The 261408-nt window shown below is 45.0% G+C and overlaps 8 protein-coding genes across 18 annotated transcripts; 3 read left to right on the top strand and 5 right to left on the bottom strand.

Annotated features, from left to right (window-relative positions):
* Nucleotides 1-17848: 17848 nt before the first annotated feature.
* Nucleotides 17849-26299, bottom strand: TAFA3 (TAFA chemokine like family member 3). Its single transcript, XM_058660066.1, has 6 exons — nucleotides 26065-26299; nucleotides 24873-25006; nucleotides 21823-21938; nucleotides 21072-21221; nucleotides 20053-20177; nucleotides 17849-18933 (listed from the first exon to the last, which is right to left on the bottom strand). Exons 3-6 carry the CDS (start codon nucleotides 21935-21937, stop codon nucleotides 18922-18924), a joined length of 402 nt encoding a protein of 133 aa, XP_058516049.1. The 5' UTR covers nucleotide 21938; nucleotides 24873-25006; nucleotides 26065-26299; the 3' UTR covers nucleotides 17849-18921.
* A 3571-nt stretch (nucleotides 26300-29870) lies between these two features.
* On the top strand, nucleotides 29871-34947 carry PPM1J (protein phosphatase, Mg2+/Mn2+ dependent 1J). Its single transcript, XM_004581913.4, has 10 exons — nucleotides 29871-30417; nucleotides 31726-31840; nucleotides 32195-32482; nucleotides 32663-32775; nucleotides 33018-33102; nucleotides 33627-33745; nucleotides 33935-33998; nucleotides 34117-34224; nucleotides 34372-34523; nucleotides 34647-34947. Exons 1-10 carry the CDS (start codon nucleotides 30128-30130, stop codon nucleotides 34792-34794), a joined length of 1482 nt encoding a protein of 493 aa, XP_004581970.2. The 5' UTR covers nucleotides 29871-30127; the 3' UTR covers nucleotides 34795-34947.
* A 5595-nt stretch (nucleotides 34948-40542) lies between these two features.
* On the bottom strand, nucleotides 40543-41787 carry LOC131478025 (proline-rich protein 2-like). Its single transcript, XM_058655217.1, has 3 exons — nucleotides 41718-41787; nucleotides 40709-41289; nucleotides 40543-40638 (listed from the first exon to the last, which is right to left on the bottom strand). Exons 1-3 carry the CDS (start codon nucleotides 41785-41787, stop codon nucleotides 40543-40545), a joined length of 747 nt encoding a protein of 248 aa, XP_058511200.1.
* RHOC (ras homolog family member C) lies at nucleotides 40761-46496 on the top strand. The gene is made up of 5 exons (XM_004581914.3): nucleotides 40761-40914; nucleotides 44403-44566; nucleotides 45023-45143; nucleotides 45309-45439; nucleotides 46233-46496. The coding sequence occupies exons 2-5, from the start codon at nucleotides 44411-44413 to the stop codon at nucleotides 46404-46406; spliced, it is 582 nt and encodes a 193-aa protein (XP_004581971.1). The 5' UTR covers nucleotides 40761-40914; nucleotides 44403-44410; the 3' UTR covers nucleotides 46407-46496.
* Nucleotides 46497-47235: 739 nt separating this feature from the next.
* Nucleotides 47236-67282, bottom strand: MOV10 (Mov10 RISC complex RNA helicase). Of its 6 annotated transcripts, none has more exons than XM_036494575.2 (21): nucleotides 67212-67282; nucleotides 66891-67092; nucleotides 57906-58109; nucleotides 57464-57699; nucleotides 57010-57268; nucleotides 55671-55805; nucleotides 54568-54736; nucleotides 53088-53242; nucleotides 52694-52870; nucleotides 52458-52605; nucleotides 51958-52116; nucleotides 51576-51679; nucleotides 51373-51470; nucleotides 51052-51268; nucleotides 49675-49792; nucleotides 49283-49474; nucleotides 49065-49139; nucleotides 48227-48352; nucleotides 48049-48137; nucleotides 47684-47805; nucleotides 47236-47595 (listed from the first exon to the last, which is right to left on the bottom strand). In XM_036494575.2, exons 2-21 carry the CDS (start codon nucleotides 67025-67027, stop codon nucleotides 47504-47506), a joined length of 3012 nt encoding a protein of 1003 aa, XP_036350468.2. In that variant the 5' UTR covers nucleotides 67028-67092; nucleotides 67212-67282; the 3' UTR covers nucleotides 47236-47503. The 6 variants fall into 6 exon arrangements, with proteins under 6 accessions (XP_036350468.2, XP_058516041.1, XP_036350467.2 ...); XM_058660058.1 differs by lacking the exon at nucleotides 67212-67282 and adding an exon at nucleotides 59714-59854 and having other exon boundaries at nucleotides 57906-58638; nucleotides 66891-67030; XM_036494574.2 differs by lacking the exon at nucleotides 67212-67282 and having other exon boundaries at nucleotides 66891-67203.
* Nucleotides 67283-71837: 4555 nt separating this feature from the next.
* Nucleotides 71838-116225, bottom strand: CAPZA1 (capping actin protein of muscle Z-line subunit alpha 1). The gene is made up of 10 exons (XM_004581917.2): nucleotides 116149-116225; nucleotides 92060-92123; nucleotides 89126-89177; nucleotides 85098-85161; nucleotides 84263-84469; nucleotides 80704-80783; nucleotides 79721-79799; nucleotides 75781-75852; nucleotides 73816-73878; nucleotides 71838-73455 (listed from the first exon to the last, which is right to left on the bottom strand). The coding sequence occupies exons 1-10, from the start codon at nucleotides 116185-116187 to the stop codon at nucleotides 73315-73317; spliced, it is 861 nt and encodes a 286-aa protein (XP_004581974.1). The 5' UTR covers nucleotides 116188-116225; the 3' UTR covers nucleotides 71838-73314.
* Nucleotides 116226-116248: 23 nt separating this feature from the next.
* ST7L (suppression of tumorigenicity 7 like) lies at nucleotides 116249-228682 on the top strand. Of its 5 annotated transcripts, XR_009244894.1 has the most exons (17): nucleotides 116421-116610; nucleotides 116893-117123; nucleotides 119639-119721; nucleotides 123869-124031; nucleotides 128659-128713; nucleotides 134749-134864; nucleotides 143084-143162; nucleotides 150942-151096; nucleotides 152804-152901; nucleotides 153172-153286; nucleotides 159997-160069; nucleotides 161227-161329; nucleotides 188190-188340; nucleotides 192440-192532; nucleotides 203690-203829; nucleotides 213883-213998; nucleotides 228594-228682. XR_009244894.1 is itself a non-coding variant. In XM_058660062.1 (16 exons), the coding sequence occupies exons 1-16, from the start codon at nucleotides 116460-116462 to the stop codon at nucleotides 213901-213903; spliced, it is 1827 nt and encodes a 608-aa protein (XP_058516045.1). In that variant the 5' UTR covers nucleotides 116421-116459; the 3' UTR covers nucleotides 213904-214000. The 5 variants fall into 5 exon arrangements, 4 of the variants coding, with proteins under 4 accessions (XP_004581976.2, XP_058516046.1, XP_058516045.1 ...); XM_058660062.1 differs by lacking the exon at nucleotides 228594-228682 and having other exon boundaries at nucleotides 213883-214000; XM_004581919.3 differs by lacking the exons at nucleotides 116421-116610; nucleotides 213883-213998; nucleotides 228594-228682 and adding an exon at nucleotides 116249-116386 and having other exon boundaries at nucleotides 203690-203989.
* WNT2B (Wnt family member 2B) lies at nucleotides 226061-245933 on the bottom strand. 2 transcript variants are annotated; one of them, XM_004581921.2, is made up of 5 exons: nucleotides 239614-239869; nucleotides 233465-233685; nucleotides 232192-232469; nucleotides 230670-230934; nucleotides 226061-226474 (listed from the first exon to the last, which is right to left on the bottom strand). In XM_004581921.2, exons 1-5 carry the CDS (start codon nucleotides 239787-239789, stop codon nucleotides 226245-226247), a joined length of 1170 nt encoding a protein of 389 aa, XP_004581978.1. In that variant the 5' UTR covers nucleotides 239790-239869; the 3' UTR covers nucleotides 226061-226244. The 2 variants fall into 2 exon arrangements, with proteins under 2 accessions (XP_004581978.1, XP_058516048.1); XM_058660065.1 differs by lacking the exon at nucleotides 239614-239869 and adding an exon at nucleotides 245566-245933 and having other exon boundaries at nucleotides 226062-226474.
* Between the last annotated feature and the right edge of the window lie 15475 nt (nucleotides 245934-261408).

Below are 261408 nucleotides of genomic sequence, written 5' to 3'. Positions count from 1 at the left end.
ATTGGGGCATAGCACCTTATGCTCCCTAGACCACTGTAGTTACATCTAAACATAGTATGTCTCCATAGACCATAAATCCTTCAACACATACTAGCAGGCACCAGGAGAAGGACAAAAGGCAGAGGCAGTAAGTGGGAAAATGACACCATCTGATAAGTCCTCAGTACCCACTCAGCAGAGACCATTCTTTTTTTTTTTTTTTTTAATATATTTATTATTTAACTTCAGTAATTACATTGTATTATGTGACACAATTACATAGATACTTGGGTTCTCCCCACCCCTCCCCAAACCCTCCCACCATGGTGGATTCCTCCACCTTGTTGCATAACCACAGCTCAAGTTCAGTTGAGATTCCCCCATTGCAAGCGTATACCAAACATAGAGTCCAGCATCTTATTGTCCAGTCAAGTCCAACGGCTTCTTAGGTATACCCTCTCTGGTCTGAAGACAGAGCCAGCAGAGCATCATCCCAGTCAATTGAAAGCTCCAACATACCATCAGCAAAAATTTACATCATTATGGAATTAATTGACATAGTAATGAGTAACCAACATGTTAAAGGTAAATGCGAGTTCCCAGTCACCTTCTGTGACCACCTCACCTATACTTCAATCTTAGTTTATACACAACATATAACATTCAAAACATAACATGTTATACATAACATCATATCATCTTAAATTAAGGCAAACATGTGGTATTTAACCTTTTGGGATTGGCTCATTTCCCTTAGCATTATGGTTTCCAGTTTGGCCCATTTGGCCACAAAGAACTGCATTTTGTTTTTTTTAATAGCTGAGTAGTATTCCATGGAGTAGATGAACCATAGCTTTCTTATCCAATCCTCTGTTGATGGGCATTTTGGTTGCTTCCATGTTTTTGCAATTACTGATTGTGCTGCTATGAGCATAGGAGTGCATGTTGGTTTCTCATAAAACAAGTGTTCTGGATATATTCCTAGGAGTGCTATTGCTGGATCATACGGTATGTTGAATTTGAGTTGTTTGAATATTCTCCATACTGATTTCCATAGAGGCTGTACCAGCCTGCAGCCCCACCAGCAGTGGAGTAGGGTTCCCTTTTCCCCGCAACCTCGCCAACAAGTGTCGTTGGTGCTTTTATTCATGTGGGCCAGTCTTACTGGTGTTAGGTGGTACCTCATTGATGTTTTAATTTGGATTTCCCTTATTGCCAGGGAACTTGAGCATTTTTTCATATGTTTATTTGCCATTTGGGTTTGTTCCTTTGTGAAGTGTTTGCCCATTTCCCGTGCCCATTTCTTGAGTGGCTTGTTTGTTTTGACATTTTGGTTGTTTTGTAGCTCTTTGTATATTCTGGAGATCAGCCCTCTATCACCTATGTCGTGTGCGAAGATCTTCTCCCATTCTGTGGGTTGCCTTTTTACTTTGTTGATTGTTTCTCTAGCTGTACAGAAGCTTCTTAGTTTGATGAGGTCCCAATTGTTTATTTTGGTCTCGATTTCTACTGCATTTGGAGTCTTTTTTAGGAAGTGAGGGCCTACCCCTAAGTGTTCCAGTGTGTTTCCAACATTTTCTTCCAAAAGTTTGAAGGTTTCTGGATGTAGGTTTAGATCTGTTATCCATTTAGATCTGATCTTAGTGTATGGTGAGAGATGTGGATCTATTTTTTTGTTTCTGCAGGCTATCAACCAGTTGTCCCAACAGCATTTATTGAACAGACCTTCCCATTTGCCTGGATTGTCGTTTGTCTTTTTGTCAAAGATTATTTGGCTGTATCTGTGTGGGTTTCCTTCTGGTGTTTCTATTCTGCTCCATTGATCTTCCTCTCTATCTTTGTGCCAGTACCACGCTGTTTTGATAACCACTGCCCTATAGTATGTCCAGAGGTCCGGAACTGTGATTCCCCCTGCTAACTTTCTGTTCTTCAGGATGGTTCTAGCTATCCGTGGTTTTTTGTGCTTCCAGATGAACCTTTGGATCATTGTTTCCAGTTCCATGAAGAATGTTTTGGGCAATTTGATTGGGATTGCGTTGAATGTATATATTGCTTTTGGCAGTATAGACATTTTAATGATATTGATTTTACCTATCCAGGAGCATGGGATGTTACTCCATCTTTTGAGGTCTTGTTCAATTTCTTTTTTAAGTAGTTTGTAGTTTTCTTCAAATAAGTCTCCTACATTTTTGGTTAGATTTATTCCCAGATATTTCATACTTTTAGCAGAGACCATTCTTACTTCATGTTCCAGGCTGGTGCCCTGAGAAGTCACAAAAGCTAGCCCAGAGCAAAACTGCTCCATCGACCCATGGGATCGTGAGAAACCAATGTTTGCTCTGAGCCACTCGGTATGGGGGCTTTGCTACACACAATGTTCAATCCCCAGTGTAATAAACATCGTTCACCCTGTCTCCCTAGTAACCATTTTCCTTTCCTGCTTACAACACCCAATTCTTCTTCACCACTGTTAGTCCCTGTGGTAGTGGGCAAGCTCAGTTCACACCCTCCAGAGGGGGACATGGGACCCAGCTCTGGCCAATCAACGCTATACCTGTGGCAGACACCACTGATAGATTCTTCCAACTCCCTTTCCCAATTCCACTTTAGGGAGCCACTCTGAAGGAACGTAATGCTTTCTTCCACCTCCCAGAAACAGTAGGAGGGACTTTGTGCTCCAGTACAGGCAATAGGTTGTAAATAGAAGTCAGTCAAGCAACTCTGGGGCAGCCTGCCAAATCTTTTTTCTCTCATAAAGCAACCCTTGATGCTGTGACTTCCCTTCTGTTCTTACTGCCTTGGACCTGGCTGTGATTTGGGGAGCTGCAGTCATTATTTTATGACCATGAGGCATTTTGATAATGTTGATAGCCAATACATCAAGAGGAGCACTAGCCTACCTCCAGGTTTGCCACTGCCCAGGAAAAATAAGTCTGTTTTGAAAACAAAGCCTCCGGCGGCAAGACCAAGTTGTCTGTTTCTTGTGGTTAGAAGTGTCACTGGCAGAGCGTCTCAGTAGCTACAATAATTATCAAAGCTGTAAAGAAGGAAAAAGAAGTCGCTATAGGCTACAAATGATGTTTTTAAGATTATTTATTTTTATTGGAATGGCAGATACGCAGAAAGGAGGAGAGACAGAGAGGAAGATCTTCCGTCAAATGATTCACTCCCCAAGCCACAACAGTCACAGCTGAACTGATCTTAAGCCTGGAGCTTCTTCCAGGTCTCCCATATGGATGCAGGGTCCCAAGGCTTTGGACCGTCCTCGACTGCTTTCCCAGGCCACAAGCAGGGAGCTGGATGGGAAGTGGGGCTGCCGGGACACAAACCAGCGCCCATATGGGATGCCAGTGTGTGCAAGGCAAGGACCTTAGCCACTAGACTACCACACCAAGCCCACTACAAATGGTTTTATATTATTCTTTGTAGCCTTCAGTATTTTTAAAAATGAGTTTTAGTAAGCATACATATACTTGATAATTGCGGAAAAAGTGAACACTGAAACAATTTCTTCTTCAATTTTTAATTTTATTTTTAATATTGTTTCCAAAAATGAGAGGGATGCATCTGCATACGGGCCTCTGATTAGGGTGGGAAGGATTTAGGTATGGAGGAAGGTGGGAGGGACAAATATTTCAATTTTTTTTCTCCTATATTCACAAAGGGAGAACAGTAAGGGGCCACTCCTTGCTGTCAAGCTATATCAGCACCTGGGGATGAGGGACAGTCATTTAATGATGCCTTTGAAACCCTGATGTGGGGAAGAATGTTCCAAGGGTGTTGTTTGTATGTGCTGCAGACTGGCCCAGCTTGACTCACACCTCAACCCACCTCACACATATGCCAATGGGTGCTGTAGCCCAGCTTAGCCCGCCTCCATCCCTAGCTCTCATGCTCAGCAGTTACCCTACCAGGCCTGCTTCCAGTCCCAGATGTCCCATGTGCCACTCACTGGTGCATCCCAGCCCGACATGGCCTATCCCTAATCCTGGCACTCATTGGCGGTACTACAGCCTAGCTCCACTGGCCTATACTCATTCAGGTTCTTGCTGGGGGGTGCTACAGCCTAGTCCAACATGGCCCACCCCTAGGCCTGGCTCTCATGTGACCCAGTGGGTACCACAGCCTAGCCTGGCCTATCCCACACCTATTCTGACCCTCAGGTGCTGGAGGCTAGCCCAGTCTGGTCCGCCCCCAGATCCAACCCATACCCATACTGATGAGTGCTACAGCCCTGCCAAGCCTAGTCTGCCCACATCTCCAGCTCTCGCACTCACCAGTGGGAGCTGCAACCTAGCAGAGGAGTTCCCAGAGCTCCCCTAACCAGGCTTCGTCCCAGCCCCAAATCTTGCATGGACTTCCAGATGCTGCAATCCAGTGTCACTTTTCTTTGGCAGCTGTTGCAGTCAAACCCAGCTGAGTATGGCCCACATGCTGTCCTGGCTCTCATGCATGCCATCTCATGCTGCTGACTGGTCCAGCCCCACTTGCCCCCAAAACGGGCCCACACAAACACTGAGCAGTGCTGCAGCCTGGCCTGACTTGACCTGCCCCCAGCCCCAGCTCTTGTGCTCCCCAGAGGAAGCTGAAACCTAGTAGGGTTGTTCCCCAAGTTCCCCTAGCAAGCCTGCTACCAGCCCTGATCTCACCCATGACGGCAGTAGCAGCAGCCCTACTCGGCATGGTCTGCCCTCAGTCCTGAGGTGCCAGTGGGTGCTGCAGCCTGGCCCTATCTGGCTTCTTCCCAACCCCTGTCCCCCCAAGTGTCAGGTGGTTCCCTGTCAAGTAAGTTCTGAGGTCCAGCCAGGCTCAGCGCATCACAACCCTCAGTTCTCCACACAAATGAATGGGTGCTACAGTCAAATGGCAGCGAGCCCAAAATTCCCCATAGAGAATCAGCCCTGAGATTCAGTTCTCTCACTTTCCGGTGCTACAGCCCTGCCTGAGATGGCCAAATCCCTGCTCTGACATGCATGGTCAGGTTCTGCAGCCCATCCCAGCCAACCATACTCCCCAGTCAGAGGCAGGGGAGGCTATTTAGCCCATCCCAGGTCCACCCATGTGGACGAGGGCCTTGGCCTGACCCAGACATGCCATCCTGTTTTCTGCCTCTGAACTACCTCATCTCAGCTCCCTCTCCTACCTAAGCTTTTAGTGTGGCCCAGTCCAGGGATTGATGGAGCGGCCTAGATGGAGCCCAGAGCTGCTACAGCTGCTACCAGGGGAGGGGTCAGGTGTCCCCATAATCCCAGACAAGCCCTAAGGAATGCCCTCTGTAGTTTCCTCTCATGCTTGTCTGGCGCCTCTGTACCAGGGCTGGAGAAGGTGGATGTGGTAACCCCAGTGACCATGGCCCCGGGTTCTGAGCTGCACCTGCACAGTGCCACACTGCACACACCTGCCACAGCAGGCATGCAGCCTTCCTTACACATGCACAGGTCTGTGCCTTTTTCAGCCCACAGCTGAATGTTATGTTCATTCATCTCAAATCGCATGGGAAGAGTCAATATCCTTTTCCTGGCTACTCTTTCCACGGTGCTTGGCCGACGTCCGGTGTGCCCAGGTGCTAAGCCCTAACCCCATTAGTTAGTAGTGTCTGGAAGAACCCTGATCTGGAGCATCTCCAGGGAGGAAGCTGTATTGTTTTGTCAGGCAGTTTGCTCTGCACAGAGGAAACATGGTACGTGATCAATATTTCACTCTCTTTCTCCTGCCTCTTATTCACAACAACTGAGTTTTGATTGAAATATAAGCCATAACCTATTACTTCATTGATTACAGGAGACTATCAATCAAAGGCAAAGAGAAAGCCTGTGTGCTCACCCCTCCCATACAGTCCCTCCTGTGTGTCTGACCCCTGCAGAAGGACAAGGAAGTTTTGTAGCTCAGGGCCCTCGTTGTTAGCTTTTGTCCACAAATCCAAGACTCCGGACACAGCAAGTGAGCTACACAAGAGGTTTTTATTCCAGTGAGGGAGGTACATGGGGCAAGGAGAAGGTGAGAGCCGAGCTGAGACAGACTGGCAGATAGAGAGCAGGGCAGAGAGAGACAGAGAACAGGGCAGAGAGAGAACAAAGGGAAAAGGCATCGTTTATGGCCTCGGGGTGGGAGAGAGGGAGTGGCGTGGCCAGGGATGGGCAGAGGTAGCTGTAGGTGGACACCAGGAATATATGCCTCAAGGGACTGGTGGAATGCACAATTCAAACCTGAAGGTCACTAACCTTGATTAGGCAAGTGGTTTTTAAGGGGATTGAGAGCTAGGAGGTTTACAATAGTGCTGGGTAACTAGGTATTCAAGGGAACTGAGTCCTAGGGCATTTAAGGCAGCACTGGGTAGGAAGACGTTCAGGTGGCACTGACCTTGGGGGTCAGTCCTCAGAGTCCCTCCTTACATTCATGGTCTGAAGAGGGGACAAAGGGCTTTTCGAAGCACACACCCAAGAACTCAGGGGTCACATGGTAACATATGCACTGGCTCTTAGGCTGGTGTGGGTAGAGAGCACCATCAACTCAGGACATGGGCGTGCTGGGGAGGCCAGGGTGGGAGAAATGATTGTGCCTGCTTGGGGGGAGCCAGTGGGCCAGGGAAGGCAAAAAGGCAGCCATGCCACACATGTACCTCCCCTAATGAAACATTGGAAACTGATGTCTTCTCAAAGGATACTCATCACTCAGATCCTCCAGCTGAGAATTAATATCAGAGTATGGTTGTATTCCTTGTTTGGGCAACAGGTGGAAATTCGCTGAATGGCAATCCATGTGTGGTGTTTGTTCTTTGACACCCAGCTCAGATCCCCTGCCCTACATTTTCCCATCATCAGAGATAAAAGCAGCCAATGTTGCTTCCTGCTAAGTGCTCCAACAACTCATATATTTCTGTGAACACACACTATTATTAGCCCTCCTATGTCTGAAGCAAACTGAGACACAATGCAGCTAGCTCTACACCTTGCCTAAAGATACCTGGTGAAGAACTGATAGGACAACCTGATTTTCTCAGATGAGCTTCAAGTCTATCTGTTGGCACAGAAGTCACAGAAAAGCCCTCTCTGTAATCCCAGAACATTGGCAGTTCCAGGAGCCTTGTCTTGGCTAGGGAAGACAGGAGGCAGGTGTCAGGGTTGAGGCACCATAAAGACAGGTGCAAGAGCACAGAGGGCATCAAATGGACCCAGCATCACTGAGAGCTGCTGGCGCTATTATGGGACATCAATCTGGAGAAGCCACAGGCACTATTCCCTCTGGACATTCACTTCTCAGACATCCTGGTCCAAAGCTGCCCAAAACAGGGTGAGTTACGGCTCCAGGCAATGTGGCTCTCAGGTTGCTGGTTCTGTCTGTCTCTAGGTCTCTTTGCCACTGCTCTCCACTCCTTTCGGGTTGCTGCTTCTACCTGCGGATAGTCCTATCTGCGTAGGACACCTGTCTCAGCCTCCAGTCTCCATCCTGAAACCCTGTGACTGCTCTGAGGGAGGCAAAACCTTCAAGGAGGAGATGAGTCTTTGGAGAAGTCAGCTGAGAGACTTGGGAGGAGCACAACCTGGATAGTTCTGGAAGCTGCGGACCAGAGAGGGCCACACAGTGGGCTGCCTTAGTTTCTTGGGTCATAAAGACTCAAAAGTCTGTGGTTTTCAGAGACGCAGGTCTGCAGCCACACCTGAGGCTTTGGAACTGAGCCCGGGGGTCTAGGGCCAGCCACTTAATAGCTCCGTGGTATGTGAGCACCTTCAGTGGCTTTCTCTGAAGATCACATTTGTAACAGCCCTTTCTATACAGAAGAGTGTGGGTCAACCTCACGTCTGGCAGATCACAGCTTGTGCTCACCCCCTCCCTGCGCTCTCCCTTCCTCATTGCACCTGTCCTATCAGCTGAGAGACAGCTGGGCTGTGACCCTTAATTAACTGCAGGACAAAGCACTCCCTCCACTTTGCTTCCCTCCCTCCCGCTGTTACAGTCTGCAGGAAACAGTGTCTAGAAAGGTCCTGACAAGAGCCAAGTGTATTGCAAATGTTAAACTCATTTTGAGACCTAGACACTTGACCCTTGCCTGCCAGCAATGGGTTGGAAGCCTCCCGGAGGGGGTCAGGACTTCTGGTCTGCTCAGCCCCAGGCTTCTGGTGCTGTTTGTATTGCCTGGCCTGCCTGAGTCAATCACTGCAATTTCATTTTTAAATGGAGCAGCTAGACTGCTTCCTCCACAAAGGATTAACTGCCATGGCAATTGCCCATAAGCTAGAAATAACTGGAAAATAGACAAAATATTTGAAATAGCTATTTTCAGACATGGACTAATAATAGGATCTTTTGACCCTGTTTGACTGCTAATGCATTTCTTCTTGTTACTGTTTATTTGAGAGGACAGAGAGCCAGAGAGAAACCTTCCATCTGCTGGTTCACTCACCAAATTGCTGTAACTGCTGGGTCTTGGCCATGCCAAAGCCAGGAGCCTTGAGTTTCACCCAGGCTCCCCATGTGTGTGGCAGGGACCCAAGCAGCTGAACCATCTTCTGTTGATTTCCCAGCAAATTAGCAGGGAACTGGAATGGACGTGGAGCTGCTAGAACACAAACCAACACTCCTATGGCATGCTGGCACCACAGGCTATAGCTTATCCGGCTTGCCACACCCTCTGTTTAAATTACATTTTTCTGACTTTTTGGAAGACCCCTTATATACATTATATACATTGATTTCAAAATTATTTTGTACCAAAATGAACTGTTGAATTCCATTTTCAACAAAGTTTCTGAAGTACCCTTGAACTCTTGGTGCGAGTGTGAATCACTTCACAAAACAGTTGGGCATTTTCTTATAAAATTAAAAATACATTTTCCGATGTGAATCAGCAATTCCATTTCTAGGTATGGATCCAACAGAAATGAAATCATATCTACCTAGCCTGGTACAAATATTCATAACAACTTAATTCAAAAATAACCCAAACTGGGAAAAAGGCCAAACATCTATGAACAAGAGAAAGGATAAACAACTTAGGGTAAAATCAGACAATGCATCACTCCAAAACAGACGGGAGTAAATGGTGGAATATTACGGAAGATGATTCACAGCTGTCCTCAGTCATGGTATTTCACTCCTTGGAAACTCTAGAAAACGCAAATATGTCACTTACAGAGACAGCAATCCACAGATGGCCTGGAGCCCTGGTGGGGGGCGTCCGGTTAGACAGAGTAAGCAGCAAGGGCTAAGAATTTTCATTTTTTAGTTGACAGAGAGCAATTGTACATATCTGTGGGGTGCATCACCACACTGCCATGTGTCTATACAACGTGAATAATTTCCACCTCCTTCAACTTTTATCACTCCTTTGTGCTAGGAACCCTGCGGTTTCTGGCTTGTAGTTCTTTCTAAAACAATACATCGTGTGTGTGTGTGTGTGTGTGTGTGTGTGTAACAAGGTCATCTTAAAGATATTGGAAACGTTCTGTAATCTAATCATGGCAGTGGTATACAGATGTGTTCAAACATCTAACTATATACCTAAAAGTGGGTATTTTATTGTGCATAAATTATATCCCAAATAAAATCGATGGTTAAAAAATCAGGAAGGACATCTTGTTACAGATCCTCCAACTTAAACAGGCAGTATCTGCACCTGCTCCCACATCGGGAAGGCGCCTGTCGGCGCCAGGGCCCAGTGCAGCGGCGCCGGAACGGGAGATGCGAGCTCTCCAAGTCTTCTCTGCAGGGCCCGCCTGGCGCTCCAGCCTTCCCACAGCTCGGAATCCTCCCCAGACGTCCGGCCCCGCCCTGCTCCTCCGTTCCCAACCGAGGCGCGCAGTTCCTGGCCTGTGCCTGTCACGCCGTGACCCCAAGATCAGCACGTCCACAGCCTCTGGACGGCGGGGCGAGACAAGAGGTGGGAACAGCCGCACCTGTATGCAAGAAACAGCGGAGAGAACCCCGGGGGAGTTGCTATACCGTCAGAGATGCGGAGAAGCGAGAGGGGAGAGAGGCGGGCGGTGCAGGCAGAAGCTGGCCCTGAACATCTGTTGCCTGCACCGGTCAGCCACGGCGAAACTCCTGCCCAAAAAATTTAAGCAACCCTCAATCTCCCCTGACCCGACATGCTTGCGTCCTCACACACGTGAGCCCGTTCATACACGCACCTGCAACCCACCTCCACCCAGGTCCTCTCTCACCTCCCTTCCTTTCCCACATCTTTTAATTAACGTCTACAATCGCAACCAATTGTTTCTATGCAAACTTAATCAAAAGATTTTTCTGGAAAGATTACTGTTGTTCAATCGGCTTACCAGCAGCTTAATCTTTAACAGTCAGCAGTTAAAAGCAAACAGCATTAGCTCCGCTCCTGGACCAATTGGGGTTTACAAGGCCAGCCTGTGAGCCCCAGGAGCGACCGCAGGCAGGTGGGGGCCGGGCGGCCAGCGAGCTCTGCAGCCCCCTTGTTCGGCTCCTTTCGGGAGACTTTCCTTGCCTTGCCTGTTTAGGGGCTGCGTGAGAGTGGGATTGGGGAGCAGCTCTGGCTGCACCTGCTGTTTTGGTCCCCCAGGTCTGGCAGCTCTTTCATTGTGGGTGTCCCAGCTGTCCTTACTTACTCTGGGAATCTGAGGGAACCTGTTTTACCACTTCACAAGTAACTGCTTAGTGTCGGCTTCTGGGTGAATAAACCAAAGAAGGACCCTGTGGCCAGAGTTGGGGGGCTGGTATCCGGTAGAATGCCCCCCAGCCCATCATGTCACAGTATATGAGTTGGAATTGGGCTGTGACTCCTGAGTCCAGCTTCCTGCTACCATCCTGCTAATACCTGCAGGCAGCAGGTATTGGTTCAAGTCCTTGTATCCTGTCACCACAGAGAACTGGACTGATTTTTTTTTAAATTGGAAAGTCAAATATACAAAGAGGAGGAGAGACAGAGAGGAAAATCTTCTGTCCACTGTTTCCTTCCCCAAGTGGCCACAATAGCCAGAGCTGAGCCAAACCAAAGCCAGGAGCCAGGAACCCCCTCCAGGTCTCCCACACAGGTGCAGGGTCCCAAGGCTTTGGGCCATCCTCAACCGCTTTCCCAGGCCACAAGCAGGGGGCTGGGTGGGAAGCAGGACCACCAGGATATGAATCTATGCCCATATGGGATCCCAAAGCATGCAAGGCAAGGACTTAAACCACCAGGCTATCACACAGGGCCCTGGACTGAATTCTTGGCTCGCAGCTTTGGGCTGGCCCACACCTGGCCATGGTGGGCACTTGGGGAGTGAACCAGCGGATGACACATGGGAAGTGGGGGCTTTCATGTCCTTCAGCCAGCACTTGGGCTGTCACCTGTCTGGTGATTGTGGGGAGGAAAAGGCCAGCCCTGAGCAGGGAATGGAGATCCGGATGGGACACCGCCCTCAGCTTCCTTCCTCCCCACTCCTTCCCCCAGGTGACCTCTGCATTTGGCTCAGTAACTTGTGATTTGCTTAGATTGCATCCAGGCTTCTATCTGACTTTCCCTGACCTGACTGCTCTAAATCTCACTTGGCAATCTGTCCCAGCTCTGCCCCCAAGCTCTAGGAAGTTTTCCATCCCATTTAAGATAAAGCTCAAGTGGGCCTGGCTTGATAGCGTAATGGTTAAGGTCCTCACCTTGCAACCATGTGGGAGACCCAGAAAGAAGTTCCTGGCTCCTGGATTCGGATTGGTGCAGCACCGGCCATTGCAGTCACTTGGGGAATAAAACATCGGACAGAAGATCTTCCTCTCTGTCTCTCCTCTTCTCTGTACATCTGACTTTGTAATTAAAAAAAAAAAAAAAAAAAAAAAAAAAAAGAGAGCCCGGCGCCATGGCCTAGCAGCTAAAGTCCTCACCTTGAATGCCCCGGGATCCCATATGGGCGTCGGTTCTAATCCCAGCAGCTCCACTCCCCATCCAGCTCCCTGCTTGTGGCCTGGGAAAGCAGTCGAGGACGGCCCAAAGCCTTGGGACCCTGCACCGCGTGGGAGACCTGGAAGATGCTTTGGTCTCCTAGTTTCGGGTCAGCACAGCTTTCGCCATTGCAGCCACTTGGGGAGTGAACCAGTGGATGAAAGATCTTCCTCTCTGTCTCTCCTCCAATATGTATATCTGACTTTCCAATAACAATAAAATAAATCTTTAAAAAAAGAAGAAGACATAATTTGCAAAGCCTGCATTCCATTTGAATGCCAGTTTGTATCCTGGTTGCTCCACTTCCAATATAGCTCTCTGTGAATGGACTGAGAAAAGCAAGTTTTGGGAGCCCTACTAGCTACATGGGAGGCCCAGATGAAGCTCCTGGCTTAGGTATGGCCTGACCCTGGCTGTTTGTGATCATCAGGAGAGTGAATCAGCATATGGAAGATTCCAGATTCCTGTTACAATCCTGTGAACACCTGTTACGATCCTACTATCTGTAACTTTCAAATAAATAATTAAATCTTTTAAACAGATACAACTCACCCAGCTTCTTTCTGAGTGCTGCTGGGGCCAACTTTCAGCTCCACCTGTCATCCTCTCTCTTTACCTTTTATACTCCAACTAATTATTTGAACTAGTCTTGAACCTTCTTTACAAATGCTGTTCTCTCAGCTTGCGTCCTCTCTCTCTCTCTCTCTCTCACACACACACACACACACACACACACACACACACACACACTTTCCCTTCTCAGCCAGCCCTACCTCAGCACCCATGGCACACCTGTGTCATGGCCCTTGTTACCCAGTCTACCCCTGCCCTCCTACCTTCCCTGAGCATTAACTGTTAGGACTCTGCGCATTCAGTTCCCAAGGATCTGACCAGAACAATCTGTGAGTTTCAGAGCTGAGCTGCCCCAGCTCAAACCCTGGCTCTTCCGCCCGCTGCCTGTGTGCATCCCTAGTGGATAGCCTCTGAGCCTCAGATGCCTTCCTTGTACCATGAGAGTGATGCTATCTACCTTGTGAACTACCGTGCGGATTAAATGAGACACTACATACACAGAAATGTCTGCCCGTCCACTCTTACCTTCAACAAGCTTTGTCCTGGTCCTGGACTCACAGCCTGTGAGGCAGCTATTAAACAACGAGAACTTTTTCTGTCTGAATATCTGCACTTGTCAACTGGTGTTAATAACACATACCTCACAGGTTCTTGGGGAATTAAGATATTCAAGGTACGTGTTAAGTTATAATCATTTGGTTGGTTCAACCAGGAAATATTTTTATTCTTTATTGCATGTAGACTATTTGAGATGCAAGAAAAGAGAAAGAGAGAGAGAAAATCCATCCACTTCTCAAATGGCTCCACTATCCAGGGTTTCACCAGCCTTCAAATCCTTGGGCCATCACTTGCAGCCTCCCGGAGTGCACTTCAGCAGGAAGCCAGGAATGAATCCAGGCACTCCATGGGGCAGGTGGGATTCCTGACCCAGCATCTTACCCTCTAGGCAAATGCCCTGCCCTCTTAGTTTTAATGGAAGTCACAGGTAGTGCGAACTTATTTTTCTGGTCTTTTGGGGGTAACAAAGAGGCCTGATCAGTGACATGAAGGGAAAGAAGGAAGAAAGCAATTTATTAATATTTGCAGTAAGAAGTTCATATTGGTGTGATATTGTTAACTTTATTCTCTACCATTCAGGCCTTGCTTGTGGGGCATAAAGATGGATACTTCAGATGCAGTGGACACCAACCCCACGCATGCATGTACAGTTATACATATGTGTGCGCAAGGTTACTTTTCTTCAGTTTGAAATTGGAAGTTACATGAACATAGAAAATATGAACTGAGCTGCCCTGGGGTGTGACTACACCTTGGGAAACATGCATCTCCTCCAAGTCTTTCCTTTGGCTTCTGTCTCGGGCTTTATGCCTCCATTTCTTTTTTTTTTTTTTTAATTCATTAATTACATTGTATTATGTGACACAGTTTTATAGGTACTGGGATTCTCCCCACCCCTCCCCAAACCCTCCCACCATGGTGAATTCCTCCACCTTGTTGCATAACCACAGTTCAAGTTCAGTTGAGATTTCCTCATTGCAAGCATATACCAAACATAGAGTCCAGCATCTTATTGTCCAGTCAAGTTCAATGGCTTCTCTGGTCTGAAGACAGAGCCAGCAGAGTATCATCCCGATCAATTAAAAGCTCCAACATATCATCAGTAAAAATTTACATCATTATGGAATTAATTGACATAGTAATGAGTAGCCAATATGTTAAAAATAAATGCGAGTTCTTAACCACCTTCTGTGACCACCTCATTGACATTTCAATTTTAGTTTATACACAACATATAACATACATAACATAACATGTTATACATAACATCATATAATCTTAAATTAAGTATGCCTCCATTTCTTTGGTTACTGGATAGCACAGGTGACACCGGGAGGGATCCAAGGGGACACAGCATTGCCTAAGGAAGAGAAACCCCCCCACTAGATTGCTAGGACATGTTGAGAAAAGTTCAGGACAAACACTGTGGCAGGGGGTAGGAAAAGGTTTCTTAATAAAAAAAAAAAAAATGTGATAGGCCTGGCATGGTAGCTAGTGGCGAGAGTCCTTGCCTTGCATGCATCAGGATCCCATATGGGTGCCAGTTTGTATCCCGGCTGCTCTACTTCCCTTCCAGGTCCCTGCTTGTGGCCTGGGAAAGCAGCAGAGGACAGCCCAAAGCTTTGGGACCCTGCACCTGTGTGGGAAACCTGGAGGAAGTTCCTGGCTCCTGACTTTGGATCAGTTTGGCTATGGCCGTTGTGGCCACATGGGGAGTAAACTGGCATACCGAAGATCTGTCTCTCCTCTCTGTAAATCTGACTTTCCAATAAAAATAAAGGGTTTTTTAAAAAAAAGTTTAAACTCTTTTTAAAAAGTTCAGATGAATAATTCAGGCTTTATGGGCTATATAGTTTCCTTATAATGACTCAGCTCTGCTATTATAGCACAACAGTTACTATAGATAATAGTAAATAAACACAGCTATGTTCCAATAAAAATTTATTTAAAAAAAAAAGAAGGCAGAGGACCAGGATTTGTGCTTTAGTGTTGACTTGCAGATCCCCTGCAGGGATGTTTGAAGAACTCTGAAGCCATGTAGGTGACCACACAGATCTTCCAAAGGTAGGTGGGGCTCTGTCCCATCCCCCCAAAAGGACACAGCCATGTTGCATGTGGCAGCAGCAGTTCTATTTTTTTGTGTGCTTTGGTATTTTTTAAATATATTTTTATTTTGAATTTTGAATTATGTGGTACAATTTCTTTTTTTTTTAGAGATTTATTTATTTTATTACAAAGTCAGATATACAGAGAGGAGACACAGAGATGAAGATCTTCCGTCCGATGATTCACTCCCCAAGTGAGCCACAACGGGCCGGTTCGCGCAGATCCGATGCCAGGAACCAGGAACCTCTTCCGGGTCTCCCACGTGGTGCAGGGTACCAAAGCTTTGGGCCGTCCTCGACTGCTTTCCCAGGCCACAAGCAGGGAGCTGAATGGGAAGTGGAGCTGCTGGGATTAGAACCGGCGCCCATATGGGATCCCGGGGCTTTCCAGGCAAGGACTTTAGCTGCTAGGCCACGCCGCCGGGCACTGTGGTACAATTTCATATAGGCTGGGATTCCCTCCCAAACTCCCACCCCCGACAGATTTTCCCCATTTTACAATGGTATAGTCCTTCATAAGGGAATCATAATTCTATCAGTCTCTTATTTAGTGCCTTGGTATTTTGAATGCAGTCACTCCTTGGTGTCCTTCCTTTTCCTCTTCCAGTGACCACAGCTGGCTAAGTGCTTCCTGCTCTTCATTCTGGCTGCCTCTCCCAGCACTGGGTGCTTTTATGAATGATGCCCTTTCCCATTTGCCCTTGCTAAAGTCCTGGCTGCTATTCAAGCTCTCCATTGGCACCAGAGCAAGATGTGCTATACGGAGTGGTTACTGGACTGGATATGCCACCAATTTGCTGTGTGACTTTGGGTAAGTCACCTCACCTCGCTTGGACTCACTAGCCTCATTGACCAAATCAGAGAGCTGGCTAGCTAGTCTCTATAATCCTTTCTAGCTATAAACTTGTGGCTTTAAGAAACTGCAGCCTGGACTCTGGGCAGCTCTCTGAAGCAATTGATTAGGGTGTCACTCACAGACCCTAATGAAGCTGCCACGAGGCCAACAGAAATTAGCAAATTAGCCACATGATCTCCTGCAGTTGGCAAGTTGCCCAAGGCCCTTGCAGTTCAGGGGGTGCCAGCTAGTTTCAGGGAATCTGAGTTCCCACTCCACTAAGGGGAGAAGAGGGTAACAAATGACTCCAGGTATACAGTGCCCCAAGAAAATTCATTTCTATTTCCAAAGATTGTCACTGTAAAGCTACAGAATGCACACAAGGACTGCCTTGGTGGGAAACTCTAGAAGCTGCTGTTGGGAGCTGGGATGCCTTCCTTTCTCCATCAGACCCTCCTAGGTGGGACTCTTCTAGCCATCTCAAGGACCCAGACATAGTTCACAGGAAACGAAAGCTATGAGGTGTTAAAAATAAATAAATAAATAAATAAATAAATCCTCCAATTCCAGAATATGCCAAAACACAGAGGGAGTAGGGAGGTCAGGGAAGGTTAGCACCTTGATTTTGGTGGAGGCCTGGGAGGCGCAGCATGGTGGCATTGGGGAGGACATGCAGCACATCAGCTTGAGCTGGCCTGCCTGCACGCAAGCCAGCAGCCTGTGGAGGCAACAGATGGGCAGGGGGTAGAGGCAACTGGGAAGTCCATAGCTGGCCCCCAGGAGAGCAGGTTCTTACTGCCGGACTCCACCCAAGCTATCTCATTTGTAGCCTAAATAATTCACTTGCTGACCTCTCAAGGAGCATTAGGAGAAAGACAAAACCCAACCCAGGCCTCAAGCTCAGGTTCCCACTGCACAGAGAGCAGGCCAGGATACTGGAGTGCCACACGGTGCCAAGCTGCAGAGCTGGCTTGCTTCCGAGCGGTCACGGGGCCTGAAAGGGCGCTGGGTCTGTCATTGCACAACCCTTGAGCCAAGACTCGTTTCCCTGTTAAAACGAACATGAACAGCAAAGACAATGAGGAATCTGCCACACAGACTGCACGTGGCCTCCAGAGCCCAAAATATTTATTCTCCACTCCCCTCTTTCCAGATCAAGTTCACCAAACCCTTATTGCATCCACCAGCCTTGAAGGAGACGGTGACATATTCAGACCAACTCTTTGACTGCCCTGCCTTGGGAACCCATAGTATGCAGATTCTAAGGAGCAGGCATCATGGTTCCCCCAAAGCAAAACCAAAGCAAGAAAAAAAGATTGAATTTGGGGTGAGCAGAGAGGTGGGGAGGGAAAGAGCATTGGGGACCATCACTCAATTGCCTGCTCCAAATGCCAAAACAGCCTCTTCCAGGTTGATACCCCCCACTCCTATGGCCTGGGTAACTCCAACCCCAGCAGTCAGGGAACATGTTACTCTTAACTGGTATGGCACCCAAGTGGCTCCCCATCTCCTATCCAGCAGGTGCCCTGGAAGAGAGAGGACTCTGAGCCGCCCTCCACCTACCACGCCCCTGCAGCCATGGCCTCTAAAGTGTTACACCCGAAGATTCCAGAATAAATAGGACAGAGCCTGGCGGTGGGGATGACAGCTTGGATGGCCCTGGCTGTAACTGAGCTGAGTGACCCTGAGGCTACCATAGGGATAAGGGCAGATTGGAGACCAAGCGTGGGGTGGGAGTCTTCTGGATGATTGCAAATAGGATGACAGGGACCTTGCTAAAAGCTCCTGCTCTCATTGTCCTTGAAAAAGTGTTGCTGTTCAATGTGTTGTAGGGTCTGTTGCTTGAGATAAAATTAACAAGGGAAGGACATTGTGGTGTAGCAGTTAAATCTCCACCAGTACATAGATGTACCAGTTCTAGTCTTGACTGCTCCCCTCCCCATCCAGTTCCCTGCTAATGAGCTTAGGAAAGCACTGGAGGATGAACCGGGTGCTTGGGTCCCTGCATCCATCTGTGAGATCCAGGGGAGGCTCTAGGTTCTTGGCTTCGAACCAATCCAAATTTGGCCATTGTGGCCATTTGAGGAGTGAATCAGTAGATGGGAGATTCTCTTTTTCTTTCTTTCTCTCTCTCTCTCTCTCTCTAAATCTGTCTTTCAAACAAATAAATAAATAAAATAGATCTTTATTTTCTTGAAATCCCAGCACCTGGGCCAGTGGAGAGTGGGTATTCCTGGGGACTTAGGAACTCAGGCTGTGAGACCTTAGTTAGGTAACCCCACCTCCCTGGGACTAGGTTTCTCCATTTGCTAAACAAGCAAAGCAAGCCCAAATCTCAGGGGTTTGGATGGTGGAGACTGTGAGATCTATCCATTCCATACCCCATGGATGGCCCAAGCCACGTCCTGGCCCTACCAAAGCCTTGTGGAAAAGCTGTTTCATTCAATCTTTGCTTCCTCCAGTCCATCCAAATGAGAAGCTTCTGTTCTGGCAGCAGTAAGGCAGCAGTGTGTTCAATCAGCATGTTAGTAGCTTGCTGGGGATGCAGGATTGATGTGAAGGAAGAAATGGGTGGGTGAAGAATGGGACCTCCTGCCTTTATGTCCTGTGGCCAGGGATTAACTGAAGAACTATGGGAGTTTCAACCCCAAGTTTCCACCATGCCCCCACAGCATGTAGCTCCAGCAGCTACATGGCACCATACACTTTAAACCAAATGAGCTAAACCAGAGGGCAGGAGTTTATGCCTTGACCTTATTCTGTGTCCCTGGAGCACTCAGCACCAGGTGCATGGTTGGAGCGCCACCCATATCTGCTGGCAAGCTTCACTGAAATGTTCCTGGGACGACCAACCCTCTGCTCATGGCACAGGAGAATGCCCTGATAGAGTTCATGCCCACGTCTGCTGGCCTGGCTCATCTCTGGATACCATTCTTCAGGTTATGGCTCCATCAAGCCTGTCCCACCCAGGCTGGAACCCCCAAAGGCTATCGTGTGACCTGGAGAGGAAGGGATAGGGAAGGTTAGAGAAACCCATGCCTGCCCCAGTTCAGTATGTTAGAGATTCCCTAGCATGCGGAGGCCACTGCCACCAGTTTCATGGTCCATGGCAGCCCAGATGGGGAAAGGGCAGCCCAGTAAGCCATGCAAACCAGCTGGGCCAAGTTCCATCACTGCTTGCATCACAGGAGCTACCCAAGCTGTAAGCACAGCTACAGGTCTTACAGGTAATACCAGACCTATGACATGATGGTCAACATGTCACTCCCCCCTATCTTTTACAAATCTGCCTGCTACTTTGCCGTGGGAGAGCAGGAGGTAAAGCCATGGCGTTGCCACCATTTCTCCCTTGACTGCATCCATGAGATGACAGCAGTGCAGCTGGTCAACCACAACACACATGGAAGTGTCAATGGTCTTGATGAAACATTAATAACCGCATGTCCTGTGGGGTAAGCAGTTAAGTAGGAAGAGAGTAATCTTCTTGGAGACTGTCACAACAAACAGAGCACAGACTAGAGGAAGGGAAGTGTGAACGTGGGGGCTGATCATCAGGGCAGTGAGGTAGGTGTGAGAGGATGGGCTGGCAGAGGTGGGCAGAATGGCTGCTGGACCCAGAATTCAGGTGGACCCAGGGAGTCCTCCTTCCCCAAGTTATCTGCATCACCTCTTCTGCTTTCTGTTTTGATAGACCTGACACTTTCTGAAAGCAAACCACAAGTGGGGACCGTCTGGGCCACAGGTCATATAAGCTCCTTGGAATCATCTGGTCTGGCCTTGCCAAGGCAACTGCAGGAGGGACTCAAAGTTCAACATGTGTGTAGCAGGCTAACTTTTAAGATGCTAATTGTATATGGCTGCAGAATGTTGCTATAAATATCCACATGGCCCTGGATAGGAAAAAGTCTACAGAACATCGAAAATTTGATGACAAGCACAAGCTGGCTTTCAAATCCAGAGCCCATACTCATGGTCCTTACAGCCAGGACAGATCCAGGTCTATTGATCCTACCCAGGGACACTGACCTCCTGGACCCTCAGGGCTCCTGTGACCCCTGTCTATACCAAACTAAAGGGCAGGGAAGAGGAACAGTGGGGAAAGTGTGCATCCCGGGTACCTTGGTGGTTTTCACTTTGTGTCCACTGCTACAGCTCCACCCCGACAGGTCAGGGAGCACCTTGCACTCCTCTCCTGGCAGGCAGGGCTCCATGTGACACCACCACCTCTGCAGGACGATGGACGCTGTGGGAGCAGGAGGCAGGAGCACAGCTCTAACTCTGGGAGCATGGGTGGATGGTCCCGAAGGCGGTCTGCAAGCCGGGTGCATCTTTCCATGCATGCCTGAGTCCTGCATCTCCTGGTCTTTCTTCCTCCAGCAAGCCCAGAGAGGCAGTCCTAGGCTCAGGCTGAGGCTTGGGAACATGGCCCCCAGCAACTTTAATCCCATGAATCCCAGCCACAGTGAAGGGTGAAGGCAGCAGAGACTGTTTCTAAGGAAACCAGATCATTAGCATAGAGCACAACCTCCAACACGCCCACTTGGTGTGGTTAGCAAGTGTGTGAGCTGTTTGCAGAGGGCCACAGGCTAGCTGTACACAAGCGGGCATGTGAGCAAGGTGGGCATGCTTCCAGGTGGGTGTGTGAACACGCATGGGCAGGGAGGTGAGAAGTGGGTGTGTGTGAAAGAATCATGTTCTGAAACTGGCCGGACAGGGCAGAGAACCAGAGAAAGGCATCTGAAAGAGGCCAGGAAAGGAGCACTGGGTCTGCCCAGCCCTCTTTGGGCTAATATAGCAGAGAGGGACAGATAGCCCCAGCAGAGGCACCTGTGTGGAGGAGGTGTGGGAGGCAGGTCAGGTGGAAAGGTAGGCACCTGTGGACTGGCCAGTTGCTGGAGGGAGGAGAGGTGGGGGCGGGGGATGTCACAGGGAGAGCGATTAACATGAGCTCTCCTTATCTGTGACAGGCACTGGTCACTGCTGCCCTCCTCTGCCCCCCATCCCATCACTTGAGACTTTGACCAGCAAAGCCCTGAGAAGGATATGAAATCGGACTCCAGCAGCTGGCAAGGCTGGACCAGATCTCCTTATCTCTGCTCAGGGCCTCCTGTTTCCTGGGTCCCAAGCCCTCACTCACCATCCACACAGGAGGGTTTAGCCCGTGTTGTGCCAGCCACCTGGCCAGACAAGCAAGAGCACTTGACAGTCTGTGAGCGCTCCTCGATGCGGTTCTGGTTGCAGCAGCGGCGGGCAGCAATCACCTCGCAGGTTCCCTGCTCCACGGGGACTGTAGGGACCAGGCCATGAGGATCAGGGGGCCCTACCTCCCAACCCCCAGCCCTGCTGCCCTCCCCCCCACCCTGGTCATTCCAGAGCCCTTCTTCTCCTATCCAGGGGAAAGGGCGGACTCAGAGACTTCCAATGGCAGGGGAGGTCATGTTCGCCCCCACTTTGGCAACAGTTGGGCCTTGGCCAAAGAAAGCTGGAGTGCCCCAGCAGCCCCAGGATCCCGCTTTCTCAGGGTGCGGTGAGGGCCCCTGGGCTTACAATGCGTAGGGGAGGATCATCCGCTTACACAGGCTTTAGCCATCACACAAGGAAAACCACAGAATTAGGCCAGGAGGCTAGACTTAAGCCCTCATCCAAGCATTTCTCTCCCCACAGGGCACCTTCCTGCCCAGGAGGGAAAGTAAGCTGTGAGTCCCTCTCTGCTCTCCCAGGCCTTAACCAGGCCAGGACAGCACAGAGAGGCAGAGACTCCTGGCAGAGGAACCCAGGGGCAGTCACAAGTCTGCAATCAGTGTCTCGAAGATGCGCCTGCTATGAAACGGGGTGGGCTAGGTGTCTGGCTCTCCAGGTTTCCCGAGGTCCTTCGACCTCCCCCAAACCTGTGGTAGTTGTAGGTTGCAAGGAAGCCAGGGCCAGGCAGGTCCACAGCCAGGCCAGGCACAGTGCCAGCAGCCAGCTGCCAGGGCTCCATTTCCACACTGTTCTCTTGCTCATCCTGCAGACAGAAGCACACACCGCCTGTTCAGTTGCAGGTAGAAGCACTCCCTGGCCCAGCCTTGGGCACCTCCTCTGTGCTATGAACTCCAGGTAGGATGCACACCTCCTCAGACACAGAGTCATTGGAAGGAGAGGGAGAGCCTTGGGGAAGAGGAGATTTTTTTTACATGGAGCCTTGAAGGATGCAATAGATGCAGTGCCCTGGAGGACTGTGAAGAATAAAGCAGGTGCTTCCTGCTTTGGGAGCACCGAGCCCTCTTGAATCCTTCACAACTTCGGACAAAACAGGACGGTTATTGTCTGGCTTGTAGCTGAGACCAAGACACATCACAGCCAGCTATCAGTAAACGCCAGCTAAGTACATTCTAGGGGATCGGAACACTTATGGGCCTGTCAGGACAGCTGGGAAGGCGCACTAGGAAAACATCAAGTGCTGAGGTGTGCAGCAATCTTCAAAGACAGTTTGCTGTCACAAAGAGGAACTAGATGGCATGATGGGGTGGATAAAACTCGCATCTGTGTTGTTCCCATATGTATGAACTAGCTCTAGAGGAGGTACACAGACCCTAATGATATTATTTGCCACTAGGAAGGGAAACTGGTTGGCTGGGAGATGGAGGTAGAAGGAAAATTTATTTTTCTTCTAATTGTTTTACCTTTAAAAAATGATTAAGGGAGGGGAGAGCCCACTTCCAACTAAATTGTATCAAAAAAAAAAAAAAAGATTAACCCTGTTAAGTAACTGTTTTCTAGTACCTGGAACATATTATGCAGAAATGCATTAGACCAGTAGTATAACAAAAATGACTGGGTGGTTTATAAGTTTTCATGGATAACGATACGGCTTTCTTTATGTAAACCTGATGGCTAATGTATATCTGAGCAGTTTGTGAAGAAGTGAGTTCATTTTTTCTCCTCTAACTCCTTTTCTATATTTTGTACATTTGTGAGCCTTTTTTCCTACAATGAGCATAATCACATTTGGAATAATAAAAAAGCTATAAAATGGAAAAAATGATTAAGGGGAGCAGTGTTACGGTGCAGCACATTAAACCACCACTTGCGAGGCCAGTATCCTATACGGGAGTGCTGCTCCGAGGCCTGGCTACTCTGCAACCCTGCGGAGGTCTCTGGGAGGGCAACCGATGACAGCCCGAGTACCTGGACCCTTGTCACCCATGCAGGGAAAAGCAGAATGGAGTACATGGCCCCTTCTCTAGGTGGCCCAGACCTAGCTCTGAGGGTGTTTGAGGGAGTGAACCAGTAGATGAAAGATCTCACTCTTTCTGGCTCTTTCTCGCTCTCTGCCTTTCAAATAAATAATAAAATCTTCTTTAAAAATTAATTTGGTTCCTTTTTATTTGCTTGAGAGGCAGAGTGAGAGAGTTCCTGCCTTTCAGGCTCTCCCAAATGCCCACAGCCCCTAGCATGGAGCCAAGAGCCAGGACTTCATTCAGATCTCCACATAAGCAGCGGGGACTCACCTGTTGGAGCCTTCAACTGCTGCCTGCCAGGGTCTGCACTGGCAGGAATCTGAAGTCAGCATTCAGAGCCAAGCGTTGAATCTAAGTATTCAGAGAAGAGATATGGGCATCTTAACCCTTAGACTGAAGAGTCTAAATGGTTAAACTTAACCTTTTTCTCAACAAAATTGTGTTTATTGGGCCTGGCATGACAGCACAGTGGCTATCCTCACCTTTGCATGCCTGGGATCCCATATGGGTCCCAGTTCTAATCTCAGCTGTTCCACTTCCCATCCAGCTCCCTGCTTGTGGTTTGGGAAAGCAGTCAAGGACAGCCCAAAGCGTTGGAACCCTGCACCCACATGGGAGACCCGGGTGAAACTCCTGACCCTTGGCTTTGGATTGGCTCAGCTCTGGTCATCGCGGCCACTTGGGGAGTGAACCAATGGATGAAAGATCTTTCCCTCTGTCTCTCCTTCTTTCTGCATATCTGCCTTTCCAATAAAATGTTTTAAAAATTATTTTAAAAATTATTTATTCATCCATTTATTCATCTGAAAGGTAGAGGAGCAGATTCAGAGAGAGAGCTCCAACTACTGGTTTGTATCCAAATTGCCTGTAAGAAATGGGGCTGGGTCAGGCTGAAACCAGGAGCCAGGAGCTCCCTGTGGGTCTCCCACAGGCCTGGTAGGGATTTGATTACTTGAGCTGTTATCACTGCCTCCCAGGTCTGCACTGGTAGGAAGTTAGAGTCAGAAGCTGGAGCCCGGAACTAAACTCAGGCACTGTGATGTGGGAAGTGGGCACCTTAACTGCTAGGTTAAATGACCACTCCACCCCTGCTTTAAGTCCTCTGCTGCTTTTTCAGGTGAATATCAGGAACTGGATCAGGAACGGAGCAGCTGGGTCTTGAACTGGTGCTCAGATAGGATGTTAGTGTCCTAGTTAATCTACTGAGCCACAACGCTGCCTCCTCACGCCCGTTCCCCTGCCAAGTTTTATTATCTTCTGAGGTCTAACTCATGGGAATATAATAGTGATTCAACCTAAACAAAATCTAAATTTAAAAAGAAAAAAAAATGAAGCGTAGGCTAATCAAGGTCAATTGATTTGCCCAGGGATGGATGACAGCATGGCAGTAGAAGGGTCTAGAGGCCAGATGCCTGCCCGATGCTCACAGCAGTGTCGGCCTCTGCTCTCCCTCCTTTCCTTTTCACTCCCAGTCGCTGATGGTGGCCTGGTGGGCAGTCACAGCAGGGCATGGGAGGAGCCCTAGGGGGCAGCAGGGACACAAGCTCAGACATAGGCAGAGCCACCGCTTCTTCTGCTCTGTGAGCCCCACAGGTGCCAGCCCAGTTCCAGGACCAGCAAGGGCCAAACCCACGGTCAAGCCCCAGCTCCTGCCTAGGCTGCGGAGCTTCGGCCATGCCCACAGCCCACGTCTCATCTTCAAGTGTTGTTTGACTCACCTCTTCTGGGATCGCTCTGCTTCTGTCTGTTCATCTACTGGCGTATGACTCGCTGCACCAGGACAAATAGGCAAGATTTTTGAGAGATTGCAAGAGACACAGAGAGCCCCAGCCTCTGCAGAGGGGTGGAGAACCTAGAACAGAGAGAGTGAGTGGGCTGGCCACAGAAGCACAGCCCAGTTCCAAGGCTGTCCCACCTACCTGCCAGGGCAAGGAGCAGAGTCCCCAACACACACACACACACACACACACACACACACACACACACACACACTCCCATAGAGCCTGGAGGACGAGGAGCCAGGGAACAGCGGCAGGTGCTGTAGCTATCCCAGAGTGGAGCAGAGATGATGGCGAGTCTGGGAATCAGTCCTGCCACATCTCCAGCCTCGGGAGGGAGCTCAACCTGTGAAGGGTCCTAAACAGGTTCCCCTGAAGAAGCCCCCACCTCCTGTCCCCTGCTCCCGTACCCTGACTCAACCCCATCATCCTCACCCCCAAGCCCACAGCGAGTGAATGGACCGCGCCCTGACTTGCCGCCAATATTATGGCTCCCCAAAGCTTCTCTGTTCCTCTCTCTCCCTCCCATCCCTAAGGGAAGTGAGCCTGAAATACAGAGGCTGGTGGGGGCCAGGAAGGACAGAGAACCATGTGTGTCAGCTCCCCCGGAGCGAGGGCCAAGGGCTCCACCAGCACAGGTGGAGGAAGTGGCCCTGGTTCTGCGAGGGAGCGTCCCAGAGCCCAGCCTCCTCACCCATCTGGCCTGCTTTTCTAAGTTAGCATCTCCTCTCCCTACTCCTCACCCCACTCCCCCTCTCCCAGAACTCCAACTTTGTCTTGTTCCAAGTGATCCTAATTCTTCCAACATCCTTCAATCCAGTCTACCCAAATCTTCTATGAACCCCGAGGTCCTCAGGGTTGGGCAGAACACTGGGTCCTAGGTCTCTGGCACTCTTGCCCTTTTCTTTGAGGCAGCCAAAGAATTTGATTTTCTGAGATTTGTTTCCGGTGCCCATGCGCCTGCCTCAGTTTCCCATCCAGCCGGTGGTGAGGCTGTGTTGTGAACCCACATACACAAACCCCTTCCACCTTTCTCTGCCCTCTGCCGCCCATCCCCAGCGCACCTGCCTCATCCTCCAAATCTTGAGATCCATGCCCCTCAACACACACGCAAACACAAGGGGGAACCTACTTGCACTGCACCCACGTCCTCTTGGCCCCTGCGCCTGGGACCTGGAGTCCGACCGGCAGACTCCAGCTGGGAGCCGCCGGCCCCGGGGGAGCCCCGACCCCTCCTGAGCGAGCGGCTGGTCCCAGACGGCGGGTCTCAGACGTCAGCTCCGGGCCGTCCCCGCCAGCTCCTTAGAGCTCAGCCGGGTCCTCTGCGAAGCCCCCGCTGGCCGGCCGGCGAGCGCGCAGCTGCCGCCGCTGCCAGCGCCACCTCGCCCGGGGCCGCCCCCGCTCCGCCCGGGAGCTCCGCAGGGCGACGGGCACGGCCGGGAGGCAGCGGCCCCTGGCGGCCAAGGGCACGAGAGGGGGCTCGAGGACCTCCAGCGCCGGTGGGTTCCTGCTCCATGGGCAGCTCAGGAGGTCCTTCAAAGGCCTCCAAAGCCCTCCACGTCTCGAGGTCCGGTTCGCGTGACCCAGGAGAGGCAGGAGGTGCCGCGATTGCGGAGGGGATAGGAAGAAGATGAGAAATGATTGGTCAGGCCTTCGGGGTTTTTCAGTTTTAATAGGAGCCTATAACTGCACAGCCGGGTGCAGTAGCCACTAGTTCATGATGTTAAATGGCATCACTAGCACTCGAAACTCAGTTCCTCTACAGCACGCGCTCGGCTTCAGGTGCTCGATGGCCACGTGAGGCCGTACAGGACAGAGCAGCTACTGGGCAGGTCTTTATCAGTGGGCATAATTCTTTGAACAACACTTCCAGGTGAGCCTTTCAGGAGGATATAAGAATCCCAATCCCAGGTGTGGGGCTGTAACTGGAGTGTGGGACTTGGGCGTGGCAGCCACGGAAATGCGGGCCTAGGGTCTGAAGCTGTCTACTGTTTGAGCTGTGTTTTAGAGGAGTTCCAGAAAAAGGTAACTCGCAATGCTGCACTCAGCAGGGGACAGACCTGCTCACTCACTCAAGCAACAGTGCAGGGAACCGGACCGAACCAGTTTAGAACACAACAGTGTGTGAGGAGGATGGGTGTGGTTGCAGTAGGAGAGTCCTCCATCCCAGTTTGGCACGCACCTGCCCTCCACCCACAGCTTGGCTGTACAAAACCTAGCACTTAGGATGCCAGGCCATAGGACTGCAGTCAGCTGGTGATGGAGCCCTATGTGTAACCTCAACTGTGTAATGACCCCTGGGTGTGAATCTCACTTTGGAAGTCAAATCTGAGAGCCAGTTAATCAGAAAAAGTGCAGAAACTTCAAGAAGTTCATAAAAATGACTATTAGGAATACCTATAACTAGATTTTATTTTATTTTATTTTATTTTATTTTATTTTATTTTATTTTTTCATTTAGGGAAACTTTTTGAGAAGGGCAGAGTGCAGAGAGAGAGAGCAAGGGGAACTTAGATCTGCTGGCTGATTTTCCAAATACTTGCGACAGTCTCATCTGGGCCTGTCCAAAGCCAGGAGCCAGGTACTTCAGCTGGGTCACCCTGTGGATGGCAGGAGCCCACGTACTTGGGTCGCCATTCACTGACTCCCAGAAAGCTGGATTGGAAGCCTTGGCAATAGCCAGAACTCAAGCTGGCACTCAAATATGCAATGCAGCCATCCCAGTCAACAGATTAACCCACTGTGCCACAATTCCTGCCCCCAAATAAATGTCTTTAAAAAATTATTCATTCTAGTTTAAACTCAGAGATAGATGACTAACAGAGAAAAATAGACTGGCAGAGAAGAATCTGTCTGCTGATTTACTCTCCAAATGCATGCAATAGTCCAAGCGGGATCAGGCAGAAACCAGGAGCCCTCAGGCCAGGTTTCCCAGATGAGCAATAGGGACCAACTACTCGAGCCTCCCAGGATCTGCATTAACAGGCAGCTGGGATTAGAGTGGAGCCGGTACTCAAACTCCTGTTCTCTGATGTGGGATGTGGATAATTCAAGCAGCATCTCTATCTTTGGATACCTGCTCACTGAATTTTCAGTGCGTCCCTATGATTCCCTAAATTGGAAACACCTCTTACAGAAATGCAATTACAGAATTCTTTACTGGGTTGTATTTTGCATGTGAAAGTATTAGACAAATTTGGGGCAGAGGTAACCTTTGGGTTTAAGCGAACATTTGGGGTTGGAGTAACATGAAAGCAGAGAGCCAAGGAGGGGTAGAAGCCTGCCTCCATCGGGGGCAAGGGGACTGTCTTGAGCTGTCCCAGCAGGCTCCTCCCCAGCAGTCTCAGCAGAGAAACACATCTTCCATCCACCCCACCCGCCCTTCCCTCTCACTTTCTGCTGCTCTGGGGGAGGAGTGGAGGTAATGACCTTCTCACCAGGTCCAGGACAGTCTTAGGATGCAGAAGGTGTGATGGTGCCACAGGAAGTGGTCAGGGGAGAACCTTCTGTTTTGGGCATGGCTGGGGGGAGGCAGGCTTGGCCTTCTTGCTGATGGGCACTGAGAGAGCCACTGGGTCCCTGCAAGGAGGGTGTTGCCAAGAGCAGGGATTAAGGGGCTGGGTGAGACTGGAGGTGGTCTGTCAACTGCCCCCAAAACATAATCATAGACACAACCGGGAATTTTATTTTATTTTATTTTATCTTATCTTATCTTATTTTATTCTGTGCTTCTTTTGTCGCTGCCACCATGGGATTCCTCTGAGGGTTGCGCTGGCTCGCCAGGGAGACACGGCCATCAGCCAGCGTGCTCTCTTATCCCAGGTGCTCGCTGTGCCTCAGGCTGTGTTGTTTGGCTTTCCTAAACTCTTTCTCCCTGGCTCTGTCGCTTGCTCAAACCTCAGGCATAATTATAGCCAACCAATCTGAACTGCCATTGTGGGTTTTGCTTTTGGAAGCTGCCAGAAAGCCAACCCCGTTGTTTCGACACTAGCCCGGGATATGGCCAGGAAGCCCCTTGGTGGAAAGAGCCAATGGTCCCTGGTGGCTCACCCCAACGTGCATTAGGGCCCAGGGACCTTGCGCCCCCCACTTGAGCTCTGGTGTGTGTTGGGGGAGGAAGGAGGTGGGAAGGTAGGAAGGACCCGCAGGTAGCCAGCTGGGCAAGGTGTCCCAGAGAGCTGCCTTCGCCCAGCCAAGCGTGTAGCCTGGTCTCTGTCTCCTCCTGGCGGCAGCCTCAGAACTTGTTCAGCGTCCCTGAGGGGCTGCTTGGGAGGGGAAGACCCCGACTTCCATCACCCAATCGCCCGATTTCTGAGACTTCCCGCACGACGCAGTGAAGTCAGGTGGAGCCAGGTTGGGTGTGGGGAGGTGGACATGGATGTGACGCCCTCCCTGGAGGTGACCTCCTGAGGGTAAGTCACTCACACGACCGGAGCAGCGGATCCTGCGTCTCGGAGGGCAGTGGTGACAGCTCCAGGAGCGGCGGCCGTGCGGTGTGCGTGACCCAGTGTGCGGGCGTGCTTGGCAGAAGCCTCCATGAGTTGTCGCTGCGGTGGCATCACTATTTGTACTAACTAGTCCTGCCCTGGTCAGGGTAGTGGGGTGGGAGTGGCAACCACTCCGCCAGACCTAGAGCTGGTCTGGAAGGGACAGTGCGCCATCAGAACCCCCATCCCACCCCCAGCCTCCCCTGGCTCTCCTTGCAGCAGCCGCAGACGGAGGTGCGGTCACCAGGTTTTTCATACTCAGGGGCCTGAAGCGGTTCTTTAGCTCTCAAGTCATCAGCTCCACTGCCACTGTGAACTAAGCCAGGAGACCGACCCTCCCCGAACCGCCTCCCCCGCCCCGCCCCGCCCCGCCGCCCCGTCACAATGGGGAAGTTCCACCTGCGGTCTAACCCGCAGCAAAGCCTACACAAGGTTTCCCCTGCTCACCCACTTCCCATAGCAACAAAGTCCACTTCCCCTAAGAAGCTAACTTGGAGCGAGCAAGAATGCGGCGACTGGGAAGCGGCCTGGAGCCGGAGGGGCGGTCCCAGGGGCGGTGCAGGGCCCGGGGAGGTGGCGCCGGGCCCCGGCCAGGCCCGCCCGGGTCCAGCGGCCGGGCAGGCGGGCGGACGGCGTCGAGCTCCACCCCGCGCTCGGGGGCGGGGCGGGCGCGCGGCGGGGCCGGCGCTGGGCGGGGCAGGCGGCAGCATGCTAAACCGGGTGCGCTCGGCCGTGGCGCACCTGGTGAGCCCCAAGTCACCGGACCCGCCTGGTGAGACCACGGCGCCGCCCACCGCCTTTGCAGAAACACCCAGGAGTCCTTCGGTGAAGAGCGGGACGCCTGCCAGGACCGGAGAGACTCGAGCGAGCTTCTCCAGACCGACCTTTCTACAGCTGAGCCCCGGGGGGCTGCGCCGTGCAGATGACCACGCGGGCCGGGCTGTGCAAAGCCCTCCGGACACGGGCCGCCGCCTGCCCTGGAGCACGGGCTACGCCGAGTGAGCGTCCCCAGGGGCACCCAAACCCAGATGGGACTCCCAGCCCCTTTCCTGGCCAGGCACCCTTGGCCCTGGGGTGCGTTCCCCGGGCCGCGCCGCGCCCCGGGACCAGGTGCCCTCCCTCGTCCCAGGACCGTTCCTGTCCTCTTGAGCCTCGCACCGCACCCCCCTCCAGTCCTCTCTCCAGCCGGGTGCAGCCGAACTGCCTTCTCCAGGACCTTGCTAATTCCCCGACCACCCTTACCCTCTCGGCCCTAGACCCCGGACAACTTTCCCAGTCTGAGAGGGCACGGGGCCGCTGAGGATGAGTTGGCCAGTTCTCAGCCGCGGCTCGGCCCTTTAGGACCTGGGAGGAGGGCGGAAGCACCAAGCGGCTCCTGACAGTTGGAGACTACCGGCTGGGAAGACTCGCTCGCCGGCTTGCCAGCCTCGGCGCCCCAGTTCTCTGTCCTCTCACCGAACCCTTCCCCCTCCACACCCAGAAATAGCTCGCGACACCGGGAGGCCGCCGGCTGCCTTGGGGCTGGGGCGGGGCGCGGCGGAGCGGCTGGAGGGGTCCTAGTTGGACGCCCCCCCGGCCTCCGACAGGTGCTAGTCAGTACGGAAAGCGACCCCCTGTGGCTGCAGTGCCCAGCTTACTCCCGGATTGCGGGTTTTTAATGCATCTGCCAGGGCGGGGGAGCCTTGAGGCTGACTTGGGGAGCACTGAGGTCGTTGAGGGAGGTGGCTGGGCTGCTGGCGCGCACCATCCATCTCCCATAGACTCCTGAGGAGGGAGTTTGTGTGGGATTCTGTGTCTCCTGCCTAGGCCAGGTGGGCTTCCACCCCTGCTCAGCTTTTATTCCCCTCTTCGGGTCACCCGCTCCAGCATTTCTTAGTTGCCAGAACTACAGAAACTTTCGCGGGCGGTTTAACATGAAAATGGGTGTGTCCAGGATGAGGCGCAGGGAGAGTTCACTGGGCTGGGGGTGCGATATAGGTATTTGGCCGTCAGCGAAGGATAACTTGTGTTTCCGCCTGCTCTCCCCAAACACCTAGGAGCTGCACCGTTGGGGGTGCTTCCTTTGCAGGGGGGCGGGGGAGGGTACTGAGGCAGGCAGTGCTGCTGCCCGGCTGGGGGCGGGGAAACCTTCCATCCAGACAGTACTCCCTGCCCTCCTTCCTCTGGCCTGCATCCCAGGTGGCCGTGACCTTTTTCCGGCTTGGCCAGCAGGCAGAAGATGTGTGCGTCTACAGAGGGGGGAGGGGGTTATTCCAGGACCTGGCCTGGCATCCTCCCTGATGTGCGCACTCTCTCTGGCCTGGCAGGGTCATCAACGCTGGCAAGAGCCGGCATAATGAGGACCAGGCTTGCTGTGAAGTGGTGTATGTGGAGGGTCGGAGGAGTGTGGCTGGGGTCCCCAGAGAGCCTAGGAGAGGCCAGGTGAGCCCCCCGCCCTGTCTCCTATCCTTCCGGGGAACTATGGGAACACCTCTCCCGGGGTGTTCCATCCGAGACCTGCCTCCCAACCCTCCTGGTCTGTCCCTTTGGCCTGAGCCTCTGTCAGTATGAATGTTGACTTTTCCACTATGTGCTTGTGTCTGTGGATGCCTGGGTTGGTCTGCAGTGCTGATTTGGGCAGCTTTGTTTATTCTCTGAGCTCAGCTTTCTGCAGCACTTCCTGTTTTTTGGAGAATGAGTCTGGTTTGCCTCTCCGTCAAGCTGTGAGCTCCAAGATGTGGGTTCAGATGCCCGGTCTTCTTGTTCTTCACTCTCTCCCACCTTCTGCTCCACCAGGGACTGTGCTTCTACTACTGGGGCCTCTTTGATGGACATGCGGGGGGCGGAGCTGCTGAAATGGCCTCGCGGCTCCTGCACCGGCACATCCGGGAGCAGCTGAAGGACCTCGTAGATATACTTCAGGACCCCTCACCACCTCCACTCTGCCTCTCACCCACTCCGGGGACACCAGGTGCCCCCAATCCCTCTCAGGTAGTTGGGCCTCAGTCCTGCTGCTCTCCGCAGAAGGAAGTGACCCATGAGAGCCTGGTCGTGGGGGCCATCGAGAATGCCTTCCAGCTCATGGTGAGTGCTCAGCCCTATGGGCTGCTGGGCCTGTGTGTGTGACCCTGAGGGAGCCTGAGGTCCTTCCTGTCCTCCACTGCGCTCTGATGGGGCCTGGTGACTTCTGTAGATGGAAGGGGGTGGTGGCTGGGTACCCAGACCCTCCTCTTCCGCTTCCCTTAGACCTTTCCCTATGTGCAGGACGAGCAGATGGCCCGGGAGTGGCATGGCCAGCAAGTGGAAGGAGGCTGCTGCGCGTTGGTCGTGGTCTACCTGTTAGGCAAGGTGTATGTGGCCAATGCAGGTGACAGCAGGTATGGGAGAGGGCAGCGTGCTCTGGGGTGGGAGAATAGAAAAAAGTGAGGTGGGAGGGGTCCAACCCAGATTGGAAGGAGTCGGGGTGGGTCTGGGAGCAGAAGGAAAAGCCTAGGGAAGGAAAGACTGGAAGTCTGGGTGAGGCAGCCTCCCGGTTATTAGAGGGAGAGCCTGCTCTTTCTGGAAGTCTCCCCCAAGGGTCCAAAGGCAGCCAGACCACAGCTCTCTCTTCTCTGGGCAGGGCCATCATTGTCCGGAATGGTGAAGTCATTCCCATGTCCCGGGAGTTCACCCCAGAGACCGAGCGCCAGCGACTTCAGCTGCTGGTGAGCAGGACCTACACCTCCTGGTGCCTTTGTTGGGCTGGTGCCACTCTGCACCTGGGGTCCCCGCTCTCTTGCACAGACACACAAAGCTGTTCCCTGGGAGGGCCAGGCTCTAGGCCCTGGAGAGCTAAAGCCAGCTGGTGCCTGATGCTGCAGGAAGGAACTTAGGCTGGTCCCATACTCCCTCCTCCCATGGGCCAGCCGAGGAAGGAAGTGGAGTCAGAGGTGGGGGAGCGAGCAGCCAAGGCCCTTGGAGAGCAGGAGGGCTTCTTGTGTAAAGGTGAGTCCTGGCTGGTATAGGTTGCTTGCTAATCGTGCGACCTTGAACAATCTCCTCAGCCTCTCTACACATCAGCGCTTCCGCCCAGGTTGCTGTGGGGACTAAATGAGTTCCTGCAGCAGTAGAAGGTGCTGGCACATGGCACACTCTATTTCAGTGCCTGCTATAATTAACCGGGTCTCTAGACCAGGTGTGCCTGATGTTCCCTGACCCGCTGCACTGTTTGACCATTTCCCATCTTCAGGGCTTCCTGAAACCAGAGCTGCTGGGTGGGGAATTCACCCACCTTGAGTTTCCTCGCAGAGTTCTGCCCAAGGAGCTGGGCCAGAAGATGCTGTACCGGGACCAGAACATGACTGGCTGGTAACGCATCCCTCCCTGTTCCCATAGCAACACAACCAGTCCAAGCCACAGCGGGTAGGGAGGGATGGGGGCAAGGCAGAGACTGGAAGCTGGGGTGGGACAGGGGTGTGGTCCTTGCTTGCTCCCAGGGGAAGCAGGCCTGCATCCCTGGGTGATGCCTTCTCTTCCCTCCCCTCCCTCTCTCTTCAGGGCCTACAAAAAGATTGAGCTGGAGGATCTCAGGTTTCCTCTAGTCTGTGGGGAGGGCAAAAAGGTGAAGTCTGAGGTAGAGGTGGGCGAGGGCAGGAGGCAGAGATCTGCCCTGAGGGAAGGGCTGGGAGAGGTCCAGAGATGGCTGACAGTACAGCAGCTCCCCGCCTCATTCCCTTCAGGCCCGGGTGATGGCCACCATTGGGGTGACCCGAGGCTTGGGAGACCATAACCTGAGGGTCTGCAGTTCCACCCTGCCCATTAAGCCCTTCCTCTCCTGCTTCCCGGAGGTGAGCCGTGGCCGCATGGTTAAGGCCTACCCTCTCTTTGGCAGCTCAAGCGGACTTTGACTCGGGGTCCCCTTTGTCCTTCAGGCTCCTTGTCCACCAAGCTGCCCCCACCCCAGCGTAGCCCCCTCTACCGTCTTTGCCCACCAGGTACAAGTGTATGACCTGACACAGTATGAACACTGCCCGGATGATGTGCTCATCCTGGGAACAGATGGCCTGTGGGATGTCACCAACGACAGTGAGGTTGCCGCCACTGTTGACAAGGTGTTGTCTGCCTATGAGCCTAATGACCCCAGCAGGTGAGGGATTACACAGTGTGGTGGCGAGGGGAGGCCATGCTTGGGTACCCACCCACCTGGGAGCCTGTGTGTTTCCTTTGCCTCTGCGTATGGGACATGAACACACACATGCGCTCCTGGCAGGTACACAGCTCTGGCCCAAGCTCTGGTCCTGGGGGCCCGGGGCACCCCCCGGGACCGTGGCTGGCGACTGCCCAACAACAAGCTGGGTTCTGGGGATGACATCTCCGTCTTCGTCATCCCCCTGGGAGGGCCCGGCAGTTACTCCTGAAGGGCTCAGCCTCAGCTTCCCCTACCACCATATAGCGGCCCCTCCCTTCTCACCCCTCTCCGGACCCCGAATTCTGCTGAGCTCGCTGTGACCCAAGGGTGGTCTGCTCCATCCAGAATGACCACTATTGGGCAATAAACCAGTCGACTCACAGCATGTGTCTTTGTTTGCTTTGGCTGGATATGGCAACCCAAGGAAAAACCCAGAAGAGTCCTACTGTTTTGTTTCCCTCTGCCCTCTGCTCTCGTAGGTCACGCCCTCACCTGAGTGTCCTCATTCACTTCATTGGCTCCATTCTGCCAAAGGCTGTTGTCCCCAGCTCAGGCTATCCCTGAGCTGGAAGCCACACATAATCCCAGTTGTCCCCTGCATGTCTCAACATACAGAGATGGAATTCATCATTTCTGCCTTCAGACACAGAGGTTCCTTTTCCTGTTTTAGCTTCTCAGCTCGTACTGAAGTTACAAAGCAGGACTGGTTCTCCTTGGTTTTCATTTCTCCCTCTTTGTGTTACAAGATACAGCCATGCACTGTGCAGTCAACAGAACTGTGTATATGATGGCATAGACCAGACAGCCTGGGCACATAATGGGGCATACCATCTAGGCTTGCAAAAGTGATTGCAATTACAGCATTCTGAAATGATCCATTCTGCAGAATGTGCCCCTGTTGTTGAGTGACTCATGGCTGTATTGTTGATTATGTGTTTTTTTTTAAAACATTCCTATTTGTCCACTTATCTCTATTCCCACTTGTCAGCACTTTAGGTCTTTTTTATCTGTCTCCTTAGTGGCTTCTTAACTGCCTTCAGGGCAGAATTGATGTTTGGCTCCTGTGTGTGTCATAGAAGGACTTCATGGTCTGACCACTGTCCCTTCTCCAGCTTCATCTTCCACAAATGCCACATGAGCTTTCTGTGGGTCTCTTGTAGCTCTAATTTGTTTCTTAAATTTCTTTTTTTTAAAGATTTATTTATTTTTATTGGAAAGTCAGATATACAGAGAGAAGGAGAGACAGAAAGGAAGATCTTCCATCTGATGGTTTACTCTCCAAGCGCCAATGGCTGGAGCTGAGCCAATCCCAAGCCAGGAGCCAGGAGCTTCTTCCAGGTCTCCCATGTGGGTGCAGGGTGCCAAGGGTTTGGACTGTCCTCGACTACTTTCCCAGGCCACAAGCAGGGAGCTAGATGGGAAGTAGAACAGCTGATATTAGAACTGGCACCCATATGGGATCCTGGTGCGTACAAGGTGAAGACTTTAGCTGCTATGCTATTGTGCCAGGCCCAAGTTTCTTAAATTTCTTTTTTTTTTTTTTTTTTTTTAAAGATTTATTTTTATGACAAAGTCAGATATACAGATAGGAGGAGAGACAGAGAGGAAGATCTTCCGTCCGATGATTCACTCCCCAAGTGAGCCACAATGGCCGGTACGCCAATCCGAAGCCAGGAACCAGGAACCTCTTCCAGGTCTCCCACGCGGGTGCAGGGTCCCAATGCATTGGGCCATCCTCGACTACTTTCCCAGGCCACAAGCAGGGAGCTGGATGGGAAGCAGGGCTGCCGGGATTAGAACCGGCGCCCATATGGGATCCCGGGGTGTTCAAGGCGAGGACTTTAGCCGCTAGCCCACGCCGCCAGGCCCAAGTTTCTTAAATTTCTAAAAAATACCTGTTTGAGGGGCCCATCCAGTGGTTCAACAGGCTAATATGCCACCTATCAGCACCGGCATCCCAAGTGGGTCCTGGTTTGTGTCCTGGCTGCTCCACTGCCCATCTAGCTTGTGGATTAGGAAGGCAGAGGAGAATGGCTCAAGTCCCTGGGCCCTGCCTCCATCTGGGGGACCCAGAAGAGACTTCTGGCTTCATACCAGCTCAGCTCCAGTCATTGCGGCATGTCGGGAGTTGGCCTGCAGATGCAGGATCTTTCTGTAAATTTGACTTTCAAATAAAAACAAATGAATGTTAAGAAAAAAAAAAAAACTTCGTTTGAAGAGGAGAATGACAGATTTCCTCACAATGGCCACAACAACTGGGATTGGGCCAGGGGTCCAGAGTTCTAGCCAGATCTCCAGATGGCTGGCAAGGGGCTCAGGTACTTAGGTCATTCTCCATTGCTTTCCCAGGCACCTCAGCAGGCAGCTAGATCAGAAGCTGAGCAGCTGGAACTCAGTTTGGTGCTCAGATAGGGGATGTGGCATCGCAGACAGTGGTTTAGCTTACTATGCCACAATTCTGGCCCCTGTTACTCGAAGTTTAGATGCCTCCTAATCTTGAACACATATCCTGTCCTTGGGGATCAAGTGTCCTACAGTCTGTGTGTACCTTCATCACAGGCATTACCTCCTGGATTATAACTGTGTTAAGAGTCGGGACCAAATAGCATTTAAGAGCAGGGGCTCCAAAGTCCACCTGTTTGGGCTCTGTTTGGTGTAGGGGCCAGCACTAGTTCTGCCATCTTTGTGAGCTTCCATTTGCTACCCAGTGAAGTAGAGAAAATACTGCTGCCCCAGGATCCCGTGGGACTCCAGTCACCTGGTCTGGGTCCTGCGGCCCACCAGCAAGGTGGGTGCCAGGTCTGTGGAGCTCCAGTCGTGGGAGATCCAACAGGGGTCAGGTCGCCTGCCCTGGGTCTGTTGGCCTACCTGCATGGTGGGTGCTAGGTTTGTGAGTCCTGGGGGCGTGGGATCTGGTGGGGCTTGGGTCACCTGACCCTGGTCCTTGGGCCTGCCTGCAAGTTAAAAAGGTGGAGCAGTGGAAACGGATTCTGATGAGAATGGAGAATATGGCAGTCCATTTGGTACCATAGCAGAGGAAGAACAGAGCAAATTGGACAACTACCCCAGCAAACGATGACAGCAAGAATCTGGGTGAATGGAGACTTGAGGTCCACTATGTCGGCCAATGGACACTAGGAGAACTGCCTCACCCTTGGATCGGTGAAATCCACGGCCATTTAGAACTATCCAAACCACTTGTTCAGAACTCTCAGAACCATAGCAGAATGCTGGGTTGATACTGGGGTGAGGGTTCCCTATCCGTGAGTACCGGGACGTTTGGGAGGCTGGATGTGACTTCTCCCTTTATCTTTCTCCTTCACTCAATATCAAGAAGAAACAGAAAATTTGGAAGAAATGAAAAACAATGTAATTCCTTCAAAAAAAAAATGCTGCTGCCCCCTCATTAGGTTGCTGTAAGGACCAAGGTAGATCCAGGTCTTTGTGATAAGAATTCTATAAATGTGAGCTAGCTGGAAATTGTATTTCTCACTTAGGCTGTAAGGGGCAGAAATTTATGTGATGTAACTCTCTTCACTCATAATGAATGATTATTGAACAGAGACGTGACCAGGCTTAGGACCTGTCCCCACATTTCTCACATGTGACTTGCACTTCAGATATTTTTAAAAAGTTTTATTTATATTGGAAAGTCAGATATAGAGAGGAGGAGAGACAGGAAGATCTTCCATCTTTTGATTCACTCTCCTAGCAGCCGTAACAGCCAAAGCTGAGCCGATCCAGAGCTGGCAGGAGCCTTTTCCAGGTCTCCCACATGGGTGCAGAGTCCCAAGGCTTTGGGCCGTCCTTGACTGCTTTCCCAGGCCACAAGCAGGGAGCTGGATGGGAAGCAGGGCTGCCAGGATTAGAACCGGTGCCCATACGGGATCCCAGTGTGTTCAAGGAAGGACTTTAGCTGCTATGCTAGGTTACTGCACTGGGCACCAGATTTTTTTTTAAAAAAATGATCTATTTATTTAAAAGGTATAGTCACAAAGAGCGCTTCCATCTGCTGGTTCTCTCTTCAGATGGTCAGCACAGCCAGATTAGGGCCAGGGGGAAGCCAGGAAATCAGGAACTTCTTCCAAGTCTCCTACCAGGTTGGGGTGAAGGGAAGTGGGGACTTACAGAGAGGCCTAAGCATTTGGGCCATCCTCAGATGCTCTCCCATGAGGATTAGCAGGGAACTGGATCAGCCTAGACTCCAAACCATGCTCACATGGGATGCCAGAGCTACAGGCCACAGCTTCATCTTCTGCACCACGATACTCTACATCTTGAAGAAAGTCAGTACTACTAGGCCCGGCACTGTGGCCTAATGGCTAAAGCAGTCGCCTTGACTGTGTCAGGACCCTATATGGGCACTAGTTTGTATCCTGACAGCCCTGCTTCCTATCCAGCTTCTGCTTGTGGTCTGGAAAAGCAGTCGAGGATGGCCCAAAGCTTTGGGACCCTACACCCACATGAGGGACCCAAAAGAAGTTTCTGGCTCCTGGCTTCAGATTGGCTCAGCTCCAGCTGTTGTGGTCACTTGGGGAGTGAACCATTGGATGGAAGATCATCCTCTCTGTTTCTCCTCCTCTCTGTATATCTGACTTTGCGTTAAAAATAAAATAAATCTTTAATAACTAAATAACTAAAATTTTTTTTAAAAGTCTACCACTGGGTCTGGCACAATAGCCTAGTGGCTGAAGTCCTCACCTTGAGCATGCCAGGATCTCATATGGGCACTGGTTCATGTCCTGGTCGCTCCACTTCCCATCCAACTTGCTGTTTGTGGCCTGGGAAAACAGTTAAGGATCCTGGAACCATGTTGGAGACCCGGAAGAGGTTCCAGCTCTGGCTGCTGTGGCCATTTGGGGAGTGAACCAATGGACAAAGGATCTTACTCAGTCTCTACTCCTCTCTGTATATCTGAATTTCCAATAAAAATCTTTTTTTAAAAAAAGTAGGTACCACTTTTAATGTTCATTCATTCAGGAAATATTTGTTGAAGCCCCATTAAGTGCCACAAACAGCCGCACGTGGGAATGTGAGAAAGGGCAGGAGAAAAGTCCAGCATGGGAGCCTGGCAGGCCCCATGAATTCTTGTGGTTACTTACAACGCATGCACATTTCTGCACACCACTTTTTCTGAGATGCAGTTTGCACACACACACCCCAGAGAGCAGTAATGAGTGTTAAAAGGTGAGCCAGTCGTGTCCCCATCACAAGCTAACAGAAAGGTTGAAGGATTTCTTTCTTTGTGCACCGGCCTGCCCACTCGGCGGCGACCTTACCAGGAAGGAGACACACATACTGATAAACACTGCAAGCCGCATTCAGAGAGGGCTAGGGTCCCTAATCATTTGGAAAAAATACCACAGGAGGGCCCCGCGGCGTGGCCTAGCGGCTAAAAAGTCCTCGCCTTGAAAGCCCCGGGATCCCATATGGGCGCCGGTTCTGATCCCGGTAGCTCCACTTCCCATCCAGCTCCCTGCTTGTGGCCTGGGAAAGCAGTCGAGGACAGCCCAATGCATTGGGACCCTGCACCCGCGTGGGAGACCTGGAAGAGGTTCCTGGTTCCCGGCATCAGATCGGCGCGCACCGGCCCGTTGCGGCTCACTTGGGGAGTGAAACATCGGACGGAAGATCTTCCTCTCTGTCTCTCCTCCTCTGTGTATATCTGGCTGTAATAATAAAAAAAAAATACCACAGGAGTAGGAACTGAATTTTGCACCTGAGACTCCCGAAGCATTCGCGGGTGTGACTGTTGTGGAGTAAGTAGGAATTGAACCTATGGAAACCCATGCATGGAAGTGGAACGGAGGTCTGGCTGAGGGATGGCAAAGGATTCTCGGCCCAGGGTGGGCGCCCTGGGGCCGCCCTTGGCCAGCCACGCCTCCCTGAGCCCAGGTCTCAGGTGCTGCAGGAGCCAGCGCCCGGCTGGCCACCGGAGGGCAGCAGCGGCCCTGCCTGACCCCACCCCGAGCGCCTCTCAACTTTCCCGACGCCGGTCCGCCCCAGGGGCTGGCCGCGGGGGGCTCCAGCGGAGTCCTTGCGGGTCCCGCTGCTTCGCTCGCCGCCCACCTCTCTGCAAGCGGAGCCTCTCCCGGCGGCTTCGCCCCACTGCCCCCCGACTGCCCCGGAGTGACACCCCGGACCTCGAGCGGCGGGCGCAGCGAGGCGCGGCGGTCGGGCACTGGGGCCGGAGGCGGGCCGCGCGCTGGGGCCGCCCCCGGACCGACCCTCTCCTGCCGGCCCGCCCCTCTCCTCCCCTCGGCGGCGCTCAAGGAGGGCGGGGCGGGGGCCTTCGGGTCAGTCTCGGCCTCCGGCACCGGCCGCGCAGCTGGAGGCGGCGGAGCGGAAGGTACCCTGGGCCGGGGCCGGGGCGGCGGGGCGTCTGGGGAACTCGCCCCGGGAGAGCACTTTCTCTCGCTTCTCCGCGCCCGGAGCTTGGGGCGCGGTCGGCCAGGGGCTTTGGCCCGAGCGTGGGCCTGGTTGCCTCCCTTCGGACGCAGCGGCGTCCGGGGTGGAGCGGGGGTGGAGGGGGTCGGGCTGGGTCGGCCCTGCCCGGGCTTGCGGCGAAGGGCGCCGAGTATTGCCCGGCAGGCGCTCTCGCCTCTTGGGGCGTCGGAACCCCCAGCCTTCCCCTTGCCCAGCTCGTCTTGTGTGAACGCCGGGCCTGGGTCGAAGGGGGCGGCTTGGAGCCCCGTGGGGGCGCCCTGGCCCCGGGCGGCTGGGCCTGGGTCGGACGCCGGTGGGAAGGGGGCGATGGCGGGAATAGGGCCAGGGCGTGAGCCAGTGGGGGGCTGCCACTGCGCGCCGGGGTCGGGACGCCGCCCTGGACGGCTCCTGGAGTTGGCCGGTGGCTGGAGGCAGGGCTAGGTCGGAAGGGCTCGGGGCCGTGTGAGAGAATCTCCCCTGCCTCCCTCTCCGGAACTCTGGTTGGAAAGTTGGGGGCAGGGTGTCTCCCGAAGATTTAGTCCTTCCTAGACCTCACGGAAGGGGGGCGGACGGGGTGCCGCTGGGGGGTCCCCGCGATGTTGAGGGGATGCTGACTGAGACCAGAGGATGGTTGTTCCCAGCATCATATCCTGAGAGCGTGGGAGGAACCTCGCTGCCTCCCCTCCCCCCGCTAGGTTCCATTCCTTGCTCAGAAAGAGTGCTCACCTCTCTTGGGGTTAGTGGGGCAGTTCCTCTGGGGCTGCCTCCCGCAGGGAGCTTGCTGTCCACTGGCCATGCCCTCTTGGCGTTGGGCCTAGTGGCCCGGCCTAGCTTGGGCCTGCAGGCTCTTCTGCCCCAGCCAAGTTTGGGCTGCAAGGCTTCTCATTGAGCAGCAGGCAGGGTTTCCACTCCTTGCGGGTTGTTCCAGCCCCCGGGTTCTGGCTTCAGCTTCCCCGACTCCACAATCTAACAGCAGCAAAGTGCCTGGAATTCACAGTGCAGTGTGCCAGGCTCCTTCGTCACTGGTCCTGCAGGGTGCCAGGGGCTGGGGGATTCGTGTAAATGTTCTGTGATTCATGATCCATTCCTTCCCATGATAGCTCTGTTAGTGTGTGTGTGGTGAGAGGAGGTGGGTGGGGGGCATCGCTAGGATCCCACCTTGGGCTGCAGTCCTGGCTTCCCTGGGGCAGGCCAGGGCAGGGGTGGGGACTGTCTGTGGCCAGTGGAGGAGTTTAGCCCAGCTTGACAGGATGTGGGAGTGAGGGAAAAAGCCTGGTTTGGGGTTAGAGATCAGGTTACTGGCCCCCTCTTAACTGCTCCCTGCCCAGCTGGCTGGTGCTTGGGCCCTCATTTGTTCTCTTCTGTTGGGGCTCCTCCCAGCCTGGGGCCCCAGCCCTCACCCCCCTTCCCAACAGCCGGCCTTTTTCCTTGTGGCTCCTGTTCCTGGAAGCCCGCCTTCTCTTCCTCCCAGGCCCACTAGGGCCTGGGAACTTGAGCTGGCTCTCTCCCCAGGAAGAGGAAGTGAGGGGAGCTGGGAAGGTGTGATGAGCTGTACAGATGCTCATTGGTGTGTGTTGGGGCGAGGGACACACACAAACCAGGAGACACTGGCCTGCTGGCCTTGAGTCACAGGGGAGGGGTGGGCAGGGCCTTGCAGTGTGGGACTGCCCGCAGAGGCAGGCAGGGGCTGTCCGGAGAGTGGGTGGTGGTGATTCCCTGGTGGGTTTGATTCTCCGTCACTTACTCTGCTGTGGTGAATGTGTGGCTGCCGACAGTGTGGTCATTGTCCCCTGCCAGGGCTGAGTGACCCAGTGTTGCTGCCAGGCCTGGGAGCAAAGGGGGGTGGGGGAAGGCAGACTGCCCAGACGCGAGCTCTGGGCTGCCGGTGACTGAGACGCCTTTGTTAGCTCGGGGCTTGGGGGGACCGGGTGTGGTGGGCCAGGGCCTCTGCTGCTGCGGGTGTTGGCTGCTGCCACTGTCCCCCCTCCCCATCTCCCCTATCTGGGGTTTCTTGCTCCTCTGGATTGTTGCCAGTTGGGGTCCCACAGTGCTGCTCTGAGCGGCTGTTCCTGTGTGCGGGATGCTGCAGAGCTGACTTGGTTGGAGGGAGCCTTGGTTTCCCAACTTGTCGCATTTTGAAGCCACCATCTGCTCCCTAGGTGTCTAAGTTTGCCAAGGAGGCCACCTGTTGTGAAAATGCCCAGCCCGGGCCTGGCACCCAAGGGGATCTGTCAGTCTGTCCCTTGTCCAGGTAGATACCATCTGGCAGCGCTTCTGCTGGTATGGAGGCTTGGAAAAGGACTCTTTGATCTGTTTATTGTTGGCAGGAATGGTGGCCTGGTCAAGGGGCTATCTGTTCTAGATTGGAACTCTGTGATTAAGCAAACTTAAAAGACATGGAAATCCTGGTAGCTCATGAAGTCCAACTTGAAAAACTGCAATGTAAGGAAGATGGAAGAAGTTCTTAAAAAAATATTTATTTTTATTAGAAAGTCAGATGTACAGACAGGAGGAGAGACATAGAGGAAGATCTTGCGTTCGCTGATTCACTCCCCAAGTGACCGCAACGGCTGGAGCTGAGCCGGTCTGAAGCTGGGAGCCAAGAACTTCCTGCAGGTCTCCCACACGGTGCAGGGTCTGAAGGCTTTGGGCCATCTTTGACTACTTTCCCAGGCCACAAACAGGGTGCTGGATGGGAAGTGGAGCTGCCGGGATTAGAACCCGTGCCCATATGGGATCCTGGCATATACAAGGGCAAGGACTTACCCACTGGGCTACTGCACCGGGTGCTAGAAGCAGCTCTTACGGGCAGGTCCTTGAATACCTGCTTCCTAGGAGCATTTTTTTTTTCTTTTTAAAGATTTATTTGAAAGGCAGAATTACAGACAGAGAGGGTCTTCTATCCACTGGTTTACTCCCTAAATGGCTGTAATGGCCAGAACTGAGCAGATCCAAAGCTGGGAGCTTCCCTGACTTTCCCATATAGGTATAGAGGTCCAAGGACTGAGCCAGCCTCTGCTGCTTTTCCAGGCCATAAGCAGGGAGCTGCATTGGAAGTGGAGCATTTGGAATTAGCGCTGAAGCCAATTTGGGATGCCGGTGCCCAGGTGGGGGATTAGCCTGTTGAGCCACTGTGCCATCCCTCCCAGGGTGGGGTTATTGCCCCCACCTCCCACTGCTGTGTTCTGACCTTTCGGGGAGACCTGGTCCCAATCCAGGAGGGCCTTCGGGCTCTGCTGCCCACACAATTGGTTCTTGACAAGAACATGCCTGGGCAAGCCCCTCTCTCTTCCTGCTCCCTTGCTGGATGCCCTGGTTTCCAAGGAGGTTTGGGAGTGGAGGTGCCTATAGAGGGGCTCCTAGACTTCCTGGCTTTTTTTCAAACCCCTACTGCCTCTTATTGCCTCTCAGCCCCGGCCATGGCGGCGATCCGGAAGAAACTGGTGATCGTGGGGGATGGGGCCTGTGGGAAGACCTGCCTCCTCATCGTCTTCAGCAAGGACCAGTTTCCAGAGGTCTACGTCCCCACTGTCTTTGAGAACTACATCGCTGACATCGAGGTGGACGGCAAGCAGGTGATGGCAAAAAGTCCTGTCCCCAGTCCCTCGGGGACCTGTTGTGTCTTTCCTCACTAGATCCAGTGAAAGCTGTCATGGACAATCTGGAGACCCCTGAATCCCCCACAGAATCTGGGCCAGGTCCTTTTGTTTCTGTTTTTTAAGCTCCCTGGTCACCCCAAGTGGTGTTGATGGGTAAGACATACACACCCTCCTCCCGACCCCCTCCCCAAAAAAAGGGTTACTGTAGAACTAATATAATACCACTGAGATTGGCCACTCCTGAACTACACAAAGGGCGTACGTGTCTTAGATCTTTAAAAAAAACTTGCTTTGTTTATGCTACAGCACACCTGGCATCTAGCCAGGGGCTCAGTGGGAAGGCAGATGTTAAATGATTCTGAAGGAACAGAGAGGCTGTCTGGGGGCAGAGTTGGGGCTCTCTGGCTCGCTGCTCACTGGCTTGCGTGGCAGGTGGAGCTGGCTCTATGGGACACAGCTGGGCAGGAAGACTATGATCGCCTGCGGCCTCTCTCCTACCCCGACACGGACGTCATCCTCATGTGCTTCTCCATCGACAGCCCTGACAGCCTAGGTGAGGGTAGTGGAGGGAGGGGGCTGACACCCCTGGAAATTAGTGGTCCCTGTGGCCCTTTTGAGGGCCTGGGGAGTGTGTATACGGGGGGCGGGGATATGAGATATGAAAAGGATTGTGATGCTGATGGCCTGTGGGGGCACCTATTGGGACATGTCTGTGCAGAAAACATTCCTGAGAAGTGGACCCCGGAGGTGAAGCACTTCTGCCCCAATGTGCCCATTATCCTCGTGGGGAATAAGAAGGACCTGAGGCAAGATGAGCACACCAGGCGAGAGCTGGCCAAGATGAAGCAGGTGGGTGGGCTCTCGACTCCTGGTGGGGAGGGAACGCTCTGCTGAGAAAGAGGAGCCTTCTCTTAGCTCATTGCCCTGTTAAGGCAGGACGGTGCTGCATGCCGCCGAGCCTCAGGTGCACCTGATACCATGTGTGAAGGGACATGTCCATTTGACATTTTGTCCGTTCTGTCTTTGGAATTGGGTTTATGAAGATGCGTGTAAGACGAGATGCTTTCGCTTCTGGGCTTAAGCCCCACTGGTCTCCAATTGATGCTGTCTTGAGAAATAGCTTCTGATGTTCCCCTTAAGGGTGCTGTGGTATCATCAGAGAACACCTGGGCAGGTATAGGCTGGCAAGGATGAAGTGGCTGGGACAAAGGCCCAGGGGGCAGGCAGCTCATTTATTCAGTCACCCGTTACATGACTTTCTAACCAGAGGACTACTGCTTAGGGAGTGTGAACTCCGTTTAAACTGGGTGCTGAAGTCTGGTTGTCTGGTTTACATGTTTGACGTTTGAAGTCACTGGCTGCTCAAGAGGATAGATTGGAGGAAAGTGAACAGAGGCAGAGAACTTGGTTACGAGGTGGCTGGTTCATACTCTCAGCAGCACATGCCCACTGGGGGCTAGGCTGGGATGGCAGAATATAGAGCACTGGAGAATTCTGAATGTAAACCTGAGTCTTGGGTTTTTGGCTGGGTGCTTTGTAGGGTAAGTGCTGGAGGGGACATTGCTCCAGTTCCCACACCCAAGGGGTGAGGGCATTCAGCCATGCGCTTCCTCTGAGCATCACTTTCTTCCTGTCTTCCCAGGAGCCTGTTCGGTCCGAGGAAGGCCGGGACATGGCGAATCGCATCAGCGCCTTTGGCTACCTCGAGTGCTCAGCCAAGACCAAGGAGGGGGTGCGGGAGGTCTTTGAGATGGCCACTCGTGCTGGCCTGCAGGTCCGCAAGAACAAGCGCCGGAAGGGCTGTCCCATTCTCTGAGATCCCCTCCACCTTCCCCCCAGGCCTCCCCCTGCTTGCCTTTCCTCCCCTCACCCCTCACTCTCCTAGAACTCCCATCGCTGAAGGCTTCCGTCTGCCCAGGACTGCATTTAAAGTGGCCCCACCGCCAGGTGGCCGTGAGAGGCCTTTCCTCCCAGCCTGCTGGGAGCACAGGCCCGCCTGTGCCCGTCCTTCTCTGGACGGAGTGCCTCCTGCTCCCGCTGCTGTGCCACCTTGTCCAAGGAACTGCTGCCTTTGGCCTTCAGAGGACGGTCACACACCAGCACTTTAGACACTTCTGGCTCCTAGGAATGTGTCTGGGGGAGAGAACTGGGATTTCTGCTTGGGTCAGGGGCCTCATCTCGTACTTGGGGAGGGGCATGAATAAAAGGCGACAGGCTTCAATGTGTGTATAGCTACTTCCTGTCTCTCTCCCTCTCTTGGTCCCTGTTTGGCTCCATGTCCCATCTTTTTTTTTTCTTGTTTCAAGTGTCTTGCCCCAGCCATCCCGCAAAGGCAGGACTTAGGAGTGCAGGGTGGAGTCTCTGAGCAAAGGATGAGATCATACCTGGCTCTGGGCCTGGAAGGCGGGTGAGGGGAGTGGTCCAGCCCGGGCTAAAGTTAGAAACCTGTGGGTGGCTTCCCGACCCACTGGGTTTCCTCTGGAGGTGTGGGGGCAGGGAGGGGTGTGGCACTAAGCAGGGTGTAACAGTCTCACTGGGTCTTAGAAGGTCAGCCTAGGTGCTTGGGAATCTAGGCCCTCCCCTCCAACCCCACACACACACCCAGACCCCCACCACCAGGCAGAGCTGAGGAAGACACTGGAGGCTTTTGCATAGAACAAAATCTTGTTATCAGAGTTTTTCTCCCTCCCCTGCTTTCCCCCCCTCCCCAACGGTTAGCAGCTTGATGTGTCATTCTCCCAGCAGGGGAGGGGGTGAGAGGGCTTGGCTTGTAAACTGCCACCCCCACTCCCCTGGCCTGCCTGTCCCTCGGAGGGGCAGCTTGGCTGGGTTCTGGTTCAGGCAGGGTTCTCAATTTGGGGCCGGGCAGGAGGTTAAGGCTTGGCTGGTGTGAGAAGGCAGGCTGCTGTGTTCTCAGAGCTCATTCCTCCACTCTGGCTCGACTTGCAGGGACAGGCCCCCTTCGCTCTCCCGCTCCTGGGGGAGACAGTCGTGAACATGAGGCCCTAGAATGAGAGGCGGTGTGCTTTGCCTTCCTTACCTCCTCCGCCTGCAACCGTCCCCTAACCTGGCCCACCCCGGGCCAAGCCATACCTGAGGTAGAGGGGCTGAGCTTGCTCAGACCTTGGAGTAAGTTCTGTCCTTGCTGCAGGTCCAGTTTGGCAGGAAAGGGGCACCCAGTGTACCCCCCGTTTTCTTTACAGAACTCCAGGAATCTGTGGGGTACAGGGATGTTTGCACCCAGGAGCCTCTGAAGGCTCAGCCTCGCTCCTGCCACACGGGCCTATGATCGCTTAGCCTGCAGTGGCAGTTAACTCATAAGTAGGACTGGGGGTGTCGTGAAGACAAACATGTCTGAGGACTAACTGAGCCCTAAGCAGGTGCTTAGTGATGTTCACCTGCCCCGGGCTGGGGGCTGTGGCTGCCCAGAAGGGGTAAGTGGGGAGGAGAATGCTCACGCTTTCCAGTCGGGGTCATGGCCCAGGAGCAGGGGGTTGCCCACTATGATGAGCAAGGCCTTGGCCCGGGTCACAGCTACGTTGAATCTCTGGAAGGAAAAACAGGGAGGGTGGGGGGTCATGGGAGGGAAGAGCCCCCCTGGAGGAAAGAAAGCCTACCGCCCAGCAGCCCCTTAACCTTGGGGTTCTTGAGAAAACCCAGATTAAAGTCCAGATCCAGCTGCACGAAGCTCTGGCTGCTGCGCACGGTGGAGATGAGGATGACACTGCGTTCCTGACCTTGGAATTCTTCCACGGAGCCCACCTGGAGGAGAGAGGCAGGGCCTGAGACCGGGAGTGGCCAAGGGGGAGCTTGAGTTGTGAGCCAAGTGTAGATGAATGAAGACAGAGGCCTATGGAAGCAGGAATTTCAGGTGGACCCCAGGGAAGGGGTAGGAGTGGGCTGGAACAGCAAACGGCACTGCAAAGACCAGGGAACTGGGAGTAGCCAGCATCCCTGGAGGTATTCAGGAAGAACACTCAGCCCTGGGCCTCCTGCTCAGAATTCCCCAGGGAGAGGCCTCCAGCCAGTTGCAACAGTCATATTTCACTGTGACATTGCTCAAGGAGCTATAAAAGAATACCAAGGCCCTGACTCTGCCCTCAGATAGCTGTGCGTGTTGGTTGGGTGGGGCCTTGGCCTTGGCAGTGTGCAAAGCTCCCCAGGTGATTGTTACTTGCAGCTGGCAATGCAGACCTGTCACTTGAGAGGAAGAGTCAGACTACTGAGGGTGTGGGAGAGGGCGGGCTGCAGTGTGGACTTCCTCTTCAGGACAGGGGCCTCACCCCTTCCTTGGGTGCCGCTGATCCCATGAGTTGGGATCTCCAAGAGCAAGAGGTATAGTGAACCCCAGTTCCATCTCAAGGCAGTGGGTGAGTGGGGGCCGGATGACAGCAGCAGGGGCAAAGAGTGCAAGGTGCAGAGTACACAGGTGCCAGCTCGGAGGGGGTGGATGTGGAACAGCGCAAGTTGTTACCTTTAAGTCCTTGATGTCATCCAGTCCCCGAAGCTCCCTGTCCAGTTTAGTGATGCAGTACCGGATCTTCTCCACCTGTAAGGAAGGGACAGGTGCAGCTGCTTCTCTCCTGCCATGATCCCTGTGCCTAGGAGCCAGTCAGGAGGCAGCAGAGGCTGGAGTGTCTGGTATTAGTGCCTGCTGGCTTGGCTGTGCAGAAGACACCACTGGAGCCTCACCTGCTTCCGGTACGGGGAGATGACGCCCACACTGCGGGGGCTCAGGCGGGCTTTACCCTTCTTGGAAGAGGGGGCCAGCAGCAGCTTCAGATAGGAAGTCACTGTGGCGGCCTCTTCAGGGTTGAAGAAGGATGGGCTGTTGCCCTCACGCTCATCCTTGCCCATGACGCCATGAAAGATGATAGGAAAGCCCTGGATGTGGTCAGGGGGACACCTCAGCCAGGCTGCCTTCTCCTCTTCTGTGCACCCCTAATCTCTGCCAGGCAAGAAGGGGGTCTCGGGGCCAAGGTGACACAAAGAGAAGCCCTGAGCATGTACTCAGACCCTCCTTTTGCCTTGCTGAGGGTACTACAGGAGTGGGAGCCCAAGCCCCCTGCCCTGGGCACCCGCACCTGCCGAGGGAGACCCTCCCAGCGGCAAAAGCGCTCTCGGTCCACCACGTCTGCGCAGGCCTGCAGCTCCCCATCATAATACAGCCGGTTAGGGATGTCCAGGATGGTGGGGTGGGACCTGAGAGGCAGGAGGGGAAAAGAAGGGTATGATCAGATCAAGGGCGAGACTGCTTCTGTCCCACCCTCAGGGATCCTACTCTAAGTGCTCCCTCCCCACACTACCGGACACATCCAGATATGATGCCTGCTGCCAGCCACTGCACACCACAGAAAGTGAGCCACATGTGGTGCCAGACAGCATCTCATCCAGGAGTGTCAAGGACAAAATAAAAAAAAAATCCTCAGTCTAAGAGGCAACAATATCTAACATTTACTGAATTTTTAGTGACAGCCTAGAATTGACCTAGGCATTACAAATATATATTTAATTTGCTTTACTTGAAAGAGGAAGGGCCAGCAGGTTAACCTGTCACTTAATGCTCACATCCCACATGGGCACCAGTGCCAGTCTCAGCTGCTCCACTTTCAATCCAGCTCGCCACTAGTGTGCCTGGGAAAGCAGCAGAGGTTGCCTCAAACCACATGCTGTTCCAGGCTCCTGGGTTCAACTTGGCAGGTATTTGAGGAGTGAACAAGCAGATCAAAGAACTCACTCTCTGTTAGCTCTGCCTTTCAACTACATAAAACCCTGAACAAACAAAAACACACACACACACAAAAGGAAACAGAAAGGAGAGAGGAAGAGATACCTTCCATCCACTGGTTCACTCTCCAAATACCCATTAGGCCAGGACAGAGTTAGGAGCCAGAAACTCCATTTGGGTCTCCTGTTCACATGTCTGATAGGAACCCAAGCACTTGAGTTATCATCTGGGTGTGTATTAGCAGGAAGCTGGCATGCAGAGTGGAGCTGGGCATTGAACCCAGGCACTCTTGATAAGGAATCCAGACATCCTAAGCGGTGACTCAACCACTGTACCCAAGACCCACCTCTCCGCATTTTGGATGTCGGGATCCATCCACTAGAATAAGAGTATAGCTCTCTAAGCTGCATTAGAGTAGGCTGATGAAAAACTGGACTCTCACTCTCCTGGTATTTCTTATTTCTGCCCAGATTACCTGGTAACTTCATTTGGGACCTGCAACAAACACTGGTCAACCCCTAATATACAGAGAAGCCAACTGGCCAGGGGTGAGATCACTTGCTAAGTCAGAGACCACTGGGAGCAGTGGTGGGGCAAGCCCTCGCATCTCTCAAGGTAAAGTCCTGCTACATCACACCTTGGATTGAAAGGGCTGTGGGTTCCAGCCTCTGGCAGGGAGGGAAACTGCAAGAAGGGTGGGAAGAGAGAAGGTGAGAATGCAAGGGGGCCATACCTGTAGTTGCGCAGCAGTTTGGTTATGAACTGGGGGTCATAGCCCTCAGGGCCCTTCTTGTACAGGGTGTTGTAGGTGAGTAGGCGTTCTAGCAGGGAGTACCCCAGCCCATGCTTCTGGGCCAGTGGGGACCGCAGCACGGGCCCCAGCTGACGGGGGTCTCCTGCCAGCACCAGCTGCCCTCCTGGATTGCCTGTTTCCTTGACTTCCATCAGCCCTGGCAGGCAAGAGTGGTGTGGGAGGAAAGGGAAAGCAGTGAGGGCCTCTCCAACCCCAGGCTGGGATGGGGGCCCTCCTTGCAAGCCCACCCTGAACCCTTACCTGCTATGGCCACCAGACTTTCAGGCTCCATGCAGTGGCCAGCTTCATCGATGAAGATGTGTGTGAAGTGACCGATGGGAAACTGGGCCGAGACCAGCCTGGGAGGTGTCAGGTGGGTCACATGGAGCATGTGACAGCCAGACCTCAATGCTCAGTCAGGCTGGCCTCTCATCCCCAGCCCTACATTTACACACACTCCCCACCTGCTGGCCGTGATGAGCGTAGTAATTAAAACCCGGTATTCCTGTAGCTTCTTCTTGGCAGGAAACACATACTCTCCCTTCTTGGCATCCCAGTTACAGCAGGGCTGTGGGTTGTGGGCCAAGAAGAATCAGCAGGGCTCTACCTAACCTCTTCACCCTGCTGGCTCTGGGCCCCTAGTTTTAACACTCTCTCACTTTATGGATGAGGAGACATGAGAGGCTCACAGAGGAGTCCTGATCCACCTAAGCTCATATAACAAACTTGGAATCCAAGGTTTTCCATTCTAATGTCTGCCCTGAGAGCTGCCTGCCCCACCGCCCGATTCAGTACCCCCTCCCCGCGGCCATCCCTCAGTCCTTCAATCCCCACTTCCTTAGACACCTTGATGTCCTCGGGCACCATGCAGATGTCTCTGCTTGGGGCCAGGAGGCGGTAGACGGAGCTGGGCAGGTGGGCCCGGAGCCGCTGACACAGGAGGTCAGCTCCTGAGTTGGACGGAGCACAGGCCAGGATGTGGGCTTCCGGCAGGTGCTTCACCACCTAAGGTGCAGAAAAGTGGTGTGGGAGGCGGCATCAAAAGACCTCAGTGGTGACTCAGACTTGGGCCATGATGACACAAAAGGCCTGTTCTGATCTCCTTGCCCTTGCTGATCCCGACAGCACCTTAAATGCTGGACAGCTATTGCTGTCCATATAAAAGCCCATTATAACCAAAACGTGAGTGGTGACTGTGCCCAACACAGACAACAGTGCTCAATAGCCAAGCTGACCCAACTTTTGATCTGCCATACCGATGGTTGTTCAGAAAACAGGTGCATTTGGAGAGACAAGGAAAGCAGTATCTGAGGAAGGCTGCTATCACTATGCAAGTCCAGCCTCACCTGCTTTATGGCCTCCACTAAGGTCACAGTCTTGCCAGTGCCTGGCGGTCCAAAGATGATGTAGGGGGCTGGCCGGGCAATACCCCTCACAATGTGCTTCATGGCCTGTAGCTGCTCGGGGTTGGACTCCAGACTCCGGTCATACAGCCTGGCAGAGGTACGGGAACAAGACTGAATTGGAAGTCTTCAGGTTTCATTCCCTCCCGCCTCCCGGCTCCTGTGACCCCCAGTCTCACTTGAGCTTCACATCTGGGGGCAACAGTGGGACGCCCCGGGAGGCCACAGGGAAGAGCATGGGCCACAGCAGCCAGCGCCCTGTCAGCTCCAGGGCCCTGTGCTGGACCCGTAGGGGCTGGCGGTTGAAAGTGAAGTTCACCTTGAAGGTCAGCCCATCCACAAAGCGGCTCAGCAGGCTTTGGGCAAGGGGAGAGAAGGGGAAGAGCTGCATTGTATATGAGTGCTGGGGTAGAGGGGAGGGAAAACAGTCTAAGATGGGACTCTGTGTGTCTCAAGGAAAGCCAGCTGCCCAGCACCATGGACCCCAGCCATCCCTGCACCCTGGAAGAAAACCTTCCCACCCTGTGTCTTCTCACAAGGACACCTGGAGGCTGCTCTGTCCCTATCGCCCACCTCACAGGAAAGCTCAGCTTGACCCGGTCCATCTCCACCTTGTGTACAAAGCCCTTGTAGGTGATGGGGTCCTGCTGCTGGGTCTCGGAGGACAAGAGAGCGAACAGGTGGTCACCCCGTAGCACTGAAGGACGGCTCTCGGCCACGCCGGGAACCTACAGGTGTGAACACAGCAAGCTTCTGATCCGGGGCTCTCCAGCTGCCTGGTGGATGCTGGCAAGGGCTCCAGCCTTCTGAGCCAACGCAAGGAGCTAGCCATGCCATCCCAGCACCCTATTTTCTTTGTCCACAGGATAGGGCAAAAGCCAGGGGAAGGGGAAAGAGACAAATCTTCCCTAATGCAGAATTGCAATGCCTGATTCCAGGACCTGGCGGCTGGTTTCCCAGACCGCCCAACTGCCCACCTCACTCTTGACCAATATTTTTTCCTCCTCAACCTTGAAAATCTTGTTCAAAACTCCCGGCCTGTAGCAAGCCTTTCCTGATACTGCTTGCCCTCTCCCTTTCCACCAGTATCTGTGGGCAGAAACCCTTTCTCATGGGAGACTTGGGGCTGATGTGACACGCTCAAAATCTGAGAGCCAGGAAGGGCTCTAAGATCTAGGAAAGGCTCTAAGAAGTATCCAGTTCTGGGGCTGGTGCCATGGCGTAAATGTGCACTACCATATGGGCACCAGTTCCAGTCCTGGTTGATTGACTTTTGATCTGCATTCCAGCTAATCTGCCTGGGAAAGCAGTAGAGGACAGTCCAAGAGCTTGGGGACCCCCTTCCACCCATGTGGGAGACCTCAGAGAGGCTCCTGGCTTCTTGGGGAGTGGGCCAGTGAGTGGAAAAACCTCTGCCTCTCAAGTAAATAAATAAATCCTAAAAGAAAAAGGAAAAAAAGAAAGAAAAAGGAAAAAACAAGTATCTAGTCCAACTCTTTCAGAAAAGTGAACTTAAGGCTCAGTAAAAGTAAGGGTGTGTGGGGCTGGTGTGGTGGTGTGGCAAGCTGGGCCTGTGCCAGGAGCACCAGCATTCCAATAAGCGCACCAGTTCATGCCCTGGCTGCTCCCCTTCCCATCCAACTTCCTGCTTATGGCCTGGGAAAGCAGCAGAAGATGGTCAAAGTGCATGGGGGCCTGCCACTCACACTGGAGACCTAGAGGAAGCTCCTGGGCTTGGAGCAGCCCTGGTGCAGTCATTAGGGCCATTTAAGGAAGGAACCCATGGATGGAGGTATCTCTCCATGTCTGCCCATCCAATTAAAAACAACAACAAAAACTCATAAACAAAACAAAACCAAAAAACCACAACCCGGAGGCGTCCCTGTAGGTCACACAGCTGGAGGCAGCAGAGTTGGGTTAATATCTGTGTCTTCCCCACCACCCTGCTTTGCCCCTTGGTGCATGGGCCCTGCTCCTGCTCTGGCCTTGCTCTCAGCAACACTGGGCCGGCCACCTGGAGTCCACCCTCCCCACACTGGCACCGATCCCCAACCTCCAGCGTGAGCAGCCTGGGATTCTTATCCACAGGATCCCAGGTCATGGGCACCGAGTCCAGGTCGTAGTGGCGGATGTCATGCTCCATCTGCAGCTCCTCCAGGTGCAGCAGCAGCCGCAGCTTCACCTCATAGTTCCTCCACTTCAAGGCTGACTCCAGCTGTGCCCTAGTGGTGGGGGCAGGAATAGGATGGGTTAGGGCAGCCCCTTGCCCAGAAGCAACCACTCTCCCCTCTGTAGCTGTGGAAGGATGGAAGCACTAGGGAGTAGGGGAGACCAGAAAGGCAGGGAGACGCAAGGGGGCTGGCAGCCTGGAGGCTGGAAGTCACGACTCCTGTTGTCCTGGATGCCCCCGCCTGGCTCAGCATCTGCATTGTGGCTTGCGGGCCAGAATATTCTTCACCCGAGATCCTCTCCGGTGTGACTCACACCCTCATCTCCTCCAAGAGGCCAGGACCAGCTACAATCTGCAACACAGCACTAGCCCATTCCCTCATCCTGCTTTAGTTCTGGTTTAGTATCACTTTAAGGCTTCATAGCACTCAAGACATGACACAGTAGGAGAAAAACTTTTTTTAATATAAGAGATTGTTGGGAGAATGTCCTAGCAAATAGTGTGAGGCTGCTGGCTGAAACATAGCCATGCCATGAGCACCGCTTTGAGTTCCAACTGCTCTGCTTTTAATCCAATTCCCTGCTAACGTGCCTGGGAAAGCAACGGAGCATGGCCCATGTGCTTGCACTCATAGAGACCTGGATGGAATCCAGGCTCCTGGCTTCAGCCTAGTCCAACCTTGGCTGTTGTGGCCATTAGGGGAGGAAAGCAGCAGAAGGAAGATCTTCTGACTCTCTCGATCTCTTAGTAATTCTACTTTTCAAACCAACAAATAAAGCTTTTTTTAGAAAAAAAAAAAAAAGCTTAAGAAATTGTGAGATAAACACCGTCTGCCACAGACTGGGCAAGGCCTCTTCAGACTGGTTCACCTGGAACAATGCCTGGCAAATGGTGTGTGCTTAGTGAGGCATTCCCGCGAGGACAGAGGCTTCAGGGCACAGGGGTAGAGGGCGGTGGGCTGTGCAGAGCACAGGGGCCAGACTTACTTGATTTCAGCGACCTCCTTTGGGGCAGTGAAGACGCTGGTTCCCTGAAGAAGGATGGGGAGCAGCTGCCTGAGGCGAGGTGGTGGGTAGTATGTCCCCAGGGCCAAACTCATCTCCAGCTCGTAGCCCTTAGCCCTGCAGGAGTTGGGGGAGAAAAGCCAACACGGTTGGCAGTTGGTGCAGTGGGTTAAAGCCCAGAGTGTTGGAGCCACCACTTTAGATGCCCTCACATCCCATACTGGGTGTGCTTGGGTTTGAATCCCAGCTCTGGACTCCATTCCAGCTTCCTGCTAATGCATACCCTGGAACCAGTAGGTGATGGCTCAAGTACTTGGATCCCTGCCATCTACAAGGGCCACCCTGATGAAGTCCTAGGCTCCTGGTTTTATCTGTAGCTTACTTCAGGTCATTGTAGGCATTTGGGGGAATGCACCAGTGCATTGGAGATCTCTTTCTTTCAAATCCCTTTTGAAAAAAGCTGCCAGAAATGACTGTGAATGTGTCTCTAGGGGCAGGGTGATACCCCTTATACTGGAATACTCCCCCTCTTTGCCCCCCACCAAGGGTCAAAGGCACAGCTCAGTGACACCGGGTGTGCTTACTGTTGGGCTGCACCACTCTCATTAGGGGGAAACTCATACAAGTAACACATGCTCATTAAAGACAACTGGACGGCAGGTAGAAAGAAATAAATGAGAGGCTTACTCTCCAGGGATAACCAATACTAATTTTTTGGTGTAAAACCTTCCAGACTTGTGTCTTTGTAAATCTATACATGTCTATATCTATATATCTATATCATCAACAAAAAGAGCATTAAGCTGCTGCTCTCAGTGCCAGCATCCTGTAGCGGAGTGCTGGTTTGGAGTCTGGGCTGCTCTGCTTCTGATCCAATTTCCTGCTCATGTTCCTGAGAAGGCAGCTGAAGACGGCCCAGGTACTTGGGTCCCTGCCACTCATAAGACCAGGATGGGATTCCTGGCTCCTAGCTTCAGCCTGGTCCAGCCTTGGCTATTGTGGGTATCTGGGGAGTGAACCAGTGGATAGCAGATCTTTCTGTCTCTCCTTCTCTATGTAAATCTGCCTTTCCAGTAAAAATAAATAAATCTTAAAAAAAAATGAGGAGAGTGATGTGTACGGTGAGCTCCCTAACAACTGGTAACCCAGGGAAAATTTTTCATTGTCCTCAGCTCTGCTGCTCGCCTGCAAAGTGTCCCCTACCACAGAAAAGCGCCCTCGGGCCCAGACGTATAGACAAGCTGCGGCAGGGAGAGTGGGCGGTGGTCAGGGCACCTGCAGCCTGGCATGGCCTGGAGTGGGGTGGGGATGAGTCAGTTACCGGTCAGGTCTCTCTCCTTCCTCTATCCGGTTGGTCAGCACAGGATTCCCAGTAATCCGAGTCCGCTGGAAGGGAGCCGAGGGCTTGAGTTGTGCAGCCAGGGGGCTGTGGGCCACAGCAGCCAAGAAGCGGGCTATGTAGAAAGTGCCAGCTCCTTCCGAACCCGACTCGCCGGGCCCCAGCAGCTCCCAGAGCACCGTGGCTGGGAAGTAGCCCACAAAGTTGGTCTTACAGTGGATGTGGAGTTCATAGCATTCACCTGGATGAGAATGGTGGTGTGAAGAGGACTGGAGGTACCTGCCCCCAGACAGCCCTGGCCCGAGGCAGGAGGAGCCCAATGGACAGGAACAATGACTGTGATGCCAGCAGGGACAGGAGAGCGTGCTTCCCAGAGCACTGGCCCTGCCTCTCCCTGCTCACCAGGAGCTCTTCCCTTAGCAAACCTACTACTCACCAGGGCCCAGGGGGCAGGGCAGCTCCTGGTCTCCCATGTAGAAGACAAACTGGGGTGTCCGGCAGAGCGGGAAAAGGTGAGTGAGGGTGACAGGTTTGCTGCCTCCATTCCGAAGCCTAAGAGTCAGCACCTCCTTGCGGTTCAAATCCAGGCGGATGAGGAGCTGCCCATCTCGGGCTTCATGGGGTCCCTGGACTTCCACGTCTACCCCATGCTTCCCGTGAAGATACTCAGCCCTGGGGAGAATGGGAGTTGAATTGTGGGGGGTGTGCTGCTGAGGCAGGAGGGTCTGGAGCAGGGATGCCCTGGAAGCAGCAGAGGACCTGAGCCAAGCTGAGGCTACCTCATTGCTTCTTGCACCAGCCAGCCCCTTCCCCATGTCCTGCCCAGCCCCTACCCCTGCCCCAATACACACAAACTCACACCCCACTTCCCCACACACCTGTCATAGAAGATCTTGGCTAGCAGTGACTTGTGGTATTTGCTGATATCTGACCCCGGCTTCATTCTCCTCTTTTCTGGGACCCGCACATCGACCCAGCGGTCGAGTTTGAAGAACCTGACCCGAGTCTTGGTGACGTAGGCCAGATTTGCAATCTTCATTCCATACAGCATGGAGGAGAAGCCAGGGGCGGGGGTCCCAAAGCTGCCAGAAGCAGAGGAGACTAGGAAGTGAGGGAAGTCAGGGCCAGGGGATGCTGGGTGGCAGTGGAGCAGGGAGGGAAGGGAGGGTCGCTGCGCTGGACACGCTGGGCCCAAAGACAAAGTTAGGGGGCGAGGGAGAAATCAGAGGGCGATGGGCCTTTGAAAGGCAAAATTAGAACGGGTGGGAAGAGCAGGGTGTAGACTGCACACATCTGAGAAAGCCCACCCCCTCAGGCCACTGATGGGGAAGACTGAGGAAAGAGAAAGCAAGAAAAGTTTTTTTTTTTTTTTTTTTTTTTGCTCAAATTATTTGGCACAGAAAAAAAATGCAAACAACTCAGAGGAAAGAACTGAGGTGCAGGGGAAGCGGAAGGAGAGTAGAGGTGGCTGGAGTTGCAGAAGGGAGGGCGGGAGAGCAGAGCTGTCCAGAGTGTGGGCAAGGTGGCTATTCAGACAGCATCCACCCGAGGTCAAAGAGTGCAGGAAGGGAAGGACTCCTTTTCCAGAGACCAAATAGCCTGGCCTTGTGCCTAGAGAAGGTGAAGACAGGGAAAATGTGTCAGAAGGACAATGACCTCAAGGTCCAGTGCCTGGAATTCAGTTTAGTCAATCAATCAATGCTTACAGAGGCCTGTTATGTGCCAGCCACAATGCTAGATGCTGGGCGTTCACAGATACTGAGGTGCAGGCTCTGCCTGGAGGAGCACACGTAGGTTCCAACAGGGTGCGGGACAGCAGCAGGGGCACTGTCTAAAGTACGACTGCATGTTGCCCAGGCATACGGGAGGTGCCCAGGCATACGGGAGGTGCCCAAGCCAGAGGACAGACGTGAGACTGCTGCTGGGGCTGCCCACTTGGCCACTCTGACTGCGTCAGCTCAGGGACTACACTTGTCCGAGTCTTTAATTTCCCCTCCAGGAGATAGGGACAGCAAGACTTGCTTTGCAGGGTGGCTGTGAGGCTGATCCCAGGACACTGGCCCTGCAGTGACTTTTGGCCCAGGGCTTGGCACATAGGAGACCTCGGTAAGGTTGAGTGATGGTTAGTTTCACATACAGTGGGGTTTTACTAGTGTCAAAGTGCAGGAGAGGGAGCAGCAGGAGGCAGCAGAGGAGGGAAGGGACCAGGTCATGCGGTTCTGCATGCCAGGCCAAGAAGCCTGTTCCTGAACCTGGATGTCAGCCGCTGTCTTTCCCTTGCTGGTAACCCAGAAGCCCAAGGACACTGTAGAGGGGGGCCCACTGACAGCCCTGCCCCCTTGAGGCTCTGTAGGGAATGGAAGCCAATCTTGACCTAGCATACCTCTTTATCTTTCAAGGTTAAAGCAGCAGGATCCCTCAGGAGGAACCAGATCCTGCAGTTCTGAACTTTTATCTCTGGTGTACCCTGCCTGCAACTCTGCCCCTCTCCCTCACCCCAGGCAATGAGTAATGGCACTATTCAGAAAACTGTGAATTGACTATGATCTGTTTTTGAAAAGATAATAAATCATCCAAAAGCAGAAGAGAAAATGCTGAGTAAAGATTAGCTACTGTGGTTAGTATTTATATTAGTAGCAATAGCTGTACTAAAAATAGTAGCGGGAAGAGGAGGAGAACAACTTACTTGGAGCCCACGTCAGAGGCTACCCTGTGGTTACAGAACCTCTGTGGTTGATGGGTTTTAAGCAGGGGAGTGGCAAGATCATGTGTGCATTTCAGATCACTCTGGCATCAGGATTGGAGGATGGATTTGCTGGAGGCAAGACTGTAGGCAGGGAGACCAGTTAGAAGAAGGCCATTGATCATAATTGTCCAGTTAACTAAAGGCCTGAACCAGGCAGTGGTAGGGATAGAAGAGGAGGGGACTGGGGCTGGCAACCATGAGCAGGATTTGGTGATTGACAGGAAGAGGGAATGGAGGATGGAAGAGGAAGGAGTCTAGGACTGTCCTGGAGTGGGTGCGGGGAGAGCCGTGCCTTTTGGATGTGGACACGCTGTGGCTGGAGAATCTTGTGGCGATGAGGCAGAAGCTGAGAACTCAGGTCAGAGCCAAGGCCAATACCATGGAGTGCTCAGGCAGCAGATACAACCAAGAAAGTGAGTTGGGATCCCCTAAGAGAGCATGAGTAGTAACCTGAGAAGAGTCGAGGCTAGAAAAGCCCAGGGAGGAAAGGAAAGTGAAGCAAAGAAACCCTGCAGAGAAGGAGAAAAATCAAGATTCAAAATCAGGCACCCACATCCAACGCTGTGGAGGGCTGCAATAACGGAAGTGAAGAGGAGGAGGTCACTGGGAACTTGCACCAGGTCACCTGTCAGTGGCAAAGGGCACAAACTCAGTGCCTACAGCAGCCAGATTCTGATGGGTCTCCAGAGGTCAACGGGAAGTGCTTATTATGAAAACACTGCATGGATTTACAAATTCTTTTGCACCAAAATAACCTTTAAATTCCATTTCCGATTAATTTCCTGACATCCCCCTGTTATTTTTTTTTCTTTCTAGATTCATTTAACTGAAAGACAGGGATATAAAGAGAGGTGGAGGAGACACATCTTCCCTCTGTTGGTCATGATGGCTGGAGCTGAGCCAGTCTGAAGACAGGAGTCGGGAGCTTCTCTGATGCAGAGACCCAAGCACTTGGGCCATCCTCTGCTGCTTCCCCAGGCACCTTGGGCAGGGAGCTGGATTGGAAGTGGAGCAGCGAGGAACACAAACTGGTGCGTATGGGATGCTAGAGCTGCAGGTGGTATCTCACAGCAACCCCTCCTCTCCCCACCATACCTTGATTTCACAGCCATCTCTAATACTGTTAAGAATGACCTATATGTTTCATTGCAATGCTTTTGCAGAAACACTGTGTAGGGGCCTTGGACAGGCTCCCTCTTCAGTGCAGGGAAGTAAGGGAAGGGCTTTGTGGGGACTGAGAAACAAAACAAAACAAACAAAAAAACCCCAAAATGAAAAACAACCAAAAAACCCCAAAACCAGGGAGGGCATACCCTGCTTTCAGTAACTACTTGAGGCCAGGTTTGGCCTAATGGTTAAGAGTATGGGATGCCCCATACTGATTCCAGCTTCCTGTTAATGCACACCCCAGGAGGCAGCAGGCTAGGGCTCAAGCACTTGGGTTCCCTGTCATCTCCCTGGAAGATGTGGACTGAGCTCTAGGCTCCTGGTTTGGGCCTGGCTCAAGCCCTAGCTACTGCTGCACATTTGGGGAGTGGACCCAGTGGATGGGAGATCTCTGTCTGACTCACTGCCTTTTAAAGAAAGTAAATTAACAAGGCTGTAAGTGCTGGCTCCTTTCAAAGCACATGTTACCAACAGGGACTATAGGTCCCAGATGGCCAGGTCATTTGCCTTTTAAGAGAAGACAAAAGCTAAAACATAAGGTAGTCAAAAAGTTACCTCCTAAGAATGTCTCAAATTATTTTCCATGTCTGTTCCTGCTATTGCTCAAACTTACCAAACCTAGCCCTGGTCTAAAATTCTTTTACAGCAAAAAAACCCAAAAAAACCAAAAAAACCACAAAGTTTTAAAATCAGACTTCCTATATTCTTGTGGAGAAAAAGCATACTTTGTAATATACATCTTGTCACCTCGATTTCCAGGGAACATTTTCTAATTTAGACTGGATACCCTATAAGCATATTCAACAGATCAACCAGAAAAGTGCTTGTGGACAACAGGCAAAGGGTTAATTTTAACACAAATTTTCTTAGAAAAGACTAACAACTCAAGGGAAAAATTGAACATTCAATTTAAGGAAAAAATCCAGAAGCCCAAGAAGATGAAAATCAGCTCTAACTATAGACAAATGCAAATTAAAGTAGAAATGAGATATCACTTTATTCCCATTAGACTGTCAAAATGAAAAATAATCCTAACATGCATCGCTGCTGTGGCTATGCTGAAAAGCAAACTCTCACACACTGCTGGCAACAATCTGGTGGCACCCACTGACATGTGAAATTCAGGGATTCTTGAAGACACAAGGATCCCATTCCTGGGAACATATTCCCTGGAAAACAATATACCCACGTGTAATGACAGACATGCAAGGATGTGCACTGTGGTCATTCGCAGGGGTCAAGAATCTGAAACCAAACACCCACCCATCAACAAAGAGATGGCTAAATCAGCTGGTGGAACTCACACTACGGAGTACTATGCAATCATGGGAAAGGAATGCACCAAATCCATTCAATTGCGGCTCGTATGTGCATGGCAGGACCTCAACTAACCAAGCCCTCAGCCGCTGCTTCCCAGAAGCTTCAGAAAGGAGCCGGACACAGAAGCAGATCAGCTGGGCCTCTAACATGCATGCCAACAGAGGATGCGAGTGTCCCAAGCGATGGCTTAATCTGCCGTGCCACAACACCGACCTCTGAGGCTTAATTATTATCAGTTTTTTTAAAAAAATATTTATTTCTTTTTATTGGGAAAGTCAGATATACAGAGAAGAGCGAGGAGAAGAGACAGAAGATCTTCCACCCACTGATTCATTCCTCAAGGGGCCACAACAGCTGGAACAAAGCTGAGCTGATCCAAGGCCACGAGCCAGGAGCTTCTTCTGGGTCTCCCATACAGGTGCAGTCTGTGTTTGCCTTATCTTTGGCTGCTATTGTTTACTGGGTGAATAACAACTTCATCTTTTTAGACCCAATTCAGAAAAGGCCAAAAGCTAGAATGTTACTTTAGGACATGATGAAAGTGGTGCATATGGGAGGATCCGAGTTGTGGTATAGCTGGTGAAGCTACCTCCTACAATGACCATATCCTAAATCGGTACCACTTCATGACCTAGCTGCTCCACTTCCAATCCAGCTCCCTAACGGCCTGCGCTAAGCAGTGGAAGATGATCCACATGCTTGGACTCTTGTCACCCACATGAGACACAGCTGAAGATCCTGACTGCTGGTTTTGGTCTTGTCCAGCCCTGGCCATTGCAGCCATCTGAAGAGTGAATTCGCGATGGAAAATTTCCGTCTTTCCCCTCCTCTCTGTAACTCTTTAAAATAAGTAAACGACTCCTAAGACAACAACAGTAACATGATAGCATCAGTTTTGGAAGCAACCTTCAAAGGACTTCTAAGGACTAGGACTGTGGTCCAGCCAGTTAGGCCACCACCTATGACACTGGCATCCCATAGGGGTGTCCGTTCAGGGCCCGGCTGTCACATTTCTGATCCAACTCTCTGCTAATGTGCCTTCAAAATAAATAAATGAATTTTGTGTTTCACAAACTGGGTTGCTGAGCTCATTAATGGATCAAGAGCAAGATTTGTATAAAATTGAAATCAAATAGAAGAAAAAAATCAGAGAGAAGGGGGTAAGATTATTGTTTCAAAGGTACAAAGTGTTTTGTGAAATCTGCATATCAGGGACGAAATCAAATGTATTTTTTTAAAATGTGAATGAAAGTCCTGCCACTAAGCCACCACTCTCCTTATCAGAAGGCAGTACGATGTCTCAAAAGCCTGATTACAGCAGTTTCTGACTTTTGAACAAATTTTCTATTCACTTATTTTCATTTCATTCGAAAAGCAGAGAGAAAGAGTCAGAGAAAGGTCTTCTATTTGCTGGTTCACTTCTGTAAATGTCCATTAGCAGCCAGGGCTGGGAGCTCAGAACTCACCCTGAGTCTTCCATGTGGGTAGCAGGAACTTTTGTAACCTGTTACCTCACGTGAGCCTTTGCTGAAATGGGCAGTTTGGACTCCAACCAGGCCCTTGGGCGTGGAAGGCAAGCACCTCATGCAGCTCTCAGCCTCTGCCAATGGCTGCCTCAGTCTCAGACTCAAAACGACAAATGAAATGCTTTTTTTATTTTGAAAAGCAGAAGAGAGGAAGACAGAGGCAAAAAGATCTTCCATTTATTAGCTCACTCACTCCTCAAAGTGTGCAGCAGTCAAGGCCGGCAGGTTCGAAGCCAGAAAGTCCATCAACTCAACCTTGGGTAGGGATTCAAGGGTACAAGCCGTCTTCCGCGGCTTTCCTATTATACTACTGCGGCTGCCATGGGAGGCGCCTTAATCTGCTCAGCCACAACATCAACCCAATTCGTACTCTGTACAATTGGGGAAGTAGAACGTTTAGATAACTGTTCAGAGTCAAACGAAACCTCTAAAGGGCAGAGCACCCCCACGAGCACTCGCAGAGCTGTGCTTTCACTGGTTTGCATATACATGTGCCACTCCGCCAGAGTCCACTCTGCAGAGGCAGGCATCCAGGCAGGGACGCACAGCAGGCCTTGTTGAATATGTGCGTGAGCTGGGTTAAGGCACAGGGTGCAGGGCAGAGTGCTTGACAGCATCATAAAATAATCTAGTTGGAAGGCACTTCTTTCCTGTGTTGGAATCTCCTCATTTGCCCAGCTATTTTCAGCTCATTCTCTAGTACGTCAACTCGTTGAATCAGATTCTGCACATACTCCTCAGGCCTCGACTGCATACAGGGCAGATGCACACTGGAGTCAAGGCTGAGGATGTGGTGGGGATGGATGCGAGGACAGACACAGCGCTGGTGTGTCTGTAACCAGGCTCTTCCCAAGGTATGAAGGGTGAGCTATGACAGCCCAGAGCAAGAAGCAATACATTCCTACCAGGAGGATGAGGGTTGATTTCACAGCACTGCAGGTTTCCTTTAAGCTACCTAGGGAGCCCAGCCTGTTGGCTCATTTGGCTGATTTTCTCCTTTGCTAGTGCCAGGATTCCATGTGGGCACCAGTTCATGTCTCGAGCTACTCCACTTCCCATCCAGCTTCCTGCTTGTGGCCTGGGGAGATAGCAAGACCCAAAGCCTTGCACCTGTGCACCTGTGCGGGAGACCAGGGAGAGGTTCCTGGCTTTGGATCAGCTCAGCAAGTTCACTGCAGCTATTTGGGAATGAACCAGCAGATGGATGATCTTTTTGTCTCTCCTCTCTGTAAATCTGCCTTTCCCATAAAAATAATCTTTAAAAAGGTTGCCTAGGAAACTGCTCCTAATCCAGTCTCCCCTACCCTGTGGGGATGGCATGACAACAGAACCTATTTCTGCCCCTTGGGGTGGCCCTCGTGATGGTCCTTAATACCAGGAAAATTACCTGGTTCTCTCCAGCTCAGATTCTTTGTGTCTCAAGGTAGGAACTTACGCTGAGACTTTTCCTCCTCTCCCACGTACTGAAAACATTCTCTCTCCTTCAAAGCCAAGGTCAACATTGCTTTCTCCATCATATCCCTAACAATTACAGGCAACTGCTTTTTTATTTGTGTAAAAAAAAGAAAGGGCACATAGAGTAAAAGCTACTTTTGAGAATCCCTAAATTCACAGGTAACAATGCACTTGATTTTCAGGACAAATTCCCAAATGGCCGGTTGCCTCCAGTAGTGAACTATGCCATGTGCCCTTGGTTTAGAAGTGATGAAGCTTGACTAAACTTCAGTTGGGCACCTCTGAGCTCTTTAAGAGCTCACTTTGGCTCTTTCAACCCTCAGGCCTGCTAGGCTCAATTTTGCCAAGAGGCTGTCTCCTCTCCCTCCCCTTGCTGGTTAGAAAGCCTCTAGGGCCACAGTCCCATTCCAACACTACACAGTGAAGTCCTCCTTCGTATTGGAGCGGCAGCAGAGCTCGGCTGAGCTTTGTGAACATTGATCAGTGGGTCTGTGTACATGGAGTATTGACAGGTTGTACTCCAAGGTCGGGCTCTTTCTTCCTTTCCCACCAGCATTTTTCTCCTCCCTTATCAGGCTTCTTTTATCTCCCCAAGTACTAGAGGGAGCTGCAGACCGGCTGCCCGGGCTGTGTGCAGTTTTCCTGAAGGCACAAACAAGGGTTCTCACCATCTTTGGCCTTTCTTTCATATGTTGCTCAAGCAACAGTTAATGTCTCTGTCAAAATGTGACATCCACTTCTGAAAATAAGATTCCACCTCCTCCTGCCACCTCCACCAACTCTGAAACTTCATTAGCCAGCTCAGTGGCCTTCTGGTCTGCAGACACCCCAATTCTGCAGGAGTCCCTTGATTCAGCTCCAACTCCCTACCGCCCCATATTTGTTTGTCTTTGCATTTATCCTCTGGCCCCAGGACCTGTTGATGGAGGCGTTTTTTGAAGCACCACACTGGTTTGCCGCAAGTCGCTTTGATTTGGTAAAGAGAACAGGAGACCTAACATAACAGCCTTCGGCTCCAAGGTGAGCGGGGCCTCCAGGAAGCAGCCCCCGGCCCTGGGTCTCCATGGAGAAGCCACAGGTGCTAATGGAGGTTTGCTACATACGCAGTTTGTGCTCTTGGCTTCTTACGAGCGCTCTCAGAGATTCTCGCGCCTACGCTGGGCCTCTTCGGCTCTCTGAGATAGCGGCTCCGCAACAAGGGGGCCGGGGTCCCCAACAAGCCTGTGCCAGAGCTGGCAGCACCCCGGCAGGCAGCTCCTTCCCCGCTCTCCTGCCCCCCACCCCGTCCTCCTCTGGAGGTTCCCCTCCCCCAACGCAAGCGTGCGCCCCCCCCTCGCTCCAGGCCCCCCCCTCCGCGAGCGGTGCGTGCGTGTGGGCACAGATCCGGCTTCCAGGCTGTGGGTCACGGCAGCTCGGGAGGCTCTCGGCAGAGACCCGGCGCGGACGGATCAGGGGGAGACTCTGGGAGGCGCGGGCGGGGCGTGGGCAAGGCACGGGAGGGGAGGTCCGCGCCACCCCTGGACCAGCCTGCGCTGCAGCGGGAGCTGCGTCTCTCCGAGCCCTGGAGCGGGAAGGGTGGTCCCGAAGCCGGGGTCGCGGCGGCGCTGTGGGCCCACGCTCCTGGGCACTGGAGGTGGGCCAGCTCGTACCTGATCTTGAAGTCGCGGTTGTAAACGGTTCGCAGCCGCTCGCGATCCGTCTCCAGGTCCAGTCCCCGAACGACTAGGAAACTCTCGAAGGATTGGCCCGTCTCCCGGAGCTGCCGGCAGCTGAACTTACTGGGCATCGCGGAGGCTGTTGCGGCCCAGGCAGGAAGGTCCGTGGAAATGAAACTGAAAGTCGCCGCTGCGGCTGGAAGTTGGCGGCCAGGGGGTGAGGGTGCAGCGTGGGGGGAAGCGCCCCTCACTCTGAACCCAGATTTGCAGGTTCCCCTCTCCGTAACCGGCTTCCCTCCAGCGCTCTTACCCTACCTGAGCCTTCCTCCGCGCACTAAGTCCAGTCCCCTCCCCCTCCTCGCATTAACTCTTTCCTAAGGCGTCTGACCCCTCCCTCAGGGCCCTCCCCTTACCCCAGCTCCCTCCCCTGGCCTCCAGCCAGACTCAAAACGTGGCTACCGCCTGGGGCCCCCTGAACCGCTCAGGGAGGACCTCTGCGCGCCAGAACTGGGGCGACTCCCACGCCCACCTTCTGGAGGAGCCTAGGGACTTACTGAAAAGCAGGAGAGCAAAGGGCGGGACTAGGACCTGGGTTAAGCTGTAGCTGGACTGGGGCGGCTTCGTCCAACACCTCCCCCCAGACTGCGGGGACAGAAACCTTGCACGAAGGCGCGCGGCAAACCCCCTCCCCCACGTTCTTTTCTCGGGCTTCCCGGAGGAAGGCTGGAGTCAAACTTAAGTTTGGGCTGGGGGTGTGAAGAACGGAGCGTCCCTGAGATAGAGGTGTGTGCATGTGGGAGGGAGGGACAAGGGGCCCCGCCAGAACACAGAGTTGTTACTTTTCTCCGTCACACTCGCTTCAAGAGTGTGGGAAGGTTAACTTCACCCTCTAGCCACACATTTGGGTACTTAATTGCATTCCAATTATGCAGCGCTCTTTTATGATTAATCTGTTGCCCAGTCATCAAAACACCAGCTTCTCGAAAGCCAGGGGCTGTGGGGCTGGGAAGTGAATGGTTAACAGCCACAGCATCAGTACCAGGAAGAGAGCAGACCAAGGCACGCTCTCTGAGAGCAACCAAAGGGGGTGGGGCCACCACAAAAACAAACACAACCTAGCCTTTTGCATCTGTTTGTTCTGCCAGACGAAGAAATAGAAAACACACTACAGTTGGACAAAGACAGGTTGTATTTTCCCCCACCCCCCAAAACGTTTAGGTCTATTGGCATATTAACAGTTCCAAATAAATCCGAGCTACAGTTCTTTACACTTGCATGTGGGCGGCCACACATTCTCCCAACACAGTGGAAGGATGGGCCAGCACATAGGGGTCTTCAAGGTACCAGCTGAAGTCAGAAACGGCCGGAAATGCAGTGTTAGTGAGACCCAAAGCTACAGAAAATTCATTTGCTGGGGTAGGTTGGAAAATGAAAACTGCAACCAAATATTTTACCTTTTGTTCCTCTGCCAATGACCTAAATGAGGTTCCAGGGAGGAAGACTTTTGTCAAAACTTGTAACTTACCGGTTCAAAAAATTAACACCCACTAAATAAAACACTTGGATCAACGAATCCAAACCCTGTTACTCTGGAATATACATCCTCCTCTTTCCCCGTAGAGCCTGTTGTCCCCATGGACACAAATGCACAGCTTTGTGGTGGCAAAAATTTGAAAAGGTGAGGCTCCACGATTCTGGTTACAACATAGGCAGGTTTTCCAAACCAGTTTGATCTAGAAAACAAGGGCCTGTAAAGCTTGCTTTCTGATATGCTCTGACGGACGTCTGTCTAGCACAGCCTTCCCTTCTTGATTGCATCTGTATGTAAGACTGATTCCACCTATGAGACGTGGAGGAGGTTCCTGACTATGGATTCAGCCTAGACCCACCACATCTGCAGAATGAACCAAAGGACTGAAGATCTCTCTTCCTCACTTTTAAATAAAGCTTTTTTTTTTTTTAAGATTTAGTTATTATTATTAATTTTTTTTTTGGAAAGTCGGATGTACAAAGAGGAGAGATAAAGATAATCCATCCACTGGCTCACTCCCCAAAGCAGCCGCCACAACCAGAGCTGATTCAATCCAAAACCAGGAGCTTCCTCCAGGTCTCTCACGTGGGTGCAGGGTCCCAAGGCTTTGGGCCGTCCTCTACTGCTTTCCCAGGTCACAAGCAGGGAGCTGGATGGGAAGTGGAACAGGCTGGATACAAATTGGCAACTAGGCTAATGTGCTGGGCCCATTACTCTCAATTTGTTTTCTGTAATTCAGAATGAGTGTTCTGTAGTTTTTTTCTGCTCTCTAAGATAACAGCCTTTAAACACTAAAATGGGTCATTCTACCACACCAAGGAGAGGCTGCAGCAGGTACAATTACCAGGTTTCGTGTTTACAAACCCACTTACTATAATTTACTTATAATCCCCAAATCAGAATTTGCAATGTTTTTGTTGCCTTTCATGGACGTACTATGTGGTGAAAAATCTGAGGTGCCCAACTGTCGCTGTCCTGCAGTGATGGACTTGGTGCAGAGCCGATGATAATAACACGCTTGGACTACTGACTGATGATCAATAGCCCAAATTTATTAGGGGCAACAGACTTTATATGCTGAGGGTCACACAGGATTAGGGTAGAGATACTTAGTTCATCAACAGAACCATCAACTGTTTCTATGCCTTAGTTTGGAATTCCTTTTGCCTTGTATATTACTTCCCGCTCAACTGTTCTTATACAAATGATATCTCATCAGGTATACAAAAGGTAGCCATACAGTTGTTCTCATGCAAAGGATATCCAATCAGTCACATACAAGACATCCATTCAGTTGTTTATCATACAAATATTGTCCCATCAGCTGTAATCCTGTGCTCGCTGACTAGGTCACAATGTCCTCCTACACCCAATATGCAGGCTCCAACCTGAGGTGGGGCACCACAACGCCCTTTCTTCCAGCCCTCAGATCGCAAAAATTCACTTTTTTTGTGGCACATCTAGTGCCATGGTTTTTTGGTGCCTTTTGCTGGTGATTTGTTTAAAATGGTCCCGGAATGTAGTGAGCGGTGTTCTGGTGTTCCACACATGAGAATGCTTTCCAGAGAAAATTCTTGTTAAGCTTCATTCGGGCATGAGTTACAGCACTCACCAACTCACACAGTACCTAACTATCCTGAATGAGAATCAACCGTATATCCTTACACTGCCACTGCATAGAACACCTTTTGACATCTTGGATTTGAACATGAAATTGGTTTTTGCCCATAAAGGGCCTCTATGTACCCTGAATATTCATATTCTGTGTTCAAATGAGATTTTTGCTTATCCTACTATAGGACTGTGCAGTTTTCTTCTGCATTTACCAAGCTTTCCAGGTCTATACAGTAGGTGGCTCAACAACTAGAAGGTGATCACAAGCATCTGGTTTGCTCGATAGTTCCATATAAGTTCTATATTCAATAACATGAAGGTATCCCCAAACTAATAGATAATATAATTAAGGGCCTAGTGTGATGGCTCAATGACTAAATCCTCACCATGCATATGCTGGGATCCCATATGGGCACCAGTTTGTGTCCCCACTGCTCCAATTCCCATCCAGCTCCCTGCTTGTGGCCTGGGAAAGTAGTGGAGGATGGCCCAAAACCTTGGGACCCCTGCACGTAAGTGAGAAACCTGGAAGAAACTCCTGGCTTTGGATCAGCTCGGCTCTGGCCGTTGTGGCCACTTGGGGAGTGGATGGATCTTTCTCCCTGTATCTTCTCTGCTCTGTAAAATCTGGCTTTCCAACAAAAATAAATCAATTATATATATATATATTTAATTTCTATTTAAAGAATTTGGAAATCCAAACAGTTTTTTTCATAATACACCTTTCCCACAGATTTTCTGAAGATCCTTTGTATACATATCAGTATTTTGAGTTTGGAGGTAAAATGTCAAGGTTTGCCAGGAAGCTCATGAACCTACTTGCATCCATCATCAAAGTTCTAAATGATAAAATAGAACCGGCTTTGGGCGTAGGCCACCACGGAGGTTTGGATATAACAATTCTCAGCAGTGTCATTCCAAACTCAACAGGGGAGTGAGGCCCTGCAGGCAGCTCCTTTGCATCTGGCTGGGCAACCTTTGCCCTAGGCTACAGAGGCTGATTTCAGTGCAGTGTGATGAAATAGACACAATACAAGTGTAAGATTAAGCTAAGTAAGATTAAGAAGTTCTGGTGTCTGCAAAACTTGGCAAGGAAGGCCAACTTCCTCCCACTTATAAACATAACCAAACCGTTTATTAGATAGCCATGAATACAGTTTCGTTTTTTTCTTAAAGTCTCTCAAGGCTAAGTACATCAATCAAGGAATTATTAGCAAGTTAAAGGTTAGAATGTTTGGATTACATTACAAAGACAGTATGAGCTACAGCAAAATGTCAAATGGTAGGTAGGCATCTGAACTGGCCTTGGATGGAGGGAGAAGCTTGGAACTATCCCAGAATCAAAGCTTTTCTTACAGTCTGCTCTAGGCTTGGAGGACAGGGAAGTAGCATTTAGAATTAAGTTACTGTGAACTACTGCCAGAGGCTCAATATGCACACATCTTTTCATTTCAACTTCCTGTTGAGTGACTACGACCATAGTTGAGCCTTGCTTTCTGAATAAAAGGCAAGGAAGAAAATGAGAATTGTCCTTTTTATATCAATGGAAATCTCAACGTAAAAACCTTGAATCATTGGTACCCTTTGAATGAAGAGAAGTATAATCCAAAGAAACACTGCTCACATTGAAAAAGTTATTTGTAGCAAATATTTGGATCTTTTCTGAGTCTCCAATAGGTGACAACAGGAGCCAATTTCAGAAACCCTGAACATTATCAAGAAACAGGATCAAATGCAGTTGAATATCTTACCTTGAGAACAAAGACTGAAGAGATGGATCAAAAAGGAGACTCAGACAATTTTAGAACAAATCAGGTATATTTCTGTTGGACTATCTGATACAGAAGATAGTGTGGTATGGATGGATATAGTATGAACAACAAAAAATACAAATATCTTTTATTGAAATAAACAAAAATGCTTACACAGCTCAATGAGTCACTTGGAAACAAACTCTTGCTTGAGTGTATTTCTGAGCAAAAACAATGCTAAAGCACAAACACCCTTCTTTTTTTTTTTTAACATGTATTTGGAGACAGGTAGGAAGACACTACGTGGTTTTTTTAAAAAACTGACCTTCCCTTAAGGCCTGGTCATAGAAGTGTAAACAATGTAAATGAATCCACCATTTTCAGTTGTCATCTCATATCCATGTTACCTGTGTATTCTGAGATCACACACAAACCTGCCAATATACCTGGGAAGGGGTGCTACATCACAGTTGCATCTGAGTTCTTGGCAGGCAGGACTGAGGGAAAGTAGCTTGCAACAAGTCTTAAATCCTACTTAGAAGAAATCACTAGTATTCCCTTAAATTATAGGTTACAATAGAAAGATACTGCCTAGAAGTTAGCCTTCTCACTTTGGTTCATTTTTCATATTTGTGATTTACATAGTCGATCCATTTGCTTATAGTACAATCCTGCCACAAAGTATTAAAGCACAAGATAACTATTATTCCTTCAACATCTGCATTTTTCAAGTTTTATACTCTATTATATCCACAGTAGGTCAGCAGTTTTTGAATTAAAAAAAACATAAATGGGTAAAACTGTTCTAAAAATGCAGATGTCTATGACTACAATAGTACTAGATGGAGAGAAGACAACCATGGAAGGCTTAAAAAAGGAAAGCATGTCCATGCTCAGGGAATGTGGTTCAAGTCTTTGGATTTAAAAACAAGTTCTCCAGAGAAGCTGGCTATCATGGAATTTCCAGAAAACCTCCTTGGCCCCTCCAAAAGGACCTGAAAAGCCCCAATTCAAACTTGTGAAAACAACTATTATGAGATGCTATAAATGATCAAAGCAGTCAGAAGGGAGAAGGATGAATGTGTCTTCCATTTAACTATAGTTTGTAATATAGCCTCTTTAGCTGTTCATGGGTCAGTAAAACCCACTGAAGTACCAGAAGTGCTTTGAAGAACAGAGATAAAAAAGTACTGGGCACATTACCAGTCTACATCAGTGTCAGGGCTTTATGGCTAAGAAAATTCTAAACAGTAAAATGACTTCAGGATAGATTTTTCTCTCCAACATTAAATGAAAGGAAAAAAAAAAAGATGTACAAGTAGATATAGTTGATAACAGAAAATTACAAGGCAGAGAACACAAAAGAAATGAAGACAATGCTATAGGTTCAACAGTACTTCAAAACCTGTTAACTTTGAAAGCCCTACCAAAATATCACTCTTGTTTATAAATCACTTATTTATCATATGACCACACGTTGAATCCTTTTCATTCCACATACTGAAGAATCTACAGTCAGCTTTTAAGCATTCTGCATTTCTTTGCCAATCTTGTAGCTGAGTATCTTGTTCCAGTCGATTTTGGTGCGGGTAACTGGAAGTTGCCGGCGCAAGGCCTTGAATGTGGTGTCTGACATGGTTTGGTAATTTTCACTAATTGCAGTCTGTAACAGATAATTGAAGATGAGTTGTTTGAACAGAAATGTGCTGGTTAAAAGAAAGTAACTAGTCAAAGGGCATGCTTGGGTTTCCTAGAAAGGACGGAGAGCGCATCCTGCTTGCTTACAGTGAGTGCCTCTCCATCCCTGCAGCAGGCCACAGAGCTCAAGCTAGTTCAAAACCTCAAAGATCCCTTCCAATTTTGAAACCCTGATTATTAGCACAATGTCAAACTGTAACTTCTGCAAAGACGCCACACTTGGCATGTGTATTTGCATGACAGGACATAGCTAAGTCTAACAAAATATGTTAACAGCATAATTATAAGGTGCTAAATCTGGAAAATCAGTTTGAGATCTTCTTACCTGATATTCGTTTTCTGCATTCTCTATGATTTTGACAAACTCCTTGGCAGTTTGTGCTTCATTCTAATAAAGGGAAGAAGGGAAAACAAGAATTTTCAAAAATATAAAAACAGTAAAGAAAAATATCTTGAAAAGTCAAGTTCATCTTAATAAATATTTGCATAATGCAACATATAATCTGCATAAAACCATGCAGATGTTGAAGGAATAATAGTTATCTTGTTCAATCAAGTGTTCCCATACCCACTACTTTCTTTGCTCACAACAAACCTGTGAAGTATACACGTGATCATCATCTCCATTTCCCCTATGAAAAACTAGAGCCCTCTTAAGTAACTGCACCAAAATCACAGAACTCTAGAATAATAAAAAGGGGATCTGAATCTAGGGCTCTGACAGAACATAGCTGCTCTTCCACTCTGTCCATATTGTGCTTTAAAAAGTATTCCTCATATAAAATGTTATGAATAATGTCCTCAGACATATCAATTATATTGAGTTTATATTCCTTTGTTAGTAATAATGTTAAACCAACTAAGTATATTTTAATATTACATGATTTACGTACAGAGTGAAATAAATACTCTCTGTTCCATTTACTGTTAAACACATCAGAATTAAAGGTAAGATTTAATGCTTAAGGGTCCCATTCCCAAGACTGACAGCAAAGAGATCAAAACAACTTTCTATTTTCATAGCAGCATTAAGGAAAGGTTATTTGCTTTTCTCACTCACTCTCATACTTGTATAACAGTTTTCTAGAAGATAGATGATATGGGATCACTTAATCACTTTGTGGGCTAATGGAAAATATAAAATACACACACGAAAATCCAGCTGTAGTTGATTAAATTAGGCACATGCAATTTGTGGAGATGTAAATAAATGTCATCCTTTTCACTAAATTTTTGATGGGGGTGGCAAAAGAGTTATTTTGCATGGAGCTGGTGTTACGGTACAGGGAGTTATGTGCTGAAATGTGGATGCTAGCATTCTATATCCATGAATGTTGGTTTAATCCTCAGCTGCTCTGCTTCCAATCCAGCTTCCAGCTAATGCTCCTGGGAAGGCAGCAGAAGTGGGCCCAAGTGCTTGAGCCCTGATACCCATGTGACAGACCAGGATGGAGTTTCTGTCTTCTGGCTTCAGCCTGTCTCAGCCAGTGGAGAGAGAAAAAAAAGCAAGATCTTTCACTCACTGGTTCATTCCCCAAACGGTTGAAATGGCCAGGGGTAGGCCAGGTGGAAGTTTGTCGGCAGTATTCATCAAGTGTCTCCCACGTGGGATCAGGGGTCCAAGGATTTGGGCCATTTCCCACTGTTTTCCCAGGGACATTAGCAGGGAGCTGGATTGGAAGTGGAGCAGCCAGGACTCCACTGCTGCCCATATGGAATGCATACATTGTATGTGGTGGGTTAATGTGCTGTACCACAACGCTAGCCCATCAGTTTTAATTTTTAAAACTTTAACTCTAGTAAGGTAGCAGGTAAATACTGATAGATATAATACGTAAATATCAGCTCTCTGGGATTACTCAATTACTCTTAAAAGTATATAACAGCAATGAGAGTATAAAAGAAAAGAATACTAGAACAAACTATTGTCCCTTGCTCCAAGGTACAGTTAATTTTAATTTTATTAAAAACAAAAACTGTTATTTCTCTAGTGATCTGACTACAGCCCTATAGAATCCAATAAGGTAAACTTATTGCAAATGTACTTGAGAACATTTTATAACCGAGAAAAAAAGAAAGAAAGAAAGAAAAGAGTTTCTCTCAAATCATAGTCACTATTTTGGTCAAAGACTAAGTAATATAGCTGGCTGGTGCGACCAAAATTAAACAATGGAAAGCAAGCTGAATTTCTACTGGTAGCACTGAGGCTCAAAACAACAGAAACACACAAACTACCTAAATAAATAAAAAACACGACACAAATGAGACAGATAAAACATTCCATACTCACCGACACAGTTATTGAATCTTGTACATCTTTATGACTGACTAACTGAACATTGCCATCTTCATAATAGTGAACCTGTGTGGGACAAATGTCTCAGCAAATTTATATGGAATTAGTTTGTTTAGAAACCTGCTGCTAAAAGTGCAAATCTGTATCACCAATGGTAATTCATAGTTAGTAATTAAAAATCATAGAAAATTTAAGAATTCTCTTTCCTTAGTAGGTGAAATTTATTTTTAATTAATTAAGCAAACACAATGTACTTATGATATTCCTGGCACTGTGCTAGCCTTTATGAATGAAAAAACAAGAGCCTGTTTTTTTTATAAAGACCCTGTCCTTAACAGTACTAAAATAATTGAAAATTAGTTTTTCCTGGTGAAAACCAAGGTGTTCTAATAGAAGGTAATACTTGACACATCTCTCCATATACTGTATCATTACAATTGTTATGTAAATCTGATCAGGTGCAAGAAAGCTAACCTAAAAATTAAGGATACAAATGAAAAACAAACTATTTTATTGTTTAATTGCACTACAAAAATAAAAAGTTGTGAAGATGTAAACTGAAGTGCCATAAGGAGTAATACCCAAGAGACAGAGTAAAACTTCAATGACTTGTGAGGTACAGGAAGTTTCAACATTGTAAGTTATCATCTTATCATGGCTACAAACTGACTGCATAGGGGAAGTATCATTCTGTTAAGTACACTTAAACAAGCTCTTCATTATTTATTAAAGATTTATTTATTTGTTTAAAAGCCAGAGTGGGGCTGGCACAATTTATCTATAAACACCGGCATCTCATATAGGTGCTGGTTCATGTCCTGGCTGCTCCACTTCCATGCAGACACTTGTTTATGGCTTGGGGGAGCAGTGCAGGATAGGCCAAAGCCTTGGGTCCCTGCACCTGCATGGAGAGGAGGCTCCTGGCTCCTGGTTTTGGCTCAGTTCAGTTCTGGCCATTATGGACATTTGGGGAGTGAACCAGTGGATAGAAGATCTTTCTCTGTCTCTCCCTTTCCAACAAATATAAACAAATCAAGATTGAGAGATATTTCATCTACTGGTTCATGGTCCCAACAGTCAGCCCTGGATAAGGTCAATGTTAGAATCCTGAAACTTCATCCAGGTCTCCAAGGTGGGGAGCAGCCTTTCCTGAGCAATTACCAGGGAGCTAGATTGGAAGCGGAGCAGCCAGAAAATTGAGGTGGCCATATGGGATGCTGTTAACATTACCTTTTATGTCACAATGCTGACCCCTTAAACAAGTTTTTAAAAATAGGAGTTGGCGGGCCCGGCGGCGTGGCCTAGTGGCTAAAGTCCTCGCCTTGAACGCCCCGGGATCCCATATGAGCGCCGGTTCTTATCCCAGCAGCTCTACTTCCCATCCAGCTCCCTGCTTGTGGCCTGGGAGAGCAGTCGAGGACGGCCCAATGCATTGGGACCCTGCATCTGCGTGTGGGAGACCTGGAAGAGGTTCCTGGTTCCTGGCATCGGATCGGCACGGGTCGGCCCGTTGCGGCTCACTTGGGGAGTGAATCATCAGATGGAAGATCTTCATCTCTGTCTCTCCTCTTCTCTGTATATCTGACTTTGTAATAAAAAAAATAATAAAAAAAATAAAAAAATAAAAATAGGAGTTGGCACCTAATGTGAACAAGGTAGAGCGGGGTATCCAGCAACAGGATTAAAAAAAAGTGTAACAAAATTGCGTACAGTGGTTTCATTTAGGGAAGAACAAAAATCTCGCTGTATATGAATATATGGGAGGGGAGTGTGGTAGGAAACTTATTAACTTGGAGATGGAAAACTAAGAGAAAAACACTTTATAAAAACAGATTTCAGGCAGGTACTTAGCATAAGATGATTTTTGGGAACTCCACTTCTGGAAATCCTCACCCCACAATTTCCCAAAAGATGGAGGAGGGGAGTAGCAAAGGCAGATTCGCATCTCCATAAAAACGCCAGTCTGAATACAAACAGCGCTCGCAGCCCTTTCCTGGGATGCCCACTTGGCCAATCAGGTGTACCCCACCCACTATTTCTCCTCACTAATCTATGAACCTCACTGACCACCTCTGTGATGGACTTACACCATTAACAATGACAACTTAACAGCTATTAAAGTAAAATTTAACCATTAGGTACTGATCATCAAACTTATCATTACAACTTAATTGTTTATTTAAAAATGACTTATTTTTTTAAAAAAAGACTTATATTTTATTTGAAAGACAGATTTACAGAGAGAAAGATCTGCTTGCTGGTTCAGTCCCTAAGTAGCCACAACGATGAGAGCTGAGCTGTTTTGAAGCTAGAGGCAGAACCTCTTCCAGATTTCCCACACAGGTAAAGGGTCCTAAGACTTTGGGCTATCCTCCACTGCTTTTCCAGGCTATAAGCAGGAGCTGAATGGGAGCAGCCAGGACAGAACTGGGGCCCATATGGGATCCAGGCATATGCAAGGTGAGGAGTTAGCCACTGAGTCATCATGACAGGCCCAGCATGACTGTTTAATCTTAGTCACTCAGAATTCAGAAAGCTAAACCACTTCTAGGATATTAGAAGACTTGATTTCACACAGGAATTAAATCTTCCTCTCTCTGTCTCCTGCCCTTGTATATCTGATTTTGCAATAAAAATAAAATAAATCTTTAAAAAACAATCTATTTTGCTTGAATATTTATATTTTAAGAGAACCAGCGATTCTAATTCCTATGTTTTAATTTAGTTTCACTTATTTTCAAACCTTCCCCCCGAAAAAAGTCAAAAACAAACACCCAAATCAAAAAACTATCCATGTAGCTTTTTAAAGAACCAACAGTTTAATGATACACTTGCGTGTATATGTATACACACATAGCTGAGCCTTTAAAAATGCAGCAGTCAGGAGCAACAACTGAAAGTCTGTGTACACGAGACTGACCGAGGTGCAGTGGGTTAAGTCAGTGTCTGTGACACCTGATGCTGGCATCCCGTATCAGAGCACTGGTTTGAGTCCCAGCTACTCGGCCTCTGATCTAGCTTTCTGCTAATGTGCCTGAGAAGACAGTGGATAATGACCCAAGTACTTAAGTACCAGTCACCTGTGTGGGAGACCCAGGAGTTCCGGGCTTTTGGCTTTGGTTGGCCCAGCTCTGGCTGTTTACCCATTTTAGGAAGTGAATCTATAGATGGAAAAATCTTTCTCTGTGTCTCCCTCTGTCACTCTGCCTTTCAAATAAATAAAACCTTAAAAAAAAAACCTACAAGTAACTTTTGCTACTTACAAACATACTTACTAGCCTGCTGTTGACCAGAAGTCTTATGGAAAACATAGTTGAGTAAAGCATATTTTGTATGTTATATGTATTTCCAATGGTGAAAAACATCCAAGTCATGAGAGATGACTTGTTTACTAAGCTATGTCATTTAACGAAGAGGCAAACTGCTCATGAGGAAAGTGATTAGTTTTACACAGCATTTTCAAGCAGATGTTTACCACACTTGAGCTCACCACAGCAGTAAAGGAGGTGGTCACAAAATTATCACAGGATGTACACTAAGCACTACAATAATTTATGTAGTTATGATTTTTTTTTAAAGATTTATTTTATTTTTATTACAAAGTCAGATGTACCGAGAGGAGGAGAGATAGAGAGGAAGTGGAGCTGCCGGGATTAGAACCAGCGGCCATATGGGATCAAGGCGAGGACCTTAGCCACAAGGCCACGCTGCCGAGCCCCTGTAGTTATGATTTTTAACACTGCAAATTTCATTCTATTTACAATGTTCTCAACTGTGAATTGTGCCATGTAAAGTTGATGTTTGTGTGTGTATTTTAAGTTGCAACTTCACTGATCTCCCTTTTGCCCTCTATACAGTCATTATTTTAACACCAGAATAAATGTCAACTTGTATGAAGATTTAGCCACAGTTTATGAACATATTGGAATTTCACCTGAATCTTGAGCACTCCAACCACTTGGGCTGTAGGTGGTGTGATAGTGAATTTCCACTCTGATCTCCAACGACCATTCCTATTAAAACACACAGAATTAGCATGACACATAAGAAAGAACTGCCCTGTCACTGAAATAGAAAAGCTGACATAAAGGAAAAAAAAAAAAAAACCAGGAATAATTATTTCTAGTTTAATAATATCCAGGGTTGTATATCTACTCAGATAAAAGTTAGGATCCAAGTACCTTAATCATAGTTCTGGAGTTTTTAGACTCTTTATATTCTTTTCAGTAGAAAACCATGGCTATTGTATTCATAGGAGTGTTTTTCAAACACAAACAAGTAGGCCAAATTATGCAAGTAATTCAAGAATTATTAACAACACTCCCAATTAAAAAATCCAATTTTTAGGGCCAATGAGATGGTTCAAGAGCCTAATCTTCTGCCTTTAAGCATCGAGATACCATGTGGGCACCGGTTCATGTCCTGGCTGCTCCACTTCCCGTCCAGCTCCCTGCCTGTGGCCTGGGAAAGCAGTCGTGGACAGGCCAAAGCCTTGGGACCCTGCATTCACTTGAGACCATCCAGAGGAAGCTCCTGACTTCTGGCTTTGAATCGGCTCGGTTCTGGCCATTGTGGCATTTGGGGAGTGAACCCACAGATGGAAGATCTTTTTCTTTTTCTCTGCAAATCTGGCTTTCTTACAAAAATAACTTAATCTTTAGAAAAAACAAAATCATCCAACTTTCAAGTAGGCATTTTATTAATCACTTGTTCTTAGTCAATACTAGTATGTTTTAAAAGACAGAAATACAAACCATTAGGATTGGAAGGAGTATCAATAATGTTTAGATTCCTTATTTTACAGGCAAGGAACTGAAGACTCTAAGTCAGTTTATCACAACTCAGCTTAAAAATCAAGTAACCAACAGCTTCTTTCTAATATAAATCAGATAGAAACAGAGAATAATTGTTTCTTACCAGAAGTTTTTAGGTTGAAATTGGTGGCTTTCAATACAGGCAATAATAGTCTGCTGCCCATCTATGGTTTTAGCATATACCTATTACCGGAAAAAAAAAGTTAGACCTCAAAACCTTATTTAACTTATATCCCAATCACCGTATAAAAGCAGTGTGCTAAATTCTCAGGTAGACAAAGAATCAGTCTGATTATTAAACAATTTTCTTGGAGTTCCAGGAATGACACGGGTGCAAAAATCAAACAAAACAAAAACCCAAACAACAAAACTAGAATGAAATACTGTTCTTAATGTGCAAAGGGAGAGGTGATCCAGGCTGGGTCTCATAAGACAGAGGAGATTCTCCTAGGTAGGAACTGAGGTAAAAAGTGAATAAACAGCTCAGGCAAGAACCTGAGGGCTGCTTTAGTGAATGGTAAGGTTGTGTGTAAAGTGGACTAGCGGGAAACAAACGAAGATGGTAGATTTAGGTCATACATTAGTGCACAGATGAGGAAAAAGTTAAGACTCAAGGTGGATGCTGTTGTACAGTGGGTTAAGCCGTCACTTAGGATGCCTGGATCCCAAATCAGGGTGCTGTCTCAAGTCTTGGTTCTTCTACTTCTAATCTAACTTCCTGCTATTGTGGCTGAAAAGACAGTGAATTACGGCTCAGGTACTTGAGTCCCTGTTGCTGTTTTGGGAGACTTTAATGGAGTTCTTGGCTCCTAGCTTCACTCTGGCCCAGTGTTGGCTGTTATTGGCATTTGGGTGTGAGCCAGGAGTCAGAAAATCTTTCTGCCATCCTGCTTTTCAAATAAATAAATCTTCAAAAACAAATGTGAGGCTTTATTTTACACGTAATAAAGGAGACAGAAAAACAACATGACCAGGATTATGAATTTGAGAGAATAATTCATATTGGTGTATAAAATACAATGCAAGTGTATTTTGGCGCATAGTAGTTGGCGCAGTGGCGCACCAGCAGCACATAAAGGCCCTGGTTCAAGTACCACCTGTTCTACTTTTGATCCAGCTCCCTGCTTGTGGCCTGGAAAAGCAGTGGAGGGTGGCCCAAAGCATTGGGACCCTTACCTGTGTGGGAAACCTGGAAGAGGCTCCTGGCTTCAAACCAGATTAGTTCCAGCTCCAGCGGTTGTGGTCACTTAAGAGAGTGAACCAGTGGATGGAAGATCTTTCTCTCTGTCTCTCCTTTCTGTAAATCTGCCTTCTAAATAAAAATCTTACAGATTCGGTGTAATAGTCTAGTGGCTAAAGTCCTCGCCTTGCATATGCCAGGATGTCCTATGGGTGCTGGTTCATATCCTGGCTGCACCACTTCCCATCCAGCTCCCTGCTTGTGGCTTGGGAAAGCAGTAGAGGATGCCCCAAAGCCTTTGGGAGCTTGCACCTAAGTGTAAGCCTGGAGGGAGCTCCTGGCTCCTAGCTTAGGATCAGCTCAGTTATGGCTACCATGGCCACTTAGGTGGTAGCTCTTTAGTAGGTGGTAGCTCTTTCTCTGCCTGTCCTCTCTGTATTTCTGCCTTTCCAGTAAAATAAATAAATTTTACAAAATCTTAAAAAGCAAACAAACAAAACAGACTGCTTCTCTGAGACAAACTTTGTGCTGCTTTCCCTCCATTAAATTGACTATTCACTTTCAAGAAAGTGAAATAGTTTTGGGGAATGCTTACATTTACAGAGGAGAAAAAATGAAATGAGTAGAGACAGTAAGATAATTAGAGGATGGTGAAAACAGCAGCCTAAGCAAAAGATGCTCTCTGGAAATAACTGATTGACTTTAGTGTGAAATATCAAAAGCTAAGAACCAAGGAAAAGACACTAGGTCAGATGATAGAAAAGTCATTACCACCTACAGAGAACACTTTCTGTAGAATGAAAACTAAAGTTAAAAAACAAAAAAAGATTAGACAGAAGGCCAGGTAGAGAGAGAATGTTGGTGTGCTGGTCAAAAAGAGAGAGATGACAAAAAGAATGAAAAACAAGAAAGGGCAGGATGGAAAGGGTGGTGAAGAAAAAAATACATAATTTTTAGGAATTACAACTGAAGCAGAGATTTTTCATCCTTAATGACAGAATAGGATTATGGCTAGATAAAGAGAACTATGTACATTAGAGAGAAAAACAAAGTCACATGAGGACATCCTGAGTATGAGTTTAAAAATATGATGCTTCTGGTTTAGATTCACATACAATGGAAGACAAGATTTCTGAGTGTGAATAGAAATAGAGATTTCATGTTAGTCATGACCCTAATAAAGTGTAGCAACTGGATGCCCAAGTGTGGACAATGGGAGATAAGGTACACCGTAAGGTAAGAACTCTCCAGATAAAGAACAGGCAGTGAAAAATTTAAGTGGGTAACAATTGATAAGTTCAAAGTATTATTTTGGATGGAACTGTCAATTTTAAAAGACAGTGTCATTGACATGACACTCTTTGCAGTATCAGGTTTCCAAAAGGAAATATGTATTTATTTACTATGACTGGCTTTCACTATCATCAAAATACAAGCCAAGAACAAGAAAACCCCATTCAATAATAATGACATTTAACATTTACACAGAGCTTACTTTGTGCTAGGCAGTGTTACAAGCACTTTATATTCATCATTAATTCATAAACTCACAACAACCCACTGAGAGGGATAAACTATTCATTTTACAGATGAAGAAACTGAGACACAGAGATGCTAATTAATTTATCAAACATACATAACAAGTGGCAGGTATAGAATTCAAACTAGTTGGTAAGGTTTCAAAGTAAATGTTCTAACCAATATTCTTACTCCCATTTATCATCATAAACAAGCTATTTCACCTAATACCAATGTACTACATAGTTACAAATTGCTAAAAGATTTTTAAGTGCTCTCACTACAAAAAAGGTACATATGTGAAGCAATATTGTTAATGAGCTTAATTTAGCTATTTCACAATGTATATATTCAAACAATAGGTTGTATACATCATAACCATAATTATGTCAAAAATTCAATAAGACAAATAAAAAATACATTTAAAACAATTTTCTTAATACTATCTTATAATTTTATAAATCAGGAATCACAGTAGAGCCATGTTTATCATCATATCACTTACATGATTAAAAAAAGGTTTAGTAAAACCAGCTCTGATTATATAACAAAAACATAAACTATATAGAAGCAGTTTGGTGCAAAAGTGCCCCTATATCAAAAAGTCACATATGTGGGCAATAACTTATCCAACATTCTTTATTTTTCCCAATGTCTAAAGCTAAGCACCCTAAACATTTTTTGGGGAGGTGGAGGCGCTTTGATAGGTGTATGTCAATTTCTCAAAGGTAAAGTAAAACAGAACATACTCGTAGTTAAAATTTTTAGTACTTAAAGAGCTTATAAAAGGAACTTTGCCTTAAAAATTTTCTCACTTAAGTTATACTCCTTTCAAAAATGGCATGGGACTACAATAGAAAGGAAACTATAAGAAAAAAGAAGTAATAATGATTGTCAAGCTAAAGCCCTCAAGGTAAAGATAAGAAATACAGCACTGAGATAATGAAATGGGCAGATACTTAACAGTACAGAAGCCGTTGGAGTAATGCTCCTTCACATAGGCTCTTAAAGCACCATCACAGGACTCTCTCCAAGACTTCAAACCTCCATCTGCTTCTTCCGGCTGCGGATCGCTTGCTTCTTTCCGTAAATGATCAAATTTAAACGAAATTTTGTTTCTTGGATCTAAAAATCTGCTATTACCCAGGTCACCATGCTCTGTAATTAAGACCTTCCAAAGAAGAATTACAAATAAGAATAACTCTGAAAAAAAGGATAGTTCTTTATCACATTAAGTCAATTAAAGTATTGCAGAAGATACTTAATTTTTCATTTAATTTCTCTTTCAGATCTACTTTTAAATCAAGCCCCATTCTTATTCTTTTATGCATTATTTTTTCAAATATTTTAAGAAATTATTCAAGTCATTTATAGTGAGCTGTTAAAACAGGAAGCACAAATTACATAGTTGGTAAAGATATGTAGATAAAATGAAACATTTTATAAAACATATGCATAAAATCACCTCCTACCACTAGTAAATTCCTAAACAAGCAGCCCAAACTTCAGTAGAGATACCTCTGTTTCCTTATCAGGTAGAATGTCTCCTTGCATTCTTACCAGGGAGAATTAGAGATAGCTAGGAAGACTAAACTATTTTCACTGTTCTTGTTCAGGGAAGTCCTCCTTTCTTAGTCGGAAGTAACCACTAAAGTTATCAGAGAGAGATAGAGAGGAATAATTTCCTAACATACAGCATATTTTTCAAATAAAGACCCAAACTTATTTAGCACCCGAGTCAGACAACTCTTTGTTTCTGAAATCTCTATGGCGGGGATAACCCAACAGAGAATGATTACCTGATCTTCATATCCTTCTATCTTCACAGGCGTGAACTGATCCATGTTATACTGGGCAAACGCACTGTTTTTCAAAGGTTTAAAAAGATGGGGAGGGAAGTGGAGGGGGAGAAAAGAATTATATGTAAATAAACACAAAAGGTAGTTCATAAACTAGTCAATGGGGATGTGAAAACACTGTCTGGTGCTTTGTCCCCTAGATGACTAGTGTTGAATTAATGCTTCTGAAAGAACCCCTTTCCAAAAGTCTCAGAAGCACCTGATGCTCTTCAATGACCTTTGTCACACTTCCACTTGAACAATTCTAAATTTATAGGAATCTGGATTATTGTGAGCTGTCAAAAGTTACAATGATCTAGGCAGAAGTTTTCTGTAACTCAATCTTTAATTGCTACACTATTGTTGAAATATTTTTCTTATCCTTAATTCCCTGAGGTAGGACAGATAAGAAAAAACATAACTGTCAGAACTGGAAAGAAAGTGGAATGAGTGAGAGAGAGCTGAGCAGTAGCCAACTTTAGGAACAGGGTGTAAGGCAGGAGGAGATATCATTTAAAAGGGGATATGTGTAAACAATCAAAATGTATGGCTAGGGCCAAGTTTCTAATCTGTAGCCCCACTTCCCAAATAGCTCCCTGTTGGTGGCCTGGGAAAGCAGTAGAGGATGGCCCAAAGCCTTGGACTCTGCACTAGCATGGGAGACCAGAGGAAGCCCCTGTTTCCTGATCGACTCATCTCCAGCCGTTGTGGCCACTTGGGGATTGAATCATCAGATGGAGTATCTTCCTCTCTTGTTTCTTCTCTCTGTATATCTGACTTTCCAATGAAAATAAATAAATCTTTAAACAAATACATGCCTGAGGGGAGGGTATAGGGAGGGGTTGAGGGAATCCCAGAGCCTATGAAACTGTTAAAAAATCAAATGTAATAAAATAAAAAATTAAAAAACACACACAGAAAACAAACAAACAAACAAAACAAAACATGCCTGGGCCCAGCATGATAGAGTAGAAGTTAAACTCCTCGCCTTGAACACGCCGGGATGCCATATAGGTGCAGGTTCTAATCTCGGCAGCCCCACTTTCCATCCAGCTCCCTGCCTGTGGCTTGGGAAAGCAGTTAAGGATGGCCCAAAGCCTTTGGGACCCTGCACCCAGAAAAAGCTCCTGGCTCCTGGCTTCGGACTGGCTTAGCTCCAGCTGTTGCGGTTGCTTGGGGAGTGAACCATCAGATCTTCCTCTCTATGTATCTGCCTTCCAAATAAAAATAAATAAATATTAAAAAAATACATGCCTAATATTAACTATTTTGGTACAGAGCGTGATTTTTTTGAGACTCTTCATTTTCAGTGGCTCAACAGCACATTTTACAAACCAAGCTGAAGTACAAGAAGGCAACTAAGCTGCAGTGTAAGAGAGCTAACATACTTACATCCCCAAAGTATCAGTCTTCTTTTTTGGGGGAAAAACATTTATTTGAAAGGCAGGGTTACAGAGAAAGGAGGGGATAGACCTTAACACCTACCTGTTCATTTCTCAAATGACCATAAAGGTCAAGGCTGGACCCCACTGAAGAAAGAAGCCACGAGCTTCGTCCATATGGGATTCCAGCACTGCAGGTGACTTAATCTGCAGTGCCACAGTGTCCCCTGAAAGTATCCGTCTTCTAACACAATTCTCAATTTTAACCTATTAAATGTTTGCTAGATCACTAGCTTTTAAATATTAATACTTTCCTTTTCTAGGTTTTTCAAGAGAAATCAAAGTAATTATTTAAACATCTTTAAGGTTAATTTTAAGTCTTAGAATTTTTTTCAAAGTTACTGTATTTCTAAATATGTTTATTTATCAAAAACCTTGGCTGGCCCTAGATTATTCCTCTCACTCTTCATATCCAATCCATTAGTAAATATGGAAGGCTCCCCTTAACGCCATATTTACATTATGACACCTTCCCAACATCCTGGTTGATACTACTATAGTCCAAACCACTATCATCAGTCTCTGAACTATTTCTAATAGTTTCGGAAGTCTTATCTGTCTTCAGTCTTTGACTCCTTATGCAGTAGCCAAGAATAACTCTAAAATACCTTCCTTTCTCTATCAAATAAAAATTCACTCTAACTGACTTAGAATATCCCTCTCATATACAAATTGCTAGGAATTATCTTTGAATGGTTCCGAGATAAAGAACAGGTAGAAATTCAGCAAAGAGAGTAACCCCTGTGTGCATCAGGCTTTTAACACTTTGCATAGAAGACAATGATGATGAACATCGTCATCTTCATCATCATCATCACTAAAACAAGACTAGTAAACGTTTCTTATAAGATACTGCCCTAGAGACTTTCACTACAGAAACAAAACAATACTTCATTCCTATGAAAAAATTAAATTATTTGAGTCCAGGAAAATTCTTCTTAAGCAGAATATTTATAAACACAGTTTCAATGTCAGTGTAATTAAAGAAACTGAAATATCTAAATCACATATCAGTTTCTAGTAAACCTCTAACTGGATATGGGACAACAGGCTTGCAATCACCCTTAGGTGGCATTTCATCCCCACCTCCCTTTCATAGTGCCTTGTCAAATGAAGTACACAGAATGTTAATCACAGATTGTTCCAAAGGATAAACTAGGGCCAATGTGGCCAGCAACAGCAGGTTGTGTGGTACAGTGGGATATCCCATACAGAAGTGCCTAAATTTGAATCCTGCCATGGCTTCTGATTCAGCTTCCTATTTATGTGCATCCTGGGAGCAACAGACAATGGTTTAAATACTTATATCCCTGCCACCCATGTGGATGGGTTGGATGGGAGTTCATGACTCTTGGATTCAGCCTGGTCCAGCCCCAGCTGTTCGTGCGCATTCGGGGAGTGAATCGATACATGAAAGCTCTCTTTCTCTCTCCGCATTTCAAATTAAAAAGGTGGGCAAACTGAAGGCCTTGTCCTGTGAAACAGTGAGCTTATTACTACAAGCATTCTGATAGGATAATCATCTGCTGAGAGATGTAGAAGAGATTCTTTCAATGAAATAGCAATTTGAACTAACAAAGTTATGATTGTCATTCCCAAGAGCAGATTCTATGCATCTAGCAGAAACCAGCATCACAGCTTATCTTTACAGTGTGCCTGGCTTTCCTGAATCGATGGACAATTAAGGTACCATTCATGAAAATAATTATGGTGATTTTGTACACATTCTATGTTTCCAGAATTTATCAGTACCAAATGGCTTCCAGAAAAGGAGCGTGGATGGAGGGTACAAGATGACTGTTTCCTGCATAGCAGCTACTAAGTTTTTATAGTTATACATCACATCAAATGACTTTTATGATAACTATTTGATGCAATATATCACAACGCCCTTATTCTCAACAGCCATTTTCTAGTTCTGGTTTCCTATTCACAAAGGAACTCTTAGCCAGTTGATTAGAGGGTAACTGCACGCTGAAGAGAATAGTGAGTGATAAAACCAGGTAACAAGGGAGCTTGAGAGCTAGAAAGTAGTTAGACCTGATGCAGAAGATAAAATAACAAACCAAAACCACCTCTGTGCTTTTGAAGGCATGAAAATGAAATTTAGAAAGATTAATTAGCCTGACAGTCAATGACTAGATAGAGTAATTACACTTTTATCTTCTGGCTAATTCCTACTACTAAGGCCACTTTATCAATATCTGTTTCTATCTGGAAATTTGAGAATCATTATTATTGCCTACTAGTAGTCCAATCTTCCCATAACTGCAGTTTAGAAAACAGCTAAAATTAAGTTTTACTACAATGGAGAAAACCTGGAACCAAAAACCAAAGGTTCACATAAAAGGTTTTCCATAAGTAAACAACATTTTGGTAGAACATGTTTTCACTTGAAAAACAAAACAAAACAAAACAAAACAACAAAAACACACCACCTAAACAGCTAAAATCAACTGCTTAATTCTGAAGCATGGTAAATGGACAGTTTTTAGGGTTTACTGATGATTAGAATAACATTTGAGGTGGATTTAGAAAGATACTCACTGCGCTGCCCCTTCCCTGAGGAGATTGTCATTATTAAGTAGTAGCCGGACATCTGAGGAGAAAAACACATTAAAATGTTGAATAAAAAACAAACAGGAAAAATTATAGCAAATTTCAAAAACAGTCTTTGGATATAATACATGGATAGAAATTCTAAAAATGCAAATAAGCCGATGCAAATATTCACAGATATAATTATTTATGCTCTAATTCAGTAATAAATTCTGAAGGGGTTTCATTACAAATGAAAAACAGGATTTACAGAAGGCTATAGGTACATAAAGTATTAATTTTCTATTTAAATGAATCCTTTACAATGAGCCAAGAGTAAGAACTGCAGGTTTTTCTGTAATATCAGATCAGGAAAACTTAGGCCGTCAATGGCAGTAAATTTCTGAACACATTCTTCGGAGAATCTAATGTGGGGGGCCAAAATCATCTTAAAAAGCTATGTGCTGAACAATCTATCATTTTTCTTTTGGAAGAGGACTGTCTTTGTTACCAAGAAACTACCAAGCATTCCTTCCAACAGGGAAGGTTAATTACACGCCAAAGGGCACTGACTCTCAGAGCTTCTGAGAAAAGGGCCAAAATGTGCCAATAAAAACAGTACTCAGGCCATGAGCAGCTTGCTAATTCCTAAGCTAATACTTTGTAAGCATCAACTGTTTTCATAATTTTATGTTTTTCATTTCAAGTTGACTGAAACAAAACAAGGGAATTCTACAAAGGATATTCATTTTGTTAAGTCAAGAATTTAATTGGCACAACAGGGTAAGGCAAGGCTGCAGTACTTGAATGTTCCACTTCCAAACCAGCTTTTAGTTAATGTGTCTAGGCAAGTAGGCAGGGAAAGATGGCCCAAGTACTTGGGTCTCTACGACTCACATGGAGACCCAGATGGAATCCCCAGCTCCTGGCTTCAGCCTGACAAGCCCTACCACTGTATCTGTTTGAAGGAACAAACCAATGTTTGAAAGTCCAATCTCTTTCTCTGTAACTGTGACTTTCAAATAAAATAAGTCCTTCATTTAAAAAAAAAAAATTCAGTTTTTAATTTAGCAAAAATTCAAGTTTAAGGAAAATTTTCTAAAAGCCTACTTGTTGAAATTTACATTTAGTCAACATGCAAGAAAGCTGAAGAAAATTAAAGTTGAATTTGTTTCCCTAGCAGTTAGTATTCAAAATTCGCAAGTGATTTAATAAAGAATACCTTAATTTACTTCTACTGTAGTCTATATTTCTTAGCGTGGATATTTCTATGTTTTTCCCAGTTACTCTGGTTTTGCATTAATTTTATAAGTAGACGTTGCTGATTGTTTTTACCAAGTGCTGGGCTCTGGGCCTGATGTAGATGACTTCCTCTCAAGCAGCTAACCTCCTAATGTATAATTAGAATTTCAAAATAAAACTTTTGTCTAGGCTTCAATGCTCATTGACATGTTTGGGAACTGAATGGGATGTGGGACAGACTGGACCAGTCTGCCGTACATACTGGCAAGCCCGGGAACCAAGGCAGAGGGTAAGCTGGTGGGGGTTATTGCAGGTCGCTCTGACTAGCTGCAGCTCCCCCTGGTGTGCATGAGGGCCTAGTGTGTGGTGGGCAGGATCGGGTTGGGCTCCAATATCCACTAGTTTGTGTAGCAGACAGGGCTGAAGGCAGAACTGACCCAGCAATTGCAACCACCAGCATATGCATAAGCTGAATGGGGCGGGCAATGGTCTGTGCTGAACCCTATACTGGCAAGTACACACAAGAATCTGGTCTGGGATCACCTCAAAGTTTCTTTTAGGATTACCCCAATCTAACTGCCGGACTCAGAACCCCAACCATGAACAGCATTGCAGGTTCCACGGTCTGACTGTGGAGGGAATGTGTCAAAGCTGAGCCTCCTCAGTGGCTCAGATGGAGCAATGGACAGCATATCCAGGTGCACATGGAGGATATGGTAGCCCATGGGAGCCTGCATAGGACATCTGATAACAGAACAGAGGACAGAACAAATTGATCAACACCCTAGCCAAGTGTTGTCAGTGAAAATCTGAGCAAGTGGAGACGCTGAGGCGGACTATGTCAGCCAATGGATTCTGAAGAGATTTCATCGTGCTTGGAATGGTGAGATTGGCAGCAATTCAGAACAGCTGAACTACTGAAACCACTTCAGCAGTGGCCTCAGAGAATGCCCCACATTGCGGACCCTAGAATGGTTGGGGGGTGGTGCGTGTGGTCTCCTTCCCCCAGTTACAGGAAGGAAAAAAGAGAATGTGGAAACAGTGGTCTTACCCACCTTACTGTAGCCCTTGACTCGCTGAACTCTAATCAACTCTGTCAAGATCATCCAAATTAAAAAAAAAAAAAAAGTTTTGCTAAAAGGAACCCAGACACACAGAAATAAATAAAAAAGAACTGTGATGACTGACTTCATTATGAAGTCATTTTCTAAGTGTGTTAAGACCAAAAACAGTATGGAAAGTTGTAAATGCACAGATTACCTGATTCTACCAAAGACCTAATTAATGGCAAGCTTGAAGGGATGGCAAAGCTGATTATATAAATTTAACTTCTTGAATGTCTTCAATTCTGCCCCACTGGCCCTAGAAAGTATACTATACTAGAAAGCTTTCCAATTGTAAGCTTTGAAGAAATTTGAATCTATTATTTTAAATGCCTAACAGCTTAACATTGTTTCTGCATAAACTGCTATCAGAATTTTTCTCAGGTAAGACAGATATCCTAATTTATAGGTTAAGAGATTGCTTTGGATTCAGAGCTGGATTTGAATCCTTGTTTTGATTTATCTGGGTGGCCTTGTTGAACCTTGATTTTCTTAGCTGTAGCTATAACATGTCATAAGGATTTAGAGATAGGAGGCATTCAATACATTACAGTAATTAAGGAGAGTTTAAAATAACTAAATGCTAATCTTTACTCACCATTGAATACTTCATTAAATTCCCCGGGGGGTGCATGAGTGATGAATTTAGCAGCTATGCGTACCTAAACAGAAATAAAATTTACAGTAAGAGAATAATGAAGACTAACATGTAGAGGGAGAAGGAAATACAGACTATAAAATTTTCATCATATCCCTTAAAATACTTTTTAAAGCTTTTACTGTTTAGGAATCTTCAGATTTTCTTTTTTTTCTTTTTTATAAAATATCATGGCTGGCTGGAACTAATATGGGTATCCTCTGATTTCAATCTTTTTGATTTTTTTTCTAAGTTGAATGATGGGGTGGGCATTGTAGTGTCGAAGGTGAAGCTGTCCTCTGGGATACCAGTGTTTCATGTGGGTGGGAGTTTGTACTGTGACTGTTCCACTTCCAATTCAGATGCCTGCTGATTTGCCTGCAAAAAACAGGGGAGGATGGCCTAAATTCTTGGGCCCCTACAACCCAGTGGGAGACATGAAAAAGCTCCTGGCTCCTGTTTGCTCCTGGGCCCAGACCCAGATATTGCAGATATTGCAGCCACCTGGGGAGTGTAACTCTTTCAATTAAAAAAATGCTGAAGGATGGGCTCGGCAGTGTGGCCTGGTGGCTAAGGTCCTCGCCTTGATCCCATATGGCTGCTGGTTCTAATCCCAGCAGCTCTACTTCCTCTCTATCTCTCCTCCTCTCAGTATATCTGACTTTGTAATAAAAATAAAATAAATCTTAAAAAAAAAAAAAATACTGAAGGAAAAAAAAAAAAAGCTGAATGACCAGTGGTTGATCAAAATGCACTACATCCAAAAAGTTATGGCCCTCCTTCACAAACATTGAAGAAAACTAAATAAAATATTAGCAAATTAGGCAATACACCAAAGAGTTGTTTTTTTTTTTAATTGGAAAGGCAGACATACAGAGGAGACACAGAAATCTTCTGTCTGCCAGTCCACCCCCAGGCAGCAGCAACAACCATAGATGAGCTGATTTGAAGCCAGGAACTTCTTCCAGGCCTCCTATGCAGGTGCAGGGTCCCAAAGTTTTGGGCCATCCTCTACTGCTTTCCCAGGGCACAAGCAGGGAGCTGGATGGGAAGTGGGGTAGCCAGCACACGCAAGGCAAGGACTTAGCCACTACGCTATTGCACTGGGCCCACCAAATAGCTTTTATTCCAACATAAAATAGCTCAACATCAATGCATTAATGTAATTTCCACTTGCAAATTAAAGGAGCAAAACCATGTGATCATCTCCACCCATTTAAAAAAAACTGCAAAATTCAACACCCATTCCATTGTCACAACAAACGCAAACTACTAGTTTTTTATTGGACTGGATAAAGGGTCAATATCTTAATAATGGTATAAAGAATGTCACTATTTTTTTTTGGCATGGGTTAAATTTTTTAATTATTTTTTTTAATTGAAAACCAAGATCTTCCATTCACTAGTTCAGTCCCAAATACCCTCACAGCCAAGGATGGGTCAGGTCAAAGGAAGAAGCCAAGAACTCAATCTCGGTGCATCCTCCAACCCCCATGCTGGTAGGGACTCAGATACTTGAGTCAGCAGCACATTGCAAGAAGATGGAATGGAGAGTGGAGCTGCCAGACACCCAGATCTGGAGAGGCAGGTGTCTCAAGGACATCTTTGCAGTTGTACCAAACTCTTGCCCCATCAGAGTCATTACTTTTCAACGTAAAATAAAAATGACTTCTATCACTTCTACCATTTCATCCTGTATAAGAGTTCTTAAATAATGCCATAGAAAATATTTCTTGTCATTTTTCTTTTCTGGATCTCCTATCATAAATAAATGTAAATGTTAGGATCCAATATCTAGTTTTCTTCTACTACTTATTTTTTGGTTATTTCATACTTGGAAATGTTCTTCAAATGTGCTCATTTTGGATTTAGACAGCTACTCAACAGCTCTGTTTTCTTTCTTTTTTTTTTTTTTAAGATTTATTCAGTTTATTACAGCCAGATATACACAGAGGAGGAGAGACAGAGAGGAAGATCTTTCGTCCGATGATTCACTCCCCAAGTGAGCCGCAACGGGCCGATGTGCGCCGATCCGAAGCCGGGAACCTGGAACCTCTTCCGGGTCTCCCACGTGGGTGCAGGGTCCCAAAGCATTGGGCCGTCCTCGACTGCTTTCCCAGGCCACAAGCAGGGAGCTGGATGGGAAGTGGAGCTGCCGGGATTAGAACCGGCGCTCATATGGGATCCCCGGGCTTTCAAGGTGAGGACTTTTTAGCCGCTAGGCCACGCCGCCGGGCCCAACAGCTCTGTTTTCAATTTCCAGTGTTCCTTTAATGTATTCTATGTGTGTGCAATCATCTCTAAGTACAACAGCTGTATCTACAGTCTCACCTATCAGCTGCTGCCTAGAATTTCAGACCCTCTGCTGAACTTGGTTCTTCTTTGTCATGGTTCTAGTTTTTCATACACGCTGGGTGCTAATCTTAGAATTTCACTTGTCAGTCCTGTTATCTGTAGCTTGAATCTTGGTGACTTGCAGAGAAGGGCAGTAGACCTACTGCTGCAGACTATGGTTTTTTGTGTAGCTTATCTTCTGAAAAGGAACGTAAGCCCCAGGTCTACTCCACCCTGCGGATCCAGCAGCTGCTCAGGTGCCTGGGGAAGCAGTGGATGACAGCTCAAGGACCTGGGCCCCTGTCATTTATGTGCAGATCTGGATGGAGCACCTGGCTCCTGGGCAGAGCTTAACTCATCCCTGGCTGTTGCAGTAATGTGGAGAGTGAACGTTTTTCTCTGCCTCTCCTTCTCTGTAACTCTGCCTTTCAAACAAGTAAATAATTAAAAGATAAAATAAAGTTAGTCAATCTACTTTGTATAATAGGCCTTTTCTTTTTAGTCTGTATGTGGCATATCTGAACGTTCTATGGTATATTCTACTTCCCGTCAATGGACATCTCCTAAAGTCCATATTTAGTTATGAAATTCCTTCCAGTGAAGCAAAATGTTTGTAAGCCAAATATAAATATACACACATACTAGCACACTACATTTTCCACAAAAGAACTGAAGCCATTGCCACATTTTATAAGTCACTTAACGACAAAATGTCTGAATTGTAGAGTATTCCTGAAATTTTTAAATTGCAAGATCTCATGGAGTTGGTACAAATGAAAGAACACATCAGTGCGGATAACAGATGTGCTCATGCTACATTATGAAAAAGCAGCACTTCATCCGTTTGGCAGTCGAGGACAAGAGGGATCAGTAAGTAAAGACTGCACACTGAGTAAGACATGGTCACTGCCCTCAGGAAGCTGACCTCTGGACAGTAACACAGCAAGCAGGTATTAAACATGAAGTGAACACACAGGGAAGTGCAACCAACTCTGCACACGCCAAGAAGGAAGGGGTTTCTTCTAGGGCAGTGACATTTTGGGTTGAATTGGAGGCTCAGTAGGTAAGACCAGGGAGGGCATTCCACAGAGAGGAAGCAAGCTAAGACAGTATATCATAACAAACTGATGAAAATTATTATAAAACAATGCTGTTTTTCATACTGTCTTTTGTTTTGAAACAGTTTTTCTTTAAGAAATTATACTAGTATAATTCATTAAAAAATTCTAAAGATTTATCCATGTGGTTATTTGAAAGAGGAGATTGGGGCCCAGCACAGTAGTCTAGTGGTTAAGGTCCTTGCCTAAAACGGGCTAGGATCCCATATGAGTGGCGGTTCTAATTCCAGATGCTCCACTTCCCTTCCAGCTCCCTGCTTGTGGCTTGGGAAAGCAGCTGAAGACGGCCCAAAGCCTTGGGACCCTGCACTCACATGGCAGACCTGGAAGAGACTCTAGGTTCCTGGCTTCAGATTGTCTCAGCTCCGGCCATTGCGGCCACCTGGAAAGTGAATCAGCGGATGGAAGATCTTCCTCTCTGTATATCTGACTTTCCAATAAAAATAAATTAATCTTGAAAAAAAAAAAAAAAGAAAGAAAACGCAGACTGAGAGGGATAGACAGGGACAGAGAATATCTTCATCTGTTGTTTCAATTTCTAAACATCTACAACTGCTAGTCCTGGGTCAGGCAGAAGCCAGGTGCCAGAATACCATTCAGGTCTCCCATTTGAATGAGGTGGGCCTGGGCAATTGGCCCATCATTGGCTGCTCTCCCAGGTATGTTAGCAGGGAGCTGGACTGGAAGCTTAGCAGCTGGGACTCAAACTTATATTCCAATATGGGATGCTGACACTGTAAATGGCAGCTTAAGCCATTGTGCCATACATAATGCTGCACCCACAGGGCTATCATGGAATAGTTAAGGTTTTCAGAACATCTTGGTTTTGGAGGGGCCTGGGTCTCCTGGCCTAGGTCACTGAGCGCACCTGTTGGGACGTGCCAGGTCTGTGAACTTGGGCAGGGTGGGGTGAGGGTTCTGCTGAGGTCTGGGTCGCATGGCCCAGCATTTCGGAACTATCACATCCAACTGGGTAGAACCCTTGGAGCATGTGCCACACTGAGACCCTGGGGTGATATCGGTGGCCTTTCCCCATCCTTGGGCACTGGGTTGGTTGGGAGGCTGGGTATGGCCTATATTCTTATCTTTCCCCTCTTCTCAGAAATGGGAAGAATAAATAGAAAGCTTGGAAACAATGACCACACCCACTTCTCCCTGGCCCTGGATCCTTCCCACTCTGATTGACTATGTAAACATAATCTAAAACAAAGCAAAACAAAAATTGTAAAAAAATCTTGGTTTTAATATCTAAGACAATAGATACAAGCTATAAGTAAAAACTGCAATTTTCAAGCAGGTTGAGGGGGTTCTGAGAGCAAATAAGCTTGAGAAGTATTTTGATGACATGGATGAACGTTTGAGATACGCTACTGAGTAAAAAAGGTGCATAGAATGAGGTATTCTTAGTCTTACAAGATCATATAGCATCACATATATGTACAGTCACCAAATTTTAACTGGAACTACTGCTAGTGTCTCCCCCTCTATAAATCTGATCTGCTTTTTCAATAAAAATAAATAAATCCTTAACAAACAAGCAAAAAAACTAACACCTGTCCTTTAGGAATGCAATTTAATGAATACTATTTTATTATTTACAAAACATAAGATGATGATTAAGATAGCTTTTAAAAGGGGGAGTGTACAAGGGGGAGTGGGAATGGGATCAAGACTTCAACTAGACCGTGCAGTATTAATATGCACTTGGCTTTGTTCTGTTTTTCTTTCTTCTTCTTCTTCTTTTTTTTTTTTTTTGGAAAACTAGGAATTGTGTCAAGTTTTGCTTATCTAGCTTCAAAAGTGGGTGGAAATTAAAATAAAATTTAATAGAGTTAAATGGGGGAGATAAATGGCTAAGCAGTTAGTGTACAAATACTTTTGCTGCAATACAATAAGAGCTGTCACTTTCTGTAACAGTGATTTTCAACCATTATCAAAGTTGGCATGAGGAAACAAAGAAGAGACAGGCATTTCCCATAGAAAGGAAGACTGTCAGCACAGCTCTACTTACACATCACTAATGTGGACTAATATGGAGGTTTTGTTCGCAAAACTGAAGTTACTTTAATAAAGAGGCGTTAAAAATTCTATTTATTTCCAATAAAAATAAACCTTAAAAAATTTTCCATCTCTTAAAATCTTTTTAAAAAGATTCATTTATTTATTTTTATTGGAAAGTCAGATATACCGAGAGGAGGAGATACAGAGAGGAAGATCTTCCCTCTGATGACTTACTCCCCCAAGTGACAACGGCCAGTGCTGTGCCAATCCGAAGCCAGGAGCCTAGAACTTCCTCCAGGTCTCCCATGTGGGTGCAGGGTCCCAAGGCTTTGGGCCATTCTCTATTGCCCTCCCAGGCCACAAGCAGGGAGCTGGATGGGAAGCGGAGCTGCCAGGATTAGAACTGGTGCCCATATGGGATGCCGGTGCTCCCTTAAAATATCTTTCAATCACCTCTCTTCTCAAGTGAAACATCTCCTGAGGGAACTGGGGGAAGGCGTTAGAGCATTAGAGATCAAGGAGTTAAGCAGTCACTTGAGATAATTATATCTTAGCTCCACTTCAAGTGCAGGTTCCTGCTAACATGCACCATGGGAGGCAGCAGGTGATTGCTGAAGTATTGAGTCCAGGCAGGAAGACATTGAGCTGCTGGCTCCCGGTTTTGGCTTGGCCCTCTCCTGGCCATTGTGTACATTTTGGGAGTGAACCTCATTAGAAAGCACGCACATGTAGTTTAAATGCTTGTTTTCTCTCTCTGCCTCTCAACTCTCAAGAAAAAACAAAACAAACAGAAGAAAAATCCTACCAGCGATGAGTATTTGGCATTGGGACTCTGCCTGGGATACCCGAATCCTGTATAAAAGTCCCAGTCCCTGTTCCACCCTGATTTCACCTTGTTAATGCTTACCCTGTGAAGTAGCAGGTGACAATTTAGCTACATTGGTACCTGCCACCCACTCCCGGACCGAGTTCTGGGCTTTAGACTGGTCATCCTGGATAATGTAAGCATTGGTAGAATCAACCAGTGGATTGAAGATTTGTTTGTCTGCTGCTCTCTGCCTTTCAAATAAAGTGTAAATAGATAAGTCAAAAACTATTAAATCAAGATGCTAGAACTGCTTGAGTTCAAGTTTCAGCTATATTTTGATTCTAGCCTCCTGCCAATGCATATCCCGGGAGGCAGCAGTGATGGCTGAAGTAGCTGGATTTGTCACCCAGGGGAAACCTGGACTGACTGTCCTGTACACTTTGACTATTCCGGGAGTGCATCAGCTGTAAGAGCTCTGCTAATCCACCTCGAGAACAAAAATAAACATTTAAAAACCTAACTAAATTGAGCAAACCCTTCAAATCACTGAGAAAATAATTCCCTTTTCCAGATATTCTTTATGTCCCAGTCACCTTATTCTCCATCATTACCTTCATCATTTTCATCAGTAACTAAATACAACAGCAACTTTTTTCTTATCAATAAGTTTCTCTAAAGTATAAACACATCTCTCCAACTTTTCTTTTTTATTGCTTTGCAAGTAGGCTATACACATTTACAAAGGACAAGAGTAAGTTGTGCCTCTTTAAATACTTATTTTACTTATTTCTTATATACCATTGTAGAGTTATGAACGCACAAGCAGTTGCATTTCTTCCTGAAAGAGATATACTTTTTGTTACGGTAAGAAACTTAGAATCAGTGCAATTTCCTAAGGGAGTGTTTCCCATTTGAAGATTATTTAAGATGTTTATTCTTGACAAGAGTAAAGAATTTTATTTTTAAACCTTTTTCCAATTTTATTTTCCTCCATCTGGTTCTAAGGCCTTAACTATCAACAACAAATTGGGGCAGTAAGTTTGGTAGCTGTAAATTGTAAGTTGTTGACACACATATATTAATATCAAAATAGGTCCAGAATTCCAGTTTCAGTGCCATTACCAAACAAACAAAATTCCTGCCAGTTGAGAATTCTTAGAGGCTGAACAGAACTTAATTTAGGGCTACAATTCTAGAAAAATATATATCTTAGTGATCTCTAGGTCAAAAATGAAACATTGGTTTCACTGAATAATTGCTAACTTTTTTTAAAATTCCAAATAAGGTAAATATTTTTCCAGTTTAAACCTGGCAACACTATGAGACAAAACTTTCAGACAAATTTTCAGATGATAAGCTTAGTATAAGTTATCATTATCAGCAGGCCTAAGGTTAAAAAACACAAAGGTGTATCTTTTTAAAAAAGATTTAAACATCTATTTTATTTTAGAGGTAGAACAACAGAGGGCAAAAGGCAGGGGCAGACAGGACACAGTCCCTGCAGGTAAGCGCGAGAAGCATGATTGGAAACAGCCCAGAATAGGCCATGGAAAGTTTCCCACTGGCATGCATTCGGCATGGGTCAGGAGCAGACCAGGCTGAATCAGTTCATATCATCCTCTGGCAAATCCGATCACCAGAACAGAGTGTGGAATGGGCCGGGTTTGGTTGCGACAAAACCAGTACACATTATGGAACGCCAGGGCGTGGTTGCCTGTACTGGATATGAATGCAGCACCCATCCAGCACACGTGAGATCCAGGAAGGGAGGGGCAGAGCTGGCGGGGGGGGGGGATTAAGGGGCTGGTCCCCTCGCTGGACAACCACTCCCACTGGAGAGTGTTGGCTGGGATAGAGACAGACACGACTAAGCAAGGCTACAACACCTGTGCGCTGCATGTGGACTAGATCAGGGCCACAGCATCAGCTGGCAGAAGCTGGCACTGGGGACTAATTCTGTCGAGTCAAATCTCAGGACCACCTAAAGAGTGCATAAACCGGGACAGAGAGACCTGGGAGGGAAGGGGTGGGTTCCCCCTTCTTGGGTCACTATTCCCGTGGGAGGGCATGAAAACTAGGACGGGGGCTGGGATGGCTAGATAGAGAGGTACTCAACAATATCTGTGAGGGCTGGATGGTTGAGTTGGCTAGATAAAACTAAGCTTCAATACCCATTGACAAGCACCAGAGCCAAATGGGATGGGGGACAGATTGGTCTTCTGCTACACATACTGGCAAACCAGGGTAGGGGGCGGTCTGGTGGGGGTTATTGTGGGTCGCCCCAACTAGGCTGCAGCTCCCACTGGTTGATGTAAGGGCCGAACCAGACTGGACTGCAACACCCATTGGTTCCAGTGCAACTCGGGACTGAAAACAGAACCAACACAGCAATTGCAACCACCAGCTGATTAGGGTGATGGACTGTGCCGGGCCCTGTGCTTGCTAGAACATACAAGCAACTAATCTGGGAATACCTCAAAGTATCTTTGGAGATCTCCCCACTTGAACTGCTGGACTCAGAATTCTAACCAAGAAAAGACAGAAGACAGAATAGGACAATCATTCATCTCAGCTACATGTTGGCAGCGAAATATGGGACAAATGGAGACTTCATGATGGACCATATCAATCAGTGGACCACCTCATCGAGCGAAACTGGCAGTGACTCATAACTGGAGAACTATTAACTCCACTTGAGCACATATCTCAGAGCATGCCCCACATCCGGGACTTGGGGTGGGCGGGAAACTGGGTGGGGCTTCTCCCTCAATGTCCCCTTTTGCCTCAGATACATGATGGAAACAATATGGACATAATAGCATTGCCCACCTCCCTATCCCCCTGAACCTTTTTTTTTTTTCTCTCTCTTTCTTGTTTTTCCTTCAACTATAGTTAACTATGTAAAGATTGTCAACAACAATACAATAAAATGGATTATTAAAAAAAAAAAAAAAAAAAAGGCAGGGGCAGAGGCAGAACAAGAGAAAAAGGACAGGTCTTCCACCTGCTGGTTTATACCCTTAATGACTACAACTGGGCCAAGGCTGAAGCCAGGACTCCAGAGAGGTCCACCTAGGTGGAAGGGGCTCAGGTATTTGGGCTATCTATCCTTGGTTGTCTTCCCAGGCACCTTAACAGGAAACTGGATAGGAAGTGGAGCAGTTAAGGCTCCAGATCACTCTGAAATGGGATGAAGAAGTCCAAAGTTGAGACTTAACTTGCTATGTCACAAGGCTGACTCCAAGATTTATCTCTTTTTTTTTTGAAAGATCTATTTATTGTTATTGGAAAGTCAGATATACAGAGAGGAGGAGAGACAGAGAGAAAGATCTTCTGTCCGATGATTCACTCCCCAAGTGACTACAACGGCCGATGCTGCGCCAGTCCGAAGCCGGGAACCAGGAACCTCTTCCAGGTCTCCCATGTGGGAGCAGGGTCCCAAAGCTTTGGGCCATCCTCGACTGTTTTCCCAGGCCACATAGGACCGGCGCCCATATGGGATCCTGGCGCGCATTTAAGGCGAGAACTTAAGGTGCTCGGCGACCTTGCCAGGTCCCTTAAAAAAGGTCTTGAATAATGTTCCTAACCATTTTAACAAGTGTCAGGATAATTTTTTCTGTAGCAGGAATTTTTGCAGTTTATACCACTTAGTGTATAAAATCACATACTTAAGAATCAATTTTATAAGCAAGAACTAAACAAATACCAGGTTCTATTTTCTAATTACTTCTCCCAGTCTTTCCCTTTTAATCAGTAATCTCCATATGCATGAAGTTAGAGGGAAATCATCCTTTTGACTCATCTAATATAAGACACAAACAATGGTGGTAAAGATTTCCAAAATGTTTAGTTACAAGTTCAAGTTAAATGGCAAGCCATGTTAAATAAAACAAAGTATTGGCTTAGTCTAAATGAAACTATAAAAACTCTAAATGCTAAATAGCTCTAATTTGTCTGGTCTTCTCTCACTCACATACACACACAGACACATCCCAAAGAGAAGGAAAGGACCCTTTACGGTTTAATTAGCAGGTATGCCTAAATGTGGAGATTAAGAACCAAGAATTAGCAAAGTCTGAGATAAACTGTTCTAATGAGTCAGAAAAAAAAGATAAAAATGATTGTAAAGATCCCATAAACAACTTGCTACCCAGGAGTTTAAATGTATTAAAATATCGACTGCCAGAAATAGGCAAAACAAAGTTAAGAAATAAGCAAAAGGTTCCCACCAGACAACCTAAGATTTAGACATCAGGGAATAAGAAATCCACATGTCAAGTTCAAAAGGGTAAAGCTGGCCACGGGAGAGAGCATGCTGAATGGAAATGGCACCAGTGGAAAACAAGGATTTTGCCTTTATTTATTTTTATAAAAAATTTATTTTTATCTGAAATGCAGTTAACAGAAAGACAGACATGAGATTTTACATCTCCTGTTTCACTGCCCAAATGTCCAAAACAGCTGGATCTGGGTTGATCTGAAGCCAGGAGTTTCTTCTGGATCTCCACGTGGGTGTAGGACCAAGGACCCAGGCCATCGTTCGCCACTGCTTTCTCAGACACAGTAGCAGGGAGCTGGATTACAAGTGGAGCAGCCAGGACTTGAACCAGTGGCCTTATGGGACGCCAGCACTGATGGAGGACTAACCTACTCGGCCACAGCACTGTCCACAGACTCTGCCTTTAATATATGGTGCATCTTTGGCATGTTATGGCATTCTAACTTACAAAAAAAAAAAAAGAGGTCTTTTCTTCAATTTAGATTTTCCTTCAAAATCAAGAGTCAGACCTGATTTCACAACCAGCTTTATTATTTAATTTGCTTAGCTTCTTCATTTGTTATCTTAATACCTGTTCATATCTAGAACTGCTTTAAAGAATTCAATGAAGGGCCTGGCGTGGTACCACAGTGGCTAAAGTTCTTGCCTTGCACACACTGGGATCCCATACAGGCAGTTGTTCGTGTCCAGCAGCCCTGCTTCCATCTCCCTGCTCATGAACTGGGAAAGTGGTCGAGGACGGCCCAAAGCCTTGGGACCCTGCACCTGCATTGGAAACCCGGAAGAGGCTCCTGGCTGCTGGCTTTGGATCAGCTCAACTCCGGCTGTTGCAGCCACTTGGGAAGTAAATCAGCAGATGGAAGATCTTTCTGCCTCTTTCTGTAAATCTGACTTTCCAATAAAAATAAATAAACAAATATTTAAAAAATCAAGTGAAGTAATATGAGATGGACCAAGGCACAGAATATGCTTAATTTTTCACTAAGCAAACACTAGGTGGTACCAAATTTCTTTCTTTCTCCTTTCTCTTTCTTTCCCTCAATTCCCCTCCCCTTCCCTTTCCTTTGCTTCCTTTTTTCTTCTTGGGTAACATTTATTTTCACTTGAAAGGCAGATTTACAGAGAGGAGAGTCAAAGAGAAAGATCTTCCATCTTCTGGTTTACATCTCAAATAGCCACAATGGTTGGAATGAGCCAATGTGAAACCAGGAACCTCCTAAGTGTCTCCCAGGCAGGTTCAGGGTCTGAAAGCTTTGGGCCATCCTCCTCTGCTTTCTCAGGACACAAGCAGGGAGCTCGATGGAAAGTGGAGCAGCGGAACAGGAACCAGCACCCTTATAGGATATCAGTGCTTGCAGGCTGAAATTAGTCAATTGAGTCATCATGCTGGCCCCACCAAATTTCAAGCGATGTGCTTTCCAAAAAAGTTCAGACATTGAAAGAAGCACTTGGCACGTGATTAAGATACTACTTTGGACATCTCCATCCTATACTAGAGTGCTTGGTTCACGCCTTGGCTGTCCCACTTCTTATCCAGCTCCATGCTAATGCCCTAGGAAAACAACCGAAGATGGATCAAGAACTTGGGCCTATCACCCATGTGGGAGAGACCCAGATGAAAACTCCAGGTTTCTCACAGCACCCACAGGTGTGAACAAGAGCTGGGTGGGATGTGGGACAAACCAGGCTAGGCGGCAGCACATGCCAGCACACACAAAAACCGAGGTTTGGGGCGGGGGTTACTGAGGGTCACCCTAATTAGGCCGTGGCACCTGCTGGTGTGTGTAAAGACCAGGGCTGTGCTGGGCTATGCAGGGCTAGGCTGCAAGCACTCATCAGTTCATGTGAGACATGGGGCCAGGAGCAGAACTGACCAGGCAGCTGCCCAAGCAGCTGGTGTAGGTGAAAGACTGAACTTGAACCTGCACTGGTTGGAGCACACAACAGTCAGATCTGAGGTCACCCCAGGCAAGGCTTCTTGTGGGACTCCCCAACTAGATCACTGGATTCAGATCCTGGCCACAATCAGCTCATTTGGGCCAAGACAGAATGTAAAATGCCTTATCACTGGATGGAAAGCAGAACAGATTGGACAACTCTCCTGTCCAAGCTTTACAACATGTTTCTGGGTCCATGAATGCACTGGGGTGGACTTGGTCAGCCAAAAGATTTCGGAAAGATTTTCTCAACTCTGGTGCAATGAAGCCAATGAAGTCTTGGTCTCAGAACTATCGTAAATCACACAAGTAACACCTTCGGAACACTCTTCCCCACATTGGGGTCTATAAGGCATTATCAAATGACTGTCCCCATCCCTGGGTGCTGATGTGGTGTGGCTGGACAGCAAGGAGTGGCCACTTCCTGTTCCCTCCCTGCAGACACAGGAGAAAAAAGTAAAATGAAACATTTGTCCCACCATCCTCCATACTTCAACCCCACTTTAATCAGAGGCTCACATAGGTGTGCATCCTCTCTCAACTACGTAAATAATATTAAAGATCAAACAGAAAATTAAAAAAAAAAAAGAAGAAGAAGAAGAAAGAAATTCCAGGCTTCTGACTTTGGCTTAGCCCAGCCTTGGTTTTGTGGCCATCTGGAGAGTGAACTAGCACACACTCCTTCTTTCTCCCCCTACTCCCTCTAGCTCTATTACTCTGCCTTTCAAATAAATAAGTAAATAAATCTTAAACACACAAATCATTGATTTGATCGCAGGCACTGAGGTGAATCATTAAAAACTAAAGGGAAAATATTGTGAAACAGTCAACAAATTGCCTTTTGGCTTAAACCAGTGAATTTGAACCTTGGTTATAGATTAGAATTATCTGGGAGATTCAAATAGATTGATGGGTGAGTTCTATATGCAGAGATTCTGACTGACAGGTAGGGGAACCTGGGTATCAGAATATTTAAACTTCCTCAGGTTATTCTAATATGCTGGAAAGTTTAGCTGACTCATCTTGAGCTAATATAAAATGCAAATTATCATGTGGACACAAATAACCTTAGAGAAATATAGAATAAGCATAGTTTTCCAATTTTTGTATACTTTGCCATTGTTTGCAAAACTATTTATACAAATAACAGTTCTTAGGATGTGTCACACATTTCAAAATCACTACAATTCAAAGCAGCAAAATTGTCAAATCAGTAGTATTGGTAAAATATGGCACAGAACTTGAGAGGAAAGAAATGGACAGAGGCTGGATTATTAACAATTACAAGGAAGAGGCAACAGAATCTAAGCTTGAGCTCTGCAAAGTGTGTTAGATCCTTTAGGGAAGGCCTTACAAGTGAGGCAACAGTACGAAAAAAAAAGTGGGAGGAAAAGCTTTTTGTAAGCAGATCAGTTTCTAGGAATAGAGGATTTATTTGGAGGGTTTTTTTTAAAACAGTAAGATGAGTCAGATGGCAGCAGTTAAGCTAACTTTTATCAAGCTCCCTTCCTCCCACGGTGGGTAACAGAGACATGCTGACGCTTCCTGCGTAAAAGCTCTATTACAAAATAGAATTTTTCAGTAACACAGAAACACTAGCATCCTTAAATTGGCTTCACAAAATCAGGAAGTCAGACTGCCCTCTGAGAGTTAACTTTAAAATCAAGACAGATATTATCCAAGCGTGATTCATTCCACAGATACCTGGTTCAGTAACACACTGTCTTCATGGTGCATACAGATTCTGGTGGGCAGACAGATAACAAAATATGTCGTGTGCTAGTAAGTGATAGATGTTAAGGACTAAAGGGGAAGGCAAAGAACAGGATGGTAAACGTTTGGGTTTGAAGCTGGATACCAGAGAAGGCTTCAATGTGCAGGTAACTGCTGATTAAACAGCTAGAGAAAATAAGGGATACCGAAGGAACAGGGCTCCAGTGAAAAAGGCAAAGACCCCGAGGAGAGAATGTGTGGCTGAACCGGAGGGCAGAGGGATAAAAACATGGGAGATAAAGGCGAACAAATAAGGAGCAAAGAGGTAAATCGCAGAGCAGGAGGGGACTTGACAGAGTGAAGAAGTCTTATGCTGAGAAAGATGGGAAACCGGCAGAGGGTTCTGAGCACAGTACTGACACATTGGGACCGACATTTCAACCACTCTACTCTGGGTGGTTCCTTAAAGACAGTTTGCTGAACAGTAGGAGCAGCAACACCAAAAAGGCTCTCAAAAATCCAGGTGAGGCTTATGGGGACTTCTTCCAGAGTGGCTGGAAAAGAGGTGGGGTGAGAAAGGAAAAAGTCTAGAGTTGAATCAAAGATAATAAACTATTGGATTTGGCCTATGCAACCAAAGAAAGGAAGAGCCATTAACTAAGGCTGAGTAGGAAAATGGCTTCTACAGAGGGACTTCTTTCCAGTCCTGTAAACCACCCCCGCCCCCCCCCCCAAGCAATGTGACACAGTAACCTGTCAGTGAAAAAGATCCAATGCTGTTACACTGGGTGTTCACCTATTATGAAAGAAAATTTCACTAAAATTCTAGACCACATAGTTAACTTTCCTGGCTCTATTTCCAAGCTCAAACTGTTAAAAAGATTATATAATTTCCTATGTTTCTGACCTGTGAAAAAAACTTTTCTGTATTTATTAAACCCCACCACATACATCAATTAATTTCATCAGCCTAGTCACTGAGTTTACCGCTGAGAGAGTTTTGAGTTCAGTATCCTGATCAATCAAGCTTTTAAACTTAACTGGCACAGGACCAAGATTTGAACTTCAGAGATTTCATAAAGATAACGGTTCAGGAATTACTGGGAAGCTTATAAAAATAGATTTCTGACCAGTAGTACCAAATCAAGAAATCTGCTTCTGACAGAAACATACCTGAGCTTAGCTCTGGGCAAAAACAGCCCACGGCACTCTCACACGGCAGTTCTAAGCAGGCAGCCGACCCCTTCATCCTTGTCATGGTAATCTTCAAAGTAGATGTGTATTTACAACGCACTTTAAAAATGTACTAAATTCTTAGTGGCACATTTAAAGAAGTGCAAAGGGCATTCTGTCAGTTCAGCAAAATGCAGTAATAACCAGGAAGCATGAATGTCTCAGTGTCTATGTAAGCACCCATGCTACCATAATACCATTAACATGATTGCTGTTTAGGGCTGTGTCAATCACTAGAATTGCTCACCATCTTAACAACTATCTCCTCTCTGAAACGAACCAAAAGGTAGGAGGAGGCAGTGCTGGATTTCAGGTTTAGGACACATCCCACCCCATCAGGAGTGCCCCTTGGGGAGGTCCAGCTCAGCTTGGCATTGAGTCCCCACCTGCTGCCTTTGACCGACCCAACTATTGCATTCTGGGCCTTTACAGAGTAAGTCAACAGATGGCAGCTCTGTCTCTGCCTCTCAAAGAAAAATATGTATTTTATTTTTATTGAAAAGTCAGATATACAGAGAGCAGGAGACAGAGAAGATCTTCCATCCAATGATTCACTCCCCAAGTGGCCGCAAAGGTCAGGGCTGCGCCAATCTGAAGCCAGGAGCCCGGAACCTCCTCCAGGTCTCCCACGCGGATGCAAGGTCCCAAGGCCTTGGACCGTCCTTGACTGCTTTCCCAGGCCACAAAGAGGGAGCTGGACTGGAAGCGGGGCTGCCGGACTTGAACCGGCGCCCATATGGGATCCCGGTGCGTTCAAGGTGAGGACTTTAGCTGCTAGGCTACTGCGCAGGGCCCGAAAAATATATATATTTTTTAAGATTTATTTATTTTCATTACAAAGTCAGATATACAGAGAGGAGGAGAGACAGAGAGGAAGATCTTCCATCCGATGCTTCACTCTCCAAGTGACCACAACGGCCAGTGCTGTGCCAATCCGAAGTCAGGAACCAGGAACCTCTTCTGGACCTCCCACGCGGGTGCAGGGTCCCAAAGCTTTTGCCGTCCTCCACTGCTTTCCTAGGCCACACGCAGGGAGTTGGATGGGAAGTGGAGCTGCCGGGATTAGAACCGGTGCCCATATGGGATCCTGGCGCATTCAAGGCGAGGACTTTACTTGCTAGGCCACAATGCCAGGCCCCGAAAAATATTTTTTAAATGAGTAGGAATACACATTCTTGAAGCAGACTATTTCTGGTCACTTGGGTAACTTTTTTTTAAACCTCAGATGTGCCTCAATTTACTCAACTATAAAATGGAAATAATTTTCTATTCTAGAGGCATGTTTGCAGATAAACCTATGTTACAACATAATATTACTAGCACATAGGCACTTGTAGGTTATCTAGATACAAAATACAGAAATCACAAGGCAGTTTTCTCACGGCCCAATAAACCTTCACTGGTGCGGTTTAGCACTATGCCTTCAGTGCTACAGCTTCATGCTATACCATGACTTATTTGACATCCTATGACCCACTCAACTGAGTATTTCACCTTAGAAAACTATCCTAAAATATCTATATGCAGTTATAGCATGCTGTTCAAGATTAACATGGTTGTGAACAATCTGTAGTAAAATAGCCAGAATGTAGAGAGAAAGGAGAGTTTGAAGACAGAACAATTAACATAGCTAATAATTCAAGCCGGGGCTGGCACCGTGGTGTAATAGGCTAAACCTGCATCTGTTGTGCCGGCAACCCATGTGAGCATCCCATATGAGTGTCCTGTCCCAGCTGCTCCACTTCTGCTCCAGCTCCCTGCTAATGACCTGGGGAAGCAGCGGAAGACAGCCCAAATTCTTGGGCCCCTGCACCCATGTGGGAGGCCCGGAAGAAGTTCCAGATCAGCACAGCTCCTTTGGAGTGAAACTGCAGATGGAAGATCTCTGTCTCTTTGCCTTTCGAAAAATAAATTTTAAAAATAAATAAGTCTTTAAAAAATTTAAACATAAGCAAAGATTATGAAAGAAGACAATGTGAGAAGCAATATAGAGAGCAATACAGACAGGTTCGAGATACTGCCAAGTATAAAGTAAATTTATTTCTTCCTGAATAAAAGACAAAAAACACAGAAATATTTAAAATTACTGGTTGCTTCTCAGAGGAACTACATGGCTAGAGAAGAGGGGTTGGACTAAACTTTATTCATGCCCTGTTCTAAGCTTTCTGATTTTAGGGCTGTGATTACAATTCCCATTATCTAAATTAAAAAAAAAAATGAATGAATGGAAATGGAGGAACATAATCCAACGATAGGAAGGAACAAGTCATAGGACTTAAGGGGGAAAAGGATAATGCCAATGATCTGAGCCTGCACCATTGAAAGAATGGCGAGATGAACAGAAATGCAAAGGTTGGCAAGAGCTTCTGATGGAGATGGGAAAAGTAATAGTAAATGAACACCAAAATTACTGCCTAACCCCAAAATACCTACATAGTCATTTGTCTTTATATCATGACTAATTTCTTCCATCCATAGTTTATTTCCACATGCTGACTCAAGAGATGAAAACTACAGAGATGTGAAAAAAAATCAGCAAAAAGGTGAGAAAATTAATTAGCAAAGACACAAGAAAAGTTTGTGCACTGAAGAGAGAAAATAAATGATGACTTGTCCTATATGGTATGTTTTTCTAGGTTTAAAGGAGATAATTTACAGCAGATGCACAAATACCTTAATCAGGGGCTTTGCAAGAGTTGAACCATGTACATAGCAAATTTGGTAATCATAAAGTTTTGCAACTTCATGAGGTCAGGTAGGAGTCTGTTCCCAGGAGGGCCAAAACATTTCCAGCAGAGGCACAGCAGAGTATCAGTGAAGGCAGTGCATGCTCAGATACAATGAATGCACAGAGACGCATTCAGGGTATAGCACATGCCTGAACACTAGAACACTAGAACACTAGAACACTAGAACACTGAACACTAGAACACTAGAACACTGAACACTAGAAATACAGTGCTTATCAGAAATGCAGCACTGACACAGAGGAGAAAAGCAAATATTTTATTTTATAATAAAGGCATGTGTGCTAGGGAAATCAGAGAATTAATGAAGCTGTGATCTCCATACCAACAGGCTGTGCCTACACTGTGTATGTGCACTGGTGCAAAGGTGTAAAAGATGACAAGATATGGTTTCAGTTATTAATTCACAGTTGTTATCACGGAAAATAGAAGCAGACAATTTAGGAGCTTCCTGGGATATTTTAATGTTTCCATTTTGTTTTACTTATTTGAAAATGAGAGTTACAGAGGTGGTAAGAAGATAGAGTGAGAGATCTTTCCTAACTGGCTCACTCCCCACATGCTCCAATGTAAAAGCTGGGCCAGGCCAAAGCCAGGAGCTTCATCCGGTCTCTTAAGAGGGGTAGCAGGTGTCTAGGCACCTTGGGCATCTTTCACTGCTTTCCCAGGCCTTATAAGGAGATTGGATGAGAACTGGAGCATCTGGGACAGAAATTAGTAGTCCATATGGGATGTTGGCATCAGAGGCAGTGACTTGGCCCACTACACCACAATTTTGGTCCAGTGTTTCAGTGGTTTTTTTCCTCAAACCAAGGTTTCAGGTTTTTTTTAAAAGATTTATTTATTTATTTTTAAAGATTTATTTATTTTTATTGCGAAGTCAGATACACACAGAGAAGGAAAGACAGAGAGGGAGATTTTCAGTTTGATGATTCACTCCCCAAGGGACCCCCCCAACAGCTGGACTTGTGTTGATCCAGAGCCAGGAACCTCTTCTGGGTCTCCCATGTGGGTGCAGGGTACCAAAGCTCTGGGCTGTCCTCAACTGCTTTACCAGTTCACAGGCAGGGAGCTGGATGGGAAGCAGGGCTGCCAGGATTAGAACCGGCACCCATGTGGTATCCCGGGCTGTGCAAGGAGAGGATTTTAGTTGCTAGGCTATTGTGCTGGGCCCCAATGTTTCAGTGTTTTTTTCTCAAACCAAAGTTTCAGTTTTAAAACACATGTTTCCATTACTTTGATAAATTCATTAAACTTTGTTGAGTTGGTTTGATCCAATCCCCCTTCTTCCGTTTTTTGAAGGAAACTGAAGTCCATTCACAAATGATTTTTCCAAAATCACCCATGGCTACAAGTGCATCAGGGAGATCCCAAACCTCCAGCATTAAAGATCACTCTTTTTCAGGACAATTAATTTATAATTAATTAAATGGATACATGCATACTGAGTTTTCATTTATTATTACATGAGAAAAAAATCCAGTGTAATTAAAAAACAATTGCTTCAGAAGAAGACAATCCTAGGCTATGGATTTTCTTTTTTCCGTTTTTTTTTCTTTAAGACTTATTTACTTTTCTTGAAAAGGAAAAGGAAAGACAGAAAAATCTTCTGTCTGCTACTTCACTCCCTAAATGGCTGCAATGGCAGGAACCGAGCCAATCCAAAGCCAGGAGCTTCTGGGTCTCCCAGGCAGGTGCAGGGTCCTAAGGCTCTGGGCCATCCTCCTCTGCTTTCCCAGGCCACAAGCAGGGAGCTGGAAGGGAAGTGGAATAGCTTGAATATGAACTGATCCCCATATGGGATCCCGGTGCATGCAAGGCGAGGACTTTAGCCACTATACTACAGCAGCAAGCCCAAGCCTATATTCTTCTTACAAACATTCCCTTAATTTCATCCACTTGAAAGGTGGGGAGATAGAACAAGAGAGTGACTGATCTTTCAACTACAGGTTTACTGCCCAAATGCCCACAGCACAGGGTCTAAGTAAAAGCCCAGAACTCAATCTAGCATCTCCACGTGGGTCCAAGCATTTAGAATCATCATCTGCATGAACAGAAGCTGGATGGGAAGTGGAGGTGCTGGGACTCCGGCTGGCACTCAGGTATGGGATGGGGGGGCTGGTCCCAACTTGCAGCTTAGCTCCCTGTGCCAGTGTCCACTCCAATAATTTTACATTCTTAACAAAAGATTGATCTGAATTTGCTTATCAGACAGATTACATGAACATTATTCAGCAAAGAAAATGAAAGGAAGAGATGGCAAAGAATGACAGTATTAATGTTAACCAACAATCTGTAGCCAAGGTAAACAAACTTTGGGATTTACTTCCTCTATAAGAATTTCATATTTATGTAGTTTTCATGAACTCTATATAAAACCCTCATATTTCTGCCTCTGAGTTATTTATAACATTTTCTGTATCTTCATTAAGTAATTTTGATAAACTTGTAAAAAAAAAAACCCAGCTCTGAAAACACTATCATTGGCTAGACTGAAAGTATACAGAGAACCATTTGTCACTTACAGCATTTTTGAAGCTCCATACTAAACTTATACTAGTTAGGCTGATAGGAAAAACAGCTAGTTACCTTTTTCTTTAGCACTAATATTTGCTTCCATTTATAAAATGCTGAACCATGAAATAAACAGACAATGTTAAGAACCCCAACAACCAGCTCACATGTCAGTACTGTCAGTTATGGCATCCTGATCTTGATAGGAATTTACAACGAAGTAACTGGAGAGTCTAAGTAACTAGATTAGAGCGGGTTCCTAGAAACTGCAAACTCAAGGATATGACCGAAAGCATTCATTTCCGATGTTATTACACTTTCAACTTCCTGTTTTATTTAGACAGCTCTTCATGACCATTTCAGGTAACAACGCAGAAGCTAAAAAAAAAAAAAAAACCAACTTCCTCTTCATAACGTGATAAAAACTTCAGCAGTTAGTCTTGAGAAGGAATGAATGATTTTACTAGTTTTTACTCAAATACTTGCAAGGGAATCAGAAACTATTATCATTCAATTCACCCCAAAGTTTACTGCTTTCTGAAGAAAGCAACAAAGATAAAGAGCAATGTTAAAATGTCTGACACAATGACATCAATACCCCAGAAAAAAATGTGGTTGCAGCTTAAACTTAAAAGGAGAAAAAAAAGCAAATTTTAAATTTCCTTCAAGGAAAAATCAGATATAAAGTAAGGGTCAAAATGCGTTTCTAGCAGTCGTGAGTCTTTTTTTTTTTTTTTAAGATTTATTCATTTTTATTGGAAAGGCGGATATACAGAGAGGAGGAGAGACAGAGAGGAAGATCTTCCATCCGATGATTCACTCCCCAAGTGAGCTGCAACGGCCGGTGCGCGCCAATCCGAAGCCTGGAACCTGGAACCCCTTCCAGGTCTCCCACGCGGGTGCAGGGTCCCAAAGCTTTGGGCCATCCTCAACTGCTTTCCCAGGCCACAAGCAGGGAGCTGGATGGGAAGTGGAGCTGCCGGGATTAGAACCGGTGCCCATATGGGATTCCCGGCGCGTTCAAGGCGAGGACCTTAGCTGCTAGGCCACGCCGCCGGGCCCAGCCGTGAAAGTCTTAAAGACAAAAACCCTGTGAAGGGTTAGGGTTCATGAATGTGTAGACAGCCAAAATATCAATTCATTTTGGAAAAAATACCTTCTCAAGTCTTGCATTCATTCACTTAAAAGAAATCAGAAAACTAGGGAAGGCGTGAACAGGGTCGATATGAAGCTGAGGAGGACCTGAAATAACCTTAGGATCAAGGCCCTCTGATTTTATACACAGATTCACAATAGATAAGAATCGACAGATTTCTAACCTCCACTATGAAACCTAACAAAATTTCAACTTCAAATCAAGTGGATTTATTTAATGAGGTTTTCATCCCATCAGCTCTACTTAGCCATTCACCCTAATAAAGACAATGTGGTTGGTGAGAACTCTTTACCCAACATGAAATTCAACACTTTGGGGAAGATTCACTTCACTAATTATCATTTGCTCGTTATAATTAAAACTTAACAATATGTCTGCAGATAAGAGGAAATAGTCACAAATCTGCTGGTACAAAATCAAGACCATCAGTGTTATAAAGATCCTGACAGTGTCCAAAAACATCTAATCTGTACTTCAAAATAAACAGATATTTTCCCAAGTTTAATTTGTAAGGCATTCAATCCTACTGAGAAAAACAACAACAACAAAAAATCTGACAGCACTAGCAAATGCCTATCACATTGGCACAGTAACCTTTAAAACTTTATTAACTAAGGTTTTTAATAAAAATTTGCTGTAACAATATTTTTGCTTGAACTAAGCGGACCATCAATTAATAACAATTTTGTCCCAGGATTTTCAGTGTAATTTTATCTGAATCACAACTATTTGCCTTAAAATAACATTTTGGTTGTTTTCTTCCTAGTGTAAGTTTTTAGAGGAGGATTTTCTCTCCTACATGCTACACACACACACACACACACACACACACACACACACGAATCAACATCCAAGCGAGGCAACCAAACACTAAAGTGCTCTTCAGTGGCTGGTGTTGAGTACATTCTCAAGCATTTGAAAATGGCATTCCATAAACAGGTAGGACATGTCAAAATTACTCTGTCCCAGAGGCATCCTTAGTTACACAGTCCTGTCTTCCACCCCAATCTTTTAGAAGCCAGCAAGCAAGCACTCAAATTTACAGAACACTCAAGGGTACACACTTCTGTTAACAGCCACTATATGAGACACAATTGTTAATTCTTATTCTGTGTCGTGAAGCCATTCTAGTGTTCACAAGCTCTAAAATGATGTAGTGACAGCCTGACACATTGTTAAGAAAAGTGCACAGTTGTCATTAAAAAAGAAAAAGTAGAGCATGAACTTATTTAAGACATTTTAAAAGGAATCTGCAAATTGTAGGCTGACACATCCATATGCAATCTGAAGCACCACAGTGGAGCATCAAATCTGTCAGGGTGGCTTGTCCAGACTTAAGTGTGTTAACATGTTCATACTGTATAAAAAACCCTTATTGAATTAAAAAAAAAAAAACCTACCGGCTACTCGTGATTTGTTCATGAAAAAGCTAAAACGATTTTTCCCCAAAATAATCGTCAGAGTGTTCAGATGCAAAGGATGGATGGAGCCAACGCGAAGGTGACAGATACCCTACAATCCAACACGGGGATGGTCTGCGGGGAGCAGTGGAGTTCAAATTTTGAAGCCACTGTCCCGAGGCTTACAAGCTCGTTAGAGTAAGTTCACCAGTAGTACGTGAGAGAAGCCGCGGACTTGCAGTGAGGTGGGCACCCCTTGGGGAGCTGGACAACCTTTGGGGACCTCTCCTCGTTAAGAACTCGGGACAGCAGAAATCACTTCCTGACGAAGGAGGAGCAAAAGGGAAGTTAAGAGGCCACTCTGACCAGGAAGTGACTCGCCCTAAACTAGCCCCAATCATATTTAAAAATGGGGGGGGATGGGACGAGCCCAACTGCTAAAGAAGGTCAAAAAATCGCTTTTCCCTGCTTCGCGACATCACCACCGGCCCCACTCCTAAGGACCACAAAGAGCCCACGGTCACGAGAGACCAAAGCGAGAAAGTCTCGTCCCTGGTGGGAAGGCCAAGGGGCTGTGCCTCAGACCCTGGAGGAAAAGAAGAGTTGAGTAATGGGGAACTGGGGCCACCGTGAGGCAGAGGAAGGCGCCTTAAGAGAGAAGCGTCCCGGCTGCGGAGAGCGGATGCCATCAGGGGCCAAGAACTTTCTTTTTTTTTTTCCTGGGGACACTGCCAAGCTCCCCACCGCAGCCGAGTCGGACCCCTGTTCCCTGTCGGGGGGAGGAGGTGAGGGAGAGGCGGGACCCCTTACCTTCTCCTCATCCGACACCCGATCCTCGAAGTCGGCCATCTTGGGCTGCTCTGGCCCAGCCCGGCGGCGGGCGCGAGGCAGGCCGGGAAGAAAGCCGAGTGATGGAATCACCGCAGGGGCCGTCGCAAGGACCCGCCCGGAAACCCCGACCGGCCCGGCGCCATGTCAGTTAGGCAAGGGCGTGAGGGCTCCTGCGGCCAGCGCCCCAGGAAGTCGCCTCTGCCTTCAGGGATTTGAAGTCTAGTATCTTTTTTTTTCTCCACCCTCCACCCCCCCACTGAATTATATTCACTTCCCCGACCAGCTATTGGATGCTGGCAGAGTGTTTGGATTGTTCCTGCGCCTGGGCTCCATCCGACCAAACAGCGATTGCTACTCGACTATTAAGTTTTCCTGGTATTCCTAATCTCCATCGCAGCCGAGTCCAAAACGTTAAGAGCTGCTCGGTCCTTGAAACGGTCGGTTTGTTTTCCAATACGGGACTCGGGGGTGAGAGCAAAAACAAAACAAAACAAAAAACCCACTCCAGGGTCACAGCTTAGTCTAGTTCCCCCAATATACGTGCTGCCATTCGCCTCTTCCCACAGAAGGAGCAGGGAATCCCCACTTTGGACGCGCTCCGCCACCTTCCAGATCTCGGCGCCCCGTCCCCCCAGGATTCTCAGCCTTCACGGAGGTCAACTTGAGGTCCGCCACTATCCCAGGATTCCCGACTCCCGGTTTCCTGCCCTTCTCCCCTCCCAGCTCCCGGCGCCCGCGGCAGCGGCAAGATGGCGGACGGGCACGGCTTGTGTGAAGCCGGCGATGCGACCTCGACTCCGGCACCTCCTCCCGACCTGAACCCGAGGCTGGGCTGGAAGGAGCGGCTACGGGCCGGGCTGGCGGGAACGGGGGCCTCGTTGTGGTTCGTGGCGGGGTTGGGGCTGCTTTACGCTCTGAGGGTCCCGCTGAGGCTGTGTGAGACCTTGGCAGCGGGTGAGACACTTGGGTCTCCCAGGGAAGGTTGGGGGCGCCAAGGGCCCCGGGGGCAGACTCGACAGCCGAGGAGGGATTTGGAGAAGCCGGCCTTTGCGCGACCCCGTAGCATCTTTTTTTCCTCTAGAGCCGCAGCCCGGCAGCTGATTGTCAAAGCCAAGCTGCCGCTAGCCGCTCCTCCCTAGAACTAAGATCCGCCCTCTTCTCTGTTCTCACTCACCTGAGGAGAATTCACCTGACCAGCCGTAAGCTTCCGGGTAGTAGGACCGAAGAGCGCTTTTGCAGAGTTGCATATACAGTTGATAAACCCCATCCCTGTTGGCAAGGGTCCCCTTAAGTCATTGCTTTGGATCTCCCGCTGCCCATCTGAGAGAACCCGCTGCAGAGAAGCACATCTCATGGCAAATGACCACACTGCACCATTCGCTGTGTTAAAAGCTGTTAAAGTGTTCGTGATAGTGATGGTTTTATCTTGAATAATGAACAGAACTAGGTAGGGTTGAGAGCGAGACAAGGGAGAGAGAAGTAACAGTGGGGTTGTTAATTAGCTGTTTATATTATGCGCGGAGTGCTTGCTATGTAGTCTATCCTGAATATAAAAATGTGCGTCACAGGTAGCTATCTCCCCCCCCCGCCCCCGCCCCCGTGGTTTCCGCAGGTACTGTTCTTGCAGCTCAGCAGGAGGAAGCTAGATAAGGACTACCGGTCTGTTACAGGATTTCACTAAAGCTCTGAGCAGCAACCTCAGAACAGGATGAAATGATTCTGCGATGACTTAGTATCATGGTTTTATTTTTCTGTAGCAAAAGACGACAAATACCCCTTTTTGTATTCCAGGAGATGACATGAAAGACTGTGAGATAATATTCTGAAATATTTTTTTAAAATATTATTTATTTGAAAGGCTGAGTTGGAGGGAGAGATAAGAGATCTTCCATCTGCTGATTCAGTCCAAAGCCTGGAGCCAGAAACCAGGAGTTTGTTTCAAGCAGGGTGCCAGAGGCTTGGGCTGTCCTCTGCTGCTTTCCCAGGTGCATTAGCAGGGATCTGACTCTGCCAATATGGAATGCTGGCGCTGCAGGTAGTGGCTTTACTCACTATGCCACAATGCTGGCTACAACATCACTAATTTTTTTTAGAAGTTAGGTACAGATGTTCCCTGGCATCTCCACCCCCCCAAAAAAGGTACAAATATGAAGCCAGAAATTACTAACACTATACTGAAGAGCTAATTTAGCATGTGTAACAGGTGAATAAAGTGCTTGATGATGTTTGTATGCCCAGTAAAATGTTTTTAAATTTACTGGGTCCCCCCCCCCCACACCGTGTGTTAACCAGATATCCATTTACATGAGAGTAGCTGACCATGATAGAGTTTTCTTTCTTTCTGAAGCCCACAGTATTTGTGAGACAATTATTTGAAGCTTTCATTTTGTTACTCTGTCCCTCTGGAGCTGATTTACCAAATCCCTCCAATTTCAAACACTGGTTTGTATTTCTCCAAAATAAGGACTTGTTGTAAACCTTTGTAAAAAGAGTTCTGTTTAAACTTCTTATGGATTTGCAAAAGTTCTTGTCCAAGTTGTGATTTTTATCAAGTCCTTGAGTTTTGCATTCAAAAGCAAGCTAAATTACCTCATTTTGATATGCTGCTTATAAACTTCTACCTTTTCATGTGTGAATGAATTTTTAGTATACCATTAATGTTAAAGTAGCCTTTTGAAATTTACATTTATATATATATATATATATATATATATATATATATATATATATACTTGAAAGAGTGACAGAGCAGGGAGAGGCAGAGAGAACTTCCATCCCTTGGTTCACTCCCCCGGATGGCCACAAGGGCTGAAGCCGGAAACCCGGATCTCCATCTAGGTCTCGCATGTGAATGACAGAGCCCTCAGATACTTGGGCCATGATCCACTGCCTCCCCAGGCTCATTAGCAGGAAACTGGATTGGAATCAGAGCAACCAGGACTTGAAACTGTGCTTAGGATCTGGGTGATGACATTGCAAGCTGCAGCTGGCTTGCTGTACCACAGGGCAGGCCCTAAAAGTTAAAACTTTCTTAACAAAGAAATTCATATTTCTTACTAGATATTAATATAAATTGCCCCCTAGATCAATATACTTTGATTTGACAATTTTTTGGCTTTACAAAGGTATGAACATGAAACGCTTTCAGTTGAAACCACACTTGATGAGTTGTGGAGGTAAATGGTTTTCCACTGAGCTAGCAACATGTACTGTTGTGATGCTGTAATGTTAGTCACAGATCAGGACAGTATGTGACTGGTACGCTACAGCGATCATTGCTAAGCTGTGTTAGTAGGATCGATATGTTAAATGCATTTTTGACTTAAAAAGTTTATTAGGAAGTAACCCCATCGTACATCAAGAAGCATCTGTATAACTTATTTCCTTTCTTTAAAAATTTCTTGCATACTTGTAAGTTAAATACTTTCAATTTTTAATTTTTAATTTTTGATTTGTTTTCTTTTGACAGTGACAGTGTTTTTAAATTCATTGACACCCAAATTCTATGTGGCACTTACAGGGATCTCTTCTTTGATATCAGGACTAATATTTGTAAGTACTTGCCATTTCCTTCATTTGTGTTTTGGTATGTTTAAAAATACTCTTTTCTTTGGTTACAATAAATTGTAAGTATTGGTGTAACAGCACGTATGTCCAAATGTATTCAGTATTTGAAAAGGTATCTATTCAAATAAGCTGGGTGAAAGTTGTACAGATTGCCAGTATCTATGTGTCTGTTAAAGCCTTCTGGTATTCTGCAATCAGGAGGCGTTGGGTATGAGTTAACAACTAAATGTCAGAGGGCATAGGTTGGTAACAAAGTGACTAATGAGGGCAATATAAGAAATAAATTCCTTGTCACTTGCCATTGTAGAGTTGCGACCAGTGTTACAAGATCTCCCCCTTTGTATATTCCAAGAAATCCAGGATATGCAGATTTTGTATAGAATTTGCCAGTATTTTACTGTGTGCAATATTGGGCAGACTAAAATTTTCGGTGTCTAGAATTCAGTCTGGTTTTTCCAAGCCCTAATTTCCTCATATGTAAACAGGGAGTAATAATAATGTCCACTTTTATAGGATTGTGAGAACTAAATGAGATAATGCATGTAAAGGCTTATGTTATGGTAATTATCTCAGGGTGAGCACTTAATGAATTTTGTCTATTATTCTGGTAAGTCCCGGAATAAATAAATCTGTTTAAATTGTTGTTTGACCAAGAAAGCATTTGAAATTTAAACATGTTTTCATAGCTTTGTGATCTTCATTAACATCCTTAGAATCTAAATGCTTCACAGTGTACTCTTTGAAAAAAATGCCCTGTAGATAAAAATCCTTGAAAGTATGATGCGGTACATAGCCAACAAAATTTTTGTTCTTTTTTCTCATCTCTAGGTGGTGCTATACAGCTATAGAAGAAATAATATTTGTATTAGATTTTTTTAAAAATAGGAACTACTACTAACATTGAGCATTTTGTTAAAGTAAAATGCCATAAAAAAAGGGATTTTTTTTTTACTCTGGGTTTAGAAAGAAAAACTCTTGAAGCATTTAAGACAAAAATTACATGCTAATATAAAGCTCACAATTTGTTGGTTTATAAAACACACCAATAGCTAAGAATATTTTAGCATGCTTACTCTGTAGAATACCAAAGTGTAAATAAAGAAAATAAACTACATTTAAACAGCTGATCTCATAAAAAAAAAAAAACAAAACATTAGTTTTGGAGCCAGAAGATGTGATTTTGAGTTTGACTCTTTACTAACTAATAACTTTAAATAAGTCGTGTAAATGATCTAAGTTGTAATTTTCCTTTTAGAGAGGGATAACTTGAATATAAGTATCTATCTATATGCATACACACAGACACAAATTATTTCAGAAAATTCATGGAAGATGAGTATCATGGAAAAAACTATACATGGAAATTTTTTTGCCATAAAGCAAACTTTTAATTCCATTTTCTATAACATTTTTATTACCCTGTGTGCGTGTATAATATTTAGGATCATTTAGAATTTTTTTGTTACTCTTTAAAACAGGATATTAAAGTTATAAAAATTGGGAAATTCAGGTGGCAGGTGTTGTGGCACATTGGTGAAACTGCCACCTGTGATGCCGGTATTTTAGGAAGGCGCCAGTTTGTGTCCCCGCTGCTCTTCTTCAGGTCCAGTTTCCTGCTAAAGACCTGGGAAGAAGAACAGAAGATGGTCCACATGTGTGTGCCTGCTATCCATGTGGAAGATACACATGAAACTGCTGGCTTCAGCTTGGCCCAGCACTGGCCATAGTGGCCATCTAGGGAGTAAATCAGCAGATGGCATCCCTGTTGTTTGCTCTCTCACTGCCTCAGCACAACATCAGCACCTAGCCAATTCTTCGTTTTAAGATTGATTTTTCATTTATTTGAAAGGCAGAGTTACAGAGGACGAGAAAGAGAGAGAGAAATTTTCCATATGCTGGTTCATACCCCAAGTAAATGCAATGGCCATAAATAATAAGAGGAAGACATTAAAGTAGTTTTATAGTCAAAAGATAGAAAACTAGTTACTTAAAGTTGTTCAAGTAAAGAATTTGAAACTGAAAGCTCATTCAGTAAGTATTTGTGGAGAGCCTGTTATACATCCAGCATTGTTCTGGGTATTAGGGATACTGTGGTAAGCAGACAGAAATGGTTTGCTTTCCCAGGTGCATTAGCAGGGAGCTTGGCTGAAAGTGGAGAAGCCTGGAATCCAATCTGTGCTCATATAGGATGCTAGCATTGCAGCCTGTGCAACAGTGTTCATCCCATCATACTTCTTGTTTTTGTTTTTTTTTTTAAAGATTTATTTATTTTTATTACAAAGTCAAATATACAGAGAGGAGGAGAGACAGGAACATCTTCCATCTGATGATTTCACTCCCCAAGTGGTCGCAATGGCCTGAGCTGAACCAATAGATGAGGGTATGGAGGCTACAAGATGTTAGACTTGAAATGACTTACCTCCAGCACACAGCTAGTAAATGGCTGATCTGGTAGTCAGATGTAGCCATTCTGATCTTAGTGTAGCATTAAGTCAATATGCCAGTTATTTTAAAATTCCTTTAATCATGCTGCAGTTAGAATAACATGACACGGGCCTGGCGCAATGGCTTAATGGGTGAATCCTACCTTGCAAACACTGGGATTACACATGGGCATGGTTCAGGTGTTGGCTGCTCCCACTTCTCATCCAGATCCCTGCTTGTGGCCTGGTAAAGCAGTAGAGGATGACCAAAAAATTTGGTACCGTGTCCCGTATGGGAGACTTGGAAGAAGCTCCTGGAACCTGGCTTTGGATGGGATCAACTCAGCCCCTGCCTTTGCGGCCATTTGGGAAGTGAAACAGTGGGTGGAAGATCTTTCTGTCTCTCCTTCTTTCCAGAAATCAGATCTTTCTTCTCAATAAAATCAATAATAATAAAAAAAGACTAACATGGCACTGTAACGTAATAGTTAAAATGTTTCCTATTGCTCTTAAAAGTTGATTATAAATGCATAGTTTTGCCTGAGGTTATTGAAACTTCATGATTGAAAACAAATATAGTTCACTTTTATGTGTCATATGTTGTTCAGGAACTTTGTGTGTGTGTGTGTTTAACATTTTATTTATTTGAAAGACAGAGTTACAGAGAAAGAAAAAGAGGAGAGACGGAGATCTTCCATCCACTGGTTCATTCCCAAATGGTTGCAATAGCCAGATCTGAACTGGTCTGAAGCCAGGATCCACAGCCACCTGCAGATCTCCCATGGGTACAGGGACCTGAGTACTTGGGCCATCCTCTGCTGCTTTCCCAGGCACTTTAGCAGGGAGCTTGATCAGAAGGAGAGCAGCTGGGACTCAAACTGGTGTCCGTATGGAGCTGCCATGCCAGCTCCAGAATCTTTTTTTAAAATAAAGTTATTTTATTTAAAAAAAATTTAGATGATGTTCATTAACATAGTCAATCAGGGTGGGAAGGATCAAGGGTTAGGGAAAGGTGGGTGTGATCATTGTTTCTTAATTTTCTGTTTCTTTTTCTTGTTTCTGGGGGAGAATAAGGGGAAAAGCCATACCCCGCCCAAACACCCTAGTATCCATGGATGGGGAATGGCCACCAGTGTCAGCCCAGGGTTCCAATGTGGCATATACTCCAAGGCTTCTGCCCAGGTGGTTTTAATAGTTTTGAAATGCTGTTGATCTTGCTGACCCAAGGTTGAGGAAACCCTTTTGATGTCCATTGGTTGACATAGTTGACCTTAGTCTCCATCCACCCAGATATTTGCTATCATTGCTTGGCTGGGGTAGTTGTCCAATTTGTTTTGCCCTCTTGGCATGGTACAGATGTCCTCTGCAGGCCTCAGTGGGCTGCCATATCCTCCATGTGGATCTGGGCCAGCTGTCTACTACTTCATCTTTTCCACTGAGGAGGATCAGTTCTTGTAGGTTGGCCCAAGGACCTGACCTAGGTGACCGGGCCCTGCTGGAATTCCCACCTCTGAGGCTCATGGACCCAGCATCCACCATGTAGGCAGACCCCTATGTGCTAGATCCCTGCCCCTGGCAGCTCCAGACTCTTATTTTTTGGCAAATGCATTTAAAAATAATAAGCATACGGTTTGAGAGTGTTTTAGTTTAAATTTGTATATTTTATGCTCAATTCCATTTTAAGTATAAGTTTTTTCTCTTTGTCACAGATATTTGAATGGTGGTACTTCAATAAGCATGGCACATCTTTTATCGAGCAAGTGTCTGTAAACCATTTGAGACCACTGATGGGAGGAGCAGAAAGCAACTCCTCAGAGCCAGTTTCTCTTTCCAGCAACAGACAAAGTGTAACCAGCAGACAGAATTTGTCAGGTGACTACCTTTCTAATGTTTTCGGAGCTGTATAATTAATTGAGTTTGACTTTGTGAGGCAGAAAACTCCAAGCCACTGAGTACTGTGGTCCGAATATTTGTGTGCATCCCCAAATCCCTGTGTTGAAACCTAATCCCCCATTGTGACAGCGTTAGGAAGAGAGGGCTTTGGAAGATGAGAGGGCATGAAAGTGGAATCTCTATGAATGGGATTAGTGTATTCTCTCTCTTTAAAATTTACTTCCTTTTCCATTTTTTTTAATTTAAAGATTTATTTTTTTTTATTGCAGAGTCAGATGTACAGAGAGGAGGAGAGACAGAGAGGAACATCTTCTGTCCGATGATTCACTCCCCAAGTGACTGCAAAAACTGGTGCTGTGCCAATCTGAAGCCAGGAGCCAGGAACCCCTCCTCCAGGTCTCCCACGCGAGTGCAGGGTCCAAACCTTGGGCCATCCTTGACTGCTTTCCCAGGCCACAAGCAGGGAGCTAAGTGGGAAGTGGAGCTGCTGGGATTAGAACCGGCACCCATATGGGATCCCGGCGCGTTCAAGACTTTAGCTGCTAGGCTGCTGTGTTGGGCCCCTATTTTCTTTTTTTTTTAAAGCATTTTTTTTAAGATTTATTTTTTATTGGAAGGTCAGGTATACATAGAGGAGAAGAAACAGAGAGGAAGATCTTCCGTCCAATGATTCACTTCCCAAGCAGCCGCAGCGGTCCAGAAACACTGGTATTTTGTTATAACTGTCCAAATAGGCTTTTATGTAAATATTAGTATCTATAGCTGATTTGGAGAGTGGTGGTCATCAGAGACCTAGATCCTTTCTAGTTTATTAGTCTGTGATGTCAAAATACAGGTTTTACTTGTAACCCAAGACAGTTACTATGGATTCATGCTTCATACTTATATTCCAATTAACAGAAAGGACAAAAGACTAGAAAAACATTTCTTTTCCTTACCCCACTTCACTGTAGGCCAAAACACTACCCTGAAATGTCACATACTGTTTTAGTTTACTTCCCACTGGTCAGGCCTTTGTCAAATGGCCATCATAACCATAAGTGAGACTAAAATTATAATCATTCTCTCCATTCATTAACATAGTCAATCAGGGTGGGAAGGATCAAGGGTTAGGGAAAAGTGGGTGTGATCATTGTTTCTCATATAATCAGGGGGTCTTATTACTGATAAAGGAGTAATCAAACAGCTTGAGTGCTAAGAGAGCAAAGTAGAAAATACACTTTTTATTTTCAGTCTACAAGTTCTTCAGAGAGAACAGTAAAATCTCTGTTCTTCATATATGAATATTCCGTCATCATTCTTTAATTACAGATATTTCCTTCATATGTACCAAATTATAGGAAGTTACTATTATTATTATTATTTATTTTTATTGGAAAGTCAGACATACAGAGAAGAGGAGAGACAGAGAGGAAGATCTTCCATCTAATGATTCACTCCGCAAGTGGGCACAATGACGGGAGCTGAGCTGATCTGAAGCCAGGAGCCTGGAACCTCCCCTGGGTCTCCCACGCAGATGCAGGGTCCTAAGACCTTGGGCCATCCTCGACTACTTTCCCAGACCACAAGCAGAGAGTTGGATGGGAAACAGGGCTGCTGGGATTAGAACCGGTGCCCATAATGACTTTATGCACTAGGCTACTGTGCTAGGCCCAGGAAGTTAGTATTATTAATGACATATAATTAAGGAAGTAACATTTTTAATGCCAAATAAAAACTGTTTTTAGATTACTATTTTCATTTAGTAAAAGGCAATGATGATACATTAATAATACAAAGGAGTTCATGCCGTAAAATTCCCACAATGTCTCATTTGTTCTGTAATCCCAACCACCTAGATTACTACTTGAGTGCAGTTGCTGGTGTTCTTTAGATGTGCCCAGGTAAAGTCCTTGAGGAAGTACCATTTAAGCAGAGTCCTGAACCATGACCAGAAATAGTGGGGATAGGGTTGGCAACCATTCAGTAGCACAGGAAGGAATAATACTTCTTTTTCCCTATCTCACTTCTCCCTGTTGGTGAAAAAAATCCTTTAACTCCCTGAGAACAGGACATATTAAGATGAATATGACATAAATTTGTCCTCAAGCTCAGAGTTTAGTATGTAAGTAATAACAATGTGGTGCATGTTGTGCTACGGCAGATTAAGCTCCCACGTGGGATGCCGCATCCCATATGGGAGTACTTAGGATGGAATTCTGACCCTGCTCCCAATCCATATTCTTTCCTGTTGATGCACGTTCGGGAGGCAGCCAATGATGGCTTAAGGATTGGGTCCCAGCCACCCATTCAGAAGACTCCATGTGGGAGGTCGTGGCTTCTAGTTCTGGCCTGCTTGACCTAGACTGTTCTGGGTATTTGGGGGAGTGAACCAGTGGATAAAAGTTTTTTCTCATGTTTATTCATTGTCTCTCTATGTATATATATGTGTATATGTATAAATATGTAACATTTCTGTTTCAAATTATCAAATTTAAAAATAGCAATAATACATTATATGACTTTATTCCTTATTTTAAGATTGAATATACCATTTATAATTTGTGAAGATAACCTTAATATTCTGACTTGGTAGAGGATGTGGATAAACAAATTGTCAGCAGGAGTGTGGTTAGGTAAGCGTATGTACAGGATATCCTGGTGCAGAATAGAGGGGGTGGTCATTTACTCTTGGAGGGAGGATCACAAGAACCGAAGACTTCACGAGGAGTGGTTTGTTAGGCTTCAATGGCAAGTCTCTATCTCTTTATTTAACTTTTCTGCTGAGTGGCTGCATTTCATTTGTTAGTATCTGCCCTGAACACAGTCATATATGATAGGAAAACCCATTTAAATGTAGACCCCCAAGCTCTTTAAATTCCAGACCCATATTCCTAATCACACTTGATGATACTAACTGCCCTGGACTTACTATCCAAAGTGAAACTAATTATTTTCTTCTACTAGTTCTTGTTCTGTGATTCTAAAATTTGTTAGTGGTACCCAGTTTCCATACTGGAAACTTTTGTTACAGTCTGGTCTATTTCCTCTTCCTTCTCCAGGTAATTGATCCTAAATTATACTGGTTCTCTCTGAAAAATTATCTTGACTCCATCTTCTGTTCCTTTTTTCTTTCCAACATTAATGCCTCACATCTAGGCCCTTGACATCTCTATCCTATTTAAAAATTTTTATTTGTATTGCTTTATTTTTAATATTGTTTGCATAGTTGAGAGGGATGTACACCTTTACTTACCTGGGAGTGTGGTGGTCTGGTCTGTGGAAGACCCCAGAAGTCATTCCTCCCTGTCAACCATGCCCTCAGCTGTTCCCACTCCGGTACATCCCCAGAGACCTCTCCCTGGGCAGTCTGCCTGGGGGATGGGGTGGCATGTCCCTTTCCTGTGTTTTCCATCTTCCCCACATATCTTTAAAAATAAATAAAATATAATAGACAACTATGCTGGCACACAGATATATTTAACACAAATTTGGCATTAACCAGACCCAGAATACCTGACAGCTATTGGCTGCTTTTCTCCCAACAGTATAAGACATCTCTTTTCTCAACTATCACTGTAGTATCCTAACCAATTTCCTTTCTTCTGTTGTTTCTTCTAGTTTTTCCCCCCTTATTATACAATTTGGTGTCACTGCTTCATTTCTTAAAGTAGTAGCAGTTTTATCCAAAATGCAGCCTTGCAGGATTAGGACAAGACAAGAGAGGTGCCTAGGGAGCAAACTTTAAGGACAACTCTCAGTGTCCTGAAACTGGGTTCAAGTCAACACAGCCAAAAAGGCAAATAATGCTTTAAAATTTGTTATGAAAAGAGTTGTTACTTTGCAATTCTAGGAATCCTCCTTTGAGAACTGTTCTAGATAAAGATCTGTTATGTTATTCTTCTGCTTGTATACTTTTGATGTGTTGTGTTTCACCAAGGTTAAGATAGAAACTCCTTAGTGTCATACATAAACCCCTTCATTAATTTCCCCTAGTCTATTTTCTAGCCTTATTTATAGCTCTGCCTCCCACCCCTTATTCTCTACTGACCACGCTGTGTGGTTTTGTGATACTTCCTTTGTAGTTCTCTTCAACTGGCAGTCTTTTGTTCCTCTTTTACAGTGATGCAGGGTCAGTTCAGATGTCACGTCTTTTCTAAAGGCTCCCCTGACTTCCCCACAGGAAAATTTATCACTTTTCTTTTTCTCTTGGAATGAAGCAACTTTCTGCTACAGTGCTTATTGCACAGTTTAGGCAGTTGTTTACATGGCCAGCTTTCATGCTATATTTAATTCAATTAAGCAAGTCGGTTGCAGATGCTATGGTGGGATCCAGGAACATAAAAATGAACTACGTTTTAAGAGATCACATTTTAGAGGGGAAATTGAAAACCAGATAATTGCATCACAGGTCCTATAATTAAATTCTGCACTAAATGCTAAAGGGACAGAATTAATTCTATACTTCTTCAAAGTGAGGTGATCCATGCTTTACCCAGTATTGCACCATCCATGGTTAGTACTGTATCGAATATACAGAAGATTGACAATAAACATTGGATAAACGAGGATCTGACTTTATTAAGCTGTCTCATCTCTGCTTTTTTTTTTCTCCATTGTTTTTCAGAATGTAAAGTTTGGAAAAATCCTCTAAACCTTTTCAGAGGAGCAGAATATAGGAGGTATTATATTTTGCTTTCAGTATAAATGTGGTAATGTTCTTGGAGTAAAAGTATTATGGAGTTAAGCATTTTTCTTCCTATTTAAATATTTATTTATTTATTTATTTATGTTTTTATTTTAATTGGAAAGATTTACAGAGAGAAGGAGAAACAGAGAGAAAAATTGTCTGTGCACTGATTCACTCTCCAAGTGGTTGCAACAGCCAGAGCTGAGCCGATCCGAAACGAGGAGCCAGAAGCTTCTTCTGGATCTCCCACAGGGGTTCAGAGTCCAAAGGCTTTGGGCCATCCTCAACTGCTTTCCTAGGCCACAAGCAGGGAGCTGGATGGGAAGTGGAGAAGCCTGGACACAAACTGGCACTCATGTGGGATCCCAGCAAGTGCAAGCAAGGCGAAGACTTTAGCTACTAGAACTTTAGGTACTAGGTTACTGTGCTTGGCCTTTGATACTATGGTTAAGATGCTGTTTGTTGGAGACAGTGTTTAGTATAGCAAGTTAAATTACTTCCTGCAACATTGCTGATATACTTGAGCACTGCTACGCTGCTTCCAGCCCAGCTCCTTGATAACATGTCTAGGAAAGCAGAAAATTTGCTGAGTACTTGATCTCCTGCCACTCACCTGGGATACCAAGATGGAATGTTAGATTCCTGGCTTCAGCCCTGCTAATCCCAGCCATTTGGAGAATAAAAGAGCAAATGGAAAATTTCTCTTCTGTCACTCTGCCATTCAAGCAACTAAATCTTTAAGAGAAAATAGATGCCACTTGGTATGTCTCCAATACATGTTGAAGTGCCTGAATTGAAACCTGGAATAACTTCTGATTCCAGCTTCACACTTACGCACACTGACTGAAGCAGAAAGTAATGGGTCAAGTAGTTGTGTCCTAACCACACATGTGAGAGACCTGGATTGAGTTCCAGGCTCCTGGCTCCTGCCTGACCCAGCTCTGGCTGTTGTGGGCATTCACAAAGTGAACTAGTGAGTAGAAGATCTTTCTGTCTTTGTATGTCTGAATTTGACTGTTTTTGAATTCAAAAAAACAAAAGGCATATAGGTTATTAGTAATGTGAGGGACAATATGCTGGGACCTGCTCCAAGTTTTAGAAAATGTTAGAGAGACATTTTTTTTAAATGTATGACAGCCTTGTTGTTGATGATTCTGACATATATCTCAAGACTTAATTGAATATATTTTGTGTTTGCTTTTATAAGAATGAAAAACATTGTTTGAAATCATGTTTATGATATATAACAAATATTTATTAGCTCCCTGACTTATGTTAAAAAACTCTCTTCAAAGAATTTGTGTGGTTCAGAAAAAATGACAGATATCAGCATATTCCTATGTATGTTGTATCCAATTTCAGAATTTATTTGATGAATCAGTAGAAAATATCTGAATGTGAATGTGAATTTTTTTGGTGACAGTACAGAATATAGTACTTCTTTGTTGATTTTATGTTGCAATCTTCTGTCTGCACAACTGTGTGCATTTCTCTTCCAGATTTTATTCTAAATGAAAAAAAATATTTTGAAGCTTACAGCCAGATATTTCACTTTTTGTGGAACACAGTGTTTCACCTGGAGGTAGATTGAGCATGTAATTTAATTTATTGAACAAGAAGCATGTGTCTGCTGTGTTTGCATATGGGCACTATGCAAAATGTGAAAATACCAATATGATGCAGCAATAACCTCTGTGCTTGAGGAGTTGGCAATATAAGATATTGTGGTACCCTGGGAAGAAAAATTAGGCTCTTGTAAGAGGTGTTATTAGTTTATATTAAGAGATTCTGTAAGAAAGAAAAAAAGGCGGGGGGCAGAGATGCAGTGCCTGACTCCGGGCTTCAATTGGACCAAGCTTTGGCTGTTGCAGCTACATGGAGAGTGGACTAGCAGATGGAAGGTCTTTCTGTCTCTCCCTCTCTGTGTAAATCTACCTTTCCAATAAAAATAAACCTTAAAAAAACAGGTTCTTAAACATTACTTTATAAAGATCTTAAAAATTTCTTAGCATCGGGAGTACTTATACTGCTTTTGAGTACTTGGTTTGTCTCCATGTGAGAGTCTAAACTGAGTTTATAACTGTATTGGTGTTTGAATTCTTGAAGCCCAAACCAGTGTTGTGGAACAGGAGATTAAACTCCCAAATGGCATGCCAGTATTATTTATCAGAGTGCTGTATTAAGAATCGCAGCTGCTCCTCTTCCAACGTAGCTTCCAGCTCCTGTATCTGGGAATGCATGGATGATGAACCAAGGGCTTGAGCTCCTGCTAGTCGTTTGGAGACCTGGATGAATTCTTGGCTCCTAGCTTCTGCCTGGCACAGACCTAGGCATTGGAATTGTTGAGGGAGTAAACCTGTGGATGTCTGTCTTTCTCTCTCCACCTTTCTTCCCTCTCTCTGTCACTCTGCCTTTAAAACAAAACAGAGCAAAAAAAAAAAGAAAGAAACAAAGAAACAAACAAACAAACAAACAAACAAACACGGGCCTGGTGTGGTGGCCTAGCAGCAGAGTCCTCGCCTTGAGGGTGCTGGTTCTAATCCTGGCAGCCCCACTTCCCAGCTGGCTCCCTTCTTGTGGCCTGGGAAGGCAGTCGAGGATGGCCCAGTGCCTTGGGACCCTGCACCTGCGTGGGAAACCTGGAGGAAGTTCCTGGCTCCTGGCTTTGGATCAACGCAGCACCGGCCATTGCGTTCACTTGGGGAGTGAATCGGTGTACGGAAGAACTTCCTCTCTGTCTTTCCTCTTGTCTGTATATCTGACTTTGCAAGAAAAAATAAAATAAATAAAAGAAAAATACATCTTTTTAAAGAAGGCTTAAAGCCTTTACTGTAGCCATCATGTAGCAGATATATAGAACTCTTTTCTATATGTTTCATATGTTGGGTTCATTCTAGGCTTCATTTTGTGTCCTAATTCTTGTTTTTCCTTTACTGACATTTTAAAATTTTATTTATTTCCAGTTTAGGCTATGGATATTATACTTTAAGAACTTTAAATTATTTGGAAAATATGGATTATTTTTATTTATAGACTACACAGAAAATTTAAAAAAAGATTTCTTATTTTTTAATTGGAAAGGCAGAGAGGAGAGACTAAAGTTCTTCCATCTGCTGGTTCACTCCCCAAGTGGCCGCAACAACCAGAGCTGAGCTGATCCAGAGCCAGGAGCCAGGAGCCTTTTCTGAGTTTACCATACAGGTACAGGGTCCCAAGCTTTGGGCAATCTTCTACTGGCTTCCCAGACCTCAGAAATGGATCTGGATGGGAAGTGGAGCAGCTGCGACATGAACTGGTGCCCATATGGGATCCTGGCAAACAAGGTTAGGATTTAACGACTAGGCAGCCATACCAGGTCCACAGCAAATCTTGATAAGTAAACAAGGATTTGCTTTTTGCTTTCTTCATGATAATTTCTTTTAAAAATGATTTATTTATTTGGAAATCGGGATAATGGAGACATAGGGAGAAACACAGAGATTTTCCATATGCTGGTTTACTCTCTGCGTAGCTACAGTGGCCAGCAGTGGGCCAGACCAAAGCCAGGAGTGAGGAGCTTCATCCAGGTCATAGATACAAGGGTCCAAACCCTTAGGACATCTTGCACTCCTTTTCCAGGCCTTTAGCAGGAGGCTGAATCAGGAATAGAGTAGCCAGGAAAGTAACTGTTGCCGTTATGAGCTGCTCAGCATCCCAGGTGGCAGCTTTACCGGCTGTGCCATGAAACTGGCCCTAATGATAATTGCTTAAAATTAGTTGAAATCTTTATTGAGGCAATTTATACGAAGCTAAAATCTTTGGTTACATATAATACATAATATATTTTTTTAATACTTGATTTTTTTTTCTGATTGTAAATCATGGATATTCAGTTTTATAAGAATTTAGAATTTAGAATTGCATTAAAAAGAAAATAAAGGCACAGGCACAATGGCTCCCCTGCCTGATCCTCCAGCTGCAAGTGCCAGCATTCTATATGGACACTGGTTCATGTCCTGGCTACTCCACTTCCTATCCAGCTTCCTGCTTGTGGCTGGCAGGTAGTGGAGCATATCCCAAAGCCTTGGGCTCATGCAGCAATGTGAAGGGCTGGAAGGAAACTCCTGGCTCCTGACTTCAGATCAGCTCAACTGCAGCCATTGCAGCAATTTGGGATGAAATCAATGGATGGAAAATCTTTCTCTATGTAAATCTGACTTTCCAATAAAAATAAATAAATCTTAAACAAAAGAAGAAAGTAAAAATCATCTTTGCTCACTGCAAGTGATAACTGCTAATAATATTTCAGAGTATTTCTAATCTGTTCTCTCTCTCTGTATATATAAACAAAACTCAAAACACCATGATGTACATATTGCTTTTTATATCCTACCTTTTTCTGATATAATGTGGTTTTATCATCACAATCTTCACACGTACGAATTCTTCAGAAACATTATTTGTAATGGCTGTACTGCATTCTACCTAGACCACCAATAAATTTCACTGTTAGTAAAAGTGGCTGCAATAGCCAGAGCTGAGCCAATTGAAAACCAGGAGCTAGGGGCTTCTTACAGGTGTCCCACATGGATTGGATGCAGGGTCCCCAGACTGCCATCTTCTTCTGCTTTCCCAGGACATAAGCAGGGAGCTGGAAGGGAAATGGAACAGCCGGGACATGAGCTGGTGCCCATATGGGATGCTGGTGCATGCAAGGCGAGGATATAGCCACTGAGCCATTGCACCGGGCCCTGTACTTTTACTTTTTAAAGATAATTGTGATATTATTAATAATATAGCTATGTAACAGGTATTTATTTAATTCAAATAGATTTATCCCTTCAAATCCATTTTTTTCTTCTTTCTTTTTTAATAGAACTAGTGTCAACTACCTGTCTTCCTCTTAGGATTTATTTTTCTTTTTATTTTAAAAGGCAGAATTACAGGGTTGGGATATAGATCTTCCATCCATTGGTTCACTCCCAAAAGGGCCACAGCAGCTGGAGTTGGGCCAGGTCAAAGCCATTGAGTGCAGAATCATCTTCTGTTGCTTTCCCAAGTGCATTATCAGGGAGCTAGATTGAAAGTAGAGCAGCTTTTACTTGAACCACTGCCCATATAGAATGGTGGGATTATAGGCCATAGCTTAACTTGTTATATTACAGCAGCAGCCCCTCAAATCCATTTTCAAAGTAGCATTCATTGGTGGTATTTTTTAAAAAAGATTTATTATTTTATTGGAATGGCAGATTTACAAAGAGAAGGATAGTCACAGCGGTCTTCTATCTTCTGGATCACTCCCCAAGTGGCTGCAAGAGCTGAGCCAGTCAGAAGCTAGGAGCCAGGAGCTTCTTCTAGGTCTCCTGCATGGGTGCAGGGTCCCCCGGGTTTGGGCCATCCTCTGCTGCTTTTCCAGGCCATTAGGAGGGAGCTGATTGGGACATGGAGCAGCCAAGACATCAGCTGGCACCCATATGGGATCCTAGTGCATTCAAGCCAAGGATTTAGCCACTGAGTCATCATGCCAGGCCTTATTGCTTGCTTTTTGATGTTTTGGTATCGAGTAGTTTAGTTTGTCTCTTTCTCCATTTGTTTGTTTGTTTGTTTATAAAGCAGGCAACAGAGAGGAGAGACGAAGGCCTCTTCCATCTGCTGATTCATTGCTCAAATGACTACAAAAGCCTGGTCTAGGCCAGGCCAAAGCCAGCGGTCGGGAGCTCCGTCCTGGTCTCCTGCCTTGGTAGCTAGGCTCCCTAGTACTGGGGCTGTCCTCTGGTGGCTTGCTGGGCACAAGAGTAGGGAGCAGGACCAGAAGCAGAGTGACCCACACTGGCGTTCTGATATGGTTACCAGCATTATGTAGTGGTGGCCAACTGATTGTTTCATAGTATTAGTTTCTAAGTTACTAATTTTGTTATACTGTCTATAATAAACTTAAAAAATACCAAACAGAATTTTTGGCAGTGCATTTTAGGAATCTAAATAGTGTGTTGTAGTAGACTGATGGGCTCACGTCCAATTTGAGTTTTTTCTTGTGTTCTGGTAAAGATACACGTGGGTGACTGGGAAAGAGCCACTTACGTACTATGACATGAACTTGTCGGCTCAGGACCATCAGACCCTTTTCACCTGTGACACAGACAGCCTGCGTCCTTCAGACACAGGTAGGTGTCATATCTGTTCGTGGAGATAAATGTGATCATGAAAGCTCTGTGAATTATTTATTATCAAGAGTTGTTTGGTTTGGAATTATTAACATTATTGATAAGAAATTTAGGTTAAATTTAAATGAGTATGGTTATAAACTACTTTATATACTTTCTCATTACCCTTACTCATAAAAGATTTAAACATTTTACGATTCTTGTTTGAAAAACCTTTCAAATAAAAAACCTACCTTTACAATAGTGTTTTCTGTTTTGAATTGGCAAATAAATACCTGCAGTTATATGTAAAAAGAGTAGGATGATGAATATAAAGAAGAATCAGGGATATTTTGTACTAGTTAATAAGCTAGATATGCAATATGAGTGGTAGATCATAGAAAAATCTTGTTTTGCTCTGTCTTCTCTTGAGACTCTGAAGTAATTGCTTACATAAAAATCTTGATGACAACTTGCCTTTTTTTACATGCTCTCACCCTCTTTTTCTATCTGATGACTTACTTTCTGTCCTTTGGTACCCAAATTAAAAGTCATATTTTCCAGGAAACTTGTTCTGGGATCTCCTATCAAAATTAGACACTTTCTTCTCTGTACTTTTACAGTAGTTAGTGCAGGCCTCTGTGAAGTAATTGTAGTTACTTATTCATCCACAAATGTTTGTCAACATTATGCATTACTTTCATGCTTGTCTTCTCTATCAGGGTATGAAACTTGGAATAACAAGGATTGTATTCTATCTTTGAATCTTTCTTGACATATTATTAATATTTGTATTTATTCTTTGATCTAGGTCTGAACCAATGGATAGTACAGGTGTTGCATGTCTTAAGCAATTTCACTAATAATAGCTAATGCATCGTTGGCATTTTCTTTTTTTAAATATTTATTTATTTTTCTTGGAAATGCAGATCCTCAGAGAGGAGAGACAGAGAAAGATCCTACAAATGTGGGCCTACTTCCCAAATGGCCACATAGGCCAGAGCTGAGCCAATCCAAAGCCAGGGGACAGGTGCTACTTCTGAGTCTGTTGTGCGCGTGTAGGGTCCCAAGGCTTTGTGCCATCCTCCTCCACTGCCCTTCCAGGACCTCCACTGCCCTTCCAGGCCATCAACAGGTAGCTGGATGGGAAGTGGAGCAGCCGGGACATGAACTGGCATGCATATGTGATCCCAGCACTTGTAAGGCGAGTATTTAGCCACTAGACCGTCATGCCAGGCCCCATATTTAGCTTTTTAAACTTGGCATATGTCCTAAATATAACATGACTGAATGGGTCTTCATTGGCAATCCTTTCAATCAAATAAAGACTTCGTTTCCTTTTTCTTTTTAAAAGGTTTATTTTATTATTGAAAGACAGAGTTCCAGTATATGTGTTTGTGGGGGTTGGGCAAGGCATTGCCCAGAAGGGGAGGGAGAGAACATCTGTGGTTCACTCCCCAAATGGCCAAAACAGAAAGGGCTGCGTTAGGTCAAACCAGGAGCCTGGAATTCTATCCAGGTCCACTTGGGTGCAGAGGCTCAAGCACTTGGACCAACTGTAACTGTTTGCCCAGGTGTATTACCAGGGAGTTGAATGAGAATAGATCAGCCAGCACTTGAGCTGACACTCATATGGGATGCCAGCATGGCAGGAAGATCTTTCTTTCTGTCTCACCTTCTCTCTGCAAATCTGATCATCTTCCCAATAAGAATAAATAAATCTTAAAAAATGATATGATAAAAGTAGAACAGTTGGGCAAAATGATTACATCTTTTAAAAGATTTTAATGTGGGGAGTGTGGTGGCGTTGCAAGCTAATCTTCCACCTGCTAGTAGTACTGGCATACTACATAGGCATTTTTTTGAGTCCCAGCTGCTCTATTTCTGGTCCAGCTCCCTGCTAATGTGTCTGGAAAAGCAACAGAGGATGACCTAACTCCTTGGGCCCATGCACCCATGTAGGAGACTAGCAAAAAGCTCCTGGCTCCCAGTTTTGGATCAGCTCAGCTCTGGCCATTGTGGCCAATTGGGGAGTGAACCAGCAGATGGAAGACCTTCTTCTCTGTTTCCTCTTCCAGCTCTGTCTCTTAAAATCTGCTTTTTAAGCAAAAATAAATAAATCTAATGAAGATATTTTTAATATATAACCCCAAACTTCTCTTGATAAGTTTGTTTTAATTTGTATTCTTTCAATCTAAGAGACTTTTTCTATGGTGTAAGACTAAGATGCTGGCATAGGGCTGGGTTCCATAGCTTCTCCTCTGCCTTCAGCTGCACTCATGTGGACCTGGTAGGCAGCAATGATGGCTCATGTCAATGACTTGAACTGCATTCCTGACTGCAGAGTATTGCAGGCGTTTGGGGAATGAATTAGTAGATGTACTTTCTGTCTTTATCTGCCTCTTTAATAATTTTGCAGAGGGGGCTCGGCAGCGTGGCCTAGTGGCTAAGGTCCTCGCCTTGATCCCATATGGCCGCTGGTTCTAATCCCAGCAGCTCCACTTCCTCTCTATCTCTCCTCCTCTCAGTATATCTGACTTTGTAATAAAAATAAAATAAAATCTAAAAAAAAAAAAAAAAATTTATAAAAAAAAAAAAAAACAAAAAAAAATAATTTTGCAGAGAGAGAAAGAATAAAAACCAGAAATGCACATTATAAGATGCCATGGTGAAGTTGGATGCTCCTGAATGCAAACTGAATTGTCCCTTTGGCACCTGGAGATTTTTACACTCTGACATATGCCTTTCTTTTGTGAAATGAAAGGGTGCATATAAGAGAGAGAAGAGTTATGGGGATTATGGTTGGTTAGGGGAGGAAACAGTGACTAATAAATCAAGCAGAGGAGCATTTGTCAGATAGTTATAGGAATGTTGTAAAAGTTGAAGCTTTAGGGGCTAATACCATGGTGTGATAGACTAAGCCTCTGTCTGCAGTGCCAGTATCCCTAAGCAGTTCAGGTTAATGTCCTGCTGCTTCACCTCCAATCCAGCTCCCTGCTTATGGCCTGGGAAAGCAACAGAGGATGGCTCAAGCTGTGTCCTGAAGAAGCTGCTGGGCTCTTGGCTTCACATCCGTAAGTTCTGACCACTTGAGTAGTGAAGCAGCAGATTTGTCCAGCTCTTCCTTTCAAATAAAAAAAAAGTTAAAACAAGGGCCTGGCGTGGTAGGCCTAGTGACCAAAGTCCTTGCCTTTTATGCACCAGGTTCCCATATGGGCACTGGTTCTAATCAGGGCAGCCCTGCTTCCTATCCAGCTCTTTGCTTGTGGCCTGGGAAAGCAGTAGAGGATGGCCCAAGGCCTTGATACCCTGCACTCGCCTGGGAGATCCAGAAGAGGCTCCAGAATCCTGGCTTCAGATCAGCATAGCTCTGGCCATTGCAGCCACTTGGAGAGTGAATAAGCAGATGGAAGATCTTCCTCTCTGTCTCTCATGATCTCTCTATATTTGACTTTCCAATAAAAATAAAATAAATCTTTTAAAAACAATCTTGGGCCTGGTGCAATAGCTTAGTGGCTAAAGTCCTTGCCTTGCACGCACTGGGATCCCATATGAGTGCCAGTTCTAATCCTGGCAGACCCGCTTCCCATCCAGCTCCCTGTTTGTGACCTGGGAAAGCAGTAGAGGATGGGCCGAATCCTTGGGCTCCTGCACCCATGTAGGAGACCCAGAGGAGGCTCCTGGCTTCCGATTGGCGCAGCTCCAGAAGTTGAAGCTTTAGAAGCTGACGTACCATTTTAGTCTTGGGGAATTCCATGTACCTCTAGAAGTTTCCATAATCCTTGTTAATGCCTAAACTCAAGGATAGAGTTTATTTTGAAATTCAGAGAGGGACTTTTGGTTCTATATTGATCTTGTTAGTGATTCACATGAGGGTAATGACTTACATCAATAGCTCTACATTCAGAAGAAACAAATGGAGGCAGGTATTCAGCTTAGTGCTGAGGACGCTGGATAAGAGGCACCAGTCTCACCTTGTGATGCCTGCGTTCAGTACCTGGCTCTGGGCCCCTGCTTTCTGTTCATGCAAACCCTAGGAGATAGCAGTGATGGCTCAAGAAAATGGGTCCCTGTTGCCTGTATGGGAGCCGGATTGAGTTTCCTGGCGTCTGGCTAAATTCCTGGCCCAGCTCTATCATTTGTAGACATCTAGGGAATGAACCAGTGAATGAACCTTGCCTTTTCTTTCTCTACCTCTCAATTTTTTTCTTTTTTACAAAAGACAGATGTGTAGATATGTATGATATGACAAATTTCCTTTAACATTTTGTCATCAGTAATGACTGAATTAGTTGTTTTGTTCTGACATTATTAATTTGATCATCCTGGACGGATACCAAATATTCCCTCAAAGACCAGTCACCAGTGTTTTGTTTTATTTGTTTTGGTTTTCAGGATTTAAAAATTGGGCAATTTTACATTAAAATCTAGATTTACAGTTTTGAAAGTTGGAAAATAATGGAAAACTGAACCTGCATTTCCACTTGGCAATAATCAGCAGAAGTTGAGTTGTGGCTTTCCATTTTAGGTGGTGCATGTGCTTCCTGCCTGCCCTTTGGGGTCATTTATTTTTGTGACCCCTGATCTTTTTTTTTTTTTTTTTTTTTTTTTAAGACTTAATCCATTTTATTGTATTGTTGTTGACAATCTTTACATAGTTAACTATAGTTGAAGGAAAATCAAGAAAGAGAAGAAAAAAAAAAAAGGTTCAGGGGGATAGGGAGGTGGGCAATGCTATTATGTCCATATTGTTTCCATCATGTATCTGAGGTAAAAGGGGATATTGAGGGAGAAGCCCCACCCGGTTTCCCGCCCACCCCAAGTCCCGGATGTGGGGCATGCTCTGAGATATGTGCTCAAGTGGAGTTAATAGTTCTCCAGTTATGAGTCACTGCCAGTTTCGCTCGATGAGGTGGTCCACTGATTGATATGGTCCATCATGAAGTCTCCATTTGTCCCATATTTCGCTGCCAACATGTAGCTGAGATGAATGATTGTCCTATTCTGTCTTCTGTCTTTTCTTGGTTAGAATTCTGAGTCCAGCAGATGACTATTGGTCTCTTGTGCTTGCTAGCATGTTACTTAATTTGAGAAATAGATAGATTTGAGTTAATTACCAACTGCTTGTATTGATTATTTTTAATCCCACGAGTAGCTCTTTTTAGAGAGCAGTTGACTGCTAAGCAAGCATTTTTCTTTATAACTATGTGTGTTTTAGAATAAAATGCAGATTTTTTTTTCCTCTGTTCTCCCCTTTCCCTTAGGCTTAGGGCTGTCTTGGTTGTGAATAATAATATTTGAAGGTTGAATAGAACATTCAAAAGCATAAAATAAAAAAAATACTTATGGGTTAGATGATCTCATTACAACTTTTTGAAGTACAAGAAAAAATGATGTGTATTTCCAAATGCTTCTGATTAGCAAGGATTGGGACAGGTGTTGGGCACAGAGGTTAAGATGCTGCTTAGGACACCTGCACCTCACAGGAGTACTCCAGTTCAAGTCCTGGCTTGACTTCTGATCCAGTCTCATGATGGGGCACACAATAGGAGGTCACAGATAATGGCTCAACTTCTGGGATCCTTGCCATGCATGCTGCAGGCTCAGAATGAGTTGCAGGCTTGTGACCTCAGCCTGGTCCAACTCCTGATTTTTTGAGTGTTTGGGGGATGAACGAGCAAGTGAGAGCACTTATCCCCTCTCTTCTCCCTGCCTTTCAAATAAAAATAATCATAATGAGAGGAAGGAAGAGTAGAAAGAGGGAGAAAGGAAGAAAGATAGAAGAGAGATGTAGGTTGTTTTGTATCCCTTACAGGAAATTCTTGAGACCAGAAATTATGATGATTTAAACAAATGTTTTTGCAGTATTTGCATATACATGTATATAGTACAGTATCTTGAGGATGGGACTCAGGTCTAAAAACAAAATCATTTGTATAATATATAAATGTGTGTATATATATGTGTGTGTGTGTATGTATATATACACACACCTTATTCAGATAGCCTAAATATAATTTTAAATAGCATTTTCGGGATGCCTATGTTTTGACTGTGACTTATCACGTGAGATCAGATGTGGAATCTTCCACTGTGGCATCATGTTGGTGCTCAAGAGTGATTCAGATTTAGAAGCAATTTGAGTTTCTGAGTTTGAGTTTTAGGGAAACTTACAACATGGTTGTAAGAACATAGAGAAAGACTCTTAGATTGAAAGAATACAAATTAAAACAAACTTATCAAGAGAAGTTTGGGGTTATATATTAAAAATATCTTCATTAGATTTATTTATTTTTGCTTAAAAAGCAGATTTTAAGAGATAGAGCTGGAAGAGGAAACAGAGAAGAAGGTCTTCCATCTGCTGGTTCACTCCCCAATTGGCCACAATGGCCAGAGCTGAGCTGATCCAAAACTGGGAGCCAGGAGCTTTTTGCTAGTCTCCTACATGGGTGCATGGGCCCAAGGAGTTAGGTCATCCTCTGCTGCTTTTCCAGACACATTAGCAGGGAGCTGGACCAGAAATAGAGCAGCTGGGACTGAAAAAAATGCCTATGTAGTATTCCAGTACTACTAGCAGGTGGAAGATTAGCTTGCAATGCCACCACACTCCCCACATTAAAATCTTTTAAAAGATGTAATCATTTTGCCCAAATATTTTACTTTTAGGAATAAAATCTTTGTTTAGATATGTATAGATGCTGAAAAATTATTAATATGCTTTCAGCCAAAAAAAGAAACCTGGTGTAACTTAATTGTCTGTGAAAAGGGAATTGGATAAGTTATGATCTATATTCTTTATAAACTGGAATGCTAAATGATCATGTAAAATGTTGGTAAAAATTTCATGCTAAAATTTGACTTGTACATAAGTATCATATAATTCATAGGAGAGGACCACTCCATCAAAAATTGCAAGTTCACTGTATTTTTGTGTGATAGCTTCGGGTTTCAGCAGGTTGATGCTCTTTACCTAGGCAGTATCAACTGAGTGCTGAGTTGCATCAGCTTGTCAAGCTCAGGAAGCACTAGCTGTCAGCTAGCTAGTGACATGTTTGATATGAGAAATTTATTTTTGTTTCACAAGTGGAATATATTGTCTCCTTTTCTTAGCCAAGACTAATATTTTGTTTCCAAAGGAAAACTCAAACATTTTCCACATTATTCTTTCTGGACAGTTACGGGGTTTGTTCCAAGAGCAACACTCATATTCTTTAGTGTTCTTATCAATCTTGAAGCTGGCCGGATAGCTTCATGAATCAACCTTATTTGTTTGTTTGCTCAAGTTTTAGAAACTTTGCTTAGTATGAAATCTTCGTTTTATCACAGTAAATGCTAGCGAAACTATTATTGTTATTAAAGAGAAGCCCTAACTCAGGCTTTTGTTGAATCTTGGATGAGGCTGACATTTTCCAGAGATGTACCATATTTTAAGTTGATTCTCTTTTTTCTTCCTTTTTATACAAAACATGAATCCAAACATTTTTTTTTTCTAGAATGAATCCTTGATTAAACAAGACTTTGTTTTTTAAAATTTTTATTAATTTTTAGCAGTTCCAAAGAATCTTTTCAAAATAATAAAAGGATAACTGTAGTGTTTCATATTGGTCACAATCTGATGCTATTCATACTCAATTTTATTTATTATTATTTTTTTAAGATTTGCTTATCTACTCGAAAGGCAGAGTGGCAGAGAATGGCATAGACCTAGAGATAGACTTTCCATCTGCTGGTTCACTTCGCACATCGCTCAATAACTGGCTGAGTCAGGCAAAGCTGGGAGCCAGGAGCTTCATCCTGGTCTCCTGTGCGGGTGACAGGGGTCGAAGTACTTGAGCCATCATCTGTTGCTTCTCAGACATGTAACAGGAATATGGATTGGAAGTGGAGTAGAATTGGTGTGCCAATATGGAATGCTGGTATCCTAAAGTTCTGTGCTTTAATACCTACCCCTTAAACTCAGTTTTGATGTGATATTAGATATATAAATGTTAATGTCCGGTAACAATGTGACTAACCTTTATTGAAATGTTTGGAAAATGTATTTTTATATGCACAATTCCAAATCTGATGTAAATTTTTCAAGAGTTTAATGTGAACTAATAACTCAATTTCTTATTTTACTTGTGTAAACCTGTTACTTAAAGCTTTGTTTATTCTCTTGGCTCATTCTTCATGTGTTTGGCCTAAGATTGCCCATGTGTGACCATATCCTCTACTTTCTGAAATGTTTTTTCCCACAGTTATGCAGAAGGCATGGAGGGAAAGAAATCCCCCAGCTCGGATCAAAGCAGCCTATCAAGCTTTAGAACTAAACAATGAGTAAGTTTGAAGTATATGAAAAATAAGTTTGTTTTGAAGCAAATGCAAGCAGATAACTTTCTCTTTCCTTGTATCTGTTCCTAAGACAATTGTAGTCATTATCAGTCCTTCTCCTTGTTTTCGTACTAGCGGTAATATTCTAAAAACATTTGAGCAAGTGCTTTTGAGTAGAGATTCTATTAGAAATACTTTTTACGGGCCCAGCGCAGTGGCCTAGCAGCTAAAGTCCTCGCCTTGAACGTGCCGGGATCCCATATGGGCGCCGGTTCTAATCCCTGCAGCTCCACTTCCCATCCAGCTCCCTGCTTGTGGCCTGGGAAAGCAATCAAGGACGGCCCAATGCATTGGGACCCTGCACCCATGTGGGAGACCCGGAAGAGGTTCCTGGCTCCCAGCTTCGGATTGGCACGTACCAGTCGTTGCGGCTCACTTGGGGAGTGAATCATCGGACAGAAGATTTTCCTCTCTGTCTCTCCTCCTCTCTGTATCTCTGACTCTGTAATAAAATAAATAAATCTTTAAAAAAAAAAAAGAAATACTTTTTAAAGTAGGGAATTCCAGTGGAAAATGTTGATAATACTTAATAGTGAAAAGAGCACTAAAATACATTTATTTTAATAATTGTTTTTATTCAAATTATTCATTTGAAGCATTTGCTTATCCCTAAGAACTTTATTGGGTAATTGTATTAAAGGCATGAAAAGGGAATTCAAAATAAAACAACCCTGGCATTTTAAGGGCTGTTTAAAATGTTAGCTTTTATTCTTTTATTCCAGTTTTATCTTTTGAAAAGGCATTATCTAAAAGTAACAGATCAATAAATATTAATCTTATACATACTAAGTAGATGGCAAGAGTTAAAATACGATATCAGTTTAGATTAATCAAGGAATGCCTCCTAGATAGTGAATTTAGAGTTCACTAATAAATATCCCCTCCTCACCCCAATATAGTATCCTAAGTAAGAATGCCATTCCAGAGCTGGTGTGCTGGCTCAGTTAGCTAATCCTTCACCTCCAAGTGACCACATCCCAAATGGTCTGCTGTTCATATCCTTGCTGCCCCACTTCCCATTCAGCTCCCTGCTTGTGGCCTCGGAAATCAGTAGAGAATGACCCAAAGCCTTGGAACCTTGCATCCACATGGGAGACCTGGAAGAAGCTATTGGCTCCTGGCTTTGGGTCAGCTCAGCTCTGGCTGTTGCAGTCTTTTGGGGAGTGAGTCAGCAGACGGAAGATCTTTTTGTCTCTCCTTCTCTCTATCTGCCTTTCTAATAAAAATAAGTCTTATTTAAAAATGTCAGTGTAGGGAACTCTAAAGTCAGTGAATAAACTGGAAAAAACTGTTGGAATTAGCCTTACTGAAATTTTGAAACTAGCTAAAAGTAATCTAATGGATGAACTTTTGCAAGAGTCATGTTGTGTTTTAATTTATCATGGTCCCATCCTCAAGTCCTAGCTCAGCAGAACTGTGAAGCCTTCGTTGTGTATTGTATAGCTTTTTAGTACCAGAGGAAGCAAAATAGATTATTCCAAAGAATGATGTTTGTTTATTTTGACCCATTTGGTGGCTCTCTGAAGAATCAGCTAAAGGATTTGCTCTTGGTTTTTGCTAAATAAAACCCATTTCAAGATTGAAATTACTACTGTGGAGGATATTTATTTGAACATTAAAGGCAAATGCATTAGTTCCTACTTGAGCAAGGGTTAACAGCTAGGGCAAAGAATAGACAAGACAAAAAAGTTATGAAGGAAAGCTGGGGAATGAGACACTTTGAAAAGCTCTTCCATATTCCTGGAAATATCAGAGACACCAACATGGCATTAACTAGACGCATGCTTGGAAAAGCTCCGAGAAGGAGCTGAGTGCTCCTGGATGGCAAGCCTTCAGGTCCTACACAGCAGGAAGGAAAGGCTGAGACAGAGTTGTAATCTGCTTGGCTGAAAATTGAAAGTGTGCCACAGCACATGTGCAGAATCCATGTAATAAAACTTCTGATTTTTGTGGAGGAGAGGCCAAGCTGAAGCTGAGCGCTTAGAATTCTAGGCACGTCTCCGGAGTGCTTGGCAAGGACCCAAGTACTTGAGCCATCTCTGTTGCCACCCTGCAGCGACACTAAAATGACGAGGAACTTCTAGGGCCTGGTAAAAACAGGAACCGCCACTGCACTGGCACACACTCTCCGAACGAACACACACTCTCCGAACGAACACACACACACCGAACGAACACACACACTCTCCGAACGAACACACACACTCTCCGAACGAACACACACACTCTCTGAACGAACACACACACTCTCCGAACGAACACACACAGAAATGAACGAACACACACTCTCCGAACGAACACACACAGAAATGAACGAACACACACTCTCCGAACGAACACACACACACCGAACAAACACACACACAAATGAACGAACACACACACACCGAACGAACACACACACCGAACGAACACACACTCTCCGAACGAACACACACACACTGAACAAACACACACACACCCCAAACGAACACATACACAAATGAACACACACACTCTCCAAACGAACACACACACTCTCCGAACGAACACACGCACACCGAACAAACACACACACAAATGAAGGAACACACACACAAATGAACGAACACACACACAAATGAACGAACGAGAAAAGGGAAGGCGAACTAAAAGGGGCGAGACGAACTGAAAAGAAGAACCAAAGGAGAGGGCGAACCAAAAGGTTTATTGCTGAAAACAGGCTGCTCATATACAGTTCTCCACCAATCACTTCTGCCCGTGGGTCCGTGGGGCGCTATCTGATAGGCCAGCAATCACAGGGAGGGGGCATTAGCCTATCCTTGTGACTTCCTGCCTGCCTACTGGCCGGAAAAATCCCACCTCCTGGCACTCGGCCAGCCGCCATCTTGCGGCCCCTCATCCGTGTGGGGTTGGCTGCTCCCTACACATCTCCTGCCGTGTCCCATAATGTGCATTAAAAGGAAGCTAGAATTTGGAGCAGGATGGGACCTGAATCCATTCACTCTGAAATGTGCTGTGGACATCCTTGGTGGCATCTTAGTTGCTGCGGCAAACACCTGTCCCTGTAGTTTCTAAATACACAAGCCTTGTGTTTCTTTGTTAAATTTCCTTCCCTCCCTTCCTTCCTTTCCTCCTTTCCTTTCCTTTCCTTTCCTTCCTTCTTCTCTCTCTCTTTTTTCCTTCCTTCCTAAAAAAGGAGATTTATTTCTTTTTATTGGAAAGCCACATTTACAGAGAGAGAGACAGAAAGATCGTCTGTCCACTGGTTCACTCCCCATGTGACCACAATGGCCACAGCTAAGCCAATCTGAAGCAAGGAGCCTGGAGCCTCTTCCGGGTCTCCCACACAGGTGCAGGTTCCCAAGGCTTTGTGCCAACCTCTAGTGCTTTCCCAGGCCATGGAAAGCAGGGAGCTGGAAGAACTTGGAATATCCTGAACATGAACCGATGCACGTGTGGGTTATTGGTGCTTGCAAGAAGAGGATTTAGCCACTAAGCCATTATGCCACGCCTGGCGGAATTTATTTCTAAATGTGTTATAGGTTTTGGTGTTACTGTGACAGCACCTTTAAAAAAATAGATTATTCAGGAGACAGCACTTCCACTGCTGGTTCATTCCCTAAATGACTATAATGGCTGGGTCCGGGAACTCAATCTAGGTTTCTGATGTGGATCCCAGGGACCTAAGCACTTCAGCCATTGCTGCCTCCTGGGTTCTGGGCTGGCCAAAAACTAGAATCAGGAGCAGCAGACATGGGTATAAACCCAAATACTTAAATATGAAATGATTGGATAGCCACACACAAAATAACAAAAACAAAATGTAAAAATTGGGCCCTTCATACCATGTGTATCAATTCAAAATTAATGAAGGATATAAACATAGGAGCTGAAATACAAAACTCTTAGAGGAAACATGGGGAAAATCTTTATGATTTCAGGGTTTTTTTAAAAAGTTTTATTTATTTTTTATTAGAAAGGCAGATATACAAAGAGGAGGACAGAGAGGAAGATCTTCCATCCGGTGATTCACTCCCCAAGCAGCAGCAACGGCCAGAGCTGCTTCGGTCTGAAACCAGGAGCCAGGAGCTTCTTCTAGGTCTCCCACATGGGTGCAGGGTCCCAAGGCCTTGGGCCATCCTCAGCTGCTTTTGCAGGGCACAAGCAGGGAGCTGGATGGGAAGCGGAGCAGCCAGGATATGAACTGGTGCTCATATGGATCCCTGCATGTGCAAGGCGGGGACTTTAGCCACTAGGCTGCCACGCCAGGCCCTGATCTTGGATTTTGAAGTAATTTCTTAGATGTGACACTACAACTAAAAGCAACACAGAAATGAAATAAATTAGCCCATGAAAATTAAAATCTTTTGTGCATCGAAGAAAACTAGTGAGGCTGTCACTGAGACGTAGTAGATAAAGTCGCCACCTGTAGCTCCAGCGCCATGTTGGGTCCAGCTGCTCTACTTCCAGTCTAGCTCCCTGCTAATATGCATAAGAAAGCTGCAGAGGATGACTCAAGTGCTTGGGCCCCAGTACCCACGTGGCAGACTTGGAGGAGGTTCCTTGCTCCTGGCTTCAGCCTACTCTAGCCCTACTGTAGTTGGCTTTTGGGGAGTGAACTGGTAGATAGAGGATATCTTCCTCTTTCTCTCTCTTTTTTTTTTCTCTCTCTAATTCTGCCTTTTAGATACACTGTCAAGCAATAGATAATAGATTTGTGTTGTTAGGGTTAGCTGAGGGAGATGGTGAGTGATTGCTTAATTCAGAATGATGAAAGTGTTCTGAAATTACATAGTGGTGATGATCAAACAACTTTGTGAAGATATTAGAATTCCTTGAATCGGGGCCTGGCACCGTGGCCTAGCAGCTAAAGTCCTTACCTTGAACACGCTGGGATCCCATATGGGCACTGGTTCTAATACCGGCAGCCCCACTTCCCATCCAGCTCCCTACTTGTGGGCTGGGAAAGCAGTAGAGGATGGCCCAGTGGTTTGGGATCCTGCACCCATGTGGGAGACCTAGAGGAAGTTCCTGGCTCCTGGCTCCAAATCAGCACAGCACTGGCCGTTGCGCTCACTTGGGGAGTGAATCATTGGACGCAAGATCTTCCTCTCTCTCTTCCTCTCTGTATATATCTGACTTTCCAATAAAAATAAATAAATCTTTTTTTAAAAAAAAGAATTCATTGAATTAATACACTTTAAAATGCTTTAAACTGGGCCCGGAGCAATAGCCCAGTGGCTAAAGTCCTTGCCTAGCACATGCAGGGATCCTATATGGGCACCGGTTCATATACTGGCTGCTCCACTTCCCATCCAGCTCCCTGCCTGTGATCTGGGAAAGCAGTTGAGGATGGCCCAAAGCCTTGGGACCCTGCAGCCACATGGGAGACCTAGAAAATGCTCCTGGCTCCTGGTTTCAGACCGAAGCAGCTCTGGCCATTGCGGCCACTTGGGGAGTGAACCAGTGTATTTATGATCTTTTTTTCTGTCTCTCCTTCAGTCTATAAATCTGGCTTTCCAAGAAAAATAAATTTTTAAGAATAAAACAAAACAAAACACCAGGTTCCTAATTGCTATTCTAAAAAACAATTAAAATGGTTTCAAGTAACCACAATAAAAATGCTTTTGTTTTTACAAAATTAAGGTGAGAATCAAATTATCAACATGATTTAAAAGTATATAATATAAATACAGGGTTAAAGAGGTTCTTTTGCCTAAAGATTTCATATATCTTTTCAAAAGTATTCTTACAGATATATTAGTATAAAAATTAGCATTATGACTATCTAATGGATTACACTTTTGAAAATATAGGTTTTTGGGCTTTACATGATAGCTTAGTGGCTAAAGTGCTACCCTTGCATGGGCAGGGATCCCTCATGGGTGCCAGTTTGTATCCTGGCTTCTCCACATCCCATCCAGCTCCCTACCTGTGGCCTGGGAAAGCAGCTGAGGACGCATGAAAGCGTTCGGACCCTGCACCCACTTGGGAGACCTGGATGAAGCTCCTAGTTCCTGGCTTTGTATTGACTCAGCTCTGGCCATTGTGGCCATTTGGGAAGTGAACCAGCGGATGAGAGATGTTTCTCTCTGTATCTCCTCCTCTCTGTATATCTGCCTTTCCAAACTAAGTAAATATATTATATATATATATATATATATATATATATACACACACACACACACACACACACACACACACACATATATGTGTGTGTGTGTATCTATCTATCTATAGAGAGAGCTTTCTTATGTTGAGGTAAAATTCACACAACAAAATATACAATTTAAATATACAGTTTAAAGCTGTATTTGGATTAGCTGGGCTGTCATCCACTACTTTCCTCATCTATAGGCATGGAGCTGGAAGGGATGTGGAAAAACTGGGATAGCAACCGGCACCATATGGGATCCCCGTGAGTGCAAGGCGAGCACTTAAGCTGTGCTGGGTCCAAGAACTGAGTGTTTTAGGTAGCAGTTTGGAGTGGGTGTTCCAGCTTCCTACAAATGCATACGCTGGGAGGCAGCCAGTGATAGCTTAAGTATCTGAGTCCTTGCCATCTACATAGGAGACCCAGATTGACTTCCAAAGAGAGTGACCCAGCAGATGAAGTATTTCTCTGTTTGTGTCATTGCCTTTCAAGTAAAATGAAAATTCTTAAAAATTAAAAAAAGTGAAGTTGCATTGTATTTAAAGCTTCAGAAAAATCCAGTGCATTATAATAGGGAAATATTTGTTGTTTAGTGAAATTATGAATTTAGGATATCATGAATGGTATGAATTTCATTTTTCATGTCTGAAAGACCCTCTTGTCACCAGTTGATGATAGCTGTCTTGCCATCACTGTTGGTCTTGTGCTTTTACCAATCGTGTCTCTCCCCTTGCCTGGATCAGTATGCTTCAGTACAAGAATATAAAGAAGAATATATATATGTATACACACACATCTAGAATAACATGTAAATGATAATATATATACCTTTACATTTTTGTAGCCACATTTAAAAAGTCAAAAACGAGGAAATTAATTTGAATAATGTTTTATTTAACTATGTTCAAAATATTAACACATTCTGTGCATCATTATTTTTAAAATATTATTGCAGTATTTTCTGCTTTTCTGTCTTCAAACTCCTGTGTGCACTTACTTCACCCTGACATCATGTCTCAATTGAGGGTAGCCACGTTTCAAGTATGTGTGGCTCATGATTAGAACAGTAGACAGTGCAAGCTTAGATCATCCAAATTAAGACATTGTCTTCAGAGAGATGTTCTTGGTATTTCTGGGAATGGAAAGGAAGCTTGTTCCTTTTGTTGGCCCAAAATAGAAATTAGTTTATCTTGTTAGCCTGTTGTTGACTTAAAAGATACAAAGAAAAATCTCTGTGTTAATGGAGTGAAGAACACTTGGATTAAGTAGAAGCATGAGGAGGAAGAGTAGGATTGTAAGAGGAAGGATTGGAATTCAGATCAAGGGAAGTTTGCTGCATCCTGTTGTGGCTAAGTCCAAAAGGATACAGAGCAGCATCAGAAGGAATAGTCAGATTTTGGCAAAAGGTCTGGTCCTGGAAGGTATTTCTGAGTCAGAAGTTACAGTGCTCTATTGGTCAAAAGGCTGTCTTTCCAGTTTGCATTCTATCCCACATGAAATGAATGTTAAAAGAAACATGTTGCTCAAAATAAAACAATTCTTTGCTTTAGTAGTTTACTTAGAATTGTTTTTGCTTGCTTTCTTCATAGCTGTGCCACTGCTTACGTCCTATTGGCTGAGGAAGAAGCAACAACCATTATAGATGCAGAAAGGTTATTTAAGCAGGCACTCAAAGCAGGAGAAACAATGTACAGGCGATCGCAGCAGTGCCAGCACCAAAGTCCCCAGCATGAAGCTCAACTGAGTAAGCAAATTTAAACTGATTTTTGCTGTCTCCTATAGCTTCTATAATTCAGTCTAACGTTTGAAACATGAAACAGCAATAGGGGGCTGGCATTATGGCACAAGGATTAAAGCTGCTTCGTATTCTTACACCTGTATGGGTGCTACTTCATGTCCTAGCTGCCCCACTTCCCTTCCAGCTCCCTACTAATGCCCTGGGAAGGGCAGCAGATTATGGTTTAAGTGTTTGGACCTCTGCTGCTGCTGTGTGAAACCCAGAAGAAGCTCCTGGCTCTTGGGTTTGGCCTGGCCCAGTGTTGCTCATTATGGCCAACTGGGGAGTAGACCAGTGAGTGGAAAATCTCTCTCTCTCTCTTTCTAAATAAGTAAATAAAATTAGAAAGAAAGAAACAATAGTTAAAATTTGTAGTTGTTAGCTAATTTTCATAAGTGATCATTAATCGTAATGCCTACAAGCCAGCAAGACAATGTATATTAGCCAAGGAATGCTTGTGTAAAGAAAACAGATCAGCCCTGCCCCGGTTATTGAGAGGAAATATGCTGTCCTGAGACTTAGCAGTAATCTTTCATTTAAAAATTGGACTGGTTATGTTTTTGCATAACTCAAAAAATGTTCAGGACACTGAAGAGCCTTCTAGTGATAATAAGCAGCTATTACCTTTATCTTTACACTTGAAAACAACAGAAGTGTGTTATTTCATGCTTTCTGAGCTTAGTACAAAATTTAGCCTTATATGTGCATTGATATTTTTGGTTGCTTTTTCTCTATGTTCTGTTTGGGATAAAATTGGCTACAACCCAATGTGAGGTCTTTTAATTTAGTTTTTGGGCATATTTTCCTAGTTATGATTGAGAAACTTTTACAAAGGATGTTAGACTCAACAATACTGCTGCTTGCTATTTTTGTGGACAGAGGATTTTAGTTCATGATTTTGGCATATAATGAGCAATAAATTGAAATATGTTTATATTATCCGTTAGCAGTTAAATTCTAAGACTTTTGTTTGTGAAAATTAAAATTTACATGTTGTCTCTCTAAGTTAAATATTGCTGTTTATGTTTCATTAATTCATGTTGTTATACAACTGTGGGAATATGAGCTTTTTCAACCTGGAAGTATGCTTGTAAAGGCATTTGTCCTCGTGTAATCTTAAATATAGTTAGGCTGCAGAATTTTATAGCTTCTTCCAGAAGTCTTTTTTAATTCTTTGCTCATAGTTAAGAAAGGTTTACATTAACTATGGAAATCTTTTGATTAACATTTTTGTTTTTTAGATAAAAGTATAGGAAATATAATTGTTTATATAGAAATTAAATAATAATTTAGTATTATATTTTTCTGTTAATGTTTGTGCTTCTTTTATGTTAATGTTAAAATATACTTTTTAATCTTAAATACATTTCTCTCTGTATTACTATATTTAGATTACTTGGTGTTAGAGGCAAAAACAATTCAGTATATATATATGTTTCGCCTTCTATTTAATTCAGTATATATTTTAAGCTTTACACAGAAAACTTAAAACATACACACAAGATACAGAGAACCTCTACTCAGTATTCATCTCTCAAATTCAACAATCATTAATATTCTTCCTTCTGACACAATTTAGTTTTAGTTGGATCTTACAATGTAAGCAACTAAAATTAGTGGTTAGTATGCTGAAAAATAGCAGGCCATAATACATCTTTTTGTATTTCTAAATAGGGAGAGATACCAATGTGCTGGTGTATATTAAAAGAAGATTGGCAATGTGTGCGAGAAAGTTAGGAAGAATAAGAGAAGCAGTAAAAATAATGAGAGATGTAAGTAAAATTAAGGACTGAATTAATTGTATTTATTCCTCTGAAAAACTAAAAATGTAATTCAAGTTGCCAGTTATTTTTAGTGACAAATCACTTTTTTTAAAATTTGGTAGACTTATAACAAAATAATTCCTTAACATATTTACATTTCTTAAGAGTTTGGTCTCCATAGTTTTATATAGAAACATATAAATTTCTGCTTTAGTAAAACTGGTTCAGCTGTATTGAGTTTTGTTACAATTTTAATCATTTTTTCCCTTTAATATACAGTTGATGAAAGAATTTCCTCTTCTTACCATGTTGAACATCCATGAAAATCTCTTAGAATCACTTTTAGAATTACAGGCCTATGCAGATGTTCAGGCAGTCCTAGCAAAGTATGATGGTAAGTCGTATTGTCGGAATTGATAGCATAATTCAAGTATTGTTTTAGTTATATAATCCTACATATGCTCCTATTATACTATATATTTATTTTTTTCTGTGAAGTCTTGTCAACTGATATTTAGTATACATAGGTGTAAGTTGCCATGAAACATCTAGTTTATCAAAACTTTCAAAATCAAGTGCCTGCTTCTGTTGATACTTAATTTGTGTATTTATTGAGTGGCTAGTATGAGTGAGGCTCTTGGAGTATAGCAGCCAACAGAGGACAGGGGTAGAGACCTCACAGAATTTGTAGCTTAGTGGAAAGTATAAGCAGCAGTTACGCTGAAGACAGTCTGTTGAGATGAGTAGAAACCAATGGGTTCTGTGCCTGTAGGAGGATGCCTGGTTTATTCTGGAGTGTCAAGGAAGGCTAACAGAATTTTCCTAGTGGTATTTATAAGAGTAATTCGAAACAGCATTTTTACAATACTTTTAGTACAAAGCTTTACTATCTTATCTGATCGTATAATAAAGTAGGATAGTTATTTTTCTCTTCTTGTTACTAAATTAGGAAAGTGGAATTTATGAAAATGAAGTACTGGGAAAAGTTGATCAATAAATGGCAAGCCTAAACTTAAATCATTTCTTTGTTGATTAGTCTTCCCACAATTAGCAATACAATATATATTGGCTATTTTGATTATATGCTGTAACAGTGCCAGTTTGCCACAAATAGAAATGAGAGAATTTTAAAAGATACAGAAACTTTCTCCTTATTCTGAATGAGGCATCAGCTTTTAGCCCCCAAGCTGGAGAGTTCCTGATAAACACAATATTTCTAGAAGGTCTTCATTATAACAGAACACCTATAAGTAATTTACTCATGTTTTTCCTGTTATAGTTTCCTACACACAAACCTAAGAATCCCCAATTTCTGGAGAGTTAGAAATGTTTTATATTTGGAAAAGGAAGTTTTTTCTTTCAGCCATCTGGAATTCTTAGAAAGTGCTGTGAAATAGTGGAAGCTCATGGAGATATTTGCGAGAAGTTCTTTCCGAATGTACCTTACTAGACTGCCGTCCTACTTGTGATGCTTAGGATGAGCAAGATTATAAAAGTTCGGAATATGACCTGTTTTGTTAAAAATAAAGTTAATAAAGCATATCTTAAGTGGATATGCTTCTGGATTTTTATTTGTTTTCATTAAGTTTCAGTTTTTACCATTCATAGATCTTGAAAAGTTGAAAGCAACTTCCTTAGTTCTCCATTTTGTTTCTATAACTCTAGAATCAACAGCATCTAGAGTTCTTCAGTCTTGCTGTTTTTATTCACTATTTTGGGCATTTTTTAAGATTGGATTTATACGGTTATTTAGAAAATAAAGAAAACACAGGTATCACTTCACCTTTGTTAGAATGGCTACCGACAGGGTCCAGCATTGTGGCACAGTGGATCAAGCTGCTGCTTTTGATGCTGGTATCCCATGGTGTAGTGCCGATTCTGACTTCCATCTGCTGCTGCTCTGATTCCATTCAGCTCCCTACTAATGCACATGGGAAAGCAGTGGAAGATAGCCCATGTGTGTGGGCTCCTGGTACTCATTTGGGAGACCTGCAGAGTTTAGGGCTTCTACTTGGTCTGGACCAGCCCCGGACATTGGAGCCATTTGGAGAATAAACAAGCAGATGGAAGATCTCTCTCTCTCTCCCCCAAATCCCACCTCTTCCTTCCTTCTTTCCTCTGTGTGTCCCTCCCTCTCTTTCTGTAACTCTGCCATTCAAATAAATAAACAAATCTTTAAACAGTGGCTGTTACCAAGAAGAAGAAAGTAGCAAGTGCTGCTCAAGATTTGGAGAAAGGGAAACTCCTATATGGAATGTAAATAAGCACAACTATTATGGAAAGCAGTATGGTGATTTCTTTTTTAAAAAATTTTTTATAATTTCTTTTTCATGATGTTTACATAGTTGAGAAGGATGCACACCGATGTGACCCACCGATCAGGTTGGGGTGATGCATCAAGGAAGAATGGGGGAAGTGGATGAGACAATTGCTTTCATTTTTTTTTCCTTTTTCTAGAGGAAAAGGAGAAGGGGAGAGGGCTGCCTCTGGTAGCCTAACCGCATTAGTACCTGGGAATGTGGGACAGCCACTTGATGTCATCCCAGGGTCCATGATGTGGAGCATGTTCTGAGGGTACTGCTTAGGTGGTTTTGATAGTTCTGAGATGGTGGTGATATTGTTGCTCCAAAAATAAGGAAATCCTTCCAAGGTCCATTGGCTGACATAGTTCACCTTATAGTCTCCATTCACCCTGATACTTGCTGTCAACACCTGGCTGGGATAGTTGTTCAGTTTGTTCTGCTCTCCATCCTCCGCCATGGTACTAGACATCCTCTGCAGAGCACAGTGATCTGTCATGCTCCCCATATGCACCTATGTATGCCATCTGCTGCAAAGGGTTCAACAACTGAGGAGACCTAGTTCTGACATATGCACTCCATGCTTAGATCACAGATCTGTGGTTTTTTTTCCCCTGGTTACACTTTTTCAGTCCAGCAGTCCAGTTTGGGAGGTCCCCAAAGAAACCTCAACTAAGGCGACTCCAGACATGACTTCTGTGTGTCAACAGATGTGTGGTCCAGCTAAGTCTGTCATCCACAGTTGCAGTCACCTGGTCCCCGGTTCCATCTCATATACAAACCAACAGTTGCTGTGGCCCAGCCCAACCCTACCCAGTACACATTAGGCCCTCACACACAACTTATGCACTGCGGGAACTCAGCTTAGTTGTAGCAACCCCAATAACCTCCACCAGGCTTGCCCCAAGCCTTAGTTCCTACACATGCTTATCAGCACACTGTTCCAGTCTATCCCACATCCCATTGAGCTCTCGTACACCTCAGTAGGTGTTGGAGTCCAACTCAGCCCAAGCAACCTCACTCTCTTTCTAGTGGGTGCTGTTGCAACCAGGCCCACCCCCAGCCCTGATTTCTCATGCTCATCAGTGAAAGCTGTAGCCCATCAGAGAGATGCCCACAGTTTTCCTACTAGGCCCATTTTCCCAGCCCTGGATCTTGTACTTTCCAGGTGGTTCTGCAGTCTAGCCTGACAGTACTTGCTACCAGTCTCAGCACTTGCCAGATGATGCTGCAACAGAGCCCAACCAGCTATTCTTACTGTGGCTCCTGCATGCACCAGTGGTTATTATCGCTTAGTCCGACCTGGCTCTCCCCCAGGCCAGCTCACATGCAAGCCATTTGGTTTTGTAGCCCTGTCCAGCCTATTCCACCCCAAGTCACAGCTCTCACTGTCACCAACGGGAGTAGTGACTCAGCAGGGGAGTCCCTGCAATCTTTCTACTGGGCTCACCCCCTGCCCCAGGGTCTCAGGTGTGCTGGTGAGTGCTGCGACCCAGTCTGGCATGCCCTGCCTCACCTCGGCATTCACCAATGGGTTCTGCAACCTGGTTCAGCCTGGCCTGCCCCCTGTTCCAGTTAATGTTGGTGGGTGCTGTACCTTATCACAGCCCGGCCAGCCCTTGATCCCAGCCTTAATGTGAATTAGCTGGTGTTATAGCCCAACCTGGCCTGTCCTGCACCCATTCCTGGTTCTCACATCTGCCAGTGGGTACTATGAACTGTCCCAAACTGGCCTGCCCCCAGACCTGACCCATATGTATGCTAGCAGATACTGTAGTGTGGCTTAATCTGTACTGCTCCCAAACTCCACTCTTGTACTCACTAATAGGACTGTGTCCTGACAGAGGAGTTTCCCAAGCTCCTCTGTCAGACCATCTCCCATCCATTGCATATATCACACAAGCCCAGCTTGACATTGCCCAACTGTGTCCCAACATTAACCGCAGGTACAGCATCCTGCCCTACAAGCCCACCCCCATTCGGCTCTTACCTGTGGGTGCTACAGCCCAGCTCTGCGTGGTTCATCCCAAGAACCAGGTTTCACATGCTTCAGCAGGTGCCGAGACTTAGCACAGCCTATTTTCCACACACTTTGGCTCTTTTGAGTACCAGCAGGTGCTGGAGCCTAGCCCAGTCTGGTACACCCCAGGTACAGTCCACATCCATGCCAAGGGATTCTACAGTCATGTGCAGCCCAATTTGACACCCCCCCGCCCCCATTCTGATTCTCACACTTACCGGTGAGAACTACAACCCAGCATGGGCATCCTTTTAGTTCCCCTACCAGGCCTGCTTCCAACCACAGATCTTTCACATGCTGATGGTTGCTCTGATCCAGATCAGTATAGCCCATTGCTCGTCTTGATCTTTGCCATTGAATGCTGCAACCTGGCTTGATCCAGCCAGTCCCCAGTCCCAGCTCTCACTGATGGATGCTACAGTTTATCCCTGCCCATCCTGCCCCCATCCCTGGCTTTCATGCAAACTGGTAGGTGTGAGGACCTAGCTTGAGCATGGCCTGCACCCCAACCTGGCTCTTGAGCTTGCCAGACCCTACCCAGTCCACCACCCTGAGGCTGCCCACACACCTGCCGATAAGTAAAGCATCCTTGTCCAGCCTGACCAACATCCAGCTCTGAAAGTTCCCCAAATTCTCACACCAGTCTACTCCCAGACCCAGATCTCAAGTGTGCCAGCAGATGCTAGACCCTGACAATCCACTCCCCCAGTCTCAGCCCTTGTGTGTGCTGGTGGTTGTTACTAACCTCCAACCTCAACCCAATTTTTGGGTATACCTGCAGGTGCTACAGCCAGGACCAGCTTGTCCTGTTCCCAATCCCAGTTCCCATGAGTATCAGTTCTGTTGTCATGCCTAGCTTGGCCCATCACCATCCGCAGCTCTTGAACAAACCACCAGAAATTGAAATCCTACAGGGATGAACCCACATGTTCCCCATAAAATGTGCCCCTAGACCGGATTCTCTCTTGTGCTGGTTAGTGTCATGGCCCAGCTTAACATGACCCATCCCCTATTCGGACGTTCACTGGCAGGTACTGTGGTTAAGTTCTGACAGATCGGCCTTTCAACCCTAGCTTTTGTGTGCACTGGTGGGAGGTGGTCAATACCAACAAGCTCAGCTCAGGTCTCTTACATGTGCAGGTGTATTGGTTTGTCCCAGACAGTTCCTCTAGTTTCCCTCCTCCAAATCACCTTGTCTCAACCCCCTCATTTACCTGCAAATACAGTAGCCTAGTTGGTGGAAATCCCCCAGAAACCATTCCTCACCTGTACTGTTCTCCCTCAGTGATCCTCCCTCCCACACATCTCTATTCCCCCTTTCCTTGAGCAGTTCATAGTCCCCCACTGCCCGCAAGTGCACAAGTCTTCAAACCCAGTCATTCACCAGTGAGTTGTATTGGTATGGTTTTCTTTAAAAACTAGAAATAGAAATCTCATATGCTCCAGAAATCTCATTTCTAGAGATATATTGAAATGACATGAAAACATTATTGCATCACTGTTCATCGTAGCTAAGATATATCTACAATCAGATGAATGAATAAGGAAAATGTGATACACACACACATACACACACACTAAATATTTTTCAGCCATAATAAAAAGAATGAAACCTTGTTGTTTGTAGTAAAAAAAATGGAAAATATGTTAAGTGAAACAAGTCAGATACAGACAAACCCATATGGAAGCTAAAAACCGTCTGAATTCAGAATGGTGATTATTATAAGCTGGGAGGGGTGGTCCTGGGATTGGGGAGTAGCAGGTACTGAATCAGAGTTTGACCAAAGGATAATGAAGTTCCAAGTGCCATACAGCATAGGGAGGAGACTATAACGTAGTCACAATAACTTAGTAGATATTGTATGAGCAAACAGAAGCTTCAATCCTACAATCATATAGTAATGTCAATCAAAGGGAAATGTTGATTATACTATTTTGCTCAACATACATTGTGTTTATGCACTATTCAATAAACATATAGCACATTGTAACCCACAAACATGTACAAGGAATGTTAAAAATATGTGGAAATATAAAAAGTTAAAAAAATCATCTTTGTATGAACTTCGATTCAAGTACTATTAAGTTTTGTTTTTTTTTCTAATGATTTCTTTTTTCTCTAAGCTGGTGTTTTTATATAGTTCTAGATGTTCTGTGCCTTTGCCACTGAATATTGTAGGTGGAGTATTATAAACATTTGTTGAGCATTTTCCACCATTGTACAGAGGGCTTTCATAGACTTGATTAAATCCCTGCCGGAAAAGTGGCATTCTTAAGGTAAATTTTGGTGTAGTGGTCACTAGGAATGCCTACATTCCGCATTGAAGTGCCTAAGTTCAAGTCCCAGCTCTGCATCCCACTCCAGTTTTCTGCTAATGTGCACATTGAGAGGCACACGTGATATCTCAAATACTTGTATTCTAATCTCCCATGTAGGATAGCAGATTGAGTCTCAGCATTTGGGAGAGTAGATAGGCAATGAAAGATCTTTGTGTCTCTTTGTCTCTTCCTCTCTCTTTCAAATAGGTAAAAAGATGCAGTTTTTAAAAGTTTCATTCTCTGTTTTGAAAAGAAAAACTTGTGATCAAAGCAGTTGCTACCAGCTCAAGGATGTATAGCTAGTAAATAGAAGAATCAGGACTCAAACTTGTATCTTCCAACTACATGTCCAGATGCTTCTATTGTTACATTACATTTGTTGAATTTTTGCTGTGAATTGTTCTTATTAAACACTATCTTGATCGTTCTAAAAATTCTTACCTAAGTTGAAAATTATTGTTGCAGATATAAGCCTTCCTAAGTCAGCAGCAATCTGTTATACAGCAGCTTTGTTGAAGACAAGGACTGTTTCAGAGAAGTAAGTAGCTGTGATCGCTGTAATAATTTAGAAGGTTGTGTTTTCCTCTACTGATTTAATTAGTGCTCTTACCTTTCCTTGATCGTCAGCAGCTTTGGGGCTCCTTATTACAGGTGAGGCTTTTTAGAACTAAGTAAACTAGAACTTGAATTCAGACTTTGCCATACATCAGCTGTAGGACCTCAGGCATTTTGAGTCTCTTCCTCATCTGTACTATAAAAGTGTTGACAAAGTAAGGTGACTGTGAGGATTAGGTTTGCAAACTGCCTAGAGCACTGTCTAGAAAATACACACAGTATGCTGGCTCTGCCCTCAAACCTGAGAGGGCCTCCCTAAGAGGCCGTTGAACTTGACTGGACAAGTGGGATGCTGGACTCTGTATGGTGTGAGCTTTTAATTAGGGAATCTCAACGGAACTTGAGCTGTGGTTATGCATCAAGGTGAAGGAACTCACCATGGGGGAGGGGTTTGGGGTGAAGGGGGGAGAATCCCAGTACCTATGAAATTGTGTCATGTAATACAATGTAATTAATGAATAAATGAATAGAAAAAAAAAGAAAATACACACAGTAAATAGTAGTCGTGATGATAATGGTAAGGTATATGGTAGGGAAGTAAGTTTCATGTTGTCTGTTCTTATAGTGGAGTTATGTCCCTTTCCTTGTATTTTTGACTGTCCTTAACTCTCCTTGTTCTGCACATGAAGATATGCAGACGCTAGCTAGCTAGCTGCTGACCATTTTCTTCTGCCTTAGGTAACTATGCCTTGATATGAATTTGAATGAAATATGCAGAGCAGATAAAATATAATTGTTTCATGAAATTCATTGAATATCCCCATATAACATATCTTACTTTATTTTCACAAAGTGTGCCTTCATTGGACTTTTGCTAAAGATTTCTTTACTCTAGTTTGAAGATTTCTATTCTTTATTCTGTTTTATTCTGTTTTCATTTGTATGTTGAACTAGAAGAGTTTAATTAGTAGTTATCTGGCCTTGTCTTGCCAGAAACCTCTTTGTTTCAGTGAGGAATGTTATGATCTAAATCCATTCCTTTAGCTTTTTTTTTCTTTTTCTTTCTCTTCTTTCTTTCTCCTTTATTTGTTATTATTATTTCTTGTATACTTATTTTTTCATCTTCTGGTTTTCTTACAGATTCTCACCAGAAACAGCCTCTAGAAGAGGGTTAAGCACAGCAGAGATTAATGCTGTGGAAGCAATTCATAGAGCTGTGGAATTTAATCCTCATGTGCCAAAAGTGAGAAATTGTTTGATGAAAATGTTACTTCTATTTAAGCTTATCAAACTGATGACAATGTGTAGACCAAAGTTTGTCAGAATTATTTTATATTTTGATGCTTCTTACTCAATTTAGAAGGGATGTTAAAAGGTTTTTAGAAAGGTGAGTAAGAGTGATAGTAACTGTAGACTTTGTGATTGCTATCAAAAGTTTAACTTTGTCACTTAACTGTTCTTTTGTGGTAGAGAAGAAAAAAAAATCAGATACCTTGACTTAATATCATTCATACTTTAGATCATAAAGTCAAATTTCCTTAAGCTGTAAAAGCTTTCTCTAGACAAATGTTTGGGTTTTGGACTAGAGTTGGATAGACAGAAAAACTGAAGAAAATAGATGAAAATAATCAGTGATAGGAAGCAGATGTGAAAGTTCCCAGAAAAACTGCTTTAGGTGATGTTTATTCTGTCTCAGATGCAGTTTGTACCTGCTTCATTTGTTTTATTGCACATCTTGCAGTTATATAAACTAATGGTTAATCTGTGTGTGTTATTACCCAGGTTTGAGTTTTGCATTTACAGTATTCCCATGTTAGGAAATGGCAGAACACTTGAGAATAGATGCCCTACTACAAAATGTAGAGATAGCTATTGATTCTAGTGTAGTGTGTTAGTGGAATTTTGAAGCTAGTAGACAGTAAGAGATTAATCTCTGAAAGATAGTCTCCACCAAGAGGAAGTTGTAAGCCTATTAGAGCAAGTAAGATAAGGTTAAGAAGATTACTAAAATTCGAGGGTGAGCATCATTTTAATTTATATTATTCTCTCATTCAGGGATGCTGGTCTCATAAATTTAAATTTCCTTTTTATTATGAATTATGATGAAGTTGTAGAAAAGTAAAAAGCTCTAGAAAAATTAAACCTTATAGAATAGTAAAACACAACTGTGCATCTTAATGACTTATTGTAAAATAAATACTTGAGAAATACCACTAGGGTCAAGAAAGAGAATAATATCAACCTAATTCCCTTTCCCAGTTGTAACTTCTTGCCTCCTACCTAAAATGAATCATTATTCTGAGATTAATTATATTCATTTCTTCCTTTCCTTTATATTTATTTCATTTAGTGCTATAGCTATTGATTTTCTGATACATCTTATTTTTTGGAGTGGAGAGGGTTGTAATTTGTAGCACAAATGCATTGCCAGAAAGTATACTCTGATTTTACCCCTTTGAAACATTTTCCATCTCTTGGATTTCAATTTCTTTTCATATTTCTTATGTTATTTCTGGTTTTTAATTCTCTACCAAAAATTTTTTTAAAGATTTATTTATTATTATTATTGGAAAGCCAGATATACAGAGAGAAGGAGAGACAAAGAGGAAGATCTTCCATCCGATGATTCACTCCCCAAGTGAGCCGCAAGGGCTGGTGCTGTGCCAATCCGAAGCCTGGAACCTGGAACCTCTTCCAGGTCTCCCACGCGGGTGCAGGGTCCCAAAGCTTTGGGCCGTCCTCAACTGCTTTCCCAGGCCACAAGCAGGGAGCTGGATGGGAAGTGGAGCTGCCGGGATTAGAACCGGTGCCCATATGAGATCCCGGCGCGTTCAAGGCGAGGACCTTAGCTGCTAGGCCACGCTGCTGGGCCCTCTACCAAAATTTTAAATAGAGGTTTTTAAACTCTAAAAATAGTTAAAGGTGGTTACTATAAAGTTCTTTTTTGAAAATTCTAACATCTAGGACTTCTGTATGCTTATTTCTATTTAATATTCATTTTTTTCTTGCATAATGCTTATGGTTCCATTTCTGCCTGGTTTTCTTTGACTATAGTGCCAACTATTTTGTTTGAAAAGTTGTAAAAATATAAGACAGCCTTAAGGCCTGGTAGGTAAAACGTTGATCAGGATGCCCTTGTCTGGTGTTGGAATGCCTTGTCCAAGTTCCAGCTCCACTTTCAATTTTACTTCCTGCTAATGTACACCATAGGAGAAAGCAGGTGATAACTCATTGGTTGGGTTCCTGCCACCTATGTAATATTCCTGGATGAAGCCTGACCCAATCCTGGTTATTGTGGAAATTTGGGTAGTAAATCAATAGCTGGTTAAAAAATAAGGGGTGGTGTTTGGTGTACCTGTTATAACACGGTTTAAGACACCTGGGCCCTGCATGTATGTATCTGAATTCAATTTCCACCCATTACACCTTATTTCAGCTTCCTGCTAATGCAGCTCCTGGTGGAGCAGAGATGATAACTAAGGAAGTGGGTTTTTGCTAGCTATGTGAGAAACCTGTGTTGATTTCCTGGCTTTTGACTTCAGTCTGTTTTAGTCTAGGCACTGCAGGCATTTGGAGAGTAAGCCAGCAGATGGAAGCTACCTGTTTCGGTCACTCTCACTCTTCCCTTCTCTTTCAAATAGTTTTTTTTTTTTCTTTAAAACGTTGTATTTGAAAATTTACTCGTTTATTAATTTACTAATATATATTATAAAGATGAGAAGGTTGCAGACTCAGATAGCCTCTAATTAGCATGGAGAGGGTTGGGTACAGGGGGAAGGGAGGAAAAAGTACACTGCTCCATGCTGTCACACTACATTAGTGCTTGGGGACACAGACTGTCCTTGGATGTTGCTTTTGAGGCCCCAGTGTGCGGAACAATGTTCTGCGGGTATTAGTTGAGTGGTCTTGGTTATTCCTGACAAGTTATCAGCTTTATTACACCAGAGGTGAAAAATTCTTTCTAGGGCCATTTGGCTGTCCCTTTCTACTCAGTGTGCCCACAGACCTAGGTGCCAAAACTAGAGCTTGGCCTGGACTATTTTTCAAACTATCCTCCCCATCTTTTGATGAGGTACTTGAAGTCTTTTGATGGCTTAGATGAGCTGACTGCATGTTTTCCATTCTTGTACAAAGTCAGCAATTGAGGTGGCCCAGTGCTGCAGCAGGTCTGTGTGATTTAACCCTGAGGTCAGGTATTGAGCACAATCTAGTTAGGGAGCACCCTAAGACACCTCACTTCAGACCTTGCTTTCTGGTGCCACCAGCTGATGCAGGGTTGGGCTCAGTCTGCCCCCTGTGCCAGCCAACACATGTACCTTGAGTACTGCTGCTTGATCAGCTCTACCCCCAGCCCTGGCTCTCACGTGAACCAGCCAATGCTGTTACCTAGCCCAGCCCAACCCACTCCCAAGCCCAGATCTTGTATACAGTGACAGGATGACCCCAAAGAACTTCCAGACCTGCCTGTAAACACAGCTCTCCCTAGCACATGTGGTCTCTGTGACCTAGCCTGGTCCAGTCCAGTCCACCGCCAGCCACTGCTCTTGTGTGCATAGATGGGTTCTTTGTTTTGACCCAGGGAGGCCATCCACTTCCCCCTTCTGATTGCCACTGCTCAGCTCGATTGATTATCTGTGTGTACAGTGGTTCAGTCCATGGAGGACCCAAAAATAATTCTATACATATCACAAAAACCCTCAGTGACCCTCATTCCAACCTGTCCTCAATCGCTTGGCCACTGGCAGTGCATGGCCTCACAATATGCATATGGCAGTGGAAAGGCCTGGATGGTATGAGCCTGAGGTGGTGCTCCAGGATCACCATCCCCCAAATAGAATACAGTACTGGCAACTGTACTGGCACACTGGTTTAGTTAACACAGAGTTGGCATTAACCAGGCCCAGATGCCAGCTGGTTATAAGCTGATTTTCTTCTAAAACTATAACATTTGCCTAGGTACAAGGCAACCCAAGCAGCTTCCTATAGCTGGAAAATTATAGATAAAAATGTAAAAGAAAAAGTTATAAAACTTCTGGTAGACATGGTAGGAGAAATTTTTTGTGACCTTGGGCTAGGTAAAGATTTATTCAAAGATTTGATCCATGAAAGAAAAAAATTGGTAAATTGGAGTTTTTGGATATTAAAAATCTTTGCTTTTTTAAAAAAATTATTTGAAAAGCAGAGTTACAAAGAAAGAGGTCTTCCGCCCACTGTTTCACTGCCTAAAAGACCAAAATGGCTGGAGTTGAGCCAATCTGAAGCCAGGAACCAAGAACTTCTTTCATATCTCCTACATGGGTACAATGGCCCAAGGACTTGAACCGTCTCTTACTTTCCTTGGCCAGAAGCAGGAAGTTGGATTGGAAGTTGAACAGCCAGGACACAAAATGGCACCCATATGGAATGTTCGTGTCACAAGTGGAAGCTTAGCCTACTACTGTATAGGCCACAAAACCTTTGCTTTTGTAAGATATCATTAAGGGGACCAACATTGTGATTTTGAAGGGTAAACTCCACTTAAACATTGTTATCTCATATTTGAGTGCTGGTTCAAGTCCTAATTCCCCAACTTACTATTCACCTTCCTGTTGATGCACCCAGGGAGGCAGCAGATATAGCTCAAGTACTTGGACCCCTCAAATTCACATGATTCCTGGCTTTGGCCTGACCTAGCCCTGGCTGTTGCAGCCATTTGGGGAATTAACAGCAAGTGAAAGATTTTCTCTCTACCTTTATCTCTTGCACTACCTTTCAAACAAATAGGAGTGGGCCCCGCCTGATGGCTCAGTGCCTAAATCCTAGCTTTCCAAGCACTGGCATCCCATATAGGGGACGCTTCATGTCCTGGCTGCTCTGCTTCCCATCCAGCTTCCTGCTTGTGGGAGTAGAGAATGGCCCAAAGCCTTGGAACCCTACACCCACGTGGGAGACCTAGCAGAAGCTCCTGGCTCCTGGCTCCTGGCTTTTGATCTGAGAGCTATGGCCTTAGCAGCCATTTGGGGAGTAAACCAGCAGATGGAAGATCTTTCTGTCTGTCTCTCCTCTCTATAAATCTGCCTTTCCAATAAAAACAAATAAATCTTTAAAAAATATATACAAAGTTTTAAAAGACATTAAGAAAATAGAAAGACATGCCAAAGACTGGGAGAAGGTATTTGCAAATTATATATCAGTTAAAGGATTTGTAGCCAGGATAAGACTATATAATTTACATACATATGTTTATAGAATATATATATATATATATATATATATATATATATATGTAGATATACATAAACTTAGAATACAAAAACTCAAAGCATGAGCAAAAGATATATATGTGTACACTTAATATATATCTTCACTAAAGAATATATATGAATATAGTTAATAAAACTAGGCATTGGGGAAATATAAAACAACAGTGTGATACTCCCTACTTGCTAGAAAATGTGAAGAAATTGCATACATTACAGCTATTCTTACAACATATGACTCGTCACTTCACTTTCTAGGAATCCACTCAAGAACAATAAAAACCCAGAGATTCTCTATGCAAATGCTCATGTTCACAGCGACTAAAATTTGAGGTGATTCAGGCAGGTAAATGAATAAATAAATTGTGGTATTTCCATTTGATGGAGCAATACTTCTCAAAAAATAAAAGAAATAGTACATGCAACAGCATAAATAAACTTCAAATACTTTATGTAAAGTGAAAGAAGTCAATGATAAAGTCAGCGTACTGTATAATTTCATTCTTACCAAATTTCTAGAAGAGGTAAACTGTATAACACAGAGAGCAGATCACTTGTCCCGTGGGCTGCAGGTGAAGTAAGAATTGGCTGTAAGCAAGCATGAGCAAACTTGTTTGGTGACAGCTTTATAACATTTACTAATTATTTATTATTATACATGATTAGTTATACATGTATTAAAACTTAGCTACATGCTTATGTGGTGAATTTTGTGATGCATAAAATATAATTTATAGAATATTATTTAAATATAGAATTTTCATATTTTTGCCTCAACTAAATATCAAATCAATTGATAATTTAGCTCTATCAAAGTATCCATGGGGCAGCATTGTGACACAGCAAGTTAAACTGCCACCTCCAACAGTATTCCCTGTTACAGCTCCAGTTCCTTTCCCAGCTGCTGCAGGAGCTGGGAGATCCATTTGTTCTCTGTTCCTCTCCGTCCCCCTCCCTCCCTCTCTCCTCTCTTGTTTCCTTCCTCCTCCGTCATTTTGTCTGTCAAATAAATACATTAGTTAATATTTTTTAGAAACACCCAGCTAAGTAGAATGACGCTCTAAACATAATCTTCATGGATAAACACTTTACACGATGCAGAACAATTACTAATATTTTTGGAGAAATTTTAAGCTTTTACAACCTGAATAATATCCCAATTATATGATGTTAATGTCATATAGCCTGGGAGTGCTCTGGAATTTATAAATCATGCTGTATGTACAAACTTTTTACTCTCCCTTTTTCTTTTTTTCTTTTTTTTTTTAAGTTAATTTTATTTTTATTACAAAGTCAGATATACAGAGGAGGAGAGAGAGAGAGGAAGTGGAGCTGCTGGGATCAGAACCAGCGCCCATATGGGATCCTGGCAAGTTCAAGGTGAGGACCTCAGCCACTAGGCCACGCCACCAGGCCCTCCCTTTTTCTTCTATTAGGGTCTCTGTTCTCAGCTGGAGGCAAGCAAATATGAAGGATTTTAGGGGCTTTCTTCTCCACACTTTGTGGATGAATTATTAAACCTAATGAATTTATTATGCAAATTTGTCAAATGGTTATATGAATCTTACTAGTGAAGTAACAAAGGCTAAGACTGCTTTAGTGGAAAACATTTTTGGCAACTTTTTATATAAATATGGTAGAAATGGCTGTAGGTCTAGGACTATGCAATTTGTGAAAGCTGGAAACCGTTAGAAATACAACAGAGAAAAATCACATAAATCTCTCCTCAGGTTGTGAATTTGCTTTTAGGCATCCCATCAATAATGATTGCTTGTACAGTTTTTTTTTATTCTATGCTGTGAATTTCAGTATATGGTAACTATGTTAGTACTACTTTTTAAATTTTATTTTTATTGCAAAGTCAGATATAGAGAGGAGGAGAGAGAGAGAGAGGAAGATCTTCTGTCAGATGGTTCACTCCCCAAGCGGCCACAACGGCCAGAGGCGAGCCAATCCGAAGCCAGGAGCCTAGAACTTCCTCCAGGTCTCCCACATTGGAGCAGAGTCCCAAGGCCCTGGACCATCCCCGACCACTTTCCCAGGCCACAAGTAGGGAGCTGGATGCGAAGTGGAACTGCCGGTATTAGAACCAGCGACCATATGGGATCCTGGCACATGTGAGGCGAGGACCTTAACCACTATGCTATTGTGCCGGGCCCAGCATTTTATAAAATTTAAAGAGTGCGTTTCATGGCTTTTATCTTGTTCTTCATTACCTTGCCATGATTGGAGTTCTACATATCTTTTTATATTTTTAATTAAAAATAAGAAAAGATTATGCACCTTGCAGCTACTACAGCAATTGTCAGTTTTCTGCTTTTCAGTAGAAAATTTTTCATATATTCTAAACATTCCACAGCATTCTATTTCATTCACTCTAGTATTATTGTTTATTGTCCAATCACCAAGTACTTCCATAAAAATTTTGTGAAATAATTAATTTAGTGTTAAATTTTTTTAAGATTTCTTTTTATTGGAAAAGCAGGTTAAATAAAGAAGGAAAGACAGATCCTTCGTCTTCTGGTTCACTCCTTAAGTGGCCAAAATGTCCAGAGCCGAGCCAAATACCACAGCACCAGGCCTTCAAATCCGTTTTCAAAGTAACATTCATTGAATAGTGTTTTTTGAAAAATGATATGCTTATTTTTTATTGGAAAAGCAGGTTTAGAGAGAGAAGGAGAGACAAAGGTCTGCTGTCTGCTGGTTCACTCCCCAAGTGACTCCAACAGCCAGAGCTGAGCCAATCAGAAGCCAGGAGCAAAGAGCTTCTTCCAGTTTCAGAGACCATCTCTGCATTGAAAATGCAGGTGCAGGGTTCCAAGCCCTTGAGCCATGCTTTGCTGCTTTCCCAGGCTACAAGCAGGGAGCTGGATGGGAAGTAGATAGCTCCAATATGGGATCCCAGCACATGAAAAGCTAGGATTTATGTAATGGGCCATCATGCAGGGCCCTCTGTTGATTTTTAGTTGTATTTGTTTGAGAGACACTTCACCATGTGCTTATTCAGTCCCCAAATGCCCACAGTATCCAAGGCTGGGCAGGCTGAAGCCTGGAGCTAGCAGCTGAATCCAGTCCTCCTGTGGGTGAGGCGGGGCCATCCTTGTAGCTCCTGATGCCTCCTTAGATGCACATTAGCAGGAAGCTGGATGAGGGAATGAAATTGGGGTTTGAACACAGGTACTTGAGTGTAGGATGCAGGTGTCCCAAATGGCATCTTTTTTTGTTCTTAATTTTTATTTTAAGCTTTGAATTTTATGGTACAATTCTGTAGATTCCCCTCAACTCAATTGTCACCCCCCCACAAGTGATTTTTCCCTGTATTGTTACAACAGTACATTCCTTCATGAGGAGTTAAAATTCCATCAGTCTGCTGTTGAAGTGTGCCCCGACATTTCTGGTATAGACATGTCAGACAGGCCATCATCCCATTGTCTAGATATGTCCAAAACTTTCATTGGGAGTCCATCCTTTATTTGGAAGTAGGGATGCATGTTGCATTTAGATACGGTAGTCCCCATTACTCCATCACAATACATCCCAATTTGCTTGATGGTTTCCTTATATTAGAAAGAACATATAGTATTTGTTTCTTGGGGATGACTTATTTCACTGAGCATAATGGTCTCTAGTTGGGATCATCTGGTTGCAAATGGTATAATATTCCCTGGAGTAGATGTACCACAGTTTCTAATGACTCCTCTTTGGATGGGCATCTGGGTTGTTTCCATGTCTTTGTGATTATAGATTGTGCTGCTATAAATATAGTATTACAGATCCCCTTTAGGTGTAGTCCTAGGAGCAGGTCATATGGCAGGTTTATTTGTAGTTCTCTAAGCACTGTCCATACTGATTTCCGTAGTGGTTGTACTAGCCTGCACTCCCACCAGCAGTGAAGGAGGGTATCTTTCTCCCCACATCCATGTCAGCAGGTGTTGTTAGTTGAGTTCTGAATGTAGGCCAATCTGACTGGAGTTAAGTGGTACCTCAACGTGGTTTTCATTTGTACCTCTCTGGTGGCTAGAGAGCCTGAGCATCTTTTCATATGTCTGTTAGCCATCTGAATGTGTTCTTTTGAAAAATGTCCATTTCTGGGCCCAGCGGCGTGGCCTAGCGGCTAAAGTCCTCGCCTTTAATGCACCAGGATCCCATATGGGTGCCGGTTCTAATCCCGGCAGCTCCACTTCCCATCCAGCTCCCTGCTAGTGGCCTGGGAAAGCAATCGAGGACGGCCCAACAACCTGGGACCCTGCACCCGTGTGGGAGACCCGGAAGAGGTTCCAGGTTCCCGGCTTCGGATCGGCGCAGCACCGGCCCGTTGCGGCTCACTTGGGGAGTGAATCATCGGATGGAAGATCTTCCTCTCTGTCTCTCCTCCTCTCTGTATATCCGGCTTTCCAATAATAATAAAGTCTAAAAAAAAAAGAAAAGAAAAATGTCCATTTCCTTTGCCCATTTTTTTCACAGGGTTTTTTTTGTTTTGTTTTTTGTTTTTGTTGTTGTTGTTGTTCCACTGTCTGGGTTTCTGAAGCTCTTTGTCAATCCTGGATATTAGTCCCCTATCACTTGTGTAGTATGCAAAAATTTTCTCCCATTCTGTTGGTTGCTTCTTCACTTTGTTTATCATTTCCTTTGCTGTACAGAAGCTTTTTAGTTTGATGTAGTCCCATTTGTTTATTTTGTCTTTGACTGCCTATGCTTTTGGTGTCTTTTTAAAGAAATCTTCCCTGTTCCTCTTTCTTGAAGAATATTTCCTATGTTTTCCTTCAATAGTTTGATGATTTCTGGGTGTAGATTTAGGTCCTTGATTCATTTAGAGCTGATTTTTGTATAATGTGACAGGTGTGGATCTTGCTTCTTACCTCTGCAGGCAGCTATCCAGTAGCCCCAACAGCTTTTGTTGAATAGACCAGGCTTTTTCCCTGGATTATTTTCAGTTTCCTGTCAAAGATTAATTGTCTATACATGTGTGGGCTCCCTTCTGATGTTTCTGTTCTGTACCATTGATCTTCTCTGTTTCTGTACCAATCCAGACTGTTTTAATGACCACTGCTCTGTAGTATGTCTTGAGATCTGGTATTGTGATTCCTCCAGCTTGATTTTTATTCTAAAGGGTAGCCTTGGTTGTTCGTGGTCTCTTAAATTTCCAGATGAACTTTTGCATCTTCTGTTTCTGAGAAGAGTGTAGTTGGGATTTTGATTGGGATTGTATTGAATCTGTGTATTACTTTTGGTAATATGAACATTTTGATGATGTTGATCCTGCCAATGGCTACACCCACACGTTTTTCCTTACTATTCACTTGGAATATCTTTTTTCCATCCTTTCATTTTCAATTTATTCTGATGTTTGCTGATGAGATGTATCTCCTGTACGCAGCAGATAGATGAGTTTTTTTTTTCATCTAGTCCTCTAATCTGTGGCGTTTGATTGATGAGTTTAAGCCATTTACATTCAATGTTAATATGGATAAGTGGCAATGGCTTGTTCTTTGATTGAATCTTCTATTTGCCCTTCAGTGTGATGTTCTCCGCATTTGCCTTTGGTTTTGGTAACTACTCTTCCTTTTCTCCTTCACCAGAATGCCTTTGAATATTATGTGTAGGACAGATTTAGAGGAGGCAATTTCTTAGAGTTTTTTTTTTTATTGTGGAACAATTTTATTTCATTTTCAAAGACAAAGGAGAGCCTTACAGGACACATGATTCTGGGATAAAAATTTTTCCTTTTTAGAGTCTGGAATATGTGATTCCATTCTCTTCTGGCCAGTAGCATTTCCTCTGAAACTCAGCTGTGAGTTTCACTGGGGTTCCTCTATAGGTCACTTGATTTTTCTCACATGCATATTTAAGGATTTTTTTTCCCTATGTTCAGCTGAGGAGAACTTGATTAGCCTGTATTGTGGTGAAGTTCACTTTTGATTAACTCTGTTGGGAGTTCTGTGATCCTCCTGTATGTTGTTTTCCAATTTTGTTTCTAAATTAGGGAAGTTTTCATTTATTATTTCATTGAATACACCTTTAATCCCAGTTGCTCTTTCTGCACCTTCTGGAACTCCCATAATTCTTATGCTGGGCCTTTTAATCATATCTTTTAATTCTTGGATACTTTTTTTAGCTTGGCCTAGCTCTGCTTCCAGTTTTTTGTTTGTTTCCCCCTGATGACAGGAAGTTATCTTCCAAATCTGATATTCTTTCTTCTTCATTTATTCTATTTTTGAGACTCTCCACCATACTTTTAGTTTGCTCCACTGCATTCTTAATTTCTGAAATGTCAGCTTTCATTTGATTCATTTCCTGTGTGACATATTCCTTAAATTCTTTGTTCTTGTATTATGTGCTTCTCCTTGTTGGTCAGAAGCTTTATAATGAGTTTTCTGAATTCTGCGTCTCCCGTTTTCTCCATGTCTTCCTCACTTAACTCTGAGGATGGTAGAGACTTTTGCTCCTTTTTTTTTTTTTTAAAGATTTTCTTGTTATTGGAAAGCCGGATATACAGAGAGGAGGAGAGACGGAGAGACAGAGAGGAAGATCTTCCATCCTATGTTTCACTCCCCAGGTGAGCCGCAACGGGCCGGTACGCGCCGAGCTGATGCCGGGAACCAGGAAACTCCTCCGGGTCTCCCACGCGGGTACAGGGTCCCAAAGCTTTGGGCCGTCCTCAACTGCTTTCCCAGGCCACAAGCAGGGAGCTGGATGGGAAGTGGAGCTGCCGGGATTAGAACCGGCGCCCATATGGGGTCCCGGGGCTTTCAAGGTGAGGACTTTAGCCACTAGGCCATGCCGCCAGGCCCGACTTTTGCTCCTTTACCAGAGTCTTCGGTAGCATTCATTGTGCCTCTGTCTCTTTTGACATTGCAATCCTGTGTGGCAGATTCTTTTCCTTAGTGCAGATTTCTAAGATGTATTACCTGCAGGTCTACAAGTCAATTTTTATGTTTAATCAGTGTCCTGGATTAGGAAGACGCCAATTGTCCTAGATAACTGGTTTGCCGGAGACACTGATCTTGTCTAGACACACAAGATGGTGCCTGGCGGGGCACTGCCTGAGCCGGGGCTGTTGGCCTTGCGATCTAGGGACCACACAGATCCCGCAGGAAACGAATCCACATGGGATCAACTGGGTGTGACTAACTGGAAACGCGCCCACTCCGGCTTTGATTCCTGTGCTGATAGCTCTGACCTTGCCCCCAGTGTGCCCCATGGAGTCCACCACTCCCTTTGCGTTCATTGCTGAGCCAAACTGTTTGGCAGGATTGACCAATCCCAGCCTACCTTCACCTCCTGAGCTCCCTGTGTGAACCCAGGCTCCCACCTGGCTGCCGCAAGAGCTGATCTGTGGCCGCCTCTGGATTCCTGGTTGTTGCTGGAGTCCAGATCCCTGCTCACTGGCAGCTGGTAGGTTTTCTGTTTCGCTGTGTTCAGCGGCTTTCCAGGTGCTCCCCTGTTGATTGCCGGAATCCTATCTTTTCCTGAAATCTGCTCTCTGTGCTTTACCCTGTCTAATGATTCTCAATCATCTCGAACATGTCTGTACCCTATGCCAATATCTTTTTTTTTAAGATTTATTTATTTTTTTATTGGAAAGGCAGATATACAGAGAGGAGGAGAAACAGAGGAACATCTTCCATCCGATGGTTAGCTCCCCAAGTGGCCACAACAGCCAGAGCTGAGCCAATCCGAAGCCAGGAGCCAGGAGCTTCTTCCGGGTCTCCCACGCAGGAGCAAGGTCCCAAAGCTTTAGGCCTTGAACTCTTTCCTATATGGGATGCCAGTGTTGTTAGCAGTGGCTCTACCAGTTACATAACAATGCTGATCCCATTCATTTTTATTATATTCCCAAGGTTGTAAGATCATTACCACTATTTACTAATGAGACATTTTATTTCACCAGCAAGAAACCTACATGTATTAACCATTACTTCATTCCTGCTTCCCCTAGTTCCTCGCAACAACTAGTCAGTTTTCTTTCTGTATAGATTCCCTATTCTGGACTTTCCATATAAACAGAATAATGCAGTGTATGAGGTTTTCTGTCTGATTTATTTGACTTAGCATACTGTAGCATATTCCTGTACTCCATTCCTCTTTATGCTGAATACTATTCCCTATATTTATGTATCCATTGATGGAGATTTGGATTGATTCTATTTTTCATCTAGAATAGATAAAGCTATTATGAACATTCATAAGTAACTTTTTGCGTGGGTTTATGTTTTCATGTCTCTTTATTATTTTTAATTTTTTTTTATTTTGGTAATCTTTACATAGTTGATCAGGGTACAAAGGGTCAAGGGCTACAGAAAAGTGGGTAAGACCATTGTTTCCACATTAATATGATTTCTTTTTTTTTTTTTTTAAGATTTATTTATTTTTATTGGAAAGGCAGATATACAGAGAGGAGGAGAGACAGAGAGGAAGATCTTCCATCTGATGATTCACTCCCCAAGTGAGCCGCAACGGGCCGGTACGCGCCAATCCGAAGCCGGGAACCAGGAACCTCTTCCGGGTCTCCCACGCGGGTGCAGGGTCCCAAGGCTTTGGGCCGTCCTCAACTGCTTTCCCAGGCCACAAGCAGGGAGCTGGATGGGAAGTGGAGCTGCCCGGATTAGAACCGGCGCCCATATGGGATCCCGGGGCTTTCAAGGCAAGGACTTTAATTGCTAGGCCATGCCGCCGGGCCTGATTTGTTTTCTGTATTCGGGGTAAGAAAAGAGATAAAGGGAAAAGTCCCATCCAGCCTCCCACCCATCCCAGGATCCCCGACGGGGTACATGTTCCGAAGGTCCTGCTCATGCAGTTTTGATAGTTTAACAGTTCTGTATTGCTGCCAGTCTCGCCATTCCAAGCGTGATGAAATCTCTTCAGAATCCACTGGCTGACATAGCCTCTTCATGGTTGGGATTCTGAGATCAGCAGTTGTTCAGTTGGAGGGATCCACAGAGAAACTTCATCTGAGGTGATCCCAGACCTGATTCTTGTGTGTGCTTACCAGTACAGGATCTGGCATAGTCCATTGCCCACAATCAGCTTATGCATATTCTGGTGGTTGCAATAGATGGATCAGTTCTGTTTCCAACCCTGTGTTCCACACAAAACAGTGGGTGTTGGCAGTCTAGCCTGATCCTGCCCACTTCATACTCGGCCCTCACGCGAATCAGTGGGAGCTGCAGCCTAGTCGGGGCAACTCCCCATAACTCCCACCAGGCCTGCCTCTACCCTGGTTTCCATGCTTACCAGTATGTACCGTAGACTTGTTCAATCTGTCCCACTTCCCATTCAGCTGTTATATATGTTACTGGACATTGAAGCCTAGTTCAGCCTAACCAGCCCTACTATCCAGCCCACACACATACTGGCAGGTACCACTCTCTGTCTAGCCACTCCTGCCCCAGGTCTGGTATTCATGCTCTCCAATGGGAGTGATAACCCAAGAGGGAGGTGCCCACTATTTCCCTCCTGGTCCCACTCGCACTCCTGGATTATGCACTCTCCAGGTGGTTCTGTGGTTTAACTTGACAGATTAGCCCCCAGTGCCAGCCTCTGCCAGCTGATGCTGTGGCAAAGCCCAAATAACCCTCACCCACTCTAATTTATGCTTGCACCAATAGGAACAATCAGCCCAGCCTGGCTTTTCTCTGATCTAGCTCAAATGAGGCCCACAGGTGTTGTAGTCCTTCCTGGTCTGGTCTGTCCCCATCCCAGCTCATGCTCCTCAGTGGGAGTGGCTGTCCAGCAGGGGAGCCCTCCACATTCCCCCTACCCTCCCTCGCTGATTCTCACTTGTGCTGGTTGGGTGCTGCGGCCACATCTGTATGGCCCACCTCACCTTGACATTTGCTGGTGGGTGTTGTAGCCTGGCTGGCCCAGCCCACCCCCAATTCCAGCTGACGCTGGTGAGGGTTATAGCCTAGCCCAGCCCAGCAGGCATCTAATCCCAACCGTAATGTGCACTGGCATGTGTTGCGACCCCCATACTGGCCCTACCCTCACTCTGTTCTGGTCCTCGTTTCGCCAGCGGGTGATGTGAACTGGTTCAGCCTGGTCTGTCCCCAACTGATGCCAAATGTATGCCAGTAGGTACCTTTCCCAAGCCTGGTCTAGGCTGTTCCCTATCGTGATTCTTGCACTCACCTGCAGGGACTGTGTCCTGACAGAGGAGTTTCCCAAGCTCCTCCATCAGAACCTGTCCCATTGCCAGATCTCATGCATCCTGGTGGGTCCATGTGCCAGCCCTACTTAGTCTACCTCCTGTCCTGGCAGGAACAGTGGCCTTTCCTAATTGGCCTTCAACAGATTCTGGTTCTTACTATTGGATGTTTCAGCCCAGCTACAGCTCGTCCATACCTAGACACAGCTCACACATGGCTCAATGGGGGCAGAGACCTAGCCTAGTCTGTCCTACATCTACCCTGGTCCTCCAGAGCACCAGATGGTGCTGGCGTCTAGCACAGCCTGGTGTGTCCAGTCCACACTTGTGCCAAGGGAGACTGAAGCCATATCCAGACCAGAACGCAGCCCCCACTCCAGCCCCTGCAGTTACCAGTGGAAACTCCAACCCAGTTAGGGTGTCTTCTTTGCTCCCCAATCGGGCCTGTTCCTAAGCATAAATCACATGCATGCCAGTGTTTGCTCTGACCCAGCTTGGCATAGCCCCTCTCTAGTCTTGGCCTTTGCCTTCAATGCTGTGGCCTAGTATCCCTGGCTCATGCAGACCAGTCAGTGTAAGAGCCTAGGCTGGCTGACCTGTGCTGCATCCTGCTTTCTGTTCTTGCTTGTGAGTTAAGGTTTGCTCAGCCCTGCCTGGTCTGCCCCCTTCCAGTTGCAGTTCGGCGCACCCCACATCCTGTTTTAGGATGTACATTCGGATGCTGCTGCCTTGACTTGCCCAGACTGTTGTCAGTTCCTTTACCAGTAAGTGATGGCAGGTTCCCTGTTCACATCTAGCTCAACCCATCACCACCCCAACTCGCAAGCCAACCAGTGGGACTTTTATTTCTACAGGGTTGGGCCCACACTTACTCCACAGAGAATCTACCCCTGAATCTGGTTCTCTCTCATGTTGGCTAGCATCCTGACCCTGCCAAGTGTGACCCATCCCCTGTTTTGCCACTCAGTCAGGTACTGGTACCTAACCCTGCCAGACAAGCCCCCAGCCATAGCTTTTGTGTAGACTGGTATGTGGCAGTCAGTGATGCTCTACGTTAACAACCCATCTCAGGATTCCCACGTGGGTTGGTGAATCAGCCTGGTCCAAAAAAAACTTATGGACTCTCCCCTCCAAACTCTCAGATTTCAGTCCCCATGTTTGCAAGCAAGTTCTGTGACCCCATGGCTAGGAATCACACAGAATTCATCTCTCACCTACACTCACACTAGCCTTATCCCTAGATATCCCTAGGCAGCAAATACATACCCTAAAAACCCTAGAACTCACCGCTGGGGAGCCAGCAGGCAGAACCTGGCACCCTATGGGCACACTGGCCACCCAAAGCCTACTCTCACTGTGTGGCAATGGTGCCCATGGGCCGAGTCCCGGGCGTTGAGTCCAACCTGGCTCGGTACTCTTCGAAAGCAGGTCACCACCACTGTGGAGGGCTGCTGTCACCTGAGCTGCCAAGGTCGAATTCCAACCCCTGTTTTCATGTCTCTTAAAGGTAAATACCTAGGAATGGAATTGATAGATCATATTGCTAATTCTGCATTTGAAATTTTTAGAGAATGTCAAACTGTTTTCTACAGTGACTCCACTGTTTTACATTCCTACCAACAATATGTAAGATTTCCATGACTCCAGGTCTCCCTGAACAAATTTTGGTAAGAATATAGGAATCTGGACCCAATGCAGTGGCGTAGTGGCTAAAGTCCTCGCCTTTAACGCACCAGGATCCCATATGAGCGCCGGTTCTAATCCCGGCTGCTCCACTTCCCTTCCAGCTCCCTGCTTGTGCCTTGGGAAAGCATTTGAGGACCGCCCAAAGCCTTGAGACCCTGCACCCGGGTGGGAGACCCAGGTGAAGCTCTAGACCCCTGGATTCAGAGCAGCACAGCTCCCCAGCCGTTGGGGTCACTGGGGGAGTGAATCATCGGATGGAAGATCTTCCTCTCTGTCTCTCCTCCTCTCTGTATATCTGACTTTGCAATTAAAAAAAAAAACCTTTAAAAATATTTATAAAAATATACATATATAGGAATCTACTCCTTTAAAATTTTTTGTTTGTTTGTTTGTTTGAAAAGCAGAAAAACAGAGAGGAAAAGACAGAGAGAAAGAGAACGTGAGAGCAAGTGAAAGTACGTAGGCTTCCACTCACTGATTCACCTCTAAAAGCATGCAACAGCGGGGGTTGGACTGGGCAGTAGCCAGAAGGCTGAAACTCCACCTGGTGTTTCACAGCCATCATAGGGATCCAGGTACTTGAGCCATCATCTGTTGTTGCCCAGCCATTTTAACAAGAAACTGGATTGGAAGCAGAGGTGGGACTCGGTCCTAGGCATTTCAGTAAGAGATAGGGACATTCCAAGTGACAGTGTAATCCACTGTACCACAACACAGGCCCCAGAAATTAGAACTTTCAATCATTACTGAGACTACAAAATTAGCTCTTCAGGAAATCAAATGTTGATTTCTTGCAAAGGTTCACATATGTCCACACCCATAATCCAACATTTCTATATTATAACTCAAACACTCAAGAGAAATTAAAGTATGTCCACAAAAATACTTGGATTTAGAAGGGTGTTTTTTTTTTTTATTCAAACAAGTCCCGAACTGGAAACAAGACAAATGTCCACAACAGATAAGTGCATAAACGAATTGCTATGTACTTAGTCAATAGGTTACTATTCAACTGTGAGAAAGACATGACAGAGCAAACATAAAAAAGTATATCCTAAATGGTTCCATCCATATGTGAAGTTCAGGAAAAGATAAAAAGTGATCTGTGGTTGCCACCAAGTGATGAGAGTGGGGAATTAACTGAAAAGAACCTTATGGGTGAGGAGTATGTACTGTGTTTCTGTTTGGGTGTTAGTTGTTTATGTTTCTCAAAACTCCTTGAACTGCAAGTATAAAATCTATGCATTTTATATTATACCTCAGTAAAGAAAACAGAATATGACAGCTTGGAAAAAACTGTAAGTACCCTGCCTTCAGATTAAATGAGACAGCATGTGTTGAGTGCAAGCCAGGTGATAGTATTGATTGCTATTGATAGTGTTCATTGCTTTATTTTATTTTTGTTTTTTTCTTCCTGTTTGAGCCATCCTATAAGTACTTTTTGCTTATGAATATTATTTTAGTGACTATAATGCGTAAGATTTAGATTCTGCTTTGTTGAGATGAGGTGAAGGTGAAGATATTGATGTAATTAAGAGTTAACCAGTTTAAGGACTACTTATGTAGATGAAGCCCTTAGGGCAAGAGTTAAAATACAACTTTAAAAATAACACAATAATGGGCCCAGCATGTTAGCCTAGTGCCTAAATTCCTCACTTTGCACGCACTGGGATCCCGTATGGGTGCCTGCTCTAATCCAAGTGGCCCTATTTCCCATCCAGCTCACTGGGAAAGCAATTAAGGATGGCCCAAAGCCTTGAAACCTTGCCAGCCACATGGGAGACCCAGAAGAAACTCCTGGCTCCTGGCTTCAGATCAGCTCAGTTCCGGCCATTGTGGCTGCTTGGGGAGTGAACCAACGGACAGAAGATCTTCCTCCCTGTCTCTCCTTCTCTCTGTATATCTGACTTTCCAATAAAAATAAATAATAAATCTTTTTTTTAAAAAATAGCACAATGATAAAGACATGTTTAATACAGGTTTTAAGCATATATTTAGGAATATGTTATTGATAGCATGTTAAAATTATTTTTTTCAGGAGAAATTTTTTAATATTTATTTTTCATTGGAAAGTCAAATACACAGAGAAGAAGAGAGACAGAAATGAAGATCTTCAATCTGCTGATTCACTCCCCAAGTGGCTGTAACAGTCAGAGCTGAACCGATCCAAAGCCAGGGGCTTCTTCTGGGTCTCCCACAAAGTTGCAGGGACCCAAGTTTTTGGGTTGTCCTCAACTGCTTTCCCAGGCCACAAACAAGGAGCTGGATGGGAAACAGGGCCACTGGGTCATAAACCAGCACCCTTATGGGATCCTGGCATGTGCAAGGCTAGGACTTCAGCTACTTGGCTACCACACTGAGCCCAGGATGTCAATTTTTATCTAGGATGGATTATAGATACTATTTAGCAGCAGTGTGTATTTCATTGGTCAAAATACCTGTGTTTTGTTCAATATGTAAATGCTAAAAAGGAAATAGGCATTCAGTTGGGATTGAGTGGTATAGCAGGAGTATGTGGAGAAGAGGGAGAAGTGGGGTTGAAGTTTATGATCTAAACTAGACCAAAGAAGACCTCACTTTTCTGTGACATTGCCCTCCATCTAAGTAGAAGAGTTGAAGTATGCAATGTTTATCTCTTAAAGTATAGCTCTGTAGGATAATGTGGAATGTGTTTTCCAATTGCTAATCCATGCACTGTCTAGGGCTATTTTTTAATCTCCCTCAGTATAAGGCCCTTTTCCTTTACTCCTGAGGCCTTTGGGAAGCTGTTATGTTTTCTTTCAGTTTATTTACGTAGCAGTTCTGCTCGCTTTCTGTCCAGGATTGTCTTTCGTCTCCCTAATACATATTTGTGTGAACTCCTTGCATTCAGCTTGCCTGTCCAATCTCATAGAATTTGCCCTGAGAACACTAATTGCAGAGATAAATTGGTTCTTTGTGTGCATGACTGATCAAGAGCAAAGTACCTTAATTTCAGATGCCTTCAGAGAGATTTTTCTTTAGCCTCTGCTTTTAAGAGGAAGATTATAAAGCATTATCATTACTTCAGGTCAGAATTATATTGCTTTTGGTCAAAAGCTGTTGTAAGTTTTACAAAGTAATCAAAAGAAGTAATCTAAAGATAAATTATAAAGATCAAAGCACTTCAAAATTGAAGTGAATTTGAGTATAAGCATAGGTAAGGTTTTGGAGTCATGAAAGAAGCCATGAGACACACATCATCCTTTTTAGCTATAGCTTTTAAGTAGCTTTCATTTTTTATTTTTAGTGAAAGCCCTGAAATGCAGGTTTTACGTGAGAGTAGTATTTTGTCCATAGTTGAATGCTATTTTTGTCCTTCGCAATTTCTATTGTATTGCAGATATAACAGTCGGAATCTTCAGAGTTAAAGTGGGCCTACGATGTCTTCAGGTACATTTATTTGCTAATAATTTCCAAATTTTGTGTTTTTAGCTTTGGCTTTCTTCTCTGTTTATAGGTTTGCATTCACATGGTTGTGGAAATCTTCAACTACAATAAGTACCTTGGAAGTTAAAATTTCTTTTCAAATGTTTTCTCTACACTGCCTCTCCTTTCTATGTTTGAAATTCGATCTATAGCTTTATTTTCTTCATTAACCTTTAAAATGTCTTTCAGTTTGAACTATCTACAACATCCCACTGTTATTGACCAATATGTGCCATCACTATCTATACTTAAAAATGTTAGGTTATTATAATAATAGACATAACAGGTGATTTTAAAAATTCAGATATTTCATAAATTTTCATAGTGACTCCTCTGTTCTCTCCTTCCCAGTTCTACTTCCCTGAAATAATTTTGTTTCTACTGGGTGTATGTTTTACCAGACTTTTCAATGCAATTCTTAGCATACAAATATAAATCTAGAAATCATCTCAAATACATTATCACCTTAAGTGGAATTTTGAAACAGTCCTCCCTAAACTTGTGCCATATAGCCCTTTCTACTTTGACTGTTGCTAGAATTATCTACCTAAGCAGCTAATGTTATGCTGCTTAAAGAGCTCTGCTGGGGGAGGAGGGATTACAGGGAATGGACTTGGGAATGGGTACGGAAAATCCCACAGTCTATGGGGCTGTATCATAAAACAGTAATAAAAAATAAAACAAATTAAAGAAAATCTCTCCTGGTTCCCTATTGCCATTAGAATAAGGGCCAGTACCTTAGAGTTACTCATAGTGAGGTCCTTCATCTGCCAGGCCCAGCATCTGTCTCCTGCCTGCCTGCTTGGCACTGTACCTTGTTCCTCATTCCTCCTGTCTCCATTTCCTGGATTGATTTTGTTTTGTTATATCTTACTACCACTATACTACGTTCAGGTTCTTCACCTGGCAAGTTCCCACTCATTTTCTAAGTCCTTGCTCGCCGGTGATCTCCTTTATACAGAATTCTTACCCAGTTTTCCCAGAAAGTGATAATGCTTCTTTTCCTCCCCGTTCTTTAATATCTCATTCACATATTTTTCTTTCCCTTCCCTTCCCTTTTTTTTTTTTTTGTCTTTTGTATGTCCCTTCTTTGTTTCTCTGTGAACAGGAGTGGGGCTCTTATTCATCGTTTTATGTCCAATATTTGACATAGAAAAGAACAGCCACTCAATTAATGTTTATAGACGTGTGTATTTTCAAACTACCTTGCTTTCAAAACCTAATAAAGTTAACAAAAGCCAAGTTTTATATCCACCATTTCCTGATTTTAAGCCATATTAGGTAGCTATTTTTACCACTTTTACTTAATTATACTATTTTTCCCCTACTTTTAAGACCAGTAATAAAATTTCAGAATGACCTTATTTCTTAAACTTTGAAATGACTCCATTTAATGGACTATTATACAACAATGTAAAATGTTAGGTTTATAGAGACAGGAAAACATGTACCATGATGTAAAAAGCGAGTTGCATATGCTTTGATTTTATTGTGCATAAAAAGGAAATCCAGACAGCCATAAATTGTATTACTTTCTCCATAAATGCAGTATGTAATGTTTTTACAGCCGAGCTCTGTTGGATTTATTTTTTTTGCACACTGAGCATGTAAATGTCTAAGAAGTATAAAAATCCTAAGCAAAATCAAATAAACCACCTTTCAGGCTTTAACATTTCCAATTCTAAAAATAAAGTTTAGGTAGTAAGGTTTTAGTTTTCCAAAAGAGTTAGAAAACATATGTACGGCTTGATTGCTGAATTCTCATCTTGCACGCACTGGGTTCCCAAAGGAGCTCTGATTTGTGTCCCAGCTGCTCCACTTCCCATTCAGCTTCCTGCTTGTGTCCTGGGAAAGCAGTCGAGGACAGCCAAAGCCTTGGGACCCTGCACCTGCTTGGGAGACCCAGAGAGGCTTGTGGCTTCTGGCTTCAGATCAACTTAGCTCTGGCCATTTTGGCCATTTGGGGAATGAACAAGTGGAGGGAAGGTCTTTCTGTCTCTCCTTCTCTCTGTAAATCTGATTTGCCTTCCAATAGAAAAATTAATAAATCTTACCAAAAAAGAAAATATATGTAAGTAAAAACCTGAAATATGATTTCAAATATATTTTAATTGTGTATATCAAATTGACCCAGTTAACTAAGTTGTGAAATGTGCTAGGCACTGTGGTAGAATATGATAAATGTGGTTGTTCTTGTGCAGTAACTTACGGCCTATAAAGAACAGTTCTATAACTTTTTACAATATATTTGGGAGACAGTAAATAGAAACATACAAAATGGAAAAAGAAATACCATTTAACTGGTATGTTGTCTAAATGCTTGCAGTGATGAGGCTGGTCCAGGGCAAAGGTTGGAGCCAGGAACGCAGCCCAAGTCTTCCAAGTGATGGCAGGAACTGTATTACTTGAGCCATAACCTTCTGCTTCCTAGAGTATACTTTAACAGGTAGCTGGACATGAGAGTAAGAGCCAGGACCTGAACCCACGCATTGGAGTCAGGCCAAAGCTTATACCATAGGGACCAAATTTTATTTTGGTATCTAATTAAAAACTAAAAAATTGCTTTGCCTTCAAGTCATATTAGGAAATTGCTGGTAGGTAGAACATAATAATAAAAGGTAAACATAAGGAAGTTTTTAAAAATAGATTTTAATGTAAAATTCTGAAATATAACTTCTTAATAAGTATTCCACAAGTTTGTTTAATATCTGAATTATCACTTAGATTATTAAACAGTGAAAATATAGGCATATAGCTGTTTGAAAAAATATTTTCTCGGGGCTGGCATTATGGTATAGCAGGTTAAGCTGCCACCTGTGACACTGGCACCCCATATGGGTGCCCATTTGTATCCTGGCTACCCCACTTCTGATCCTGCTTCCTGCTAGTGTGCCTGGGAAAGCAGTGGAAGATGAACCACTTAGGAGACCCAGTGAGATTCGTGGCTTCTGGCTTTGGCCAGATCCAACCCTAGTCATTGCACTTTTAGGGAGTGAACCAGAAGATTGAGGGGCTCTCTTTCCTTCCCTTCCTCTCTCCTTTTCTCCAACTCTGTCTTTCAACTCTGTCTTTCAAATAAATAGATCCTTTTCTTTTTTTTAATTTTTATTAATATTTTGCATTATGTGACAGTTTCATAGGCTCTGGGAATCCCCCCACCCCTCCCCCTCCCCTCCCCCTGGTGGATTCCTCCACCTTGGTGCAGCAGATCCTTTTCTTTAACAAGCATTTTCTTGACATATCAATTGATATCTTTCATGATATAAATTTTATGGAATAATTTTTAATTGGATACCTTTGCTTGCCTTTGCTAAGTAGTTACCAGCTATATACTAATTATCATGTTGGGATTTAGTTTAAAGTTTATGGATTCTAAAACTCATTAGAAATTATTGGGATATTTGTTGAATTTTAGTAGAATGCCAATTTAAGCATTTAAATAGTTTTCTTCTGAAAATAAAAAATACTTTCCATGATGATAATTCCACTATAGTTGTCACATATTCTTTACTTTCTGTGAAGAAGCTCTTACCGCATTCACAAAGTGCATAAGGAGTCTTGTCAGAGGTCACCTATTTGAGTCCATTTTCCCACAGCCGCATGGTGTGAGTGATCTTTTACTGTGTTTTTTAAAAAAATGGGCAAGGATTAGGGAGGATTAGAAAGAATATTACACTCCTGAATATAGACGCAAGGCACTAAGGAGAGAAAACCCAACCAGGCAGCAAATGGGCTTTGCTTGACCAGGACACAACCTCTGTTGCATTCCTTTAAGAAACTGAATGGGAAATGTTAAGTCCCCAAACTGGATTAGTAAATAATCTTATAGTTTGTGACATCTGCTAAAATAAATCGATAAGCAGACTGAATTCTTACACTTTGGACAGAGCCAGAAGCATCCAGAGCAAAGAGTAATTAAAGATGGGAGTTAGGTGCAGTCATTGTTGAAATGGCATATTTCATAAAGAAGAAAATTATTTTAGGTGCATTTGTATCATGAGTGAGTGTATACATATTAATAATCTGAGGCTTGCATTTTGGAGCTACTACAAATTCTTATTTTTAAAATTCTTCCTAGGCTCCTATCATCTATAGTAGTTTTACAAAGTATTTCACAAATTTAACACCAGCTTGTGTTATCTCAGCAGTTTGTATGAGAACCTGGGGAACTAGAATTTTAAATGTGAGAGCCTATCTTTTGAGATACCTCTGGAATGTTTCTCTTTTTCATGTTTCATAACAGAAGTTACTGTGGTTTGGACCTTATGATACCTAGTGTGGTATCAGCTTGTGTAAAATCAGAGATTGTTTCGGACTTGTTGTAGAAGTGTATTCTGGCTTTGGTCTTTGAAGGACGTCTTTAGCTGACTAAATACTTTTTAGAAAATTTTATTTTCACTTGACCACTTTAATAGTAAAGAAGATGTACACATGGTTAATTTTTGTATCTTTCTTCATATAACTAGGACACTTGATTAGTGAAATAGCTTGTATTCATTTTGTTGTTAGGCAAGTATTTTCTTTAGGAGTTTAAGATAGAATCTAGTTTTGTATGTGAAGAGTTTGTGGGTCATAATTTCTCTAATAGGCACATTTGCAAATCTCTTAAACACATTTAAGATGGTCCTATGCTTTCAGCATGTTCTTTTTTTCCCATATTTTCCCCCTCCTAATTCTCATCTACATTTTACCCATCCTTAAATATCAATTTTAATTTCCTTACATGGATTATTTCTAGACTGTAAATCATAATAGCTTCTAACCATAGATTTGTTTTATGATTCAGCATTTATGCTCTAAGATATTTATCTATGTAAAATGAAAAGATATTTTCAAACTCAAACTGATATACTAATGTTTTTAGCAACATTATTCAGAGCTAAAAAGTGAAAACAACCAGATGTCTGTCAAATGATTAATGAATGAACAATATATGATTTAACCATACAATGGAATGTTACTTTGTTATAAAAAGAAATAAGGTAACAGTACATGCTACAACCTGGATGAACTTTCAGAACATGGTAAGCAAAAGAAACCAGGCACAAGTATCAGCTGTCATAGGATTCCATTTATAGGAAATACCCAGAATATGTAAATCTATACAGATGTTGCTTAGGAGGAATGCGATAACTAAACAGTGTTTCCTTTTGAGGTGATAATGTTGTAAAATCAGCTGTAATGTTGTTGGCACAGGTGTTACTCTATTAAAAATCATTGTGTTGGAGCTGGCACCCAAGTGTAATAGGCTAATCCTTTGCCTGTTAGTGTGGCATCCCATATGGGCATCCAGTTCATGTCCTGGCTGTTCCATTTCTGATTTAGCTCCCTATTTTTCTTGGGGGGGCAGCTGAGGATGGCTCAAGTCTTTGGGCCCCTGCACCCATGTGGAAGAGCCAGAGGAAACTCCGGGCTTCAGATCCACATAGCTCTGACCATTACAGCCATTTTGGTGTAAACCAGCTGTTGGAAGATCTTCTGTAAATATGCCTTTCAAATAATAAATAAATCATTCCGAAATATCATTGTGTTTGTTGTATATGCTTTAAATAAGTGAATTACAATTATGCATATCAATAAAGTTTTTCAAATGAAATAAAAATTGATGCCTGCTATCCATTTTCCTATATATGGTATTTTTACTTCTAATAAAGCATTCCTATAATATGATTATAATTATTTATATAAATATACAATTGTTTGTTTAAGAAATGTGTCTTTCCTGTAACATGAAGCTTCAGCGAATGGATGACATGTTTTTTGGTGTTCCCTAAAAAGGCATACTACTTTGCACTTGTAAATATTAAGTTAATTGAACTTTTCCACGTTTAAAGTTTTTTAGCTGCAAAATGTAAGACAAAAAGAATTATATGTTACCACAAAATATATTTTTACCTTCTAAAATATATGTAAAGGGAACAGATTTCATGTAGTCCACATACAGGTTTTAAGAACATGATATTTTCCACCCTACCCTCGCTCACTCCCACCTTCCCTCCTTTTTTAGTTTTTCCTTCAATTTTTACAATTACCTGCTTGCAATTTACTTTGTAATCACTAGCTTAACACTTTACTAGAATTCCCCCAGTAGTAGTAGAAAAACCACTGTTCCTCAGGAGTATAGACAAAGACTATAAATAATACTCAAATCTTAAGACGTCGATTTCTCTTATGGACATTAATTTTTTTTCTTCTGTATTATCACAAATAGGGGAAAACATGATATTTGTCTTTCAGAGACTGGCCTACTTACTAAGAATAATGGTTTTACACTTAATATTTTTTGGAGGAATAAATATTTATTCTCACATTATTTCCTGAGCTTGAGCTTTCTGTTCTGTATTTAGCACAGTCATATAAGTTGTTATATCACCTTCATTTTAATTATAGGACTAGTCTTAGTTTGGGGATTTGCATATATAAGCATTTTCTATAAATGTAATCAATAATACCTTCTTGTCATTTCAATGAGTTTAAATATTTTTAATCAATTTGAGTTTATAATCTGAATATACTTTTTTGGTGGGTTCTTGACTTTGAGTCATTTTCATTTTTCTTTTTTCTGTTGTGTGTTATTTTTCCAGTATTTGCTAGAGATGAAAAGTTTGATTTTGCCCCCAGAGCACATTTTGAAACGGGGTGATAGTGAAGCAATTGCCTATGCTTTCTTTCATCTTCAGCACTGGAAGCGAATAGAAGGTGCTCTTAACCTCTTACAGTGCACATGGGAAGGCAGTAAGTATTTCTTTCCAAATTTAACACCAATCTCTTGACTTGTCATTGCATTCACATGCAGTTACTCTAATGAAATTGGGTTCTGAAAGGAATTTGTAGGTTTCAGATTAAATAGTAACATTGTAGTTTATTGAGAGAAGAAATTATTGTACTTTATTGAGAGAATTTATTTATACTGATACCATATTTAAGAAAACTAAAATGAGAAATTGTTAAGATATTCTGCCGTATGTTCATTTAAGTTAAATATTTGTAAGGAAGGAGAATGAAAGTTTATACTGTTTGGCATATGAGCTTTTTAGGTTGAGCTATTGTTCTAATACTTTAAAATTTAGTCTGGTTCGTTGTTTTGATTTCAGGTGTCAGCAGTATTAAACTGTTTTCCTCACATAGTATACACTTTGTTCTTTTTTAAAATTGGGATAAAATAAGATAAAATTTAACATTTTAATCATTTGTCAGTGTATACTTCGCTGCATTTGGAATGTTCACATTGTGGTACAATCATCGCCACTACCTCTCTCCAGAACATTCATTGCCCCAAACTGAAGTTCTGTACTTGTTAAATAGTAACTCCTCATTTTCATCTTCCTCTTATCTCAACCACCGATCTACTTTCTTTTTCTGAGAGTTTGACTTCTCTAAGGAGTATCATAACAGTCTTTGTATCTAGTTTTTTTCTTCACTTCACATAATGGCTTCAGGGTTCATCCATTTTATAGCTTGTGTCAGAATTTCATTTTTTTTCAAGATTTATTTTTATTTTTATTGCAAAGTCAGATATACAAAGAGGAGGAGAGACAGAGAGGAAGATCTTCTGTCCGATGATTCACTCCTCAAGTGACCGCAGTGGCCGGTATTGTGCTGATCCAAAGCCAGGAGCCAGGAACTTCTTCCAGGTCTCCCACATGGGCTCAGGATCTCTAGGCTTTGGGTCATCCTTGACTGCTTTCCCAGGCCACAAGCAGGGAGCTGGGTGGGAAGTGGAGCTGCCAGGATTAGAACCGACGCCCATATGGAATCCCAGTGCGTTCAGGGCAAGGACTTTACCTGCTAGGCTAACGCACTGGGATCCCAGAATTTCATTCTTTAAAAATGAATAATATTTCATTGTGTGTGCCACATTTTGTTTATCTACTTATATCTATTCATGACTGCTTCTACATTTTAGCTATTGTGAATAATACTTCTGTGAGTGTGGGTTTATAAATATCTACTTAAATTCCTGCTTTCAGTTCACTGCGGCATACATCTATAATTGCTCAGTCTTTTTTTTTTTAATCTGTATTTACTTATGTAAAAAGAGAGAAAGAGACACAGAGAGATGAGAGAGTTTCATCTTCTGGTTTGCCTTTTTTTTTTTTTTTATTAATTGCATTGCATTATGTGACACAGTTTTATAGGTACTGGGATTTCCCCCACCCCTCCCCAAACTCTCCCACCATGGTGGATTCCTCCACCTTGTTGCATAACCACAGTTCAAGATCAGTTGAGATTCTCTCATTGCAAGCATATACCAAGCATCGAGTCCAGCATCTTATTGTCCAGACAAATTCAACGGCTTATTGGGGAGACCATCTCTGGTCTGAAGGCAGAGCCGGCAGAGCATCATCCCTATCGTGTAATTGCTCAGTCTTAAAATTCTGTGTAGTTTTTTTGAGGAACCTGGACTGTTTTTCATAAAAACTGTACCATTTTACATTCCTTCTATAAATGCACAAAATTTCAAGTTTCTCTTTAACCTTTACAACACTTGTTATTTTCTGTAATTTTAAAGAATAGGCATCCTAATGGATGTGAGGTAGAATCTTGTTGCGACTTTTATTTGCATTTTCCTAAAGGCTAGTGATATTGAATGACTGGCTATTTATATATCTCCTTTGGAGAATAAACTGGACTTTTTAAAAACTACCCACCAGATTTCTTATTCACATCTTAAAGCAAATAGGAAAGTGAGGAAGCTTAATCAAATGTTCTATCAGTTAGTTGTGTGCAGTACTTCTTTTGGGATTATCAATTTCCAAAAGTATCAATAAAAATTCTAAAGTAAATCCCCTGCTCACTCAATAAAATTGGTTCACCCCCTCTGTTCCAAAGGTTTGGCATGAGGTACCATGAGACATTCATGAGAATGCTATTGAATATTTTACGTTTTCATTGGGAATACAATAAAATATCAGCAGCCCAACTATTGTCTACAAATAGTTCAGAGGTGCAGTATTAGGTCACTCCACACTCCTTCCAAAATTACATCCTTACTAAGCTCAGTTTTTGCTTGTTGCTGTGATTACAACAGCATCACACACAATCACTGAGGAACAGGAAATAAGGATGCTAGTTAAAACCTGGTCCCAAGCTTTAAGAAGTTGTACAGTGTCCAATAGGCTCACAATACAGCTCCTCAGTAAGAGGAGCTTGAAAATGAAATATTGAATCAAGTATGAAATTTTTTCTTTCAATTTCCAAGTGTTTTATTTCAAATTTCTGCTAAGTTGCTACAACATAAGCTTTTTAATTTGTTTTGACTCACTGCTTAATAAATGCACTTATTAGATATGCCTTTCAGTCTGTGGCACCATGAAAAATTACTGAGCCCTAGGCCTGTCACAGTGACCTAGCAGGTAAAGTCCTTGCCTTGAACACACTGGGATTCCATATGGACGCCGGTTCTAATCCTGGCAGCTCCACTTCCCATCCAGCTCCCTATTTGTGGCCTGGGAAAGCAGTTGAGGATGGCCCAAAGCCTAGAGATCCTGAGCCCATGTGGAAGACCTGGAAGAAGTTCCTGGCTCCTGGCTTTGGATCAGCACAATACCGGCCATTGCAGTCACTTGGGGAGTGAATCATCGGACAGAAGATCTTCCTCACTTTCTGTCCCCTTCTCTGTGTATCTGACTTTGCAATAAAAATAAGTAAATCTTTTTTAAAAAAAATTACTGAGCCCCAAAGGCCCATGTACCCTTGGAACCAAGAAAATCAGTGCATTGACCATTTGCTGATAGTCATAAATTGTGCTTGACACTAATAATATACAAAAAGAAATAAAACTGATACTGTGTACTTGAGGAACCAAACACCTTTGCATATTAAGACTTTTTTTTTTTTTGCTTTTTTTCTATAAACTCCTAAAAACTAAGTACTCTGTGTCATTCATCTGGTATGTGTCTATATTGCCTGATAGTCTCCTTGACACTTGGGAGGTTCTGTATAAATATATGACTTATGCTATAGTTCATGAAGCTCACTGAATAACTTCCAAGTGTTATTACTGATAGCGCTCTGTGAGTTTGATAAGCAGCTACTGTTTACTATGACAAAACAGAGTCTGTATTTTTAAAAAAGTTTAATGGAGTCAACCACTAAAAGAAAAACAATTTTAGCACAGTTTTGATGAGAACTTAAGTTCTTGGACTCCTGTACCTCTGTAGGAGACCTGAAAGGAGCTTGTGGCTCCTGGCTTCTGCCTAGCACAGCCCCAGCCATTATCCGCCTTTGGGGATTGGACCAACAGATGGAACTTGGCTCTCTATCTCTCTGTCTCCATCTCTCTCCAGCCTCTCTCTCTAACTCTGCCTTTCAACAAATAAATCTTTAAAACAAACAACGAAACAAAGTTGGTGGTCCAGATATGAGCAAAAGGCAGTGCTTTGGTGACCCTGATCTAGATTAAGCTGTGCTTATAGAAACATTGTAGAACCTCACGTGTGTAGTTGGGAACTCCTGAGAGGTCTTTTAGTCTGCCAGTGGTTATGGGTAAATTATACATGTTATAATATTATGAAGATTCCTGTAAGAAGTAGAATTTTGTAAAGTTTTTTGTATTTGTAATGAGGAGATTGAGGCAAAAAAGGAGCTAGTCATGTCCATCCAACATTCCCTTAAGTTTTACTCCAGCCAGACTGGCCTATTCATTATTCTCTAAATAAATATTAATCTGCCCCTTAATCTCTTGCTTGTTTTGTTTTATCTGCCTAGAATGCTTCTTTATAAAGTAATATATTATGATAATTTCATTAAAATGTTTAGAGTAGCTTTAATGTGATATATAGGATGATGAGGCAGAATTTCATGTCACAGCTGTATTGTTTCTTTTGCACAGCTTTCAGAATGATTCCGTACCCACTAGAGAAAGGACATCTATTTTATCCTTATCCCAGCTGTGCAGAGACTGCTGATAGAGAGCTATTGCCTAGTAAGTAAATGTTTCTGTTTTCCTACACTTAAAATTAATTAGATTGTTTTCCATAGTATTCTCCATTTAAAGTACTATTGGTTGAAATTTCAAGCATTGTTTAAGTATTATTTTAACCATTTCTAGGATGTTTTGCAGAATTCATTTCATTTTCAAATACTTATTGAGCAAAATTGTCTAAGTTAAAAGCAGTGAGCACAAAGATGCAAGGCATTAAAAAAAACAGTTATTTTACAAGCATTTGGAAAATAGTGATATTGGCACCAGCACTGTGGTATAAATGGATTAAGTTGCTGTTTGCAGCAGCGGCTTCCCATATTAGAATGTCAGTTCAAGTCCTGGCTGCTCTGCTTCTTCTTCTTCTTCTTCTTCTTTTTTTTTTTTAGCTATGTATTTTTATTTATTTGAAAAGTAGTGTTACAGACAAAGAGGTAGAAACAGAGATTGTCCATCTGCTTGTTTACTCCCTGGATGGCAGCTGCAGCCAGAACTGGACCAGGCACAGTGCAGGAGACAGAAATTCCTTTCAGGTCTCCTTAGTGAGTAGCAGTCGTTGTTCTTCCTAGGCCATTAGTGGGATGCTAGCATGGAAGTGAAGTAGTCAGAACATGAACTGGCACCCATAATGAGATGCTGGTATCACAGGCAGTGACTTTACCTGTTATATAACAAAGCTGGCCAGTGACTTCTCCAGTTTCAGTCCAGCTGCCAGGGAAGGCAGCACTGGATGGCCCAAGTGCTTTGGTCCCTGCTACCCGTATGTGCAAACAGGATGGCATGTATGACTCCTGGCTTTGTCCTGAATCAACTCTAGCTGTTGTGGCTTTTTAAGTGAATAAAGAAGTAAATAGAAGATCTCTCTTTCTCTCATTTTGGCTCTCCCCATCTCTGTCTTTCTGCTCTTCAAAGACAGAAAGGAATCTTCAATCTCTCTCTCTAATATATATTTTAGTCCTTCACAGATTGTTTCAGAAGGAAGAGCAGGGAGCACTCTTGAAATCTTGGACTCATTTGGTGACCCCAATAGGAACTTGACACTAAAACCAAACACAGTTTAACAAAACTATAAAATAGGCCTTTTAGACACGAGCATCTTCAACGGAATTTTACTAAAGTAAATCTAATGCATAAAAAGAGTTTGTATAAAAAGAGTTTGTATAAAAAGAGTTTGTATAAAAGTAGAATTTACCTACAAGATTGTTTTTTCACCTATAATCTACTAGTAAGAATTATTGAAACAGAAAAAAATCATTTAACAAAATCCAAAACCTACTCATGACAAAAACTGCTGATAGAAGGGAAGTTTTTCAGCCTGGTAGAGTATCTATGAAAAACCCTCATTTAACATCATACTTTGGGCCAGCATTTATGGTGTAATACGTAAAGCCACCACTTGCAACACAGGCATGATAGATGTACAGGTGCTCCATTTCACTGCTAATGGCCTTGGTAAAGCAGCAGCAGATGATTCAAATGCTTGGGGCGGTGCTAATCATTTGGAAGACCTGGAAGAAGTTCTTGGCTCCAGGCTTCAACCTGTTCAAGCCCTGGCTGTCGTAGCCATCTGGGGAGTGAAAGAGTGGGTAGAAGATCTCTCTCTTCTTCTATCTAACTCTGACTTTCAAATAAATCAATAAATCATTAAAAAAAACCCTTAATGGTAAAAGACTGACTGCTTTACTTTAGGATCTGGAATAAAGTAATGATGTCTTTTATTTTCATTTTGTAATTGTTGTTATTTTATGATACAGTTCCTTAGGCCCTGGGATTTTCCCACCCCTACCCCACTGATTTCTCCCATGCCAATACAATAGTATGGTTCCTCATAAGTAGTCATAAATCCATCATTGCTGGCATGGACATTGGCAAAAGAGTCCAGCATCCCATTGTCAAGACATATCCAACAGTTTCACTGGGAGTCCTTACTCGACTGAAGTAGAGATGCACACTGCACCGTATCCTCACAACTGAACATGACAGTCTCTACCACACAGTCACAATACAAATCCCCACTTGAAAAGCCACAAAACAAATCAACAACAGGAAGAAAAGCAGAAATTTACAACACCATGAAATTCAATAACATGCTACTGAATGACTAATGTGTCGCTGAAGAAATGAACAAGAAAATCAAGAACCTTCTTGAAAATGATGCCACTATATGATCTGTGAGTGAAGAATTTAATGAGAAAAAAGTGTTTTGAAGAAACTAAAAACAAAAACATCAAAATCTGTGAGATACAGTTTCCACTTTGTTGGTGAGATATGTTTCCTGGAGGCACCAAATAGATGGGTTTTCTGTTTTTAATCTTATCTACTAATCTGTGATGTTTGATTGATCAGTTTAAGCCATTTACAATCAGGGTTAATATAAATAAGTGATAATTTGGTCCTATCATTTACAATGGGTTGTTCATTGTTTAATTGAGTCTTCTGATGTTATTTTACTGAGATGTTCTTCAACTTTGCCTTTGGTTTCGGTGGGTGTTATTCCTCTTCTCTGTCAAGAGAACATCTCTAAGTATCATTTGTAGGGCAGGTTTGGAAGAGATGTTCTTTTAACTTTTCTTTACTATGGAAGAATTTTATTTCATTTTCAAAGACAAAGGAAAGCTTTGCTGGGTACATTATTCTGGGCCAACAATTTTTTTGCTTTTGAAATCTGGAATATGTCGCTCTATTTTCTTCTGGCCAGCTATGAATTTAGTTGCCATTTCTCTCTATGTCAGTTGATTTTTTTTTCACATGCACATTTAAGGATCTTTTCGTTATGTTCGATTGAAGAGAGCTTGATAATCATATGTCATGGTGAAGATCGCTTTTGGTCAATTGAGTTTGGAGTTCTGTGCCCCTCCTGGATGTGTTTCCCAAATAAATTTTTAAACCCAGCTTCTTTTTTTGCACCTTCTGAAACTTCCATAACTTTTTTTTTTTTTTTAAGATTTTATTATTATTGGAAAGCCGGATATATAGAGAGGAGGACAGACAGAGAGGAAGATCTTCCATCCGATGATTCACTCCCCAAGTGAGCCGCAACGGGCCGGTACGCGCCGATCCGATGCCGGGACCAGGAACCTCTTCCAGGTCTCCCACGCGGGTGCAGGGTCCCAAGGCTTTGGGCCATCCTCAACTGCTTTCCCAGGCCACAGGCAGGGAGCTGGATGGGAAGTGGAGCTGCCGGGATTAGAACCGGCGCCCATATGGGATCCCGGGGCTTTCAAGGCGAGGACTTTAGCCGCTAGGCCATGCCGCCGAGCCCAGAAACTCCCATAACTTATACTTGGCATTTTAAGTGTTCTGCTTCCAGCTTTTTGACTGTCTCCTCATTGTGACAAGAAATATCTCCCAATTCTGAGGTTCTGTCTTCTGCCTCCTTCATTCTGTTATGCAGACTTTCCATTGAATTTCTATTTAATTTCTAATTTTGCTTTATTGAGTACTTCATTTCCAGTAATTTGGCTTGGTTTTGTTTCAGTTTTGCTGTTTCCTATGTGACATACTCCTTAACTTCCTTGAATTCCTGTATGTGCTTCTCATTGTTGATTAGAAGCTTTATAATGAATTTTCTGAATTCTATATCCCCCATTTCCTCGATGTCTTCTTCAGTTAACTCTGAGGTTGGCAAAGGCTTTTACTCCTTTGCAGGGTGTCTTCAGTAATATTCATTGCGCCTCTGTCTCTTCTTTTGCTCTTTGTTATTGTGCTTCTGGTTAGCAGATTCTTCACCTTGGAGCAGGTTTCTAAGCTGTATCATCCACAGATCTGCAGCTTGATTTTACTTATTGTGGTTGGTACACGGTTCTTTGTTCACAGTCACTTGTGTTACTCCCTCCGGCGAGTTTCAGGTCTGGGCTGTTAACATTAGACTTTCAAGGTCTCTGTAGCCCCAGCTCCTGGATCACCACTTTCCACCTCCTGTGATCCCATGCTGTGGCTGTACCATTGTCTGTACAATCTTTCTCCCATTTCCAATTCAAGCAGTTCCCAGGATTAGGGCAACACCAGGTGTCATAAGTAGCTAGCTTGTTGGTGGTGCTGATCTTGCCAAATCTGCTGAAGTCTAAGGATCACACAGACCATTTTGAGTTGTACGATGCCAGTCAGTATTATTTTCGATGTGGGACCAGTACAGTGTATTCAGCACAGTGAGTTCACTCCCAACTCAACACCTGCGGAGCTCACTGTTATACCTACAGTCTCAAAATCTTTGCTACGCTGTGCAAAATGGTGCATGATGTGCCATTCGTGGAGTTCTTAATATGCATGCCAGTAGGTCTGGGGGCTACCCGGATCTATCTTGGGTGGAGCCTGTAGGATGTCACGTTGTTGCAGTTCACTGAGCCAGAAATGAGTTCACTCCCAGCTCAGTGCCATTCAGTCCTGTCCTATAGCCTTTTCCTCCATACACAGTATGGCACCTGATGCAGCTCTACTCGGGGTCTGGGCTGTGAAATCAACCCTGTTCCCAAACTTTTTTGGGATCTGCTGCTCTGTCTCTGCTCTAGTTTTACCTCCTGAGTTCCCAGTGAACTGTACTTCCCACCTTGTTGCTGGTAGAGTTCCAGCTGCCAGTGAAGCTCAGATCACCACTCACTGAATGTCACTAGGGTATCTGGTTACTGCAACACCACACCGTTGTCTCTACTACTTTCCTGTGTCCATCAGTCTCCAGGTGCCCCTCTGCCATAGATCTGTCCTCTCCTGTTTCCTGGAATGTACCCTGAAGTTCAGCTTGGTTAATGTTTCTCTGTTTAAACATGTCCTTACCATATTCCACTATCTTGATTATACTCAGGAAAGAAAAAGAAAAAACATCAATGCTAGAAAAGAAGATGATTCATATAAAAGTGGAATCAGCAAGGTGGCAGAATATTTAAAAGTTATTAGTCTTGTCTGTATACTATAATGAACAATCTGAAAATGATATTTAAAAAACAGTTCCAATTGAAGCAGCATCACAGAGAACAAGGTATTAAGGAATGAATTCAACAGAAGAAGTGCAATACTTGTATACTGAGAACTACAAAACATTGCTGAGTTAAATTAACAAAAGTCTAAATTAATGGAAAAATTTTGTGTTGGTGGATTGGAACACCCATGATTGTTTAGATTTTAATTCTTCCCAAAGTAATCTAGAGATTTAGCATTATCCCCCATCAAAATCCCGGGAGGTATTTTGTAATTTTAAGTTGGTCCTAAAATTTACATGGTTTGATGAAGGATCCAAAATAGCAAAATGATGTGTGTGTGTGAATATATATATAGTTAACAGAACTACATTTTCCAGTTTGAAAAAGAGCAATCCAAGAGTTAGCAAGAGAACAAGGAGTGGTTAAGATTGCTGAGAATTTTTCTGTATAATTCCTCTTCAGGATGCCAAACCTCTCAAAAGAATAGTCTGTACCTTATCTAAGCTACTTTATAATCTGCTGCTTTCCTCTGTGAACTGGTGAATCTCTGTTTATTTTTTTTTTTAGATTTATTTATTTTTATTAGGAAAGGCAGATATACAGAGAGGAGGAGAGACAGAGAGGAAGATCTTCTGTCTGTTGGTTCACTCCCCAAGCAGCCGCAATGGCCTGAGCTGAGTCAGTCTGAAGCCAGGAGCCAGGAGCTCTTCCAGGTCTCCCACATGGGTGCAGGGTCCCAAGGCTTTAGGCTGTCCTCAGCTGCTTTCCCAGGCCACAGGCAGGGAGCTAGATGGGAAGCAGGGCCGCCGGGATTAGAACTGGCACCCATATGGGATCCCAGCACATGCAAGGTGAGGACTTTAACCACTACTCTGTCACGCCAGGCCCTATCTTTTATTTTTATAATGTACTTGATAAATAAGCATGCTGAAAGTTACAAACAGCGATAGGTCTCACTACTGGCTTTGGTACCCATCTTTGTGTTATGAGTCATTCCCTGCTAATGCAGACTCTGGGATGCAGCAGTGATGGCTTGAATAACTGAATTCCTGCCAGCTGCTGGGGAGACTTGACAGTTTCTTCTGGGCTGCCCAAGTCCTGGTTGTTGTGGATATTTGGGAATTAGGAGCTCCCTCTCTTCTGTCCCTCAGTGATAGTAATAGTAATATTGATAATAATAAAAGAACAGAGCACTTGGAAAAACAGAAAGAGATCATTTTTCTTAGCAGATGGAGGAAAATAAAAGACTCTCAGTTAAGGTGCCTGCAGTCCATATTGCAGTGGCTGGTTTTGATACCTACATCTCTACATCCTGACTCTAGCCTCCTGTTAGTGCAGACCCTGGGAGGCTGTGGGTAATGGATCAGGTAACTGACTCCCTACCACTCATGTGGGGAAGACCAAAATTGGGGTCCTGGCTAGATGCCAGCCCCTGTATAATTTTTTTAACATTTGTTTATTTATTTGAAAGGCAGAGTTAGAGAGAGGGAGAGACAGATATCATCCATCTGCTGGTTCACTCCCCAAATGGCTGCGCAAACCAGAGCAGAGGAGGCTGAAGCCAGGTCTCATCTCACATGGTGGCAGGTGCCCAGTCACCTGGGCCAGTTTTTACTGCTTTCCCAGGGCATTAGCAAGGAGCTGGATTGGAAATGCAGCAGCCAGGACATGAACTGGTACCCATTTGGGAGGCTAGTGGTGGCTTAAACTGCTGCACCACATTCCTTCCCTGGCCCTGACTGTGTACTTAATTTCCCCTTTAAACAGTCAGCTGTTTGAATGCCTAGGGGTTTGTTTTTGGTTTTGTTTTTGTTTTTTCTCTTGTGTGTTTATAATGCTTGCTATAAAAACTACCATTTAATATTGTTTGAATTATTAAGGAACATTAATTTATTCTTATAAGCAAGCCTAGGGCATATTAAGTGCTTAATAAAAATGTTAAGTCTGTGGTCTACATTTAACCTGACAATTAAGATACTGGTTTGGGTGTTTGAGAAATGAACCAGCTACTGGAAGTATACTCTCCTCTCTCCTGGTCCTGTCCCACATGTCTGTTTCTGCCTCTTAATTTAAAAAGTGGATAAATGTTAATACCTTTCTTCCTTACCTTATTCTGGACTCCTAGGCTGTTCACAGATTAACAGAAAGGCTTAAAAACAATGTGTTAATTACCATATCCATAGAATAGATTATATGGAAGTTTGAGGAGGAAGGACCAGTCTTTGCAGAGGATTAATCAGGATTCTCCATTTTCTGACTTTCGTGACTTGAATGCTAAATCTTTCATACAGCAGTAGGAGTGGATTTGGGAATAAGGGTAGAGGAAGTAAATAAATATTTGCTTTCATTATGTTGCTCATGTAACATTTCATTGTTATGTCTATATATGTATTTATATACTTAAGTATTATATGAACTATTTAACACATGTATGCAAAGATCTAATTTACATCTTAGAACTATGTATATAAGATATATTTGTTATATATATCTGTGATGTGTATATTATAAAATTCATTTATAATGTATAAATAGTAAATGTTGTCAACATACTTTTGGAATAAATAAAGACACTTCAGCATAAACAGGCATTTGTTGGAACAACACTGGGATATCAAGAATCCCAAAGCAACAATTGTTATTTGACCTCATAAGGGACTAGCAGCAGAACTGGAGGGCTGTTAGGATTTCCACAAGTCAGTTATCTGTGTGCCTGCGCTTGGCTGCCTTTTGCAGTCGACTCCCCTCAGTCCCTTTTTTATATGACTTCTTTTTTGTGTGTGCCTTCTTTTTCTCCTTTATTGAATAAATAATATCTCAACCCTGCTTATAAAGCTTCTGGAGAAAGACTCAGATTTATTCAGATCTTCATTTCTGGTCCAGTCGGTTGTGACCCAAGGATATAAGCAGGTTATGCTAAACATAAAGAAAGAAGCAAGCAAAGAAAGAAAGAAAGAAACAAACAAACAAACCCACCAGGATTCTGATAGCTCTTTGTCTCTACATCTCACAAACAGAATAGGGAGTCATCATTTTAACTAGCAAAAGAAGTCCTAGATATGAACAAGATCATAAAGGAAACTGTACTATACAGAGTGACTTAAGTATATAGAAACAGTGAGGCCTCAAAAAGTCTAAGGATTGGGTGGCAGGAAATAGTTCAGTTAACAAATGGTCAGCGGGTACAAGAATCAGAACTAGATGTCTTGGAAACTTGAAGATAACGTTTCAAAGGGAGGAGGAGTATCTGAGATAGTAGGTAAGTACTGAGAAGAATCCATGAACTTTGGAAATTAGGATGTCATTAATGAGAGAAGTTCATGGTGATGCCAGTACTTGTTTATTTTAATAAAAACAGGGATGTTTAAGGCAAAATGCGAGAGTGTATTATGTTAGGATAATACATTTAGCTTAAAAGATTGCTTGTTGGGGCCCAGCCAATAGCCTAGCGGCTAAAATCCTTACCTTGAATGCTCCGGGATCCCATATGGGTGCCGGTTCTAAAACCTGCAGCCCCACTTGCCATCCAGCTCCCTGCCTGTGGCCTGGGAAAGCAGTTGAGGATGACCCAAAGCTTTGGGACCCTGCACCCGCGTGGGAGACCTGAAAGAAGCTCCTGGCTCCTGGCTTCAGATTGGCGCAGCTCCGGCCACTGCGGCCGCCTGGGGCGTGAACCATCAGACAGAAGATCTTCCTCTCGGTCTCTCTTCCTTTCTGTATATCCGCCTTTCCAATAAAAATCAATAAATCTTTTAAAAAAATACTGCTTGTCTTTATAAATCATTACAAATTTGAGAAATCTGTAAAGGTTAATGGAAAATACATATTGTGGGGGACATTCTTCATGACTTCATAGATTTTTTTTGCACCAAAATAAACGTCTCTTAATTATATTTTTCCATGAGCTTTTTGGAGTAACCACAAAAGAAGTTAACTTTATATGTTAATATGAATGCATTCAGGGTTATTTTCATATTGTCAGACCCATAAACTATAAAACCAGACTGCTTGCATTTTTGCAACCCCTTGTTAATTCTGACTCCATAAAGAGTGCAAACTGTAGAAGCAGCAGTGGAGGGATCTGCTGGAGGGTTTTCTTTGATTATATTGTATGTTCTGAAAGTATTTTTTTTTTGTCTCTGACTCTGGTAGAATGAACACATTTTAATAATGTGGACTTCTAATACCCATGGGTACTTATTTTTTTTTTTAGTTCTCCTTCAAAATTGATATGACTTACAATGTTCTGGAATTTGCTTATGGATCACATAAGTTCATACTTGAACTATTCCCCTCTTTCACATAGCTATTTAGTTGTCTTTTATGCCTCCTGATAAATTTTTCTCTATAAGCCAGTGATGAAATTTGAACTTTCGTTCCAAGGGAGTGTTTCTGTACTAATCAGTCATCCATTATATTGATATATTAGCCAAACATTGACTGACAAATGAATCCACATGAAGCAATCCAAAAAGAAATAATTAGCTCTCTCCATAGTTTAAAAACCTCATATTTTAGGAAGTTTTCTTAGTTAAAACTTTGTAGTCTTGTACTTTATAAAGTGGGAATAGGACTGTTATCTAACTAGGCTCATTAAAAGATCAAACAAGCTACCATAAATTAAACACTTTATAAGCTGCAAATGTTAATAATTTTGTTAATACTATTAATTTTGCTGTCTTGTTCCCTGTCTTCTCAAATACCGGGGTTTGTTTCTCTTGGTTTGCTGAAGAAATTGGCCTCTCCCGACTGAGGGATAGGGCAAAGGGGACTTTGGTTCTTTGGGTGCTGAAAGCACAATGTTGTCTACAGTTTCTAATGTTTCTAGCTTTTAACAAAAATTCAGTTCTGTTATGCTTTTTTTTTTTTTCGGAAAAAAAAACATAGCTCAAGGATCTGGAAATTTGTTAGATTTTTAGTAAGTTTGGTTTTTGTTTTATATCCTCTGAGTACAGTATAAGACATAAAAATATCATAGCTATTGAAGGAAGCTTAGGTATAATCTGCTTTGTGAACCATTGTGTTTAAAAAAGTGAAATTTATGGCTGACCTTGATTCAACACTGAATTAGTCATCCCTTACTAATGCAGGATATTACATCAGGAATTTCTGGGTTAGTGTCTAGCCCTGAGTGATCAGCTTCCTAGACTAATGAAGTCCCAGAGTAGCTCTCAGTATAACAGATATTTTTTGGGTGTCTACTATGTGTCATCTCAAAATTGTTATTTAAGGATTTTTAAATTTCAAATCAATGTAAGTACTTGAAATGTAAGTACTTGATAATGAAATAGTCAATCTTAGTCTTGACGATAGCACCTGAGTAAATATGTAAATCTGGCCAAATAATGAGACTTCAGGGCCAGCGCCATGACTCAATTGGCTAATCTGCCAGCTGTAAGCACTGGCATCCCAGCTGCTCCACTTCCCATCCAGTTCCCTGCTTGTGGTCTGGAAAGACAGTATAAGATGGCCCAAAGCCTTGGGACCCTATACCCAAATGGAGACCTGGAATAAGCTCCTGTCTCCTGGCTTCAGATCAGCCTAACTATGGCCATTACAGCCATTTGGGGAGTGAACCAGCAGATGGAAGATCTTTTTGTCTGTCTCTCCTTCTCTCTGTAAATCTGTCTTTCTATTAAAAATGAATAAATCTAAAAAAAAAAAAAAAAGGCAAGAGAGAGGCAGGAGACTTCACTTATGGCCAGAATCCTGTGGCTTTGATTTTGTTAAATCAAAAACTGTAACATTTGTTAAATGTTATAGTGCTCAATGAAGTGCCACATATAGAACATATTAATCAGTGTATAAATTGTTAACTCTTGACTCTGGGAAATGTCCAAAGGCATGTATGCTTCTTTGTTGCTATACTGTTTCTAAGCTCTCAACAACTCATATTTACTAAGTGATGACATCACCAACTCCATAGCAACTTCTAGAGGGTTTGGTAACATTCAAGGTCATGCAGCTAGTAAGATAGAAATCTTTTTTTCAGAACCACCTCAGCATAACATGATAAACAATATTTTGCATGATACTGTCCTGTTCCTAGACCCCAGCACAGGCTGGGTGTTAATTTTGAAATAAATAATGGATAATTTTCCTCTGCCTTGCATGGCTAGAGACTACTTGTTCTTTTATAAAATTATTTTCCTGGTTTAATTTTTTAAAATAGATTTCAGTTGGAAATACTAGCAGTGGCTTATGCTGTATTCTGAAATAAAAGTGATTTCTATCTTTCTCCCTGTAGATTTTCATCATGTTTCTGTTTACCCAAAGAAAGAGCTTCCTTTTTTCATCCATTTCACAGCAGGACTGTGCTCTTCTACAGCGATGATAGCCCTTCTCACACACCAGTTTCCTGAAATCATGGGTATTTTTGCCAAAGTTGTAAGTATGATCTCAAGGACTTGTGTGGAGTATCTGTAAAACCCACAAGAAAACTATCTCTGATGTTTGGCCTAACCTGGTTGAGCAGTGGAAAACATTTGTTATGTTAAATTACAAGAATTGATTTGTAAAATTGCTGTCATAAATATGTCAAGCATAAGTTTTTTGTGATTTGAGCTATACATTTGTTGATTAAAAGTTTAAAGAAAACAATACCATGCATTATGAAGTTGGGCCGTATAAACTTGTTACTCATTACTACTAAGAATAATTTTTTATTAGTACATTTTCTTTAATATTACCTATTTTGTAAACAAGCTTTTGGATTTTTTTCTCCTAGTTTATTGAACTGATTAGTTCTATGGAGCTGCTGAACTTTAAACTCAAGAGTGCAACTGAAATGTACAATAGATAGTTAGGATGGGACAGGAGGAACATCTGGCCTGGGTATACAGTTGGCCTCCATACTCAGTGGTTCTTCCTATTATTTTCTTTACATGATTTTAGTGACCTTTTCCCAATTTTCCATGTACAGTCATGTTCAGAGCTTTCCTTTCATTTTTACCTATTACTTTAGACTACTTCCCCATTTCTTGACTCAGGAACTATCTGAAGACTCAAAAAGAGTATTCTGTGACTGTGTGTTTCTCTGTATAAATTAATTAATGTCACTGGCTCAATATAAAGTTACCCAGGATAATTCTCTTCAAGTCTCCAAGCTTTTTCAATCTTTGATGTACATATTTGCATTTTTACCGGGAGGTAAGAATTAAAACCCAAAAACGAAAGTGCTTCATTATCTTCTGAACTGTAAAATCAGCAAGAACATAGAAAATTAGTCCTTTCTTAGTGATGTATTCTCTGTATTTTTTTCCATATGCCTTCATTCTAACTCCCTATTTCTTCACCATTTCCCTTATTGCTTTAAAAATAGTTTGGTCTGTACCTTACAGATCAGCTGGCCTTCTTCTGGCACCAGTGGCAGCCAGCACTGGTTTCCTTTTCCCCAAGGTTGGCTGTATCATGTGTTAAGTTGCCACTGGCTGTAGGCCTAGGAGTCTGAGTCTGCACTTGATTCTGGGTCAAGCTGCAAGAAGAATGACTTTTCACTGTTGTTCAGGGAGGATAGACATTTGGTTTGGAAACTGACTATTCTATTTCCTTTAAGTGTAAAAGGGAAGCTTAGTGATTGATTATGCCATAACCCTGTTTGCAGTGGTGCTGATTTCGGGAGAGAATGCATCTCAAAGTAGTGACTTTACTATGTAATCTGGCATGGAAAAACAAAATGCGCTAGAAAGGGAAGCCAATCCATTTAAATAGCTGGAAAAGAAATGTACTGTTAATTTGAGTAGTGAACCAATGGAAGTAATTTGAGTAATTTGAGCAATGGAAGAGGTGGTTATTGGGTTTCTCTCAGGTCGTTGAAGTGACAAGGAGGTGAAATAGAGTGAGAATAGCCACAATCTGTAGTAAATATTGAGCAGTTGTTCGAAGTTTATTTCCATGAGGTACTGGTTGAAAATAATGTGGGATTTATGCATTGTTTGCACTGTCAGTAATAGAATATGGTATCTGCCTGTATCTGTGAGATCAGTAGTAACACCAGAAGAACCTTCAGGATAACACACCAGAATGTATTCTTTAGCTCTCCTCTAGCAGAGTCTGAGAATGAATTACTACCTATTTTATTTTATTTTATTTTATTATTATTATTTTTTAAAGATTTATTATTATTGGAAAGCCGGATATACAGAGAGGAGGAGAGACAGAGAGGAAGATCTTCCATCCGATGTTTCACTCCCCAAGTGAGCCGCAACGGCCGGTGCGTGCCGATCCGATGCCGGGAACCAGGAACCTCTTCCGGGTCTCCCACGCGGGTGATTACTACCTATTTTAAAACAAGTTTTTTTATTTTAGAACAAAAATTACAGGTAAATTATGATTCTAACTAAAGAGTAAATGGGCATTATATTCATTGTCTTTTGATATTTATGTAACTGATGATTATCATGTTAAAAATGTGCCTGATGATGTACTTCTTAAAAATAGTTTTTTTATGTTAATTAAAATTCATATCTTTTTTTTTTAAAAGATTTACTTATTTGTTCAAAAGTAGAGTAGCAAAAGGATAGAGTAAGAAATGGAGATCTTCTAACTGTGGATTCACTCCCCAAATGCCTGCAAAAGCTGGTGTTGGCCAGGTCAAAACCAAGGGCCTGTAATTGGCCATAATTTTAGTGCCTTCTAGTTGCATTAGCAGGAAGCTGGATCAGAAGAGCAGAGTAGCTGGGTCTCAAACCAGTCTATGATATGGTGTATGACTTCACCTGCTGCATTTCAATGCCTAACTTTACAATGAACCCTTTTTGTTATTATCATTATGTTAGATGATGTTTACATAGTCAATCAGGGTGGGAAGGATCTAGAGTTAGGGAGAAGTGGGTGTGACTCATTGTTTGCAAGCTTTCTATTTCTTCTTCCATTTCTGGGAGAACAGGAGAGATAAGGGGATAAGCCATATCCAGCCTCCCAACCATCCCAGTACCCAAGGATGGGCAAAGGCCACCCGATATCATCCCAGGGTCACAATTGCGCATGTTCTGAAGGTTCTACCTAGGCCCAATGCAATAGTTTTGAAATGCTGTTGATTTCACCTATCTATGGATAAGGAATCCCTTCCAATGTCCATTGGCTGACACAGTCGGCCTTATAATCTCTAATCGTCCAGATATTTGCTGTCATCATTTGGCTGGGGTAGTTGTCCATATGTTCTGTTCTTCATTCTCTGCTGTGGAACCAGATGTCCTCTACAGGCCCCAATGTGCTGCCATGGCCTCTGTGTGCACCATGCTCTGCTGTCCAGCACTCTAGCCTTTACACTGAGGAGGACCAGTTCTCCTAGGTGGGCTCTTGGACCCCTCAGAACCCCTACCCCTGACTCACACACCTGGCCCCCACCATTCAGGTGGGCTTGTGGCCTGGACCAGGAGGCCCAGGCCCTCCGGATCCCTGGGCTTCATGGAACTGAAACCCACCATGCTGGTAGACCCTAAGATCTGGGCCAGGAGACAGGGCCAAGCCAGACCCCCCAATCCTTGGGGTTCACAGATCCAGCACCCACTGCACAGGCAGGCCCAAGACCCCGGGCCATGCTACTTGGAACACACCGGACCCCTCCCCCTACACACTCCCAGGGCTCAAGGACCCAGCCCCCACCACATAGGCTGGAGCAGTGACCTAGGCCAGGAATCACAGGCCCCTCCAGAGCCCAAGCCACAAAGAGGTTTTATAAACACAATTTATCCCTATGTGATTTACATGTTCATTTTAAATTTCTAATCACCTGGTGGGTATTTGGACTAGCAGTTGGGGGCTGCTGGTTGGGATTCCCTCAGTCTGTATCAGTGTATCTAGTTTCAGATCTCAACTGTGACTCTTAATTCCAGCTTCCTGCTGGTACAGTCCCTCAGAGGCAGCAGGTGATGGCGGCCACCATGTGGGAGAGTTGGACTGAGTTCCTGGCTCCTCGCTTCAGCCTGGCTCAGCCCTGACTATGGCAGGCACTTGAGGAGAAAACTAGCAGAGGGGAGCTCTGTGTTTGTGTCTATCTCTGCCTCTCAAATAAAAATCCTCAAAGCTCCTAGTAACTGTTTCCTCAAAGTGCCTGCAAACCAGTATTTGCTGGCAGGCATTCCAAAGGCAGGTTCCTTATAAGAGATAATAGAAGTTAATTACATTAGACGGATTCTCCAGCTGATAAATACAACATTTAAATGCATTGACAGACAAAGGAGAGTGAATATTAAGACACCACCATCACCCAATAACTTGTTTAAAAAAATCCCTCTTTTTTTAAATGATGATGGTGCTTGCAGTGCCAGCAATCCATATGGGCACTAGTTCCTGTCCCAGCTGCTCCACTTCTGATGCATCTCCCTGCTAATACAGGGAAGAACAGTGAAAGATGACCCAACTTCTTGGGCCCCTGCTACCCACCTGCGAGAGCTGTAAGAAGCTGCTGGCTTGAGCCTGGACTAGCTCTGGACGTTGTAGCCCTCTGAGGAATGAACCAGTGGATGTAAGATTTTTCCTTCTGTCCCTCTCTCTAAACTTCTGACTTCAAGTAAATAATTTTTTTTAAACAGAAACAACAAATCAGACTCTCAGGCACTAATCCAGACTCGTGAATCAGAACCTGTATTTTTTTAAAGATTTATTTATTTTTATTGGAAAGGCAGATCAGATTTATGGAGAGGAGAGAGAGAAGATCTTCCATCTGTTGGTTCACTCCTTAAGTGGCCACATGGCTGATGCTGTGTTGATCCGAAGCCAGGAACCAGGAGCTTTTTCTGGGTCTCCCTCATGGGTGCAGATTCCCAAGGCCTTGAACTGTCCTAGAATGCCTCCCATGCCACAAGCAGGGAGCTGGATGGGAAGTGGAGTAGCCAGGATACAAACCGGCACCCATATGGTATCCTGACGCATGCAAGGCAAGAACCCCAGCCACTAGGCTACCATACCAGGCCCCAGAATCCACATTTTCACAAGGTTCTCAGATGGTCCTATATGCACATTTAAAGCTGCAATAGGCCTATTGTACTCATCCTTAGAACACCTAGGCAATTCTACCCCATCACTGTGGAAAAGGGGCAGCATTGCAGGATGGATATAAGCTTAGGCCCTGGAGCCAGGCTGCTTTGCTCTGAATTACAGCCCTGACAAATATGGGCTGGGTAATCTCAGTAAGTTACTTCCCTTTTTTCTACCTTCAGTTGTAAAATGAGAATAGTAATACCACATAAGTGTTGGTAAGGATTAAATGCTTTTAAAATATATCCAGTGTTTAGAACCATGTCTACTCAAAATAAAATCTAGGTGAGCATTAGCTTCAGTTGTTGCCACTATATTGTCATCATTGTCACTAAAGTGAAGCTATTTTTGGTAAGCTCTACCCCATTCACATTTTGAGGAGATATATCCTAATAATGAACTCAAAATGTATTTTCCCAGAGAAACTATAATAAATGATTTGGGTGCCATTTAAGTAATATCATAATGTGTCCTTCAATACACTACATGCATGTGTACCAAAGAAAGTAGAGAAATGCTTTATGTTCCAGGCACTGGGAGGCTGCTTATGGAAGGGAACTTTTGGGTAACTTGCAAACTGTCAATATTAAAATTTGCAATTAAGTCAGATGTCTGATGACCAAGTGAAGTAGAAATGGGTGAAGAATCTTTGAAATAATTTTTTTCTTCTATTTAGTAAAGCAGTTAAGAAAATTTCCTGGATTTCTTCATTGTTACTATTTTCTCTTTCTTGTTTATCTTTTTATATTAGCTCACATGCTAAAGAATATTTAATTTGATTTTCTTGATATGTAGTTACAGAAATAGCCCTCTTATGAGGCAAGACATTAGGAATTAATGATTTTCTAAAAATTCTCATTGTGTGGTGAATAAAAGGAAGGGAATAAACTGGAATGGTGAGTGGATTTAGTGTGGGGGGTTGTTTTTTTGCATAGAATAAAGCTGTAGGGAATAAGACTATTTTCAGCAAGTTAAGATTTGTTTGTTTGTTTGTTTGTTTGTTTTTGCCTTGATTTTTCTCCTGGTTGAGATGAAAACCTAGTTTGACATTAGACTTAGAGCAATGAAAAAGAGGCATAAATCTCTGGAGGTGTGGAATGTGCTGATATCACAGCTGATAGTCTCCAAGGCCAGAATTCCTGAAAAAGGAAAAATTGCTTTTAAGTTGTAGGTCATTTTCTCACCTGCTTTGAAGCTTGCTGGGTTTAATATAGAGTTCAAAGTAAGGGTAGCCAGCAAACCAACTGAACTGGAATCTGATTCTGCTTATCTGAGAGGAGCTTCTTTATTTGAGAGCAGTGCTGCCTGCTCTGTGGAAAACCAACCTTCATGTATACTGGCCCCTTTATTTTTGCTGTGCAAGAAAAGCTTTCTTCATAGTAAGGCTTGGGAGCCTGTTACCACAACAGTGGTAGACTTTAAGATGATCTTTGGAAATTTTACTAGTCTTACTGATGAATTCAGTCTTGTGGCATATGGCTTTTAATTTGATACTGTATTTGAATGTAAGTCACTAGTTGGGTTTTAACTAGAGCAGTATTTGTAATGTTGGTGGAAAAAAGATGTTACAGGTAAAGAGAGAAGTAAAAAAGATTCCCAAATAAATTGCCTGTTTTACTAAGGCAAAACTTTGTTGAAATTGGTTTCACTGAACACATATTGTAACTGGGGTGGGTGGGAATGGGCCCTGTTTCCAAATATTTCTACTAATCTTTATGTGGGAAAATGTGGTTGGGCATGCCAGTGATGAATTTCTGAGCAACCTATAATTGGCTGACTCTACTGTAACTGGGGCCTTACAATCTGCTTGATTAATTCTTTAAGGACTGCATTAGCCAAGTTGCATGATTTCCAAAGATATAGAAGGTCAGATGTTATACTAACAAAGGCCCTCTCTACAGAATGTCTCACTGGGGTTTCTTCAGGCCCTTCCTAAAAATAATTAAAATTTTTCTACACAAATTACATTTTTTTCAAATACTAAGCAGACATAAATGCCAAGCAAAGCTTTCAGAAGGGTTTGTCCACTATTCTAATTATTTTTCCCCAATGCAGAGATCATCTTCAGAACTAAGAGAGTTGATAATTATATGTTGATATTTTCCAGTAGAAAAAATATGTAGTTATTTTTTAAAGGCTCGTAGTTTTTCATTGTCATATGGGTAATTTAGAGTCTTAAAGTCTGTTATAGGTGAAATATATTTTTTATTCTCCACTTGACTTTGTTAATGCCAAAAACAAATGACATTTGCATCCTTCTTTATAAAATATTTAAGATCACCCTCAGAAACTAAGCTGCCAGTTAAAATAAGTTTCTTCACTTTGTTTGAAAGTGGATTCTTTCTCAAAGCTGTGAGACTTCTTTAGCTCATAAGACTAGGCATGTCATTTAAAAAATATGTTTAATTGTAACTGAGATTTTATTATTATAAAAGTGTTCTATGACCATGCTATTTCCAAAGTAAAACATTTGAGGTATTTCCCAGAGCCTAAACAGTAATAAAATGAGCCTCCCTTGCAACAGGTCAAAGTTTTAAAAAGTTTGTTATTTTTTTATTGTATTGCTGTTGCCTCCAAAGCCTTTATTGGGGCAGTCTAGGATATCTGATTTTGATTTTCATTGTGAACCAAGATGTTTAATAGTAAGATGCATTTTCAACATGCTGTAAGAGAGTTCCCCATGCTTCAGTCTCATTATTTTCCTTTTAAGATTTAGTCAGAAAATGTGTGCAATACCTAATGTACTTCTTTATCCACATTTTCTGAGTACTGAGCTCTTCAAAAGGGGAATAAAAGCAAGCAAAACAAACAAAAAAGAACAACAGTGTGCTTTTAAAGCTTGTCTATGCTTTCCTGAGAATTTAATTTGGTTTTGAAGTTTGTGGAAAGTACCTTTTTTGCCATTTAAGATGTGCCTGTCCCCAGGGCCTTGGAAGCTGAACCAGTGAGCCTCAGGGATGGAGGATCCAGCCTGGCCAGATCACTGAGCCTGCCTGTGTGGAGGGGGCAGATCTGTGAGTCCCAGGGGTGCAAGGTCCGGCGAGCCAGTCCTGGGTCTCATGGCCAGGCCATGAGCCCGCCTACTAGATGACTGTTGGATTGATGAGCCCCAGGAGTGGGGAGTGTGGCCTGAACCTGGGTCTCCTGGTCCAGATCCTAGGGCCCACTTGTGTGGTGGGTGTTGGATACGTGAGCACCCCGAAGTGGAGGGTTCAGTAGGACTTGAATCCTTGGACCCGCCTGTGCAGTGGATGCTGGATCCATGAGCCCCAAGGATCGGGGGAGTGGTCCAGAGGGGCCTGGGTCTGCTTGTCCAGGTCACCAAGCCTGCCTAAGTGGAGGAGGCCAGGTCTGTGAGTCCCAGTGTGGCAGTTCTGGTGGGCCCAGGTCGCCTGGCTCAGGTCCAAGAGCCCACCTAGGAGAACTGGTCCTCCTCAGTGTAAAGGCTAGAGTGCTGGACAGCAGAGCATGGTGCACACAGAGGCCATGGCAGCACATTGGGGCCTGTAGAGGACATCTGGTTCCACAGCAGAGAATGAAGAACAGAACATATGGACAACTACCCCAGCCAAATGATGACAGCAAATATCTGGACAATTAGAGATTGTAAGGCTGACTGTGTCAGCCAATGGACATTGGAAGGGATTCCTTATCCATAGATAGGTGAAATCGACAGCATTTCAAAACTATTGCATTGGGCCAGGAGCTAGCAGCTAAAGTGGCCTAGCAGCTAAAGTCCTCACCTTGAACGTGCTGGGATCCCATATGGGCACCGATTCCCATCCAGATCCCTGCCTATGGCCTGGGAATGCAGTCGAGGATGGCCCAAGACTTAGGGACCCTGTACCCACATGGGAGACCCGGAGGAGTCTCCTGGCTTTGGATTGGCTCAGCTCCAGCCATTGTGGCCACTTGGGAAGTGAGTCATCAGATGGAAGATCTTCCTCTGTGTCTCTCCTCTCTGTATATCTGCCTTTCCAATAAAAAATAAATAAATCTTAAAAAAAAAAAAATAGTTTTTGTAAGTGGAGTTTTGTTCCCTTCCTGTTCAAGTTAAATTTGTAATGTACAAAAGAACTAAATTAGTAATACTATTTATTACAATCCTAAAATAAGAGTAACTTAGACTTCAGTTAGTTCTTATCATTTTTTATTATTTTTTAATTCTTTTGTTTAAAGATTTATTTATTTTTATTGCAAAGTCAGATATACAGAGAGGAAGAGAGATAGAGAAGAAGATCTTCCGTACGTTGATTCATTCCCCAAATGGCCACAATGGCTGGAGCTACGCTGATCTGAAGCCAGGAGCCAGGAGCCTCCTCCAGGTTTCCCATGTGGGTGCAGGTTCCCAAGGGCCTGCCTTGTCCTCGACTGCTTTCCCAGGCCACAAGCAGGGAGCTGGATGGGAAGCGGGGCTGCTGGAATTAGAACTAGCGCCCATATGAGATCCCAGTGCATTCAAGGTGAGGACTTTAGCTGCTAGGCCACCATGCCGGGCCCAGTTCTTATCATTTTTGAAGTTATATTTATATTGTCATTTTTTCTTACTGTAGCCATTGGAGATAGATTGTAATATTACAATATTAGAGATGGGAAATTTGAGTCATCACAGTTATGTGATGTACCTAAAATCACACAGCAGACAAGTTAGCTTACTACTTTAGTAATGATGTATATTTTTTGACTTCAGTAATATATCACTTTACAGCTTACACCAAAACAGATACAAAAGGATAACTTCAATCCAAATTTAGCAATGCTGCAAGGATTTAGAATAACAAGATGGTAATCATCAAGTGGCTTTGCTAGTGAAGTCTTCCTAGGAGAGTTGATTTTGGAGAACAATCTTAGACTAAGAGGGTTAATCTTAGGTTAAGAATAGAAAAGGTACCTTCTATGTTGGAGAAATTCTTAACTGCAAAGACATTAGTAGATAAATAAACTGCCAGTATAAGTCTATTAGATGAACTCTGAGGCTTCAAAATATGCTCCTTTGCCTTCTGTCTAACTGCTTCATTCCAGTTCCTTCCTCCTCTTGGTGGTTAGCCACTTAGGGAAAGATGCTCTTTGGTCTTTTACATCACATACTCATACAGCTGTGGAACGGACTTCAGCTTCTCTAATGCCTGCAGTGTACAGAAATATTGAACAAACATAGGGCTTGGGCTCGGCAGCGTGGCCTAGTGGCTAAGGTCTTTGCCTTGATCCCATATGGCTGCTGGTTCTAGTCCCGGCAGCTCTACTTCCTCTCTATCCTCCTCTCAGTATATCTGACTTTGTAATAAAAATAAAATAAATCTTAAAAAAAAAGTCAGTAATTTAAAAAACAAAACAAAACAAAAAAAAACAAACATAGGGCTTGGCTCATAATGACTAAGGGAGTTTGACTGATTTTATACAGTTGTAACAAGAATGTAATAAATGTCATAAATATAGCATCTTTTAATACCTGTCTTTCAGAGTCAAGGGACAAGTTGGTGAAAGATTACTGTGGTCCATATAAAACCTAAGAAATTCAGTCTTGACCTGCCAAGGCAACTTCTGGTGGCATCTGAAATTCAGGATACCTATTGCAGGTTAATTTTTAAGTTGACTATTTTGTAAAGCCCGCAAAAAAATGTTATAAATATCCAAATGGCCCTTGGTAGACTCTAAAAAAATCAAAACATGGGAGATGAGCGTCATATGCACAGGTTAAGACACAGCTTGCAGTCCTTAGATCTCGCTTTAGAGTGCTCCTTAGAGTCTTGGCTACTCTGGTTCCCATCCAGTTCCCTGTGCATGTACCACAGGAAGCAGCAGCAGATGGCTCAACTGTTTGAGTCCTTGCCACCTTTGTGGGAAGCCTAGACTGAGTTTTGGGCTCTTGGTTTTCGTCTGGCCCAGTCTTGGCTGATGTGGCCATTAGGGGAGTGAACTGAAAGACAGCAGGTCTCTCTTCCTCTCGCTCTCCTTCTGTTGCTCTGCTTTTCAAGCTGATAAAACTAGTAAGTAAACTTCTAAAGCATTGTAACTTACAGGATGTTTTCCTAAAGTGGGAATTTTAGGTAACCGATGTACGTCCTATTGTATCAAAGTGCATTCATTGCTAATGAAATCTCAATGAAAGAGTGGGGTTTATTGCTATTTTTACTGATTTTAAGAAATATGTTCTCTATCTTCATTCTGTAATAACATTGAGACTGCCCCATGTCTATCTTCACAATAACTGGTTTCAAGAAAAGCAATTTGAGCCTCAGATCAGCAAAATTAAGAGAACTGATATTCAGGGAGTTTAGACTTCATAATCTCTTTTCACTTCTTCTTATAATTTCAAACATCCTGAAAATGTTATGTATTGTTCAAAGTATGGGAAAGAGTTATATTTTGGTGAGCACCTTTATATATTATCAGTGCGACATGCAGAGAAAGAAGCAGTTTGAGGGAGCGTTTGAAAAGGGAGCATGTTCTCACACTTCCTGTTGGGAACATGCCAGCTCTTCTCGTTTATTCAGTATGCTGGAGTCCCAGTTTCTATCACAAGCCAGAGTTAAAGCCTTTATTCCCAGGTAGCAACAGCTTTACAATTAAATTTTAATCCCCCAGTGTTGTTAGATTCCTAGCTAGAGTATAGCCACAGCTGTTCTTGGCAGGCAAACACATTGCTGTTTTTCCTTCAATCACAGTAAGACAGAAAAATGTTCTCTGGCTGGGGTGTGGATGAAGGCACTTTACTAATCTTATTCATAATTCATCCTTGGTTCTTATAGTTCTCAAAGTTAAAACTTTACCTTCTGATAAAATTCAGCTGCATTTTTTAAATTGACTTGATTCAGATTCCTTTGGTGTATGTGTGGCGGTGGGGAGGGGGTGGCGAGAGGGTGTTATCCTTCATTGGGAGCACAGTGATTCTATTACAGGTAAGCTCCGGCTAGGATGACTTCTCTAATTAATTTACTTTTGTTATATTTTAGTGCAATACACCTTTAATAAGCAAAACAAAAACTGCACTATAACATGCAATTCAGAGGTCCCTGAATACCCTGAAAAGAGTCCTCTTTCAGTGTTAGCTGACTGAATGGAATGACTCCAGTAGGGTTTATGTTAATTTCTTTTCAAAGTTTAGGTTTTTAAAGAGCCTCAGCACTTAAAATTATGACTGTATAATATACTGTAGTCATGATTGTTTTATAACATACTATAGGACTCTGAGTTTCAAATTCATTGCATTAAGACACTAGTACTAATGGATTTCTTTGCTCAATATTTCATTAATGAGCAGATAGTATTGGGTGCCCTTTTGAAATATGAAAATACAGTTGCTGTTCCAAACAGCTCTCAAACTGTTGGGAGTTTGAGGCAGGCATAAAAATGTATTAATGTAAAGTAGAGGGTATTACTCAGATTAGTTCACTGCATGTTTATTCAACCGGAAGTGACAGATAAGTTATTTTCAAGTGCTTCCCATAACATGTGGTACACCAGAAACTCAGTATGGAATCATAGAGGGCCTTTCTTTTTGGAAGAATTTGGTTAGGATTCCTTTAAGAAGATACAAAAAGAAGTATCTTTTTTCCCCAAATAGATATAATGTGGAGGGATTGTATCTTTACACCTTGCTGCTGGAGTTCATATTTTTATAAACAGCAGTGTTTATTATGTTTATATGAATAGTCCAGAATTTATTTTAAAAAATGAAGAGCTCTACAATTCAATATTTACAAAATATCTCATCTTAGATTCACAGTGACTCCTGTAAGACAGATGTGTCTGTTCTCATACATTCCATCTTTTTGTAATATCCTCTCATTCCTAATAATGACAGATTAATATATCCTTTCATTCCTAATAATGACAGATTAATAGACTTAGGAAGGGCCATCCAGGTTTTGAAAATGAAATAGCGTGGTGTCATTGTGAAACAGATGGAATAATAAGACTAAGGACCAGAATTAATTTGGCTGTGTGGATACATGAGAACAGGAAAGAATGTCCCAGAACCACTTCTTCACATGAAAGCTGCATCCTACAGCTTATTTTGGTTTTGAAAATGGGTACATATTGTACTAACTATAGATACCAAATGAGTGGATATAGGGATAAGTCACTAAAATTAGATTCCTCTACCTTCTTTTCCAAGCTGAATTTTGCTAATCACTTTTGCATGCTTGACAGGCATAACTCTTCACAGGAGGAATCCCTGAGATTATGTTTAAAGTAATTTATTTGACTTTCTCAGTCAAGTAATATGCATCAACTGATGGATCTTGGGGAGTATGACCTTGGAATACATATTTTATTTTATGTTATTTTTTTAATCAGAGCTAGAGAAGGGAAAAGAGAGATCTTCCTTTTGCTGGTTTATCACCCACCACCCAAAATAGCTACAATGGATCGAGTTAGGCCACGCTGAAGCCAGAAGCCAGGGACTTCTTCCTGGTCTCCTACATGGGTGCATCTGCTGCTTCCTCAGGCATATTAACCAGGAACTGGAACTGGGTTGGAAGTGAAATAACGGACTCAAACCTGTACCCGTATGGCATGTGGGCATTGCAGGAGGCAACCTAACCCACTACACCACAATGCTAGCCTTGGAGTAAGTGTTTTAAGAGACACAGAACTTCCTCTTAGGGAAATTAAGCATGTAATCAATAAATATATAGATATGGTAAAATGATAAAGCTACAAGGAGCAGAAGAATTGGCCTCAGACTGTATCAGAGCGTTGAAAAATATGCTGATTTAACCCAGTTGGAACAGAAATTACTTGAACAATGACTTGGAAGCAAAAGATTGAGTATTTTGCTCTGGAATCTACTTTACTGGCAAGTGCTACTTTTTTAGCAATCCATCTGAGCTTGCCACACCTATAATAATAGCAGAAATTATTATTTTGGGGGGGTAGGTTAACAAAATGTGCATCTTCAGATAGTGAGCTGGATGCATACATAATAGTTGTTTACCAGTTCAGAAGCCCAATCTGTAACACATTATGAGGACCCACTCACATCCATCCACTTGTGTTCTTGCTTCTATTAGTGACTGTGCTAACATTAGGTCTCCGGAAAGACTTAAGTAAACTCCATTCCAGTGAAGCTACCTACTCCCCTAGGACTTGGACCAAAATAAAAAATGTAGATTTTTTGTTTGTTTTTTTTTTTTAATTTTATCTTTTGGATGGCATTGAGAGTAACCATATCTCTGGTTTGGCCTCAGGTTCCATATTAAATTTTTTTTAAATTGCTTTCTGAGCAGTAACTTTTCCTTGGTTGCTTAACCAGTCATACAAGTTGAGAGTTCTGTCTCTATGCCTATTTTATAATAGCTGCCCTGGGAGAACAGATGAAAAATAATAAGTCAGTTGGATATTTTATGAGTATTGAAATCCCTTCCATTCAGAAATGTAAATAAAATAACCAGCATGAGCAATCAGCTTATGTCAGATTCCATGGTTTTATGTTACATAGGGAAATTATAGTGCAACCTGAAACATGCTTCTCAATGAATTCATAGTGGTGTCACAGATGAATGTAAACCCCTGGAGCTTTTCTTTCGTGAAGGGTGTCAGCAATCACCTTTCATAAACTGCCTAGGCAGGGGAGAAAAACTAAGATGATACCGACAAATGCTATCTCTCTTAATTGGCTCTTCCTTACAGCATCAAATTGTGTGGGTTGAGTAAGGCAAAAACCCAGGAGCCCACTGAGCTTTTACTGCTTCAGTGGGCATAAAATCCCTGTCTATAGATTCAGTGCCATACAGGGTCAGACCCAAAATCCAATATGTATTCTTTTTCTGAAGGGGCACCAGGAAACTGGAAGAACAGGGTTGCCCTTGTGGTTTTTGTTCTTAAAAGTTAGGGAAGTTCAGTTACGACATATGATAAAAGCCAGGTAAACAGCTGTTTTTACCTTCAGCAAATGCAAGAAACCAGAGACCTAATTAGTGATAAAGAAATCAAAATCTGTCTTTGGCTGCTACTCCAGCACCTTGTAGCACATCAAAATTACCTCCTCAAGTATTAGTGAGCTGGTTTTGCAGTCTCTAAAGCTTTTTTGCAGCCCTCTTATTCACTATGACCCTAGAGATGATAAATGTGCTAGATATTAAAGTCCAATATACCAAATAGAATGTGGAGAACAGTCTGGTTTTAAGTCTGTGAATGAGGGAAATTTTTTTTTCAGTTTGAAATTTATTTCTTGAAAGATTTATTTATTTGAAAGGCAGTTATACAGAGGAAAAAAGGGCCAGAGAGAGAGAGAGATCTTCCATCCACTGGTTTCCTCTCTGGCTGCCCAGCTCCACAACCAGCGCCACCAGTGGCCCCAACTGCCAGGGCTGAACAAGTCTGAAACCAGGAGCCAGGACCTTCTTTTGGGTCTCCCATGTGGATGCAGGGTCCCAAGGCTTTGGGCCATCTTCTGCTGCTTTCCCAGGTGCGTTAGCAGAAGCCGGATCAGAACAGAGCAGGTAGGACTTGAACTGGCACCTATAAGGGATGCTGGCACTGCAGGCAGTGGGTTAACTGTGTTACAGGTTGTGATTTCTTGAGGTTTTATTTTATTTGTGCCAGTTCTGGGTCTCTAAGCCTAAATTAATAACACTCTTGGTAGGATATTTAGTACCTCTTACGTAGCCCAAAATATGAAATAAGAAACTAATGAATAATACATAGCATTTTGCTGGGCTGTTACAGACTTTTTAGTCCCTGTAGCTATAACAAATGGCCTCATCCATATGCTTTCTCATTAGTGCCTTGATGTTTACTGATACAAATCTGGATGCTATGTGGCTATATAATGAACCACTTGACAGTCTGTGTACACACAGTCACCTCCTACTACTTAAGCAGTGATCTCAGAATTCCAGTTTCTTTCTATTCCCCAGTGTATATAATGTGTACTTGTTTGAATCTTTTTTATATATATTTCCATACTCTTCTAAGGTTCAGCACATACCGGTTCCTGCTGTAGAATGCCCTCCCTGACTGCCCACAATGAGTTCATACCTTTTATCTTTTAAAAGTGCAGTTCGAAAGTCACATCTTGTGGAAAAGCATTCTGTCATCTCGTTCACCTGATTCCTCTCTTCTGAGACATCTGTTCCCAAACTGTTTGGTTACACTGTAGTTGTTGCTTCTCTACCTTGTCACCCAGCAAACCTGACTCTCAGAATAATGATCCTCTTGCACTCTCTTGTCTTTATTTGTTAGACACAAACAATTGAGAGGCCTCCTGACGACCTTGTCAGCTTCCCCAGAGTTCTAATCCACCTCCCGTTCCCGTTCCCTTCCCTCATAGCTGCATTCCTAAGGAAACAGGGCATGTGTTCAGGGCTTGGCCTCCACCTCAGCATGTGTGTGGCAGCCTGCTGGATAGGCCCCTACAACAGAGAAGGATTTAACCCTTCACTTTGACAGCCTCTGCACTCTCCTTGGACACCTTCAAGAAGCAGACGTGTGTCCAAAAGTAGACCTGAAGATGGGTGTAGGCAAATTTCCAGTGAAAGCCAAGTTAGCTTTTCCTTCCTTTTTACACAGGACCTATGAAGCTGCTGTCGTCAGCAGCTCACCCGACACTCTCTTGCTCTGCCTCTTTTCCAGAAGTCAGGGTTAGTTTAAGAAAAAGCCTCTTGCTAGAAGCCATGACCTCGTACTTTTATCCCCTCCATCTGGTGTGCGGCCTCATGGGGCTGTGCTGCTATGCAGGAGGTGAGCAATGGAATTCTTTAGATGATGACTTCTGAGCCCACATGCGGAGGCAGTGGGGGTGGGAAGCAGGGAGAGCAGTGAGAGCCAATATCCATGGACCAAAAAGTAAGGTTTGCTCTGGGAGAAACCCTGAAAGGTACACTGTTTTCATGAGGTGTTCTTCCTCTCACTCAAGAAAGGGCCTCAGTCAGGGAGCTGTAGCATCCCAGGACTGTGATTGATGAACATGATGCTCCTGCAGCTTCCCCTTCTGCCTTCACAGTTGGGGTGCAGGAGTAGGATGGGTAGGGTATGTAAGGGCTGTCTCTAGCAAAATGCATTCCAGGAATGAACAGGGAAGGGTTTCCTCTGCACACATCACCTCTTGGAGCTGCTTTTCCTCACTGTCTTGCACCTAAATGGAAGTTCAGGTTTTGAATGAGGCTGGGAGGAGGGATTGAGAGCAGCACAAGTTTTTGATCAAGTAAAAAATCTGTGGCTTGCCTCACCTTGCAGGAGTTTTCCTGAAAGATAGATACCCCTTGCCTTGGTGTGGATGAATTACTGGTCTCAGCCAGTGGCCCCATGGTTTTACCAGGCTAAGAGTAGGTGTCTTGCTTGGAAAAGGACAGCTTCTAAGCCCTCTTTTCTTTGTTTTTATGTTCTCAACCCTTGGGTTGACAGCATTTTAAAAAAAAAAACGAAGTTTCAAAGGAAATTCTAAAAACGTACCTTAAAAGCCCAGTGTCTTAATAACTTCCTTTCATGGCCTCTCATGATTACTGCTACTCTGTCTACACATTTAGCATCACATTAAAGGAATTTGACAAAATTAAAACAAAATTTTAATGTTAGTATAAAGGCCAGGCTGATAGGGAAGGGGAATTCGAAAGAACTAGGAGCCAGACTTGGTTACGTGTGGACTAGCTTATGTAGTGATCACTCAGTGGTGGTGGTGATCAGGCCAGAAATGATGAAAAGGGAATTCATTGATGAGGTCCAGTAAAATCTAGACTCTCTCTTTGTAAAAAGCTTAGGTATACCCCGTTGGTGGTCCTGGGACTCTCACAGGGCTTAAATATTTTATATTGTTTTTTATTCTGAAGAGGCTGGTGGTACTGTGGTACTCTCAACCCTGGGCATCCTCAGGTTTTGAGAAGACACAAATTTTAGGTCAAAAAATGTTTCAATTTTGACTCACTGTCCATATGACCTTGGACAAATCACTAAACCTCTTTAAATAGCATATTAACCCCTACCTCACAGGATTGTTGAGGATTACATCTATTAAAATATTTTGTAAAATTTTTTAAAAGTGTTTTATGAACATCATTGTTGTTCTTAGGGTAAGCCCCACCTTGGAAATTATTGAATAGGACAACTATGGATATTGCCGTGTTTCTTTTGCCTTCCCTCAACTTAGTTTTGCACTTTGCTCAGGACTACTTACAGGGCCCCACGGTACAAAGGTGAGTCATTAGATTTTGCCTCTTTTGGCCAAGAACTCCCCTGTCCCACTGTTCCATCCACAGATTTGTGGACAGAATGAAAGTGAGGAAAGGCAGTTTGAAATCCAGAATAGCTCTGAGTTAGAAGGCCAAGGGAAGAATGCTTATCTTGCATTCTTAAATCCAGGACGACTGAAAACATCTTAAGTAAGTGAGCAATAGCCACAGAGATGCTCCGAGATAATTTAAGCCATGACTGGAAACAGGGAAATGAACTTATGAACTCTGTCTCTTCCAGCCCTTTTAACTTTGGGCTCAGAGACAGGCATCTGCGTATTACTGAAACTACTGGCTAGTGCCTGAAACCTACTGAGCACCCAAAGAGAATGCCAGCTTCTGGGAAAGCTCAGTTCTGTGCAATAGCTGTGACATAGTTACCCTAGCAGAGCAACTGCTTGGTCTCTTTTGTTGCCTCTCTTTCATGGCAGTCATCTCTAAAATCCACAGGATCCCGAAAATCAACAGCCATGACAGGTCATGAGCAATAGGCCCAGCAGTTATCCTTCATGCAGTCATCCAAGGTTGTCCTGTCATTTATAGTACACAGGGTGTGTGCATTTCCCTGTCCCTAGCAGGAACCAGATCTGACAGGTTACACTCAGCAGCTTTGCTTAGATTATCATTCTCTACCATTGACCTCTTCTGTCTATGCCCTCTCTGTATCCTTCCCTGCCACCTCGAGTTTTCTGCATATTGACAGTGTAGCTTTAAAATATTCCTTGGTGATAGCAAGACTCTGTTGTCAGTATGACTTCTGGAATATTGTTTGAATTCTAGTTGGTTTTTTGTTGAAGGGGAGAGTATACTACCAGTTCCATGTAGCTGAGAGTGATTGTATGTAGCTGAGAGTGGTACATCATATGTGTACATTCTGTGTGTATCTTTATGGCTGTACTTGGGCTGACAGGGAGGGCAGAAACTGAAAAAGGAAGCACCTCTGTCTTGCCTCCCAACACTGCTTCAGAGATGCCCAACCCCCGTAGTAGCAGGCAGTTTCCAGGGGGGAGGGAGGGGGCAGAGGCCTCTACCAAGGCCATCAATAACCAGGTGTGAGCTACAGGTCTCTGTGTAATGTGAAGCTCTCCCGTATTTCATTTCTGCACCCAGGGGGCGGCTCTGCAGGATTGCTTACGGAGAACTCTGTGTCTGGCACCTCTCTCCACAAGGCCCCTGCGCCCAGGGTCCCACCGACCTGCCCAGGAATGTATCGCATTGTTCTCTGGTGCTGTAATTTGGCTACAGGAGCTAGGCTGAATGCCTCCCAGGGATGAGAAACATACGCTCCCTGGCGTCCTCCCTTCTCCGCAGCTAGCTTGGGCTTCTGCCCTCTGACCACTAGAGCATTTAAATAAAAACTTCAGGAAGGCTGAGAGGGGAAAAAAATCTTGATTATCTCTCTTCTATTAAGCCATGTAGAAACTTAGTCCTGAGTGGGTCTGAGAATTTGGCAGAGAACAGAGTGGTTGGTGTTCTTGATAAGGGAACCAAGAAAAAGGGGAAGAAATTAGTCTCTGTAATGGGGAGGATAGAAATGAGGCTGTGAGCATTCACAGTTAGACCTACAGACTTTTCAAACAGAACCTTTGGGGTCAGGCAACATTTGATTCCTTTAATTAAGCCAAAATCCCTGATTTCATTTTCCCAGCATCACTGTAAGTAAGGGTGTGGATTAGTGCCATTCTTCAGGGCTCTTCCCTGCAGGGTTAAGGCTGGCACTCTTACGTAACAGAAACTGGCTAGAGGCTATGCAGCTGAGGCACTTCAGTCATGTGCCTTTGCTAAAAGATTCTAAGATCCTTAAACGACAGAGATAATATCTTTTAGCTTCACTTTGTGTCCAAATAGCACTTACTGTAAGCATTATATGAAATAAAGGTCAGCAGAAAGAAGTGGAAGAGAGGCTAAGACACTCCTAATCTGAAGGACAGCCTCCATCATATACGAGAGGGTTGGGACAGGAGCCGTATCAGAGGCAGAGTAGAGGAAGAGCAGCAGAACTAAATGGAGTGTCGACTGTACCAAATAAAATTCTCATTTTGCTGCTTGTTCCAAATACGTTAGTCTCTGTTTGCGTAGTAAAGAATGGATGCCAGTGGACTAAAAGCCAGTCGGAATGCAGAGGCAAGCTAAGGACTAAGCAGACTAATTAATTGTTTGGCCGTCATTCTTTCTTGGGGTCACAGACTCTGGAGTAGACTAGGCTCAAATGGACATCTTTTCTCTCACTTACCTACCTCACATTTCAAGTTTCTCATTCTCCGGGAAATCTTACAAATGGCTGCTCTTTTGACCATTCACGGGAAATTGCACAACATGATCTTTATGAGCTAGAGTAACTGGAACCCAGGAAAACACACAGCAGTAGGAGATGCCCTACGAGGGCGACCCATTTCCTTCCACAGGGTGAGCACCAACAAAGAATAGATAATAAGGAACAGGTGGATTGAACTCAGGTTGATTTCCCATGGATGACCTGTGCATCATTTATCCACCAACTCAAATGTTCCTGTAACAGCAGGGCTTGACTGGGACCTGAGGCTCCTCCCCACAGCCAGGCGCCCAGGGCCACATCCTTTCATCAATTCATTCATCCGTGTTCCTACGTTCAGACTGCTCTTGACCATCTCACCTCCCCACCACTACACTTTCCTCCTTTTCATCCCAGCTCAACACGTCAGAAGCTCTTCCACTTTCCCTTCGACTTCCCCCTCCCTAATCTCACCATTGGTTCATCAGTTATCCAGTTGACTCCACTTTGCTAGGAAGACATTCCCTTGGCCTGACTCACTCCATCCCATTTCTCCACAGGCATTCCCTCACCGCAGACCACAAGGGCCCTGACTAGCTCATGTTTTGTGTTAATGGATGTGAAACCAGAGCAAATCCCCTCACCAAAAGAAAAACCACCCTAAACTCTCCCACACAGGTCTCAGCAGGTTATACAAATATTAGTCCTATCCTCCAAATAAATCTGGCCCCATGGCCCAGAGCTGTGACTCTCCAGCTTCGCAGCTGCCTGTGCACAGTGGAACTACTCCACACACACAGTATGAGAACTCCAAGCAATGGCAGAGAGAAGCTTGGAAAAGGAATTCCTTGGGGAGGCTCCTTATTTGACAGTAAGCTATCAATGCTATCAGTACTAAACAGAAGGTTCCATGAGAAGTCATGGTGGGCTAGACCAAAGGCCTTTAGGAAGAGTATTTCTTGGCTGGAATTTGTAGCAAATCAGAACTCTCATTTTACAGTTGGGAAAGTAGAGGCTTGGAACATTTAAATATTCTGTTTAAAATGTCAAAAACAGCATGTTGACACAGCTATGATTTCGACTCAGTGCTGTCCTAACTACAGTTTTCTCTATACCAATTCTGCAAGACATAACCACTGTCCAGACACACACAAAAAATAGGTTTTTGGGACTCACGTCCTACCTTCCATCTTATTGAACATTCCAATCATGCAAACTTAGACAACAGGTCGTAGCACAGAAGGCTTTGCCTTACTGAAGCTAGACATAGCATGAACAGCTCACGAAGACTTTTAGAGGCACTGAAGATTTGCTGAGTAAATGGAAGAAAGGCTGTTGCCTTCAAAGCCATCTGCCACTTTGAACCCAAGTCCCAGATTTCCTGAAGGCTAGCCATTGTCTTGCATTCACAGCTTGAAAGGCTGGGATCCTACCATTAACAGTTATTAATGTACCTACCTCTTTAGGTACACTTGAGATCAGCCTTGGCTAGTCTCTCCCACTTGTCCGTGAATGGTCTATCTATTGCTCAGTGTTTCCCACACCTACTTACCCTCTAAAATAATGCATGGAAGGGAAAAAAAAATCCCATGATCTATCCAGACTTGCTAAATTACTCCCTCACAGTAGTGTTCCAGGGTCTTCTGGTGATTTCTTGGGCATGGGATTAGTTGCAGGCCACCTCAGTTTGAACAGGCAGAAAGTGAACACCAAAATCTGTGCTGATACAGGTGGAAAAGGGCAGAGGAACAGAGGGGATGAACATGAAGTTGTGTTTACATAGCTATATGGTTTTTCCTCCTACAGAACACAGTGGTTTATAAACATATGAGCATGTGACTGGAAGCTTGTCCACTAGGGCTAACTTGTTCGAGCAGTCACAGACTCTAAATGGCAGAGGAATGTTATAGCCTAAACTTTTCTTATAGAGTAGCTGGCAGTCTACTCAGGCTGTCTCCAAGAGAAGAGGCCTGCAGTGTCATCTCTGTCCCATCTACCCTCGGGCAGGCAGCAGTGAAAAAGCAGCTCCCAATAGGTCCCTTTCCTCTTGTCCACCCAAGAAGTGTCAGGAAGTCAGCACAAAGGAAAGGAAAAATGAGCCTCAGCCAGGTACTTTAGTGCAATTCATATCACTCCGAAGACCCTCTGCCTCCTCGACTCCCCCCTCAGACCTCCAGAGGGGATACCAGGGAGCCGCTCAGTTCTTTGTATCTCCTAACAACTCCTTCCCAGGGCTAAAGAACCAGCTGGGACACCATGGTCCTGCTGGATTACTCTCCAAATCGTTAAATAGAAGCTGTAGCAGCCCAGGGTTGAGGGTGGAGGAAGGTGTGCATGCAAAGATCTTGTGCTTTTGAGTCGGGAGACTTGATACGGAGAGGAGAGTGAGGTATCTGTGTTCAGGTCTGGTCTACCCACTCTGCCTTCTTGGGAGCCTTGCAGGTATGGACGTCCACAGTATTTCTGCATTCCTTGCATCGCACAGCACAGCACCAGTGGAATTTGCACTCACACTGGGTGACACGGGTGACTCGAGTTGTGTCGTACCCTCGGCCACAGCACATGATTTCGCAACCATCCGTTCCTTTAGATGTTTTGCTGCAGACGCGGCCAGCAGTGCCTAGGGAACCTGGGTGTGGGAAGAGAAGGAGTGAGAACCATGTTTCTTCTTACCTCAGCTGCTGTCAGCACCCCTACCCACATTCTCAGTAGGAGACAGTGAATGGGAGCAATCCTTTTTTTCTGAAAATACACCCACTAGCCAAAACGATCATCTGCTGAGTGCTCTCAGTGCCTTTGACTTCTCCTGCAGCTCTCTCCCTGTCAGTACACATTCTCCTATCCTCTTCAAAAGCTAACCTTGGGCTCGGCGGCGTGGCCTAGCGGCTAAAGTCCTCGTCTTGAACGCACCGGGATCCCATATGGGCGCCGGTTCTGATCCCAGCAGCTCCACTTCCCATCCAGCTCCCTGCTTGTGACCTGGGAAAGCAGTCGAGGATGGCCCAAAGCTTTGGGATCCTGCACCCGCATGGGAGACCTGGAAGAGGTTCCTGGTTCCCAGCATCAGATCGGCGCGCACCAGCCCGTTGCGGCTCACTTGGGGAGTGAATCATTGGAAGGAAGATCTTCCTCTCTGTCTCTCCTCCTCTCTGTATATCCGACTTTCTAATAACAATAAAATCTTTAAAAAAAAAAAAAAAGCTAACCTTGAAATGGTTATCATTGTTAAAGCTGGGTGAGGGTTCTCTACTTGGTTTGAATTGTTCCACAATAAAAAGTTAACACAAAGTAACCTTTTTTAAAGAGTCTTGCCATAACTTGGATCCTTTTACCATTTGCTATTATTTTGTTCCTTAATTTTTTAATAAAAAAAAATCTAAATCAAACTATACAGGGAAGAAGTATAACATGGCTATCAAAAACCCTACGGACCAGCATTGTGGTAGAGTGGGTTAAACCACCACTTTTGACATCAGTGTCTCATATCAGAGTGCTGGTTCTAATCCTGGTTGCTCCACCTTTGATCCAGCTTCCTGCTAATGTACTTGCCGCCCCTGTGAGAGACCCAGATAAATTTCTGGGCTCTTGGCTTTGACCTGGCCCAGACCTAGCTGTTGCAACCATTTATGGAGGGAGGATTGAGCTTGCTCAGTTTTGCTCCTTCTGTTTCTGTCTTCCAAGCAAATAAATAAATATTTTCTTTTTTTTAAAGATTTATTTATTTTATTGCAAAGTCAGATATATAGAGAGAGGAAGATCTTCCATCCAATGATTCATTCCCCAAGTGGCTGCAACAGCCAGTGCTGTGCCTATCTGAAGCCAGCTACCAGGCGCCCTTCCTGGTCTCCCATGCGGGTGCAGGGTCCCAAAGCTTTGGGCCATCCTCTACTGCTTTCCCAGGCCAAAAGCAGGTAGCTGGATGGGAAGTGGGGCTGCCGGGATTAGAACCAGCGCCCATATGGGATCCCGGCACATTAAAGGTGAGGCCTTTAGCTGGTAGGCCATGGCGCCAGGCCCAAATAAATAAAAATTATTCTTAAGAGCCCTCATATCAGATTGTCTGGTTTCAAATCTCAGCTTAAATTTTTTTGTCAGAGTTTGATAGACCATTTGCTGACTCACTCCTGAAATGCTTGTAGCAGCCAGAGTTGGGCCAAAACCAAGATCTGTGCAGATCTGGGCAGCAGGTACTGAGCACACACTCAGGCCATCAGCCGCTGCCTCCCAGGGGGCACTGGCAGGAAGCTGGATCAGAAGTGAGGAGAGCTGGAAGTACAACCAAGTATCTGCCTGCCATGAGATGTAGTTCCTTGGTTGAATTAGCTACACTCCAGTACACATCTTATGTGTGGTTTTGCTTCCCACAATCTCAGTCCAGAAATAAATAATTATAGATTTAAATAATTTTGTTATAATATTTGTAAATTGTCCTATTTTAGAATTAGTCATTATTATAGATTACTTAGTGTGTCTCATTTATAAATTAAATTGTATCTTAAGTATGTGTGCACAGGGGAAAATATAGTATATGGGGTTTAGTACCAGACACAGTTTCAAGGATTTGAAACATATGCCCCACACAAAAAGACTGCTGTATTTCAGGTACTCAGGAATCACCTGTGGCTAGCTGCTACTCCATACTGGGAACATTTATATTGATACATAAAGTTCAGGTGGATAGTACTGCTCTAGAGGGAATTCCTAGCTCCATACTCCTTTAGGATGATTTTTATCCCCTTTTGTTCCAGGCCCTACTTTGGATTTTGTAAGACTTAATTTTATGCCTGTGAGAAAAATCAACACACATGACTTACCCTCCAACCCAGAGATTCTACTTTAGATGTGGCAGTATAGTCTCACACCTCAGATGCTCTGTATTAGACTGTGTGGGAGGAAAGCATACCTCGTGGCAGAAAATCCCTCAGGGAGTCACAGGGGCTGCCCTAGCCATTTTACTGGGAACAACCATATACACATAAACTGTTTCCTCTGTTACTTTAAGTAAAGCTCTGTGCTATTTCTGTGCCCAGTTTTGCTTGGAGCTACTTGACTCTCCAGGAATGACAGTGATGTTTGAAAACAGAACCAAAGACAGCTAGGTTTCCAGCTCCTCCTTACCCAGGTCCTGACTTTGAGTCACAGAAAAGAGCCCTGGGGCTCCATGGCAGTTAACCAGGGAAGAAGCAGTTCTGCTAAAGTGCATGTTGTTCCTATCTGACCCTGAAATATGAGGCTGGATGATAACTTATACTCCATTGGGGAAAACAGCATATCATCTTCTAGCATCCTCAAGAATTCTACCATAAATGCCTTGAACCATTTGCTGCTTTACTGCTTCTAGCAGGAATCTTGTCTTGCTTCCCCGACTGTAGTTTTGAATCTTCAGTGGGAGGGCAGACATTTAGCCTAGCAGTTACAATGACGGTGAAGATGCTCACAGCCAATACCAGAGTGTCTGATTCCATACTCCTTTTCAAGATGATTTTTGCCCACCTTGTATTCCAGCCTTGGGTTTTGTAAGACTTAATTTTATGGCTCAGAAAAATAAACACACATGACTTATCCTCCAAATCCAGAGAGGTTCAAATCCTGATTTCAGTGTCCTGTTAATGCAGACTCTGGGAAGCAGCAAGTGATAGCTTAAGAAACTTATCTCCTGGCACCACACAGGAGACCTGGGCTGAATTCCTGGTTCCTAGCTGTAGCCCAGCCCAGTCCCGCCTGTTGCAGGCATTTGGGGAGTGAACTGGCATGTGAGACTGGGGTGGTCTCTCTCTCCTCTGTATGTGTGTGTGTGTGTGTGTGTATGTGTGTATGTGTGTATTTCTCTCTGCCTCTCAAATAAATAAACTTTGAAAAATAAAACAAAAATAGGATCTTCAATGGTAACATACTGGATAAATTTTCATGGTCATTTGAGGTATGGTCCCAAACTCTTATTATTTTTTTAAATTTATCTAAAACATGGAGTTACAGAGAGGGAGAGGTGGTGGGGTAGGGAGGAAAGTCTTCTGTATGCTGGTTCACTTCTCAAATGGCTGCAAAGACCAGGCTGAAGCCAGGAACCAGGAGCTTTATTAGAATCTCCCTCATGGGCATTAGGGCCCAAGGCCTGGGCCATCTGCTGCTGCTCTTTTAGGCACATTAGCAAGGTTCTGGATTGGAAGTGAAACAGCTGGGACTCAGACTAACACCCATATGGGATGTCAATACTGCAGGTGATTGCTTAACTCACTACACTACAGTGCTGGTCCTGTGTATTTCTAACTAATCTCAGTTACCCCCCCAAAACCTATGCTCAAGTCAGACTGATCTGCTGTCTGTTCCTGCAGCTCATCATGTGCTTTGCACCTGCCACTCTGCCCATGTGCAGGCATATCTGTCTCTCTTCTATCTAGATAATCCCCACCTTCAAGGGAAATTCCACATTCTCAAATAAAGCTCTCGATTTCTGTAGGCATCTCTCTTTGCAATTGTATGTGTCTACTACCAATTCCATTTCAGTGTAAAGGGCTGCAATCTTATGCTTACGTGTAACCCACACATTGCTTGGAACTGAAAACAGCTGACTCAAAGTTTGACTGAGACCCTTGCGACACATAAGCACAGGCCACGAGTTGCCAAGCTTCCCTGCCCTCACCTGGACAGCACTTGGCCTGGCAGACTGAGGTGCAAGTCAGCCATCTCCTGACCAGCTTTCCGTATTAGGAGCAGACTGGCTCCTGCTACAGCACCCCCTTTCCTAAGTCTTGAGACTAACGATAATTAACCAGGGTTACTTGCACTTCACAACAGCTCTGCTCCCACCTGCTTTCCTTACTCACCTGCAGCCTTGTCCAAGACACAGTAGTCAGGGGAGTTGTCAAAGTAGACAAGATCAGTCCGGGTGGCACGGCGATAGCCTTGCCGGGCAGCTGTGAAGTTGGCACCATCCTGGGTGGCTGTCACCTGCACGGCCCCATCATAGCGCCGCCTCAAGTAATCCCCCGTGCGACGGAAGTCTGAGAGTGCACGCCAGCAGGTGCGCAGAGTACAGGAACCGCTCACGCCGTGGCACTTGCATTCCAGCTTCAGAAACCGACGCACAGCCTGGAGGAAGGCAGGGGGAGGGTAAGAGGCAGCTGGTCAGGATGCTTTTTAGTCATCCCTGAGACTTATTGGCCTCGACTCTGAACCCCCATGGCACGTTTCATCCACTGTTACCTCCTGAAGCTAAAGAACCTCTTCTAGGAAATCTTCCTGCAGCAAAGCACTGTCTAAGCGACTGCCCATTGGACTTTGGAGTCACAGGATTCTGTGGTGATTACAATAGGCTCGCACATGCTCTAGTTTTCATGAGTTGGACATCACCAGTTACCATAACTTCTACTTTTGTAATGTACCATTTTTAGCATGAAGCTAGATGCATAGGAGGCACTGAGATGCCAGTGAACTAGCAAGAACAAATTAAATCGCTCAGTCTGTATGAAAGCATGTGCCCTTCTGTCCCTAAAACTTTCTTTTTTAGGCCTGGTACGATAGCCTAGTGGCTGAAGTCCTTGCCTTGCATGCTCTGAAATCCCATATGGGTGCCAGTTCATATCCTGGATGCTCCACTTCCCATCCAGCTCCCTGCTTGTGGCCTGAAAAAAGCAGTTGAGGACAGCCCAAGGCCTTGGGACCCTGCACCTGCATGGGAGACTCAGAAGAAGCTCCTGGCTCGTTACTTAGGATTGGCTCAGCTCCAGACATTGAGGCCACTTGGGGAATGAACCAGCAGATGGAAGATCTTTGTCTCTCCTTCTCTCTGTATATATGCCTTTCCAAGAAAAATCTTAAAAAAAAAAATTCCTTTTTCTAAAATTGGTTTGAAAGGCAGTATGTGTGTGAAAGATTTCCCATTCACTGGTTCACTCCCTAAACACCTCAACAGCCCAGGGCAGGGCTAGGCCGAAGCCAGTAGCTCAGAATTGCCTAGATCTCCCACGTGGGCAGCAGGGACTCAAGTACTGGAGCCATCATCTGCTTCCCAGGCTCATTATCAGGAAGCTGATTTGGAAGCAGAGCCAAGGTTCAAACCAGGCACTCCTATGGTGTGTGGGTGTCCCAAGTGGTGGTTTAACGTGCTGTGCCACAATGCCTGCCTCCCAATGCTTCCTTTGTTTTCTCCACCCTTTCCTATTTTCTATCCATGTGAAGATTGCACCTGGGTGAACCAAGTTGCGTTTAGTGCTCCTGGCTTAGGAAACAGTAGCTCTGAAAGTGATCCAGAAGCCATGACTCTTTCACCTTGACATTCAGTCCATGTTCCCACATGGGGGTCACCCCCTGGAAAAATAATGTGCATAAATACACATGAGTACTAACCGTGCGGCCACAGCGGTTATTATGTAAATTCATGAGAGCCCGGGCATCCTTAAGCCTCTTCTCCTTGGCATCCACGAAGGCCTTGGCAAAGCGGACTCCATAGTGGATGTTGTCACTGCAGCCACCCCAGTCAAAGTCCCCACGCTGGTCGTGGTGTCGGCCACGTGTGTAGGGGTCACAGCTGCACACACTCAGTTCACCCTGGCTACAGGCTCGAGTGATGGCATGGACCACTCCTGCCGATGAGATGGCATATACAAATGCTGCCTCTCGGCTACCTAGAGAGAAAGGGGGGGGTGAGCTGCAGGCAAGACGCCCCTTTTGTCCCTTTCTTTAGCCTAAGCAGCCTGGAACTCTACCCTCCTCTCCACTACCCACTATGTCCCTTGCATTCAAGGTGCCCTTCCCTTCTACGAACATTCCCTTATGTGTCTGAGCTCTTCTTCTCAGCCCTCAGGATTCTCTCTGCTTCTTTGCACTTCTGACTTTCTGGGTTGGCCTGTGTACTCTTGTTTCCTTCCAAGTTCCCTAGGTTCTCCCCTCTGCCCCCATGAGTGACAGTACTGGCACAGCTAAGCCTGGCTGAATCCACAGTCCACACCTTTTCAGGCCCTCTCTGCTGGACAGTTCCCTTACAGTGGGGACCCCAGCCCATGGGTCAGCCTGTCTGAAGAGACACAATGCTGCCTTCTGTTGTTCATTTTAATTCCTTCCCTGCTCTCAGGGACTGAAGAGTCATCACCCCTGTACCTCTGCCACCTCCAGATTCCCAACCTTTTTCCCAATTTACTGTCTAGCTCTGCTTAGTTTTTCTGCTAAGCTGGGCCAATCCACTAACTCCAAATATTTACATATCACCTTTCTGTTTATCTCTTGTTCCCATTACCATAGAATTGGGGGTGTCAGGATGATGGTAGAGTGATGATGGTATTAAGAACAGAGTCCTTGCCCTTAGGGTACATGGAAGCTACCCAGGCTAGGGGTCAGCTAGGGAATGGCAGGGAAGTGAAGGAGGAAGCTGGAGGTACTAGGGAATGCATTACCTCTGTCCCATGATCCCAGAGAGCTGGGATTTAGAGGATTATAAATCCTCTGAATCTGAGGTGGTAAGGGTCTGTCTGTTCCCAGCCGGATCCTGGGCTCTACTGACAGTCATCTGTCTGAGAAGTAGTGTGGAGGAGAGCATAGTGGGGAGAATCATTCCTGCCCTTCCCACTCACCGCCCCAAGCACAGAAAGGGAAGGATCTGGGGCGGGGTAGAAGGGGTCCCTACTTCTGAGCATGACACGACCAAAGACAGTGTGGTCCCGGTCCAGTGTGGTGCAGTTCCAGCGATGGTGGCGGAACTGGTGCTGGCACTCTCGGATCCATTCCCGGGCACCTTCGCCCACCGAGCGCATGATGTCTGGATAGCGCTGGCACAGCTGCCGTTGCCGGCTCACCAGGCCAGGGATATTGTCACAGATCACTCGAGCGCCTAGAGCCCCGATGTACCTGCAAGGTGGAGATGGCCCTGTCAGAGCATCCTGTCCCTTCCTCTGCAAGAGTAGGGGGTGGGGATCCCATCCCTGCCCCTCACCCCACATCCCGAGGCTGGTGGTGTAGCACCACTGTCCCCATGGCTCTGGGAGAAACAGGCAGTCACAGAGCAAGTGCCGCTGTGGATTCCCACCATCACCAGTTCCCCAGCCAAAGGCCAAAGTGAAGCACACTCCCAGAACATAGGCCAAGCATGTGTCACATACACAGAAGCTTGTGGGCATGTCACTGTCTGTTTATTTAATAAACATTAACAGCCTCGTGGATAAATAAACTAACAAGACGAGGGTTTGAGACAACACTCTTCCACCCACATATAAGAAGCATGTCCTACATGGCTGATTCAAAGAGACAGTGGGCAGTTCTGAGTCATGTTTATAGCTCCAGACAGACTCTGGAACTGGGAAGTCCTTATCCCCAGTCCTCAAGGCTGGGGAAGAAGACTGCATTCCTGACTCTCCTCCCCAGTCTTTATTTCCAGGTCCCATGGCCTTTCCTAGCCAAACCATCTTCCCCAGCCTGTAAGGCACAGTGTCCTGGCTGGCAGAGGGCTATTTGGAGTGGAAAATCAAAAGCCAAGAGAGAGTAACAGGGTGATTCTCCCTCCCGTACTCCAGGCTGCAGTCTGCCTGAGAGGGACAACTGCAAGATGGTTGAGATGGGCTACTAAAGCACAGGTGGGAGGCCAGACTCACCCTTAAGTTTCCCAAAGCTGTATTTGTCCTTCTTTCAAACACCCTTAGCCCTGGATGCCTCCGTTTAAGTCTCAGGGAGACCATTTTGGAGAGGAAATAGGAGTTCTCTAAGAGCTCCCAGAATAAGACTGACCCATCCAACACACTTCTTCCAGCCCAACAGCCCAGTTCCACGTCTAGCTCCCCTCCTATCTCTGCAGCCCCAACGCAGAATCCTCTTCACCTGTCTGAAACACAGCAGAGACACCCTTGTCTGAACAGGTGGGGGCCATGGAGAACAGCTGCCGCTGACGACAGAAGAGCTTTGGTCAGAGCTATAAATGAGCCTGTGGTTTGGGACCAGCCCCAAAATGGGTCTAGATGTGGGTGAGGAGGAGGGAGAGTAGCTGCTAGGAGGAGGGAAAAAGCTAGACGTTCCTGTGCCCTTGGCCCCGCCCCTGAACCCCACTGCCTTCCCACAGCAGCCCTCACCCACAGACTGGATCACCAGTGGTGACACCAATTCAAATAAACACCAGGAGGGCTGCTGCTTGCCTCTTGGGGAACTCACAGGGCTGATGGGGCCCATCTGTCCCGGGGGAGGGGTGAGAAGGCTGGCCCTCTGCTAACAAATCCCATGGAATCAGCGGCCCCAGCACTGTCCATCAGGGCAACAGCTTCCAGGAACAAACAAAATAAACAGCCTGGCCTGGGCCAGGCCGGAAAGGGCTGCCTGACGCACAGCCCAGAGTTACACCCACTGCGCGGCTCTTTGTTTGGAGAATGGAGACGGTTGGAGTTGGAGCACGTCCCTCTCTCACCACTGTTCTGCTTCCCCAGTTCAGCCCCAGAGTACTGCTCTAAGCAATGGGTGTTTGTTGTTGTTTTTTTTTTTTAACTGGGCCTTGGGAGGAGGCTGTGGTGGGGGTGTGCAGGGAAGGGGAGAGTGGTTGGATGGGAATGGGAGACCAATAATCCAGCCCTCATGAGACAGTCTGGAGTGGGGCTGGTCAAAAAGTCCTTCCTGTGGTTTGACTTAAGTCTATTCTACTGCAGCCCACATCGGTCCTTTTTGTTACAGCCTCGGAAAGCGTGGGAACATCTATCTGTTCAGTGTTGGAGATGGGAAGAAAATTTTCTTTGCGATCACCTCTGGTACACCAAGAAACCACTTCAAGACTGCAAGGTGTGGCCCTTGCCCACTGTCCAGTAGTGAGCCCCTGGCAGTCAGCATGCGGGCCTTCCATACAGCTGAGCCCGGGTCTGCCCCTTTCCCTGTCGGTTCCACACATAGTCATATAAGGTGTCCTAGGCGCCAGGCCCTGGCCTCAGCCAGTGCAGGCACAGGGATGTGCAAGCATGAGTGGCCCCAGTACATGCTCTGGAAACTCCTCACCTCCCTCCCAGCTCCCTGAACCAAAATGCTCTCTCACCACCTGCTTTTGACCAACTCATATTACTTCTTTTGACAAAGGGACTCACTCCCTACTATATCTAGCTTCTTGCTACTCAAACTGTGGTTCCCTACAATAGCAATATTTGTAACACTTGGGAAATCTGTTAGAAATGCCAAAAGATCAGGCCTCAGGTCAGCCCCACTTGTCAGAATTTGTATCGCACCAAGACCCCACAGTGATTTGGATGCCAGCAGGCAGGGACTTTGGTCTGTTTGTTCATTTCAATGTCCTCCATCCTGCTGAGCACTCAGCGGCCATTTGTGGAATGAACACCTGACCACTCTTATCCCCCGCCCTCCTCTCCCCCAAGCCAGCGGTAAACTTCGATTTCCGTTTGACTCCTGTGGGCGTTCGCAACCTAGATACAGAGGTTTTATGTTTGTGCCACTTTTCTTCATCTTAAAGTGTTGAGAGAGAGGGAGAGTGATCTCCTATCTGCTGGTTCCCTCCCCAGTTGAGTCATGGTGAAGCTGTGGATCAGGAACTCAACCCTCCACCTGTGTGGCAGGGACCCAGCCATTCGAGCTACCTCTTGCTGCTCCCCAGGATACACACTAGCAGGAGGCAGAGCCAGGACTTAAACCCACTCATTCGGATAGGGTTTGTGTGTGTCCTAAGCAGCATCTTAACTACTCCAGAAACCTGCCCCCTGTGTGTGTCCTGTAACGACTCCAACAACCCTTCTCTCCCCTCCTTTTGTGTACATCACCTAGTGTGCATGGTTGAGCCCATGACATAAAGAACTTTGAATACGGGGATTAAAAAATTAAAACTAGGGCTGGCACTGTAGCACAGTAGGCTAAGTCTCCACCTGTGGCACTGTCATCCCATATAGGCAACAGATTCCGATCCCAGCTGCTCCACTTCTGGTTCTACGGACAAGCCGATGTAAGATCTCTCTGTCTCTCTGTACCTCTGCCTTTCAAATTAAATAAGGGGGAAAAAACTTAAAAAATCCCTAAAACTGTTAGTTTCCCTGAATCTTCTCTTAATACCACAACACTTTATACTACTTTATGGTTAACAAAACATTTTTGTGTACAAAAATTCTATGGGGGAGGGATGATTCCTCTGTGTGAAAGGCAAAAAACCTGAGGTTCCATGAGATGAAATAATAGCACCCCACTTTGTCCAGCAGGGCTTGCCAGAGAATGACCAGGGGGAACCAAGGCTCTCTGATGCCAGAGTCCAAGTTCGTTTTCATTCCAGAGGCAAGAAAGGCACCCAGAGCTTCTTTGCCTCGGAGGAAGCCAAGCTAGCTCCGCATTGGTGGGGACTGGAGCAAGTCGCTTACCACTCCTCCCCTGACTCTCACTTTGTTCATTTGTGGACCCGAGAGCATAGTACCTGCCACACTGGATTATCAGGGGGTGGGGGAAGATGATGCTCATAAGGTGCTGGGCCTGATACAACTTAGTAAGGGCTCACTAAGTGGCAGCTGTTGGTGGTGACACAAATGCTGTCACTTTGTGTTTCCTTCCCTTTGGAGCCCATAAACACAGTCCTGCTCTTGTGGCTGCTACACCAACCCTCCTCAGGATGGAATAGAGAGGTACCTGTCAGGAGCCCCATGTTTCATTCTGTCTGTTACAGACCTAAGTATGACCCAGTTCCTCTTCCAGTAAGGGGTAAAATGGAGGGTGGGGGCAAGTGGTTGGAGAGCAAGGGGACGACTCAGGCTGTGAGGACGATCCCTCTGCTAGGCTGTGATGGTCCTGGCCTGCTCCGCAGCGGAACACTGAAGCACCAGGCATCTCTGCGTGGCTTGTACAGAACATCAATCTTTCTGGATTTTTTGTTTTTGTTTTTGTTTTTTTACTTTTCCAGAAAGAAAACAGATTTTCACCTTGCAAGTGATAATCTGCCTTTAGAAGGCAACTCTTCATCTATCCCAGAACTGGCGGCCCATGGGGTGGGCATCCAGGGCTACCGCCGTGACAAGTGTACCACAGGCACCTGAGACAAGCTCAGTGCCCACTCCCACCCTGTTCCCGGGCCACAGGGGCTGCTAAGTTCTTCTGTCACCACCTTCCCTCCCTGGCTGCTCCTCCTCTGAGTTCATCCCAAATCTTTAATATGAACCACGGGGGAGGAAGGTAGTAGAAGAAGAAAGGAAGGGGTGATCAAGGTACAAAAAGGAGGCTGGGAAGGGATCCCCGCGAGTTTTCGGGCGCTGCTACCAGGCTGCTGAAGTGGCCTGAATGCCACTGCTGCCCTCACCTACCTAAAACGTGAGTCAGTCCCCAAGACGGCCTTCCAAACTGGTAAGAAGTAATGAAGAGTCCCTAAGAGCAAACTGCCATCTGAGTCAGTAAGTACAGGCCGCCATCCCCTCTCCAGCCGCTGGCCAAGCAGCCCATGAAGGTGAAGGGCAGTTCTGATTGCCCTCTCAACTTGGAAAAGCTTTTCTCTACAGACCCCTCGCTTCCTTTCCCTTTTTAAAGGAATGTTTCAAGCCAGATGTAAGATATAGACCTCCCCACTTCTCCATCCACAACACCCCCTGCCTTTTCCAACACTGCAGAGATTAAAAAAAAAAAAGATCCAAAAGAGAGATTTTCCTGAAACAGGAAAACAGGGGGGCTGGGGATGAAGAGAGCCGCATCTTGAAATGATAGGAATCTGCCGCCCAAGCCTGCCGGCCCCTCCGCCAGCTACCCCTCACCCTTCCAGCCAAGATTCCAAGTCAGGAGGAGAAAAGCCACAGGGTGCGAGAGGAGAGGAGACCACACTTCGCGGGGGGTGTTGTTAGGGGGGTGGGGTGGGTGAGTGTTGGCTGAGAGGGAGGAAGGGCAGAGGAAGGGGGACACGGCATGGCAGAGCCCGGGATAGCTCCATCCACCAGGCCAGTCGGTGGGTGGGGGCACTGTGAAGAAGATTCCCACCCAACCATCTCATTTTGCTTCCCTCCTCCCCCAGGTGAGGGAGGGAGAGCAGCCCATCTCTCCCTCCTCCCTCTCCCCCTCCAGGAGAGGATGACAGTCATCCAGGACCTGAGGGTCCGAAAAGAACAGGCAGCGGCATTAGGTAGGGGTGGGGAGACTGCTGAACGCCTTTGCCTCGTCTGCCCTCCTCTGCAGTGTCTGGATCTTGGGCCTGCAAGAAATCTGAGGAGACCTTGCCTTAGTGCGTTGGGATCCCAGAAGCCCCTTGGGTGTCGGAGACAAGAACTGGGAGGGAGATGGGGTCATCTGAGGCAGAGAAAGAAGAGGGGCGGGAGGCCACCTTAGGTTCCAAGAGAATACTCAAAGCAGTGGCTGAAAGCAAACGCCCGGATTATACAAACCCAATAGTTTTGTTGTAACTCACTTCTAAGCCTGGCACCAGGCGCCGCTGCTGCCTCGCGGGTGCCCTCAGCCACCGCGTGCACCAGGAGGGCAGCGGCTTCCTTGATCCCAGTCTGAGAGGGGCGTTGCCGCACTGCTAGGCGGGTGTGAGTAGAGGGGGCATGGCATCTGGGGACCCTGGGAACCTCCACTACCCGCATGATCGCTGCAAACGTCGGGCGCCCTCCTCTCAAGGCGGTAAGACGTGGCGCCTCGGCCCCTGGGCCCCTGGGCCCCTGGACCCCTGGACCCCTGGACCCTTGGACCCCTTGCCTGCCACGGCCCGGACCGTATTCAGCTCCGTCGAAACAACAACCTGGATGCCCTAAACAACCGGTGCCTGGAGCTGTGTGTATGTCCTGTGCCAGCGCCTCTGGCCTCCCTGACCCTGCGCCTCACCCGCCCGGCCCCAAGAACCACACTCACCACCAGGACGAGTCGACGCGGGCTGGCAGTGCCAGCAGCAGCAGCATGCAGGCAAGACCTAGGCGGGCGGAAGCCGGCGAGCCGTCGGGGGCCACAGGTCTGAGTGTAGGGGCAGGGGCGCGGGCGCGCCTAGGGGGCAGATGCGCGGCTTCCTGCGCACCCCTCGGCTTCAGCATAGCTCCCCTGAAGACTCGGGCCGCGCAGCCCGGAGGGGCGTGTACAGGGCACCGTCTGGGGGCGGGAAAGAGGTGTGTGTTGGGGGGAACTCAGGGTGCTCCTACCTCACCCCCTTGGGGGGCCATGGAGGTCACCGGCGGTTGGGAACCTAGGGTCACCTGGAGTCCTGGCAGCAGGGCACAGGGTCCCGGAGAGCGGGGCGCAAGTCGTGCTATCCCGGGACCGACGACGGCGCGCCGAGCCCGGGGAGCTGGAGCGCGCTGCCCAAGCACGAGGTGCAGTGTCAGGGGGATTTCTGAAGCGCGGAGTGGAGCTGCTGGCCGAGTGTGCAGACGGCCCCTCCGGCCGCGGGCTCTCATTGGACGGCGCGGGGCGGGGCCGAGGCCGGGGACACGCGCGGCCTTCAGGGCGGCTCCGCCCGCGCCAGCCCCGGGCGCTCCACGGCTGCCTAGGTGAGGCGGCCGCCTCCGCCCCTTGGTGCTCCCGCGCGCCACGGCGCCGCGCCCCCACCTGTTCGCGCGTGGTGCGACGGGGCGCAGCGGCACCCTCCTGCGCCCCGAGCGCCCAGTCCCCGCCGAAGCCGCGCCACCGGGTCCTAGCGCCCTTCATTCGGCCACCCTCGCTTGGGTGGATGCTGGCCAGGCGCGCGGGGCCAGCTAACACGCAGGGACACGGGGAGTTGAGCAAGGGGTGGGGAGGGGTGCTGGACGCACTCATAGCTTCGGGCCCTCTTTTTTCCGTCTTATTTCTGTGAAATGGGTACAAACTCTGCCACCCGGAGTTGTGGGAGTCTTTCAATTCCCCTTTCCACACTGCCTACCCAGATGCGTGGACAACCAGCCGGCTTCAGGTAGGGGAGTCCCTCAGCGAGGGCTCAGCGTACTTTTCCGACCCCGTTTCGCGGATACGTTTACACTCTGCCTACGTCCGGATCGGCTCCGCGCCCTCCAGCCTCAACCCGGGGTTTTCCTGGCCTGGGACCGGTCATTCCGAGGGTCCACGCACAAAACGGCTCACACCTGCCGATCTGACCCGGACCGCCTGCCCTCACGGCCCGGCCTCGGGCTCGGCCTGGCTCCGTCTCCCCTGTAATCCCCCTTCCCTCCCCCCAATTCCCTGGTTCCCCCAGAACCGCAGTCCCCCACCCCCTCGGGCGGGGCTGCGAGTATGAAAGAATCAGAAACAGCTGGGCGGCTTTCCCGCACCAGAGGCTGGGGTGGAGGTCCTGCGGAGAGAGGGGAAGCCCGGCGGCCTTTTCGCTCCTTCGCTATCCACCCTTCCTGCTCACTGCAGCCTCCCCTCCCATGGGCCCCCCGGGAAGGGGTGGGGAGATGCTGTCTGCTGAAGGGGCGACTCCTGCGTGCCTCCTTTCACCCAAGCTGGCAGGTGGAGCCCGTGGGGGCGGGGTGCTTACTGAGAGGTGGAAATTCCTCTGAAAACCCTGGGCCTTCCCAGCTCCAGTTTATCTAGGGCCTAGCCGCCCCCGCCCCATCTCAGCCTCAGTTTCCCCCAGGCGTCTTTCTCGCCTTTGCTGCGACTTGACCTAGCTAGAAGATCCTGGAGCGAATCGCCGCCCTGGGAACCACCCACCGCACCTCCTTCCCTGTCAGCCTCTGGTCGCTGGGGACAGCATGAGCCACACAGCTGACAGCCAGCAGGAGACCCGGAGAAGCGTTCAGAAAGACCTTTCTTCTCTCTCCGCTGGCTCACTTTGTGTGATATAAAGGCTGTATGTCTGCTTGTATGACTTCCCCACCCTGGGTTAGGGCGGTGCTGCCAGGCAGGAAACTGACAAGTCCTGCCCTCCTGGAGCAGAGCGCACTCACCGAGTGTGGGGGGCGGGAGGAAGAGTCAGGGTGGTGGGTCACGATCAGGGTGGGCTTCACCGAGCACAGACTTGGAGGAGACTAGGAAACAGGCCAGGCGGGACCTTGGGGATGGACATCCCAAGCAGAGGGAAGAGCTGGGACAGAGAGCCTCCCAGCAGGGCCTGGCTCTATCTGCAGTGGTTAATAAGGGGGCCAGCTGGCTGGAGCTGAGTGAGCTGGGAAGGAGAGGAGGTCAGAAAGATCAAGAATGGTGAGCCAAGTGGGGGAGGGGACAAGGTGCCCATGGGGTGGCGGTGGAAAGCAGGGGCTGGGCAAGATTTGGATGGGAGTGGGAGAGGGCTGAGTGCAAAGACCACACAGGATCAACATGCCAGCTGGCCCTCAGTCCCTTCTCTCTCTCTCTCTCTCTCTCTCTCTCTCTCTCTCTCTCTCTCTTTCTCTCTCTCTCTCTCTCATAGGCTCTAGTAGGCTCAAAGCACAACCGCCGTGAGGAGCTCCTCAACTGGGGCAGGTGGGAGATCAGTGGGCCCAGGCTCCCTCCTTGCTTGGCCCCTTTTCTTGGACCACTCTCTCACCTCCACCCAGTGTGGTCCCACACTAGGTTCTGGACTCCAGCAGCCCCTCCCAGACTCCCCTGTGTGTTGAGACCTGGGTGTGACTCTGGCCCTGTGTGTTTGTTGCTCCATATGGGCTCAGGGTCGCAGGGCGGGGAGCTGGAGTTGATCACATCAGCCTTAACCTTGGGTGGACTCGTACACATGGCCCCAAATTCACTTTGGAGGCCCCTTCTTTGGCTTCAGCTGTCTTCCTTGTTAAGTGGGACCGTGTCTTGGCACAACTTAGACGCTTAGCTCTTAAAGCACATTTCTGAGCCGAGGGGGCCCCCAGAAACATCACCAGCTCCGAGAGGGAAGGAATGAGGTGAGGGGAGAAGATCCTCCCCAAGGCTGATGAGCCCGTAACACGGGCAGCCCAGGATGGGGCCTTGCTGCTGCTTTTTCCCCTCCTCTCTGAGTCCTCAGCTCCCCAGAGGAACCCCAGGCTGCAGGAGGCAGCTGACTGCAAGAGCTGCACTCAGGCACTTAAATAGAGAACAAATACGGAGCCAGCAAAGAGGTTTTCTGGGATCTGCCACTTTGGAGCTTCAAATCTCAAAATAAACTTCCAGTCTCAAGGTCCTAGACACGGCTGGAGAGCTCAGCTCCTCACGCAAAGGCATGCTGTGGGGCTTCCAGGCAGGGGGTCAAGGCCAGAGACTTGGGTGCACTGGACCTGCTCCTCCATCTTATCCCCACCCCCACGCGGGTGATGGCAGCCAAGAGGGAGGAGTCTGATCTGAGAGGCCTCCAGTTTTGGCCTGGAGAGCTCCACCCAGAATCGAGTCAGCCTTTATTAAGCACCTGCTGTGTGCCCAACATTGCCAGGGCACCCCAAATAACTCAGAAGGAGCAAAGAGACTTACTGCCAAGTGCTTTCCCTGCAAATACAAGGAACTGATCTGAGGGAGGCACAGCAGGCCCTGCCAGAGTTCAGGGCCCCACAGGAAGACATCCTAGCCCCCCTTCTCCTCCTGGGTCTCCAACCCAGCCAGCAAAGCCAGCTCGTCCCTTCTCCCACAGCCTCCTGCCCTCTCAGCTGAGGCTGTTCAAAGGAAAGGGCTGTCCCCTTCTCCTGGCTGCCTCACCTCACACTATCTCCCACATAGAGTTAAGAGCTTCCCTTTCTTCCTCATTCTCAGCAGAGTGTGGCTGAATGCTTTTGGCTTTTCCCTGGCCCTTGCCTGGGAGAGCAGATGAGCTAAGGGGAACTTGGGTGTGGGTAAACAGCCCTAACTCCACCCTGATCTGTCCCTTCGCAAGGTCCCCCTTCCCAGGGCCCCTTTGGCAGTGACCTCTTTGTTGGTGGTGGGTGTGGGTGGATGGTGTGGATGGGTAATGAGCAGAGAGAAAGGCCAAGAAGGGGCTGGGGGAGGCTTGGATGCGAGTCAAGGAATTCCTGGGCCTGCTACTTGCACAAGGGGCCCTGAGACGCCTTTCCTGAGATTTCTTTGTAAGCCAAGGCAGATTTCATTTGACATGGGGCCAGGTTCACATCAGCCCCTGTGCCCCTCCCCTTGCCCTGCTGCCCTATGCAGGTGTCTGGGAAAGAGAAGGGAGCTTAGAGGGGTGGCTGGGGTGGGGGTGGGGAGTTCAATGCTATGCACACAGCCTGGCCACCTCTCCTTGATGTTCATGAGCTCCCACCAGGGAGGCATGGAAGGGTAGCTCCAAGAGGCCAGGCCAGGTAGGCTTGGAGGGAAGGAGGCTTGATGGGGCAAGGAGCCCCTTCCTCCCAGCCGGTGGCTGAACAGGGGGTGCATACTGCTCCCCAGGGGATGAGAAAGGAAGAGAGAGAGATTTAAGGGAGAAGGGGAAAAAAAGAGCCTTGGGGTGGAGTATGGAGGGGTGGATGGGCAGGAGGTCTGGAGCTTTTTAGCATTTTTGACTATAATCGGACTGAGCTGCTGGCCCAGGTCTGTGTGAGGCCAGAGGGCTGGAATCCTGGGTGGTCACTGACAAGCCTCTCCCCAGGGAAGAGTCCTCATTTTGTCCCTCCCCCTTCTTTTCCCAAGCTGTTGGTACCAGATAGACTAAGAACTGAACTCTATTTGTCTTTCTACTGCATCTTTTGGGGCCCAGAATGATCTGCAAGTGTGACAGGCTTTCAATGGACACCGGTAGGCCTGCCTGCCTCCCCCTGCCTCCCTGAGCCCCCTCAGCCTCTTGGCTCATCCCTGTGCCTCAGCTCTTCCTGGGTCTGTCTGGCTCACGTTTTTGCCTCTCTGTGTCTAGCCTTGTCTGTCTGTGCAGGTCTCCCTGTCTACATGAGTCTCTGCACCTTGGTAACTGTCCCTCTCTCAGCTGCCTCCTCCCAGTCTGTGTCACTCAGCGCATCTCATCCCCCTGGGTGAATCTGCATAACTCCTCACCTTGCTCCTTCCACTGCCCGGCAGCTATTTTCAGGCTTTCCAAGCCTGAACTCTGCATGCACGCACCTGTCTCTATGGCCATCAGTGTGTATCTCAGCCTTTGTCTTCTTCTGCACACCTTCCCGTGGGCACTCCTGCAATGTAGTGCCAAGCAAACTGGTTGCCTGGCTTCCCAATCCCAGTCATGCCCCAAGGGTGTGACTCTTAAATAACTTTCTCACTTCAGGGGTCAGTTTCCCAGTGGTACAGGAAAGCAGGGTAGAGATCTCGTTTTCTCTGTGGGAGTCTCTTCCAGCCTCTGGCAACTTTTTTTTTTTTTTATGGCAAACCACTCTGTTGTTCCCTTAGGAACCTGCTTCACTCCCCAGGTCTAGTGTCCTAAGGACCCGTGCTGATAGCCATCTCTGATAGTGGCGGCTGCTTTCCCTGCCTTAATGACCAGGGTAGAGAGAAGGTCCCTTTCTGGGGCCATATCTGGGATGCAAACCAGATTAGCTCATCTCTATAATCCTCTTTGTGCTGGGGCCTCTGCCAGGCAGGGACACCCACAGCGCAGAGTGCAGAACAAGTGTGTGTGTGTGTGTGTGTGTGCGCGCGCGCGCGCGCCAAGGGTGCAGACTTTGGAGAAGGCAGGGCACTCAAGGCTCTCCTCCCTTGTTATCCTATTGTGGCTGAGAAGCTCAAACCAGCAGCCCTCTCACCATGTAGGAAATGTCATCAGACTGGAGCCAAGTCAGTTTTCCACAATCCCACCGTACCCACCCTCTGGGACTAGACTGACCTTTTCAGCTGACCCCACCCCATCAAACTGTCAGGCAGGGCAGGGGGCGGGAGCGGTAGAGATAGGGGTGGGAGGTGGGCATGGGTGAGGTCAAGGGCACGCGGAGCAGGCTAACCCGGGACTTCACGAGGCAGCTTGGTTTGGAGAGGTATCTCTTGGCAGATAAGATCAAAGCATTCTCTCTGCCAAATCATTACCTTATTTTCGAGGCAATTACAGAACTGATTGTATCAATTAGCCTGGATTCCAGCTGCAGCCGTTTTTCGTTGTCTGTCGTGTGCTTGCGAGAGGAAAGGTCTGCCCGGCCCCGTCAAGCCCGGCCAGAGGCGGACGGGCGGGTGGGGTGCAGGGCCCAGAGCTGTGATGGGGCAAAGCTGGACTGCTGCTTCTAGAAAGCGTGGGTGGCTGCTGTAGGGCACTGGGGGCCCACTTCAGAGGAGAGGAGGATGGGCTGGTCCTGGGTGTCCCACCGTTGCAGCACAGCACGCTCCTTCCTGCGGGCGAGACACCTGCGCTCCGGTGATGGTCCCAGGAGAGCAGGTGGATAGCGCCTGCGCAGAAGAGGAGATGCTCCCGCCCGGCCCGGGGCCCCCAGCTCGGCTGAGGAGAACTGGATGCGGAGTCCAGGCGCTCGTCCTGTCCAAACTCGCAGCTCAGACTCATTCTGTGGGCCGGGCGCCCCGCAGTGGCGCTTACGGGAAGGGCACCGCAGGGTGAAGCTCTCTCTTCTCCTGAAGTGGAAGCCAGGAAAACTGGGGAGTGGGCGTGCATTCCCTTTACGGCTCAGAACACCACTGCTCGCTCCCAATACGTGGGGATGGGGGTCAGACGAGGACAAGGGAAAGCCTAGAGCAGCGCGGTCAGACGTTCCGATCTCAGAACCCCTTGACATTCTTGAAGTGATCAAAGACCCCAAAGAATGTATATGCAGATTGTATCTATCCATGTTTAAAATTAACACGAACACAGAAACCAACTGAAAAGCTACCGAGGATCAAATTGGGTTGGGAAGTTGGAGCAGCAAAATAATGTAGTTGTGAATTGTAACCAAGCCATGAAATAAATATCCATGAGTCATCCATGCGTGAAAAAATAAGCAGAGGAAGAGACAGATCTCCCAAGATTTCCAAGTAGTTTATCTGGATAAGCTGTCCTAAAGGAGCTGAGGCCAGGGAGGAGGGGCGGGCCCTCAGCTCCTCAGGAGTGGGAGTTGAGCCTACGATTTCCTTCCAAAGAGAACAGGAAGCCAGTGTGAAGGGAAGAGCAGTGTCACAGTGGAAAACAAACCAAAAAAAAAAAAAAAAATACTGCTTTTGCCAGGTGACCAAGGTCAGCATCAAAATATGATGCTGTGATGTGATGAGAATAACACTTTATCCTCGTGTTGCTGTAGAACCACAGAAATTCTCACCCACTGCTGCTGGGAATGCAAGATGGCAAAGCCACTCTGCAAGCTAGTTTGGCCATTTCTTGGAAAACTAAACATACTATTACCATACCAGTCAGTAATTGCACTCCTTATAATTTACCCCAAAGAGCTGAGCACTTATATCCACTCAGAAGTGTGCACACAAATGCTTATGGCAGCTTGACTCGTAATGGCCAAAATTTGGAAGCCACTAACTGTGCTTCAGTAGATGAGTGGACAGGTAAGCTGAGCTACACCCAGACAGCAGATGGGTATTCAGGGCTAAGAAGCAATGAGGTATCAGACCATGAGAAGACATAGAGGAATCTGAAATGAAATTTTTTTTTTGTTAAGACTTATTTATTTTTGGAAAGGCAGATTTACAGAGAGAAGGAGAGACACACAGAGAGAAAGATCTTCCATCCACTGGTTCACTTCTCAAATAGCCACAATTACCAGAGCTGAACCCATCAGAACCCAGGAGGTAGGAGTCTCCTGCGGTCTCCCACATGGGTGTAAAGGGCCCCCAGAAAATTGGGATAAGCGGAAAGCTGGATGGGAACTTGAGCAGCTAGGACCATGAACCAGAGCCTATAATCTGACTAGTTCAATCCTGCTTCTCTTTTAAAGTTGCATAAAATCTGTGCCACCACAGTGTGCAGCAGCATCTGAAGGCAACTTCTTGTGCTTGACTCTAGGAAGGGTATGGGTTGGGGAAGGGAAGTACTATGGGAAGAGGGGTTTTACTTTCTATTGCACAGATATGTTGGAAGTCTTTTTGAAGAACAAGCATGCTTCTTTTACAATTTCGAAACAGAACAGGGAGTAAATCAGTTTGAATCTTCCAGGAATTAAGTATAGAGCATGAGTGTGTTCAGCATCTCTTTCTTGCCATTTGTGTATCTTCTTTGGTGAGATGTCCAACCCTGTCTTTCACGCAAGCAGCTTTTCTCCAAGCTGTTGGGCTATTTTTGCTGTTGTGTTTTAAGCATTGTGCATTTTGGATAGCAGTGCCTTACCAGATCTGTCTTTTGTAAATAGCTTCTCCAATGCTGTGGCTTGTCTTCTCATTCTTACTGTCTTTTGTAATTAGAACGTTAATATTTAGGCCCGGCATGGTAGCCTAGTGGTTAAAGTCCTCACCTTAATTTTGCCAGGATCCGTATGGGTACCAGTTCGTATCCCAGCTGCTCCACTTCCCTTCCAGCTCCCTGCTTGTGACCTGGGAAAGCAGTTGAGGAAGGTTCACTCCTTGGGATCCTGCACTCCTGTGGGAGACTTGGAGGAAGCTCCTGGCTCCTAGCTTCAGATTGGCTTAGCTCTGGCCATTACAGCCACTTGGGGAGCCTAGTGGCTTCCAAATTTTGGGGAACCAGCAGACAAGATATTTCTCTCTGTCCTTCTCTCTGTAACTCTTTCTAATAAAAATAACTAAATCTTTAAAAGGAGTTTGATGAAGCCTACCTAATACATTATTTCCTCCATGGGTCGTATCTTTGGTGTTATATCTAAAAAGTTGTCACTGGGACAGATGTTGTGGCACAATGAATTAAGCTGCTTCTTGAAAGGCGCATTTTGCACATCAATTTGTCTGGTCCATCTTCCACCAGGGAGGCAGTGGAAAATGGCCCGGGTGCCTGAATTCCAACCAACCTCATAAGAGAGCCAAATGGAATTCCTGGCTCCTGGCTTTTGTCTAGCTCCTCCTTTTTTTAAAAAAAAATTAAAGATAATTATTACATTTAAAGATTTATTTATTCCTATTTGAAAGGCAGATTTTACAGAGAGATAAATCTTCCGTCTGCTGGTTCACTCCTCAAATGATTACAATGACTGGAGCTGAGCTGATCTGAAGCCAGGCGCCAGGAGATTCTTCAGGGTCTCGCACATGAGTGTGTGGGCCCAAGGCCTTGAGCCATCCTCTACTGCTTTTCCATGTCATAAGCAGAGAGCTGGATCAGAATTGGAGTAGCTGTGATTTGAGTCGGTGTCCATACGGGATACTGGTGCTACAGGTAGAAGATTGGCCTGTTAAGCCACTGTACGGGTCCCTAAAATAAATCTTAAAAATGTTGCCACCATACCCAAGGAGATCTAGATTTTCTCCTATGCTATCTTCTAGAGCTTCTATAGTTTCATAATCTACATTTAGATTTGTGGTGCATTTTAAGTCATTTTTTTGTGTGTGAGAGTGGGAAGCCTTTGTCTTGTTTTTTTGTTTCGTTTTGTTTTGTTTGCATTTGGATATTCAGCTATTAGTCCTCATTGAAAAGACTATCTTTGGTCCTCACGTGTAGGCAAGTGCATAGGTTGCCTTGTATACAGGAATGTATTACAATACTGGGAGAAAAGCAGCTGGCAACTGGCTGGTATTCTGGGCCTAGTTAATACCAACTTTGTGTTAACCATACCAGTGTGCCAGCATGGTTGGCCATTTATTTTTTATTAAGGATCTGGGGGGAAGGGGCGGAATGTCCTCCGTGATGATGCAGGTGCATATAAGCTGAGGCCAACTAACTGCCATCACTGTTGCCATTTGGCCAGGGAGCCACTAAGTGCTTGTTTGACATGTGTAACATGATTTCTTGGAGCTTCCACAAACCAGGCCACTTCAACCCACAGGTGATCAAGAGAACTGAGAAGGAAGAATTAGATGACCTCCCTGGGTCAGGCTAAAGTACCTGCCTGCATTCACAAGAACTGGGGCTGAAGGCAGGCCAGGCCAGGCTAGGCTGCAGCATATACATTCAAGTGTTGGTGTTGGAGGAAGGCATGCTAATTGGGGCTACAGCTTCTGCCACCATGCATGAGAACTGGGGCTGGGAGTGGCCATGGTAGAGGAATCCTTGAGGATGTCCCTTATAGGCTGTAGCACTCACTAGAATGTGCAAGAGTTAGGGTTGGGGGCATCCTGGGGTGGACTAGGCAACAGCACCTACCAGCACATACGAAAGCTGGAACTCAGGGTAGGTCAGGCTGGGATAGGCTGCAGCACCCATCAAAGTGTTGGGGCTGGAGGTGGGTCACACTGGGCTAGGAACAGGCCTGGTAGGGAATCCCTGGGGATGCCCATGCTATGCTGTAGCACCCATCAGCACATGTAAGAGCTGTAGTTGGATATGGGGATCTTTGCGACACCACTACTAGGCTGTAGCCCCTGCCAGTATACATGAGAACCAGGGCTGGAGATGGGACAAGACAACTACATCCACTAGTATGTGTGTTGCCTGGTACAGAGGATGGACTGAGTTCAACCGTGCAACCGCTGCTGTGAGACAGAAATCTAATGACCTCCCAGGTGATGGGCTGCCCCAACCCCACAACTAAACTGCTGTGCTTGATCCCTGACCTCAGGGATAATCACATAGACATGTGCTCTGACCTTGGAGCACATGATGCAGGACTGGCCTCCTCAGCTGCTGAATCTCATGCAGGAATGGAGAGAATATCCAGATGAATATGAAAACCAGACAGCCAGCTCATCTAAGCCAACAGAACACCTCAAGTACCTCATTAAAAGATGGGAAGAAAGAGGTTGAGCAACAGCATCACCTAGGTATATGATTGCAATGAATTAGACAAGGACAGCCAACAGGCCTGAAGGAATTTCTTTTTCTTTCTTTTCTTTCTTTCTTTCTTTCTTTCTTTCTTTCTTTCTTTCTTTCTTTCTTTCTTTCTTTCTTTCTTTCTTTCTTTTCTCTCTCTCTTTCTTTCTTTCTTTCTAAGGATTTTTATTTTTATTACAAAGTCAGACATACAGAGAGGACGAGAGACAGAGAGGAAGATCTTCCATCTGTTGATTCACTCCCCAAGTGACCACAGTGACCACAGTGGCCGGTGCTGCGCTGATCCAAAGCCAGGAGCCAGGAATCTCCTCCAGGTCTCCCACATGGGTACAGGGTCCCAAGGCTTTGGATCACCCTCTACTGCATTCCCAGACCACAAGCAGGGACTTAGATGGGAGGTAGAGCTGCCGGGATTAGAACCGGTGTGCATATGGGATCCCGGCAGGTTGAAGGCGAGGACTTTAGCTGCCAGGCAACTACGCCAGGTCCAGAAGGAATTTCTTATCTCTGGTGTAACAAGTTGACTTCTTAGAACAATCAAGACCAAGCAAGTAACACCCTTGTAACATTTTTCCTCACATTGAGGCCTCAAAGGCAATATCAAACAATTGTCTTCATCCAGTTGTCTTCATCCCCGGGTGCTGGTGTAGTGTGACTGCCAGGAACAGCAAACTCCTCAACCGCTGCCCCCTGTACACAGGAAGTAAAACTGGACCATTTATTTCACACACCTTCCGCTGCAACTCGACCCTCTGCATCCTAACCAGTGGCCTACATGGGTCTGCAACCCCCTCATCTTTATAATAAATATTAAAATAAGATCTTAAAAATTAAAAAAGACTGTCTTTGTTGTATTGTCTTTTTCCTTTGTCATAGGTTAGTTTATTATATTTATATAGCTCTACTTCTGGCCCATTGATCTCTGCCTTTTGTGGGTTTTGTTTGTTTGTTTGGCAGTACCACTCTGTATTAGTTACTGTGGCTTTGTGTATGTCCAGAAATTGGGTAGTATCAGCTCTCTGCTTTCCTTCAGTATTCTCTTGACTCTCTTTGGCCTCTTCACCTAAACTTGAGGACCTGTTTGTTGATATCCACAAAATGACTTGCTGATACTTTATTTTGAATTGCGAAGAGTCTACACATTAAGAAAAATTGACATCTTGGCAATATGGAATATTTCTTCGTTTTTAAGTTTCTTCTTTGATTTCTTTTTTTTTTTTTAAGATTTATTTATTTTTATTGGAAAGGCAGATATACAGAGAGGAGGAGAGACAGAGAAGAAGATCTTCCGTCCGATGATTCACTCCCCAAGTGGCTGCAAAGGCCAGTGCTGCGCCGATCCAAAGCTAGTAACCAGGAATCTCTTCCAGGTCTCCCATGTGGGTGCAGGGTCCCAATGCATTGGGCCATCCTCCACTGCCTTCCCAGGCCACAAATAGGGAGCTGGATGGGAAGTGGAGCTGCCGGGATTAGAACCAGCGCTCATATGGGATCCCGGCGCGAACGCGAGGACTTTAGTCGCTAGGCCACGACGCTGGGCCCTAAGTTTCTTCTTTGATTTCTTTCAACAGTTTTGTAGTTACCTCCTTTATATCTTGTACATATTTTGTTGGATTTATAGCTAAGCATTTTGTTTTTGAGAAGTGCTAATGCAAATGTTATTCATTTTGTTTTCCAAATTCCTCTGCTCATTGCCTATGCATATGAAAGCACTTGGCTTTGCATAGATTAACATTGTATACTGCATTCTTAGTATAATAGCTTTTTCATTTCAGGAAGATTTACAGGGTTTTTTTTTGTCAATTCTTCTGTGTTATAAAGATTTTTCTTTATTTGGGCCTGGCGCAATGGCTAAGTGGCTAAATCCTTAACTTACAAGTGCCAGGATCCTATATCAATGCTGGTTTGTGTCCAAGCTGCTCCACTTCCCATCCAGCTCCCTGCCTGTGGCCTGGGAAAGCAGTTGAGGATGGCCCAAAGCCTTGGGACCCTGCACCGGTGTGGGAGTCCCAGAAAAAACTCCTGGCTCCTGGCTTGTGGCTTTGGATCAGCTCAACTCCAGTCATTGCAGCCATCTGGGGAGTGAACCAGTGGATGGAAGATCTCTCTGTCTCTCTTGTCTGTACATCTGATCTGCCTTCCCAATAAAAATAAATAAATCTTAAAAAATTAGATTTTATTTCTTTATGTGAAAGAATTATAAGGGGGTGGTGGGTAGGGACACAAAGAAAGAGTTTCCATCTTCCAGTTTGTTCCTCAAATTGCTACAGCAGCCAGACTTGGGCTGCTTCAATTGCAGGAGCTTATTACAGATCTCTCATGTTTATTCAGGGGCCCAAGTACTTGGGCCATCCACTGTTACTTTCCTAGGCACATTACAGGGAACAGCCAGAGTGGAAAGTGGAGCAGCCAGGACTCTAACTAGTGCCCATATGGTATGTGAGTGCCACAGGCAATGGCTTTACTTACTACATCATAGTGTCAACTCCTGTCTTCTTCACACAAATGATCATGTCATCCATGAACAGGACAGTTTTATTTCTGCCTTTCTAGTCAGTATGCCTTTTATTTTCTTAGCCATTTTTAGAAGATTTATTTTAATTGGAAAGGCAGATTTACAGAGAGGAGAGACAAAGATCTCCCATCCTCTGGTTCACTCCCCAGGTGGCCTTAATGGCCAGAGCTGAGCTGATCCAAAGCCAGGAGCCAGGAGCTTCCTCCAGGTCTCCCACATGGGTACAGGGTCCCAAGGCTTTGGATCACCCTCTACTGCTTTCCCAGGCCACAAGCAGCGAGTTAGATCAGAAGTGGAGCAGCTGGGACATGAACCATTGCCTATATAGGATCCTGGCATTTGCATGGTAAGGATTTAGCCACTAGTCCATTATGCTGGACTCTTGCTTATCCATTCTTATCATGTCAGTTAAAATGTACAGTACAGTGTTGGAAAGGAGTGAGAAGAAACATGCTTGCCTTGCTCCTGGCTATAGTGGGTAATCTTTGAATTTTTTTTACCTCTAAGTGTTAGGTTCGCTGTAGGATTTTGAAGATGTTCTTCATCATGGTGAGGAAGTTTTCCTTTATCCTTAGTCACTGAGAGCATTTTGTTGAATGCTTTTTCTGCATTTATTGATAAATTTTTCTTCTTTAGTCTGTTTATGTGATGGATTATATTGTTTGATATTTGAATGTTAACCCAGTCTTACATGCTTGAAATATGTCCTTCATGGTCATAGTGTATAATTCTTTCTATACATTGTCAGCTTTAATATGCTTGTTAAAAAGTTGTGTTTATTTATTTGAAAGGCAGAACTACGGAGAGACACACAAAGAGAAAAGCTTCCATCTGCTGGCTCACTTCCCATAGGATCACAATAGCCAACTCTGGGCCAGGCCGAAGCCAGGGCCCAGGAACTCATTCTGGTCTCCCAAATGGCTGCAGGGGCCCAAGTCCTTGCACCATCATCAGCTGCTTTCCAAGGTGAATTAGCAAGGAGCTGGAATGGAAGTAGAGCAGTCAGGACTTGAACCAGCACTCCCAGAAAAATATGCTGGCCTTGCAAGTGGCTGGTTAACCTTATCCACTACAACACCAGTTCCATTTTGCCTCTATGTTCATTAGAGATATCAGTCTGTAGTTTTATTTTTTTCTCTCATAATGGCTTTGTTTGGTTTGATTTTAGGGTACTTCTATTCTCATAGAATGAGTTGGGAAGTAGTTCCTCTCTTCTTCTGAAAAAGACCATACAGAGTTGATATTCTTCCTCTCTTAAATATTTGCTAAAATTCACCTAAGAACCAATCCATTTTGAAAGGTCATTGATTTTATCTCATTACGTTAATGCCCAATGTATTCTTTCTAAATTTTAAAACATTTATTTTTACTTATTTGAAAATCGGAAAGGGAGTGAGAGGGAGCTAGACCACAATGAAACAAAGATCCTGGAACTCAATTGGATCTCCCATGTGGGTGTCCGTCACCTGCTGCTTCCCAGGATTTGCGTTAGCAGGAAGCTGGCGTTAGTAGCCCGAGCCAGGATTGAACCCAGACATGGGATATAGGCATCCCAAGTGCACCTCCATCACTGCTTCAAACTTCCATCCCCCCAGACTTTATCTTTTATGAGTTTTGGCAGATTGTCTCTTTCAAGAAATCAATTGACTCTAGGTTGTCAAGTTTGTGGGCAAAGAGTGGTTCATAATATTTCCTTAATACAATCTTATTTCCATGGGCTTTGTGGTAAGGTCCCTCCTTCCACTTCTGGTGTTAGTAATGGGTGTGCTCTTTGTTATTGTTTTTGTTAGCCTGACCAGAGGGTTACTGATTTTACTGATCTTTTCCAAAAGCAGCTTTTGATTTTCTTTGCTATTTTTTAAAGATTTATTTATTTATTTGAAAGGCAGAGTTACAGAGGAGAGAAATACATTCACATGCAGAAAAATTTTTCACCCGTTGGTTCATTCCCACAATGGCTGAAACAGGCTGGGCTGGGGGAGGCCATAGCCAGGAACTCAGACTTCTGTCTCCGTCTTCCATGTGGTGGCAAGGAGCCCTTTGCTGCTGCTTTCCCACGTGCATCAGCAAGGAGTTGGATCAAAGTGGCGTAGCTGGGCCTGAGCGAGCACCCAGCTGGAATGCCAGAATTGTAGGTATAAGTCACCCATGTATCACAACACAGCCCCTGATGTTCTGTACTGAGTTTCTGCTTTCATTTTATTCTTGTCTGTTTTGTTTTTTTAATGATCTATTTGTTTACTTTGGCATCAAGTTGCTCTTTTCTTTCAAATTTCCCAGAGTGAACGTTTAGATTATTTCACATCTATTTTATGTTCTAACATGCATTCATATTGTGTATTTTTTGCCTTCATTGCAGCCCACACACTTTGATAAGTTGCATTTTTATTTTATTTTATTCTATTGTTCTAATTATTTATTTATTTGAAAGGCAAAATGACAGAGAGGCAGAGATCAATAGAGTGAGACCTTTCATTATATTTGAATTCCATTTTCTATGAACTTTTATAGTTTCGTGGTCTGAAAATTCTAGCTTCCTTACCTGGTCTGATGCTTGCTTTGATTCCTCAAGGTGTATGTTGTGTTTTAGTATGCTCTGTGATATTTTGTTGATGACCAGGCATGATGTCTTAGATTTAAAAGATTGTTACAGGTAGGTCTTCAATAAGATGGCAAGGCGATGGGAGGACAGGAAGCAATTTACTGTTCCTAGGAGCCTGTCCCAGGCTTTTGGTAACCTGTGTCTCTGAACTGTGACACTTACCCAGTGCTGTCAAGACCCCACCCATTACACAGAGCAGAATGGATTAGCATGAAGTATTTTCTCTTCCAGGTTTGAAGGCAGCAGAGGCTGCGGTTAGGTATAGTCACCCCACCAGTCTGGAGAGTTTCTTTCCAAAGAGAAACCAGCATTTTGGCACAACGGGTTTAGCTGTCCCTTGTGATGCTGGCATTCCCTAGGAGAGGGCCAGTTTGAGTCCCATCTGTTCCTATGGCTGATCTTTCCCATTGAAATCATGGATTTCTGTCACTCCCAGGTCTCCCAAGGCTTTGAATCAACGGTTACCTCCCACTTTCTCTTTTGAGTCTCATATGTGGAGTGTTGAGTCAGTGCTTGTTTTCCGTTCTTACCGGTTCATGGTCATCAACCTGTGCATGAACCTCTGCTATTCATTTCCCCTATCCCATTTGCTACTATCTTCTTCCCTATTCAATAGACACTTATGTTAGCTGAACTATGCCCTTGGACCTATATATATCCACAGGCATTGTTTGTGTTTCTTGTTATTTATTTAGTTAGTTTTTAAAGACTTATTTGCAGAGAGAGAGAGAGATGCAGTGTGAGAGTCCTTCCATCCACTGGTTCATTTCCTAGATGGCTGCAATGGTTAGTATTGGACCCAGCTGAAACCAGGAGCCAGGAGCTTCATTTGGGTCTCCTACATGGTGTCTCCTACTTGAGTCATCTGCTGCTACTTTTCCCAGTTGCATTAGCAAGGAACTCGATCAGAAGCAGAACAGCCAGAACATGAAACAGTGTGGAGTGACTGCCAGGCAGAGAGCTTTACCTGTTTCACAACAATGCTAGCTTCGTGTTGTTAAAATTTTTTAATAATCTATTTTATTTGAAAGGCAAAGGTACTGAGGGAGAGGGACACACACATCTCGCCTTCCATCTTCTGGTTAACTCCTTAAGTGGTTCTAATGGTCAAAGCTGGCCAACCCAAAGCCAGAAACCAGGTTCCCCATGTGGACGGCAGTGGCCCAAGCACTTCAGTCGTCTCTCACTTCCTTCTCAGGTTCATTGTCAGGGAGCTAAATCAGAAATGGAACATAATAGGACTAAAACCTGCAGCCATATGGGCTGCCAGTGTCACTGGCAGCAAACCAGCCGGCTGTGCCACAACACTGCCTGCTGTTTTTGTTAATTAATTATTTTTTAGGGTTTATTTATTTTTATTGGAAACACAGATGTACAGAGAGAAAGATCTTCCATCCCCTGGTTTATTCCCCAAGTAGCTACAATGGTTGGAGCTGAGCCAATCCCAAGTCAGGAGCCCGGAGCTTCTTCCAGGTCTCTCACATGGATGCAGAGTCCTAATGTTTTGGGCCATAATCTACTGCTTTCCCAGGCCACAAGCAGGGAGCTGGATGGGAAGTGGAACAGCTGGGATATGAACTAGCACCCATATGGGATCCCGATGCATACAAAGTGAGGATTTAACCAGTAGGCTATCAAGCTGGGCCTACTTTAAATTTTTGTTTCTTTTATTCATTTGAAAGTCAGAATTACAGAAAGAGAAGGAGAGAGAGAGAGGGAGAGAGAGAGAGAGAGAGAGAGAGAGAGCAAGCGAGCTTTCTGCTGATTTGCTCCCCAAATGGCTGCAATAGCTTGAGCTGGGCCAGGCTGAAACCAAGAGCCAGGAACTAGTTCCAGGTCTCCCATGTGAGTTCAGGAGGCAGGGGTTCCTTCCGGGTCTTCCATGTGGAAAGCATCTTCCACTGCTTTCCCAGGCCATTAGCAGGGAGTTGGATCAGAAGTGATATAGCAAGGATATGAACCAGCTCCTACTTGGGATGCTAGCGGTGCAGGCAGCTTTGCGTGCTACACCATAGCACTAGCTCTTTGTTGTTAATTTTTACAGACTGTATGCTGATATAGACCTTGTTTTAGGTATGTTTGTAACAGTAAAACCTCAAATCTCAGTGGCTTATGACGATGAGAGTAATGTGGTTGAAAGCTGATATTCTCTTCGTATACCTTCTGATGTAGGATCTGGACTGAAGAACAGACTCTTGCTCTGCTCTTACAGAAAGGAGCAACAAAAGTGTTGGCAAAAGTTGTGCTGCTTCTTAAATCTTGCCTTGGCAACTTTCATAAGTTCCGTGTGACCCTAATAAGTCATTCATTCCTCCACAACTCTCCGCATTCTTCAGATCCCCAGAGCGGCATATGCTCAAGTTCCCCCATAGAAAATGGCGCAGGCTTTGCATACACACTTCCCAGGTGCTTTCAACTTTCTCTAGATTACTTAAAATACACAACACCATCCAAATATTATGCAAATAATCATTACACTGTGTAGTTTAGGGAATAACACCAAGAAAAATTCTGTAATTGTTTAGTGCTAGAGCAATTTTTTTCCTGATTATTTTTATTTATTTTTTCTTTTTTTCTTTCTTGGATAATCTTTACATAGTTGATTAGGGTACAAAGAGTCAAGGGCTACAGGAAAGTGGGTAAGACTATTGTTTCCACGTTATTGCTTTATTTTTATTTATTTATTTATTTTTGTATCTAGGGTAAAGGGAGAGATAAAGGGAAAAGCCCCACCAAGCCTCCCACCCATCCCAGGTCCCAGCATGGGGCACGCTCCGAGGGTCCTGCTCATGCAGTTTTGGTAGTTCATCAGTTCTGAATCGCTACCAATCTCACCCTTCCAAGCACGATGAAATCTCTTCAGAATCCACTGGCTGGCATCGTTCACGTTAGAGTGTTCGTTTGCCCAGATTTGCACTGCCGACACATGGCTAGGGTAGTTGATTAATTTGTTCTGTCCTCTGTCCTCTGTTGTGGTACCAAGTGTCCTCTGCAGACTCCAATGGACTGCCATATCTTCCATGTACACCTGGATATGCTGTCCACAGCTCTGTCTGAGTCTCTAAGGAGGCTCAGTTCTGTGGCAGACCATGTAACCTGCACTTCTCTTCATGGTTGGGGTTCTGAGATCAGCAGTTCAGTTGGAGGGATCCCCAAAGAAACTTTGTCTGAGGTGATCCCAGACCTGATTCTTGTGTGTACTTGCCAGTACAGGGCTTGGCACAGTCTGTCACCCCAATCAGTTTATGCATATGCTGGTGGTTGCTATTGCTGGGTCAGTTCTGTTTCCAGACCTTTCTTCCACACGGACCAATGGGTGTTGCAGTCCAGCCTGATTCTGCCCACCAAACACTTGGCCCTAACGCTAACTAGTGGGAGCTGCAGCCTAGTCAGAGCAATTTGTGATAACTCCCACCAGCCCGCCCCCTGCCTTGGTTGCCATACTTGCCAGTATGTCCCCAGATTAGTCTGGTCTGTACCATTCAGCTCTTGTACATGTTACTGGACATTGAAGCCTGGTTCAACCCAACCAACCCCGTTATCCAGCCCACACACGTACTGGCGGGTGCTGTTCTTTCTACCCACCGCTGGCTTTCATGCTCTCCAGTGGGTGTGATAACCCAAAAGGGAGGTGCCTACTATTTCCCTACTGGGCCACTCCCAGATCATGCAGTCTTCAGGTGGTTCTGCAGTTTAACTAGACAGAATTAGTCCCCAGTGCCAGTCTCTGCCAGCTGATGCTGTGGCAAAACCCAACCAATCCTCACCCACTGCACTAGTAGGAACAGTCAGCCCAGCCTGGCTTTTCCCTGATCTAGCTCACATGAGGCCCACAGGTGTTGTAGCCCTGCCTGGTCTGGTCTGCCCCCATCTGCCTCCCACTCTCCAGTGGGCGTGGCAGACCAGCAGGGGGGCCTCCATTTTACCCCTACCAGCTTTACCCCCTCCTTCCCTGGTTCTCACGTGTGCTTTTTGGGTGCTGTGGTCCAGTATGGCATGGCTCCCTTTGCCTCGGTTTTTGAAGGTGGGTGTTGTAGCCTGGCCCAATCTGGCCCACCCCCACTTCCAGCTGATGCTGGTGGGGGTTACAGCCTAGCCCAGCCAGCCGGCGCCGAATCCCAGCTGTATTGTGTACTGGTATGTGTTGGGACCGAACCTGGCCTGACCCACACTCTGTTCTGGCACTTAGATTCACCAGCAGGCGATGTGTACTGATTCATTAAATTTCTGTACCTTTGCCTTTACTTCTTCATCTAAAACAGCATTAATACAAACATTTGTTTGATTAATAGTGTGTCATAAACTTTTTTTTTTTTTAAAGATTTATTCATTTTATTACAGCCAGATATATACAGAGGAGAGACAGAGAGGAAGATCTTCCGTCCGATGTTTCACTCCCCAAGTGAGCCGCAATGGGCCGATGCGCGCCGGTCCGAAGCCGGGAACCTGGAACCTCCTCCGGGTCTCCCACGCGGGTGCAGTGTCCCAATGCATTGGGCCGTCCTCAACTGCTTTCCCAGGCCACAAGCAGGGAGCTGGATGGGAAGTGGAGCTGCCGGGATTAGAACCGGCGCCCATATGGGATCCCGGGGCTTTCAAGGCGAGGACTTTAGCCGCTAGGCCACGCCGCCGGGCCCAAGTGTCATAAACTTTTTAGGCTTTCTTGATTCTGTTTTCTTTTTCTTTCTTTTATTGAAAATTTTTGTTACTGAATGGGGTATTTCAAAGACCTACTTTGAAGCTCAGAATTCTTTCTATTTTTTAGGTTCTCAATCATATTTGCCATTTCCTTTATCAAGTTCTTTGGGTCCAAGATTTCTGTTTGCTTCCTCTTAGTATCTCCCTCTCTTGCTGAAGTTCTCATTTGATCATGCTTTCCATTGAGTCATCGCTTGGTACTCTCCAGTGTCTTATTGAACTCTTTTCAGTACTACTTTGAGGGTAAATATTTAGCCTGGCAGCTAAAACGCTGGCTAATATTCTTCTTCCGGGTGCCTGGTTGCAGCGCCTACCTATTTACACCACACCAGTCTGAATCTCCCGCATGGACAGAAAGGACCGATTACTTAAACCAGCATTCCCTGGCCTTCACATTGCACATTATCAGGAAGCTAGAATTGGAAACAGAGCTGGGACTTGTGCCTAGGCATTCTGATATGAACTATGGGGATTGCAAGAAGTATGTATACATTTTTAAAGTAAGTTGTTTATTTGAAAGTGTTACAGGGAGAGAGGTATACAGAGAGAGCCAGGACCGAGGAGCTTCTTCCAGTTTTCCTATGTGGGTGGCTGAGGCCCATACGCAGGGAGCTGGATTAGAACTGGAACAGCTAGGAAATGAACCAGTGCCTGTATGGGATGTGGCATCACAGGCCCCACCCATTGTGCCCCTAAGCCTGCCACCCTCCAAAAGGCACCTAACTGATGCATCAAATGTTAACTCTGGGGTTTTTTTAATTAACTTTTGAAAGTTATCTAACTATCTACCCACCTACCTTTTTTTTTTTTTTTGAATTTTTTTTTTTATTATTTTTTCTCCATTAATTACACTGTATTACGTGACACAATTCATAGGTACTGGGATTCTCCCCCCTTCACCCCAAACTCCCCCCCCCCCCGGTGGATTCTTCCATCCTGTTGCATAGCCACAGCTCAAGTTGTTCTGGGATTCCCTCATTGCAAGCATACACCATACATAGAGTCCAGCGTCCCATTGACCAAATTCAACGACCTCTTAGGGAGGCCCTCTCGGGTCCGAGGGCAGAGCCAGCAGAGCATCACCTCGATCAATTAGAAGCTCCAACATATCATCAGCAACAATCCAGGCACGATGAGACTGGTGCAGAGTCCACTGATTGACAGTCTATCTTAGAGTTTCCCCTTGTCCAGTTTTCCGCTGCAAACATATAGCTGAGGTGGTTGATTGATCTACTCCATCTTCCATCTTTT

This window comes from Ochotona princeps, chromosome 2 (assembly GCF_030435755.1).
Source record: "Ochotona princeps isolate mOchPri1 chromosome 2, mOchPri1.hap1, whole genome shotgun sequence".
NCBI lineage: Eukaryota > Metazoa > Chordata > Mammalia > Lagomorpha > Ochotonidae > Ochotona > Ochotona princeps.
Note: the sequence above shows the minus strand (reverse complement) of the source record. Positions and strands in the feature narration are given on the sequence as shown.

Bases quoted from the DNA above. Each gene is read 5' to 3' on its own strand.
- TAFA3 (XM_058660066.1), bottom strand. From the start codon at position 21,937: ATGAGCAAGAGAACAGTGTGGAAATGGAGCCCTGGCAGCTGGCTGCTG. The intron at 21,222-21,822 runs GTTTGGGGGAGG...TGGTCCCTACAG, and splicing joins GCAACCTACAACTACCACAG to TCCCCGTGGAGCAGGGAACC. The intron at 20,178-21,071 runs GTGAGTGAGGGC...CTGCTCCCACAG, and splicing joins TAAACCCTCCTGTGTGGATG to CGTCCATCGTCCTGCAGAGG.
- PPM1J (XM_004581913.4), top strand. From the start codon at position 30,128: ATGCTAAACCGGGTGCGCTCGGCCGTGGCGCACCTGGTGAGCCCCAAG. The intron at 31,841-32,194 runs GTGAGCCCCCCG...CTGCTCCACCAG, and splicing joins GAGAGCCTAGGAGAGGCCAG to GGACTGTGCTTCTACTACTG. The intron at 32,776-33,017 runs GTATGGGAGAGG...TTCTCTGGGCAG, and splicing joins GCCAATGCAGGTGACAGCAG to GGCCATCATTGTCCGGAATG.
- LOC131478025 (XM_058655217.1), bottom strand. From the start codon at position 41,787: ATGGCCAGTGGACAGCAAGCTCCCTGCGGGAGGCAGCCCCAGAGGAAC. The intron at 41,290-41,717 runs GTGAGCACTCTT...CGTCCGACCCAG, and splicing joins CCCCACTAACCCCAAGAGAG to GCCCAGCCGCCCGGGGCCAG. The intron at 40,639-40,708 runs GTCCGGGGTGTC...CTCCGCTTGCAG, and splicing joins CGCTGCGCCCGCCGCTCGAG to AGAGGTGGGCGGCGAGCGAA.
- RHOC (XM_004581914.3), top strand. From the start codon at position 44,411: ATGGCGGCGATCCGGAAGAAACTGGTGATCGTGGGGGATGGGGCCTGT. The intron at 45,144-45,308 runs GTGAGGGTAGTG...ATGTCTGTGCAG, and splicing joins CGACAGCCCTGACAGCCTAG to AAAACATTCCTGAGAAGTGG. The intron at 45,440-46,232 runs GTGGGTGGGCTC...CTGTCTTCCCAG, and splicing joins AGCTGGCCAAGATGAAGCAG to GAGCCTGTTCGGTCCGAGGA.
- MOV10 (XM_036494575.2), bottom strand. From the start codon at position 67,027: ATGCCCAGTAAGTTCAGCTGCCGGCAGCTCCGGGAGACGGGCCAATCC. The intron at 48,138-48,226 runs GTTAAGGGGCTG...TTTTCCTTCCAG, and splicing joins GTTTTCTCAAGAACCCCAAG to AGATTCAACGTAGCTGTGAC. The intron at 47,806-48,048 runs GTGAGCATTCTC...TGTACCCCACAG, and splicing joins CATGACCCCGACTGGAAAGC to ATTCCTGGAGTTCTGTAAAG.
- CAPZA1 (XM_004581917.2), bottom strand. From the start codon at position 116,187: ATGGCCGACTTCGAGGATCGGGTGTCGGATGAGGAGAAG. The intron at 92,124-116,148 runs GTAAGGGGTCCC...ATTTCTGTTTAG, and splicing joins GGGTGTCGGATGAGGAGAAG to GTACGCATAGCTGCTAAATT. The intron at 75,853-79,720 runs GTGAAATTCCAA...TGTCCCACACAG, and splicing joins TTGGAGTGCTCAAGATTCAG to GTTCACTATTATGAAGATGG.
- ST7L (XM_058660061.1), top strand. From the start codon at position 116,460: ATGCTGGCAGAGTGTTTGGATTGTTCCTGCGCCTGGGCTCCATCCGAC. The intron at 119,722-123,868 runs GTAAGTACTTGC...TCTTTGTCACAG, and splicing joins TGATATCAGGACTAATATTT to ATATTTGAATGGTGGTACTT. The intron at 134,865-143,083 runs GTAGGTGTCATA...TTTTTCCCACAG, and splicing joins CCTGCGTCCTTCAGACACAG to TTATGCAGAAGGCATGGAGG.
- WNT2B (XM_004581921.2), bottom strand. From the start codon at position 239,789: ATGCTGAAGCCGAGGGGTGCGCAGGAAGCCGCGCATCTGCCCCCTAGG. The intron at 232,470-233,464 runs GTAGGGACCCCT...CTTTCTCTCTAG, and splicing joins TGGTCGTGTCATGCTCAGAA to GTAGCCGAGAGGCAGCATTT. The intron at 226,475-230,669 runs GTGAGTAAGGAA...TCCCACACCCAG, and splicing joins TGTCTTGGACAAGGCTGCAG to GTTCCCTAGGCACTGCTGGC.